This window comes from Amyelois transitella, chromosome 10, assembly GCF_032362555.1.
Source record: "Amyelois transitella isolate CPQ chromosome 10, ilAmyTran1.1, whole genome shotgun sequence".
NCBI classification, from domain to species: Eukaryota; Metazoa; Arthropoda; class Insecta; order Lepidoptera; family Pyralidae; genus Amyelois; species Amyelois transitella.
The window spans coordinates 11,291,792-11,580,149 of NC_083513.1; the positions used below are offsets into that span (position 1 = coordinate 11,291,792).

Consider the following 288,358-nt stretch of genomic DNA (forward strand, 5'->3'; position numbering starts at 1 on the left):
GAGGTTTAAGAATGAGAAAGGCGTTAGGATGTGTTGCGTCACCGTGGCTGTGAAGATGATCGGTGTGAAATTGAGTGACAGGATAAGGAACAGCGTCATGAGGGAATGTTGTGATGTGAAAGAAGATTTAGTTACAGGAATAGAAATATAGTCATGTAGGAGGATGAATGAAAGCAGGTTGACTAAGCAGATATACAAGGAGAGTGTGGAGGGAAAGGTGGGAGTGGGAAGGCCTAGACGAACGTATCTTGATCAAATTAAGGACGTCCTGGCAAAGGGTCAGGTTGAAAGTACCCACAATCGCCAAGCTTGCATGAAGAGTGTATGTGGATGAAGCGAAGGAAGTATGCAGAGATCGTGGCAAGTAGTAAGATGTAGTCTCTGCCTATCCCTCCGGAAAAGAGGCGTGATTTTATGTATGTGTGTATGTACTGATTAAGCTTTATAAAAATAAATGTATTTTATTGCAAACTATTGCAAAAGAGAGCCTGGTATCCCCTAGAATAACAACTCCGTCACACAAGTTACATCCCTGTCACAATGGTTGTCTCCTGTTAGGAAAATTGTTTTGGCCGTAAATATATTTAGTTATACCTAGTGCAACATTGGAGTTTTTTTATTTACAATGTTTTATGAAATTGCCATCTGTGCAAAACTTATTTATTTGTAAATCATACTAAATTTTAATTTACAGCAAAAATTAACTTTATATCAGCAGTAAATGTAACAGAGTGGTATTCGAACATCAATAAAATATATTTATAAATACAAATAAATAATATTAATATGTTTTTTTTAAACTTCATTTTGGTTAATTTATGTTTTACAAAAGTAAAAGTTATTTAACGAACAGCAGTTAATAGAATAAAATAAAAGGTTTCGTGACGGAAATGTAACATTTTGAGTCGATTCTCTCTAAAAAGTCATGAAAATCCTACAAAAATCTGTAAACTTCGCGGCCAATAACTTTTTCTGATAGAGTAGAAAGTCGTCTATTAGAATATATGTATATGGAGACGTACATACAATGTAAATATTTTTTCAAAACTGTGCAAATTTTTATTCAAAATGTAGGTTTAAAAGAAGAACGACCCAAATACAAATTGAATCTTATATAAATATTAATTAGTTACATAAACTACATTGATTCTTGGAACATATATTTATACAGTGACATTTTAACACCCCGCATGTCTCTATAAGAGTAAACACGCTTTATATCAAAATATCAAAGGTCGGCATTATGCGACATCTTACTATCAGATTTCGTTTTATCTAGAGAGTACAATAGATGTCTTGATGAGGGGTTATTCAATAAAATAGCTCTTTATTTTAGGAATTTTCGGAATAAGTACATGATGAGATGACTGCCAACATTAATAAATAATGGGCAATACCTTTTAACGTAAAAAAAATTATAGTACTTACTTCTTACATACATACCTACGTGCCGTGTGGTTCCCGGCACCAATACAAAAAAGAATACGACCACTCCATCACTTTCCCATGGATATCCTAAAAGGTGACTAAGGGATATGCTTATAACTTGCATCTTTATGAGCATGGACTTTCGAAAAAAAATCTCACAGATAGCAAGCCTGAGCGAAAGCTTGTATGAAAAACAAAGTTCATGGGTGACAGGGTAATAGTTATTTATATAAACTAATTGGCCTGAAAAGGTATCGTAGTATGAACTGAAGCGCGTGGTTGGACACGTGACAAGCTGTTAAGGCGATGTATAACTCGGAGTAATTTCATAATAACATTTAATAACGTCTATATCCCTTGTGGGGTAGACAGAGCCGACAGTCCTGAAAAGACTGAAACGTTCAGAGCTGTAAGTGGGAGTTATTAAATTTATCAAAATACAACGAATATATGAATGGGAATAATAATAAGGGAATGTTGTGATGCGAAAGAAGATGTAGTTACAGGAATAGAAAAGGGTATGTTAAGATGGTTCGGTCATGTGGAGAAGATGAGTGAAAGCAGGTTGACTAAGCCAGATATATTTACAAGGAGAGTGTGGAGGGAAAGGTCGGAGTGGAAAGACCTAGACGAACGTATCTTGATCAAATTAAGGACTTCCTGGTAAAGGGTCAATGAAGAGAGTTATGAATATGGATGAAGCGACGAAGTATGCAGAGATCGTGGCAAGTAGAAAGAGGTAGTCTCTGCCTACTCTTCCGAGAAAGAGGCGTGATTTTATGTATGTATGTATGTATGAATGGGAAGGTTGGAGTGGGGAGGTCTACTCCAACATGCTTTGATCAAATCTGTGTTCTGGCAAAAGTTAAAGTCAAGAGTATCTGAAACCGAAGAGTTAGTAAGTAAGTAAATGCTTTATTGTTAATTAATGGAGTACATTACAATAGAAACAGTACCAGTACAAAGGCGGGCTTATCCCTGAGTGGGATCTCTTCCATGATGAGCTTACATGAAGAAATTCATTAATACAATACAGTAACTACTTATTTCACCATAATAAATTACAACAAATTGATATGAAAAACATAGCAGCAAAAGGTGACATTATCACTAAAAACGATCTCTTGCAGGTAACCTATAAGTTGTTGTTATGAATGAAAACGCAAGAAGAATGTAGGGAATATGGCAAATAGTCTCTGCCTACTCCTCCCGGAAAGGGGCATGATTCTTATGTAAGTATTTAAATTCCTCAGGGTACTTTAAACACGCTTTTATGTAAATCACCTTAAATAGTGCCATATGAAAATGTTAGTAATGCAATAAATACATACAAATATATAATCAAGTCTATATTCCTTGCGGTGTAGACAGAGCCGACAGTCTTGAACATACAGAAAGGCCACGTTCAACTTTTTTGCTTGATGATAGAACTGAGATTCAAATATTGACAGGTTGCTAGCCAATCGCTTTAAAGAAGAATCCAAAGTTAATAAGCCTATTTCATAGTTGCCTTTTACGACATCCATGTCAAATTCAAATTCAAAATTTAAATTTAACACCGTACCTTAAGAGTTGAATTCTTATAAAAACATTTATTAATATTCTTTGTCGATAACACCCTTTATTAATTGGGCACGTGTCGAAAACACTAGTTGAAGGCGACTAAAGGAGTACGCAAAGTTTGCGGACGTCAAAAGACATTGCTTTGCGTTAAAACCTGTTTTACCCACTGACTTGGGGTCCTTCCTTCTTCCGTCTCTCCAGAGAGGTTAGAATCTACATACATACATATGGTCACGTCTATATCCCTTGAGGGGAAGACAGAGCCAACAGTCTTGAAAAGAAGAATGGCCACGTTCAGCTATTTGGCTTAATGATAGAATTGAGATTCAAATAGTGACAGGTTACTAGCCCATCGCTTAAAAAAGAATTCCAAGTTTGTAAGCCTATCCCTTAGTCGCCTTTAACGACATCCATTGGAAAGAGATGGAGTGGTGCTATTCTTTTTCTATTGCTCCCAGGAACCACACGGCAATAATACTCGTAATACCGGAATTATTTATAAATTAATAAATGCAATGTGAAATTTTAAAATCAATCAAAGTGGTACAACATACATTAATTACATTAAGTGCATATAAAACAAAGGATTCCCCATTAAATGCAAAACACTTGCAGTATTTTAACTGCCATTTTTACTGCATTGTAGTAAAGTAAGTGAGACGTCAAAGTGTTAGGGTTTATGGTGTCCGGTGCGGTTTTAGCATTGTTTGTACCACGGCCAATAGACTTGGAGTCGATGAACTTGTGCAATAGTCTTGTTTATGACTAGCTGCGCCCGCGACTTCTTTCGCGTGGAATAGTAATTTCGGGCATCATTGAAGCCCTCAAGGATGAATAATTTTCCACGTTTTTTTTCACTAGTGTGGTCCTATTCTTTTTTTTGTATTGGTGCCGCGGACCACACGGAAATTTCGAAAAATATCGGGTAAATGAAATTTTGCGTTTTCCAAGTCGACAGTTAAAGCTAAGTAATTAATATTCTACCATTGTTAAGTTTGACCAAATATCAGATATAGGTATAATTGTCGTAAAAGGCGACTAAGTGATAGGCTTTGACCTTGGGATTCTTGTTGTAGACGATGGCCTAGCAACCTGCATGTCAATTCTGCTATTTTATTTTAATCCGAAACGGATCTGAAACGCATTGATGACAACTTTTGGTATTCTACTAACAATTTGTCAAAACGAAGCCGTAACGCATTGGTTACGTAGCCGAAATGGTTCGGTTGTCGTATTCTGCTAAAGGACACGTAACCTTCCGTTTGCCGTTCGGCTATTATTTCGTATTCTGATAAGTTTTTGACAGTTGGTCCGGCCGAAACGCAACGGTTCTGCATTGGTTGAATTGTCCAAAGTTACGGTTTAGCATCGGCAGCTAATAACCAACCGGTTCCGTTTCATTTGCGTTTCAGCTATCAACGTAAGTTACTGGAATACCGTTTGACAATATAAACGCAACTGTAACCAAGCTGAAACGCATCCGAACTGTTTTGGTTAACAAATAGCAGAATTGGCCTGCTGTCCCTATTTGAATCCCAATTCCATCATGAAGCCATGCAGCCGATCGTGGCCTTTCAGTCTTTTCAAGACTGTTGGCTCTGTCTACCCTACAACGAATATAGACGTGACGTGATATGTGTATGTGTGTAAGTTTTATTAAAACTTATTAGGGTTGAATGACAAATTTGTAAATATCACATGGAGCGCTTAATCTTGCTACAAATCTATTCATAAACACGAACTATTTGGATAACCATTTATGAATTCAAATTAGATTTTGTATGCACACAGCTATTTGAAGTCTGTTTACTTCATACACGTACAGTCGGCTACAGTGAAATGTGACCCCTTGTTTAACGAAACCAAAACTTTATGATGAAGTTAATCTGCATGCGGCTGTAATAACGTTTGTAAAAGATATGATTTATGATTTTTATTGTAAGTAATTATTATTCTTTTCGCTTCAGAACTAAGATGAACGCGAGGAGAGAATATATTTTTATTTTATAAATGCATACATATGTATGTATGTTATTTGAAAACTTTGTGGATTATTCTGAAATTACTTTCTGGGTTAACTTAATATGTGCGATTTCGTTCTGTGTATAATTGACACGCCTCTCTCTCGGAGTAGTAAGCAGAGATTACATGTTACCACTTATAACGAAATCGTATAGTATATTTTTAGTCTTATCATCTAGATGCCGTGTGGTTCCCGGCACCAATACAAAAAAAAGAATAGGACCACTCTATCTCTTTCCCATGGATGTCGTTAAAGGCGAGTAAGGGAGAGGCTTACAAACTTGGGATTCTTTTTTAGGGGACGAGCTAGCAACCTGACACTATTTGAATCTCAATTCTATCGTTAAGCCAAATAGCTGAATTTGGCCATTCAGTCTTTACAAGACTGTTGGCTCTATCTACCCCGCAAGGGATATAGACGTGACCATATGTATGTATGTCATCTAGATAAGACTACAACTATACTACGTTTCAAAAATTTCTTAATTGTACACATGGAAGCGGCCATGTTCGTTCATCCACTCATAATATTAATTCTGGCTTTGGCGCTAATGGCCGTTCGTCAATGTAATTTCATTTCGTCCGGGATGCATGTCGGAAGAGGTAGTACGAGTAGTTAGTGAATTTTGCTGACTTCGCAAATGCAATCAAGAATGGGATATTACATACATACAAACATATAATAAAGGTAAAGGGTCAGGTCAAAAGTACCCAAAACCGCCAAGCCTGCATGAAGAGAGTTATGAATGTGGATGAAGCGAAGGAAATATGCAGAAATCGTGGCAAGTGGCAAGAGGTAGTCTCTGCCTACCCCTCCGGGAAAAAGGCGTGATTTTATGTATGTATGTACATACATATAATCACGCCTATATCCCTTGCGGGGTAGACAGTCAAGCCGACAGTCTTGAACAGACTGATAGGCCACGTTCAGCTGTTTGGCTTTATGATGGAATTGAGATTCAAATAGTGACAGGTTGCTAGCCCATTGCTTAAAAGAAGAATCCCAAGTTTATAAGCCTATCCCTTAGTCGCTTTTTACGACATCCATGGGAACGACATGGAGTGGTCCTATTCTTTTTTTTATTGGTGCCGGGAACCACACGGCACGGCAATGGGATATTCGCATCGCTTTTTAACTTGTTTAATTATAATGATTGATTATGGATAATGATAATCCATAATTATGGATGGATGGGTTTACTTACCTATGCGGAAAAAATAATATTGATGTGAAACGGTTTTTCGTGTGTTATATATTTATTGCACAGATATAAATACAAGTTACAAGGAATAGTTTATAGTTAGAAAAATGAATACAATTAGCTTTAGTCGCCTTTTAATGAATTTATTCTACTTTACCGGAAATATAAGGATAGGCTTATAAACTTGGGATTCTTCTTTTAGGCGATGGGCTAGCAACCTGTCACTATTTGAATCTTAATTCTATCATTAAGCCAAACAGCTGAACATTGCCTATCAGTCTTTTTAAGACTGTTGGCTCTGTCTACCCGGCTATGGATATAGATGTGATTTTATGTATGTACATATATTATTCTAACCAGGAAGTCATTTTATTATACCTTATAATCAGTGACAAAACGAAACCCCAACGTATAATAAGAAAAATAAGTCTATAAATACGAGGAATTCAAACCAAAGAAGAAAACATAAGTGGAATAAGCCATAGAAATCCAATTGAAAAGCTTTTAAAAGGGCTTCAGGAAAAAAAAGTACGGAAAAGGAAACGAATGCACGGAACTCGACCATTTAAAGCTGCCCGGATGCATTCTCAACGACCTTCCAATTTCCCTAAAACATTATACTCTACCGCTCAAACGAACAATTTTAAACCATACCTCTATAGGAATAAAGAAATACACAAGCGTAGAAAGGTATAAATGTAGTATACTTAGCAAATTGCACATGCGTTGAGCTCTTAAACTCGTAGCGCTCGTAGCGGTCGTAGAGCAGACGGCGCTGCTACGCCGACTACGCCGCGCGTACCCGCTACGACTCCGCGCGCCGACATTACGAAACTTTTAATACTTTTTCTAACAATTATTTTCAAAGTGCTGTGACTTGATTTGCTGACGTTTGGTGTTAAAATGTGCGTGTCTTAAAATAAAAATGGCCCCGTTAAGAATACCCTCGTCGGATCTCTTCACAGATGATTTGACTGATTTTTTCAATTATTCCACTCAAACTCCACATCATTACCACGAGACCCGGCATCATGGGAGACACAGGAATCATTCGCACAGAGAGAATCACGTGAAGAATCACAACGTGGCGGATTTATTATCGAATTCAATAATGGATGTGATAAATACGAGGTTTGTTGATAACAGCGTGCTGCCGGACTTGGAGCCGCTGTCGACGCATATAGAGTTGGATCGTTACCCGATGAAGATGAACATAACGATGAACCGTTCCGATTTGGGGGTGATGAGTGATGAGTTTATGTATAGACATAGTGGGGCGATGACTGCGGTGTACTGTGCGGCGTACTTGTTGGTGTTCGTGGTGGGTCTGATCGGGAACTGCTTCGTGATAGCGGTCGTGTACCGCTCGCCTCGAATGAGGACGGTGACGAACTTTTTCATAGTGAATCTGGCGGTGGCAGACATATTGGTCATCGTGTTCTGCCTGCCGGCTACGCTCATGTCTAATATCTTCGTTCGTGAGTATTTTTTTTAACATATTTCAGTAGTTATAAATAGTGAATTTTTAGTGCATAGGGAACCAACGAATAATGTAAAAAGGGATAATTTTACCGGCAATCTGATGAATAGAAGAAATGAATATATACATATAATCACGTCTAAATCCCTTGCGGGGTAGACAGAGGCCAACAGTCTTGAAAATACTGATAGGCCACGTTCAGCTGTTTGGCTTACTGATAGAATTGAGATTCATATAAAGTGACAGGTTGCTAGCACGTCGCCTAAAAGAAGAATCCCAAGTTAATAAGCCTATTCCTTAGTCGCCTAAATTAATAACACAGATTTTAATATAAAAGCTTTTATGATCCTCTCTTTGAATGTAATATTTTGTTAAACGGTTAAAATCATTAATTTCTGCTTGCTGACTACGTTAATGCTAAATATATTCGTTGGTGAGTACTCTTTATTGATAAAATCTAAGGTCAAAAATAAAAATCTAAAGGTCTAAAATCTAAGGAAAATAAATCTTTTTTTTCATTTCATTTTCAATGCATGAAATATAACAATGTAATGTATTATAAGGTTTACGTTAATTCGATAATGTCGTGAATTAATCAAATATAATTTTAAAAGCCGTTATAATTTTTTTTTTATGTATTGTGTAGTTGAATTCATTTCAGATGAAAACGTAATATCAAAGTCATAATATTACTAATTACAAGCGCCCCCGCCCTGGCTTCGCACGTGTAGCATTATATAGCTTGTAAAAATATGTAGATAAATACATACATACATACATAAAATCACGCCTCTTTCCCGGAGGGGTAGGCAGAGACTACCTCTTTCCACATGCCACGATCTCTGCATACTTCCTTCGCTTCATCTACATTCATAACTCTCTTATATAGATACATACAGAAATAAAATTCTATATTAAGCCGAAGAGTTGAATGTGGCCTTTCAGTCTTTTCAAAAGTGTTGGCTCTGTCTATCCTACAAAGGGTATAAGACGTGATTATAATTATGTGTGTTTGTATGTACAAAAATATACTAGAAAGAACACAAGTGGGACAACAGTCAAGGTTGTGAAATTTATAAGGATTCTAACATACATACATACATATAGTCACGTTTATAATAGGACCACTCTATGTCTTTCCCATTGATGCCGTAAAAGGCGACTAAGGGATAGGCTTATATATTGCTATTCTTTTTTAGGCGATGGGCTAGCAACCTGTAACTATTTGAATCTTAATTCTATTATTAATCCACACAGCTAAACGCGGCCTATAAGTCTTTTATAACACTGTTGGCACTGTCTACCCCGCAAAGGTTATAGACGTGACTATATGTGTGTATGTAATAAGAGTATATGTAAGATCTCCTGATCGTTTCTAGGTCAAATGTGCCCCTGTGGTTGACAGTTGAATTTTCTTATGACATTCAAGTTCTGTTGCAAACAATGAGTAATTTATCAGCCAACAATTAATTATAAGCCATATGTATTACCATGGAATAATAATGCTGCCTTATTATTTGGAATACCTAATATGAATAACAGATCTTTTGAAGATGCTTTCAGTGACACTGAAATGACTGTATTGTGTGTTTTTCTGTAATACATACATACATAAATAAAATCACCACTCTTTCTCGGAGGGGTAGGCAGAGACTACCTCTTTCCTCTTGCCACGATCTCTGCATACTTCCGTAATAAAGAGATTTTTATTTGTATATATGTAGTTGTATTTCAACTTGTAACATTTTTTTTCTTGAATATGCTGCGTTCAATTCAAATAAGTGCTTTCCTTTTAAATGAATGCGAAACTATTAAATAATTTTCTCTTGGCTTTTTTTTAAAGATACTCTATTTAAACGTAAAAGGCGACTAAGGGATAGGCTTATACACTTTGTCTTCTTTTTTAGGCGATAGGCTAGCAACTTGTCACTATTTGAATCTCAATTACATCACAAAAGCCATACAGCTGAATGTGGTCTTTTAGCCTTTTCAAGACTGTTGGCTCTGTCTACTCCGAAAAGGATAAAGACGTGACTATATATATGTATGAATGTACTTTATGTAAAGTCTATTTGTCAGTCTTCACGGTCAAAGTGATAAATTGATTTTGATGAAAGTTTAGTTACATAGTTATCTTTGCTTCTTTTTTTCTGGAAATACCCACGGGAGTGAAGACCCGGGCTAGTAGTAGCTAATACAGTTTTATTGAGTATGTAGGAAATAACACCAGCGTCAATCAGAATTACTTTTACATAAGTCATTAACTTACTTTGTCATTTGTCCCGTATATAATATAATATATATATAATATAATATAATATAAGTTTATTGCTCACCATAATCAATTACAGTTAAGTTAAATAGAACAATATAAAAAACTTAATTCTAAGACAATTGGTACATTAACAATTTTTATTCTTATTCTTATATCATTAACATGCCTCATTCCCGGAGGGGTGGGCAGAGACTACATCTTTCCACTTGCCACGATCCCTGTATACTCTTCTCGCTTCATCCTTATTCATAAATTGGTATAGAGCCGTGATTTATGTATGTATGTATGTATGTTTGTATTCACTTTAAAAATTCCAACAAAGATGTAGTGCTCTAATTCTTAAGTGCCAAAAACCAGGCGACACATTCATTTTATACGGACTCTTGCAGTTTTGCGTCATATCTCCCGAAGGGATAGACAGAGACTACATCTTTCCACTTGCCACGATCCCTGTATACTCTTATTGTTTCATCCTTATTCATAAATTGGTATAGAGCCGTGATTTATGTATCTATGTCTGTATGTTTGTATTCACTTTAAAAAATCCAACAAAGATGGAGTGCTCTAAGTGCCAAAAACCAGGCGACACAGTCATTTTATATGGACTCTTGCAGTTTTGCGTCATATCGGCATGCGTTTTACGGCTGGATATCTTTACAGCTCAGTTTAATGCCTAGTAAACCTAAATATAAACCTAAATAAGACCTATCGGAGAGTTGGGGGTGGGGTCACGATGGAGATTTTTATTTTATTGCCATTGGATTTCAGTATTTGCGTCCGTGTTAGTTCCAAATTTAAGAAAAAAAAAAACATAGAGTATGCTTCTCTTTCCGCGCAGATGATTGGAATCGATTAAGGGAAAAGTTCACAAGCTTGTAATTTGTATATTAATTTATGGGCAAGCCTGATACAAACTCTGAATCTGAGTAACATCTGAGCCTAAACGTTGCTTTTTCGCCTCTGTCTACCCTGTAAAGGATGAAGACGGGCAAAATTCCGGAAAATGTTTGGTCTCACATAGACATAGGTTAATACATATAATCACATCTATATCCCTTGCGGGGTAGACAGAGCCAACAGCCTTGAAAACACTGATATGCCACTTTCATCTGTTTGCTTTGTTCTCAGATAGACCTTTAATATTTTTGCAAAATTTATTTTACTTCATAATACAGTTTTTCATAAAACACTTCATAATACTTTCATAATACATAAACAGCTATGTATGCAATTGAGAACACAATGAGAGAATTTTAGAGACTTGACAAGTATCAATTATTTTCAGACATATTCTTCCCATTTTTATCTACTTCGGCGTTTTTATTTTATTTTTTTTTGCTTCCGAAACAGTATAGAAAATACTCAGAAAACAGAAAGAATAATACCGAAAGACATAATAGACCGGTTTCAGTCGTCGTACTGAGCAATATATATATTGGTAAAATAGAAAAAATATAAACGTGACACTTTGTACAAATTTCAAAGGTATTGTGTAAACAGACAAAGAAAAAAAATATATATGTAAGATATTCAATTTTATAAATTATATTGACTTAAAAAAGATTGAAAAAAAAAAATTGAGTTCTTTTTTTATACAATTAGGAAACTGCTTATAAAAACAAGATGTTTTCTAACAAGAAAGGCAAAAGAAATAAACTTTTCTCCAATTTCTCGACCTTTAGGAGCCTTACATTTAGAGTTGTGGACTCCTACCATACTAACAGATAAAACAATGTACATATGTAGTTTGTGTAAAAACCTGACTCACCCAATCCAGGATCCATGGTCAATGGCATACCCCGGGCTCCTCTCCAGAGAGGTGAGGATGCAACCGGGAGCTAAAGCCAGGAGGAAAAACAAAGTAAATTGTATCTTTGGAGAATCGGCAAATAAAAAAAAAAAAAATATTTTTACAAATTATATAAAAATTGTAGAATTGAGAGTTATTCTTCTGTATTTTTTGTATTGTATATTATATTGGGCTGTCTGCAAATGTTTGTCTTAGCATATATTTGTTCCGGCGAACGCTCAGTATAATAACAATATGTAACAGAGGATATGATAAATGTTGAGCAATCATTTGTGTCGGGCGTGGTACTTTAGTTCTTAGGTTTAAACCAGAGTTCCCCAAACTTTTTTAGACTTTTTTAGTAGACCCCTTGCGTGTTTTTCCGTGTTGGGTAGACCACCTACTTAGCTGATATTGATTTCCTGTATCCTACAACTTACACAATTTTATAAACATATTTAATATTTCTTTAACTTCATAGTTACTTTTTTAAATAATGTATAGTATATGCTTTGATATTATAAGACAGTATGATGTAAATAAATAGGTACTATCAGTGTATGTATTGAGATCCACTTTCATGGACCCTCATTTTCACTTCATGGACCTCCAAATTATTTTTGCGTTGACGTAGACCCCTTGCTGGTTGTCATAGAACCCTAGGGGGCGAAATAGACCACTTTGGGAATCACTGGTTTAAACGATCAAAGACGCTGAGTACATTCAAAGTGAAGCCTAGTATAATATGTTACAGGGTATTATAATATGAAGTCTACTCATGAGCTTGTGAATTGCAAAACAGATGAACAAATATATACATATGTGTTCTTATTTATTTATTAACATTATGTAGTGATAGTTACCTTAATAAAACTAAAATAAATCTAAATAAAACTAATTAAAGAAAAATAAATGACAAATCTGCAAATAAGCCTAAATATAAAACTTACACTTATTTACAAAAAAGGCAAGTCTCGGCAGATTGGAGTCTTGAGGTAAAGTGCCCTTGTGTTAAGTTAAATGGTTATTAACTAATCTATGTAAACAAAAAACATCGAGACTGATAATCACAAGAAAAAAAAATAACATAGATTTTGCTTATTTCAAAAGAAATCTCTTCCAGCAGACACGAGATATGAGACATGATGGAAAGGGTGACAGTACTCCACTCACACAACTAATTATACATACCTACATAAAATCACGCCTTTTTCCCGGCGGGGTAGGCAGCGACTACATTTTTCCACTTCTTGCATACTTCCTTCGCTTTATTCACATTCATTCATGCAAGCTCGGCGGTTTCGAGTACTCTTGACCTGACCCTTTGCCAGGACGTCCTAATTTGATCAAGATGAGTTGGATAAAAAGTATTTTTTTTTAACAGAAAGGTACGCAAATATTCTATCCATTTACTCTTCGTAATTTAAAGGTCAAAGTAACATTACGTATATTTAATAGACACATAATATCATGTTAATTAAGAACAGTGTGAAAATTGCTATAATTAGTTCAATTAACGTCAGAAAACCCAGTTTAATTTCAGGAATATTTGATAACTCCGTTTTGGATATTAAATTTTATTAGAATTAGTTATGTAGGAGTCGATAATATACATAACTACAACTTTAGGCTCCTAAAGGCCGAGTGGTGCCGTGTGGTTTAAGGCACTGTTGAATAGAACCACTCCATTGATGTTATAAAATGCTTTGTTCGCATAAAATATTTTGTCATAAAACATTGTGTTTGGCATAAAATATTTTTGCATAATGGGCCTTAGGCATAATATTTAATTTTGGCATACGGGTATTTTTAACCGTTTCAAAATTAATTATTTATGCTTACATTTGCAAACATAAATAATTAATTGTAAGGGGAATTTAGTTATGATTTACATATTTACGCTTGAAAATTATTATTATACCATAATATGCTACATTAGATTATGGCAAAAACGATTTATGCTACTCGAGAAAGACCACACCCCAAAATTCTTATCTATATAAAATCAGAACAATATTCTCCTATTATTCAGATTTATTTCGTATCAATATACCTGACCAACAATCTATAGCACTTGAAAAGTTGTGAGAACACACACAGAACAAGAGATCTAAGTTTTATAGCGGATTTCAGCCAATTAGCTGGCTAGATAGGATCTCAGCCAATTTAACAAGTTTTTGGATCGAAGATTCTTGGGTTAAGATAGCTAAATACCCTGTGATTCTTAGTCTTATGTCCTGACAAGATATGCCTTTGTTTATGTGAAGTTGAATTTGTCGAAGTTCAGTTCTGACAAAAGTTACAGATTATTAAATTATATTTTCGAGTAATGTATATAGAATGTATTTAGTTTAGTTCGTTAAAAACTATTGTGTTGTTTTTGGTAGAATATGAATGGAACGCTCCATCTCTACCAAATTTTATCATTTAAAGACTTGTGTAAAAATAGGATGGTATCAGGCGTACTGTACGGTTTGAATAAACGTTTGAAAAAAGAATAAGCAACCTCATTTGATTGTCAGAATTAATGGCTGGTAATAAGCAGTTTATGAAAAAAAAACAAGTGAAATGAGAATAGCGCGTAATTGATAACAGAGACTTGAGTTCATTTTTAATAGAGTACATACTAATATTAATAGTACAAATTACAGTAAAGTTATGAAGTGCATTGTGTAATTTGTTTTGTCACCTGCAATCTGAAACTTCAAGAAATCTCATATTTTCAGCAGATCTTTAAACGCATACTGACTACTAAAATCTTTGTTAATTCTGTTTTTTTTGCAAGCTTCGACTACATAGGCGGATTTACGAGTAACTTTAACATTTGAGAGTATAGTTAATTATAAAGGTGCTAATTTTCGAAAAGAAAACGAACCATTATAATATAACCATTTGAATCTGGTACTTCGTGGTACAAACCAACAAAGTAACGACTTTGCCATCGAACCGACATGTAAGTTATTGTTTTGTCTAGACAACAAAAAAAAAATCAAGGTACATACAACTTATCTTTTCAGGATAAATCAAGACTGAATACGAAATGCAAAAAGTTATATTTTTGTTTGTAATCTAACTTTTTCATATTTTCCGAGGTGAAATTCAGTCATTCAGCCATTCACCCTTCACATCGACGTATTGAAGTTACGCTGATAAAAATATGTTTGAATAATATCAGTGTTTGAAAATCATCGGTTGGAATAATCTACAGACTAAAAAATATACAAATATTGGTAATTTACTTTCATCCGTTTCCTAATATACGTTCATGCTATTTCCTATACTACCAGTCAACTTGAGGTCAAGCGCACTTTAAACTATTCTAAAAAAAAAACAAAAGTTGGTTGTTTGAAAACTGTGTAGAGTAAAAAAAAATCCCATTTTATTTGTTCTTTTTTTAAAATTAATTTTATTTACACACAATACTGATACTAAGTCTCCACCACTTAAGGGAAAGACTAAAGTCAATTATCAGACGACTGGAAGGCTACATTTGCATAGATGGCTATATGACAAGTTTATCAGCTAAGTTGGCTTGTACAATGACGGCCTCTGTGGCGCAGCGGAAGTGCGCTTGTCTGTGACCCCGGAGGTCCCGGGTTCGAATCCCGGCCAGGGCATGATGAGAAAAGAACTTTCTCTGATTGGCCTGGGTCTTGGATGTTTATCTATATAAGTATTTATTATAAAATATAGTATCGTTGAGTTAGTATCTCGTAACACAAGTCTCGTACTTCGAGGCTAACTCAATCTGTGTAGTCCTTATATGTATATTTATTTATTATTATTTAATGTATCTGGGTAAAACAAGCATCTGGCATACAAATTTTTTGATTATTAAGGTTCAAATAACACGAGAAGTAATGAGTAAAACACTGAAAATTTCTGAACAAACGTAAAAAGACTGCAATTATACCTGTTCCTTCTTTTAATTGGGGATCTCAAGAAATTAATAATGATTTGTCAAGACAATATTTAAGAGGAACAGGTAAGCTTTTCATTACCTTTGGCACAGGTCATCGACACGACCAACAGGGAACGTAAATTAAATCGGCCGTTAAATGTTAATCAAAACACCCTGGATATTCGTAATTTATGTTATTATAAGATGAATAGAAGTATAATTGATGAATGTGGATGAAGCGAAAGAAGTTTGCAGGGATCGTGACGTGTGGAAAGATGTCTTAGTTAGTCAATCAGTTTCTATATCTGTTATATCTGAATCTGTTATACATATATTCATTTGATACTAGCGACCCACCCCGGTTTCGGACATGTAGCATTTATTGATATAAACCTTTCCCAGAAAATCCTTTTTCCAACATATCAAAGAGGAACAAAATCCGTTTTCTAATTTCGAAATCAGCGCATTCTTATCACCTGTGAAAAGATATTTCAAACAATCGAAAGTCATTGACCAACCAATAATCTGTATTAGCTGAAAGAAACCTATTTATGAAAGTTTATTTCGAATTTAATACCGTTATTCATGTTACCATTTTAACGGAATTAAACTAGTATAATTAATTAATTCATATTTTTACAAATTATTTTAAAGTGTTTTTTTTGAAATGTATAATAATTACTTTAATGGGATTTCTGAAATTAAAGAGGTTTATATTTAAGCGATAGCTCTTGCTGTGATTTTTTTTAATTTAAATCCATTTAAAAATCATAAATCTTTGGTACCAAAACAGGAAAGTAGAATTCGTCAGCATTCCAAAATGTGCCTTACTTAAATTAAACGTACAAGCAAAATGAAAAAAAAAAATAACTAAAAATATGAAGCCTTTTTTGCAGGAGGGGTTAATCTATCTGATAATTCATTATTAACTTTACACTAAAAGGGAGTTGCGAAAAATTAAACAAAATTCATACATATGTGGGTTCAATGTTTACGGTCAACGTCTAGTTTTATTAACACCTTCTTTTCATTATATTATTTTTCGGCTATACTTACTTAAGAAACTTATACCTATTCAATTACAGACCCTATCTCTTTAAGATAAAGGCTAGTTAATCTACTTCTACCGCTATCACCTCGTAAAGAAGATATGTAATGTTTTCTCATTTTCTCCGATTCCCAATTTGTTCACAAAGATTTTCGAAGAATCAGAGGTCGGCGACATCTTTCTAGATTCAATATACATACGTTAGTCCATATCTGATGTATTCTAAGAATTTTGTCCGATAGTAATTGTAGATTTTTGTGATCAAGAAAAAGTAAATTCTATAGTTCAGTTTATTACCGCTTCTTCTGCACTGACGCTTCGGAAGCGGCAGTAAACTCAGTTTTAAGTTATTTATTTGACATCAACCAATGTTGTGAAACCAAAAGATATGCCATTTATTAAGTGATATGACGTGTTTGGACACGTCATATCACTCAATAAATGGCATTATAGGTAATAACGAATAAAAATTTAAAATATGAATTTGAACTCCCATACATTGGTGTCGTGACCAACACCTCTACACACCGCCAGGCTAGATTTTTTGGACAACCACTGCATTTGCATCACGATGTTTCCCCCATTTAATTACCTTTCTATATCACTATCACATATTTCCATCTGCTAGTAAAACATCATTCATTAAATCATATAATCACGTCTATATCCCTTGCGGGGTAGATAGAGCCAACAGTCTTGAAAAGACTGAATGGCCACGTTCAGCTGTTATAATGATAGAATTGAGATTCAAATAGTGACAGGTTGCTAGCCCATCGCCTAAGAGAAGTATCCCAAGTTAACCCTCCCCCTTAGTCGTCTTTTACGACATCCATTGGAAAAAGATGGAGTGGTCCTATTCCTTTTTTTATATTGGTGCCGGGAACCACACGGCACTAAATACTCGTACAATGATTTGAAAATACGATAACATTCAAAGATAACATACCTTAGAAAACGTGAAACAAGTAAAAGGGCACAATTAACGGCGTTCCCGACTAGATGGGCCATAAAATGGGCTGTAACAAAGATGTTCTTCTTTTACTGCACGCACTCGACCTAGAAGCGATAAAAATTAACAAGCTGAAGCGAATTTATTTCAAGTCGTTTTTTTAAACAAAGCCAATAGACGATAACGGCGAATTTCTATTTAGACAGCGCTTTAGAATAGGACCACTCAATACTGTGACTAAGGGAAGGTATACCAAATTTGGGATACATCTTTTAGCAAACAGTCACTATTTGAATCTCAATTCCATTATTTAGTCATACAGATAAAATCTTGAAAAGTAAGGCCAAGTCCAGATGGACTTGGCCTTACTTTTCAAGACTCTTTGCTCTGTCTACCCCGCATAGGATATAGACGTGATTGTATGTGTGTACGACATAAGTAAAAACTGCTTATATAACCATAAACATCAGTAATATGCTGGGCATCATAACGTTTCCAGCATTGAATTTCAGGCCTATTGTGACCCGGACACAACTAAATACTACATAAATACATAAAATCACACCTTTTCCTTACTTATACTTTAAGATTGATTTGTATTCGTACATACATACACGAAGTCACCCCTTGCCACGGCAGAGACTACCTACGTCTTTCCAATTGCCACAATCTCTGCATACTTCTTTCGCTTCATCCACATTCATGACCCTCTTCATGAAAGCTCGGTTTCGGGTACTCTTGACCTTTTGCCAGGACGTCCTCAATTTGACCAAGATACGTTCGTTTAGGCCTTCCCACTCCGACCTTTCCCTCCACAAAATTCTATGTATACTTGTTGTAAATAAACGAGATTTGAATAAATAACCATGAGTTTTATTGTAACAAAAATGACACCAGCAGATTTTTTAGGAAATGACAAGCTACATAGACATAAACATAGACACAAACAACAATTTCAAATTATAAATTCAACAATACTTATAAACTATTGATCAAGATACGTCCGTCTAGATATTTCCTTCCCACTAAATACTAATTACCAACAAACTCGGTGTTAATACAAAAACAAGTGTTTGTCAAAGTTTAACGAGTTCCCGAGGGAAGTTGCAACAGTTGACGAGATAACAAGCTGTTGGAAGTTCAACACTCGGTCACCCGGTTGCGCAGACGGTTTGACAAATACTGAAGACTTATTAGATAGCCTTGGTAGTTTCAGATGTCTTAATTATAATGTTAAATTTCTTATTACTATTGTAAGGCTCAGGGTGTAGAGTATATGAAAGGCAATTTCAAAGTGCAGAAAAAAGTTAGTGCATATAATCACGTCCATATCCCTTGCGGGGTAGACAGAGCCAACAGTCTTGAAACGACTGATAAGCCATGTTCAGCTGTTTGGCTTAATGATAGAATTGAGATACAAATAGTGACAGGTTGCTTGCCCATCGCCTAAAAGAAGAATCCCAAATTTATTATAGCCTATCCCTTAGTCGCCTTTTAAGACATCCATGGGAAAGAGATGGGGTGGTCCTATTCTTTTTTTTGTACTGGTGCCGGGAACCACACGGCACATGTAATGACTTGGAATTTAATTGCATTAAAAAGCCTTTATAAACAGAACAAAAAAAAGGAGGTTCTAAAAATTTAGATAGGTCCCCGTTTCGTAGTCTGAATTTTACAATAGTCGTAAAGTAACAGATTGCAAGGACTTTAAAGGCGGTTCGTTCACCCTCTTATCAACACATTGGGAAGGAAGTCACGTTATCGGCCGCAGTCTTAAGGGACATTTGCACTGTGAATGAGTATAAAAATAAAAACGAAATTTAAACTATTTATAGTAGTAGGTATTGATATTTTGCCGTTTTATTCGTGTTTAGTGTTATGAAGTTTTAAAAGAATGACCTAAGAGATAACAGTTAGAAGTTATACATACATATAATCACGTACGTATCCCTTGCGGGGTAGACATAGCTAACAGTCTTGAAAAGACTGATAAGCCACGTTCAGCTGTTAATTATAGAATTGATCTTTTAATTATAGAATAGATGTTAATTATAGAATTCGGCTTAATGATAGAATTGAGATTCAAATTTTAACTGTAACTTTTTTTAAGTTATTTGATTTTGGAGTATTACTTCACAAGTCTATTTTGTCTTTGAAAATTGTAAGACAATGTGTACGCGGCTTTATTTTAAATTCTTCGTTTTCTTAATTACCCGATAGGAAACTTTTCTTTCAGACCAGAGTAATAAGGATATTCGGTGAAAATTTAGTTACAGTTGAACAAAATCCAATTGCTTTACTTAATTCACTTAAGTATGTTCTTACATTTGTTTAAGAAATACTAATTTTCATTTCTGTTTTTCATTGTGTCTACATATTTTTTTTTTTTAATTTAAAGCATCCCTTTGTTTGATCTGCTCTGATTTAATTGAAGTTTTCCATTGTTTACAATACATTGCTCGTTATTCGAAATACAGTCAATTTACTCTCAAATTGTGCATATACCTACTTGATTTTCGTATGCCAGATTTGAACTTTTGATATATGTAATTTTAATATTGATATGCAAATAAGTAAACATTTATATTCAGTAGCTCGGTAATTACATACGTCTAAAATTAAAAAATGTATTTTTATTTTATTTCAAACTTTTTGAATCATGAATAGATTTATTCTGTATACAACGTCACATCACTTAAATCTAATTATATCTACTATCCCCTCCATAAGCATTTGTGTAGAAGAAGCGGCGGAACAAACTACACTGCAGCATTTCCACCGGACGTCAATTTACAAATATAGATATCTTAAATTTAAATCGTGGACGAATGCACATTGTCTACATTAAAAAAAATTATAAATATAAAACTTATGATGTCAATACGAATATTTCGACAAATACAATATAATACGGATCATTGTATCTTTTGACCATTGGCTCTGTCTACTCAAAGGGCAAAGACGTGACTTGGATTAATGATATAATTATACAAATTATATAACTTTACTGATAGCTGTTAAAATTGACAGAAATATAAGATTTTTGGCTCATATTTAAGCTGTGAAGGTCAGGTCAGATAACTTAGTCTAGTTAATTAGTTAGTAAGGTAGGTATAACCCGTGAAGATGTAACAAAGAACTAAGTAAAATAATAATGCAAAATATTGATTGAAATGACAAAAATGGATGATGCAAAATGAATAAAGAAGTAAAACACTAAACGATGATTTATTAGATTTTTATTTGAACAGCCTTACAGTCCATCTTAAGGTTATATGTATATCAAAAGTACTATTCAAACCACCTGCCTTCAAGGTGAAGTACATTCGGGTCGAAAAAGGGTAAAATAATATTTTCAAACGAGAATCAAGTGAAAAAGTGCTGAGTAGCACCTGCAACAAATCATGCTTGAAATTTCTTCAATATTAAAAATATCTTTTCCTACAACAAAGAGTTATATTGGATACAATTTTGTTTACGTTAAAAAGTAATTTCATTTTGAAAAAAAATACTCAAAGGTTTACATATTATGGCTTAACATTAGTTTCATAGTTGACTATGAAAATCTTTTGTCTTCTGTAAGTTTTATCATTGTCATTCTTTAATGGGTAGACAGAGTTTATAAATATACATAGATTTTTGTCGTCAATGTCGTCTTCAGAATTCGATATCGTCTTATGAGTGTGGATGAAGCGAAGGAAGTATGCAGAGATCGTGGCAAGTGGAAAGATGTAGTCTCTGCCTACCCCTCCGGGAAAGAGGCGTGATTTTATGTATGTACATATATTTATATTAAGTAAAAAATAAGTACAAAATAAACCCGTCCCATTCAGGATGTCATAGCAACCGAGTTCTCCTAACCTGACCTAACCCTTTTCGTGCGTACATCTGATATACGGGCGACAGTTTAGGAGATTTATTCCCGAACCCTGCCGTAAACAAACTCACAAATGGCTTCTCACGTTACGGACGTTAGATGTGTCATAAAAACTGGTAGATATCTGTCCCAAAGTTGTTTTTCAAACTTCACTTCATATTCAGAAAAACAAATTATTTCGTGTACCTACTCTTGACCTGACCCTTTACCAAGACGTCTTTAATTTGATCAATATATGTGTCGGGACAAATCTAAATAGTTTGAGATGGGCTTGAGATACATTTTGAGTCGTTACAGAATACATAAAGATTGCATCTAACTAAAGCTAGCTCCTACAAGAACGAAGCCACAAGGTCTGAGATACAAGGTCTCAGATTGGATTCCCGGTTAGTTCAATGTTGTTATGTACCAATCTACCTCTAAATTTTCTGAGTGACATGACAGACAGGTATATTCTTTGTAATCCAAGAACTATTGAGGTTCTTTGTCTTAACAAAAGAACTTATTACTTACCACTCACTAATTACAAAATAATTTATTTAATTTAGGGGATGCCTACCTGATAAAAAAATTGTATTTATGATAATTAACATAGTATTATAGCGTACCCGAAGCATTAAGGTCCTCCGCCATTACACTCTGGAAAAAGAGAGAGATAACCATACATTACGGTTTTTATCGTAATAAATAAATAGAAAACTTACAAAATAAAAATAATATTTAGTATAAGTAAATACTGCTAGTTTCATTCAAAAGAATAGCCTTATAAAAGTTTATTATCTTACTTTATCCTCAAAATAATGGAACAAAATGGTTAAGAGTATTTTTGACGACCGACTTAATCAAGATTAATTTGGTAAAATAAAAACCCTGGATCAAGATTCCATGAGCCGCGAGTTAATAACGCCATCTCATTAGCGCAACCCGAGGTTTTACCACATTTTTATACGGTGTCTTTAGTATTACATAGACTTCTAAACTTTAATAGAACCATATCTCTACCAACCTTTCAGTTATACGAGTTGCCACGTATCATGACTATTAAGATGTAAATTTTAGGAACGTCTTTGCACGTATATTAAAAAAAAAAAAGAGGTTCCTTTTCTTGCCACTAATGGCGCTATATGTACTCACCTATCAAAAATGTCTGATTAAGTTTTCTCAATAAAAGTGTATAGTAAAACAAAAGAATTCTTATTCAAATTACGTTATCCATACCTAAAAAAACAACAGGTTATGGTGCCCAGTTACGTTTTAGAACGAATTGAGTTTGAATAAAGAGCAGTACAAGCTAACTTGTGAGTTGTGAATTGCCGGCATCGTGTTTTTTTTTTCTAACCTATTAGCCTCGACATGGAAGTCACAAATTCAATGCGAGTGGAGAAGTTTAATGGCAAGGACTTCAGGCAATGGAAGTTCCAAATAAATTGTGCCTTAAAAGCGAAAGGTTTGAATATTCACGCAGCGAGACCCACGTCGGGTGATACGAACCAGTGGGAGAAAAACGATGGTATGGCTATGTTCATAATAACCTCATCTATGGAGCTAAATCAAATCTCGCTAATTGAAAACTGTGAAACGGCAAAAGAAGTGATGAATAAACTAGAATCTATTTATGAACAAAAGTCAGAACTTAACAAAATGATGGTGCATGAGAAATTTTATCAATATAAAATGTTACCTACCGACAATATCGCACAACATGTTTCCAAAGTAGAGAATTTGGCGAAACAATTAAAAGAAAGTGGAGAAAAGATAAGTGATACAGCCATCATGACTAAAATATTAAGCACATTACCATCAAAATATCGTTATTTACGTCAAGCATGGTTGTCATTAGATCCAGATTCACAAACAATTCAGAATTTAACTGCGAGATTGTTAGATGAAGAAGCTAGCTTAACAAATGAAGAAGAATCTGAGAATGCTTTAGTAGCTGTGAAACATATTAAAAAGCAAAAATTCCAAAATAAAAATATACAAAATAATTCAACGCCTGGCCAACATAATCAGCATAGATTTGTGTGTTACAATTGCAATAAGAGAGGGCATTTTGCAAGAGATTGTCGAGCCCCTAAGAAGTCTGAGAAGAAACCTCAAGAGCAAAAGATGTTAGCATTTAGTGCTGAACAATGTTTACAATCTGAAACCAATACAGATGTATGGATACTTGACAGTGGTGCATCAGCGCACATGTCATACAGGCAAGATTATTTTTGTGAATTACAAGAATACAACCAAAGTAATAATGATAAAACTGTGAGATTGGGAAATAAAAAATTACTCTCAGTGCAAGGTCATGGAAATATATTAATCAATAGATGTGTGAATGGAAAGTGGGAGCAGAGCATTATAGAAGATGTACTTTATGTACCAGAGTTACGCAGAAATTTATTTTCAGAAGGTATGGCGACAAGGAAAGGTTATGTTATTATAAAAAAATTAAATGATGCCATGATATTGAAAGATGATGTTGTTGTTATGACTGCCACACTAAAGGAAAATAACCTATATGAAGTAAATGTTAAAACTATAGTGCAAATAAATTGCAACTTAGTGCAATCAAATTTGAAAATTTGGCATGAACGCTTAGGTCATTTGAACTTGAAAGAAATACAAAATATGAGCAAAAATGGTGCAATTCCAGTAGGTTTGAGTGATGATAACAACTTTATTTGCGAAGCATGTCAATATGGCAAACAGAGCCGTCTGCCATTTCAAAAGTCTTGCAGAGGACAATGTCAAGCCGGTGAATTAACCTACAGTGATGTGTGTGGACCCATGGAACATTCTTCAATATCTGGCGCAAGATATTTCATTTTATTTAAAGATGGAGCCACTAGTTATAGACATGTATTTATAATTAAGCACAAAAGTGATGCTCTAGATTGCTTTAAAAGGTATAATGCCATAGTGAAAAATAAATTGGGTCATGGTGTTCGCATATTGCATACAGACAATGGTCGTGAGTATATAAATAATGAATTTAAAACTTATTTGGACAATGAAGGAATAGCTCACGAACGGACAGCACCATACACTCCTGAGCAAAATGGCCGAGCGGAAAGAGAGATGCGAACAATTATGGAGAGTGCAAGATCTATGTTATATTCTCGTGATATCTCATTGAATCTATGGGCTGAAGCAGTGAACTGTTCAGTTTATTTACTAAATAGAAGTTCTTCTACACAAACAAGAAATGTGTCTCCATATGAGCTGTGGAATGGAGTAAAACCTAACCTTGAACATATAAGAGTTTTTGGTTCAGAAGGATATGTCCATATACCTGATGAAAGAAGAAGAAAATTAGATAAAAAAAGTGTAAAACTAATATTAGTGGGATATGATAATGACAATTATAGAATGTTTGATATTGAAACTGGGAAGATAACAGTGAGTAGAAATGTACGCTTTAATGAGAACAATTTACCAACACAGAGAAGAAATATCACTCCGATTTGCATTACTAATGAGAAAGAACACTGTGAAGAAGTAGAGGATATTCCAGTTTCACCAGGAGAGCAGAATACTTCAGAACCTAGCTTTGAAAGTATAGAGTCAATAGAGGATCCCAATGATGTGACTTATGAGCCTTCACAAATAATTTTTGAATCTGATAGAAGAAATATGACATTAAGACCTAGGAGAAATAGAAATGAAGAAGCAAATTTTATAGAATATGATATACCTACTACATATGAAGAAGCTATTAATTCTAAAAATAGTAGTAAATGGAAGGAAGCTATCAGAGAAGAATTGCAGTCACTAGAAGAAAATGAAACATGGAAATTAATAGATTATAAAAATGAGAAGACGGTGACATCAAAATGGGTATTTTGTTTGAAGAGAAACTCAGATGGTAATATAGAAAGATACAAAGCTCGTCTCTGTGCACGTGGATTTACACAAATAAAGGATGTTGATTATAAGGAAACATTCTCACCGACAACTCGGTATGACTCCATAAGAATTGTACTATCTATTGCAGCTCGGGAAAATTATGAACTTCAACAATTTGATGTAAAGACAGCATTCTTAAATGGTGAGTTATTAGAAGATGTCTATATGGAGGTGCCTGAGGGAGTCCATGCTGAGCCAGGAAAAATCTGTAAGCTATTAAAATCATTATATGGTCTGAAGCAGTCATCACGCTGTTGGAATAGAAAATTTTCTTCTTTCTTAACTACATATGGTTTTAAGATATGTCCCTCAGACAATTGTATTTTTGTTGGTCATTTTAATGGGTACAAAGTTATTTTAATCTTGTACGTAGATGACGCCTTATTACTATCGAAAAGTAAAGATACTTTGTTGCACATTATTAATGATTTAAAAAGTAGTTTTAAGATAAAACTGTTGAATTCAAATATTTTTGTTGGCATTGAGATAACTAAAGTTAATGGTTCAATTATTTTAAGCCAGAAACAATATATAGAGCAAATAATAAATAGATTTAACATGTCAGAAGCTAACGCTTGTAATACCCCTGCTGATAATAATGTAATTTTAAAGAAAAATGTTGATGAGTTTAATATTGATTTTCCATACAGGGAAGCAGTGGGAGCCCTGATGTTTTTGTCAACAGTATCTAGGCCTGATATTTCTTACTCGTTGAATATAGTTAGTAGGTATTTAAATAATCCTAGTAAAGATCATGTGAATGCTGTTAAAAGAGTTATTCGGTATTTGTTGAATACAAAAGACCTTTGTATCACTTATAACTGTAATGGAGATTTAATAGGCTATTCTGATTCTGATTTTGCCTCAGATATTGATACTAGAAAATCTAATACTGGGTATATTTTTATGATGAACGGTGGGCCCGTCACTTGGGCTAGCAGAAAGCAAAATACTGTAGCACTATCAACTACAGAGTCTGAATATATGGCTGCAAGTGAAGCTGCCAAAGAAATTTTATGGATTAGACAGTTATTAATTGATATTGGTGAACCACAGTTAATGATAACTCTATGTGTCGATAATCAAAGTGCTATTAAACTCATTCGTAATCCTATTTACCATAGAAGGACAAAACATATAGATATAAGGTATAATTTCATAAGAGAAAATGTAGAACAGAATATTGTTAGCATAAAATATGTAGAAAGTTCAAATCAAATTGCAGACTTTTTAACAAAAGCTTTACCTTCTAGTAAATTTATTTATAATAGAGATCAAGTGTTAAATAGATATTAACTTTGGTCAAGTTAGTTAAAATAAATATGTTAAGATGAAGGATTCATGTTATGGTTAAGTTTTTTTTTTTTTGTTATAAAGTTACATTGAAATTTAGTATAAAATTTGAGTGGGAGTATTAAGATGTAAATTTTAGGAACGTCTTTGCACGTATATTAAAAAAAAAAAAGAGGTTCCTTTTCTTGCCACTAATGGCGCTATATGTACTCACCTATCAAAAATGTCTGATTAAGTTTTCTCAATAAAAGTGTATAGTAAAACAAAAGAATTCTTATTCAAATTACGTTATCCATACCTAAAAAAACAACAATGACACTATATATTGCTGTCCCGTTTCATGTCATAATAAAAAGCGAAACAGCGATAGTTTTTTCGCGCGCGTGCCATGCTGCCTATGAAAAGGTACGCTGCTCTAGCGTTTGCTTTCTCGTACAACTCATTATTTCTTGGTTCTAATCTAGGTCTCTTTGGCCTTGTTAAAAATAACTATTAAAATTATAATAGTTTTAATATTATTAAACACGAACTTAATTTCATAAACTAACCAAATGTTCATGCACAAGGTACCTACTTGAAAATTTAATTATTTTCAACATTTAATAACATATTTAATTTTACATACTTTACAACATGCATTCAAAAAGTATCTTTGGTAAAACCATTTTATTCACATTTCTAAATAAGACTGTCCAGTCTGTTCCCAAAGAAGTCTATGTGTAACATTTGAAACCAAATAGATTTTGCGGAGCTTAAATTTGCGGAAAAAATTGCCCCGAATAAAAATTGAGATGAGTTTGTGTTGTTAGGTGAGCAGTTTAATTTGTTTTTAAATTCTCTTTTAGTTTTTTTAATAAAAAAAAACAATCTTTACCACTATTTTTTTTTGCATGTTTCCTCTAGACGAAAGACTAGACTAGTAACTACTTTTGTAAAATTTTGTTGCTGTCTTAATTAAGAAAAAATTACTTCTTTTTCTACAGTAATTTATTCTTAAGTTTCATAGGAGGAACCGGCATTTTTAACATATGGATTAGCTTAATACATGGGCTAGTGTCACTATTTGAATCTCAATTCTATCATTAAGCCTAACAGCTGAACGTGGCCTTTCAATCTTTTCAAGACTGTTAACTCTATCTGTGATATATGAACAAGGAATATGTGATTATATTTATGTATGTGATTTCAGAGGACCTCAACCAAAGAATGTAATAATTCGCTGTGATGCGAGAGATTTTCTGTAAAACAAGTACCTATATACATACAGCGTCTCATAACAATTTCCGAAACAATGCACTCCGCAATTTTCTAATAGAGAGAGAAGTTGCAAGAAAATTGTCTACAAGAAAGGGGAACAGGAGTCAATAACTCGATAATGGACACTCGAAAAGCAAGTTGAAAGGCTCTCAGACCATTCTCGACTGAGCAAGACTGTTCAATTTAGTTATTAGAAGTCTTTATACGAAAAAAAAAACAATACGCTTGATCAACTTTTTTCTTAATTTGATCAGGGTTAATCGTTGACGAAGTTTGATTAAGTCAATTCTGATAAATGTTAATTTTAAATCATCATTGCGTGAAGATATTATGTATGCATTCGTCATGTCTTTTTACCTTACGGGGAAGACAGGATCGGACCACTCCATCTTAATTGCCTTTTACGACATCCAAGGAAAAGATCCGAGGATATAGTAAAAGGCGATTAAGAGCTCTTTTACGCGATGGGTTAGCAACCTGTCACTATTTGAATCTCAATTCTATCATTAAGTCAAACAGTTGAACGTGGCCTTTCAGTACTTTGATGAATGTTGGCTCTATCTACCCCGGAGAGGATAGAGATGATTATATGTTATGAATGTTAGGAAAATAAAAAAAATCGTTATGAAAAACTAATAAATAAAGCGACTCATTTCATTACATAGTTTTGTAAAGCATGAGAACATTAATTTATCAAAAGCTTCTAAAGGCTATATTATTTTTAGGTACTTATAGGTAGACTTACGTAATTACTTAATTAAAAAGTTAATTCGGAGTACTCAACTGTTATTTGTGAATTAAACAAACGAGTCAGAACTTAAAAATGTAATTTCATTTAATTAGTTTTCAAATATACATAATTGCTTAAGTACTACAATTTGCAATTGTCCAAATCAATTGTTCAATTTACTGTTACAAAAGATACATACATATAAACCCGTCTATATCCCTTCCAAGGTAGACAGAGCCAACAGTCTTAAAAAGACTGATAGGCTACGTTCAGCTGTTTGGCTAAATGATAGAATTGAGATTCAAATAGTGACAGGTTGCTAGCCTGTCGCCTAAAAGAAGAATCCCAAGTTTATAAGCCTATCCCTTAGTCGCCTTTAACGACATCCACGATAAAGATATGGAGTTGTTTTTATATTATTTAAATATAAATACTTTAAGACATATTTCCTAAAAATACAATAGAAAACCTTAACAAAATGATAAACAGATTAGAAAAATATCATCTTTTAATACATGAATATCAGATAGCGATACAAAAATGGTTTTTTTGTTTTTAACTATTTAACAAATTCGCAATGGTTGTGTATCTTTTTACATTACAATCGATCGTGAACTGACGACAGGTGGCCATTTATCAGGTCCCTCACCCTACAATCTAGGTTACTTGGCAGTTTTGGTGCCTGTAAAGACTGGGTAATGTTAGATAGTTACAGATTATAGTGGTGCTGTAATCTAGACATACATACATTCATAAAATCACGAGACAGACACTATATCTTTCCACTTGCCACGATCTTTAATCTACATATAAAAAAAAACATCGATTTACTTTGGGCTGAGTGGTTTGTAAGCACATTTGTAAGATAAATCTCCATACATACATATGGTTACGTCTATATCCCTTGCGGGGTAGAGAGAGCCAATTGTCTTGAAATACTGATAAGCCACGTTCAGCTGATAGGCTTAATGATAGAATTGAGATTCAAATAGTGACAGGCTGCTAGCCCATCGCTTACAAGAAGAATCCCAAGTTTATATGCCTTCCCTTAGTCGCCTTTTACAAAATGCATTGGGAAAGAGATGGAGTGGTCCTATTGCTTTTTTATAATGGTGCCTGGAACCACACGGAATCAGGATAGTAGCAATAGTTATACATGATAATAAATAATCTAAAATAATCCTGACTTCAAAATTATTAATACATTAAAAAACTAACACATTACATCAATAAAAAATGCCAACTTGCGATTCTTCTTTTAGGCGATGGGCTAGCAACCTATGTCACTATCTTCATCACAATACCAACATAAACCCACACAGTTAACCTCGGCCTTTGAGACTCTTCGAGACTGTTGGCTCTGTCTACCCCGTAAGGCTAATAATGAAGACAATATACTCAAAGGTGATTTTGGAATCTGTGACTTTTAACATTAAATTTTTTTAGAAGAACATTATGATTTAACGAATCAAATTGTTACGCTTATATTTTTTTGTGATTTGTAACACATTACGCTTAACCTACATAGCGGGGTGGACGACCCCAATGATGGAACCATCTGTTTCTGTCATAACGCTGGCCCAAAAAACCCTTGTTTATTGTTCGTGACCTAAAATGTGTTCAGGTGGAAATTATCTAGACTCAGGTCCCTTTATTTGGTAGCTGTAAAAAAGAGGTGCGGCGTTATGATTGATGTACACCTTTTTTTTATTTGCATTGAAATTGTGCCGTGTGGTTCCCGGCACGAATAGAAAAAAGAATAGGACCACTCCGTCTCTCTATCAAGGATGTCGTAAAAGGCGACTAAGAGGTGGGGTTATAAACTTGGAATTCTTCTTTTACGCGATGGTCTAGCAACCTGTCACTATTTTAATCTCAATTTTTTCTTAATGCCAAATAGCTTAACGAAGCCTATCAGTCTTTTCAAAACTGACTCTATCTACCCCACAAGGGATATAGATCTGATTATATGTATGTATGCGTTTAAATTGAAATTAATATTTTAAAGATTTCTTCTTATTTATTATCATGGACCTCAAAGACGTAGTCATAGCAAAACCATAAACAAACGTATAACTTGTTATGTATTATTTTGGACTCGGACATGTTTATTTATTAATTATTATTTATTATTCATGACTTACAAGCTAAAAAAATACAACTGTTACTAATATTAAGAAGAATGGGATTTGCGACAAACCTGTATTTTTTGGCGCTAACAAATTACCTAAATACGCGCGGGCGAAACTGCGTGTAAAAGTTATACCATAAATCCAATGACCAAAAGTAATAGTTAATTTATCCAAGATAAACAAAGAAATAAATTCCTGTCTCATCCATAACACTCGCATGCCCTTGAATTTGATATAGCATGTAATTAATTATGTCCTCTATGTTAGTATGTAATATCTGTTATGTTACCACTATTAAAGAATGGGATGCCATTTTCCTGTTGGCCTTCGAGATTTTTATTATATATATAGGGAACCATTGTTATTTTCATGAGTACATATAAAAATTTATCGCGACTTTGTGTCTCAAGGGGTGGACAGAGCCTACAATTATAAAAAGACTCGGAAGGCCACATTTAGAGACGACTTAAGTAGAATTTATATTTAAATCTAGTGACGGGTAATTCCATCGCTTTATAGAAAGCCATACATACATATCATCACGTCTATATCCCTTGCATGGTAGACAGAACCAAAAGTCTTGAAGAGACTGATAGGCCACGCTCAGCTTGGATTGGCGATAGAATTGAGATTCAAATAGTTACAGGTTGCTAGCCCATCGCCTAAAAGAAGAATCCCAAGTTTATAAGCCAATCCCTTAGTCGTCTTTTACGACATCCGTGGAAAATATATGGAGTGGTCCTATTATTTTTTCTATCAGTGCCTGAAACACCTCTTCCCCACCAGAGATATAGATGCGATGTATGTATGTATGTTTTTGTGAAAAAAAATACAATTTTCTATAACTAAGAAGTATATTGATAGATACGTATAACGATAGATAGATAGATAAAATCTTTATTCACTATCACAATACATTTGTTGGACAAATACACAATAAACAGTAATAAACAATGTGAATGTGCAATGTGCATGTATGTACCACGAACAATGATGGACAGTGAAAAGGTATTGGAATTCGTATTGAAATGTTTGGTGTTCATCTAACCGTAAGAATATTACCTTAAGGTTCAATGGTTTTCCAGATTCTAGACTGAATAACACAAAAACTGATACCAAAGTTTGTCGCTGTTTAAGAACTATTTTAAATTACTAAACTTTCATAGGGAAAATATTGAAAATTATTTTCGACGTGAAATAAATAATAATAATAAATATATACTACTGGACAAATTACACAGATTGAGTTAGCCTCGCAGTAAGTTCGAGACTTGTGTTACGAGATACTAATTCAACGATACTATATTTTGTAATAAATACTTATATAGATGAACATCCAAGACCCAGGCCAATCAGATTAAGTTATTTTCTCTTCACGCCCTGGCTGGGATTCGAACTCGGGACCTGCGTAATGCGCGGTAAGGACCCGGGTGACGAAAGGCTCTTCTTGAAATATCACGTTTATATAAAAAAAGAGTCTAGAGAAGGATATTGTTACTGCATTTAGGCCTTTAGTCATCTCTTACGTTAACAAATGTTAAAAGCACACCATTTGCCAACAGGAAGCTATTCATTGAAAATCGAAAGCCTGCACTCAATATAACGAAAAACCTAGATTAACTGAATACGTTTCTCACTTTGTCATTTAGCAAATGCTACCCCAAAATCTAGGTCACCTTTCCGAATTCAATATGGATAGTGATTCATGGTTTTTATTCAGAAAAAGGCCCTTTATGAGGGCTCCCGGTCACCTACTTGCGAAGTTTTCGATGAAAAATTATATTCGATTGAAAGTTGTAACCCAGTTTGGTTCACGTATTCGGGTATTCGCGACACGGCCTGCTGGGGATATATATATATTTTTTAATTTCCTTGTTGCTAGCGTTTGTTGATAAGTTGGCAGATCAAAGAAATAAAAAGTAAGAGACATTTATTCTATATTAATAAGTTTACGTCCTGGTAAAGAGTCAGGTCAAAAGTACCCGAAACCGCCGAGCTTGCATGAACAGAGCGATGATGAAGCGACGGAAGTATGCAGAGATCGTTGCAAGTGGAAAGAGGTAGTCTCAGCCTACCCCTCCGGGAAAGAGGCGTGATTTTATGTACGTAATAAGTTTATATCACTAGAAAGCGAAAAAATAGACGTGTTCAATGTTTTTTTTTTTAAATAACTTCAATTTTAGCCTGTGCCGTGTGGTTACCGGCACTAATTAATAGAAGAATAGGACCACTCCATCTCTTTACTATAGATATCATAAAAGGCGATTAAGAGATGGGCTTCCAAACTTGGGATTCTACTTTTAGCCGGTGGGCCAGTCACTAGCCAAACAGCTGAACATGCCCTATCAATTTACTATTTTCAAGACTGTTGGCTCTGTCTGCCCCGCATGATACATAGATGTATTATATGTATTTCGTATGTATAAGCCTGAGAGATTATTCTTTCTACTAAGTAATGTCAATATTTTGGGTATGAAATATTTATTTATATCAAAGGGATATCCATACAAATGTGTAAAGAACGGACGAAAAGATAAGCCTTAATGCAATGAATATTTAGATTGAAAAATAAAAATAACGTCAGATAGAAATGGAAAGTCCGACGCTCAAAACTGTTGGAACTGATTTCAACGGTATGAATCGTATCGCGAAAAAGAGTTTCTGAACAAGGAGTTTTAAAGTAATGGAGTTCACAGATTTTGCTTTAAAAAATCCTGCTTTATTGCAATTTAATCTATAAGGGAGTTTCGTTTTGTCGTTGTTTTATTTGATTTTTATTGAAAAAATATGTTGCCTCGTTTGTTGGGATGCCCAATAAGATCAGGTCAATTATTGAATTAATTGTCCCGATCTTTCTCCGAGTGAAAGTAATTGTGGCGAGACAAAGTACCTACACGTGAAACTTAAGGATTTATCAGAAATTCCACCTTCATGAATAATTCCTGAAACTGAACTTAACCAGACAACAGTTTCTTTAACTCTAAGTGTTCAGAAAAAAGTGTATTATAGAATTAACATTAAATTGTTTCAAACTAAATTTATTTCATTTTTTATTTTATTTCATTAAACAAATTAATGAATATGTTACAAATCTTTTTTTAAAAACCTACCAAAAAATTTTAAATACTAGTAAATATACAAAAATAAAAAAATTTCTTTGAATAACGAAACTAACCATCGATATTCCTCTATTTAGTTACTTATTCCTTGTAGCCTAGCAACGAACACTCCCTGTAGGTGCAAAGTGCATAGACTGCGGCGTGGTATCGAGCGGCGCGGGTCACCGACCCCAATTTGTAACATGTTGAAGAAAAGCGTTTTCCTTAAAACTTTAACAAAGTAGTCGTTTAAAAGTTAAGGTTAACTTAGGGTAAAATTACTTTGAATGGAGTTAATTTCTTCTTCGGTACAAGGAAAAGTTGTCATATACGAAATTGCGTGGGTAACTTTTTATTTTGGAATGAAAATTATTGCTATGTATTGATCATTTGATGATGTTATGCTATGTATTAAACGCTCGATGACCACGAATCATTGTAACATATAACAAATAAAATGTACATAGGTAAGTAATGTCCGCGTTTAATACCTGTATTATTTATAAATAGTTATAATTATAACTTGCTATGAAACCATAGGTATTTATTTTTCTTACATTGTTTATACTTATTTAATTCAATCGTATTAATTTTATGTTTTAAGAAATTTACTATATCACTGTAGAGAAAATGTTATATTTTACTAAATGAATAAGTTTGATTCGTACGAGAATCGATATTTTTTTATATTAGGAAAAGCCACACCAACAATGTACATACAATACATTAATATAAAAGATTAAATTTAAATAGCTTTCATATATATAGCTATTATTATATTAATAAAAATTTGTGATAGTGTATTTCCATTGGTGTAAGAAAAAGAATATACCATAAGGCAGTAAAACATACTGCACGAACTTTGAAAGTAAACATTGCAACTTCGCTCCCGCAAGATTTACATTAAAACTTTTCTCTCCGACAGTCCCGTCCATACTACTTGCTTCCGCCAAGTTAAGCTGTCGTTGTTAGCTTAATTGCAAAGCTTCACATGTGGCGATAACATGAGAAATATTGTTTATTTAGCCTCACGATAAATACTCGTAACTTGGCTTCTGAAATATTTATAGTATATTTCGAATTATCGTTTCTTTTTATTTATGTCTGTTGATTAAGAATATTAGTTATTAGTTTTGAACGGTAAGTGTGAATTAAGCCTTTGTCTTGGGTAAACGTCTGTAGCGGGAGAGATGGTTCAGCTCGACCGCCACCAAAGGGAAGATCTTCCGCCAGGCTAGGTGTGATGCCTGGGGAACCGCGCGACAGACGATGTTGTGTATATGCTGAAATCCGTGAAATCTTCGATAGAGCGATTTAGACTTTTCGCTGTTTTTGACTGATAGCGTCGCGTGATTTTGTGCTTGTGACTTGTGACGTAGAGATGTCGCCACACGTCTTTGACTAGGTAATGATAACGGTAACAATAGTATCAGAAATTATGTTGTTGCAACAGATTTGTGTCTAAACCGAATATTCGACAGCTTGCTAATATTAATATGGTGTAATGATATTCGTAATGATTACAATAGTTTTTTAACCTGATTTTCTTTCACTTTTTGCTATAATGCATTTTGGCAAAACGGTAGCTAAAATCAATATTTTTTTTGGGAAAGTTTGGTTTAGAAAATTGAAAGTAGAGATAAATTACGCAGAGCGTCTGAAACTACCAGATTAAAAATAAAATACTCTTAATAGAATTACAGCACAAAGGAGACTTCTTTTAAAATCAAAACGTGCTAAAAGTTTCTTCAGAGCAATCTGTATGTAGATTTCATTAAATTTCTTCCTAAGCTCGTGGCAAGCGGAAACATGTAGTCACAGCCTTACCCTCGGGAAAAGAGGAGTGATGTTTACGTAATTAAAACTTATTTCTTTTACCATTTACTTGAGTGCGCACTCCATGAGCCGATATTTACTCTAACACCTGAGAACTGAAAGTCCGATATATATGTTGGACAATGCCCCTTCGCGTAAAACTTTCTATGTTTACAGAATAAAGTTTCTGACACACGAACAATAAACTTCTAGTCGAATGGAACACTTTAGTACCTATTTCGTTTCTATTCCATATTCTTTTAGCGTTGATATGCTGGTAGGATTTTGTTACAGAATTTCCTTTCGAAAATATATCCTGTTTGTCTAATTTTATGGGCTTAGTGTTGACTGTTGATTTTATGGGAAAAAAATCAGAAAACATACATTATGTATATCACATATTTATCTCTTACGGGACAGACTGAGTAATTAAAAAAAAAACAATGACAATTGTTTTTTTTAGATTGCAAATAATATAAGTAATATAATAATAGTAAACAAATAATAATAGTAAATAAATAAAATGTTCATACACACTAATCAGCATTTTTTCTCGTGATATTAATCAAAATGAGCTTCAAATCAGTTCGACAATTATGTTACAGTCATCAATTTTAAATTTCACCTTTTCAAATTTAAAAGGTCCCTATGAAACGTGTGCCGTGTGGTTCCCAGCATTAATACAAAAAGAATAGGACCACTCCACCTCTTTCCCGTGGATGTCGTTAAGGCGACTAAGAGATAGGCTTTTAAACTTGGGACTCTTTTTTTAGGCGATGGGCTAGCAACCTGTCACTATTTGAATCTCAATTTATCATTAAGTCAAACAGATGAAGGTAGCATAACACTTTTCAAGACTGTTTGTTGGCTCTGTCTACCCCGCAAGGAATATAGACATGAGTATATCTATACTAATATTATAAAGCTGAAGAGTTTGATCGTTTGTTTGTTTGTTTGAACGCGCTAATCTCAGGAGCTACTGGTTCGAATTGAAAAATTATTTTTGTGTTGAATAGACCATTTATCGAGGAAGGCTTTAGCCTATATAACATCACGCTGCAACTATTAGGAGCGAAGAAATAATGGAAATGTGAAAAAAACGAGGAAAATTATTCATCCTTGAGGGCTTCGAGGCTTGAGTATCAATGATGCCCAAAATAACTATTCCACGCGGACGAAGTCGTGGGCACAGCTAGTCACTACATAGTATAAAACAAAGTCGCTATTTTAGTCTGTTTGTCGGTATGCTTAAATCTTTAAAATTACGCAACGGATTTTGATGCGGTTTTTTGTAACAGGTAGAGTGATTCAAGAGGAAGGCTTTTATGTATAATTTTTTCCGAATTTTGCACCCGTGCGAAGCCGGGCGGGTCGGGTATAAAACGTTGGTACTAAAGGAAGAGATTTGTTTTTTGTCCGTCTACGAGTGTCTGTGCGATGAACGCTTTGAAGTGCATTCGGTCGCAAGTAACGCAGTAATTGAATCTCCACCCGATCCGACGTCGTCAGACTGTTAACAATTATGAAGTATGAAAACAATAATATTTTTTCTTGAAACAGATTTCATGTAAGTATAATTATTGTTCCTTGTTCTGGAATGTGTCATAGAAAGTGTTTAATTAAGTCAAACTTCTTTACAGCTTACATAAATACAATCACGTCTATATAACTTGCGGGTTAGACAGAGCCGACAGTCTCGAAAGACCGAAAGGGTTCACAGTTTGCCAACGTAACGCCTACAAGAAGAATCCCAAGTTTATTAGCCTATCCCTTAGTCGCCTTATGCGTGGGATATAAATGGAGATTTGAATTAATCTTTACATTAATATAGCTAGCATATTATAAGATATAAACACAGTTACAGAATTACAGTTAAAGTATCTTGATCAAATTAAGGACGTCCTGGTAAAGGGTCAGGTCAAAAGTACCCGAAACCGCCGAGCTTGCATGAAGAGAGTTATGAATGTGGATGAAGCGAAGGAAGTATGCAGAGATCGTGGCAAGCGGAAAGAGGTAGTCTCTGCCTACCCCTCCGGGATAGAGGCGTGACTTTATGTATGTATGTTACAGAATAACCTATACATAAGCTATAATTCAAACGAAGCGCGAGGTATGCACTCGCGGACGCAAGTTATAAATTATATGGTTTTTCAAACAATATCCGAATATTAAATACTAGCTGTGCCCGCGACTTCGTCCGCATGGAATAGTTATTTTGTGCATCATTGAAGCCCTCAAGGATGAATAATTTTCCCCGTTTTTTTTTCACTAGTGTGGTCCTATTCTTTTTTTTTGTATTGGTGCCGCGAACCACACGGAAATTTCGAAAAATAGCGGGTAAATGAAATTTTGCGTTTTCCAAGTCGACAGTTAAAGCTAAATAATTAATATTCTACCATTGTTAAGTTTGATAAAAATATCAGATATAGGTATAATTGTCGTAAAAGGCGACTAAGTGATAGGATTTTTACATTTTCCATTATTTCTTATAGTTGCAGCGTGATGTTATATAGCCTAAAGCCTTCCTCCATAAATTGTCTATTCAACACAAAAATATTTTTTCAATTCGAACCAGTATGATTCACGCATTTAAAATAATAAAAAATACTTAAACTCTTCAGCTTTATAATATTAGTAGTATAGATGATAATTGCTTCACAAACAAAGGAAGTGTTGAATTCCAAGTTATGTCTCGTCATAAAGTTATAACTACAGCTACTCGTATAAATCTTTCAGACGAAGTTAGCGGGTTTCAATTTAGATATAGTTTGTTAATTAAAAGAAAAGAATCGAGTTTAAAATCAAAGTTTTTGTTATTCAGTAGTCTTCATAAAAGGTTATTGACATGCGCAATGGCTTAAATATTAATGAAATTAGTGAAATTATAAATAATATATTCGGGACAAATTACACAAATTAAGTTACCTTAGAAGTAAGTTCGAATCTTGTGTTACGAGATACTAACTCAACGATATTATAATTCGGGTCTCCACCGAAGACGATATTTAATTACAAGCAGCAGTACGCAAGATGATGCTGTCTCCGTCACATGTTTAGAGATTTATATGAAACTGAAAAATTAGGTATTCTCCCCTCTCCTTCCCACCCCACGCGGCTGGTCCGGTGCGGTCGCTTGTCATTACGTTTTTGTGTGCTGTCGATGTCACATCGTTATTAATATTTTTCACGTCACTAACTTAATAGTTTCGAACTTTGAGTTTTTTATACATTTTAAAAATGGGAAAATAAAAAAAGGCTTATGGATGAAGATTACAAAGATATCATGAAGAAAATGAAGAAACTCGAAAGGAAGTTAGAAAAACGTAAACGCGTTATCTCTTCTTCGGATGATGACAATTCATCGTGCAGCGAAAAAATATCAGGTAACTAAATGCATTTCATATAGTTTCAACAGTATTGAATCACACATATCTCTAACGGGAGATTTTATCATCTACCCTCAAAATACATATAAAATACAAACCATCAATCGATAATCAGAATTTAGTTTGCTTGATTGATAAATAATAATAATTTGATACATTCTATGATGAAATATAGTTGTTAGATATTATGTGTGATCGATCGTGTACAGATCGTACGGTCATGGTATGCTGGATTACTTTAAATGTTTTAACATTGTTATTCTCACTAATTATGCAGTCCCTAAGACTAAATAGTGTTTATTGAGACAACCTATATGGTTAGTTGGTTATTGTTACATACACTGGCGGCCTATATGGCTAGACCAAAGCATAAGGCAACCTATATGGTTAGTTTTACTGCTACATACTGGCGGCCTATATGGCTAGACCAAAGCAAAAGACAACCTAAATGGTTAGTCTTGCTACTATACTGGCGGCCTATATGGCTAGACCAAAGCAAAAGACAACCTAAATGGTTAGTCTTGCTACTATACTGGCGGCCTATATGGCTGGACCAAAGCAAAAGACAACCTAAATGGTTAGTCTTGCTACTATACTAGCGGCTTATATGGCTAGACCAAAGCATAAGATAGCTGATATATACTAATATATATTATATATGCTTACAATTACTTGTCTATTGCAGACATCGCTCCAACAGTAGAAGAAAATGACAATGGTAACCATGATGTTGATTCACCATCACTCCCCTGTACCGAAAACGATAATGATACTGCGGAGCCAGATACCACGCCAGATTTAGACCCAGATATACTGGAGATATTAGGCGATGACCCGTCAAAAGATAATTGTGTAGGCGAAAAACTACACAAAGATATAGCGCTCAGATGGACACATATTTTGAAAAATGGCATGAGTAAAGAAATTAAAACCGAATTGCAAAAACAATATTTAGTGCCTGAGAACTGCGACAGCATTAACCCACCAAAATTAAACCCGGAAGTTAAAGCTGCCATAGACGAACAAAACCTTAAAAAAGAAACATATAACGAGCATAAACAAAAACAACTATCTAACTGTCTAGCTGCAATCGGTAAAGCACTGAATATTGCTCTTAGCAATGAGGAAACGTCACAGGATCTTATAAAACCATTAAGTGACGCCGGTCGACTCCTGTGCGACCTCCACTACCGAGAATCACAATCTCGTCGTTACGCTATTATAAACTCACTTAATAAAGAAGCTAGAGATACCGTCAAAAATACCAAAATAGACGAATACTTGTTTGGTTCTGGCCTTGGGGAACATTTGAAATCATCAAAGGCCATTAAGAAATCGGGTACAGAAATGAAACCCAAACCGGGACGACCACAGTCTAAACCCTCAACGAGTCAACCTCAGCGCGGGGCTTTAAACGCAAGGGGGGGCTCGCGAGTGCCGGAATCGCGAACCAATCCCGGAGTCCGGAAATACACAACGGCACCAGCAGCGACAACCACGAGGGATCGTCGCAAGGAGGCGTCGTCGAGGAGATACAGCAGTCAACGGGGACACAGGCGTTAAATAATACTGAACAGGTACTTGTACCAAAAGTCGGTAGACTTAAATATTTTTATGACCAATGGTATCAATTAACAAAGGATACCAGGATTTTATCGTGGGTAAAAGGATATAGAATACCTCTTAAGGAAAAACCAACACAGTCATGTTTTCCAAATAATAAGCACTTTTCAAAAACAGAAATTATAGCTATGGACTCGTGTATTTCAGAAATGGTGAATAGCGGTGCTATTTCACATTGTTTACCTTGCAAGGATCAGTTTCTATCACCAATTTTTGTAGTTCCTAAATCTGACAGAAAATACCGCTTTATTTAAAAAAAAAAAAAAAAAAATTAAATAAATTCATTGAAGTAGATCATTTTAAAATGGAAGATCATCGTACCGCCCAAAAATTAATAAACAAAAATTATTTCATGTCAACACTTGATTTAAAGGACGCCTATTTTTTTTTATTTCTATCGATGAACGCGACAGAAAAATGTTGCACTTTCAAATGGGAAGATAAAATTTACCAATTTAACGATCTTCCCTTTGGACTGTGTACAGCTCCATATCTTTTCACCAAAATCTTGCAAGGTTAGATAGATATCTTGCTGAATTTATTGGCTTATTAACATCTGCTTGCCCAGCTGTCAAATACGGTTGGATGTATACCAAACTGCTTGAAAGAGAAAAATTCTTAGCTTTAAATTACTCAGAAAATTATAACAAAACAATGGCATTATCAGAAATTATACATGATGATTTAAAAGTTTGTGTTATGAATTGGATAATTCATAACACAAACTATATTTTAGAAATTTTTACCGATGCGTCCCTTACCGGCTGGGGTGCAACATGTAACGGAAAAAAGGCTAGTGATAATTGGAATTACGTTGACTCAACCAAACATATAAATGTGTTAGAGCTGAAGGCGGCATTTTATGGGTTAAAAATATTTGCATCTCACCTACGAGATTGTGATATTTTAATGAGAATAGACAATACCACTGCTATATATTACATAAATAAAACGGGAGGTATACAGTATACACACCTAAATGAAATAGCTCGTGATATATAGCAGTGGTGCGAAGGAAAAAATATATTTATTTTTGCATCATACATTAAATCAAATGAAAACACAATCGCAGATAAAGAATCTCGCAGATTAGATGTCGATACAGAGTGGCAACTCGCTGACTACGCATTTAATCAAATTGTTGACTCCTTCGGTAATCCAGAATTTGATCTTTTCGCTAGTGTCCAAAACACTAAGTGTGATAGATATGCATCATGGAAACTTGACCCATGCTCCGAAGTGGTTGACGCTTTTACTTTTGATTGGCAAAATATCTACTTTTACGCGTTTCCTCCATTTTGCCTAATCGCAAAGGTTCTAAAAAAAAAAAAAAAAACTTATATCTGATAAAGCAAAAGGTATCGTTGTCATACCTTGGTGGCCATCACAACCATGGTTCCCCATGTGGTCAAGACTAACTGTTTCAAGATTCATCTTTTTTGAACCGAGTAAACACTTGTTATGTTCTCCTTTCAGAGAGTACCACCCGCTCCACACAGACCTTACCCTGGTAGCAGCGATGTTATCAGGGAGGGATTAACAAGACAGGGCGTCCCTTCGACGTCCATGAGAATAGTTATGGCATCATTTGCTCAAAGCACACTAGCTCAATACAACTCTTCAATTAAAGCATGGTGGGATTTTTGCCAAGGTAAAAATTTAAACGTTTTCCAAACAACAGTTCCACATGTAATGTTGTTTCTGACACAAACATTTGAAAATGGCGGTTCATATAGTACTATCAATACACATAGGTCAGCATTGTCCATTATCTTAGGTAAACATGTAACTAATGATGACCGCATAAATCGCTTACTGAAAGGGGTCTATAAATTAAAACCCCCTGCTCCCAAATATAACTCTACTTGGGACACTAATAAAGTCTTGACGTTTTTATCGAATTATTACCCACATGAAAATTTATGTTTAAAAAAACTATCAATCAAAACAATTACTCTACTGGCTATTGCCTCAGCTCAGAGGATGCAGACTTTAAGCCTTATAAAATTACAAAATATTGTTAGTCAAGAAAATTCCATAATAATAAAAATCCCTGACATGATTAAAACATCGCGCCCTGGAGCATGCCAACCGCTCATCAGACTACCCTTTATACGAGAGACCCCTAATATTTGTCCAGCACTATCTCTTCAAACTTACATAAACAAAACAAAATCCTTGCGGATTCCAGAATCGGGTGATTTTTTATTCATAAGTTTAAGAAAACCCCACAAAAAAGTGGGTTCCCAAACGCTCGGTCATTGGGTTAAACAAGCGTTGGAGGATAGTGGGATAGATATTAGTTTGTATGGCGCGCATAGCGCCAGGCACGCCTCGACCTCTGCTGCTCACAAGGCAGGGGTAAGTCTGGAAGCGGTTCGCAAAGCTGCGGGGTGGAGCGATACATCTAATGTATTTCTGAAATATTATAAAAAAGATAATATTATTAATTCTAATAATGAGGAATTTGCATTATCTATTTTCAATATATGATCAAGTTATCTGTATAAGAGAAATGTGTTGTATTTATTTTTAGTTTACTCTTGTTTAACTATAAATTTGATTAGTCAGCGCAAAATCAGAACAATCAATTGCATCTATTGTATTAATGAGTGATGTCATTAAAAAAATATAAATGACATATTGATTGGTATGTACTTCATCGTATTTTTATTTGACCCATATGCCTTTCAAACTCTAAACATCTGCTTGTAATTAAATATCGTCTTCGGTGGAGACCCGAATTATAATTGGGAATTAAACGAACTTACCTGGTGAAGTTCGATTCCAATTATGAGAGGGTCCCACCGAAGACGATATGACTTCCCCCCCAACCCAGAAAATAAAAATACAAAATCAGGAAAACTTTGAAGATAATGACAAGCGACCGCACCGGACCAGCCGCGTGGGGTGGGAAGGAGAGGGGAGAATACCTAATTTTTCAGTTTCATATAAATCTCTAAACATGTGACGGAGACAGCATCATCTTGCGTACTGCTGCTTGTAATTAAATATCGTCTTCGGTGGGACCCTCTCATAATTGGAATCGAACTTCACCAGGTAAGTTCGTTTAATTCCCAATTATATTTTATAATAAATACTTATATAGATAATTTATGTTATCTAAGTAATACCTATACATATACATATGTTTCATCTGCCTGTCTGTTCTTTACGTAAACAACTCCTTAACCTATTTAGATATTAAAAAAATATATTATAATAATACTTAGTTTGGAATTAGTAATAAATTCTAACTTGCTATAAATTTTTAAACTTGTTTATGGCATATTTTATAGAACCACTCCATCTGTATCCCATGGATGTCGTAAAAGGCGTCTGAGGGAATAGATGCAAATGTATCTAGTGCAAACTCCCATGCTGGCCTTGTGACGAAGAAAAACATTTCAGGTCCAGTCCATCTCTTTCCCATGGATGTCGTAAAAGGCGACTAAGGGATAGGCTAACAAACTTGGGATTCTTTTTCAGGCGATGGTCTAGCAACCTGTCACTATTTGAATCTCAATTCTATCATTAAGCCAAATAGCTGAATGTGGCCATTCAGTCTTTTCAAGACTGATGGCTCTGTCTACCCCGCAAGGGATATAGACGTGACCATATGTATGTATGTATGATTGATTTTTTATAATTAATTGGAGTGCGTGTGACCTCGTTCTGCCTGGTGGTAAGCAAGATGAGTCCTTAAGTTGTACACGCAAGCTTAAGTAACTACGCCTATTCACTCTTGTCTATATAGTGTGTGTTATCTGCTTCTCTTCCCGCGAGTTTGTAAAAGCCAATCATGAAGAAAGGGCTACTTGGGACTTTTCTTTTTATTTTTTACTAGCTCATGCGCGGGGCTTCGCTTCCGTGGGAAGCCTATGTCACTCCCGAAGGTCTATTCTATATGCGTGCCTAAATTTCGTAAAAAAAGGTCCAGTAGTTTTTGAGTTAATCGTTACTAAATATAAAACTTTGCTCTTTATTAATAGTGTGAACGTGGATTTCTTTCATATAAGCTAAGGTACTATATTTATTGTTCCACGTGTCCGAGATTAACCATACACAGATTTATCTGGTCAAAATTGGAATAAACGATAAAATTAACCCGAATTTACATCCTATCCATCCTAGATTAACCCGTAATCAGGGAACCTGCCTAGGGATTATTTTGTGCGTTCAACTTGCCTCTAAATTAGTCCATTTTCCGACGAGGGTACCGGTCGGCCCTCTAAAAAAGAATCCTGAGTTTGTAAGCCTATCCCTTAGTCGCCTTTTACGATTATTATTTACCATACGAATTATCAATATCAAAGTCAGCTTAAGTTATCAAAATGAAAAAGGTTTACGGAGGTCAGACGGCAGTTTCTTAGCGTTGAATCGATATACGGACACTAGTCTCCTTTCCGTATACATACATACTTAAAATCACGTCTATATCGCTTGCAGGGTAGACAGAGCCAACAGTTTTGAAAGACTTATAGGCCACCGCATACGATTCAAAAAAAGTCAATGACTATTCAATAAAGAAGAAAAATTATACTAAATTTATTGAATTAATACAAAAATAGGATCTTCCGTTTGCGATCAAGAAAAGAGCAATTCGTAAATTGGAAAAAACGAATCGGCAGGAAATGTCCAAACCATTTCCCCAAATTAAGTTATAAAACTTAGTAACAGCCATTGGTTTGAATATCTCTCATCTCATTTATATTTCGCACAATATTTCTAGGGATTAGCACGAGAGATACATTTATTTTTACGCAACTGACTTTATAAATAAGTGTCATGTAACTTGTAGTTTAAATTCTTATGAGTATTATTCGACTTCAAGTATGATTAAAGCAGTAATGCTCCTAGCTTTCTAGGCAACCTGCTTCAGGAATAAATTACACACACACACGCACACACACACACATAATCACGTCTTTATCTCTCGCGGGGTAGACAGAGCCAACAGTTTTGTTAGGTATAAATTCATTGTAATTTTTGTGTTTAAGCCTTGTGACTCTGTCTACCTCGCAAAGACGTAATACATTGTAAGTAAAAGGACTCGTTACTGTATACTCGACTCGAATATATTTTCTAAATATATTTGTTCGAGTATAGTTACAGTCGTTTCGCATATTCTTTATGTTTCCAACGTCGGTATTCAAACCTATATTTCCTCAGGTTTATGTCTTCAGCCCTGAAAAAACTAGTCATCTCAGATTACGTTCCCACGTAAAGAAATCCTGATGGAAATGCCGCAATACCTCCTGTTTCTAATCCGGATAATCTTACGCCCACGCGACCTACAACAAATGACCAACTTCGCCCTAAAATAGATGAAAAACTAAAAAAAAGGTTCACTTATGTATTGTTTATACGTCACTTATAAATGGTTATTGACCGATAAACGCTATATTTTGTAAATATTGGTAGTAAAAATGAACATGGTGTGTTCTTTCATGTGAAGATTTTAAAATAATAAGTTAGGGGAAGGCATACATATAATCACGTCTTTATCCCTTACAGGGTTTATAGAGCACAGACTTGAAAAGCCTGAAAGGTTACATTCAGCTGGTGGAATAGAGATTGAAATATTAACAGGATGGAAGACCATCGCCTAAAAAAGAACCAGAACTTATATATTTTTTAAAAATAATTGCATGAAATCCTGGTCATACAGACATGCGACTAATGTCTAGTCTCTAAAAAGACATAGGTACATAATTAGTTTTCTGTGTCATGTAGGTATTATAAATTTTGTAATTTTTTTTTTCTGTTAATGGTTCTCGATATTTTCTCCAACAAGGTCGCCTGTATACACTTACTTGCGTAAAAAGTAATAAGCCATAAAACATAAACTCTTTTTTTGCACTTATGCTGGCAAATGAGGTCACGGCTGAATTAGATTTTGCTTGGGCCAATAATGAAGAGCTGAGATTATTTTATTTTAAAAATACATACATATAATCACGTCTTTATTTAAATTGTGATCAAGTTTCTGACCAAAATTTTTCGTGTTTACTTAAGTGAGCAACAAAAATTACTCTTAAACTAAGTAAGAGGTCCTCACAAGTCGAGGTAAAGAAAATATCTTCCTCTTCTTAAATTTAAGAGCTTACTCTTGTCGGTGGAGTTAAGTGGAGCTTCCTCCATTCATTTCTTTTCTCTGTTATTTTTTACTTTCTGGTAAGTTGTAACGTTTACTTTTTGCATTATTTGATCAAAATATAACAAAAGAAATGTTATTTAGAGTCAAAGAAAAAAGAACGATTAAAACAATAGAAAATAGGAGAGGGAATATGATAGGCAATTTATTCCGAGGAATTTTTAAAACTATAGTAGAAGGAAAAATTACATACATACATGTAATCACGTCTATATCCCTTGCGGGGTAGAAAGAGCCAACAGTCTTGCAAAGAATGATAGACCGCGTTCAGCTTTTTTGCTTTAAGATAAAATTGAGATCAAATAGTGACAGGTTGCTAGCCCATCGTTTAAAAAAAGGTTCTATTCTTTTTTGTATTGGTGCCGGGAACCACACGGCACTAGAAGGAAAAATTAATGGAAAGAGAGGAAGAGAGTGACCAAGAATAAAATATTTTTTAATCAAAGAAAATATCATCGTACTGAAAATAGTAGTTGAATAAGATCACTTGACACAAATTCGCCATATTTTTTCTGTAAGTGCGCACCGGGTTTTTTCACCCTACGACTCGGCAGTTGACTCGTCGAGTGTTTGACAACCCTTATTCGGTAAACATTAGAATTGCAATTCCCGAATTCGTACGAAAAGTGTTCGCATTCGTTTGTAGTAAGTCGAATACTAAATTTTAATGAGTGTGGTTAGTTTCGTATACGTCCTCTAAATTAAAAATTACCTACTTATCTAATACAAATACTTATGGATTGAATATTTAATACTTTATTCTTAATCTAATAATTTTAAGGGAAATTGTCAGTTATTATGGAACATACATAAATAAATGTCAGCTTTATGATATTTATATCCATTAATTAGTTTATCGAAATACATACATAATATCACGCTTGTTTTACATTGGGGTAGGCAGAGACTATGGATTTCCACTTGCTACGATGCTTACAGACCTCTCCCGCTTCCTCCACACTCATTACACTTTTCAAGCATATTCGACGACTAGCTGACCCGGCAAACGCTGTTTTGCCAATTATTTTTATATATTATTACGGAACACTATTTTTTTCCAAAATAAAATATAGTCTATGTTACTCGTGGATAATGTATGTAGCTTACGAATGGTGAAAGATTTTTTTAAATCGGTCCAGTAGTTTTTGAGCCTATTCATTACAACCAAACAAACAAAGTTTTCCTCTTTATAATATTAGTGTAGATTACGGGTACGGTACTATTAACATCTCGCTTTTTAAAATACATGAATGCATATCGATATCCCGCCTTTAAACAATTAATTATTATAAATATGTTCTTCTAACGACAAAAGTTCTTGCGCAACATGCTTCATTTCACTTTCATTTTCATTTCCAAAATCAAAATATTTTGGATAGTGAAAATAGTGATTCGCTTGCAGGAACTCGCATAGTTTTAGAATAATACCCCTTTTCTGGAGACCGGGAGGCAAGGTCACGTTTATTTGCCGGAAAACGTGGGAGGTACATTAGAAATAAGTTACGAAAGCAAATAAAATTATTTCCTGGCGAAGTGGGTGTGACTGTAATGTCAATTAAAATTTGCTTTTCTCACAATTTTATTGAGACTTGAAGGCTAAATATTTCAACGTTCTTTAACTGAAAAAAAAATGATCTGTTGAAATGTTACTTCAAGAATGTATGAACAAGGAAAAGGCGTAGGGATTGTAACATAAATTATAGTATCGTTGAGTTAGTATCCCATAATACGCAGTCATGACTCGAACTTACTCTGGGGTTCTAGGTGCCTGGTATAAATATACTTATTCCAGACAAATCCCGTGGTATCATTCTCTGAATGTCTCGAACTAACTCTGGAGTTCCTGGTGTAAGTATACTTAAACCAGACAAATCCCGTGGTATGATTTATATATATAATACTACCATTGTAACCGCGAATGTAAATTTATACAAGTGCGTTCGAAATCCCAAAGAAAATGTATGTTTAAAACATGAAACTTCTGATGTGTAATTTCAAAATAAACAGACAATCGTGTAAGTTCCATTTCAAAACTGCTCACAGAGCGCAAATGAGACTTGAATTCGTTGTAAGTAATGTCTATAAACCCGACAACGTACTTCGATAGTTCTCGCCAATAACTTTCAAATAAATTTCAGCGGAGACCTGACTTTACGAAATATAATTTCCAAAGTTCCTTAGGGCACTATTTGTTGCCACCATTTTCTGTCTGTGCAACCTAAGATTTTCATATTATACGAATAAATAGCGCGAGTGAATTGGCGAGTGTGTGATACCTATTACATACTCGTACACACGAGGTAAAGATAATAATAATATGACAAAAGATTGAGCAAGAAAAGTGAACTGTTGATTCAAATTTTTGACGGCCAAAACGAACCTGCATTCTCTCAATTAAATCATTTTTAACCACTATAGTGCATACATACATATGGTCACGTCTATATCCCTTGCGGGGTAGACAGAGCTATCAGTCCTGAAAAGACTGAATGGCCACGTTCAGCTATTTGGTTTAATGACAGAATTGAGATTCAAATAGTGACAGGTTGCTAACCCATCGCCTAAAAAAGAATCCCAAGTTTGTAAGCCTATCCCTTAGTCGCCTTTTTCGACATCCATGGGAAAGAGATGGAGTGGTCCTATTCTTTTTCGTATTGGTGCCGGGAATCACTATAGTGTTTTGATTTAAAAATAGTAATAGTCGGTTACTATTTTGCGTTTTGACACTGGTGAAGATCAATAGTGTACTTGACCAGTGTAACATATTCTGCGGGTGGAGAACATCACTGTATGCATTTAGAGAATTTATTTGAGAATAAAGCGTGCTTCATGATCTGTTAAATGTACTTGTATCATGAAATGCAGACAAACATAAGGTTTGTTTACCTTATTTCTTTTTCGAGAATTTTTGCATTTCATACAGAGAAAGCATAAAATATATGTTATCTGATCATAGCCTGTACTAGATGCATTTTTTAGTCCAAAGCAAACAAATGATGTGATTTTTTTTTACTTTAATTAATTTTTTATTAATAATAAATATAAAATTTAATTAAAATGAACTCAAATTGAAACTAAAGCTTACTTTACTACTTATAAAAAAGAAAGATAAAAAAGGTGATTACAAACTAATTTTTTTTATACAAAATAAACAGTCCTTGCATAGCATCAACTTGCCGGAGAATGCCCAGAAGGCTGGCAGCATTGAATTTTGTTTAATACGTTTTCTACATATCGCCACCAAAGAGAAGATCTTCCGCCAAGCTAGGTGTGATGTCTGGGGAACCGCGCGACAGACGATGTTGTGTCGGAGGTTGTATATATACTCCGATCCGTGAAATCTTTGCTTGCGCGATTCAGACTTTTCGCTGTTTTAGACTAACAGCGTCGCGTGATTGGTTGTTGTTGGCTCGTGGCGTAGAGATGTCGCCACATTCGTAATTTTTACTTTTTAATCGATTCGTAAGTTATTCAGTAAGAATTTATTTTTTGTGTTGCCGAAAACCAGAGAGTTACCATCTTAAAAGCAGGGCAGTTGATTTAATGTTGGGTCGTTAAAAGTATTTTTAATCCCTCGAAAACTGATAAAGAGCATACCAAACTGATAAACGAAGAAAGAAACTTTTAATCATTTCCGTAATTTTCTTTCTTCAGCCATCACATTTTACAATTCTTTATTTTATATGAGTATAACTTGACTGCAAAAGATACATACATATATCCTTCGCGGGGTAGACAAGGTCAACTGTTTTTAAACGACTGAAAGGCTAACTTGAAAATGTACCATTAGAATTAAGTAGGCTTGGTAGTTCTGTAGCGAGAGCGACGATTCGGGCTCGACCGTCACCTAAGGGAAGATCTCCCGCCAAGCTAGGTGTTATGCCTGGGGAACCGCGCGACAGACGTCGGAGGTTGTATACATGCTCAGATCCGTGAAATCTTTGCTTGCGCGATTTAGACTCTTCGTTGTTATTGGCTGATATCGTCGCGTGTCTTGTGGCGTAGAGATGACACCGCAGTCCATACTAGGTCAGGTCAAAGTTTCTCATTAAGAAAACTCATCCGATCTGAATGAGCTGGAAACGGTAAGGACTGTTGGTTCTGTTTACATAAGCATTTTAATTTGTAACCAGAGACTACGCCTGAGAGCTTGCATAACCCAGTCTTTGATATCGCAGAATCATGGAGAAGCTTGAATGAATAAAAAACATATACACACATTATGTATATATAAACCTTTATCTTTTATGGATTAGGGCGTAGGTGCCGTGTGGTTCCCGGCACTAATAAAAAAAGATAGGACCACTCCATCTCGGTTCCAAGACGTCAGTACAAAAAAAAAGCGGCAACAAACTGCTCTAAAGCATTTTCAACACTAAAAAAAAAAATTAAACACTAATCTAAGTATAAAAGTACATGAAATGGTGTTCCCCCTCAGCATAATGATTCATAATGTAGCAATACGCTACACATCCAGAGCTGATCTTCCGGTTATAGTAAGGTCATGTAACCACCGCCATAAATGCCAATTAAGCAAATACTGCAGTGTAGTTTGTACCGCCGCTTCTTCTACACATGCGCTTTGGAAGCGGTAGTAATTATAATTAGATTTAAGTGATGTGACGTCAAAAAGTGATGCCTTGTATCCAATTTTGAAAATAAGTCTATTATTTTCTATTCTATTCTAATAGCACGTCTATTTCACATCAAAGCTACAAACCTATTCAAAACTGATTGTCAGACATAAACCACAAGGTTCCTTGAGTTGCATGTTCGGCCAACGTTTGCAGCCAACATTTGACAGTAGTAAACCACATGATTCGTGCATGCCCGACCAACATTTGCAGCCAACATTTGATAGTAATAAACCGCTTGTTTCTTGCACGCTCGGCCAACATTTGCAGCCAACATTTGACAATCGTAAATCACAAGGTTCCGTGACTAGCACGTTGGGCCAACATTTGCACCGAATCGGCCTGCATCGCCGAGGTCGGTCGACGGCCCACTGCCCCACTTCTCGTATCGATTCTATGCACCAATCGATAACAATCGAGTTCTCAGAAACCGAGTTGCATTTTTGATGGTAAACGCCGCCGGTTGTAATTCTGAATAATCTGAAATCGTGAATTCGTAATGAGGTTTGATGTTTCTATGCCGTTGTTGTCGGCGATACAAATTGATTGTCATTTGAATGTTATATTTGAATCGGAGACTAATTTGGAATCGTTATGTTGTTATCTATATTCATCGTGTCATCGATATTGACCGTTCTCTTTATGACATTCATACATAAAGTCACGTCTATATCCCTTGCGGGGTAAACAGAGCCGACAGTCTCGAAAAGGCTAAAAGGCCACGTTCAGCTGTTTGGCTTAATGATAGAATTGAGATTCAAATAGTGATACGTTGCTAGTGCTTCGCCTAAAAGAAGAATCTCAAGTTTAGTCGCCTTTCACGACATCCATGGAAATAGATGGAGTAGTCCTATTCTTTTTTCTATTGGTGCCGGGAACCACACGGGAAGAATCACAAGAGGAATCTGAAGTTTAAAAACTTTTAATACATACATACATACATATGATTATGTCTATATCTCTAGCGGGGCAGACAGAGCCACCAGTCTTGAAAAGACTGATAGGCCACGCTCAGCTGTTTGGCTTAGTGATAGAATTGAGATTCAAATAGTGACAGGTTGCTAGCCCATCGCCTAAAAGAGGAATCCCAAGTTTATTAGCCTATCCCTTAGTCGCCTTTTACGACATCCGTGGGAAAGAGATGGGGCGGTCCTATTCTTTTTTGTAATGGTGCCGGGAACCACACGGCACTAAAAAACTTTTAATAATGTATATATTATAATAATTATTATTAATGCTATATAATCAGTCTGTCTGTTATGTTTTCAAGGCTTAACTGTCTTTATCTGAATCTCAATCTCCTAGTCGGACGTGGCCTTTCAGTATTTTCGGGACTGTTGGCTCTGTCTACTCCGTAAGGGGGAAAATGGTAGATATTTGTATTTATGTCCCACCTATGAGGTAGTCTCTGCCTACCCCTCCGGGAAAGAGGCGTGATTTTATGTATGTATGTATGTACCACCTCAATCTGCTAAATTCAGTGCTTATTAATTTTGACAAAGTGTGTGATGTTTGGAAATCTCTTTATATACGTATCTTGTTAAAAGTTTATCTTAAGTTAGTTTAGTTAAATGAAATACCTCGATAGCAACATTATTCCAAATCAGTTTTGTGTCAACAGAAGGTCTCAAATTCCTACACGTGTATTTAGGAAGCTAATACACGTGTATAACTAGTTGTCAATTTATCACACTATATTTATTTATATTACATACAGACATATGGTCACGTCTATATCCCTTGCGGGGTAGACAGAGCCAACAGTCTTGAAAAGACTGAATGGCCACGTTCAGCTATTTGGCTTAATGATAGAATTGAGATTCAATTAGTTTGTAAGCCTATCCCTTAGTCGCCTTTTACGACATCCATGGGAAAGAGATGGGGTGATCCTATTCTTTCTTGTATTGGTGCCGGGAACCACACGGCACTATAATATATAAGTAGATAATTTGTCCAAGTAGTTACTAAGATTTTCCCTCAGCTTCATCCGCGCGAATTTAGCGCCATCAAAAAAAGGCGACATATTCAAATTAATAATTTTTTATCATTATTGTAGTATTTTTCAATATCACTGATAATTGTCATATCTTTTGGTTGCACAACATCGGTTGACGTCATATAAATTACTTTGAACTAAGTTTACTGCCGCTTCCAAGGCGTCAGTGCAGAAGAAGCGGTAACAAACTGCACTACAGCATTTTCTTTAATAACGTCAACTTCACAATTATCCGTTCCGTCACAGTTTCCTCGCGATGTTTTTCTCACACACACACACATGGTCACGTCTATATCCCTTGCGGGGTAGACAGAGCCACCAGTCTCGAAAAGACTGAATGGCCACGTTCAGCTATTTGGCTTAATGATAGAATTGAGATTCAAATAGTGACAGGTTGCTAGCCCATCGCCTAAAAAAGAATCCCAAGTTTATAAGCCTATCCCTTAGTCGCCTTTTACGATATTTTTATGTTTTTCTCCTTAAACAAATGTTAAACTTTTTTTTATTAGGTACATACATACATAAAATCACGCCTCTTTCCCGGAGGGGTAGGCAGAGACTACCTCTTTCCACTTGCCACGATCTCTGCATACTTCTTTCGCTTCGTCCACATTCATAACTCTCTTCATACAAGCTCGGCGGTTTCGGGTACTTTTGACCTGACCCTTTACCAGGACGTCCTTAATTTGATCAAGATACGTTCGTCTAGGTCTTCCCACTCCGACCTTTCCCTCCACACTCTCCTTGTATATCTGCTTAGTCAACCTGCTTTCATTCATCCTCTCCACATGACCGAACCATCTTAACATACCCTTTTCTATTCCTGTAACTACATCTTCTTTCACATCACAACATTCCCTTATCACGCTGTTCCTTATCCTGTCACTCAATTTCACACCCATCATACTCCTTAACGCTCTCATTTCCACTGCATTTATTCTGCTTTCATGCTTCTTTTGCCATACCCAACTTTCACTCCCATACATTAATGTCGGGACCAACACGCCCCTGTGCACAGCCAGTCGAGCCTTTTTGGATAGTTTCTGACTGCTCATAAAGGCATGCAAAGCTCCATTCACCATGTTCCCCGCGTTCACTCTCCTTTCAATATCACTATCATACTTGCCATCTGATGTAAACTTTGATCCTAGATATACAAACTCTTTCACTTGCTCCACTTTTTCTCCTCCAATCAAAATATTACATGCTGTCATTTCTTTCTCCATTTCAAAAACCAGTGTTTTAGTTTTACTTACGTTCACTTTCATTCCTTTCTCTTTTAAAGCTTCGTGCATACAGTTTACCATCTCCTGTAACTCCTCCGCTGATGACGCCAGTATAACCTGATCGTCGGCATAGAGCAGACATTTGACGAGTAACTCATTCATCCTTAATCCACTTTTAGACTCTTTCAAATCTGTCAAACAGCTATCCATAAATAGGTTGAACAGCCACGGTGACGCAACACATCCTTGCCTAACGCCTTTCTCAATCTTAAACCACTCAGTGTGCGCTCCGTTTATCCTGACACAAGCACTCGAATCCTCATATAAGGATTTCAGTGCTCGTATTAAGAGACTGCTCACCCCATGCATAGAAAGTGCTGACCACAATTCATTCCTCTCAACTCTGTCATAGGCCTTTTCCAGATCTACGAATGTGCAATAGACTTTTTGACTCTTGGCCAAAAACTTTTCGGCTATGCACCGCAAGGAAAAGACCTGATCAGTACATCCCATTCCCTTTCGAAATCCCGCTTGAGCATCCCATATTTTGTCATCAGTTTCATTCCTGACTCTATTAATCAATACCTTAGCATACAATTTGCCGACGACGCTAAGCAGGCTTATACCACGATAATTTTTGCAGTCCAGCTGTGACCCTTTTCCTTTGTAAAGTGGCACGATAACAGCCTTACACCAATCTTTTGGTACTCGGCCGCTTCTCCAACACAAATTGAAAAGGCAGTACAACTGACTAGCTACTACGCCTTTTCCTGCTTTAACCATCTCGACCGACACTCTATCACACCCAGCAGCCTTTCCCGCTTTCATACTCTTAAGTGTTTCCACAATTTCGAACATTTCAATTTCGCCTTCCATCTCATTCTCTTTTTCTTCGCTATAGCAGAAATCTTTCTTATTTCCTTCCTTTTTTTCAAATAAACTTTCAAAATAGTCCTTCCATATCTTTAGTACACATTCTTCTCCTTTCACAACGCTACCATCCTGGCATCTGATCCTAGTCAGCTCTCTGGTTATAGTATTTCCTCGGGCTGACCTTACGGATTTCCAGAATACTTTCAGATTTGACTGAAAGTCTTCTGATAGCCTTTTATCAAAATCCTCTTTATACTCTTCTTTCTTTCTAATCACAGCTTTCTTAACCAAATCTTTCATTTTCTTATATTCCTTACGTGCTTCATTCACATCTTCATCTATAACCTCTTGCATTCTTAAGTTAGCTTTTGCTGCTAACAAATCCAGCCATGCTTTCTTCTTTAATCGCACAAGTTCTTGCACATCTTTACTCATCCACGCATTTTTGTGATTTTTTCCTTTCCTTCTTCTACTTACACCACACACTTCAACAGCTACTTTCACAATTCTTTCTTTAAGTTCCTTCCATCCATCTTCAATATCGCTCATTTCATCTAAATCTTCAAATTCATCCTTCAGTCTATTAATATACTTCTTACCTACATCCATATCTTGCAAATTTTCCACTTTTACTCTTTCCAAAGCGCTGGTTACCCTGTGCCGCCAGCGATTGAAGATACCCCTTATCCGGGATATCACCAGTAAATGGTCCGAGTCAATGCCAGCACCGCGATATGCACGGGTATCCAGCACTTTGTTCTTCAATCTTTCATCTACAATCACAAAGTCTATCATACTTTTTAAAATACCTTCCACTCTTGTGTAGGTGTGGATCTCTTTATGTTGAAACATTGAGTTCGACACAAAAAGATCCCACTCTAGACAAATTTCTAATACACTTCTTCCATTATCATTCACCTTTTCGTCACCAAACGCACCAAGCACCTTTTCATATCCATCACGCTTTACACCCACCCATCCATTAAAATCACTTAACATAATAATCTTCTCATTTTATTAGGTACATTTATTATTAGTATAGTTTACAAATTGTAATAATCACATTTTGTCTACGTAATATTATTAATTAACTAGCTGTGCCTGCGACTTCGTCCGCGTGGAATAATTATCATTGAAGCTCTCAAGGATGCTCCTTCCCCGATTTTTTTAACATTTTCCATTATTTCTTTGCTCCTAATAGTTGCAGCTAGACGTTATCCAAACATATAATAAAACTGTAACTGAACTTTGTCTGTACATTGAAGATATTTAAGAAAAAAAAATATAAGGGGTCTTTTTAGGGTCAATAGAAGCCAAAACAATTTTTTTTTAGAATTTTTGTCTGTCTGTCTGTCTGTCTGTATGTATGTTTGTACGCGCATCACGTAAAATCTAACGAACGGATCTGAACGAAATTCGGCACAGATATAGTTAGTAACCTGGATTAGAATATAGGCTACTTTTTATCCTGAAATTCTATCCCAAGGGGATGAAATAGGGGGTGCAAGTTTGTATGGAACTTCGTCATTTTTAAATCGTTATAAAAAGCTATTAAAAATTATAATACATAGACTGATAGACAAAACTGTAGTCAAAATCTATACTAATATTATAAAGCTGAAGAGTTTGTTTGTTTGAACGCGCTAATCTCAGGAAGTGCTGGTTCGAATTGAAATAATCTTTTTGTGTTGAATAGACCAATTATCGAGGAAGGCTTTAGGCTATATAACATCACGCTGCAACTGTAAGGAGCGAAGAAATAATGGAAAATGGGAAAAAAAAACGGCGAAAATTATTCACCCTTGAGTGCTGCCATGATGCCCAAAATAACTATTTCACGCGGACGGAGTCGCGGGCACAGCTAGTATAGCCTAAAGCCTTCCTCGATAAATGGTCTATTCAACACAAAAATAATCTTTCAAATCGAACCAGTAGTTCTTTAGATTAGCACATTCAAACAAACAAACAAACTCTTCAAACTCTGTTTTATAGTATTAGTATAAATCTAAGTGCCTATTTAAACTAAAAAAAATATTGTAATAGAATTATAACCAGAAATATGTACCTACAACTTACAAAAGAAAAAGAAATGAAAATAAAGTTGAAACGCCTGTGCAATACTATCTTGCCGTCGTCGGGTCTTCCCATACTCCCTTAGCCCAGTCGGGAGTAGATTGGTGAGGGCTTTTGGCCCTCTTCAATGGCATCATCGCTGCCTACGACTGTAGGCAGGTCGATGGGGCGGCCGTGACGGCCTGGGTCTTCACGACTTCATACACTGGGAGTTCCCATCGGCGGCGGCATTGTCACTGGTTGACGACGTCTGCCGCAAGGCAGCGAGGGGAGAGTTTCACCCGACGGCCCAGAGGACGGGCGTGGAGCGGCAAGATGCCGCGCAGGTGGCTGTGTGAGGACGCGTCCGCCCTCTCGAATATCTAGTTCTCCCACTTCAGGTCCCTGCGGATCGTCGAGTTCCTCACGTAGCGCGGGGCTCTGACGACTGCTCTGAGACTTCGGTTCTCTTAGGCTCTGAGTCTTCTCCTGTTGGTCTCAGAGCTGAATGCGTACCACGCTGGGGCCGCGTACGTGAGGCGGGATCTGACGTACGTTTGGTAGATCCCGAGCTTCGTCCTCAGGGGGAGGCTGGAGGAGAGAACTGCGTGAAGTCTCCCCCTGGCTGCCTTGGTCATGAAGCTTACGCTCGCCTCCCGCCCCTTTTCTACCCTGCCGCCGCTAGCCGCGTCGAGCGCGGTAACCGTTACGCAAAAATAATCCTTATAGCATGATTCAGTATTTACGCGCGATGGCTTGCTAGCGTATTTCATTTCATGTATAAGTTTGGTGTTTCTATACCGATTTCGATGATTCTTTTTTTATTTAATAAGTACTTATGTTAACTTTTAAGAATTATGAATGAGTGTGAGTGTTATTAGTATTATAAACATCAGAGTAAAGAAATATAATCAGAAATCTCCGAACTGCTAAGCTATTAGGAATTACACGTGTTATTGTGAGTCAACCATTAAAGATAGACTTATGCTGTCTTGGGATATTTTTTTAATAATTTTATGTAGAATATTTTCGTTATACATGGTTTCGCTGTATCTTTAACCATTAAGGCTGCACACGCGACGGAAGTTTAAAAAAACAAGTAACTTCTCCCGTTTTCCCAACATTTCCTTTCACTGCTCTGCTCCTAGTGATTGTAGCGTAATGAAAAGTATACTATAACCTGCTCAGGAGTATGAAGAATAACTGTACCAAGTTTCGTTAAAATCCGTCAAGTAGTTTTTGTTTCTATAAAGAACATACAGACAGACAGACAGACAGACAGACAGACAGACAGACAGACAGACAAAAATTTTACTGATTGCATTTTTGGCATCAGTATCGGTCACTAATCACCTCCTGATAGTTATTTTGAAAATATATTCCATGTACAGAATTGACCTCTCTACAGATTTATTATAAGTATAGATAGATAAACATTATTTATATGATTTTTATTATTAAACACTCACTTCAGCATTTTTAGTATTCCTTTTAACACATAAATAGATAATAATTCTGTAATTATGTTTTCAAATGTCCTTTTTTGCTGCAGGTTTTTGCAAATTTGATGTTACTCGTAATGATAATTAATTATGTTCAATATTTTACCATTCAAATTAGAAATATAAAGTAAAATTACAGTGATTTGAAATTTCCTTTTTTCAAATAAATGTTAGGTACGTTTAATTACAAAAAATCCGATGTTATTTCCTTATTTATACTGTGTCAATATTGTGTGGGTTTTGCTTTGGGGAATGTGAATGACTTTGCCGGTTCATTTTATGATTTAACGAAATATCTACGTAAATTTGAAATAAATTGTGTTGATTTCCAACTTTGATTTCAAATCACCGACTTCACGAATTTGGATTTAATTCTACTATAATTTATTACCAGTCTACCCCGCAAGGCTTAAAGAAGTGATACGTCTTGCCTTTATGCCTTTCGGGGTAGACAGAATCAATAGTTAAAACATCGAAGGCAATGTTTAGCTGACTATTATTCTACCAATCATTCTTTCTAAGTTGGCAAACATTAGATAATCATGTTGCTATGTCATATTTACTAATAATTAAGTCTTCTATAGTTTTATAAACCTTTTATTGCATATTAAGATCCCACAAACAAAAGATACCGTGTTAAATGTGAAAATTAATTAGCAACAATTTATTATTGAGCTACATAATGGATATAATTTTCAAGACGAAATGAAAAGTTCATTCGTAAAATTGGCCCTTGATATTTAAAAAATACTTTGATAATTTTATTCAATTAATATTCTCGCTTTCATAGTAGCAACTTTCCCTTTGTAAATTTCCTAAGAACTAATATATAATCTAAAACTAATCGGAGCGGTTTCTTGGAAGTGGCTAGCAACTGAGTAACCTAGTTGTTGTTTAGGGTGGAGTTCCATTGAATTCGTGCTATTATATAAAGCTATAATAGCTAGCTATTTAAATATGAAGTTGCAGCCAAACTAAGTGATACTTAAATTAAAAATATTCCTAGTAATTTCGCCCTCGAAAACTATCTTATTTTAACGATGTCACTATTAATATATTTTGTTTCTGAAGTGTTAAGTTAGACACCTTTTACCTCACCATACAGACAGACAGACACATAGTAGACTGATCTAACGGTCTTGAAAAGACTGATAGGTCACTTTCATTTGTTCAGGGGAACGAAAGGTAATTTTTATCGGGAATATATTCTTAAAAAATACGACACATGTTTACAAAAACTTAGCAAGCATTGGCTTGCTAAGATTTTTCTCACACCTTTTGGATGTTTTCGAAGAATTTTTGAAGTATCTTTTCATCTAGAGACCTTACGTTAACTACTAAATGAAACATATCAAGTCTTCATTCCTTGCAAAAGTGAGAAGTTAACGAATATTTACAGTTTTCATAACATGGCGTAGCATAAACGAACGTTATGCTAATTGATCGATGTTTTTGAAGAATTTATGAAGTATCTTTTTATCTAGAGACCTTACGTTAACTACCAAATGAAACGTATCAAGTCTTCATTCCTTAAAACTTAAAAGCTATCGAATATTTACAGTTTTCATAGCATGGCGTAGCATAAACGAACGTTACGCTATTTGATAGCTTCGCTCGCTTCAGTGGATGCCAGCATCACAGTGCAGTGGTCGGTCACCGTGTCAAGAGGCCGTCAATGAGTTTCGATCTTCGATACGTAGGGCACGCTGTTCACAAGCCCTTAGTTTTCATCCCTTTTTGTTCTCTGTTTTTGCATGTTCATACAGTTTTTAAGTTGCATTGAGAGCATCAATAGTTTGTACATAGTTGTTATTGTACGGAAAGGCGTACTGTAACGGGAAGTCATATGAAGCTAAAATATAAATGATATGTGCAGTGCCGTGTGGTTCTCGGCACCAATACAAAAAAAGAATAGGACCACTCCATCTCTTTCCCATGGATGTGGTAAAAGGTGACTAAGGTATGGGCTTACAAACTTGGGATTCTTCTTTTAGGCGATGGGACCATACATACATATAGTCACGTCTATATCCTTTGCGGGGTAGACAGAGCCAACAGTCTTGAAAAGACTGATAGGCCACGTTCCGCTGTTTGGCTTAATGATAGAATTGAGATTCAAATAGTGACGGGTTGCTAGCCCATCGCCTAAAAGGAGAATCCCAAGTTTATAAGCCTATCCCTTAGTCACCTTTTACGACTTCCATGGGAACGAGATGGAGTGGTCCTATTCTTTTTTTTAATTGGTGCCGGGAACCACACGGCACAAAATTATGAATGCGAATAATGTCATGGATATCTAGTCAAAATGTACGACTAGTTTCGACATTGATAGTTCTTTTAGGAACGTCGTAAAGTTGGTTAGTGTGTCATAGAATGCTCTATCTGGTTCATACGAAACTTTATTGGGGACGTACATCTTTCAATGAGGGTAGTTTGAAATTCATCCCCAAGGAATACTTCTGTCACTGACATAATACGAGTTAGACCCCGTAATTGTATTTGTGTGCCAAATTGCTGGCAAATGGTTGACAAATGACCCACTTTTCGTAGTTGTATTTCGCTTAGGTATGGCAAAATAAGGAATATATGAATCTTCTTAAGAAACAGCTGAACACACATACTAAACTAATGATCCCGTCTCTTTCCCAAAGTGCAACACAGAGACTATATCTTTCCACTTGCTAAAATACCGGCTTTATTAGATTTTTCCACTTTCATCACATTAATTATGGTCATATTAATCATCTGTTTAGATATTCTTGGTCTGACCTCATACCAAACCATCCCCAAGTTTAATCTATACTAATATTATAAAGCTGAAGAGTTTTTTTGTTTGTTTGAACGCGCTAATCTCAGGAACTACTGGTTCGAATCGAAAAATTGTTTTTGTGTTGAATAGACCATTTATCGATGTAGGCTTTAGGCTATATAACATCACGCTGCAACTATCAGGTGCGAAGAAGTAATGGAAAATGTGAAAAAAAAACGGGGAAAATTATTCATCGTTAAGGGTTACAATGATGCCCAAAATAACTATTCAACTATTCGCGGGCTATAACTAGTCGCGGGCACAGCTAGTTTTTTCATATAGATTTGGTGGTTCAGTGGTATCTAACTTCATCTATGTCTGTGGCTTCCGTGCTCAGTTCTCTTGAGAAGCTTGTATGTATGTCTGTTGATTTGGAACTCCCACGCGTGGACTGGATTGCTAGCATTGAAGCTAATGTACCGAGATGTTTAATGTCTGTTACAAGACTCGAGCCTGAATAACCCCTCATTTTGGATCGTGTTTCGTTTGGGAAATTAAATGTAATAGAAAATTATTCCGAGTACCTAAAATTGTTATAAATGTTATAATAAGCATTTAAATTTGATGTTTACCGCCAGGCAGATTGAGGTCAAACGCACCCAAATAATTATATAAAAACTAACTGTCTCGGCAAACGTTGTTTTGCCATATACATAAATATTTTTAAAGTAATTTCTATTTTAAAAAAATGTTAATGGTGAACAAACCTTATCACTAAGGGATATGAAAAATAGATGTTGGCCGATTCTCAGACCTACCCAATATGCTCACAAATTTCATGAGAATCGGTCAAGCCGTTTCGGAGGAGTACGGGAACGAACATTGTGACAAGTGAATTTATATATAAGATAAAATATGGCTTATTTCCTATAGATTTTCACTTGCTTCGATCCTTACAGATTCCTTTACACTTGTAACGCTTTTCATACATTCTCGTGAATGATTACGGGTATTTCCAATATCTATTTTCTCTCTGTAATTTGGGTCTATCTGCAATTTTGGCTGTAAAAATCCATACGGCCGACCCTGTTAAACTTTATCAGTTAACACATACTTCGTACTCAATAATCTTTATACAATTTCGATATATATATATATATAAAGTCAGGGTAGTTATTCACAAAAAAAACATATTTAATAAAAAAAGCGAAAAATTCGCAAAAAATACTGAACCAATAAAGATGACATTTGTCATAAAGGTGGACTATAAACAGAAGATGTTCGCTTAGAAAGGATTTTTACAAATTCCCGCATGACCTTCAGTTATTGATAAGATACACCAATTAGGATAAAATCAAGACATTGACGTTTAGTAAAATCGTTACTAGATGAACAACATCCTACAATTTAATATTTGAATTCCGCCTACAAATAAACCGACATCTTAAATTATCCCTTGAACGTTCATTAGATATTCCGTTGAGATGGCTTTTGACATTTATTCCACTTTAAGCTTACATTTTATTTATAAACTGTATTGAGCCTAAAAGTTACAATAGGTGAAGCTTATACTAACGTATTATCAAAAAAATGAAATTAAATGATGATTTTCATTACGGACATGCTTTATTTAACTCCGAACTTTAAATGAAATGGATTGCAATAAATTACACATGTATGTACATACATATAGTCACGTCTATATCCCTTGCGGGGTAGATAGAGCCAACAGTTTTGAAAAACTTAAATGCCTTCAGCTGTTTGGCTTAATGATAGAATTGAAATTCAAATAGTGACTGCTTGCTAGACCATCGCCTAAAATAAGAATCTCAAAGTTTATAAGCCTATTCCTGAGTTGCCTTTTACGACATCCATGGGAATGAGACGGAGTTGTCCTTTTCTTTTATTTAATTGGTGCCGGGGAACCACAGACACAATTTATTTTTATTTTTAAGCGTATTTGACAAGATAGACCAAACAAAAACAATCGCGTTGTCTGGGAAAAAGAGATATGGTCTACCTATTTTAAAGTTTCAGGCATAAGTTGAAAATAAATAAATAAACGTACGAAAAACCTCAAGTTTAGTAATACCTCATGCAAGATTAAAAGGATTTTACGTTCATAGTAAACGTGGTGGTAGTCGAAAACAATTCCAATTGCTAATCTCTTCTTCCACCTAGCTTTAGTCCTGGTTGCATTCTCACCACTCTGGAGAGGAGCCCGGGGTATGCCTTTGACCATGGATCCTGGATTGGGTGAATTAGGTTTTTACATAAAGCGACTCCTATTTGCCCTCAGCAACATTTGCAGGTAAACTTAAGTTGTATTGAATCGATCATGGTTACACATCCAGTTTCCTGAATGTGCAGGTTTTACTTACAATGTTTTCTCTCAAGGTGAGGGCATCGGTTAGTATTCGAAGTAACATAAGTTACGTTATATTATTAGTAAACTAGCGTTAGTATATATACATATATACATGGCTGAGGTGGGATTCGAATCTATGCCTTTTTGCGCAGCACGAATTTTAACCGGGCATCTTATCGACGCTCTCATTTTCCAATTACTAACATCAAAGCATGTAATTGATGCCACTTTTATCATGTTACTTTTCCTTTTATTTACTATCACGACAAATTATCTTATTCACAATCCATTGACTGTTGTATAAATGTTAGCGTATAAGAGACTGAAATAAAACCGCAATGGAAAGCGAAATAAGGCAGAGTCGGGATACACTAAACCCAAATACCTCATTTCAATAATACCCTCACAAATCAAATAGACCAAGTGTTGTGTGAAAATAGAATGTTGTTAACTTAATCTGACGGGTGTAACACATTTGAAAAGCAACTTTGCGTCACGAGCATAAGGCTGAAATTTGTATGTCTGGTAAATGAAAACATACGTTTGAATAATATTGTAAAACTGTTAAGCGTATTGTAGTAGTTGTAGTTTTAGAATGTAACTACAACATTATTCTTTTATCTTCTGCTTCATTATTTGATGTTTACTTTCACTAGCATAAGACTGTCTTTCTTATTAATCATACTTTTGCTAAGGCAGTCAGTCTATTATATTAGGATTTTTGCTTCATTCCCCAACTCCTCTCCATTCATAAGGCTCGTTTAAGTACTAATGGTGGAGAACGAGACCTGTCTGCCGAAGTACTGGTATACCACATAGATGGACGATATGGTCAAGATTGTTGAGATGGTATGGATGAGGGAAGCGTGCCGTTGTAACGGGTCTATTCATCGTTGGATGAAGCCCGAAGGCAGATCTGGATGAACACGCGACCAACCAACGTGTTCACCATAGACCTAATCTTTATTTTTTAACCCACTTCAAACAAGAAGGAAGTTCTCATCTCACTTCGACTGCAATTATTATATTTACATACTACATTGTAACTAGAAGTGATAGCATGGTAAATTCTGCAGCGGTTACGGGCAAAGTTTCTCCCTGTATGTTTTAATATAGTCGCGTCGCATCTGAGGCTACATTATCATATCCAACCAATCGCGGGATTAACGCCGATGGTACTATTAACTACGTAAAGTAGTGCGTATTTGTAAAACTACGTATGTTTGTATGGAGTAGGCGGGAAGCTTAGCGTAGGTCGTTCAACGGGTGGGTTATATATTATTTATTTATATAAAGTACATCAAGGAAAAAGTAAGACTTAAGCTAAAGAGAAATTCAGTACAACATATTTCTAGACAAATTTCTTCCAGTAGGCCCACGACAGGAAAATGTAAAGAAGGCATTGGCTTGTGTATATAATTAACAAGATATAAATTTACTGATATTAATAAACCTAAAACATATTATCTTATAATAACAAATATCAAATAAATAAACGCACATGTATGTATGTACTACAATATAAATAAATTATTATTTTAATAGGAATGAAGAAAGAAATATATGGATAGGGATGACTGGAAGGAGGGAAGGGCTTTTGCTTAGCACCCGTTGCGTAATCTATGTAAATGTCACCGGTAAATAATAAGAACCGCAACTTTATAAACTTCATAGGAAATTGAAAAACTTTTATAGAGTACTAAATGAGAGATAAATTATTATATGTCGCATAATCAATTTTCGACTTCTCGTGGTAAATTTATACACTAACGGATAAACATTTATAAGATATCATTTATATAAATGTATACGTGTTACATATATGAATAATCACACATCTTTTTGGAGAGGCAGGCAAATAACTAACTAACTATAAGCATGTCGGTCTATGATACGAGAGAACTTCTATATCAGGAAGTAAAATAAAAAAAATGTATTCAAATTACAAAATCTTTTGTGGAGTAAATTTGCTCAACTAATTGAATCTTTGAAAGTTGATGCCGTGCCGATTGTGCCGTGTGGTTCCCGGCACTATTACAAAAAAGAATAGGACCACTCCATCTCTTTCCCATGGATGTCGTAAAAGGCGACTAAGGGATAGGCTTATAAACTTAGGATTCCTCTTTTAGGCGATGGGCTAGCAACCTGTCACTATTTGAATCTCGGTTCTATCATTAAGCCAAATAGCTGAACGTGGCCATTCAGTCTTTTCAAGACTGTTGGCTCTGTCTACCCCGCAAGGGATATAGACGTGATCATATGTATGTATGTATGTATGAAAGTTGATAAGAAAGTATACAGGTTTTTAAAAGGCAGATCAAAGCACAAATTTGAGTTTGAAAGCTGTAAAGCTCGTTTTTATTGGCCAAGTTAAGAGTTCAGGAAGTTTTCGTGTAGGCGCTTCTAAATGCCGACGTAAAAATGGGAATGTTTTATCCATACTTGATTAAGACATTTATCTACACGAATCTACACTAATATTATAAAGAGGAAAACTTTGTTTGTTAGGTTGTAATGAATAGGCTCAAAAACTACTGGACCGATTTTAAAAGTTCTTTCACCATTCGAAAGCTACATTATCCACGAGTAACATAGACTATATTTTTTTTTTTGAAAAAAATAGGGTTCCGTAATATATTTGGATTTTTCGGAGACAAACTGAATAAAATCAACCAAAAAGTTACTTATTTTGCGTACGCTGCCTAAACTACAAAAGATAGAACCATAAAATGTTTTAATTAATTATAGATCTTATAAATATCTACAAAAAAGTCCGCGACGCACTATACCTATCTATGTCGAGTGAGGCACAACAATCATATTTTTATTTAAAAATCTTGAATTTTTTTGGTCTACATTTAAACGCGTTTTTTTTACTCATGCTATTAATCCTTATTAAAATAAATAAGTACAGTTTATGTAGATAATATTTGGTCTTTGAATGATTAAAATTGGACGTTTGGTTTTGAAGTTGTGGTGAAATTAAAATATTACGATTTCTGCTGCACGCCCGAGACTGCAGGCAGAAGTGTTGTTTGTTGTTTTTTTAAATTATCATTTAGAATAAAGGAGAATAAGTAAACAATATCTTTTGACTTATTTAGTACTGAGCTATACATATGTAACAATGCATAATGATGTAAATATTCATCACTGTTTTTTAATTCTTATTTATACTAGGATTTTTTAAAATATTTTTCCTTTAATCTAGAGCATTAATTACATCAACCTGATTTATTTTAAAAAAATAGGAAAAATCATGCAATGAAGGGTTATTAAACGCTTCAATACCGCTATAAATCATCACAAACATTTCTTATGTTAATATCACAGAATAACATTCAATTTCTCCAGTTAATATGTATGTATTTCAGGGTCGGGATATCGAATCAATTTTGCAAAAGTAGGCCATCCTATACTTCATAAACTGGTCTATTAGTTACATCACTGTGATTTATAAGATGGAGGTCTTCAAGGACTCTGTCAACTCACCCATTAGTTTGTCAGGTTTTGTAGGAAAAGTATATAAAATGCTAGCTGTGCCCGCGACTTCGTCCACGTGGAATTGTTATTATGGGCATCATTGAAGCCCTCAAGGATGAATAATTTTTCTCGTTTTTTTTCACATTTTCCATTATTTCTTTGCTCCTTATAGTTGCAGCGTGATGTTATATAGCCTAAAGCCTTCCTCGATAAATGGTCTATTCGACGCAATAATAATTTATCAATCGATCGTACGTTCTCCTATTTTAAAAATATTTTTTTTTGTGGCCAGTTAGCCTTACAAAACTACACAGTATTTTATGATTTTACAAACTCCATGATAGTATTGTCTGATCTTAAGATTGTTAAAAAAAAACAAAGAAAAAAGCAGCTTATTAAATAACGAATTTCTTTCGAAATTCTTTCTCTTTTTACCATTCAAAAATTTCTTTGTATCTCGCTCACTCCCAAACAGAATTCGAAAGTATTTCTTACAAACTCGAATTCCTGGGGCTCCATCCCTCGGGAACCCGACATAACTGAGCTCTTAATGTTTTAATTACATTTTATAACATCACATTTACACAATTACACTTTGAAACGGCCCCCTTGGTTCAACCGCCTAGGGTGTGCGGTTCGAAACTCAGGCGATAAACTGTGTAAAATTTTGAAAAACAGCTTGTGTTTTTCTTTTATCCTATCTCTTTCTGTTCGGAAGACACACTCATTACGCCTCTTTCCTGGATGGTATAGGCAAAGACTAAAGCTAATTATTGTCACTCCCCATGACTCCCTTCATGCAAGCTCGGAGTTTTTAGAACTTGTCAATTGGCTACTGGCCCCTCCCTGGTCACTCTCTTTACTAATCAGAATTGTCTAAGCCGCTTATAAACCTCTCGTACTAATAATTTGTGATGATCAAATTATCATTGTAATGAACTTTTTCAAAGCCAAGCAGGGTTTCTGAGAAACAGCCCTCGAGGGACACTTAGAAAGGAAATACGCACTAATTAAGCCCTTTTTCTGAAGCTACAGCAAAAATACGAACGCCTGAGGTCTTCGCGAGATTAATGTTTTTACTTTTATCTTTTAGAGGGCTTTGACCGATAATGTGTGTAACACGTAAATTAATATCTGCCAAATGTCGCCTGCCTTTCATATTTATCATACTCTAATACATATAATAGTAAGCTTTTATTATCTGCGGTAGAAAACATTGTTGGAAACTTTTAAAGGCAACATTGTCATGATATTTTTTTGGTTTACTGTATTGTACGAGTATATTACTGATTTTTAGTCCCTGACAATTGGGTATTGTAATTTTGCAAAAGGTATCATTTAATTCGTTTTGAAATATGTTACACTACATATCAATAACTAGTCTCTAAATAGAAATATGCCATTACAATATAAAGTCTACACGTCTTTTTTTACAGTATCACAGAAATTATTCATTTATTTACTACGATTTTACTACCGGCCGGAAAGTAGCAAAAAGCCGACATTATAGTATGTAAACCTTCACCCCATTACTTCGCAGACCTTATTTGGATCTAGCTGACATTGCCGCTTGATATGTGGGTGACCGAATGAGGAATGGTGATGGCGTAGAGTAAATAAAGCATGGAGACTAGGATTTCACAATTCAGGCGTGATTTTGTAATTTCTAATTTTACAAGCAGTATTTACTTCGTCAGGGATATGCGGGTTAAGCAATGATACAAATTATGAGTTAAAACAGCAATTATACAAATTATATAGGTATAATTTGCAATTCTTTAATAATTTATTTGAACTTTCTTTTACTATTTCAATAACAAACATTCAATCTCTATTGAAATTTTTGACAACAGTCTCCGGTAACGCTTTGAAAATGGCAGAATATATTGAATGAAAATTTTTATATCGTGCGAATGATATCGTCTAACCAAAAAAGAGAAGGTTCACAACTGCCAAGATGGTACGAGTAACATACTTAAAACAACCTCATTATATTCTCTTGACTCAAAAGTGCTTGGGCTCCGTGATATAACTCCTCTAGCGGTCTCAGCTATCTGGGACAAAGCCAATTCCAGAACTCTTCGGATGCTCATTTATTTTTATCTATTTTTAATGACTCTGAATACAGGCATTTGATTGAATTATTAATATTACTTTTATGATTGTTCAGAAATGAATGTCTGATTTCACTTTCACCCCCCCTAATTATCTTATCAATACGTAGTATGTAATAGTGGCCGTGTAGTATCCGAAATTTTAGGATAGGACCACTGCATTTCTGTCTCATGGTTATCGTAAAATAACAAGAGTACGTTTTAAACAGGGTCACAGAGGTCAGACGGGAGTTCGTTAGTACCTGGAGTACCTTTTAAAGAAAATTCTTCTCTTGGGCTATTTCCGTGCGCCATCTTGTCCCGAAATAGGTTCTGAACGGGAATGATGAAATGAGTACTACTACTTTTAAGTATTTCTATACAAGTAGAGTATACCCATTACTTTGAAACCTTTGAGTAGCATGATTATTTATGTATGCAAACGAGAATTAACGCGAACATACAGTTTTTCCTGATGCAGAAAGGCACAGGTTCAAATCCCACCACTGCCACGTACCAATGACTATTTTCAAAGTTATGTACATTAGTTTCTATACTAACCGATGCTCTTACGGTGAGGGAAGACATCGTGAGGAAACCTACCTCTAAGGCAATTGAATGTGTTACCATGGATCCAATACGGATTAGGTTTACCTGCAAAGGTTGCGGAGGTCAGACGGGAGTCGTGTCGCGTAAAAATCTGACTCACCCAATCCAGGATCCATGATCATACCCTGGGCTCCTCTCCAGAGTGGTGACGATGCAACCGGGCCTAAAGCCAGGAGGCAGAAGACCGTTTTGCCTGATCCCAGGATAGTTGGTGAACCCGTGTTATGGATTTGTGAGGGCGGTGGAATCTTCATCCATCATCGGCATCATTCTATATATATATAAGAGTAAACCTACTTCTCTCATTTGGTGGGGACGTCGATCACATATGGAAGGAATCTCTACCTACGCCGTGATACATACATAGGGTCACGCCTCTTTCCCGGGGGGGGGTAGGCAGAGACTATATCTTTCCACTTGCCACGATCTGTGCATACTTCCTTCGCTTCATCCACATTCATAGCTCTTTTCATCTAAGCTCGGCGGTTTCGGGTACTCTTGACCTGACCCTTTGCCAGGACGTCCTTAATGATGTTAGGGACCTAACTTAACCACTCCTGAAGCAACCTGAACCCCTTCTCAGGGAGAACGGAACTGGAACTGACGCTCAGAGAATAATAAAATGAAACTAAAATAGATAAAGGCCTCTTTGCGGGCTATCATAACAGTTTAGACCCATGAAGGTTTTAATATTTATGGGGTCGTTCGGGATCTGTAGGGATTTGCCCCGACTCTGTCCGGCTTACGAAGGACCAACACCAATTACCATTATCTATTTGCGGGTAGGCTTTCCCGATCGACTTTTAATATTTTTTCTTAGACACTCGGGAATCCGTTGCGGCATTTATTTTTAAACCTCTTTTGTGAAAATAGGAGGTTCTCAATGCGACTACATGTGGTTAAAATGAAATCAAGTGTGTTACAAAAAAGTAATCTTATTCATCCAAATTATATGAAATTAAAAAAATTAAATTAAAAATAAATTAAATTAAAACGGATTTAGCCGTAAATCTCGTAATCAACAGATAGACTGACACAAAGACGAACAGTCAGACTTTTGCATCAATAAATATAAGTATAGATCTGATATAGTTTAGAAAAAGCTTTTAGAAGAAATTTTGATGGAATTGTTCCATTATCGTTTTGTCACGTTGCTTTCATGTAAATTTGAGTTTCATAGAATGTAACAGTTACGTCAAGTCAGTCAAATGTCAGGTTATCCCCCAGGAGTCAGTTATCTAACTATCTAAATTTAACTTGGAAGGTTAAGATTTGGGTTATCCAGTTTTCAAGGTCTGCAATATCAAATATAATCCTACAATCCCACAAATAGACATATTTGGTTAATATTAATTTCTGAGTTCAAATTTAGGAAGTAGGTTAAGAGCAAGGGCTCGTTATAAATTTGAAAATTAGGCAACGTTTACATACTAACATTATATCGTACATACATACATAAATATGGTCACGTCTATATCCCTTGCGGGGTAGACAGAGCCTTGAAAAGACTGAATGGCCACGTTCAGCTATTTGGCTTAATGATAGAATTGAGATTCGAATAGTGACAGGTTGCTAGCACATCGCTTAAAAAGTTTGTAAGCCTATCCCTTAATCACTTTTTACGACATCCATGTTAACAAGATGGAGTGGTCCTATTCTTTTTTATATTGGCGCCGGGAACCACACGGCACTATTTTTTTACACAACATTATATCATCTTTATCCCTCAAACGTTGGACAATGATAATATTCGTAAGACCAGAGAGCCATTGATCTGAATTACTAAAGACAAAAGCACTTATAACTATATAGCTGTGCCCGCAACTTCGTCCGCGTGGAATAGTTATTTTGGGCATCATTGAAGCCCACAAGGATGAATATTTTTCTCCTATATTTATCCCTTACTTTTGTACTTCAAATCTCAGGATTCCCAAAATATATACATATATATAAGTTAGTAACCTGCAACTATTTGAATGTCAATAAGCATAAAGCTAAACGTGGCCTATCGGTCTTTTCGTGACTGATGGCTATGTCTACCCCGCAAGTGATATACACGTGACTGTTTGTATTTATGCAATTTTTCATAAAAAAGAACCTAAGACAATGACATTATTACTCGGGTTTTCATCCTATTAATATTATAAATGCGAAAGTTTGTGAGTATGTCAGTGTTGGATGTTTGTTACTCTTTCACGCAAAAACTACTGAACCGATGACGATCAAATTTGGTATGTAGTTTGGTAGGTAGCTGAAGACCCAGAATAACATATAGGTTACTTTTTATCTCGGAGTTCCCGCGGGATTGATAGGGTTTCCATGCGGCCGAAGTCTCTAGTAACAAAATATAGTAGCCTTTTTTGATGAAAAGCTTACTTGTAGTTGATAAGGGATCAAGGTCAACTTCTTGTCGTCAGATACACGTGCCAGCGTAAGTCCCTTAGAAATCTATTATCACATGATACAATGATAACACAGAGGCCTTTCACGAGTTTTTCAACAATGTGACCTAAGAAAATGTTGGCGAAACATTACCACATTCAACGTACATACACACACACACACACTCACACACACACACACACACACACACACACATATATAAATCCTCTTTTCCTCCTCCTCGATAAATGGTCTATGTAACACAAAAATATTATTTAATTGAAACCTGTAGTTATTGAGATTAGCGCGTTCAAACCAACAAACAAACTCTACAGCTTTATAATATTAGTATAGATCAATAGTATGTATATTGATCATGTTTTTTCGATCATTAAATACATCGTCTCTATCCTGGAAAGGTAGGCAGAGACTATATCTTTTACTTACCTTGTTCCCTGCATACTTTTTTATTATACACCTTACGAAGCTAGTAGATAGTATCAAGTTATGTTTACCTAGGTCTTGAAACATTGTCGATCATTGGCCTTAAATTAATCCACGTTTTCAATAAAACTATAGACTTTATGCATGTTTAAATGTAATCAGATTAGAGCACTCTCTATAGCATAGTAGCTTTTGTTAGCCGATTCGTTTTCAAAGCAAATTACCCTCATTGTTTGCATTGTCAGCTTGCCGGAAAGGTGAATACACTCCGTTGAGTGTATATTAAAAATAGCCGGGTTTTATGATTGATAGATTTTTATAATAACGTTGTTTTAAGACGCTAATGATAGAACCCTTTTAATAGGAAATTAGGGTGTAATGGATTTGTTTGGGGTTTATTTTGTTTTGAGATGCCGTGTGGTTCCCGGTAAAAATAGAAAAAAGGAAAGGACAACTCCATCTCATTCTTATGGATGCCATATGGACATATCCCTTAGTCACCTTTTACGCTAGCTATTCTATACTAGCCCATAGGCTAGCAACCTGTCACTGTTTGAATCTCAATTCATCATTAAGCCAAACAGCTGAACGTGGCCTATCAGTCTTTTCGGGACTGTTGGCTCTGTCTACCTCGCAAGGGATTTTTCTGTTCTGAAACTGTATCACAAAAAAAACATGTCTGTCTTTTTCTTTTTCAAGCATTTTCACAAAACAACTATATAAGAAAGATTATTACATATATAAATCTACTGGGCTCTAGTTGCTGGTAGATATTTAAGTATGTATTAAATACCAGGGGCCTAGTGGTTAAAGTACCCATCCCCAACAGCGTACCCGTTTCAAGTATACAGGTTTTAATCCTACCGCTGCCATGTACCTCTTTTCTGAGTACAACATTTTGTTTGATTGTCAAACGATGCTTCTTTACAATAAGTAAAAACCATCACAAATAAGCCTGCAATTTCAGGCATTCCTTTATTCTTATTTTTGGCGGCACAACGGCTTGTCTGAATGTCTGTGACATAGGGGGTCCCGGGATCGAATCCCGGCCAGGGCATGATGAGAAATTAGTTTTTCCAATAAGATAAATAGATAAAACTTTACACCAATTATTTTAATTAATTAGCCTGGGTCTTGGTTACTTATCTATATAGTAGTAGTTATAATTAGATTGAAGTGATGTGACGTCAATAAGTGATACCTTGTTTCCAATTTTGAAAATAAATCTTTTCTATTCTATATGTATTTATAGTACTGTTGAGTTAGTATCTCGTAACACAAGTTTCGAACTAAATTTGAGGTTAAATAAATCTATGTAATTTTACCCTAATTGTACGATGATGACATACGCCTGCCAAGGTGTTCAGAGACATTTTCGATAGCGAGTTACTCGTGCAAAAAGCGTTTTCATTAATCAAATTAGCTGCTTTGACTAAAAAAAAAAATTAATATGTCACGCACTAGCAAAATAAATAAGAACGATATAAGGGCTCAGCTACATTGGCATCGGCCCAACACCCGAAATTGTTTTCCCTAAGGGTTTATGACTGTCGCCAATAAAAAGATTTTTCTAAGCAGAAATATGAATGAAAGTCGTGAATGACGATGTAAGTGTTTACACACACAGCATTTCTATTGCTACTCTTATTTGTAAGCATTAATGCAATATTTTTATGAGCCACACGGTATTTTGTGTGTTTGAAAAAAGAAAGACATTAATTATAACCAACTGTTCAACACACACCTAATATATTTATTTATTTAAAATTTTATTGCCTTAATACTAAGACCTGCATTGTAACCACATTCAAGGAATAAATGATTATGTTTGCAAAAAAAAAAATTAACAAAGGGCGGACTTAAATCTAGAGGAAGACTAGCTGTTGCCCGCGACTTCGTTCGCGTAAATTTCGAATTTTTCCGTGTAAATTTATGCCTTGAGTTTTTTTTTTTAGTGAACCGATTTTGATGAAACAAACTTTAAATAATGCTCTGAGTTAAAAGAAAGCAATTGGTGAAAGTTTTATGTAAATTGGTTCAGTTCTTTCGGAGATAAGCGTGATCATACATACAGACAGACGAAAAATTAATAAAAAAAATTGCTTTCTTTTATTCATTCTAAATGTACCTCTAACCATTTCAGTTAAAAATACTAAAATTACAAGACAGACAAAGACAAAATATTTTTACTGTTTTATTATATGTATAGATTAATCTATTTTATTATTATTGACAGAGTAATCGGCAAACGAACGAAAAGAGATATGTAAAAGGTCCCAGGATCGATCCCCGGTCAGGTCATGACAGAATAACAACTTTTTCTGATTGACCTGAGTCTGAGGCCTGATTATAAAATATAGTACAGCTAAATCTATGTGATTTTTGTATCTCGTATAGGTAAGTATATTTATTTTTGATTGACACAATGCAATCCTACAATTTTTGATTTACACACATTTTTATTTCATAATCTATTATTATATTATACATTTCACACAACTATCTTAATTTACTCCAAATATAACTATTGAACCACAAAGCAATTAGCCCTTTCCTGTCTAGTCTATCCAAAGTCTGAAAGTTAGGAATAGTCTTCAAGTGGGCGTCTGGAAATGCCAAAAGTTTCCAAAGAATCAGGTCGTTCCAATGTTAGCGGTTATTTTAGTTTATTTTGTAAGCGTCTGAGAGAAGAAGTCCACTTTGTTTTAAGGGGATCCCAAAAGTTACTCATTTCAATGAGTCCCTGACTAGAGTCTAGGCTAGAGGACAAGTAAAGTGTCACTATTTGATTAAAATTCCATCATGAAGCCGTACAGATGAATGTGGCCTTTCAGTCTTTTCGAGACTGTTGGCTCTGTCTACTCCGCAAGGGATATAGACCACCGTTCGGTACCCTTCCTAAAAGAATAGGACCACTCCATCTCTTTCCCACGGATGTCGTAAAAGGCGACTAAGGGATAGGGCTTATAAACTTGAGATTCCTCTTTTAGGCGATGGGCTAGCAACCTGTCACTATTTGAATCTCAATTCTATCACTAAGCCAAACAGCTGAGCGTGGCCAATCAGTCTTTTTAAGACTGGTGGCTCTGTCTACCCCGCTAGGGATATAGACGTGATCATATGTATGTTACAAAAATAAACATCCAAATTCCAGACCGATCACAAAAAGACCATATATCATCTCGACGCCGAAAGTACGCGCGATCATTCCGCACCATCGCCTCACCTTCGACCCAGCTGTTATCAACAAAAGCCACTGGCCTTCAAAAAGACAGGAGACCGGCCAGTGGTCCAAGATAAATGGCAGGTCCTTGAGATGAAATATGTTCCACCAGCCTCTCAACCCTTCTTGGGAAAGTTGCATTAGTTTGAAGGTCGTGGTTCTGATTGATAGATAAGATCGTTGATTTTTTGCTAGCGTTTCGTCTCAGCTTTTAAAGGAACTTTGAAAAATGTTAGGATATCTGTTTAAATAAAAGAAATTGCTTTTATTTAGTAATATACGAAAACTATTAAAAAGATTTTGCTTATTCTTTAAGTGCATACATACATATAATAATCACGTCTATATCCATTGCGGGGTAGACAGACAGAGACAGAGTTGTATAGCTCCATAATGGAATTGATATTCAAATAGGGACACGTTGCTAGCCCATCGTCTACAAAAAGAATCCCAAGTTCAAAAATGCCGGAAACAATCATATACCTTTGTTATATGTATTAAGAAATTTTATTTTGTAAGACTGGATTGAGTGTCAATAAATAAATAAAAAATCACATAGATCCAATTAAAATCTAAGACAACATATTTATCGAAATCGATAAATTAAATGAGATACATCATTTAAGTTATCAACAATTTTTAGTATTCATTACTGAGAAACTTACAAATGACTCCGTAATTCAAAGTGCAATTGCTTAACGACTAACTAATCTTAAGGTAAGTTCGTTTTAAGTAATAACTTGAACTTAAAGGTTAATTTCAAGTTCAGAAGTGTCATCCTTTGATGTCGCACCGAACTAAATTGAAGTGCGCAATCTGAACACTCTGGTCAGCTGTGTCGGAGTTCTTTGAAAATTATCTGGTTTTATAAAACATTTATGAGATTAGTGTCTTTGTAAGTCGATTCGTTCACTTTTTTTGAGGCATTGAACTGAGTACGTTAAGTAAGAATTGTTATTGGATTTTTAAAATCAATTTACATGTTTTTCTTAAAAAAATTTTTTTTTATGTTATGTTTAGTATTCTTCCTCCAGGCTTTAGTCCCGGTTGCATCCTCACCACTCTTAAGAGGAGCCCGAGGTCTGAATTTGACCATGGATTCTGGATCAGGGAAGTCAGGTTTTACACGAAGCCACTTCCGTCTGACCTCCGCAACCTTTGTAGGTAAACCCAACCTGTGTTGGATCGATCGTAGTTACACATCCAGTTGCCTGAATGTGCAGGTTTCCTCACGATGTTTTTCCTGACCGTAAAAGCATCAATGAGTACTTAAACTAATGTAACTTTGAAAATAGTCATTGGTTCATGGGCGAGTTGGGATTCGAACCTGTGCCTTTCTGCGCATCACGCATCAACCGGGGCAACTTACCAATTTGAGCACCAACGCTCTTGATGTGATATTAAGGTAGTATGATAATGTATTTTTTTTAATTCTTGTGATAGAGAAATGATAACGAAGGAGATAATGTTACAAATGTGAAGGTTAGTCTGTCACGCTTTTACGGCAACACAGATTAACCGATTTTGATGCGGGATAAATTGCACTAACTTTTTTTTATAATAACCGGTACTTTTTTTCTTAAAGTTTATACATCATCAAAGCCACAGTCGTAAGCTAGTGTGTAGTCACCTTTTTACTTTGGTTAGTAGTGTAGAAAATAGTCATTTAAATCAAAACTAAATGAGGTATCCTGCCCACTGTCCCTTCGTTAGCCCAATAAAATGGCCAACAATGGCCCTAACCCTTTTCTAGGACAATAAAGATGTTAATTTGGTTTGAATAAGGGCTTTCAGCTTGAGTCTGGACTAAAACATGATTGAAACTTAATCAATAAATAAATATATACGGGACAAATTACACAGATTGAGTTAGCCTCGAAGTGAGTTCGACACTTGTGTTACGAGATACCAACTCAACGGTACTATATTTTTATCTTCTTCTTCTTCAGCCCATATTCATCCACTGCTTGATGTAGGCCTCTAGTAATGCACGACATATTTTTATAATAAATACTTATATAGATAAACATTCAAGACCCAGGCCAATCAGAAAAAGTTATTTTCTCATCATGCCCCGGCCGGGATTCGAACCCGGGACCTCCGGTGTCACAGACAAGCGAACTACCGCTGCGCCACAGAGGCCGTCTACAACAACAGAGAACAATCATACCTACCTAATTAACTGTCAAAACCAACAAAAGATTTTCATTGAAAACGATAAATTATTTTGGAACGTGGTGATTTCTAAACCGTCCCCTTGTTTAATTTGAAAACCATTAGTCATTAATGTTTTTTTCGTCAAATCACAACGGCTCACTAACTTTTAGGTTTGGTCGTAGTTCATACATACATACATAAAGTCACATCTATATCCATTTTTGTTGTTGATTAGACCATTTACCGAAGAAGGCTTTAGGCTTTATAACATCACGCTGCAACTATAAGGAGCGAAGAAATAACGGAAAATGTGAAAAAACGAGGGAAATTATGCACCCTCGAGGGCTTCAATGATGCCCAAAATAACTATTCCACACGGACGGAGTCGCGGGCACAGCTAGTCAGTAATAAGGGTTGTCCACCCTTAACTTTTTTTTAACTAAAAATTACTTGAAAATTATTTTGTTTAGGTATATAGCAAAACAACGTTTGCCGGGACAGCTAAGTAGTGTTCTATATATATGTATTTATTTATTTTGTTGATGGACCGCTAAGTCCCAATTTAATCTAATGTTTCAACAAAAGAACAAAGGGAGACAAAAGAGCAAGATTACATAAAGCTTAATCTTGACCTAACCTAAAAAGAATTGGAATCAAAAACGACAATAAGATGCTATAAATAAATAGCATCCATTGTCTGTAAAGAATCCCTAGGTTGGCCATTTTTTTTCAATAAGCTGATTGTATAATGTGAGCAAAGACATATGTAATAAATTTTATCCGAGAAGTAACCTACGATATCTTTTACTAACAAAATGAAAAAAAACGTCGTATGTATGTTGTTTTTATTATCTATACTAATATTATGAAGCTGAAGAGTTTTTTTGTTTGTTTGAACGCGCTAATCTCAGGAACTTCTGATTGAAAAGTTCTTTTTGAGTTGAGTAGACCATTTATCGACAAAGTATTTAGGCTATATAACATCACGCTGCAACTAAAAGGAGCAAATAAATAATGCAATATGTGAAAAAACGGGGAAAATTATTCATCCTTGAGGGCTTCAATGATGCCCAAAATATCTATTCCACGCGGACGAAGTCGCGGGCAGAGCTAGTAGACAATATATTTTATTCTAACCCTGATATATATCCGCCTACACGCATACTCTCACGAACTCGAGAGTTCCCTTTGCAATATTAGGCACTTTTTCGATAACTAAATCTTAATGGGAATTCTTCATCTATGTAAATGCAGACACCAAATCTCATTAAATTAATTGACATTGTGCCAACACATATAAATCTGAAAATTTTTCCCTTTTGAGAATTATTTAAATCCTAATTTGATCATTAAGCCATACAGCTAAACTTAGACTTTCGAACGTATAAAGTTGTGATTATTGTGTATGTGTATTGTATGAGTTGAGGTTGAAAAAATATTAAAAACTCATGAAACGATGAAAAGCGCAAGTGATACATACATACATACATAAAATCACGCCTTTTTCCCGGAGGCGTAGGCAGAGACTACCTATTTCCACTTGCCACGATCTCTGCATACTTCCTTCGCAAGTGATCATTTCAATAAAAATAAATCTGAGCTGAGAAATTAAAATGTGCGATAGTACATCAAATAATTAACAGGATAATCAACTTATTCATTACCGCTGAGGTATTATGTTCTGGTGAAACCCACAGATTTCTGCCGCGCGTGGGTTGAAAGATTAAAACAAATTACTTTGAGGTACGTACACATTATGTCAGCCCATGTCACTAGTAACACGAACCCACTTCATTGTGGTAACAAGTAGATTTTTTACCTTCTGTTTTGGAAAGATAGCCTAGCCATTTCACTATCTTATATAAAGTAAAGTATAAAGTTCTCGTGTCACAATGTTCGTTTCCGTACTCCTCCGAAACGGCTTGACTGATTACATACATAAATACAGTCACGTCTATATCCCTTGGGGGGTAGACAGAGCCAACAGTCTTGAAAAGACTGATAGGCCACTTTCAGCTACTCGTATTTGGTTTAAAGAGAGAATTGAGATTCAAATAGTGACAGGTTGCTAGCCCATCGTCTAAAAAGAAGAATCCCAAGTTAATAAGCCCATCCCTTTGTCGCCTTTTACGACATCCATGGGAAAGAGATGGAATAGTTCTATTCTTTTTTCTATTGGTGCCGGGCTACAACTGATAGGTTTACAAACTTGGGATTCTTTTTAAGGCGATGGGCTAGCAACCTGTCACTATCTGATCTCAATTCTATCATTAAGCCAAATAGCTGAACGTGGCCATTCAGTCTTTTCAAGACTGTTGGCTCTGTCCACCCCGCAAGGGATATAGACGTGTCCATATCGTCGGGGATAGTGCAAATCCGCGAATCTACCATACGTAAAAGGTGCGTATCTGCAATAGATCCAGTTTTACAGGGGAAGGTTAAAACTTAATAACTTTATTAATTCAATTAATTTAAAGCTCATTTTTACACAAAAAGTAATTAGTAATGTGTTCTATCTCTTGGTAGAAAATATATCAATTTAAGTAAATAATTAAGGCCCTACGACAATTACGCGGATTTGCTTTGACCATAAACTTATAACAATGGAACTGATGGGGAAAGTACGCGGTTTTGATATGAAACAAATATCATTATTTTAACAAAAAAATTAGTCAATGTAGAAAATAAAACTATACAAAATTATTGAAAAATCTTTGCCTCTTATAAAAGTTAGATAAAATGAATAAATGTTAGATAAATCACTACATAGTATAAAACAAAGTCGCTTTTTTAGTCTGCTTGTCTGTATGCTTAAATCTTTAAAATTACGCAACGGATTTTGATGCGGTTTTTTGTAATAGGTAGAGTGATTCAAGAGGAAGGGTTTTATGTATATTTTTTTCCGAATTTTGCACCCGTGCGAAGCCGGGGCGGGTCGCTAGTGTAACATAAATGTAACAAATGTAGGTAATAATTAAAATCAAATTATAAAAATCAACAAAGTAACTAAACAAAAAGTAATAATATGTTACCTAGAGCTATATATATATAGTAATAATTTCTAACAAAAAAAGACTAACCAAATTGTTCATTTATAAGGTGTAAACAGTTATAGATTACTATTAATTAATAAGAGGCAGGTTCGAATTAGGTATTTCAGCAGGTACTGCAGCATTTTCTTCAACTTCATAATATCAATTAAACTTAGAATAGAATGTGGACGAGAGAATACATTGTTCCGATTAATATATTTATTATATTTATATGAGATTTTATTATTATTAAAATATATATATATTTTATGGATTGCCAATTTTAAAAAGATTTATGTACAGAGTGTACTGAATTTTGATTTAAGTTCAAATCAAACTACAATGCATTACGAGGTTCCTGTGCCAAGCTCAAGCCAGATGTTTTTATCATTAAGGTAATCATCAGTCCTATAATAAGCCTTCTCACAGAGTACTTTCTTTACATACTCTTTGAATTTTCGGTTGGGCATATCAAGAACAGACTCAGGCATCCTATTATAAAATCGTATACAGTTCTCCATAAATGATTTACTGACTTTGCTAAGCCTATGATACGGCATGACTAATTTATGTTTATTACGTAAATTTCTATCAGATGTGGCACTAACTTTTTGAAAAAAGAGAGGTATTTTTCCTAACATACATTATAAGATCAAAAATGTACTGGGACGCTACTGTAGGTATGTTTATTTTCTTAAAGAGTTGTCTTAACGAGTCTCTTGGTCCTAAAATTTCGCGATATATTAATGCGGTGGGTAAATTGCGCGAACGGCCCTTTTCTGAATTATAAAAATAATAATAAAAGTTTGTATATCAGCCGCGCTACCCCATAAAAGTAAACCATAAGATAACAAACTATGAAAATAGCTGAAATAAACAAGCCTAGCTGTAGCTACATCTGTCAATTGTCGGATCCTCCTAACAGCATAAGCGGCAGAGCTAAGTCTGTTGGAAAGTTTAGAAATATGAGATTTAAAAGTTTAGAAATTGATAATTTAAAATATACGAAAAGAAACATTACATTTACACTTACCTGATGTTGGCAATGATAATTTTTAAGTAAAAAAAATTAAACATTTGTACCGTGTGGTTCCCGGCACCAATACAAAAAGAATAGGACCACTCCATCTCTTTCTCATGGATGTCGTAAAAGACGACTAAGGGATAGGCTTACAAACTTGGGATTCTTAGTTAGGCGATGGGCTAGCAACCTGTCACTATTTGAATCTCAATTCTATCATTAAGCCAAATAGCTGAACGTGGCCATCAAGCCTGTTGGCTACCCCGCAAGGGATATAGACGTGACCATATGTATGTATTAAACAACAAACTCGGTGCCGGTGTCACCAAATCACATACGCGGTGTCGACACTTGCTCGCGAAAGATACGCAGTGTTGTTATTTTTGGCGATTTCTGGCTTCCGATTGTTCGAAATGACCTCGTTTCAAGTCGGTGGCAGCCTATCAAGATTTTGCGTGAATTGCTCGCGAAAACTTAAAATGGCTACATTTGTCATATACGCGGAATTATCCAATGCTAGTTACGCGGATTTGAACTATCCCCGACGATATGTATGAATGTATACAAATGCTTTTAAATCCAATTACGGGCTAGGGTAATCTGCAAAGGTTGCGGAGGTCATACGGCAGTCGCTTCGTGTAAAAACGTGTTTTCAAAAAGGCGAACCCCGGGCTCCTTTCCAGGTGATGTCTTTGAGACCAACGCCAACAGATTAATATTTCATCCAATTTATTTTCTCATCGAAGTTCCGCACAGTGATTCCAATCTGGTGTAATTTATTGCGATTCTATCATTCACTGCTCCATCTATTATCCCGCCCGATCCCGTGACAGGAGTGACGTCATCAAATCTCGAACAATGCCTCTATCCCGGAGACCTTAACCTTGGCTCCGGTATCTGTCTCAATTAAAAGTTACGTGAATTTGGATAAGGGTTCGTACATACTGTGAAAGAATTAGCGATATAGCTTTATTCTGCAACCATACATACATATAATCAAGTGATATATCCCTTGCGGGGTAGACCGAAACAACAGTCTTGAAATGATTGGTGAGTCACGAAACAAGAATCCCAAGTTTATAAGCATATCTCTTAGTCGCCTTTTACGACATCCACGGGATAGTGATGCAGTGGTCCAATTCTCTTTTTTATTGATGCCGGGAACCACGGTAGCTTTATTTTTGTCCACACTTACATACATACATACATACATATAATCACGTCTATATCCCTTGCGGGGTAGACAGAGCCAACAGTCCTGAGCGGACTGATAGGCCACGTTCAGCTATTTGGCTTTAAGATAGAATTGAGATTCGAATAGTGACAAGTTGCTAACCTATCGCCTAAAAAAAGAATCTCAAGTTTGTAAACATATCCCTTAGTCGCCTTTTACGACATCCACGGGATAGTGATGCAGTGGTCCAATTCTCTTTTTTATTGATGCCGGGAACCACGGTAGCTTTATTTTTGTCCACACTTACATACATACATACATACATATAATCACGTCTATATCCCTTGCGGGGTAGACAGAGCCAACAGTCCTGAGCGGACTGATAGGCCACGTTCAGCTATTTGGCTTTAAGATAGAATTGAGATTCGAATAGTGACAAGTTGCTAACCTATCGCCTAAAAAAAGAATCTCAAGTTTGTAAACATATCCCTTAGTCGCCTTTTACGACATCCATGGGAAAGAGATGGATTGGTCCTATTCTTTTTTGTATTGGTGCCGGGAACCACACGGCACATACTGGATACCATGAAATTTATTTCTGTGTAAACAAGCCTTTACCAATTGGCTTACACGTTAATACCACATTACACGTAGATTACGGTACAGGCGATATATGCGGCAATCCGGCTAAGTCATTGGTTTAATGACTATATGTTTCGCCTGAACTGAATATAATTGGGGTTTCCTAAGCTTAAGGAGTTTGGATGACTCTTCAATTGGTACTAAGATGATGCTCTTAATCGACAGCGTTTAATGTATTTCATTTCTAGGGTAGGGTAATACGGGACTCTATTACTAAACATATGTTGTATGGCAATGATTAATCTTTGACCTAAGAAGTTTCCAGCCCTCTGATCACGGGACATCTCGTTCAATCTCTTAGAAGGAAAATTGACTGTTAGTAGGTATATGTATTTCAATATTGTCACCAAATGCGATGAATTTATTTAGAATTCAATATCATGTTGGGCCATATTTTTTTTAGCGAGTTCAATTTTCATTTCAAACAAAATATGATTCACAAAGGCTTCGGATAAGTTGTAGTCGTGTACATTACACTTTGAAGTTATTTCCAGAAAAGTTCAATTTTTCAATAAAAGAAATATTTGTTTTTGACTTGTGGACTCAATTCTGGAGATATGAATAGAATTTTTATTAAAAATAATCTTCAAAGAGTAGTCTTAAAGTAGATATATAAAGACCGGCCTGAACTAAAGCTTAGATGACCTCTATAAAATATTACAAGGCAGGATAATGTAAGTACTAAAGTAATATTGAAAGCGTGAAATAGTTACTTTGGCCATTATTGGGCACCAAGCTCTTATCTAAAAGAAAGAAGAAAATGCTGCAGTGCAGTTTGTTACCGCTGCGTCTGCACTGACGCCTTGGAAGCGGCAGTAAATTTAGTGTTAAGTTTCTTATTTGACGTCAACCGATGTTGTGAAACCAAAAGATATGACAATTATTAAGCGATATGAAGTATCCTATAATAATGATACGGCCTCTGTGGCGCAGCGGTAGTACGCTTGTCTGTGACATCGGAGGTCCCGGGTTTGAATCCCGGCCAGAGCATGATGAGAAAATAACTTTTTCTGATTGGCCTGGGTTTCGGATGTTTATATATATAAGTATTTAGTATAAAATATAGTATCGTTGAGTTAGTATCTCGTAACACAAGTCTCGAACTTGCTTCGGGGCTAGATCAATCTGTGAAATTTGTCCCGTAATACCTATATTAAAAAAATTACTTGAGTTTGAATTTGAATCTAGAGAGGTGAGGATTACTGCGATTAATGCCAGTAGGAAGAAAAAATGTGTGCGTGAATTATTTAAATTTAATTACTGCCAAAATGGCTGATAATTTCCCAACACGTATTCTTCATTCATCCTGACATGATAAATCGCAATAAACATGATACGAACATCCATCTTGATCTTACATGACTTCACCTTACGTTATTAGGCAATATTCACACAAACGTCGGCAGCTCATAATATTTGCATACGAATCTTCTTACTGGATAGTGAAGTGCTTTGATTGCAAAGATGAGATATAAGATTTTGTTAGAAACTAGTTTTTAATTTATTTGTTAAATATTTGTGATTATTGCATTTAAAATTACAAACGCAGGATTCCCCGGGGAACCTTAATACATTCTAATATCTAAATGAATACAGAAGAGAACATTAACTGACTGACTGACTTACCAATGGACAATTTAAAGCGATGGATTTATAATAAAAAAATTAGCACGCAGTTTCCATATGTAATCTGAGTAGTAATGCAGTAAGTGAGGATTTCCCGAAATTCCGCGTGGGAATAGAAATTATCGGAATTTTCCTATTTAGGTGTTATCGCCTAAATAGAAAAAAAAATCTGTTGTCTGTAAAGTCGGTTTACTGACGATAGTTTAACGTGACAACGTCTTAAGAAAATACTGATACACCACATTCACTTTTCACTGCACTTGATACTCGACCAAAACATGTGAATGTACTATAGTATAGCAGCTGTCTACGCAGACGCATCGCTCACTCAAGTAGGAGAGAGACGAATGTCGAACGCTGCCGAACGCAAAGGCCGATTGTGCATCTTTGTCGCTCGTTCCGCGCTCTCGCTTGCACTTCAACCCTCACATGGAACGCCTCAGAGCGAGGTAACGCCGCATGAGTCATGTTTTTTCGTGCGTGCAGCCGGCTCAATCGAATTATACCAAAGACGTTGTCACGTCAAAAGAAACATTCGTGATTTTGTGTGTTTGAATACTCGTATCATGTGGGCGTAATGTGGGCGTATTGTGTAATTACATAACATTCAAAATTTCAAACAAAATTATTAACATCTCACAAGTTTTCTAAGGAATCTTGTTGAACACGACACTTACCGTCGAAACCTGCAAAGTTGGACAACACAATAACTTCGAAATAGGTACTAAATGAGCATTCACGCAATTTCTACTTTTAGAATTAGATTATGCACGTACAGTCGTAAAAGATCACTAAGGGATTAAGTATTGCATGCTTCCATTTAGCGAAGAAAAAGAATGATTGATAAAGTTAATATAGGATAGTTGTAGTTTCTTTGATCTATGTCGTGTCTTCTACAAAAAAAATGGTATCACTTACAAAAAGAAACGGTCCAATGAGATTTGCGAAAGAGTCAAAGTCACGGGTAACATCGAGTCAACCAAAAACGCTTTCATCCCTTGCGGGGTAGACAGAGCCCACAGTCTTGAAAAGTTTGAAATGCCACGTTCAGCTGTGCGGCTTAGTAATGGAATCGAAATTCAAATATTAACAGCCCATCACTTTCAAGAAGAATCCCAAGTTTATTCGCCACTTCCTTAGTCGACTTTTACGTACATCCACGGGTAAGAGATGGAGTGGTCCTATTCTACGAGTATTTTAATAGAATAGCCGAGAATCACGCGGGTTAATAATAGAACAATGTTACAAATAGCTCTAATATAGGTCAAACAGTATGTATTTTATGCAGCCTTCAAGGATCAAGATTTGCTTGCGCAAGATTAATTCTCTGGCCTCGAATGGATCGGATATCCGATTGACAGGATCCGATCCGGGAATATTGCCGGCTCCAGAACCTTGGCATTCCTTTGTCGGATGGCAGTTAAATGAATGTTTTTATGTAACTTTTTGTAAGACCCCAACTCCAATGGCATAGATACATATAATCACGTCTATATCCCTTGCGGGGTAGACAGAGGCAACAGTCTTGAAAAGACTGAAAGGCCACGTTCAGCTGTATGGCTTTATAATGAAATTGAGATACAAATAGTGACAGGACGCGGAAAACGGGAAAAAGTAACTAAATTAAAAAATTACACGTCATCGTTTTTAACTTACATACATACATACATATGATCACGTCTTTATCCCTTACGGGGTAGACAGAGCCAACAGTATTGAAAAGACTGATTGGCCACGTTCAGCTGTTTGGCTTAATGATAGAATTGAAATTCAAACAGTGACGGGTTGCTAACCCATCGCCTAAAACAAGAGTCCCAATTTAATAAGCCTATCCCTTAGTCGCCTTTTACGACATCCATGGGAACGAGATGGAGTGGTCCTATTCTTTTTTTTATTGGTGCCGGGAACCACACGGCATTAATAAATTTCATAAATTAAAAGAGATGACTTTGAGGGCCTCTGTAGCGCAGCGGAAGTGCGCCTGTCTGTGACACCGGAGGTCCCGGATTCAAATCCCGGCCAGGGCATGATGAAGAACAAACTTTCTCTGACTGGTTTGGATCTTAGATGTTTATCTTTAAAAGTATATCTATCATACAATTTTAGTAGCGTTGCGTTAATATCTCGTCACACAAGTCTCGAACTTACTTAGAGGCTAACTCAATCTGTGTAATCTGTCCTGTACATAGTGTATATACTTATTCACACGTTAACGAAGTCACGAGACATTTAAACTAAAAATAATTGCTATTGAGAAAAAAAAACAAATAATTTCTCATACCCGAAATACAAATATTAGTTCGTCAGTAGATACATATCAAAAACTTTACAACATAAATATTAATTTAAATTCCTTCTCCACTCATTTTCAGATAACATTTAGGTTATAATAACAAGAACTTATTTGTTACGTCTTTGCAAAGGTTATTTGTAAAGGTAACATTTCGTTAGCTTAGAATTACGTTAGTACTATATACAATTATGTGTTTATATAACAGTTTTTCATGTATCTTGTAGGTGACACTTAATTAATTTGACATTGTTTATATGTAGGCATCAAAGATTAATAATAGTTGATAGATTTCATGGAATTAGGTTCGGCCGAGTTATTATATTGGAACACATATATTTGGCGTCGATGCGTTATATAAGTATAGCTAGTTAGGTATAGATATATACATACATACAATCCCGTCTATACCCCTTGCGGAGTAGACAGAGCTAATAGTCTTGAAAAGACTTTTAGGCCACTTGCGGCTGGACGGCTTTGTCATAGAATTGAGATTCCAATAGTGACAGGTTGCTAGACCATCGCCTTAAAGAAGAATCCCAGGTTTATAAGCCTATCCCTAAGTCGCCTTTTACAACATCCATGAGAAAAAGATAGAGTGGTCCTATTATTTTTACTATTTGTGCCGGGAACCACACGGTTCTTGTCTTCCTCAATAAATCAACAAAATACTAACAAAGGATGTAATAAAAAAATTAGGTCTTTAGCCTGAAATATAGCGGAGATTAGACTTAGGGCTTTTAGGTCGCTAACTCACCCCAATTTTCTAAATTGCATCTCTAAGACTTGAGTTTACACTGTGCGAGTTGCTTAGACACAAGTAATAGGATGAAGTGTCAAAAAAGCAGATAATTTCTAATCATACTGTCTAAATACCTGTGTCGTGGTTTAGGATCACGTCTCTCTATCTAGACCAAAAAAATAGACTTAAGATAAAATCAGACCAATTGAAGTCATTGAAAATTATCATCAGTCATTAATAACTAATACTAATTACGAGTATTATTGTCTTTTTACCATATAAAATCAGTTTTGATATACTTTTATAATATTGCTTTAAAACTTCTTTTGATAATTTGATAATATACATTTTTATTATTATTTTAATACTTTTCTGTTGTTATTTTATTTAATACCAATTAAATACATTCCTAGTGGTAACTAGTAGACTTGGCATGTAAGGGATATAGGATAATAAACTTGGAATTATTCTTAAAGGCGATGAGGTAGTAACCTCTCAGTATTTCCATTCATTATCAAGACTGTTGATTCTGTTTGTCCCGCAAGGGATATAGACGTGATTGAACGTATGTATGTAGAAGTTGATAACCAAATTAAAAACAGTTTTCTCTATTCGATAGTTTTACCTCGTCCGGCGAGTAAACTCGGCCAATGTGTATCTTAGAACTATGTACGTAGAAAGTGGGGCGCAATATTTCAGCCTCTTTTACCAGAAACCCGGACACATTGGACTCGCAGCTACAGTGAACCTCCAGCGGACATCATATAAATCATGTCGACCACGTGTCTTAATATTTTGTTGAGACCTGTTTCAATTTACTATATTGAAAGTACTGCTAATAATAATTCTTAAAAATTTGCACGGCCTATTACTGATAATATATTATCAGTAAAAATTTTCAAGAATTATTAGCAGTACTTAACTCCTTTTAAATAGTTATAATTAATACTTACATACGTCACGTCTATATCTCTTGCGGAGTAGACCAGATAAAACAAAATCTCGAAAAAACCAATTGGCCATGGCCACGTTCAGCTGTTTGACTTAATGATAGAATTGAGATTCAAATAATGACAGGTTGCCAGCCCATTGCCTAAAAATAGCATCCCAAGTTTATAAGCCAATCCCTTAGTCGCCTTTTACGACATCCATGGGAACGAGATGGAGTGGTCCTATTCTATTTTCAATTGGTGCCGGGAACAACATGGCACCAATAAAAAAATATATAATTGTACGGTCGCGTTCATAATTGCAGTCATAGTTCGCAAAACTTTATAGCTTGCAGTCACCGCTATCACTCACACATTCACACAAATAACACAATAAACAACAAGCGATGAGCGTTGGGTAACGCGCCATCAAGAAGAGGGTAGTGTAAAAAGTCGCCGCGCAGCGGCCGTCGTCCGCTAATCAACACAACAACACGCCACATAGCGGAGATCCATGGTGGAACAGTACGAAAGTAATGGCTTCATACCGACCTGAACATTTGCAGAACAGTTCGACACATCAGTGGTTACTGTTCGTCGAGTTTGCACCGTCAGGGACTACACCACAGACAGCCAGCAAGAAAGCCGTATTTATCCGAAATAAATAAGCAAAAACATTTAGAATTTGCTCGGCAGTATTTGGATTTTGACTGGAAAAAAGCGATATTTACGGACAAAAAATTCGTTTACGTCATCGCAACACGGTAGGCTTCATTTATGGCGAAGAAATGCAACTCGGTATGAAGAAAAAAATAATGTGCCAAATATGGAGTCTGGACGCATATCTGTAAATATGTGGGGCCGGATGAGTGCTGCTGGACCTGGGGAACAGGTGTGGATAGCAGGACGCGCTATAGCTCCTCATTATGTGCAAGTGCTGGAAGAAACCATGTTACAAATGTGCGGTGTATTTATCCGATTGATGATATACCAACAATATCATTTGTGCAAGACAACCGCCCTGTGCATCGAGTCCATATAGTGCGTGAAAGGTTCTGCCAGTTTATATTAAAACTACTAATTACTTAGATAGTGTTATAAGGACAGCTTCAATATCTTTTCTTTATGAAAACGAATAATTAAGCTGTAACCTTAATAACAGACGATTAGTAGATGATACAATTAGTGTAATATGCTGTATGTATAGCTTTATATAATCATCAATATGTAAACAAAACTATAGGTAAATTCTGTTTCAATAAAATTTACTAATTTTTATTATTGAATGTTTTATTTTGCTCCCTCTTGTTTAATATTTCTTGCTGATTTCCGTGTTAGAAGACACGGGTATTGTAATTCTTAGATATCAGTTAGTTAGTTAGTCAGTCAGTTACTTAGTTCAAATGGCACCTTGAAACATTAAAAATTGTCAGTAACACAATTTTTTTTTAAATACAAAAAAAAATCCTTGAATAACTTCGGAATCCAAGTAACGCTAGTAACTAGAACAAGCGAGTGTGAGCAAGCGAGATTATCTAATATATCTTAGATCTCACTTGCTCACACGAAGTAATAAAATTGCTACCCAATAACTTACAAAGGAACCACTACCTATGTTAGGGTCGTGTGCAGACAAACTTTCAACTTTATTGAAATGACATAAGTCTGGCAGTCGCAGGCTTCCCTCTATAGGCAAATCTTATGCAAATAATGAGAGACGACAATATCTCGATCGACAATTATCGGGCCCAGTTCGGCCATCGTTGATTATCGTCTCTTTCTATTTTGTTATGTTATATGTCATAGAATAATAAACTGTTTTACTTAGTAATCATTGGTATTAAAGACCATATTCATTTGATGGAATATTTATTCTTTTTAAATATGCATGTGTGTGTGTATCTAGTGGAACCACAGTGCACGCTATTTTAACCCGTAAGAATTTTAAAACTATGACTGCAGATATGAACGCGATCGTACCTATCAATTAAAATTTTATAAAGAACATTTTTAGTTCATAACGAGCAAAACTGCAATAAATAACTTAAAAATACAATCAAAAACAGGTATGTCATACAGACCTACATAATATACATATTATTATAAATGAAATCAGTCTTCAAGTAAGTAATAAGCAAGACTACATTTTTTCACGCAAATAAATGGATAAAAATGATTTCGCTGTCATATCTTCATGCGAGCTCGTCCGTTCAGTGTGATCTTGACCTAACCTCACTAAAGCGTCATCTTCAAGTCTATCTATAACTTTGAAATAAATAATGATGTGTCTCCCATTGTGATATTTATCGATAAATCTTTAATTGACGGCCTTTGTGGCGCAGCGGTAGTACGCTTGTCTGTGTCACCGGAGGTCCCGGGTTCGAATCCCGGCCAGGGCATGATGAGAAAAGAACTTTTCTGATTGGCCTGGATCTTGGATGTTTATCTATATAAGTATTTATTATAAAATGTAGTATTGTTGAGTTAGTATCTCGTAACACAAGTCTCGAACTTACTTCGAGGCTAACTCAATCAGTGTAATTTGTCCTGTATATATTTATTTATATATTTATAATTAACACGCACATACCTGACCATGTAGACTGAAGTGTGAACGTAAGAAGGCATCGTCTTACCCTTGGAAGGGTTACAAAACTGATGGATGGGACTAATATTGTCCCGCACGACTATATCAACACTTCAAGTGGATTGAAGTTAAACATAGCGGGATATATTTGACCACCTAGTTTTTTAACCTCTTCTCAAGTGTCCATCGTTAACCTACTTTTAAAGGCGGGATTTAATAACCATGCCGTGTGGTTCTTGGCACCAAAAAAAAGGGCCACTCCATTTCTTTTCTATGGCTTAAAGGTGACTAAGGGATTGGTTTATAAACTTGCAATTTTTTAGGCGATGTGCAAGCAAAATGTCTCTAGTTGAATCAGTTTAATGGTTCTTTACTAATCTTTGGATTATCATACAACAGTCACGTCTATGTCCCTTGCGGGGTACACAGAGCCAACAGTCTTGAAAAGACTGAATGTTCAGATATTTGGCTTCATTATAGAATTGAGATTCAAATAGTGACAGGTTGCTAGCCTATCGCCTAAAAAAGAATCCCAAGTTAATAAGCCTATCCCTTAATCGCCTTTTACGACATTCATGGGAAAGAGATTGAGTGGTCCTATTCTTTTTTTTTTATTGGTGCCGGGAACCACACGGCACATGTTTATGTTTTTATTGTGACAGAAAGGTTGTGTGTGTGTGTGTGTGCCGTGTGGTTCCAACCTGTCACTATTTGAATCTCAATTCTATCATTAAGCCAAATAGCTGAACGTGGCCTTTCAGTCTTTTCAAGACTGTTGGCTCTGTCTACCCCGTAAGGGATATAGACGTGATGATATGTATGTATGTATGTAACAAAAACAATCGTATCAATACATAGATCCCTTAGGAAAGGTGTCAGCTCCACCTGTTGAGCAACAAGGCCGGCTGGCCTACTTCCTCACGTGACCCAGTTCGAGCCAGGACCGGCCGGGTAGCCCTGGGCTAGGGTTGCCACCGTTTTTTTGAAGAAAAATATTACTCTTTTTAAATCAACAAAAAAATATATTGTAGTACTTTTGGGAAATACAGAAAAAAAAAAATAGTACCTACACATCTATTTTCAATCATAATTTATTTTCCATGAGTATTTATTATTAATTTTCGTTTTGGCCATCAAGGTTCTATGTATTATTTTTAAAATAATTATATAGGCATAATACATGAATGAGTTATGTTCAAAAATTTCCTATACAGTGGGTGCGTTCCATTCACAGTTAATTCAAAAAAAGCGCGACAATTGAATTAGAAATAAAAATATAGTATTTTTCGTCCTATATTGTTTTTCTATAATATACTAGAGGCCGCCCGCGACTTCGTCCGCATGGAAACCCTATCAATCCCGCGGGAACTCTGGGATAAAAAGTAGCCTATGTGTTATTCTGGGTCTTCAGCTACCTACATACCAAATTTCATGGTAATCGGTTCAGTAGTTTTTGCGTGAAAGAGTAACAAACATCCATACAAACTTTCGCCTTTATAATAGTAGTAGGATAGTACAATTGACTTAAATATAGTTAGATACTATATGATATAGTACGGGTGGCAACCCTACCCTGTGCAGCCCCCGGCGCAAGTCGCCGACAGTTCCCGTGCATTTTATTTAAACAAATATTTGATTTCCCTCTTTGTACCGTTAATAATTTAACGGATTTTAAGGCTTTGTAATTCACATAGGTATAATATACTCTGTGTAAATGTCTCAAATATTATAAATTAAAACAAAATATGGTATATAAATTTGGTATATATATTGGTGGAATATGGTAAATTAATTTGGTATAGCTTAATGATAGAATTGAGATCCAAATACTGACAGGTAGCCCATCATACATACATATGATCACGTCTATATCCCTCCCTTACTATATTTTATAATAAATACTTATATAGATAAACATCCAAAACCCAAGGCAATCAGAAAAAGTTATTTTCTAAACATGCCCAGGCCGGGATTCGAACCCGGGACCTCCGGTGTCACAGACAAGCGTATAACCGCTGCGCCACAGAGGCCGTCTGTAATACTCGTAATAAACTTTGAAGAAAAATAAATAATGTGCTTAAAATCAAAACAATGAAATAAAAACAAAATTGAATATTATCTGAACTATTCAAGGTTACTCAGATCACATTGCCAGTTAGACTAACCGCTTTGCATTATGTATCAGTTACAGCCTGTCAAGTTACTACGGTTAGCGCTAGATAGTAGCGATAGTTAGAGCTATTGTTAACCCGAATTGAATTAAACACTAATTTACTGAATCGCCAATGTTTGTTGTTTGTGTTAACTTGTAATTAAAATTAGAACCGATTTACATGAATATGTTAGTAGCTGTGCCAGCGACTTCGTCCGCGTGGAATAGTTATTTTGGGTATTATTGAAGCCCTCAAGGATGAGTGATTTTCCTCGTTTTTTTCACATTTTCCATTATTTCTTCGGTCCTAATAGTTGGAGCGTGGTTTCCATGCGGATGAAGTCGCGGGTGGCCTCCAGTATGTTACTCGTATAATGACGCCTCCATCTCGGATGGATAGGCAGAGACTGTCTCTTTCAACTTACCAAGACATCATCAATTTACTTATTTTGTTTAATAACGGGGTAATTGAAGTTATCAATCACTACATAGTATAAAATAAAGTCGCTGTTTTAGTCTGTTTGTCTGTATGCTTAAATCTTTAAAATTACGCAACGGATTTTGATGCGGTTTTTTGTAACAGGTAAAGTGATTCACGAGGAAGGTTTTTATGTTTAATTTTTTCCGAATTTTGCACCTGTGCGAAGCCGGGGCGGGTCGCTAGTTAGTAATAATATGAGGTTTAGAACTTGATAAGTACTATGAATAAAGTATTTTTATTTAATCGCGCGTTTAATCCATTGTTTACTAACGTCTATATCCCTTGCGGGGTAGACAGATCCAACAGTCTTGGAAAGACGATAGACAAGAGATAGAATTGAGATTAAAATAGTGACAGGTTGCAAGCCCGTTGCCTAAAAGAAGAATCCCAAGTTTATAACCCTATTACTTAGTCGCTTTTTACGACATCCATGGAAAAGAGATGGAGCGGTCCTTTTTTTTTTTATTGGTGCCGGGAACCACACGGTATTATCAGTAACACCTGTATTATCAATTAATGATATAATTCAACGCGAAAGTTTTAAATTAATTGAGGTTTAAATGTAGAAATGATAGCTTCGTTTTATTTTATTTGGATTAAATTTTAATAGCAACATTGTCAGATAAAAGGTCACAGAGCTTACCGCAAGTTTCTGCTAAACCACGACCTTTCGTACATACAGACAAACAGTTGCTCAACCTCGCGATCACGACGCTCGATAAAGTACATTCAATGACAGCATTAAGATATAATCTACAAGTAACAAGTATTAATCATTAATTTATGTCCAACCAATATTATTAATACAAAAGCGAGTCTGTGAATTTGTTTGTTACCTCATTATGTTTAATCCACTTTTATGAATGAATACATATACATATCTACTACAAAACATACATACATATGTTCACGTCTATATCCCTTGCGGGGTAGACAGAGCCAACAGTCTTAAAAGGACTGAATGGCCACGTTCAGCTATTTGGCTTAATGATAGGATTGAGATTCAAATAGTGACTGGTTGCTAGCCCATCGCCTAAAAAAGAATCCCAAGTTTGTAAGCCTATCCCTTAGTCGCCTTTTACGACATCCATGGGAAAGAGATGGAGTGGTCCTATTCTTTTTTGTATTGGTGCCGGGAACCACACGACTACTACAAAACAATATACAAACAATAATAACGTGATGTAAATCAACGCAGACGGGTCAAGGAACTAACATGTAGGTTAAGACTAAAATCTAAACTGTCATTAAAACCAAATCACTTATTCATTACACCGATCTAATCCGAATCGATACAGCCAAATCTGAATGCAACTCTTCCTGTCCACACTTTAAAGGAAAATCAACTTAATAACGAACGTAATACGGTACAATTTTAAATAAGAAAGCCCTGTCATTTTCGACTTTTGTATTGTAATGCGTTCGTCGGGGCAAGGCCACGTTGGAAGAGCGCGATATATTGGAATAGGGGTTTCGGTGAGTGGGAGGGAGATGGGTATAGGAATGCAAGCATTCAGGGTCACAGGTAGTACACTGACCTGACCTACTTTGGTGGCAGTGGGTAAATATTGATTTAGTGACCTGGCCCACTTGTTGCCGGGGTATGGCTCGAAGATGGTCCTGTGATGTATGGCTTGGATATTTTATGGTGTCTGAGGAATTCCCCTTTTTTTTTTGAGTAGGTAAAAAGAAATAAATGTGATTCGCGACGGCTGTTTCTCATTTTGGAAACATTCGCGTATTTCACAAGTTGAAGTAAGAGTTGTGTTAAATTGTGCTGTGCTTATAGCAATTATTCATATACATGCTTCATATTACATACATATAATCACGTCCATATCCCTTGCGGGATAGTCAGAGCCAACAGTCTTGAAATGACTGATATGCCACCTTCAGCTGTTGGGTTTAGTGATAGAATTCAGATTCAAACAGGTTGCTAGCGCATCGCCTAAAAGAATCTCAAGTTTATAAGCCTATCTCTTTTGTATGAGTCTATCACTCTTCTCTTAACTTTTGGCTCTGTCTACCCCGTGAGATAATCGTACTGTCACGTTAAAATAAACTTAATTAACATCCATATCCATCTTTACATGTATAAAATATAATTGTAACTGACCATTTTGTAATTTTTACGATCTATATAAGACCAACAGCAGAAGTCTAAAATTTGATTTTTAGAATATAATGTCTGTTCGTAAACGAATCACGCGAAAACAATTTGTCTGATATGAATGCATTTTTCACATACATATTTACATAAACCTCTGAAGATTTTTAAAACCCCTTCTTTTTGTTACAGCTTGGGTGCTGGGCTGGTTGATGTGCAAGACAGTGCCCTACGTCCAGGGCCTCTCCGTGGCTGCATCAGTCTACAGCCTGGTGGCTGTCTCTTTGGACAGGTATGTCGTCAATCAATCTATACTATTATAATAAAGCTGAAGAGTTTGTTTACTATTATTATAAAGCTAAATAAATAAATATATACGGGACAAATTACACAGATTGAGTTAGCCTCGAAGTAAGTTCGAGTCTTGTGTTACGAGATACTAACTCAACGATACTATATTTTATAATTAAAACTTAAATAGATAAACATCCAAGACCCAGGCCAATCAGAAAAAAGTTCTTTTCTCACCATGCCCTGACCAGGATTCGAACCCGGGACCACCGGTGTCACAGACAAGCGTACTACCGCTGCGCCACAGAGGCCGTCAAAAAAAGCTGAAGAGTTTGTTTGAACGCGCTTATCCCAGGAACTACTGGTTCGAATTGAAAAAATATTTTTGTGTTGAATAGACCATTTATCGAGGAAGGCTTTAGGCTGTATAACATCACGCTGCAACTATAAGGAGCGAAGAAATAATGGGAAATGTGAAAAAAATCTATACTATTATTATAAAGCTAAAGAGTTTGTTTGTTTGAATGCGCTTATCTCAAGAACTACTGGTTCGAATTGAATTTTATTTTTGTGTTGAATTAACCATTTATCGAGGAAGGCTTTAGGCTGTATAACATCACGCTGCAACTATAAGGAGCGAAAAAAAAAATAATGGAAAATGTGAAAAAAATCTATACTATTATTATAAAGCTGAAGAGTTTGTTTGTTTGTTTGTTTGAACGCGCTTATCTCAGGAACTACTGGTCCGAATTGAATTTTATTTTTGTGTTGAATTAACCATTTATCGAGGAAGGCTTTAGGCTGTATAACATCACGCTGCAACTATAAGGAGCGAAGAAATAATGGGAAATGTGAAAAAAATCTATACTATTATTATAAAGCTAAAGAGTTTGTTTGTTTGAACGCGCTTATCTCAAGAACTACTGGTTCGAATTGAAAAAATATTTTTGTGTTGACTATACCATTTATCGAGGAAGGCTATAGGCTGTATAACATCACGCTGCAACTATAAGGAGCGAAGAAATAATGAAAATGTGAAAAAAAACGGGGAAAATTATTCATCCTTGAGGGCTTCAATGATGCCCAAAATAACTATTCTATAAATATATAATAGAAAAATTACATAGATCGAGTTAGCCTCCAAGTAAGTTCGAAATTCGTGTTACGAGATACTAACTGAACGATTATTTATTTTTTAATAAATACTTTAGATCAATCTTTATTAGCATGAAAACAAAGTTAAAAAGTACTGTACACACATATAATCACGTCTACATCCTTTACGAAGTAGACAGAGCCAATGTTCTCGAAAATAATGATACGAGTAGGTACATTCATTTTTCTTAGTGATAGAATTGACATTGAAATAGTGTAATGGTGTTGACATAATTTGTACAGTGTGTATATATTTTATTTTATTTTTATTTAATTGACGTCCGATGAAAATGCTGCAGTGTAGATTGTTCCGCCGCTTCTTCTACACATGCGCTTTAGAAGCGGTAGTAAATCGATTCTATTCTATTCTAGTATCGTTAGCCCATTGCGTAAAAAATGAATCCCAACTTTATTAGCCTGCTCTATAATTGACTTTTGAAATCAGCATGGTAAAAGAGGCAGCTATGTTTTTTCTTCTCTATCACACCTGCATTGAAAAGTTTTTACGTCTCTGGCACATAATTATACTAAATATAGTTTTGAGAACCTATAGAAGGCATTTTTAATGGGACACAAAAAACAGCCTAAATCAACTTGACTTTTTGACTAAGGAATCCCCAAAGTTATTTTAATAATATTTTATAGTGCCGTGTGATTCCCGCCACTTTAATAGAATACCACTCCATGACTCCAACTCCATCTCTTACACATGGGTGTCGTAAGAGACGGCTAAGGAATAGGCCTATATATGTACTTGTGATTTCTTTTGTAGGCGATGGGCTAGCAACCTGTCACTATCTGAATCTCATTTTTATCATAGAGCCAGACAGCTGAACGTGGCTTTTAAGTATTTTCAAGACTGTCGGCTCTGTCTACCCCAGAAGGGATATAAACGTGACTAATTGTGTGTATGTATGTAATAATATTTACAGCAAAACCTACTACTATACATACTTAATTTACAAAGTTTTTCTAAGAACATTTTATTGATAAAAAGATTCCATATTTATCCATATTTTATTACTGGAAATAACACGGAAATATACTCATTAGAATAAAAAAAAGCTGGAAACAGATAAAATATCGCATCAAAGCTCTTTGAAAAACATAAAAATTTCCCCGAATCAATATACTCCATTACGCAATAAATATTTGTATCAATATTTCATTAAATATGTCTCGCCTTGTTTATTTTATGTCCTTATTACCTATATTAAACCAGTGATCGCAAATGTAGTGTCACCTACATATACATACATACATATGGTCACGTCTATATCCCTTGCGGGGTAGACAGAGCCAATAGTCTTGAAAAGACTGAATGGCTACATGCAACTATTTGGCTTAATGATAGGATTTAGATTCAAATATTGTCAGGTTGCTAGCCGATCGCCTAAAAAATAATACCAAGTTTGTAAGCCTATCCCTTAGTCGCCTTTTACGACATCCATGGGAAAGAGATGGAGTGGTCCTATTCTTTTTTTGTATTGGTGCCGGGAACCACACGGCACCTTAATAAACAACAACAAGAAACTGTAACCTTGAAACTATTGAAATAAACGAACTACATCGGGTGTCCCACGTCAACCCTGCGAATACAATAGTCGTTGCGTTCCCGCGGAATGCGCTCAAACGGGCCTCGAAGGCCATTTGAAAAAATTCGCCCCAAAAATACCTGGGCCCAAAACCTTGACCCGGCAGTGATGGGACTTATAATAACTGCCCTATAATGCGATCGGGCTACGGTCACCGCGTGCCAAAAATTTGTGACGCGGTTAAAAATGGTTGGATCATTTTCGTTTGACGGATTTGGTGGCTCTTTTTTTGGGGGTGTTTTGGAAAAGAATGCACTGTCCATTTTGGTTGATTTTTCTTCGGAAATTGTGAAGGTATTGTGTCTTCGAGCACTTTAAGTAACTTTAAGTTCCAAGCTACGCTTTGACTAATTTTGATTATTGCCCGCTCTGTACGAGAATTGCTACTGATGTCTATTTAAAAAAAAATATAATTGTTATATACTCAATGTATTTTGATTGAAATGAATAGTTAAATTTCACACATATTTGATTATTTTTTAACTATTTTCTAAAGGTCAAAGACCTGCAAATACTATTAGCATTAAACTCACTTATAATTACTTTAAAACTCATTAAAGATTTGAGTAAATCAAATAACGACAAGCATTGTCGCTTGGTACAATATGACAGCTGCTTACAATTACAATAACCCACATTCACACCTACAATTTTCCTAACTTTCTAAACTTGTACATACAAAAGTTCACCTTTACATAGAATTGTATAAAGCCTTTGACTGTTTGTCTAAAATCCTGAACGCTTTGATGTAGCCAAACAAACGGTTTGGTTAAACTCCCGCGGCGCCTTTGTGAATTAAACGTATGATTAGGCGGCGTTCGGTGCATGCCATGAGCGGTGAGCGTTACTTTTGTGTTACAAGACTTATGAAGGGTTGACACATATTAAAACTCATTAAAGTTCATTTAAATATAAGGATTTCATGAATGCGCTAAGTTTCAATACATTTTGTCAAATTTTATAGATATCTTATTACTTTTGTACATGTGTCGTTGTGTGTGTGAATCATCAACGCCCAGATCAAACCATAGAAGCTACGAACTTGAAATTTGGACATCAGCTTTATGTCGCCACGTAGTAATGAGAACAGAAAGAATTTTGTAAAAAAAAAGTTAACTGATCGACTTAAAATTTATTGATACTTTAAATTTGCTCATGAATGCTCTTTCGTAAAAATAAAAAAATACATAAATGCAGTGTTCCATTTATCTTTTCACTTGTACCAGCGTCCAAATTAGAGTATTTTGGTAGGTACGTGCTTCGAATTGGTTCTCAAATATGCGACCACCGCCGAGGTTGCGTTAACAGAGCCGTGATTAATTTTAACACACGCTGAAGGTCATACGTTAAACCGTATGTTACCGTTATTGAATAGGACATACATACATATAGTCACGTCTATATCCCTTGCGGGTTGGACAGAGAGAACAGTTTTGAAAATAGTGATATGCTAGCCCATCGCTTAAAAAAAGAATCCCAAGTTTATAAGCCTATCCCTTAGCCACCTTTTACGACATCCAAGAGATGGAGTGGCACTATTCTTATTTGTGTTGGTGCCGGGAACCACACGGGTCTTGAACTTGAATTGAATTGGACCATTCTGTTTATTTCCTTTGTATGATAATAAATGATTATGACTGTTGGCCCTGCCTATCCCGCAAGGGTATTTACCCGCGTAGACGTGACTATATGTTCATATGTTATATAAAATTTCTTAGATAATGGATAAATTATTACAGTTAAACAATTGGATTTTTTTAAAAGGTTCTTCTTTGAAAAGTGTAATAGAAAAGAAGATACATAGTTTGTCACGAAGTTTTATGTTTTACGTGAGCGAAGCTGCTGACTAGAACTATTTCTTTAAAATAATAATGAACATTTGATTTTGAAGCCCCGAAATACCTAAGAATTGCACCCTCGTCAAACCGCTCATCTTTATTCCAATATCGTAAACCTTTTCAAGTCGAGACACGTAACAAAATCATACAATAATTACCTTTTAAGATGACTTCGCCCTTAGCCATAATCCTGACGCATCTATTCACTATAATATTGTGATATTGATGATAATGTACGTGACGTCTGCTAATTTTAAAAATAATATTGACTATACATACATATAATCACGTCTATATCCCTTGCGGGGAAGACAGAGCCAACAGCATTGAAAAGACTGACACGTCACGCTCAGCCGTTTGGCTTAATTATAGAATTGAGATTCAAATAGTGACAGGCTGCCAGCCCATCGCCCTTAGTCGCCATAAACGACATCCCTGGGAATGAGACGGAGTGATTCTCTGTTTTTATTGATGAAAACTTTATGAAACCTTATTGAAATAAAGATACTCGCATGTTACAAAGAAGACAAGAAATCAAAAAACATAACATATGTACATACAGTCATACATATAGTCACGTCTATGACCCTTGCGGGGAAGACAGGGCCAACAGTCTCGAAAATACCAAATGGCCACGTTCAGCTGTATGGCTTTATAATGGAATTTAGATTAAAATAGTGACAGGTTGCTGTACACCATCACCTAAAAGAGGAATCCCAAGTTGTAAGCCTATGCCTTCATCATTAGCATACAATCTAGTTATTACAAAAACGCAACCTCATTCTGTGAAGTCGGTTAATATTCACCGTAATACGGCCGCGGTCAAGAATACGGACTCATACATCTTCATATAATTTTTTGCTATGTTTAATGCGCAGTTTAAAAAAAAATACATTGTCGTACAAAACAATAGTGACCTTCATTGGGATCACCCTCATGAAAGGACGCGACAAATTCCCAGCCTTCCGGAGACTTAGCGGAAACAATTGCCGGCGAGGTCAGGGCATCCACATATATCTTCCCAAAGATGTTAGACCTTGGATTTTCGGATACGCATCAAAAGGGATTATCCTTTTGGAAAAATTGGCTTTTGTGTAATGATACATGCAAATTGTATCAATTTTTACTATAACTCTTAAAATTATGAATGTGTAATAATGGTTCGGAATGAATTCTAATGCAATGCCAGTAAATAAAGCTTTGGCTTCCTTTAATTTTATGTACGAGTAACGTAACTAATGCATGTAGACACGCTTGTTTCCCAGAGGGATGGGCAGAAATTAAGTTTCTTCACTTGAATACGCCTGAATACTTCTTTTGCTCTACGCAAGTAGATACATACCTATATTTTTTCATATTGTAAGGGAATAAGTTTAAATTTTAAGTGTATGTATTTTAAGAAATTTATAATAATGTATCTGTTAACTTTATATCCGCCGTGCGGTTTACATATTATTAATAACAGACACTGAAATTTTTAATTTAAATTTTTTTGTGCCGTGTGGTTCCCGGCACCAATTAAACTAGATAGGCTTATAAACTTGGGATTCTTCTTTTAGGCGATGGGCTAGCAACCTGTCATTATCCTATCATTTGAATCTCAATTCCATCATAAAGCCAAACAGCTGAACGTGGCCTATCAGTCTTTTCAAGACTGTTGGCTCTGTCTTCCCCGCAAGGGATATAGACGTGTTTATATGTTTGTATGTCAAAATTTTATGAAAATGTACGTACTTCTTACATAGACTGTATCTAAACATTTCTTCGAGCGTCATTTTCTAAATGTAGCTTCCTTTCCCTCGCACCATTTAATTCAAGGATGTCATCTGCATAACATGCACGTACAAAATTTCTGCCCCTGATATATGAAGATCATCTGGCCTTGCCGGCAATTGTTTCTGCAATGTCCCGGGCCGCGAATAGCCGAGCAGGGATCGCTTCCGTAGAAGGACGCTTTTGTTTTGGTATATTTTTAGACTGTCGCGTTTATATTGCTTCAGATTTATATTAAGACGTTGTGATGTTGAGAGGCATCTTTGTTTCAATGACGTTTTACAATTGGGCATCTTTATTAATAGCTTTAACTTGTCGTAGCGCTTTCTCCGTTTCATTTTTATCGTCTTGTAAATTGTCATATAAATACATACATACATAAAATCACGCCTCTTTCCCGGAGGGGTAGGCAGGTAAATTGTCATATTACTGATATAAAGTTTATTTTCCTTCATTTATCTTGTCACTGCATTGACCGAGTGTATGATATATATATTATACTAGCTGTTGCCCGCGACTTCGTCCGCGTAACCCACACTAAAAATGACGAAGTTTCATACAAACTTGCAACCCCTATTTCACACCCTTAGGAATAGAATTTCCAAAAATCCTTTCTTAGTGGATCCCTCCTAATTAAAATCTACCTTCCTGCCAAATTTCATCTTTATTGGCTCAGTAGATTTCGAGATTTCGTGATTCCTAAGTGAGTGTTTTTCGCTTTTATATATATAGATGATACTAGCTCGACGATACCATTTATGCTAATATTATAAAGCTGAAGAGTTTGTTTGTTTGAACGCCCTAATCTCAGGAACTTCTGGTTCGAATTGAAAAATTCTTTTCGCGTTGAATAGACCATTTATCAAGGATGGCTTTAGGCTATTTAACATCACGCTGCAACTATAAGGAGCAAAGAAATAAAATTAAAGAAAGAAAATTATTCGTCTTTGAAGGCTTCAATGATGCCCAAAATAACTATTCCACAGCTAGTATTTTACACTCCCAAGTTTATACACTACCCCTTAGTCGCCTTTCACGACATCCATGGGAGGGAGATGGAGTGGTCCTATTCTTTTTCCCGGCACCAGGAACCACACGGCTTAACTAAAATATACATAACTGTAGCCTTGGCCAGGCTTCGAAGAAGGTATACCCTTAATCGCGTAGCATCCCATCTCAAAACGAAGGACGAAGAGGCCCATAAAAGATTAACGCGGCGATAGGCCGGGCGTTCCTTAAAAAAGGGTTAACGTAGCGGGTTACAGTCCATTTATGGTGCTGTGTTATGGTGATATGAATTTGATAAGTGGTCCACTTGGCAACGAGTTGCTGTAGGTTTTGATAGAAAATTTGTCAGTGTTTTTTTTTTATAACTTTTATAACGAAACTTAATCTTTCAAATTTCTGTTTATTGAGCAATTTGAAATTTATATTATACATACATATACATATTATCACGTCTATATCCCTTGCGGAGTAGACAGAGCCAACAGTCTCGAAAAGGCCAATAGGCCACGTTCAGCTGTCGGGTTATAAAACCCGAATTGGATTGAATTGAGATTCAAATAGTGACAGGTTGCTCGCCCATGCCTAAAAAATCCCAAGTTTATAAGCCTATCCCTTAGATGCCTTTTACGCCATCCATGGGAGAGAGATGGAGTGATAGTATCCTTTTTACTATTGTTGCCGGGAACCACACGGCACAAGAACCGGGAAGAAAAGCAAATTAATATAGGTAATCCTAGTAGGTACTATTTGCAATTACTAGTTGAATATTAGTTTAATATTTATTTCGGGCAATTGTATCGGTTGCATTTTCGTATAAATTTAATAATTTTAAAACTATAGAATCGGAAATATACCTACTTAAAACTACCATAAAATGCTAATATGTATTTTACTCAGTGCCTTTAACCTTACGAGGTATCAATTTAATGTCATTCCCGCGTGTGAAAACGTCGTAAATAATTTAAATAATTATCTGAAGTATTCGTATTGAGGAATAAGTGTATTTTTTTTTCAGGAATAAGATCATTGTTACCGAAATAAAATGTTTATCACGCAAACAGACTAATTCATTAACTTTTTGCCCTTAAATGGTGCCGTGTGGTTCCCGGCAATAATACAAAAAAGAATAGAACCTCTCCATCTCTTTCCCATGGATGTCGTAAAGGGCGACTATGGGATATGCTTACAAACTTGGGATTCTTTTTTAGGCGATGGGCTAGCAACCTGTCACTATTTGAATCTCAATTCTATCATTAAGCCAAATAGCTGAACGTGGCCATTCAGTCTTTTCAATACTGTTGGCTCTGTCTACTCCGTAAGGGATATAGACGTGACCATATGTATGTATGTTCGCCCTTAAATAAATCCTTGAGGTTTCAACCGCGGCCATAAACCACGATCCCGATCCTGATCATTAACAGAGACCCTGTGAGGTCTATTAACCCATCGCGTTATCCTTGAGCCCATTGCAAAAAAGGCTCTTGAGAAGCAATGCATCCCGTGAAGGTCTTGGGAGATTAAGTGGCCTATAAACATTTGAAGGTTAAGATGAACATTTATTGGAATTGTTTGATGATTTGTTGGTAAACTGGAATGTTTTATGTGATAACATACATACATATAATCACGTCTATATCCCTTGCGGGGTAGACAGAGCCAACAGTCTTGTAAAGACTAATAGGCCACGTTCAGCTGTTTGGCTTTAAGATGGAATTGAGATTCAAATAGTGACAGGTTGCTAGCCCATCGCCTAAAAGAAGAATCCCAAGTTTATAAGCCTACCCCTTAGTCGCCTTTTACGACATCCATGGGAAAGAGATGGAGTGGTCCTATTCTTTTTCTATTCGTGCCGGGAACCACACGGCAAATTTATGTGATAAATCTGCCTTATTTATTATACTGTGCATTTGATATTAAAAGATTTAAAATAATCTAGTCACCGCTTGTCTCCGTAATACATACATACATACATAAAATCACGCCTCTTTCCCGGAGGGGTAGGCAGAGACTACATCTTTCCACTTGCCACGATCTCTGCATACGTCTCAAGTATTTTCTACTTATGTCTCTGTAATGTCAGCGTATTTCCTAGATTGTAAAATATTTTTAAGATTTGGCAAAGGTATAAGGCCTTATCTTGGCGATTTTGGATGTAATTTTTATTTATTACTTCGTCATTAAGACCTTCCATGATTTCCAGATACATCTCGCAAAAGCCAATATTTTTTAGAACTATTCCTTTATCGTGCCGTGTAGTTCCCGGCACCAATACAAAAAAGAATAGGACAACTCCATCTCTTTCCCATGGATGTCGTAAAAGGCGACTAAGGGATAGGCTTACAAACTTGGGATTCTTTTTAGGCGATGGGTTAGCAACCTGTCACTATTTGAATCTCATTTCTATCATTAAGCCAAATAGCTGAAAGTGGCCACCCAGTCTATTCAAGACTGTTGGCTCTGTCTACCCCGCAAGGGATATAGACGTGGCCATACATACGTATGTATGTATTCCTTTATAATTTTTTCAAAGCACATGTGTAAAGGAATAGCCTTTAAACAGTACTGAAACGCTCTCTAAACGTGTAACTACAATGAGGGCACCCCTTTCGGAATTGAAGCCGGCGAAAAGCGGAGACTATGCAGATTATTTCCAACGACCGTCCGTTATGTGAGATTTATGGACGTTCCCGGCTGGAGTCGTGTTTTTGTGGCCCACACTGGGGAAATGTCATTGACTTGAGCTATTTTTGGGAGTTCATATACTGGGAGTACCTAACATTGTTATAGATATGAGATTTTTTAACTAGTTTCGCCTAAGGCTGGCATCAAGATGGAATGAATTTTTGTTATTCTTTTCAACCATGTCAAAAATATTTTGTTCGAAATGAACGTACTTACATACATACATATGGTCACGTCTATATCCCTTACCGGGTAGACATAGCCAACAGTCCTGAAAAGACTGAATGGCAACGTTCAGCTATTTAGCTTAATGATATAATTGAGATTCAAATAGTGACAGGTTGCTAGCCCATCGCTTAAAAAAGAATCCCAAGTATGTAAGCTTATCCCTTAGTCGCCATTACGACATCCATGGGAAAGAGATGGAGTGGTCCTATTCTTTTTTCATTGGTGCCGGGAACCACATGGCACTATTATTAATACTTATATTTTTAACAAGTTTCGCCTAAGGCTGGCATCAAAAAGGAATAACTTTTTGTTATTTTTTTCAATCATGTCAGAAACATTTTGTTCGAAATGAACGTACATTCGTATAGTATTCGGTTTGATATTAGACTTTTTTATATATCTGCCTAACTAGAACACTCCATCCACAAAAAAAATATCCTGTTGATTTCCAATTTCGGCTGTAGGTTGACTTGTCAGTCAGTGAATCAATCATTTTCCTCTTTTTAATAAATAAGTGCTTCTTGGTGCTTTGGAAGATGTCTTCGATTAATTGAACCTTTGATTGGGTGCTTGAAGTGGATACCTAATACTCACCATTGGGTCCCTATGATGGGTCACTTTCTTGTTCTACATACACATATAATTACGTCTATGTCCCTTGCGGGGTAGACAGAGCCAACAGTCTGATAGGCTACGTTCAGTTGTTTGGCTTACTGATAGAATTGAAATTCATATTAAGTGACAGGTTGCTAGCCTATCGCTTGAAAGAAGAATCCCAAGTTTATAATCATATCCCTTAGTCGCCTTTTACGACATCCAGTGGAAGTAAATGGATTTTATATTGATGCCGGGAACCACACGGCACAAATTTCATCTTCTATCTATTAATAAGGCTAGTGCCCCAACAATGGAGGCATTAAATAGCTGTTCACTACACACATTCAAACAAAATTGATTAAAATTAAGTTAAGTGATAATTTCTATAAGTATTGACCCCGCCAGGGATAAAGATGTGATTATATATTATATACTAGCTTTTGCCCGCGACTTCGTCCGCGTAAATTTCGAATTTTTCCACGTAAAATTATTGCAGGCAAACTCATGCCTTGAATTTATTCAAATGACAATAACTTTTTTTTAGTGAACCGATTTTGATGAAACAAACTTTAAATATTTTCAGAGTTAAAACAAAGCAATTGGTGAAATTTTAAATAAATCGGTTCAGTTCTTTCGGAGATGAGCGTGATCATACATACAGACAGACAAAAAATTCAAAAAAAAAAAATTTACTTTCTATTATTCATTCTAAGTGTCCCTCTATCCATTTCATTTAAAAATGCTTAATTACAGACAAAATATTTTTGCTGTTTTATTATATGTATAGATGAATGTAAGCCTTAGATAATGTAAGCGTATGAAAATTCATACTTCCGCTCTCGAGTGCAGCAAAGACTATCGATGTTCCATTAAATCTGATACGAGTACTATAAAGAATTTAAGAGGTGCTATCAGCATTCCTTGGATACAATGCGCTTTGATGCACGCTCGAAGAATGCCCATTATGAATCATCATTTTTATAAGAGATTTCTATAGAACATAATGCTCTTAAAAGTTTAAGAAAAAAATTAAAACCGACTTCAAAATATATAAGAAGCTAAAAATTATTGATAATTATACTTATTAACAATACGTCGTGTGGTTCCCGGCACCAGTACAAAAAAGAATAGGACCACTCCATCTCTTTCCCACGGATGTCGTAAAAGGCGACTAAGGGATAGGCTTACAAACTTGGGATTATTTTTTTAGGCGATGGGCTAGCAACCTGTCTCTATTTGAATTACTATTCTATGATTAAGCCAAACAGCTGAACGTGGCCATTCAGTCTTTTCAACACTGTTGGCTCTGTCTACCCCGCAAGGGATATAGACGTGACCATATGTATGTATGTATGTATACGTCGTGTTTAGACGATTAGTGGGTACCTAACCTACCTACATAAATTTATGAATAAGGTGTTTGCTAAAATACAGTTTTCTTAAGACAGTATAAAAGTGAAGCTGTGGTTTAAGCCACCTGTCTCTTTCCGTGGTGTTTGTAACAGTCGATTAAGGGAAACTTTAAGATAATTGACTCGCAATTCGCTATCATTTCTACAAAGCTTCACAAAATGTAATATTTTTATTCATATTTCTACAAATAAAAACCAAGAAAATACACTGCGTCTATTTCATATGCAATGTTATAAAAATATTTTGCGATGTAATCAGGAGTGTTTATGTCTACGTAAATGTATGAAACTGTATGTTTTTTTATTTCTCACACTAAATATTCTCACACTAAATATTGATTAGTTATTTTATTTAAGTTAGTGTCGTGTGGTTCTCGTTACAAATAGAAAAATGAATAGGACCACTCCATCTCTTTTCCATGGATGTCGTAAAAGGTTACTAAGTGATAGGCTTATAAACTTGGGATTTTTTTAGGCGATGGGCTAGCAACCTGTCACTATTTGAATCTTAATTAGCCAAACATATGAACGTGGCCTATCAGTCTCAGACTGTTGGCTCTGTCTACCCTACAAGGAATACAGACTGGATTATACATATATATATATATATATATGTGTGTATGTATGTATTTAATTTTCATAGAAATGTGTTTTAATTTCTAAGAAACTGTTGTGTGCACCTTTAATTTGATTTCATGTGATACTAAGTACCTTCTTCTTCTTCGTCGTTACGTTTTCCCACTTTCTACGCGGGGTCGGCACAGTATGTTAGTTTTTTTTCAATTACTTCTTTCAATTGCCATCTCACTGGTCACTCCCTTTCTCCTCATACCATCCCTCACGCCATCCATCCATCTCTTTTTCAGTCTTCCCCTATTTCTTAAACCTTTCACTTCCATATTTAAGGCTCTTTTAGTAAGTTTCTATTAAATGTGTATTTGTAATGTAATGTATACACGTAATCTATTGGTGTTCCTCTGATAATAAAAAAAAGAACTCCTTTTTTGAATAATTGCTCGATTTACATCGATTTTATGACGATTTTAGTTTACTAAAAGCATCACCTCTTCATCCTTCATGGAATAGGCAGAACTTTTGTACAAGGCCGTTATAATAGTCTGATGGGTTAAATAAAACATACATAATAATTTTTTTAATTTTATTTTCTATGTTTCTAGAAATAAAACACATTTTCACAAACTTTAAGACAAGATAGCTTTCACGACATGCGAAATAACAAACAAAAAATAACACAACATAATAGTCCAATTGACAGTTATGAATAGCAAAAACCCAAAATATTTTATAAGAGACATGTTAATATTATAACATGGACATTTTTACTTCTTTTTGCATGAATAAGTTCTTAATTGAGTTAAGGAAATTGAGGAAATGTCAACATTTTTATCATAATCACTTCAAAAGAATATTCACACCACAGACATAGGTAGAGTTAGACACCGCCAGTTCATCCCAACTTAATTTAAATATAACGTGGCAAGATTTTACCGCTTAGAATCGGAAGAGTAAATTAATCGAAAAATGTCTTATCGACCTTTTTCATAGATTTTATTGGTACATACATACATAAAATCACGCCTTTTTCCCGAAGGGGTAGACAGAGACTACATCTTTCCACTTGCCACGATCTCTGCATACTTTCTTCGCTTCATCCACATTCATTACACGCTTCATGTAAGCTCGGCGGTTATGGGTACTATTGACCTTTGCCAAATTTATTGATAGCAGATTTTTGCTTTTGATTTTACTGACACCGCATAAAAATAATTTTTCGATTCACGATTCAATAAAACAGCCTCAAAAAAAGATCCATTTTGCTATTTGGGAATTACACTCGCGCGGTCTAACTACAACTAAGTCCGTGTTTCACTCTAAATCTTCACACCTAATGATGGACCGCGATGATTGGGGCATGACGGACTACGGGCACGATCGGGGCCGCATGTACTACTGGGGCATGTACCAGCGGGGCGGCATGTACTATCGGGGCCGGATGGACCACACCGTGGGACACTACGGAGTGGGTCACAACTGGGGCCACTACGCGGTGGGCGACGGGCACTGGGACAACTGGGGCAATCACCCCAGCGTGGGCCAAAGCCAGTAGAGCTACGAAGATTGTCTGCAATCAAAAGGGACAGATTAATGATCTATTTCATTCTAATCTGTATTCAAAGTATACCTATTAATAATGAGATTTATCTAAAGCTCATTGTATTTAATGCTGTGTGGTTCCGGGCACCAATAAAAAAATGAATGGGACTACTCCATCTCGTTCCTATGGATGTCGTAAAAGGCGACTATGGGAATAGTTAATAAACTTGGGATTCTTCTTATAGGCGACGGGTTAGCAACCTGTCACTATTTGTATCTCAATTCCATCGTTTAGCCATACAGCTGAACGTGAACTTTCAACCTTTTCAAGACTTTTGGCTCTGCTTACCTCGCAAGGGATATAGACGTGATTATATGTACGTAGCTCCCTCAACAAAATGGAATATAGAACAAAATAAAAATATTTCTGATCCCCGTAATAAGTTAGTGAACAAACAGACAGACTTATTCATAAATTTTTATGAATGGAAAATGGATAACATTATCTATATTAATAATATAAAGCTGAAGAGTTTGTTTGTTTGAACGCGCTTATCTCAGGAACTACTTGTTCAGGTACTACTTGAATTGAAAAAATATTTTTGTGTTGAATAGACCATTTATCGAGGAAGGCTTTAGGCTATATAACATCACGCTGCAACTATAAGGAGCGAAGAAATAATGGAAAATGTGAAAAAAACAGGGAAAATTATTCACCCTTGAGGGCTTCAATGATGCCCAAATAACTATTCCTGTAGTATATAGGTATATATTATGTATAGGTTTTTAGTATATATCATATAGTAGGTAAGTATGTTTATTGTACATTATTATTATCACCCACACAAAGGTTCTCCGCTTAACCCAATGGTAGACTGTTAGATAATGCTATTAGCATTAAGTCCGCCTATTGTACTTTACAAATTGTAATTGTTACAATAAAGAATAAATAAATATTCCACGCGGACGGAGTCGCGGGCACAGCTAGTTAGAAATAAAATTTATCGTTGACTTGCGTATTAATTTGGCTTATAACATTTATTGCATTTGCATTAAAGCCGCCTCTAGGCGATAAATATGTTTGCTTTGGATAAATTAACTCTAACTATATGCAAGCCGATGTATATTTAGGCGAAAACACAGGCATTCTAGGCAATATTGAGCTAGACAAACAATTGGAGATCTGCGCCGAAAATAAATTAATTCTTTTCATTATATCTATCGAATGATTCCAATAATTTGAAGAAAAAAAAATTGCAAAGTTGCAAAATCTCAGACACTGCTCAAACAATAAATAATTATTAAAACAATAAATATTCTCTTTTTATTTATTTTGTATGGGGCATTTATTTCAATGACATAATTACTTACACATTAATTACAATGAAATATAATTAATTACCTATAAGAAATCGCAAGCAATAGCTAGTTTATAAGATAAATTTATACATATAATCACGTTTTTATCACTTACGGGCAAGACAGAGCCAACAGTTTTGACAAGACTGTAAAGCCACGTTTAGCTGTACGGCGTCATGATAGAACTGACTTAATATTAAATTAATCAAATTACAAAAATATTTTCCGATGATTTAACAAAATTTCACATTTCTATAATAATAATTTTAAATTAATATTTAAAATAAACCATACCAGTTTGAACATTATGCCGCTTTGCCCTTTGTGAATCCGACGATACTTGTCGACTGTCCTAGGCTGCTTAGATCAGCCCTTATATAGTGCTTACAATACGACCTAGGACCTGGGCACATAGCATTGTGAATAATGTAAACCTGTAGAAGTGGCACGACTTCTTTAGAGACGAAAATGGCTAATTATATAACTAAATGACTGTTACTGTAAAAGATAGCTGTCGCAATCTAACTATACATATATAACGACTTTATCCTTTACGAGGTAGACAAAACCTAGTCTAGAAAAAAAAATAATGGCTACAATTGTCTAGATGGCTGAGATTAAGAACGTGGGCGGCCCATCGTCTAAAGAAGAATATCAAGTTTAAAAACATTTAGCCATACCCTTAATAAAATCCTCTTGTGAGCAAAAATTCTGGAAATTCAGGACAAAACAAGAGGTGGGATACCGCCGAAGAATACTGGTTAATCTCATGTTGCAAATTATGGTTGTGACACTATAAAGTTTTCATATTGCATCTCAATTCTTAGATTTATTTGATACCTCTTCACAACTGCTAAAAAAGTATCATGCTAGATAACACGACGACAAGAATTTCAAATACAATATGGCATTTCTGCTATCTAATATTATTCCGATGTCTATGCTTAGGCACCATCTAGTCACTTGTAATAAATCTGGCCCGTTTGGCAATATGCAATCTGAGATCGCAGAGTGTTGATTGTTTATATTTAAATGATTAATTCTGAATTAATATTCTATAATTTATTGGTAGTGTATGCTAATTACTCTGATTACTTAATTTTTTATCATAAATGTTATGATATTAGGGAGTATTTATTATTTCATTGAAGTCAAACAAAAAGTGTTCAGATAATTAAATTAATAATACATTTTTGAAATTGTAACGGATGTAAGTACTAAGTAAGTTTGCAGAAAAAAATTGAAAGGATCATGAAATCTTTATCAAGTCTTGATAGACTTCGAAACTAATGAAAAAGTGACTGAATCAGTATCGGACTTAAACCGTTAAAAACCTATATGCATAGAGTTAATTCCATATCATTAACTTCAGGTACATAAATAAATACATATAGTCACGTCTATATCCCCTGCGTGGGAGAGAGAGAGAAAGAGATATAGTAGTCCTATTCTTTTTTCTATTGGTGCCGGGAATAACACGGCCTAAGGTACGTGAGACGAAATAGTAAACAGCTAGGTACTTCTGTTATAAACGAATATAAACGAAATGATTAAGAGCTTACTGTCAGGCAAAATTGATAATTTTTTGGCCGAATTCAATCAGTTTTGGAAAGAAATTGAATTATTTTTCATCAGTCTCCTTAGAAATAAGAGAGGCGTGCCAGATGCCGTCCCGTAAGGTAAATTACCTTAATTATTGTTCGGTTCAGACATTCATCAAGTTATGATTAATTATGATTAAATATTGTTAATTATTAGTGTTGAATGTTGTGCCGTGCGGTTCCCGGCACTATAGAACAGGACCACTCCATATCTTTCTCATGGATATCGAAAAAGGCGACTAAGGGATAGGCTTACAAACTTGGGATTCGTTTTTAGGCGATGGACTAGCAACCTGTCACTATTTGAATCTCAATTCTATCAAGCCAAACAGCTGAGCGTGGCCTATCAGTTTTTTCAAGACTGGTGGCTCTGTATACCCCGCTAGGGATATAGACGTGACCATAAATACATATATATGTATGTATGTTTTACATGTATACCTAAGTACTTACTTATCCTTTTAAATCTATCAATCATTACAGTAAACATACAATTGTTATATTCTCACGAAAACCGGTATAGTCGCCACTACGACCTTTATTAAGTGAAGGTTTGAATGAACTAGCTTACGAGTGACTCGTGCGCAGATCTAGTTACTGTTACCATTCACTGATATGGCGTTATTCAACTGTTTTTGTTTTACCGTTTTACCTACTGTCAGACAAAAACTTCTTCTTATTTAATATTTGCCGTGCCGTGTGGTTCCCGGCACCAAAAGAAAAACGAATAGGACCACTCCATCTCTTTCACGTGGATGTCGTAAAAGGCGACTAAGGGATGGGCTTATAAACTTGGGGTTCTGCATTTAGACGTCGGGCTTGCAATCTGTCACTTTATACGAATCTCAGCTCTATCAGTTCAGCCAAACAGCTGAACGTGACCTATCAGTATTTTCAAGACTGTTGGCTCTGTCTACCCCTACTGCAATAAAACCTATATAGTTATTATGCAAAAACAATTGCAGATTTGAAAGTAAAAAAAAACAGCCACCTGTCAATTCGTGTCGTTATATTTAGCTGTATTTTAATTAGACAGTTAATTGAGTAATATAAAACTTGTATCAATACTTGGTCAATCATAATTAAGATGTCCTACCGTAAAAGGTAACATGCAGACAGCAACTTTCTCATATAACTAGAATTAAAAAAAGGTATCTATACATACATACATACATAAAATCACGCCTCTTTCTCGAAGGGGTAGGCAGAGACTACGTCTTTCCACTTGCCACGATCTCTGCCTCTTCCTTCGCTTCATCCATATTCATAACTCTCTTCATGCAAGCTCGGCGGTTTCGGGTACTTTTGACCCTTTACCAGGACATCCTTAATTATTAAAAAGGTATCTATATAGGTATATATACTCATGTTACTAAAAAGATGATAATTGCATTTCGGTTTTTATGTTCATAACGAATAAATTAAAAAAATCTGCCAACACATTGTTATCCTACTAATATTATAAATGCAAAAGTTTGTGAGTATGTCAGTATGGATTTGTGTTACTCTTTCACGTAAAAACTACTGAACCGATTACAATGAAATTTGGTATGTAGGTAGCTGAATACTCAGAATATCATATAGTTAAACACCCAGTCTAACATACACTTTTTATGCCGCAGTTCCCGCGGGATTGATAGGGTTTCCATGCGGACGAAGTCGCGGGCGGCCTCTAGTTAATTACAGTTACGAAAATTTGTCATTCACACGGCCGAGGTGGGATTTGAACCTTTGCTTCATGCATTTCAACCGGGCATCTTACTGACTCGACCATCGACACTCAAAATATGTGATATTGTACCTCTATACATACGGTTACGTCTATAGGTATCCCTTGCGGGGTAGACAGAGCCAACAGTCTTGAAAAGACTGAATGTCCGCGTTCAGCTATTTGGCTTAACGATAGAATTGAAATTCAACTAGTGACAGGTTGCTGGCCCATCGCCTAAAAAAGAATCCCAAGTTTGTAAGCCTATCCCTTAGTCGCCTTTTACGACATCCATGGGAAAGAGATGGAGTGGTCCTATTCTTTTTTGTATCGGTGCCGGGAACCACACGGCACTCTGTACCTCTATAATATATTATAATGTTCAGCTCACGAAGAGGTATTTTTTCCAGCGCGAGATGATTACTTTTTTACATCATTCGCTTTTCAGTAGATATTCAGTTCTTTATAAATTCAACAGACATATCCTTTAAGGTGAAATGTGGTATGAAAAAATTGACAAACCGAGTGCATTGTCCCTGGGGACCTACGAGTTTATTATAGAGAAGTTTCTCGTAAAATAGTCATTGATGATATACAAGCTTTTAGCTATACATTCAGTCAGAAAAGTATCGGGAATGGATTATTTATGTATGGTTCCAAATTCAAATTTTTGGTTTTTTTTGTTGTTGTTAGATTGGCACACCTGTTTTCCATTTTGGCGCGGAGTTTGAGTTGCATCTGTTGTTTACATTAAATACAGTGCTATTTTTAGTTATATCATATCTAGTGTGTATTGCTAATTTCATAATGGATAAAAACATCGAACAAAGAGTTTGTCTTAAATTTTGCATTGCCAATGGAATATCGTGTTCGGAGTCACTGAAAATGTTACAGAAGGCTTACGGTGAATCGACTTTATCAAAAACTCGTGCTTATGAGTGGTACAAAGCGTTCAAAAGCGGTCGAGATGTGATGGAAGATTTGCCTCGCTCTGGTAGGCCATCAACGTCTGCAACTGAAGTTAACATCGCAAAAGTGAAGGAAATAGTGACTGAAAATCCTCATTCAACTTTGAGAGAGATAGCCACCGAACTTTCTGTATCTCACGAGTCGATCCGTACCATTTTAACTAATAATTTGGGTATGAAACATGTTGCCGCTCGGCTAGTCCCAAAAGACCTGAATTTTTTTCAAAAACTCAATCGCATGAGAGTCGCTGAGGACATGCTAGAACGAGTCAATTCCGACCCAACATTCATGAAACGCATTGTTACTGGTGACGAGACGTGGGTTTACGAGTTTGACATGCAAACTAGTCAACAAGCTTCGGAGTGGCGCCTTCCAACTGAACCGAAACCGAAAAAACCACGCCAAAGTCGTTCAAAAGTCAAAGTCATGTTGACTGTTTTCTTTGACTATCGCGGTGTTGTGCACTCGGAATTCTTGCCGGAAGGTCAAACGGTAAATAAGGAATATTATTTGAGTGTTATGCAGCGTTTAAGAGAGCAAATCCGACGAAAAAGGCCAGATTTGTGGAAAGAAAATTCTTGGATTTTGCACCATCATTGTGAACGAATTTTTAACCAAACACTCAACAAATACCATCGAGCAACCACCATATTCACCAGATATGGCTCCAGCCGACTTTTTTCTTTTTCCTAAACTCAAATTACCACTTCGTGGCACCCGTTTTCAATCGGTAGAAGACATAAAAGAGAATTCGCGGCGAGAACTGACCTCAATTCCGGAAACAGCGTTTAAAAAATGTTTTGATGATTGGATTATTCGTAGGCGTAAGTGTATCGTTTCTAAAGGAGCATATTTTGAAGGTGATAAAATAAATTTGGATGAATAACAAACAGTTTGTGTATTATTGATCTTTTCCTGCTACTTTCTTGACAGAGTAGTATACATATATTACTAGCTGACCCGGCAACGTTGTTTTGCCATATATATAATTTTTAAGTAAAAAAAAAAAATTTAAGGGTGGACTACCCTTATCACTAAGGGGTATGAAAAATAGATGTTGGCCGATTCTCAGACCTACTCAATATGCTCACAAAATTTCATGAGAATCGGTCAAGCCGTTTCGGAGGTGTACGGAAACGAACATTGTGACACGAGAATTTTATATATAAGATTATATGCCATTTGAATCTCAATTCTATGTTTAATCCAGCCAAACAGTTGAACGTGGCCTATCAGTATTTTCAAGACTGTTGGCCCTGTCTGTCTACCCCGCAAGGAATAAAGACGTGATTATATCTATGTATGCAACATTTACATTTAGAGCACTTGAACTTTGTAACTTCTCATATAACCCTTTCAGAATGTAACCCTATTGAAAGTCAGTTAAAAACATCATCATCAGTACATTCACCTCGACAATTAGCTGAGAACTACTTCACAGATTCTACTATAATGTCCTTAACACTTAATTTAATTACTCCCGTGTAAGTGACAGCTCTTAAGATAAAATATCAGATTAGTTTGTAAACTGGATGGAGTTTGAATGCTATTTTGGGAGTTACGTGATATATGACGTTTGGATTGATGTAAGGGCGATGAGATTTATTATATCTATTTATAAATATCTATATATGATTATCTATGTTACAAACATACAATCACGTCTTTATCTCTTATTGGGTAGACAGAGCCAACAGTCTCGAAATTATCGACATTTTTGATCAGTCTTTTTGCTTTCAATTCAAATCAAAATTTTTATTAATTTTATAGGATACTTCATATCGCTTAATAATAATTATTATAATATCTTTCGGTTTCACAACATTGATTGACCTCAAATAAATTACTTTAAACTAACTTAAATGCCGCTTCCAAAGCGTCAGTGCAGAGGTAGCGGTTTTCTTTGGCGCTAGTCCTGGTGATATAAACTTTTCTCATAAAACCTTGTTAAGTACTACATTTAAAACGAAAACAAAATCGGTGCATTAATTTCCAAGATAAGCGTATACATACAGAAAGTGTGGGAACTTTATAATATGTACTCACAGTCCTGCATAGCTTCAAGAAATATCTCTTTTTTATTTTGGAGAAAAATTTAGAATGCAAAAGCAGAAACGCATATAACAGCGGACGAAAGGGGTCAATAATTGAAAATTTTGGCGGAAGATAAAGTAAAGTAAGCTCCTGCAAGCTTCAGAAAGCACGTTCTGGTCAAAGTCTGTTGACAAGATTAAACCAAGTTAGATGCCTTCTCTTGGATAGCAAATTGAATAACCAAATCCGTGCGGTCAACTAAACGGCCTTTTTCTAAACTATATTATAAGTAAATGATATTTTCTATTGTTACTAGTGCCGTGTGGTATCGGGCACTATATATAGGACCACTCCATCTCTTACCCAAGGATGTCGTAAAAGGCGACTAAGTGGGTCTTTTTAAGACTGATGGCTCTGTCTACCCCGCAAGGGTTATATACGTGATTATATGTATGTTACTATTAAACTCAAAACGACTGATTAATTTGACAATCGATGAAATTTGATTCTGGTGTACATACTTATACGCCATTTTTTTCTTAAAAAGTTCTTAAAATATTATTTTGTAAAAGCCGTATACTGAGGTGCGCTATAGGTATACCGTGCGGTACCCGTCACTTTAGAATAGGACCACGCTATATCTTTCCTATGTCGTAAAAGGCGACTAGGGGAAAAGCTAACAAACTTGGCATTCTTCTTGTAGGCGATGAGCTAGCAACCTGCCGCTATTAGCCTTCTTCGACGTCTTCTGCTGGAATTGGAACCCAAACTCTGATTTACTTGAAAACATATTATACTTATTTCAATTCCTTTAGTTATAAAGTCAACAATATATTGATTTAATATATAGTTAGTCAGTTTTAAATATAAGAAAAGAGACATAATCTTAATGTTGGTATGTACGTATGTATGTATGTAAGGTGACTGACTCCATTTCAACGAACAGCCGGCACCGCTAAATGAATTTCGACGAAATTATGAATACATATTAGTTATAATGTGATATGCATCCGTTTTGGAATAATTTCCAACTCAAGGCTTCTGAAAAATAACATTTTCATATCTGGACCGGTATTGATGAATTTTAGCAAAATTATTTCTCTCTTTCACATATTTTGTTTTATGAAGTTAAATTGAGAATTGGAGTCGTAGGAAATTGAGTTTATATACGCTGGAAAATCTGCAGAAATATGTATATACATATAACTATACTGATATAATGTATAAGTGCGCACGATTGTATGTTTTTGGCGTTTTGGGAATAATAATATTAGAAGCATAAATATATTACATACATATAAACACGTCTATATCCCTTGCAGGGTAGACAGAGCCACCAGTCTTAAAAATACTGATATTCAGCTGTTTGGCTTAACGATAGAATTGAGATTCAAATAGTGACAGGTTGCTAGCACATCGCCTAAATGAAGAATCCCAAGATTATAAGCCTATCTTTTAGTCGCCTTATACGACATCCATGGGAACGAGATGGTGTGGTCTTATTCTTTTTTTTTAATATTAGAATAGTACCTACAATATACATACATGTTACTAATAATTTAAAGAGAAATGATTCGAATTCTCATATTTTTGTTCGTGAAAAATAAACTCAAAAATTTAGCACAAGAGGTATTAGACATTCAGGAGTATCAAGGCCTTTTTTTCTGGAAATTCCCACGAAAACGAAAAAAGGGAAAACGAAAAAACAGAAATTGAAGTTTAACGAGAGTGGATCTGCGGATAACAGCTAGTCGTGTAATAAATTAATCAGAATCTGATTGTCCAAAGATTGCAGTAACTTTTTGTTTAATGGACAATTATTTTTATCTCCAATGGATTCTTTATCCTAATGGTTTCTCGACTCATTAAATGTAATTAATATTGATGACCCGGTTAAATGAGTCAAAACACATTTACTTCTACTATCTGGGAAAATGCTGATTGACTGACTATCAGCTTTCAGCAGCCACTAGGAAGCTACTATCTATATCTTTATATATAAAATTATAGAGATCGTGGCAAGTGGAAAGAGGTAGTCTCTGCCTACCCCTCCGGGAAAGAGGCGTGATTTTATGTATGTATGTATAAAATTCTCATGTCACAATGTTCGTTCCCGTACTCCTCCGAAACGGCTTTTCCGAACGATTCTCATGAAATTTTTTGAGCATATTGAGTAGGTCTGAGAATCGGCCAAAATTTCATACCCCTTAGTGATAAGGGTTGTCCACTCTTAACATTTTTTTTAACTAGAAATTTCTCAAAAATTATTTATATGGCAAAACAACATTTGCCGGGACAGCTAGTATATTTATATTTCATCTTAAGCTAAGCAGCTGAACGTGGCCTTTTAGTCTTAAGTACAAATAATGACAGCCTATCGCCTACAAGAAGAATCCCAACTTTATTAGAAAACACATCGAGTAGTTCTATTTTGAAGTGCCGGGAACCACATGGCACCATACAATATATATTTTTTTTATCAACATAACTCTTTATTTTCTAGAATTATTCCCGGTTGCGTCCTCGCCTCCCTAAAGGTTTATATAACTCTTATCAAAGTAAAACCCGAATGTTTTTACCTTTTTTGTGGGTTATCAATGTTGTTGTAACCTCAGCATTGAAATACGCTCTGTAAATAATTCATTCACTGTAAGATAGTCCAATAAAAGGTCCTGTTTGTGTCCAAGTTTTTATTCACAGTGCTCTTAATATTTCTTTCATACATAGTATATACCTACATACATTTATATAAACATTCATGTAATTACGTCTATATCCCTTGCGGGGTAGACAGAGCCAATAGTCTAGAAAAGACTAATTGGCCGCGTTCAGCTGTTTGGCTTATTGAGAGACAGGTTGCCAGCACTTCAACTAAAAGAACAAACCCAAGTAATTTATGAGGCTACATTTTAGTCGCCTTTTACGACATCCATGGGAAAGACATTGGGTGGTTCTATTCTTTTTTTTGGTGCCGGGAACCACGCGGTAAAAATGTGGGCAAGAAGGAGCAAAATATTTCGGTTTATTTATTTTCGTCTTACAAAATTGGAGGACATTGTTTGACCGCTACTTTGAACATTTTGCTTGTTTACGTTCAATGACTTCAATGGTTTAGTAAACCAGTAGTTCTCAAACTGTACACCGCACATTAATTTAATATTTAAAACAAATCTGTAGGTATGTTGATATTAAAACAAGTTAATACTTTATTTGTGTGAATAACATCATCAATACTTCTTTCTCCTTGTTTTTGTTGCATCCTTACCACTTTAGAGACGAACTCGGGGTATACGTTTGACCATGGACTCTGAATTCTGGAATCGGTAAGGTGCCCGCTTAAATGCGTGATGCGCAGAAAGATACACGTTCGAATCCCACCACGGCCACCAATCGTTATTTCGAAAGTTATGTACATGAGTTTGAATACTAACCGATGTTCTTACGGTGACGGAAAACATCGTGAGGAAACCTGTACATTCAAGAAACTGGATGTGTAACCATGATCAATCCAATATGGGTTAGGTTTACCTGCGAAGATTGCGGAGGTTAGATGGGAGTCGCTTCGTCTAAAAACCTGACTCACCCAATCCAGGATCCATGGTCAAAAGCATACCCCAGGCTCCTCTCCAAAGAGGTGAGGATGGGACCAGGACTAAAAGCCAGGAGGAAGAAGAATTGCTGATATGATGCACCATCGATCAATAAGTACGGTATCAATACGACGACCATAAATAAAAACTCATTCAAATCTTGAGTATGTTTAATACACATATTCAATTCTAGGTTCCCTGTTAATGATAACTCTAAAGTCTAGACCAACTTCATTTGGCAATACTGTCTATCTCAATTACAGATAATACCTGCCACATAAGTTGAACTAAAATGGCGACAGATGAATATTCCAGTACTCTCTTACATTCTGTTGGTATATTTGTATTTGCGGTACTGAGTGAGAATTGTATTCGTTAATTTGTTTACATCGATACGAAACACGATGTAACTTATGTATTAATAAAGGTGAAGTAATTTCTCTGTTTGTAATTCTAATTTCATTCTATATAATATAGATTCACTTCGACACAAAAAATATAATCAAAATCTTCTCTTCGGCCTGTTGTAGCGATTTTGAAGTAAATCTAAATAGGAACATTATTTAATTATATTTTGGTTGACTGTAAAAAATCCCGATTGGGTAAATCCGCCATTGTACATATTCTTCTAAATCTAATCTAATGACTGTTCTACTTTTGTTAAATTTCTTTTTATGTGCAATAAAGAGTTTACAAACAAACAAGAACAAAAACAGTAATATAGGCTTCTTTGATTCGTGAAAATATTCACGTGTCCATTTTATTCAAATTCAAAACTCAATTTTTTTTTCAAAATTCTAATTATAAATTTTTACTCATTATTATAGGCTACTTCATATCGCTTAATAATTGTCAAAACGTATGGTTTAACAACATTGGTTGACGTCAAATATTACAAAGTATATTATCATTTTCCATGATCACCGAAATATTCGAATTATACTATATTTAATATAAATATATTTTTTCTTCTATTCTAATATATTCTGTGTTTTTATTCATAATAACAACTCGAACATAACTAAATAATTGTCATATAACGTAACGGATTAGGATTACAAAAGTTTGGGAGCCTCTGTGTAAGATTATTTTGATTGTCGAGAAGGTTTGTCTCACTTTGTGTCGGTACAGCATCAATAAGATCAAATGTCGTCTAGGTAACCAAACTGAGAGATGAGATAAATAGCCGTGTTGATGACTCTTTGTAGCTGACTTCAAAAATAATAAAGCTTTAGGCATCTTTATCTTATTCACACAAAAAGGAAAAATTTAAACGTTACCCATTACAACAGACAACTATTTGGTCAAATAGAAATAAAAAATAATTTTCCTCGTTTTCTTCACATTTTCCATTATTTCTTCGCTCCTAAAAGTTGCAGCGTGATGTAATATAGCCTAAAGCCTTCCTCGATAAATGGTCTTTACAAACAAACTTTCAGCCTTTTTTAAGGCTGTTAGCTCTGTCTACCCCACAAGGGATATAGACGTGACCATATGTATGTATGTACAAAATTTGCGTTCAAGAAAATTTCTTTTTCTACCTTGCCGGCTTTGTGAGCCTCAGTTTAAATTATATCCAACGACGATATACCTACGTAATATTATTAAAATACGATAAAGAATATACATAGATATTGTATCAAAAGCATATTCTTTATTAAACGGCTCTCAGTGACAGAAAATACCATCAAAGTGGAAAAATATTATATTGGACATTTTTCACAATATAATAAAACTCGTCAATCATTTAAAAGCTGACTGTACCCAAACTGTCGCCGAGTGAGGGTTAACCCAACCAGTTATCTAAAAAATACATACTACATATAATCACGTCTTTATCCCTTGTGGGGTAGACAGAGCCAACAGTCTTGAAAAGACTGATAGGCCACGTTCAGCTGTTTGGCTTTATGATGGAATTGAGATTCAAATAGTGACAGTTTGATAGCCCATCGCCAAAAAATACATGAACTATAAAAATAATGTTGGTTTTCTGAAATGGAAATGCCTGGAAGCAAAAAAATCAATTCACTTTGTTTTATTTTAAGAAATTTGATACAGTACTTGAGTTTGCTAAAAACACCAGACAGTTAATGTGCAGTTAGATTTTGTCATTGACTATGATTTAGGTGAGTGCTTTTGCCCTTTAGCCACGTCTATATCCCTTGCGGGGTAGACAGAACCGATAGTCTTGAAGAGACTGACAGGCCACGTTCAACTGTTTGACTTGAAGATAGAATTGAGATTCAAATAGTTATATGGTTACTAGCCCATCGCCTAAATGAATGATCCCAAGTTGATAAACATATCACTTTATCGTCTTTTACGAAATCCATGGGAAAGACGGAGTGGTCCTATTCTTTTTATATTTGTGCCGGGAACCACACGGCACATTTATGTATTGTTATTTTTTAGAATTTCTTCCCAAAAACACAGAGGCCGCTAACGGTTGACCCGGTGTGAAATCCGATACAATGTATTATTTTCGTCCATTGTACGCTGACATTTGAAAAAGAGCACAGTTTACCTTTTGAAATGTTATCTTTTATCATACAATATATGGATTTGCACAAAATAACGCAAGAAAAATATGAAAAATTCCGAGAAAGCCTCTTCAAAGGACTGCGTGACTATTTTGAGCATATTTTTTTTGAATGAATCGATAAGCATCTTATAACTTTGCACGATTATTATAGTTTCCAAAAATCTTTTTATGCCGAGCAGGGTAAGCACTTGATTTTAGACTTTAAGCTTAACTAGATTTTATATTTAGATGAGCGAAAAGATGAATAAATATGCTTACAATTAAATTAATTTCTTAATTTGAACTTTTACTATTTCATACTGAAAATCTACGCTTTAAGGAGAAAGTATAAAGAAAAGTATATAATAATATAAAATACATAAAAAATAATGAAATAAATAAATACAACAGTTATTATTTTTGCGTTAACTTTAATTTTTGCGAGGAACTAAAACATTACCCATAATGAGTTTTGCCGAAAACATAATTATTCTTTATCGAGGTCAATAGCCATTATTTTATGGAAAAAAAAATACCTGAATATTATTACATCAATATCGTGAGATACTTAATTCATGATATTAACACAGTTCAGCAGACTTGCCTCCAGAGGAGAAGATGTTAAAATCACGATATTGACATGTAGTGACGATACTTAAAGGTCAAATTACCGCAGTAGACCCATCAAAGTAGGTAATCTATACTTTCCATAAAACAATTAAGCATTACACCGTTATTTTAAAACAAGAACGGACTTGGCAGCAGTGGACTTCTGTACAAAGTGCTGACTGGAGATGCCACCAAAGGTGCTGGGTGTACAAGGGGGGAATGCACAATGGGGGCGTGGTGGACCAGCGGGGCTGGGTGGAGAAGTGGCGAGTGGTAAACGGGGGGGTATACCACCACCGGCTTCGGGGCTGGTGCTGGCGCGGCGAGGGCCGTGGCGAGGAAGCAGAGGATTACCTGAAATGTTGGGTATTAGTATTAGTACATAAGTGGAAGAATAGAATAGGACCTTTGCTCTGTCTACCCCGCAAGGGATATAGACGTGATTATATACATACATACATAAAATCACGCCTCTTTCCCGGAGGGGTTGACAGAGACTAACTCTTTCCACTTGCCACGATCTCTGCATACTTCGCTTCATCCACATCTCTCTTCATGCAAGCTCGGCGGTTTCGGGTACATTTGACCTGACCCTTTACCAGGACGTCCTTAATTTGATCAAGATACGTTCGTCTAGGTCTTCCCACTCCGACCTTTCCCTCCACACTCTCCTTGTATATCTGCTTAGTCAACCTGTTTTCATTCATCCTCTCCACATGACCGAACCATCTTAACATACCCTTTTCTATTCCTGTAATTACATCTTCTTTCACATCACAACATTCCCTTATCACGCTGTTCCTTATCCGGTTTTGTCATAATTTTGTCATATTAAGCAAAAATAAATAAATTTGAATTTGAATGCACTGATGAGAGTTAGAGAGAGAGAAAATATTCTCTTAGCGCCTGGTAAAGGGTCAGGTCAAAAGTACCAAAAACCGCCGAGCTTGCATGAAGAGAGTTATGAATGTGGATGAAGCGAAGAAGTATGCAGAGATCGTGGCAAGTGGAAATAGGTAGTCTCTTCCTACCCCTCCGGGAAAGAGGCGTGATTTTATGTATGTATGTATGACAAAATTAAAAAGTTTTCAATGGACCCCTGTGGTGTTGATATTTGTGGTAGTTATGCTTTTCTTCACGAACCAAGACAACCTCCATAGCTTTGCGGTCACCTACTAAATGAGGAAACCTCTTATTTATTTTAAAGCCAATTTTTCAACTCTATTAACAGTGATGTGCCGTGTGTTTCTCGGCACCAATAGAAAAAAGAATAGGACCACTCCATCTCTCTCCCATGGATGTCGGAAAAGGCGACTAAGGGGTAGGCTTATAAACTTGGGATTCTTTTTTAGGCGATGGGCTATAAACCTGTCACTATTTGAATCTCAATTCTATCTTAAAGCCAAATAGCTGAACGTGGCCTATCAGTATATAGACGTGATTATATGTATGTATGTATTAACAGTGATATCTTTAGATTCTGATATCTGACTGACTGATTGACTATCATATCAATGCACAGATTTAACCGCTGGATCTAGTGATAAAATATGGTACGTAGATTCCTTAAACATTATAAATGTGTGCACTAAGGGTAGATTTTTTCCAATTTTTTTATTAATAAGTGTAATTTCTAGTTTCACACAGGCGTAGCCGCGGGCACATACTAAGTAGATAATTAGTAAAATAATAATAAAAAAAAAACAACTTACAAATCGCTGCATTTTTTCCGTTATTTTCAAAACGGCCACTTGAATTAAAGTTGCAGTTCCGACTGACTTCTAAACCACGGGTCTTCATATATAGCTGCAGTATTTACTTTTACCATACACGAACATGTCCATGTATAGAAAGGAATCTGTCTAAATACTCGAGTTTCGTTGAATCGCTGCGGTATGTCAAATATGAACAGAGCAATTATATTGTTACGACAGCGGTGCTACGCTGTATTGTAATTATCTGTGTATATTTATAAGGAAATTGTATCAGTTTTTTCGTTTGATAATTTTGAAAGAAACGATACATACATACAGACATACATATGGTCACGTCTATATCCCTTGTGGGTTATACAGCGCCAACAGTCTTGAAAGGGCTGATAGGCCACGTTCCGCTTTTTGGCTTAATGATAGAATAGAGATCTATATAGTGACAGGTTGCTAGCCCATCGCTTAAAAAAAGAAACGTTAATTGTATGTTAATGTTAAAAAATTAGCCACCAATGCGATCTTAATTGGTTAATTTTAAGAACAGATTTCATTTCATTAATAATGTTTTAAATAAATATGAGTTTAGACTTTGACAATAATACTTGAAAACATTAGATATTTTTCCTACAAAACAGTCGCCTGCGCAACATCTTAATTTTTTTTTAAATAATTGCCATGTTTAGAATTGAGACCCATCTTTAAGAAATTAAAAAAAAAAAAACAGCGGAAACTTCAAACGCCCGTAAGTCAAAAGTGACTTGTTGTGGGTTGTGTCCTTTCTGCTTAACTACGGCCAATTTCATTCATTCATTCATTCTTATAATAATTTCAATATCTTTTGCGGGGTTGACACAGCCAATGGCCCGTGGCCTGTATGTCTTGAAAGTTAAGCTTAATTATAGCATTGGGATTTTAATAGTGACAGGTTGCTAGCCCATCGCCTATATGAAGAATCTCAAGTTTATAAACACACCCCTTAGTCGCCTTTTACGACATGCATGGGATACAGATGGAATGGTCGTATTCTTAATTAGATTGGTGCCGGGAACCACACGGCACGTACATCTAATTTAACTGCACTTATATGACGCTAAAAATGTGTTAAGTAGCAACTCTAAGTTTGCTTTATTGAGATCTACAACAGTGGAATCATGAACACAATTAATATAATCACTACATGGTATACAACAAAGTCGCTACTTTAGTCTCTTTGCCTGTATGCTTAAATCTTTAAAATTACGCAACGGATTTTGATGCGGTTTTTTGTAACAGGTAGAGTGATTCAATAGAAAGGTTTTTATGTATAATAACATTTATAATTTTGCACCCGTGCGAAGCCGGGGCGGGTCGCTAGTAAATAATAATTGTATCCGGTAATCGATTTTTGTAGCAACAATTTAAAGCGTTTTAATTCTTTGGAAAAAAATTAAAATTAAACTTTTGCCTGCAGTTTTTAACTTTTTTAACAATTTATAAATTAATAAACAATTATTTTCGTTACGAACCAAGTAATTGAGATAGCACTTTTCCATTTTAATTTGTAAGATCTCCCATTATAAATTCAGTTTAAATTTGCTTAATGGCAAAAACATAAAATTGTCCCATAATCTTATTAAAGGGTCAGGTCAAAAGTACCCGAAACCACCGAGCTTGCATGAAGAGAGTTAAGAATGTGGATGAAGCGAAGGAAGTACGCAGAGATCGTGGCAAGTGGAAAGGTGTAGTCTCTGCCTACCCCTCCGGGAAAATGGCGTGATTTTATGTTTGTATGTATGTAATCTTTTTTACAGTAGGTAAAAACTGCGTCTGCCTGGCATTGATCATGGTAGATTGACCATTAAGTAAATGTCATTAAGACCGAAGACAGATGTGTCTGACCATGTAAGGCAGGCACACATCGCATAACCAGGTAAATGCATTGCGCTGACGCAATCTTTGAAGTTGACGATTTATGGCACAGTATCTGCATTTTGTACCAGTTTTAGATTCGTATCGGCTCTTTTGATATAAGTATAAATGTAGGTGTTCTGTTTAAATTGGAAATCGATTTATTAACAGTCTGAACATCTCATAGTTATTTTTTTCAATATAGTTTTAATAATTTGATATTTATCATTAGGTAAGCCAAATAGCTGATCGTGGCCATTCAGTCTTTTCAAGACTGGTGGCTCTGTCTACCCCGCAAGGGATATAGACGTGACCATATGTATGTATGTATGTAACTTGATATTTGATCGCGTCACATTTGGCGGCAAAATAATGCAGTAATCGAAAAGATTGTGATTTATTTTTATTTCAAAACCTTTTTGAATACTTTTTTGTATCGAGAAATTATTAAAGTATGCAGTTATTGACCTATTCTGCTACTGCTTATATTTCGTACAAGTTGAAAAAAAAAATGCAATAAAACCATTAAATTGTGTCGTACAAGTTGGTTAAAGCAATAAAAAAAATTGATAAAAAAATGGGTTGACGAATGTTTTCTATAATTTAAGATTAAAGTATGCCTCTAAATACCGCTCGGACTCGGATAGCTAGAGTAATTACGAACAATTAACAAGTTGAGTTTACCGGTATAAATGTAATACATTGCAAAAATATCTCTTGTTTTTTAAGAATGTGTATGTCATTTGCGTCAATGCTCAAGAACTTTGAAAATCCGTATTCTGATTTTTCACGAAGCGACTGCAACCTATAATTACATCTAATTAATAATAACATAACATATAATTACATTTATATCTCTTGCGGGGTAGACAGACCCAACACGAAATAAGTCAGCTGTCAGTCTTTATGATGGAATTTTAATCAAATAGTGGCAGGTTGCAAGCCCATCACCTAAATGGAGATTCGCGAGTTTATGAGTCCCTTAATCGCCTTTTACGACATCCATGGGGAAGACAGGGAGTGATTCTATCCTAAAATTCCGGGAATCGCAGAATCTTTACAGATTGTTTACAGAATTAAACCTTGGGTTATGTTCGCTTATCGATATTGGATCATATGAATATGCAGGTTTCAACGACATACTCGTACATAAGAGTACTTATTTGGTTAGAAATCAAACTAATGTACGTAACTCAGGAAGGAGTCATAAGCACAATAGGATTTGTGAAAAGCCCTAACTAAAAGTAACCATACATACATAAAATCACGCTTCTTTCCCGGAGAGGAAGGCAGAGACTACCTCTTTTCACTTGCCACGATCTCTGCATACCTCTTTCGCTTCATCCACATTCATAACTCTCTTCATGCAAGCTCGGCGATTTCGGGTACAAAAGAAAAAGTAACCATGACTACATCAAATCATTAATCAAACTAGTCAAACGAAATCAACATTAAATACATACAATCGGAAGAGGAAAAACGTATTTGTTAATGTAATTCAAAGGGAATTTCACTGAATGGATTTCGCTGAAATAATCACTTTCAAGTTACGTAACAAAGAATTGATACTAGGAAAATTTGCAAGTGTCAAAATTGGTTTTGTCGTCTGAGTCCTAAATAAACATTGGAATCTCATTCCGGGACCGCAGATAGTATTAATTAATTTTCATTATAATGAATGAACGAATGAATGAATAATGTAACAACCTATTTTGGGAACTGTTACTAGGTAGTGTTGTAATTTTGCTTCGAACACAAAGTTCTCTTTAAAAATTAAAATATATTTGTTAAATGAACTAGATTTTTTAACGCAGCCGAAAATGACTGCTCCAATCTAAATGTCTTGAAACTAGTATATTTTTTTATTAAGAATCTAAGAGTAATTAATAAGACTATGGGTCAGACCATCTGCGCTTCAATATATATGTATAATGCTAAAAACAATTTTTTATTTAATATTCATTCATTCATAGAGTCACGTCTATATCCCTTGCGGAGTAGATAGAGCCAACAGCCTTGAAAAGAATGATAGGCCACGTTCAGCTGTTTGGCTCAATGATAGAATTGAGATTCAAATAGTGACAGATTGCTAGCCCATCGCCTAAATGAAGAATCGCAAGTTTATAAGCCTATCCCTTAGTCGCCTTTTACGACACCCATGGGAAAGAGATGGGAGTGATCCTATTCTTTTTGTATATGTGCCGGGAACCACATGGAACTATATAATAATGAGTAAGATTTTCGTGGTACTCGAAAGTAGCGTAAAATAAAATACATAAATATGGAGGAGGCATTAATTTAATTGACTATAAAGTTTTCAATGATGTACTGCGATGACTGGCAGAGTCTTCACGACTGGGGTATGATGTACCACTGAGCTGCTGTGAGCTACCGCTACTGGGGCTGTCTTGAGCACAACTGGGGCTGCGTGGACTGCATGTACCACTGGAGCTGCGTGAACTGTGTGAACTACAGGTGCTGCGTGAATGGCATGTACTGGGGTACCATGGTTGACGACTTGGCTACTCTTGGTAATGGTGGTCTTCGAAGCTAAGACTGGCACGGAGTGGACAACTGGGGCGGCGTGGACGGTAGCCACTACTGGAGTCTCGTGGGCTACTAGCAGCCCGGGAGCGGCGGCGGCGAAAGCCAGGAGGGCGGTGAATGCAACCTGTAAAAAAAATTGGTTAATAAATATAATTTAAGTACCCGAAACCGCCGAGCTTGCATGAAGAGAGTTATGAATGTGGATGAAGCGATGGAAGTGTGCAGAGATCGTGGCAAGTGGAAAGATGTAGTTTCTGCCTACCCCTCCGGGAAAGAGGCGTGATTTTATGTATGTATGCATGTATATAATTTAAGAAATGTTTGTACAGTCGCCTACAATATAACACGACCCAGTTTTGATAGAATCATTGTAAGTCAAGTTTCTGTTAAGGAGATTTTATATAATAAACTAGTTTAAATGTCAATAAATGATATTTAGAAAATAACAGACTTAATATAGATGGGAACAGAAAAAGACCAGGTCAAATGTTCATACCATGATGTAGGTATAATTATAACAAGGAGCTGAGAAGAAAATAATATATGACATTCCTAATAGTAGCAAATTATTTAAAAATTATAATGACCTACGTTCAAAATTGTATCTCTCTAAAATCTTTTTTTAGACAAACTAATTTTTGTTTGATCCGAAAACCATAGGTGACATTATGAAGTTTTTTAATATTTATAAAATCCTTTTTTTGAAACGTTTGGAAATAAAAAAAAAATAATATCATAAAATTGATAATTACTTAAAAAAGTAACCCCAGAGTAGTTTTGGTAATACCTATATTTATTTAGCTAATTAGACTATAAAAATAATGATCGTGCATAAGTATTAAAAAAAAAAAGTAATTTTTAATTTTCGCAGATTCATATTTTGAATTAATATTCAAAACATATTTCATAAATATATTTTTCCCCCCTTCAAAACAGTTCTTAATTACACACACCACTTTCACTAACACACTGAATAATTTAATTATATTAAATATTCACCCAAAAACCATAACTTACAATGGTCTTCATGTTTATTCGATGCAAGTACTGACGAATCTAACTACCGATGCTCTCGGCCCGGTATATATACCGACTGGTACCAAAATTCGACAATGAGAACGCAACGTGTACTTGAGATATCAATTTTTGATGTGCGAACGTTGAGCTTAAGTAGATGAGGTAGTTTTGGAGGGCGCGACTGGACTGTTGAAAAAAGGTGTTTTTATATGATTTTGCAATAGATTATTTGATATACATTTCAAAGACAATTATTACGCCTTCCTAAAAGATAGTTACTATTCATGTAAACGTTTCAATTTCTATGCAAACATATAGCAAACAAATAAACAAACAATTAGTTAAAAATAGTCCGTGTTATTATTTTAATTATTAAAAAATACCTTAAATCCATAATAAAAATGGAAAAAGATTCTCTTACATCTCAATGTTAATGTTGTTTTTAAATCAACTCAAATACCGCATCCAACAAAGCTTTGATAATATCGCTCCGTGTCGCTTGTTAAGATAAATGAATAAATAAAATATGATAATCGCAAGCGCATTTATCAAGTAGGCTGGTGTCAAGTTCATTGGTTACTTAATTGTTATTGTAGTATTGTATGTTAAAATTATGGGGTTTTGATTGTATGGTGTTCGAGTGCACTATGGTTTGCGAAATAGATGGTAGGTTGATAATAAAAATTTGAAACTATAGGAATTATATGTCTTGTATCGCACGTATATAATAACATTAAGTCCGCCAATTGTGCTATACATTTGTATTTTCTGCAATGAAGTTTAAACATACATACATACATATAGTCACGTCTATATCTCTTACGGGGTAGACATTGCCAATAGTCCCGAAAAGACTGAATGGTTCAGTTGCTCAGCTCAATGATAGAATTGAGATTCATATAGTGACAGATTGCTAGCCCATCGCCTAAATAAGAATCCCAAGTTTGTAAGCCTATCCCTAAGCCGCCTTTTACGACATCCATGGCAATGAGATGGAGTAGTACTATTCTTTTTTGTATTGCTGCCGGGAACCACACGGCACAAATTCTTTTCGAGCGTAAACGCTTTCATTTTTGTTTACGTTTTATCACGTGATTATCCTCAAGTTGTCAAACTAACCTTACTTGTCGTATATCAGATTTGTATAATGACATTGGCAAGACCATGAGCCATGCATATGATTACATTGCAACAATCACTGCATGAAGTAATTTATAAGTTTACTAGCTTTTGCAAACTTTGTCGTGTGCCCTATGAGAAAATATTTTCATTTATTCTGAAAGAGAGTCGGTTAAAAAGAGCTCCGTCAAAATGTTGTGAATCCTAATCCTAATCCTACTTCCTACTACTATTATAAAGGCTAAAGTTTGTATGGATGTTTGTTACTCTTTCACGCAAAAACTACTGAACCGATTACCATGAAATTTGGTATGTAGGTAGCTGAAGACCCAGAATAACACATAGGCTACTTTTTATCCCAGAGTTCCCGCGGGATTGATGGGGTTTCCATGCGGACGAAGTCGCGGGCGGCCTCTAGTAATATTATAAATGCGAAAGTTTGTGAGTATGTCAGGATGTTTGTTACTCTTTCACGCAAAAACCACTGAACTGATTACGATGAAATTTGGTATGTTTTTAGCTGAAGACCCAGAATAACATATAGGCTACTTTTAATCCCGGAGTCCCCGCGGGAATGATTCTACGCGGACGAAGTCGCGGGTGGCCTCTAGTAGGTAATAAAACATATAAAAAAATAAAACGAATAGGTAGTGGCATTTTAGAAATAATAAAGAAATATGTAGGTAGTTGGAAAGTTTGCAATTTGGTTCAAATACAAAATTTATTATTTCACAATAAACATTTCACTAGCAATTGCCCTCTATTTTGCTTGCATTAGAAATAAAACCAAGATTACTAGATAATTTCATAAACCCACCTTTGTACAAAGTTCATAAAAAATCAATTTTTAAATTTCATTGTTAGAACAAGTTTCTAATTTTTTTAAATGTGTATGGTTATTTTTTAGACACATTATATAAAAAAAATATTTTTATAATACTTTTACTGTGAAGCCAACGAAGAAAAAATATTTAAAAGCCAACACTTGACTTGAATATAAATCCGAAATTTTATTCAATTTTACATTTTATCACAATGTAGAGCATTATAAAATTTCTTAAACCTAATTTACTCTAAATTTTTTGCGGCCTCAAAAATTCAGGTTTTGCATTTCAATAGATCGAACTAGAAGTCTAGGAGCCGACTACAAATATAGTGTCTCATTGTAAGAGTACAGTCAACCTCATAATAAGTAAGTCTGTATGGGACTCTATTAAGCGGTAATAGAGGGGAATTTGCAGTGAACTGGGTAGCTTGATGTGCGTTGACTGTACTACTGTGATTTTAATCAAGCGGTCAAAAAAAGCAGCAATAAAATTATTCCTTGCATGATCTGAAAATACTTTGAATAGTTTTCCTCTTCTGATTTTATCATCGTCAAGCTAAATGGCTATTTGTTTTGTAAAAAATCTTATTTGAAAAAAGAAAAGGACCACTCTATCTCTTTCCCATTTATATCGTAAAAGGCGGCTATGGGAAAGGCTTATAAACTTGGGTTTCTTCTTTTAGGCGATGGGCTAGCAACCTGTCACTATTTGAATCTCAATTCTATCATTTAGCCTAACAGCTGAACGTGGCCTGGCAGTCTACCCCGCAAGGGAAAAAGGCGTGATTATATGAATGAATGAACCGCTACTGAAGCAATATAAAATCTGCTAAATACCATTAATTACAGTATTTTGTGTTCACAAGTCGTTAGCTCGCCCGCGTTAAAACTATTGTAAACAATGTTGCGTTTAATACCGCAACTCGGGGTCTGAGTTAACCAAATAATTGCCGACATATTTTTTTAACGTAGATAAACGTACCTTTATCAAATTAAGAACGTCGTCGTCTTGGCAAAAGGTTAGGTCAAGAGGAGTATCCTAAACCGCCGACCTTGCATCAAGAGAGCTATGAATGTGGATGAAGCGAAAGAAGTGGCAAAGCGGAAAGCTGTAGAAAAAACTTCTAAACCGTCATGTTTAAGGCTCTGGAATTTTCTGTAAAATAATTTAATCACCAAAATATCACATATTTAGGCTTAAAAAAATCGTATTCACACTGAAAGCTACTGCATTTATTTTAACCTACTCGTACCATCAAAAAAACTGACGCCCTAACGAAGAGAGGCAATGATTTACCAGACACAGGCCTCTGTTGTAATTATAAAGGCTATTAATAGAGCATTAATCTACAAACCGTTTTGCAATGCCTAGGGGTATAAATCCGTCTATGTATTTTAATTTGTACTGTCATTTGCAAAGTTCATTTAGGTACTTGATAGGTGTTTTTAAGAGAAAAAAAGAGAAAAAAAAAAATTAAAAATTAAAAATTAATTGTTTTGGACAGATTTGTTTAGATTTTTTTTGGTAAATTCTTTTCTTGCGTAAAAGATTAAAAATTTTCTATTTATTAAGTAGGTATATGGATGTCATAAAGAGGTTTATTCTTTGAAATTTTGGCATTATTTTTAAGTAGGAAAATGCAACGAGATAGTTTGAAATCAGTTAATTTCGATATTGTATTGGACAGACTTCTTTAGAAATTTCTAGTCATTATTTCTGAAAAAATATAACTTAGTAAGTACTGCTAGTAAAGAACTGACTTATTTCTTTATTATTTAAAATTGTAGGTTTTGTTTTTGCCATAAGTTCTACTGAGACGGAAATCACATGGCCTTATAATGAAGTATAATTATTTTAAAGAAATAATTACGTAGGAATTATAAAGAAGCAACAATTGATTCATCCAAATATGGGAACCAGTCAGAGGTCACGAGGAAATAATAAAACGGAAATAAAATTAATACGTAGGTAATTATAAAAATACATGAATGAATACTTCCTACTAATATTATAAATGCGAAAGTTTGTGAGTATGTCAGGATGGATGTTTGTTACCCTTTCACGTAATAACTACTGAACCGATTACGATGAAATTTGGTATGTGTAGCTGAAGACCCAGAATAACATATAGGCTAGAGTCCCCGCGGGAATGATTGCACGCGGACGAAGTCGCGGGCGGCCTCTAGTATATCACAAAATAAAGTGCCGTGTAGTTCCCGGCACCAATAAAAAAATAATAGGACCACTCACTCTCATTCCCATGGATGCCGTAGAAGGCGACTAAGGGATAGGCTTATAAACTTGAGATTCTTCTTTTAGGCGATGGGCTAGCAACCTGTCACCATTTGAATCTCAATTCTACCATTAAGCCAAACAGCTGAACGTGGCCAATCAGTTAATAATTGTCGGCTCTGTCAACCCCGCATGGGATATAGACGTGAATAAATGTATGTATGTATGTAATCTTAAAATTGGTAAAGCTGAATGTGCGCACTAATGCCCGCGGCCTCATCCGCGTGTAATATAAATCTTAATTTCTGTTCCCGTGCGAATTTCCGTTTTGTTGAGAAGCAAGAACGATGACAGATAGTACTGTACTTATTAGGTACCAACACCCGTCTTTCATTTCAAGAGTCAAAGAGTTTAATCAAATTTAAACCTTATCTACGTGTCATAAGGTTGAACATCTTTTTAATTGTGATTATTTTTTTTTACATACATACATATAATCACGTCTATATCCCTGGTGTGGTAGACAGAGCCAACAGTCTTGAAAAGACTGTTAGGCCACGTTCAGCTGTTTGGCTTAATTATTTTTTATTATAAATAGAAAACTTAATAAAAAAGAACTCAAAATAATAACTACTACCTCATTGGTCATCGAGTTTGTCAACTTAACATGTAAGGTGCTAACCTAATTAGTTTTAACTAAGACAAATTGTTTGTCAACAAAAATGTCTAACGTATTTTTGAATGAACACCAAACAAATTCCTAATTATTTTTGGTATAACAAATGGTTCTCATGAGAAATTCCTACGTTCTTTTGGAGTGAAATATCTTTCATAATTTGTTAGGTTAGGTATATTTTAGGACCCTGTAGCCTCTATTACTATATTATTAGATATTTTTATGCTTTCCTTAAATATATGCCTTCTCGCGCATATCGTAAAAGTCAGTCAAGGGAAAAGCTTCTTAACTTGGTTTTCTTTCAGGTTAGCAACTTTTTATTATCCAGATGTCAGTTTCTTAATATCTTTGTACATCAAGGAAAAAGTAAGAAGAGAACCTAAAGAGAAATTAAATACAAGGGCACTACTTATTTCTAGAGTAATTTCTTCTAGTAATCCTACGACAAGAAAACGTAAAGAAATGTAATGAGTTGAAAGAAATCGCGAGAAAATGCTAGTTAGTTTAAAAGGCTCCATTTTGGAAATTGCTTTATAAATGAAATGCGTGCATTAAGATTATAAGTTCTCTACGTGATAATGTATATTGGATTACTTGCTCGAGTCATTCAACCCTTTAGCAAAATTAGTGTAGTTTATTTACTAGCTTTCGCCCGTGACTTCTCCCGCGTGAAAAGTACCATATTTCCTTCTCCGTAGTCCATACAACATGTATGCAAAAATTCATGGAGATCGTAATGGTTTTGAGATGAAAGACGGACAAACAATATCACTTTTATAATATTAGTATGGATACGTTCATAATGAATAAGTCATGCTTCGACTTCATTCAAATGCCGTAAACTTTTTTTAATAAACCGACAATGATGAATCGAATTATAAATGTTTCGCTGAGTTATAACAAAACGACTGGTAAACATTTTATGTAAATCTGTCCATTACTTTCGGAGATAACTGTGATTATACTAACATACAATATATTTCAATCAATAATACTAAATGTACAGACAAAATATATTTACAGTTATTATACATAATATAATACATAATCAATGTCGTCTTTAAATGCGTTAATCAAGATTCTTTGAGATTTCGAGCGTTTAAAGATTCAGTCTATACAATTATTTGTGATTAGTACTCATTATATATTTTCTAATTTTGGATTAACAGATTACATTTTAATGACTTATCCAAAATCTTTAGTGAACTTAAAGAGATAATTGAAAAACGCATTCTCATTTATTGATCAATATCTGTGATAGAAAATTACGTCTTTTGCGAGAAGGGGTATGCAGAGACTACATCTTCATAACTTTTTTCATACCAATTCCTAAGTTAAGAGTTTCTACCTGACTTTTTACCAGGCAGAAAACTTTTTGTTTAATGTATTTTTTCACATTCTAGATTTTACAATTCACGATGAAATAACTTATTTTTATTTGCCAATATCAGCTTCTTCAAAAACAGCTGTACCTATGACAGAACAATTTCTACTATTATGGAATATTCTCGAATGTGAACTTGAACTAGAAGCGTCACGTGTTACAGGGACTTGCGTAATGCTGTCACATGCAGAAATTGTGAAATAAACGGTCCGCATAATAATATAAGTAATAGTTTTATCTATGTCCTAGCTTAGAATTTAGCTCCAACTTTATGCGCAAATTGAGAAGATTTCTAAGCGCCATTTTCCGTGTGGTTCCCGGCACCAATAGAAAAAAGAATAGGACCACTCCGTCTCTTTCACATGGATGTTGTAAAAGGCGACTAAGGGATAGGCTTTTACACTTGGGATTCCTCTTTTAGGCGATGAGCTAGCAACCTGTGACTATTTGAATCTCATTTCTATTATTTAGCCAAGCGGCTGAACATGGCTTTTCAGTCTTTTGAAGACTGTTGGCTCTGTCTACACTCTTTCAGGGTAGACAGATATAACTGCATAGACGTGATTAAATGTTAGGTATATAAGTATGTTCTAACCTACACTACTTGTATATAACTAAATATGTACTCTTAGACCTTAACTCGCGAATTTAGAGCCCCCTATAAAAGTCTAGGTTTCTCGCAAATCCTACGGGAACATTAGATTTTATCGGAATTAACAGTTCCCTATGTTCTACTCCAGACTGTTTATTGCAAGTACGCAAAATTCCAAGAAGATTGAATAAAGAAAAAAGTTCACAGTCCACAGAATAAAACGAACTAAAAAAAATTATATCGTCTATGACTCATAAAGTAGCATTCATACTGAAACCCTTACATATAAAAAAGAAATAAACCTCTCTATGGTTCTAGTGTAGATTTTATTTGAAGTAGTTCTACAATTTATATTATTAATCCTCGAATAAAGATCTTGGTTTACAGCCAATAAATACCGATCGTAAATCTCATAGTCTTTGATGAGCGTACTTGGACACTCTTTTTATTCTGTCTGTACTTTTGTAACGCGAAGGAAACAAGAAAATGTAAAAGGTTGAAAATGCTTTTTATATCAGTTATTTTTTTCCATCTATACTAATATTACTCGTATAAAGCTGAAGAGTTTGTTTGTTTGTTTGTTCTAACGCTCTAATCTCAGGAACTACTGGTTCGAATTGAAAAATTATTTTTGTGTTGAATAGACCACTTATCGAGGAAGGCTTTAGGCTATATAACAGCACGCTGCAACTATAAGGAGCGAAGAAATAATGGAAAATGTGAAAAAAAACGGGGGGAATTATTCATCCTTGAGGGCTTCAATGATGCCCAAAATAACTATACCACTAATTATAGCTAGAATTATAGAAGTTAGCCATTTGGGAAATGTATCTAGGTAGGTGCATATCGTATAAATTTGACATTGAAGTGATATAATAGCAGAAAGAAAGTAGAAATTTATAGTATGGTATATTACTACTTTCTTTCTGCTTTTAGCTTAATACTCGTAGCTTTCACTGCAGCTTCGCTTGCGCAAATTTAGCGCCATCTACAAAAAGAGGCGAATACAAAGAAACAAGTTTAACGCAAATTCCATGGAAATTATAGTTTTTATCAATATAAAGTCAGGTAAAGGGTCAGGTCAAAAGTACCCGAAACCGCCGAGCTTGCATGAAGAGAGTTATGAATGTGGATGAAGCAAAGGAAATATGCAGAGATCGTGGCAAATGGAAAGAGGTAGTCTCTGCCTACCCCTCCGGGAAAGAGGCGTGAGTTTATGTATGTATGAATGTAAAAAGTACCCTATGTCCTTCTCCAGATTCTTGATTTTAAATACGCAAATTTTTAAAAGATTGATTTATTTAATAACGCGTGAAAACAACTTACTTGCAAATTTATAATATTAGTATAAAAGGTATAATTGTTATTCAATACATATTAAATTACTTATTTAGTCATTTGTTTATAACGATAATAAAAAGTTATACAATCTTAATTTAAGTTAGAGAGATATTAACCTTTTCTCGAAAAGTGATAATAAACAACAGTTACATAAAGGTTTAAAAGTTAAAAATCTTAAACTTAATCTGAAATTTAATGCGAATCATTAATCTGATAAGAATTAATTTAAGCTATCAATTTCTCACACGCCTGTCAATTTAATTAAACGATTATACACTGTTAAGAATTTACGATACCGCGTTGTTCATTTAGCATTGTATCCATTCCAAATTATTTTCAACCTTATTTAAATCTCAATTAAGTACAATTTAGTATGTACCAATTGCTGTACTGAAACCGTACAGTTTAGGATACAGGGAGCCTGATTCAGTCTAGACTTGGAATATATTTCAAGTCCCTTTCAGTACAGATAATACTCTTAAGTTATATCTTTAATGAAAGCATGAAAGCAGAATAAATGCAGTGGAAATGAGAGCGTTAAGGAGTATGATGGGTGTGAAATTGAGTGACAGGATAAGGAACAGCGTGATAAGGGAATGTTGTGATGTGAAAGAAGATGTAGTTACAGGAATAGAAAAGGGTATGTTAAGATGGTTCGGTCATGTGGAGAGGATGAATGAAAGCAGGTTGACTAAGCAGATATACAAGGAGAGTGTGGAGGGAAAGTTCGGAGTGGGAAGACCTAGACGAACGTATCTTGATCAAATTAAGGACGTCCTGGTAAAGGGTCAGGTCAAAAGTACCCGAAACCGCCGAGCTTGTATGAAGAGAGTTATGAATGTGGACGAAGCGAAAGAAGTATGCAGAGATCGTGGCAAGTGGAAAGAGGTAGTCTCTGCCTACCCCTCCGGGAAAGAGGCGTGATTTTATGTATGTATGTATGTATATCTTTAATATATATTCGGGAAAGTAGCGAATTACAATGAATGCCTTAAAAAATATTTACATATTTTTATCACGATGTTATGAACTCATGAAATGCAATAAATGATTGAATATTTGTCCTGTGGAATTTAGATTTCTCTTTTTTTTATTATGTTTTGATTTTGTTCGTGGAAGAATATTATCAACGAAAATTACAAATAATGTCTCAAACATTGTTATCTCATTGAAAAGATGACACGATAGCTGTAATTTTCTGTGATAATCCTGGATTGGGTGAGGCAGAAAGCTACTCTCCTCTGACCTCCGCCATCTTTGCAGAGGACCTAACCCATATTTGGCTGTATCTGTTGTGTAGGCTTCCTACCGATATTTTTTTCTTCATCGGTAAAATGTCAATCAGTTGCTCGTATCAAAATACTTGATGTTTTTAAAAAACTCAGAAAAGAGTCATTAGCATAATGCTTACCAATTTGGGATTAGTTTTTTAGGCGATGGGCTAGCAACCTGTCACTGTCTGAATCTCAATTTTATATTTATATAAAAATAAATTAAGTCAAATAGCTGAACGGGGAACTATCAGTCTTTTCAAGAATGTTGGCTCTGTATATTCCACAAGGGATATAGACGTGACCATATGTATGTGTGTATGTACAAACAACAGGACGTTTGGGTCCCGCCAAAAAGTCCCTTTGGCACCTCAACCGTTAGCCAAAAGTGAAGTAAAATCTTTTACAATGAAAAAATGACAGTGACATTTAATTTTTAATATTTTGGCAAAGGCAATGCATTTTTGTCTTTGGGCATCATTGGGCCTAAACAACATGTAGGTATTCATCTCACATCAAAGTATATTAGCCTCCTCACCTCTTGTCCGGTAAATACAGCAAGTAATTCATCAAACATAAATTAACTCATTTGTTTAAACATGTCAAGTAAATATAAATACACTACCTTTTTAGGGTCCAGACCAATTAGCGACACGACATAACCATTCACAAGAATCGACGTAGGTATGTGACTTCATTTCTCTTAAATCAACTTGGTCAATCTATACTAATATTATAAAGCTGAAGAGTTTGTTTGTTTGTTTGTTTGAACGCGCTAATCTCAGGAACTACTGCATTTATTATTTTTACTACATTTATCGCGGAAGGCTATACAACATCACGCTGCAACTATAAGGAGCAAAGAAATAATGGAAAATGTGAAAAAAAAACGGGGAAATTGATTCATCTTTGAGGGTTTTAATAATAGGTACCCAAAATAACTATTCCACGCGGACGAAGTCGCGGGCACAGCTAGTAAAAGTATATTCTTAAGGTTCCACAGTGGCCAAGTGGCTTATCAAAGTCTATATCAATTATGTAATTATGTCATTTTAAATTTATGTCAATGACGTTATTTGGTAAGTGGCGCCGTGCAAAATGAACGTATGTACATACATATGTAGGTATGTGTAACAGAGTGGAGTTCGCAAACACTTCATATACTTGTGACCCGCGCTCTGTGGTAAAAGTTATCGTTGATTGAGTCATCTTATACTTGGAATTAATTAATCCCGTTTACATGACCGTCTGTCTATTGTATTATTTATATATATATATGTATAAATATTTTTTTTGTAATGTTTATCATTGCGTAAATTCTTTCCCTACTATTTATAATTATATATATTTACTTATGCTATTCTTATAAATGTTAGCTTAATCTTTGTTACTATTTCCTATGTAGGTAGATATATATTAACTTATGTAGACGTTGTGTTTAGTTTATACTTACGACATCTATGCAAACAGTTTTTTTTTTTCATAAAAAATCACGATTAACCGAATTTTGTATAAAAAAACTATATAATATCTATTAATAAATAATGTTTTAAGCAGTACAATGGCACATGAATTTTCTTACCGATTTTTCCTATTAATTTATTGTGGAAAGCTTTTGTATTAAAATTTATCGACGTTGGAACGAAAGACCAATTAATTAAGATGAAAAGCTCTTTATCGTAAGCTTTCTCAGAGTGTTTCATTATTTTCAACTGCAAATTTTCTAAATTATTACTTCGTGAACAACTATTAATAAAAGTTATTTAATAAATTGTGTAATCAATCCATATTGAATTGATTTAGCTATCTTTAATTGCTTTGTTAGAAATATTGGAATGTTAGATATAAACTGTTAATTTATTTTATATATTTAATATACATTTTGCTCTAATTTCGTTTTATTTATTGAACTTTTAATCCCTTTTTTTAGTCCCATTGAATCTCATGGCAAAATAGGAGTATTCCAATAAGACAGGTACAGATTCTGTTTCTTTTTTATGAATCTTAACCTTCTATTACCTTCATAACAGCGACCAACAGACATAAAATTACGTCTAAATCCCTTGCGGGGTAGATAGAGTCTTGGAAAGACTGAAAGGCCGCGATAACCAATATTACTTGTAAATTAAAATTTGGTAACTTAAATCACTTAAGAAGTATCAATGCAACAAATTAACAGCTCTGAATCTTTATAATTTGTATTGACATTATAAAGTTTGTAACTTTGATTGTATGTTTGTAAGAATTAATCTTCGAAAATACTGAATTGATTGTGAAAATTATTTCACTGTAAAAAGGATTATCCATAATAATTATTATGTCCATACCAGACTGCATCATAACAGAATTGTATGCAACCAACAATAATGAGATAAAATGCATAATTCTAGTTAATCTCGTGTCAAATATTCAATGTATATCTCTTCAACCTTGACTTCACTGGGTAGGTACTTTACTTATATCTTCCGAAAAAGGTACTTATGCAAGTTACACTGACCTTTAAAAAATATGCATATTTGGCACTGATGACCTCAAAACGACGGCCATCTTGGACAAAAGCCTTTTAATCAATCACTTTATTCGGAGTGCCTTTTGTGCCTTATGTTTCCTTCGTTCACCACCTGTGTTGTAATTTTTCGCGGAAGAATAATGGTAGTAATTTTTAAATTTAATTAAGTTTAAGAGCCGCTGTCGGCATTAATGAGATAACAGATTTTTTTTTTTAATTTATTTTAACATCATTGCGCATAATACTTACAAATGTATTTGCACAATTGGCGGACTTTATGCTAAAAGCATTATCTACCAGTCAACCATTGGATCTGACAGAGAACTTTATAATAGTTTCTTAAATTTCCAATTATAAAAATTGCTAGTACCTACATTGCTTAAAAGTATGATTCCAAGTTCACATATATGTATATACAAAAAATAAATCAACGTTCAATTGGAAGACTTAATGATATACTTTTTTAACCAAATTTGATAAAATAACAAAAAAAAAATGCATTGAATAATCATAAAATTAATCATCAACTCATAATTAGTAAATTAAAAGTAACTAATACTCGTTCCAAGTTATCTCGACCCCATAAGATTCGAACTCGCGACCTTTACGATTAAACACTAATCTATTCACTGGATCATGGAGATATCTAACATAACAACAAATTCAACCTTGAATTGTATAATCCATGAACTTATTTATAATGCAAGTAAATGTTATGGAGTAAATATATTGACAATTGAAGGCTGAGTGGTCACGAGTTTCTTGTTGTTTTACTAGCTTCCGCCCACGGCTTTGGCTGTGTACTAGAAGTTCTCATACATACAGATAATCACGTGCCTTGCTGGGTAGACAGAGCCAACAGCCTTTTGAAATACTGATGGCTACGTTCAGCTGTTTGGCTTAATAATATAACTGAGATTCATATAGTGACAGGTTGCTAGTCCGTCGCCTTAAAGAAGAAGAAGAATCCCAAGTTTGTAAACTTATCCCTTAGTCGCCTTTTACGACATCCATGGGTAAGAGATAGAGCGGTCCTATTCTTTTCTTTTCTATCGCCGGGAACCACAAGTTCTCATAAGTTGAATAAAATAAACTAGATTTATACCATCATAGATAATTTAAACTTAGGTTGTAAAAAAGGATAATGCGTAAGGCAAGTCTGACCTCGGTCGTATGGAGACTAACCAATGCTCTTACGGTGAGGGACAATATTGTAAGCAAACATGCACATTCAGGCGATCAAATGAGGTGTATGTATCCATATCCAATAAGTAGGTAACGTTCTACATAGGATGTGGAGGTCAGACGGGAGTTACTTCTTGTAAAAACCTGACTTACTCGATAAACAGGGCTATACGTTCGTGAATAGAATAGAATAGAATAGATTTATTTTCAAAATTGGATACAAGGTATCACTTATTGATGTCACTAGACGAACGCCGAAAGGGTGATGATTCTCACGGAAGAGGCTGAACTTAAATTCTAAAATTGCACCCAATCTTTTAACCTTAAAACCTAAAATTATCTGAAAGGACCACTCCATCTCGTTCCCATGGATGTCGTAAAAGGAGACTAAGGGATAGACTTATAAACTTGGGATTCTTCTTTTAGGCGATGGGCTAGCAACCCGTCACTATTTGAATCTCAATTCTATCATTAAGCCAAACAGCTGAACGTGGCCTATCCGTCTTTTCAAGACTGTTGACTCTCTACCCCGTAAGGGATAAAGACGTGATCATATGTATGTATGTATGTATTATCTGAAATCGGTCAAAAAGTTTTGTATTACACACGAGTTCATAAAGTCGTCGACCCGTCAAAATATTACGACGCAGAAAACTTTGTCCATTCCGGAGTCCATAAAAATAACTTGGCAAATCAATGAGGATGTCACGGTCCCTTTGTTTTAGTATTCTTTACTTTGGTAAGGCAGGATAATGAATGAAAATAATGGAGCAACAATGAAGCAACTGGTTCAAACTACTAAGTTTATGAATATTTATTTCTGGTAATGGAATGTCATTATTGATGTTAATTCTTGATTGGCGGTTAGTTTAGTAGGACGGGACCTAAATTAAAGTTTTATGCCGGATCAGGACATGTCAGACAAAATCTCTAAGTCTTTAATGGGGAAGAGAAACAGGAAATTCTAATATGGTGACCTATATTGTCAATTTTTTCATTTGATGATAACGCTGCTTAGGCAAGTATATGTGTATTACAAAGAAAAGGATAATTGTAAACCAATCAAAAGTCTGGTCTGATCCTTAAACCTCTCACTTCAAAGTTTTAGAAAATTAAAAACTTAACTAACTTGGCAATTTTATTTAAAATGGGTTCGCCCGTTTTTAAAACACTCTAAATACCAAGTAAAAAAATATTATATTAGAAAAATTACTCGATTGTAGCTTTCCTGTCTAGCTGTAACACACTATATTTCATTTGTATATTATGTATTAGGGCCAGCAAACGTTGAAACAAAGACAGTTAATTTATCTATATTACGACTGCCTTTACATCGTTTAAGAAAATCCTGAAAATAAGACTTGAACTGTAAATACTGTTCCTATTATCTACGGTTCTTCCGATGTTTTCAGCTTCCAGCCCAATTAAGGCAGCAGACTGGAAGATCCCCGCTTCACTAATAATAACAATTTTGTGGATAATACTTTTCTGTACTTCATAATTACCAGCTCCGAGATTGTTAAACAGTCTACGTTTTATAAATTTAATAGTTTACGTCAAGCATCAAGTATTATTTACAAATTTACATTTTGCTGTAGTTTTTAACATGATTTTATGTCCTGAGAAACTCAATAAGTAAAATAATTACTTAGTATTTATATAACATAAATTTTTAATGGATTGATTTTCATTGTTACAGATTCCTCGCAATCTGGTGGCCGCTCAAATGCCAGATCACCAAGCGGCGCGCCCGGATGATGATCGTCTTCATATGGATATTTGCGATCGTCGTCACAACGCCATGGGTCTTTTTCTTCGACCTGGTCGTGGTTTTCGAAGACAACCCAAGTGTGCGACTGTGCCTCGACGTCTGGCCAAATCCCCTCAGCGAGATTTTATACTTCGTCATTGGAAATCTCATTTTCTGCTACATTTTACCCATGGTCCTCATAACAATGTGCTATATCCTCATCTGGATCAAAGTTTGGCGACGTTCCATCCCTACCGACACTCAGGACGCTCAAATGGAGAGGATGCAACAAAAATCCAAAGTCAAAGTCGTGAAAATGCTTGTGGCTGTTGTAATTCTCTTTGTTTTATCGTGGTTCCCGCTCTATCTCATATTTGCAAGAATAAAACTTGGAGGTCCAGTGCAAAAATGGGAAGAAGACATGTTCCCAGTTGTGACGCCACTAGCTCAGTGGTTAGGAGCATCCAACTCCTGCATCAATCCAATTTTGTACGCGTTCTTCAATAAAAAGTATAGAAAGGGATTCGTTGCTATCATCAAGAGCAGAAAATGCTGCGGGAGGCTGCGTTACTACGAAACTATTGCTTTGCAATCATCGAGTACGTCGACAAGAAAGTCTTGGCATTACAATAATAATAACCATGCCTCAATAACTCGTCGCTCGCCACCAATGGATAAGAACGCGGTGTCCTTTATTTTTAACCACACCGGCGTGTAGAAGCCCAGGGCGGGTACGTCACACTGGTTCTCTCTCGAGCCCTGGGCTTGCCTCATCGGCGCAGTCGCAGTCCTTATGCGCCAAACAGCATATCGTGTTTGCGTTGAATTGACACACATTTGTATGCTTGTAAGGTACATTTTAATTTGACAGTTTGATGTTGTATAGTGCAAAGACTTTGACTATCCAATAAATTATTGTAAACATAATCAGTGTATGTGTTAATATATTGTAACTTTTATACGTAAGTGTGTTAAATGTTAAGAAGATTTTATTTTTACACTGATTATAATTCGTACTTTACTATTATAGAAGCTGGCAGTATAACGCACATCAAGCACAAATATTTTGTAGGAATCATTATTTGTTTTTAATTTGTACAAATTTGTGTTATATTTTTAATACAAATTCATACATTTATACAGCTTATAGTAAAATTGGTTTAAAATTATGGTAACTAAAAATAAAATGGTGATATAATAGTGTCTCATTATCTGGCACACAGATACATATAAAGTGAATAATTACAGTACAAAGAATGTTTTGTAGAAAATAAGCTTTTTAAAATGTAATTACAAATAAATTTTAAATAAATAATATATTTAATTACCTACACATATATTTGATAACTGAGATAAGCACTACCAATTCGTACTCATAACAAGTTAAAAATGTTAAATTTCGTGTACTTAAATGTCTATAAAAAAACTTAAAGGCGTCGATATATTATACTATACATTTCTGTTGAATGAATTGTTTTCATGCTATTTTTTATTGTCACCAATCATAACAATTACCAGACTTCAATGTTCTGAATTCCAAAATATTTGGCAAACTAATAACTAAGAAATATCTATCTTATATTATATATACCCATATTTTATTACCTATTAGATGGGTAAAATGTCTAATATCTTAAAGGAATGAAATTTAAATTATTTTTATAATAAAAATAAAACAAATTTCTGCAATAACATTATGGGATACAAATAAATTTTTGTAAATCTTAATTAAAATTTCTATGCAAATAAAAGATATTCTTACAAAAGAAAAAAGTCCACTGTTTTCAAATATAGGTTAATTAGTATAAATAGGCGAGAATATTATGGGAGCTGAATTTAAATTGGGAATTCATTCATTTATTTCACTAATGCAATATAATTAAAGTAGGTGATATAATTAAATACAATAAAGATGAAATAATTACATTTAATTGTTTCAATAAAGCTTTCATGCACAAATTGTTAAATTACTTACAGCTACGCAATGAAATTATAGTTTAGAAAAATAAATATAAATCATAAAATTTGCTCCGCTAGTTTTTAAGTTTAAATCTTAAATAACAAAATCATAACTAACAAACTAATAAACAAAATAAAAATAATATAAATAAAAGGAGAAATATAAATAAAAAATATTAAGACTTCAAAAATGCTTTTGAACTTTAAACCATTGAAATGAAGAATCCCAATTTAAGTTCATTAAAAAATATACATTTATATATGTATACCTAAATATATTAAATACGTCAAGGGCCGCTTAGAGTGCACAAATTATAAGAAATGTAGATAGCATTATAATATTTAAATCTAAGATTAACTCTTTCAAAATAAGGATACTCAAATACTAACGGATATTATTCCGTATTTCATGCTTTCATATGTAATAAAAAGTCACTCACTATTTATTATCATACATTTACTTAGCTTATTAGTTTTTTGTTTAATAAATTTTTTATATTTTCACTCGTTTGAACAAAATTTAAACAAATCATCGGGAAGGTTTCTTAAAGGTTCTACAATCATTTACTAAGTTTAAAGTGCACATGATCTGATTTATTCCTCTTATTTTATTTACGATCGCTATTAATAGTCAAATCTCATACTACTTAGTATTTTTCACCACAATTTAAGCTGATACACACGAGTTTGATTTCAGTAAAAAATAAACAAAATAAAATTGTTGCGTTTTCTTTTTATTAAAATAAAATAATATTTTTGGAATTGGATTTAGGATTATTCACTTAGAAAAATATTTCGCGATGATTGATATGAGGAAAGATTTGATAGCAGAGTTTGATTATATTTATTAAATTATTTGAATTAAGTCATTTAAGTTTAATTTCATCCTTAAGGCAATTATTATATAGCGAAATGTGACCTTTTAGTTCAACATATTGCCTGCATATATTATGATTTTCTAGATTTTCAAAAGGCAACATTTTTTAGTCGACGTACATAATTTTGATTTAATTTTAATCTTATATTAAATTTACTATCACAAAAAAATATGTTTTTCAAAACAAAGTGTAAATAATTATGAATATCTCATTACCCTGTTATCAATATATATTAAATATATTTATTCCAATGTTAATATTATCACTTCTTATTTCTGTATGTGTACAGTTGATTCAAATAAAGTTTTTATCTATCTATCTATAATCTGTGAAATTTTGGTTAATTTCTAATTAATATCATGTATGCAATACACCGTTCAAGCTACGGACAAATACAAAAATGTTACCAAATGTAATGTAGCATCGAAATAATATAAGAAACACTATATGTATATATTTGTATACATACATATATATAAAAAACAATATTATAATAAATATTGGTATGTTTTCTCTTACAATGTTTGTAAATAAAATATATTGTAGTTTTTGTAAGTCTTGGTATATTTGTTTTGATAGACGCATTTGTGTAAGATAATGCTGAGTTTAGTTGCTGTGTTTGATGTTAGGAATTAAGGTGTGTGTATTTTTAGACGTCCCCAGGACGCAGCGCACGCGACGCAGATTGTCGTGCTTTTAGTTACATGCAATAAATAATGTTTTTTTTAAATTAAATAATAACATAATTAACAAATGTTTTATCGTCATATGTTCATCAGTTCCTTAAAAACACCGCTAATAGAAAATACGCCTGTATATTAAAAGTTGAAATTAAAATCAAACATGAAGAAAAAATTATTAGTTATCATTTATTGAGCATTTGATTTTATGTTTTCAATTGATAATCATTTAATTTAATTTTTATATAAATTTATAGTACGTTTAAGATTACGAACATATTTTTTTTAAATTGATTTTTAGACATTTTTAATAAATATTTTTTTAAGATTGAAATATTTTTATCAAGTGCTTATTATTTTACTGATAACGAGAGTATTGTGTAAAAATTATGTATGATATAGAAATATTTATGTATAAAGTAGTAGGTCGATGTTTTAGGTAGTTTTAGAAATTTTTAGGCATACAAAATAGTGCTTTATATTAGAATGACTGATTCGTGTATGGGTGATTTAATTAACTTAAGGCTAGTGTACACGCGTTAATTTAGAAAAAAAGATATATAGCAAAGTAATTAGATTTCTATCTCATAAACGAGTCAGTCCGTATATATTTATATGACAGTGCAATAACTAAATAAAGCAATTTTGACATATGAACTTTTCTACCAAAGATGCCGTACAATTTCGACATATCAATGTCCGTTACCTCTATTTTCGAACGCAATTGTAATGTTCTTGAAAATTCTCATTTTATTTGATAATATAATATTTGTATAAGTCCTAATAAAACTAAATTCTTGTTTAAAAGACGAAGGTTTATCTCCCTATATTTAACTTTTTTTAAATTTGTAGATGCCTTTCATATTTGTGGTCTACTAAATGAATGAACAGAAAGATGATTATTTATTATAGGCAAATTTTATGTTGTTGTATTTTTGACGACACCTATTATTGTAGTAGATAATTTAATTATGATTTTGAAATTATACATATAACAATATCCAATCCATTTAATCAATGTTGACTTTAAATAAATTCTGCATTGGTTGGCACTCCTACGATTTAACCCATTTGCGCCCAAACCTAAACTTACTGAAAAAATATAAAATAAAAAGCAATTCTATGTAGAAAAAGCCCTCTTTAATGAAATGTAATAGAAAAAAAATCTAATTTGTTTTATTTTATATAAAAAAAAATGCCGTGCTTAAATGGGGACACTGGGCTCATTCAGTATGAAAAGTTTCAAAACAAAGTTTTTCGATACATAACGTTTTGATACATTTCTTACACTGCCAACGAGCTTTATTGTGACATACGGTGCATCGCAGTTGTTTATTCAACTTCTGTGGAAAGTGGCCAATCCCATCGAACTGTAGACTAGGAACTATGGAAGCCGTTGGACGTGAACGGCGATCTGTTTCTTGTCGCAAGTAGTGGCGAGCAATGCTTCGTCTAAACTGCAGCTGATCCATCTTTACATCATTACAAAGTGTGTGCAAACGCCAGCAATTGCTAACTGTCAAATCAAGCATGTAGGTAAACAGTACCCACCACCACTTTTTGCCTCGAATAGAAGTACGATATAAAGATATTGATTGATCGGCTTGGTCAACACCACCCATACCTTTATTATAGCTGACGAATACTTGGGGAATGTCTACATCGATCTTTTTCTTCTCAGCTGAACTCCAACGTTTCACTTTGCCTAACGGTAGCACACTATCATAATTAGTTCCCATTGTGCAGACGCTATTGTCCAGCCAACGAACAAACAATATTTTATTCGTCGTGTCAAATCGGTAGTCATATTCAGCGCGGTTTTTTTTCTTCATTTCCTTGATAGGTATTAGAGGACATTTTCCAGTTCGTCCTTCTCGGACAGTCCCAGTTGCACGATAACCCGTTTCACGTAATTCGCGTAGCAATCCAAAACTTGTAAAAAAGTTATCAAAAAATACAATATGATCTTTAGGATCTGCACCCAGTTTGTTTAGCAAAGTTTTTACAACCCTGGATCCTAATGGTTCATTGTTGACAATATTAGTAGAGGGTGATTTGCCGCAATAAATATCAAAAGCATAACAGTATCCATCCGCGCTAGAAACCATCCAATTTTTATATCCGAAACGTACGGGCTTTCCGCGAATGAACTGTTTTGAAGGATGATGACCGAAGTATTTGATCATTGATTCGTCGATGGACAAGTTTGTGTGAAAGATTCCCCATTGCATATATTTTTTCATGAGTATATCACCAAGAGGTCGTATTTTGAACATTTTATCCGATGTCTCAGCAGCGACTTCAGTGTCACAAAAGTGAAGGTGTTTTTATCTCTAAGAAACGGTTTCTAGTCATTGCTTTAGATACAATGGGTACGTTACAATCCTCATCCAAAGACCAGTAAAGACGCTCCCTAGGTAAAGTGTGATAACCGGTTAGAAGAAGGATGCCTAAAAATGTTTTCAATTGTTCTTCTGTAATATCAAAATCATGCTTATTTTTTTGTGCGGAATACAATTTAGAATTTTGAATGATCATGGAAATTATCTCGTTATCAAACATTTTTTCAAAAATTGCAACAGGATTTAGGTCTTTTAGATCGCTAACCATCTTTTCGCGTCTTTCTTGGACATTATTTTCATCAAATATTATGGAATCATAGGTAGGGTGGCATTTACGCCAACGAGGACCTGGAAGGTTATCGGTTCGTCTTTTCTTTGCTGCAGTCGTCGCTAAAGGTTCTTCATCACTACTATCCCATTCATCATCATTCCTGTTGATAAAAACTTCAACATTTCCCGGTATGTCCTTAGGAAAATCATTGGTCATGATTTTGTCATCGTCGCCTTCCTCTTCATCAGTGAGAACACTAGGTTCCGAAGGCAGAGCAACTAAATCTACCTCTACATCTGAACCATCTTCTCTCATAATAGCCTCGATAGCTTCTTGAAGCCCCTGATAGTTATCGCTCGATGAAAACTTTCCTTTAGACATGTTTGTTCAAAGTCGACTTCTGCAAAAAATAAAAGATTGTCTGATTCGTCTAGTGCCCGTCGTCCTCAATTGAGGACGCCTAAGTGTCAATCCACTTTATTCTCAATACAGCCTTATAGTTCACCAAATGTTGTCTTTATTACTTAGTTACAAATATTTTCAACAAATGGATGTGAAAAAATTACTACTGTCGAATGAATAGACCAAAATAATAGTACTTACAGTTATCGCGTAGTGAAGTTCAACAATTTTGTTTATTTGAGACACTATATTATCAAATTTAATCTAGTTTATGTCAAACAACTATTAATAATCCGTGTGCTCATCAATAACGTTTCAATTACTAAAATAAATGTCACATTCGTATAAATACAAAAAAAGTTGAGGGTAGATTTGTAAGCGTTCCCAATTGGGTACGGTGAGCGCATATGAGTTAATTTTAAGAAATCAAAGATAAATTAAAAAAAAAGAAAAAATAATAAAAAGAAATAAAGACAAAGATAATTCTTCTGTTTAATTTAAAACTCCGTAATGGTATTGGAATATGAGTTCTAAATTTGAATGATCTATATCTTATCGAAACTGAAGTTTTGTTCTAAAACAGTTTGACGTTTGTTAAAAATAACGTTTATTACTTATAAATTTTATAACAAATAAAATAAAAATGAATTTCTAATTACTTTGTCAATTTTTGCACATATTTTATCATACATAAAAACTGTGTTTTAAAAAATACGTTGTAATTATATTATTACTTGTTTCTGTATTCAATTAAATTGATAAAAGTATGTCAAATTTTTTGTGAGGAAAAATACCACAGAAAAAATTACATAATACGAAATATAATTTTACATTAACACATTAATTATATACTTTAAATTTTAGTTAATATCTGTGTATTAAACATGTTACGTACAAAACAAAAAAAAACTTTACTAATAAAAAATCTAAGTTATTTATTAAATCATGTATTCAAAGGGCAAGCTGCCACTGTTTTACTTAATATTGTGAATTTATTGGTATAAGTTTTATTTTTTAAGTTTAATTAATACAAACATTATTCTTTTTATTACTCTTCAATTGTATTCCTACAATACTTTAGAAATATTTTTTTGTTCATATTCACTATTCCAAGTTATACCTACCTGTATTTAGTATAAAATTAAATAATAAATAAAAGTTTTATGCACATGTTGTTTATTTGCCTAAAGTAACTACCACTAACGTAAAAGTCGACACCATTAAGAGGGTGAATTTGTGTCTAGTCTTTATGGATTAAAATTTTTGACAAAAATAACGATAATACTATTAAAAAAATTATCAAACATCTCCAAGTTTTGATTATTTGAGCAACGATGGAATTGAGATTCAAATAGTGACAGGTTACTTGCCCGACTCCTACAAGAAATATCCCAAAAAATAAGCCTTTCCCTTGGTCGCCTTTATATGGAGTGATCCCATTCTAAACTGCCTGGAGCCTCAAGGAAAGGGTTTTTTTTTGCTGTCAACTCATTTAAAAGTAAACCTATTAGAATAACCTCTTTAACTTCCGCGTGAGTGTTATTTTCGCGCTCAATTTCTCTGACTCAAAGCCGGTAGAGAGATACCTTTTTTATTTCTAGAGACCACCAAGTTTCTGCTCATCCAGTGGAAATAAATTTACGATACATACGAACGAATTTTTATTCTGGAATATCAGAAACCGCTATTCTCTAAAATATTTGGGTTATATGAAAATAGAAAAAATAATTTCTTTTTTTTTAATATTTTAATTTAGCGTGCCGCCGTCTGCGTGATAAGTTTACATCGTTCTTTCCACTAAATGTAAGTAAAATTGCGTGGAGATCGGTTTAGTGGTTTTGTCATTTAAAACATACATACATACATATGGTCACGTCTATATCCCGTGTGAGGTAGATAGAGCCAACAGTCTTACAAAGACTGATCGGCCACGTTAAGCTATTTGGCTTGATGATAGAATTGAGATTCGTCGTTTTCGATTCGGTTTGTTGGGTAGCTATGTAAAAAAATTTGGTGAAAGGTTGCATGAAAAGACTTATAAATGTAAATGAAACGTAAGTTGTAGGAATGCAGGTATCTTGAAAAATGAAAAGACGCAGACTCTGCCTACCTCTGCGGGGAAGAGGCGTGATTTTATGTACGTAACCCTGTATGAGACAGAGACGGGATATTATGTACCTTTACTAAGACGAATTTCCGAAAAACAACTTATAAATATGTGGCGACATCACTAATGTCACACGCTAACTGTCAATCATCGCGTCGAAATTGACGCGCTCAGCCAATAGCAGCGAAGAATCTAAATCGCGCAAATAAAGATTTCTCGGATCGGAGCATGAATACAACCTCCGACACAACAACGTCTGTCGCGCGGTTCCCCAGGCATCACACCTAGCCTGGCGGAAGATCTTCCCTTGGGTAGGTCAAACTGTAATAATCGTTCCCGTTAAAAATCTATACTAATATTATAAAGCTGAAGAGTTTGTTTGTTTTTTTTGAACGCGCTAATCTCAGGAACTACTGGTTCGAATTGAAAAATTCTTTTTGCATTAAATAGACCATTTATCGAGGAAGGCTTTAGGCTATATAACATCACGCTGCAACTATAAGGAGCGAAGTAATAATGGACAATGTGAAAAAAAAACCGGGGACAATTATTCACCATTGAGGGCTTCAATGATGCCCAAAATAACTATTCCACGCGGACGAAGTCGCGGGCAACAGCTAGTGAAATAAAGCTTCGGGAATAAAGTAGTTCATTCATTCCCCTCACCACGCAATTTGTCAGCATTGATTGCGATTGGTTTTTGACAAGCAGTCGCCTCCGTCAGAACTCCAATTTCCAATACGTTAACTACAGATTGAGATCCCATTTATGATAGTAGATATACATTTGTTTTTATTTGTGATATAAAAAGAACTTCGACATTATAATTTGTGATGTCATATACCGAGCATATACATATGGTTGGTAACTGTGTTTTCTTACATACATACGTCACGTCTATATCCCTTGCGGGGTAGACAGAGACAAGAGTATTCTAAAGACTGATAAGCCACGTTCAGCTGTTTGGCTTAGTGATAGAACTGAGATTGCTAGCCCATCGCCTAAAAGAAGAATCCAAATTTTGTAAATCTTTCCCTTAGTCGCCTTTTACGACATCCATGGGAAAGAGATGGAGTGGTCCTATTCTTTTTTGTACTGGTGTCTATATCCTATCCCTTAGTCGCCTTTAACGACATCGAACGTAGTGATACTACAATCAACTACCGGAACAACCCACCTCAACCCAACACATTCGCACTTCAAACCCTGTAAATAGGACTCAAAGGTCACGTACATCCATCTCAGAGAACGGCAGAACTGGCAGAATAATAAAAATAAATAAATAAATGTATACGGGACAAATTACACTGATTGAGTTAGCCTCGAAGTAAGTTCTTTGAGACTTGTGTTACGAGATACTATATTTTATAATAAATCCATACATATAATAAAACTGTAACTCAACTTTGTCTGTACATTGAAGATATTTAAGAAAAAAAATTATCAGGGGTTTTTTTAGGGTCAATAGAAGCCAAAACAATTTTTTTTTAGAATTTTTGTCTGTCTGTCTGTCCGTCTGTCTGTCTGTATGTTTGTACGCGCATCACGCAAAATCTACCGAACGGATCTGAACGAAATTCGGCACAGATATAGTTAGTAACCTGGATTAGAATATAGGCTACTTTTTATCCTGAAATTCTATCCCAAGGGGATGAAATAGGGGGTGCAAGTTTGTATGGAACTTCGTCATTTTTGATTTGAATCGATATAAAAAGCTATAAATAATTATACATACATACATACATATGGTCACGTCTATATCCCTTGCGGGGTAGACAGAGCCAACAGTCTTAGAAAAGGCTGAATGGCCACGTTCAGCTATTTGGCTTAATGATAGAATTGAGATTCAAATAGTGACAGGTTGCTAACCCAACGCCTAAAAAAGAATCCCAAGTTTGTAAGCCTATCCCTTAGTCGCCTTTTACGACATCCATGGAAAAGAGCTGGAGTGGTCCTATTCTTTTTTGTGTTGGAGCCGGGAACCACACGGCACTATAAATAATTAATTCTTATATTTATTATAATGATTAAAAAAATAGCATTTTATTGATTTCATTTATTATGCTTTGTTTATTGATTTAGTTCCCGTGGTTTAGGTATTTATTTTTTGACCACCCGATACGAGATGGCGCCTCATGAGAATTTAAGAAATAACACGATTGTAGCCGCCGGCAAAATTTTTAATTAATTAAGTTTTAATTAAGTAATTTTAGTTTCGCCAGTACTTACTGTTTCACCACATCTTTAAGAAGATTTTTTTTTTATGTATGAGAAGATTTTTTATGTAGGTAGTTTGACGCACCCCGCATCGGCGACGGTTGCCATGTTCCTCAAAATTAGCAGGAATAACACACATATAGCAACGTCAGTACTTACCGTTTCACCATTGATTTAGTTCCCGTGGTTTAGATATTTATTTTTTGACCACCCGATACGAGATGGCGCCACATGAGAATTTAAGTAATAACGCGATTGTAGCCGCTGGCAAATTTTTTAATTAATTAAAAATTCGTTTTTCATTGATTTAGTTTCCATGGTTAAGACATTTACTTATTTGGAGAAAATAACAGGGAATCGCATTATGGGTGGTACCACTGTATTATTTTGTGGTGATTTCCGCCAGACTCTACCCGTAATAAGCCGAGGTACTAGAGCTGATGAAGTAAGCGCATGTCTCAAACGATCCATACTCTGGCCTCAGGTTAGGAAATTAAGTCTAACACGTAATACGTTAGGTGGTAACCCTCGAGCGCAAGAATTCTCAAATGTGTTATTTAAAATCGGTAATGGTACGTTGCCTGAATCGAACGGGTTGGTGACTTTGCCAGATAACTTCTGTCAAGTAGTCACTTCGGTGGAGGAACTTATCCATTTCGTTTATGGGGACCTAAGTATCTCAAATAATTCATCACGAGGATTCTTGGATATGCGAGCGAGCAATCCTAACACCCAAAAATGAGCAACCAGCTGCTAATAATTTAAGGATTTTGGAAAAAAAAATTATATACCAATCCATAAATACAGTTTTAGATAGTACCGATGCTACAACTTATCCGGTAGAGTTCCTTAATTCACTTTCGGCATCTGGACTGCCCGCGCATACAATTGCACTAAAAGTAGGCATTCCAATTATGTTGCTACGCAACTTAACGCCGCCGAAACGTTGTAATGGGACTCGCCTTAAAGTGGTGTCGCTTCATAACAATATTATAGAAGCTAAAATTCTTACTGGTTGTGCAGCTGGTGACATTGTTTTTATACCGCGCATTCCCCTCATTCCCAACAACTTTCCATTTCAATTTAAGCGTGTACAGTTTCCAGTGGCTATATGTTTCGCGATGACAATTAACAAATCGCAAAGTCTTGGAGCAGCCGGAGTCGACCTCAGGACGAATTGCTTCTCACACGGACAGCTCTACGTCGCTTGCTCGCGGGTCACCAGCTGTGACAGTTTATTTGTGATGTCTCCAATGGGCAAGACAGCAAATGTTGTATACAAAGAGATACTTTAACTTTCCATTATTATACTTACCTTTTTTTGTCTTTACAATTTATTCGTTTTTTAACAGCTGCGCCCCCGGGACTGCTTTTGTAGGAAAAATAAATTATGTTCTATTCTAGGCATTATTCTTCCCGTGTACGTAAGTTTCATCAAAATCTATCCAGTTGAATTTGCATGATTGAATAGCATCCTCAAACACGCACTCACGTAGGCACATCTATTTTTTTGCATAATATTAGTTTATGTCAATGCAAGGCTCTTAATCTAAGCAATCTTTTTATGGAAGCGAAATTAACGCAGGCGAAGCCGCGGGCAAAAGCTAGTACTTAATATACATAAACATCCAAGACCTAGGCCAATCAGAAAAAGTTCTTTTCTCATCATGCCCTGGCCGGGATTCGAACCCGGGACCTCCGATGACACAGACAAGCGTATTACCGCTGCGCTATAGAGGCCGTCGAGAACAAATGTCTAAGAAGCCGGCGGCCTTTGGACCTTAATAAAAAGAACTTGAATGCGTCTGACAAATGACCACAATCAACATTAGCCGATGTAACAAGACGACAGAGGAGTTTTTTATACATACATACATACATATAATCACGTCTTTATCCCTTGCGGGGTAGACAGAGCCAACAGTCTTGTAAAGACTGATAGGCCACGTTCAGCTATTTGGCTTTAAGGTAGAATTGATGTAATTCAAATAGTGACAGGTTGCTAGCCCATCGCCTAAGAGAAGAATCCCAGGTTTATAAGCCTGCCCCTTAGTCGCTTTTTACGACATCCATGGGAGAGAGATGGAATGGTCTTATTCTTTTTTCTATTGGTGCCGGGAACCACACGGCACTTTTTATTATGAAATGTATGTAAGATAGATAAGAATTATGGCAGCCGAATGTAGCCTTTCAGTTTTTTCAAGACTCATGGCCCTGTCTACCCCGCAAGGGATATAAACGTATGATGTAAAGACGATGTATATCACTAGTTAAACATATAGGACTCAACATAATTATTTAGAAAATAATATCTTTATCTATAGTACCCGAAACCGCCGAGCTTGCATGAAGAGAGTTATGAATGTGGATGAAGCGAAGGAAGTGTGCAGAGAACGTGGCAAGTGGAAAGAGGTAGTCTCTGCCTACCCCTCCGGGAAAGAGGCATGATTCTATGTATGTATCTTTGTTTATACATTCATATAGGCACATATGTGCCCCTTGCGGGGTAGACAGAGCCAACAATCTTAAAAATACTGAAAGGTCAGTTGATTGAATTGAGATTCAAATAGCGACAGATTAGGTTATGTTGCTAGCCCATCGCCTACAGGAAGAATCTCAAGTTTATAAGTCTATCCCTTAGTCGCCTCTTACGACATCTATGGCAAAGATATGGAATGGTTTATTCTTATGTGACGGAAACAACACGGCGCCATTGTAATCTTACTAAGCTGAAGAGTTTGTTTTAACGCGCTAATCTCGGGAACTACTGGTTCGAATTGAAAAATTATTTTTGCGTTGAATAGCCCATTTACCAAGGAAGGCTTGGCTATATAACATCACGCTGCAACTATAAGGAGCAAAGAAATAATGGAATATGTGAAAAAAACGGGGACAATTATTCATCCTTGAGGGCTTCAGTGATGCACAAAATAACTATTCCACGCGGACGAAGTCGCGGGCACAGCTAGTGGAAATATATAGCAGTCTTAATTATGTTTAATGTTTAACATTAGCTAAACGTGGTCCATTGGTCTCTTCAAGATTGTTGGCTCTGTCTACCCCGCAACGTATATAGACAAGCTTATATGTATGTACGCTTAATACTTACAAAATACAGAGAACTAGTATAAAGTAACATAACATTAATTTCGAAAATTAATAGGCTGGTGTCATATGCTGTTGTGTTGGAATCTCGCCAATAATACGGTGAATATTGGATATGAGATTCAAAATGTTTTGTTCAATACTTTAAACAGTTTCTGAATGAAAACCGTCTGTCAATTCTTAGAATGTGTGGCCCGAGCTTTATATAATGGCCTCTTAAATGCTTTTGCATTTTTGACATGGTGTTGACATTATTTTGTACATATTGTGTGTGTGTGTGTACATATTTTATTTTATCTTTATTTATTAGACGAAATGTTCGTATTGATATAATTAGGTCTACATTCATTCATGTTTTTTAATGTAGATAATGTGCATTCGTCCACGATGTAGTTTTATGAGATCTATATTTGTAACGTTTTAAGAGATCTATATTTGTAAATTGACGTCCGAAAGACAGATAAACAAACATACGATCACATTAACTATATTAGTATGGATAGAATGGATTATTATAAATTATTCGCACTTTTATTTCTGAGATGCTTAATTCCAGGCTGTTTAAAAACTATGAATATAATTTATCATTTTAAGTGTAAACATTAACCTACTAATAATTACATACATACACATGGTCACGTCTATATGCCTTGCGGGGTAGATAGAGGCAAGAGTATTCAAAAGACTGATAGGCCACGTTCAGCTGCTTGGCTAAGTGATAGAACTGAGATACAAATATTAACAGTTTGCCAGCCCATCGGCTAAAAGAAGAATCCAAATTTTGTAAGCCTATCCCTTAATCGACTTTAACGAATAAAGAATAAGAATAGGACCCCTCCATCTCTATCCCATGGATGTTCATGGGATAGAGATGGAGTGGTCCTATTCTTTTTTGTATTGGCGCCGGGAAACGCACGGTAATTTATTTTTTATTTATATATGTATTTAAGAATAATTACCCATCCATAATATGATTTATATCATATCCAAAGTAATAAGTTTATATTATTATCAAGTATTCACCCAATCCAGGGTCCATGGTCAAAGGCATACCCCGGGCTCCTTTCCAGAGTGGTGAGGATGCAACCGGGACTAAACCCATGAGGAAGAACATTAACCTAGTTATATTTCCAAAGAAATTACCGAACAAATTGGAAAAAATCTTATAGCGAACTATATTACATGCCTGTCCATTATGCGGCCGTGGGCAGAAAGTCTCGTGATTGATATGCATTTTATGAAATAGGGTAATGATTTTAAAATCCCCATCCTTGGCGTTGTTCATGAACCCGCTTTTTGGGTCAGCGGTGCAAGGCTGTGTATAGACCAACTATGTTAATAGATAACACATGCTTACAATATTAACCTTCGTATTTGCCAGTATAGATTAGAACAATCCCAAATGTATCCTTCAATAAGTAATAATGAGTCCAATATTGAATGCTAAATGAACAAACAATACAATTATTAAGCTATCCTAAACTCGGTTTTGCAAATACCGAGATCACAAAATGTTCCTTGTTTTTTTTTTTCATTATTATGTATAGTTGTGTACTTTAGTTTTCTTTTTTTATGAAGTTTTTTACCGTTGTACCTAGCTGTAGCTTCTATCCATAATGTTTTCTTTTATTTGTTTCTTAGAAGTAAATAAATATAAATCTATACGGGAAAAATTACACAGATTAAGTTAGCCTCGAAGTAAGTTCGAGACTTGTGTTACGAGATACTAACTCAACGATACTATGTTTTATAATAAATACATATATAGATAAACATCCAAGACCCAGGCCAATCAGAGAAAGTTCGTTTCGAATTCGAACCCGTTTAGTATCGAACTCGGGACCTCCGGTGTCGCAGACAAGCGTACTACCACTGCGCCACAGAGGCCGTATCCGTTACCAAATTATGATTCCTTCAGATACCTGAAACCTGGTTGACTGACTGAAATCTACTTCTTTAAATTTGATTTGGATTTTACCTTTCACTACCCAAAGGTTATACATATAATCACGTCTACATCCCTTGCGGGGTAGACAGAGCCAACAGTCTTGTAAAGACTGATAGGCCACGTTCAGCTATTTGGCTTTAAGATAGAATTAAATATTTAGACATTATTTAGACAACTCCATTTGTCGTCTATTTCCTAGTTTGTCTGTATATGCACTAGTTTTATTCGGCCGTTTCAGGGGCACTGTGGCAGGTAATAAAATAGATTCCGTTTCCTAGAACAACCTGGCTTCATTGTCCACAGTCTGAGGATTTCATTTGTCTATTAGCTTTATTAATTGGTTCTCCTGTTTGAAAACTCGATGTAAGAAATACGTATTGTGTTGGAATTCATCAATTTATTTTTATAATTAATCACATACATACATACAATTTTCAATTCTATCATTAAGCCAAACAGCTGAACGTGGCCTATCAGTCTTTACAAGACTGTTGGCTCTGTCTACCCCGTAAGGGATAAAAACGTGATCATATGTGTGTAATGTATGTACATATATAAAATCTCGTCTTTATCCCTTACGGGGTAGACAGTGTGAACAGTCTCGAGAAGATTAGAAGGCCACTTTAAACATTCAAATAGTGAAAGGTTACCAGCCCATCGCCTATAAGAAGGATATCACGTTAATAAGCCTTTCCCTTTATCAACTTTTACACTCTGCATGGGAAGAGAAACAACTGGCACACAATTTGTTTTATTTTTGCTACCAGACTAGCAATGAAGACAGAACTGTTAGTGTATTTCTATAATTACGTCCTCAATAATCTTCTTTCCCCCCTAAACAGGCTCACGGGATGTTCCATACGGACACATACATACATACATATAGTCACGTCTATATCTCTTGTAAGGTAGACAGAGCAAACAGTATTAACAAGACTGATTGGCCGCGTTCAGCTGTTTAGCTTAATAATAGTGTTGAGATTCAAATAGTGACAGGTTGCTAGCCCATCGCCTAAAAACCCATGTTTACAAGCCTATCCAAGGGAAAAGATGGAGTGGTCCTATTCCAAAGTGGCTGGAACCACACGGCCTGTTAACTTTTCCCTCTATCCATGGCAGTACATCAGGAATCCGGGATGTAGGCTGTATGTCGACCATGACCTCGCGCTGACCCGGCCCGGTTCAATGCCAACACAATCGATACATTCCCGACTGCACTCAACGGGAAGTGAACCAGATATTGCTGTCTATGTGCTCTTGAATTCCCTGACTAGCTGTGTCCGCGACTTCGTCCGCGTGGAATAGTTTTTTTGGGCATCATTGAAGCAAGCAAGCATGCAAGCAATATGAATAATTTTGCCCGCTTTTTTCACATTTTCCATTAGTTTTCGCTCTTTATAGTTGTAGCGTGATGTTATACAGCCTTAAGCCTTCCTCAATAAATGGTTTATTCAACACAAAAAGAATTTTTCAATTCGAACCAGTAGTTCCTGAGATTAGCGCGTTCAAACAAACAAACTCTTCAGTTTTATAATATTTACGTATAGATTTATAACAACTTTATGCACGTAAAATGTACAACAGGTGGACTTAATGCCACAAGGCATTCTCAGCTAATCGAACCTAACCTTACAGATAAACAAGAAATATAAGAGGTATCCTCCTCAGGCTCATCAGAAAAAGTTCGTATTCCGTCGTGCTCTGGCTTTGATTCGAACCCGGGACCTACTGTGTTAAATCTAATATAATTTCGAGCAAGTCCAAAGATCAAAGCTAGTAATGTTTGAAGATATTCCAGCAATTTCATGAGCAAACTATGCGACCCGCCGCTGCAGCCCACTGCATGCGCCGGGAATTTATCGGAACGCTGGAACTCACTCGTTATGGATAACGATGCTCAATATAGCCCATATTTCCATATGATATATAATACATATGTATGTATGATGTATGTACATAAATACATATGTATGTATGATGTATGTACATACATACATATGGTCACGTCTATGTCCCTTACGGGGTACACAGAGCCAATAGTCCCGAAAAGACTGAATGGCCACGTTCAGCTATTTGGCTATATGATAGAATTGAATAGAATTGCTAGCCCATCGCCTTAGAAAAAAGATCGCAATTTTATAAGCGTATCCGTTAGTCGCCTTTTACGACATACATGGGAAAGAGTGGTCCTATTCTTTTTTGCATCGGTGCCAGGAACCACACGGCACCAATTTTTGTGTATGCATGTATGTTTAATTAATATTATGACCTTTGATATTAGCTGGATACTAATTAAATACAAGTAACTCAAAACTATTGCTTTTAAACGGAAACCAGTTTGACAAATAGCCGTTATTTTATTGACTTTGACCCATTTCCCTATTTCTAAAGCCGCCCAAGGATCTAGTTTAGGAAAGCCTGCAACGTACTAACTCGACTAGTTAATAACGTTAAAGTTAGTTGACTTTCCCGCCTCGTTATAAGTTGCATTTTCAGCTTTTGTGTTCATAATATTGTTTCACTGAAGAAATATTTGATAAATAATAATATTTATTTGAAAAACAAAAACAAAATTTATAACAAATGCCCATTATATTAGTTTTTATTAGTGTCAAAACCACACAATTTTATATGTCACATTTTAATATCATTTCAACAATATTTTTGTAGGGTAACCAAGTACTAGGTCAACATAAAAATTATAACTTTCCATACGATCCTATGGCGAAAAAAAACTTACGTTAATAACTCTATCTTCATTTTGCGTGACCACCAATTTAATTATTAGATAGTCTATTTGATTCAGAGTTTAAGAGTTATGAATTATAGTAAACATAGTTAAAGATACATTTTTTAAGAGATAGGCTTACAAACTTGGGATTTTTTTAGGCGATGGGCTAGCAACCTGTCGCTATTTGATTCTCAATTCTATCATTAAGCCAAATAGTTGAACGTGGCCATTCAGTCTTTTCAAGACTGTTGGCTCTATCTACCCCGCAAAGGATATAGACGTGACCATATGTATGTATGTACATAATGTATCTTTTATCGTATCGAAAACCGTGTCAAAATTCAAACTGCAAGTAAATATTGTTTACAGCCAGCATTATGCATATCCTTTCGGGAGCACCATACTACATGTATATTACACACATATTTTTGTTTCCTTTTTTGTATTTTTGTTATGGTGTTCTTTGAATAAATTCTTTTTTTTTAATTTACTTTTAAAATACACCAATGGAACATTTCACCGATGACCTTTAGGTTTCCAGCCGCAAAACAGTTCATATCCAGGTATTTAATCAGGATTCCCGGAGTCCATCGATTGCTATGTCAACACTGAGGGCCTTGAACTGGCGCGGTCGACTCGAATCTGGGTTAAACCGTGTTCGTATGCGCAGCTGTGCAGTTGTGACATTGTAGGTTTTTGTCAATGATACGTGCCGTGTGGCTCCCGGCACCAATACAAAAAAGAATAGGACCACTCCTCATCTCTTTCCCATGGATGTCGTAAAAGGCGACTAAGGGATAGGATTACAAACTTAGAGTTCTTTTTTAGGCGATGGGCTAGCAATCTGTCACTAGCTGTTGAATCTCAATTCTATCGTTAAGCCAAACAGCTGAACGTGGCCATTCAGTCTTTTCAACACTGTTGGCTCTGTCTACCCCGCAAGGGATATAGACGTGAACATATGTATGTATGTATACAAGGAGAAATAATGTAACGCAAGATACCTACTAGTTCAGATTTCTTATTCTTGACTAGTATTACTACGCCCGCGACTCCACCCGCGTAGTATTAAAAATTACGCACGTTTATCGTTAACTCGTCTTGTTATTATGTTAAATCCTTACTTTGATAACCTGATAAATGATATGTATAGGCGTACCAAATTTCATTTGCATCGCTCCAGCGGTTTAGCTGTAAAAGTGGAACAAAAAGTCAGACTTTTTCATTTAAAATATTAGTTAGGGAAGTTCCTAAGGGATTTCCTTATCGTCAAAGTCTTCAACATCTCTATAAAGATGGACCCAGCCTCCCCACAGCTATAGTTAGGTCGCGGCTGGCTGTGACCTGATTACCTAGATCACAGGCCTTGCAAGTCCTGTTTGTTTACCTGGTAATATTTCTCACTTTTCAGGCACTAGCCTGTAAATTACTTTTAACAGTTAATCTAAATAATAAGGTGTGCCGTGTGGTTCCCGGCACCGATACAAAAAAGAATAGGACCATTCCATCACTTTCCCATGGATGTCGTAAAAGGCGACTAAGGATTGGCTTACAAACTTGGAATTCTTTTTTTGGCGATGCACTAGCAATCTGTCACTTTTTGAATCTCAATTCTATCATTAAGCCAAATAACTGAACGTGGCCATTCAGTCTTTCCAAGACTGCTGGCTCTGTCTACCCCGCAAGGGATATAGACATTACCATATGTAATACTTTACTAAAAGTTCTTATCCTATCCATAACCTATACATATATCTTATCCATAACGGGGAAGACATTTTTTTAATGAGAATTGAAATGAAGGAGCTTTTGAGTAAAAAAAATTAAAGCTATAATACCGAAAAAATAATACGATAAGAATTCCAACTCGAAAAAATTTTGTTCTTTTGTTCGCTTTTTTTTTTCATTTATTTCCATTACTCAAATTTAAATTATCTTAATGAAATATCAAAATAGAATAATACCAAGTTTTAACAATAATACCGTCTTAAAACTTAATTTCAACGGTGGCACATTGGAATTTCATGGCCTCAATGATTAGTTATACAAAGTTTCTCATAGTGGAAATTGCTGTGGAGGCAATGAGAGGAAATTGAGTGATGATATCGACTGCGAGTGTTGCCAGCGCCGGAACAACTCGGTCTTGGCAGATGGTCAATATTAAGTGCCAATTCAATTGGTACCAAACATTGAAATTCTGATTTATGTGTTATGACGTCAGTTTAAAGGCAGTCAGAGTTATTTCACTGATGTTAAGTTTATTCTTCTTTCTCAAAAATCATAGGTACATTATACACCTTAATTGGTTTATTTTTTGAACAAACAGTAAAAAGGTAAGATATCAAACAAACTAAATGAAATAGTTACATTTATAACGAGGTTGTTATGTACGTACACTTAATATTTAATTTTACAATATTTCCTTTGATATGATTAAAGTTTTTTTTTAAACTGTATAAATCAAACATGTCTTGTCTAAACATAAACCACCTTCTAATATGTACAATAATAAATTAATAGAAAACCGTATGATATTGGTTTATTTTCATTAAATAAAAAATAAATAAAAAAGTATATTTATTCTTTAATTTGAAGTATTATTATTTTTAAACGTGACCAATTCTTTCGTCTCAACAGTCAACAATTTCTTGAAGAGTCTTATTTTTTGTTTCAGGCATGAAAAAGTATAACAAAATCAAAATTATCAATGATCCAATTGCGTAAAATAAAAAAGTGCCGTGCATTCCACAGTTCTCAAATATATATGGTGCCAGTTTTACCAAAGTACTAACTGTTAGTTTAGAACCTAAAGCGTTCAAACACAAAGATGTATTTCTAGCTTTCAATGGTAACAGTTCGGCAGATATAGAAGTAGACATTATTATTGGCCCACAACATACTGCTAATGAATATGCTGAAAGTAATGCCAATGAAATATAACTATTCTCAATAAGTATATCTAATTTTACCAAATACAAATATAACGCAATGACACACATAAATAAAATAGCACAAGAAGTTGATAAGAATAGTAATATTCTGCGTTTAAAAATTCTAGTTAAAACACATCCAACGTACATACTGAAAACTGTCACGCCATCTAAAATTAGCATTCCTCTATAAGCTGCGTCTACACCAGATATTTGTTTGAAAACATCAATAGCAAAAACACTACAGATAAACTTTCCACATATGTAATACAATTCCATTACTAGTAACCCTATCAATAGTGGTTTGTATATTTGTTTAGCAAATAAAGATTTTTGAATTGATAATACGTATTTCTTAACTTGATTTTCGTTATTTTTTGGTCTGCGCAAGCGTTCCTTTTGCGCTTTTATCAAATTTTTGAGCTCATCTTGAGATTGATGATCGGCTCCTTTTAACCAATATAATATTTGAGCACATTCGTCAAAACGACCTTGTTTAACTAACCAATATGGCGACTCACACCAAAAGCATATTGTTATCAAATTATATGCCATGCAGAGTAGACCTACAACCCCTACATTTTTCCAATGCAAAAAGGTACCAATGGCATTCGCCACCCAAATCCCCCAGAAGAATGTTGCTGATTTGATGGTCAAAAATAGTCCTCTATATTTCGGTGACGTATATTCTGTAAGGACTAAAAATGATAATGTAACATTTGACGCGATAAGAGGTCCGAGTAATATTTCACTTATTAAAACTTGGATTATACTTTGACTTGTAATAAAGACGATTAGGCTTGTCGTTGCGGTCAATATGACAAATACGAAAGGTTTTTTACAGCCGTAGAAGTGAATAGTTATTGGTAAAATAATCACCCATGGAGTAGCAGAGTAGCCAAAAGCAGCAGCTAAAAAGAACAAAAAATATAATGTTGAGTACTACTAATAACGACAAAATTGGAAACCCAAAAATTTTTACTTTAAAACATACGATTTGTGACACTCCAGATGAGAAAATGGGAACATTTAATGGACTAAATTGTGCCCTAATGCTGGTCAAAGGCCTCTCCTTCCCTCTTTACGAATTTTATTTAGCACCACAGACTAGCAACCTGTCACTATTTGAATCCCAATTCTATCATTAAGCCAAACAGCTGAACGTGGCCTATCAGTCTTTTCAAGACTGTTGGCTCTGTCTACCCCGCTAGGGATATAGACGTGACCATATGTATGTATGTATGTATACTTAAATAACCAAGATGCCATTTCTTTGCTGATTGCATCTGTAGAATTAGCTTCTTGTCTAACGTAAGGTACAAGGACTGTTGGAGTTCCCACAAACAAACCGTATGTGAAGTAACATGTCCATATTCCGGTCGTAATGAGAAGCTGAAATATATTTAGCTAAACAATAACAGATTTTCTATTTGTTTATATTTTTGTATGAAATGTCTCACTGAAACTTCCATTTTACAATTTTTCCAAAATAATCTTGCCCATTTTTCGTCTATTTTGAGGTAAATTCTGAGGGCACAGCTCTTGGTCTATCTTCAAAAAAAGCATTTCTTTTTCAATGCTTCTGTTGATATAAAAATCTTTAATTTACTCTACAATGATGTTTAAAACAACAAAAAGTAGCATACGCACTTGACGAATAAAAGGTTTCCAACCTGTTTCAACACCTCGGCCAACATCGCACGGCATTTGTTCGTAATTATTAATTTTGTTTTGTTCATTTACATCCTCCATGATACAAACAAACATTATAACTACTTAACATTTTATTTATTTTTTTACCAAGCACGAGCAACTCGTGACATAATAAAAAAAGTGAAAATAAAAACCGGTTAAGCACAATTCGCTCGCACGCGTAGAACTCCGTACAATCTGTAACAAAATATACATACATACATATAATCACGTCTATATCCCTTGCGGGGTAGACAGAACCAACAGTCTTGTAAAGACTGATAGGCCGCGTTCAGCTGTTTGGCTTTAAGATAGAATCGAGATTAAAATAGTGACAGGTTGCTAGCCCATCGCCTAAAAAAGAATACCAAGTTTGTAAGCCTATCCCTTATCCCTTAGTCGCCTTTTACGACATCCATGGGAAAGAGATGGAGTGGTCCTATTCTTATTAACAAAATATGGACGCAAAAATACCGTTTGTTATTTCAAGTCAGTTTCAGAGCCTCCCTGAATTAATTATGTTTTATTTTTAGGTAACTGATATCATAACAGCAAAAGATACATACGTATGGTCACGCCTATATCCCTTGCGGGGTAGACAGAGCCAACAGTCTTGAATAGAAAACGGCAAAAGATTATCTTCTTTTTATGGTCTATCCATCACGGTTCATAAGTTACAGCCGTATAACAGACAGACAGGTATACATATATACAACGAGAGTCACTGGAGAGCGTCGGTGTGTCTATTCTATTCTAAGTTTAATTAATATTGTGAAGTTGACGTTGTTGAAGAAAATGCTGCAGTGCAGTTTGTTACCGCTTCTTCTGCACTGACGCCTTGGAAGCGGCAGTAAACTGAGTTTTTAAGTAATTTATTTGACGTCAACCAATGTTGTTAAATCATACGTTTTGACAATTATTAAGCGACAAAAGTACCCGAAACCGCCGAGCTTGCATGAAGAGAGTTATGAATGTGGATGAAGCAAAGGAAGTATGCAGGGATCGTGGCAAGTGGAAAGAGGTATCTAGTCTCTGCCTACCCCTCCGGGAAAGAGGCATGATTTTATATATGTATGTATTAAGCGATATATAGTATCCTATAGTAATGAATAAAAATTTTGAATTTTGAATTTTTTTTGGTGGTTGAATCGGTTAGATGTCCGCTTAGAATGCATGATGCGCAGAAAGACACAGGTTCGAATCCCACAACGGCCATGTGCCAATGACTATTTTCGAATCTTATGTACATTAGTTTCGATACTAACCTATGCTTTTACGGTGAGGAGAAACATCGCGAGGAAACCTGCACTGCACATTCAGGCATCTGGATATGAAATCATGATCGATCGGGATTCGCTTCGTGTAAAAATCCGACTCACCCAATCCAGGATCCATGGTCAAAGGCATACCCCGGGCTCCTCTCCAGAGTGGTGAGGATGAAACTGGGACTAAATCCAGGAGGAAGAAGAAGACAAACCGACAATGAAGTTGAAGGGTCCGGTGTAACCTTTGAGCATGGAACCCTAAGAACTGTTACGTAGTAAAACTACGTTATTTACGTCAAAGAAACTGTTTAAAGATATTATGGGCAACTTTGAAATTGTAGAATAAGATTTCTGCTTACTTTTCGAAGGTTCTGTATGTTGATGTAAAATTTATAATGTTTTAGTTCATTATTAAGACCGCACCATGGAAGGTACCAGTTACCATACATAAACAGGTGCCGTGTGGTTCCCGGCACCATTAGAAAAGATAGAATAGGACCGCTCCATCTCGTTCCTATGGATGTCGTAAAAGGCGACTAAGGGACATATCCCTTAGTCACCTTTTACGCTAGCTATTCTATGCTAGCCCATAGGCTAGCAACCTGTCACTATTTGAATCTCAATTCTATCATCAAGGAAAAAAGCTGAACGGGGCCTATCAGTCTTTTCAAGACTGTTGGCTCTGTCTACCCCGTAAGGCATATATATACGTGACTATATGTATGTATATACCATAAATAATGTCTGGACCTTTCACAAAATATCAGTGATAAGATCGATCTTTAGAATAGAATAGAATAGATTTATTTTCAAAATTGGATACAAGGTATCACTTATTGACGTCACATAACTTAAATCTAATTATAACTACTACCGCTTCCAAAGCGCATGTGTAGAAGAAGCGGCGGAACAAACTACACTGCAGCATTTTCATATTTCTTTATTATGAGAACCCAAAAAAGTAAGGTTTCACGTGATAGTAACAATGTTAACAGTTTACTATTAGAAACGAAAGTAAATTTAAATATATTGTTTGTTGTCGTACGTTTGTCCAAATTGCGAGGTTTTTTATCAACAAAATCATGATTATAATTAGCTGTGTTTTTTCCTGTACATATTTAAGGAAATTGTGGAATTTTACTACACCAGAAAGTTATTTAAAACATTATTTTTTCATTAATAAATAAACACCTCAATTTTAACTTCCTTCGCCTAGTAGTTTAGCTACATCATATCTTTTTTATTTATACCTTCTCATTAATATTTATTAACATTCAATGAATAATATTAAAAAAGGATATAAAAAAATAAATTAAAACCAGAGAGATGAATAATACGAGTAGCAGAGTAACGTGCAATGTGAAATTTATTTTTTGAAATTTTTATTTCTAAGATATTTCTTATTTATATATTTTTAAGAAATAAATGGCGTTATTCACATATAGACAGAGTTATATATTAACATTTTAAGTTTTGAGTTTTTTATATGACTTTATTATTGTGTCACGATTACAGTCATATATAAAACTCTTTTTTTCACCTTGACAGCATTTTATCAATGGATAATTTTGTTACTTAATACATTAAGAGTGGTACAAAATGATGATCCCGTTCATGATCGTGCCAAAAGTCCTTATCAACAAGTGCTGGGACTTTTCTTGTTGCAAAATATCAAGTTACAAGGTAACTATATCTTACATACATACATACATAAAATCACGCCTCTTTCCCGGAGGGGTAGGCAGAGACTACCTCTTTCCACTTGCCACGATCCCTGCATACTTCCTTTGCTTCATCCACATTCATAACTCTCTTCATGCAAGCTTAACTATATCTTTAGTATACAAAATTAGAAAATAATTTATTTATTCATTCGTTCATATATTCATGTAAAAATCCATTACGAGGTAGACAGAGCCGGCAATCTAGAAAGATTTATATGCCAACTGCTAGGTCTAATGACAGAGTTATATGAATTAATTTATTTATTTATGTGTTCTTTTTCTACGCTGTCAATGTTCTTTAGTTCTTTGGTTTCTCTATTTCTTGCAACAGCATCACCAATAACTACATCCATGATTTGTTGTAAAGTCCTATCTTTAGTTTCAGGTAAATATAAATATAAAATATACAAACATACAGATGATGCTATACCGTAAAATAAAAAAGTGCCATGCATTCCCCAACAGTCAAATATATAAGGAGCTAACTTGACCATCAGAGTCATCAATGATTTAGCACCTATCGCAGACAAACATACAGATGTACTTCTTGCTTTTAGTGGTATCAATTCAGCAGAGATACTTGTTGATAAAATCAATGGGCCACAACATATTGAGAGTGAAAACGCACTTAATAATGCCAATGATACATAACTATTTTCGATTAAAACATCTAGCTTAATTAAGAACATATACAATGATATAATAAATAAAAATAAAATACCAATTGAAGTTGCTACGAAGAGTAAAGTTCTTCTTCTTACTACTTTTGATAATGCACTGCCCATATATGTACATAGCAAAAACAGTGATACCATCTAAAATCAGCATGCCTTTATACGCAAACTTTTCTCCGGATATTTTTTTAAAAATATCTATAGAATAAAGACTACACACAAATTTTCCTGACACATAATATAGAGCCAAAACTGTAAAATTTATAAATAATGGCTTATATATCTCCTTTAAAAATATAGTCTTGAAAACAACATTCACATTTCTGAACGAAAATTCTTCGTTAAGATTATGTTTTTTTAATCGGGCTTTCTGTTCTGTAATCATATTTCTCAGTTCTTGTCTTGATTCTTTGTTGTTTCCTTTAAGCCAATAAATAATGTGCAGATTCACATTCTTCAAATTTTCCTCTTCTTGCCAACCATACTGGAGATTCACACCAAAAACATACCGTTATGATATTGTACAACATCAACACAAGAGATACAATCCCAATATTTTTCCAGTGAAAAAAAGGTGCCAATTGCATTTGCCACCCAAATCCCCCAAAAGAATGACGCTGATTTGAAAGTTAAAAATAATCCTCTATATTTTGGTGATGTATATTCAGTTATAACTAACAAACCGACTGTTAGATTTGATGCCACTATAGGTCCTTGTAATATTTCACTTATTAGAACTTGCTTCACAGTTTTACTAGATAGAAATACGATGACACCAATAATAGTATTTAGAGATATAAATATGTAAGGCCTTTTTCTACCGTAAATTTTAACGATGATTGGAAGTGCGACTGTCCAAGGTATTGATGAACATCCAAAGGTAGCAGCTGAAATAACAAAACGATAAATTTAGGCTGTTTACAAAAGTGGCCACAAGGTCACATAGTTCTGGTATAGTTGAACTTAGGTTGATACTCTTTAGTGAAATATTTTTATATGGCCTAAAGACATAATTCGTGTAAACAAAATATGAATTTATAGTTTCGGATCATTCAAATCAATCCACACATAAAGAGAAAAGATTTGCATTTTTGTATGTTTGTAACGAATAAACTCAAAAACTACTGAACTGATTTTCACGAATTATACATATCAATAATGTATATTTTTTGCTCCAGAATCTTGGACATATGTAGATGGTAGCAAGCAACGATGAACTATAATGGCTAATATGTATTTCTTGAATAAAGAAGGATTATAAATATGAATTGTCTCCAACGTGTTACAAGCTAGCAGAAGAATTTGAATGTCCTTACATAACCAAGATGCCATATTTTTACTGACTGCTTCAGTTGAATTGGCCTCCCTACGTACATATGGTACTAGAACTGTAGGAGTTCCCAAGAACATCCCATATGTAAAGTAACATGTCCACATTCCGCTACTGACAAGCATCTAAAATTAAAAGAAAAATAAAGATATTCCAACGTCTGATAAACACAACATAATCAAAAATGATATTCCAGATTTTTTTAAATTTATTATTAAGCACAGCAAATTATTGATAAAAATAAAAATAAAAAATGTGTGCACAAATAGAAATGATCCAGTTTATAATTCTAAAACAGGCGTGCCTAAGTGCAAGAATATTTACAAAACTATAAATACATTAAATTCACTCTCTAAAGAATTGTTTGGTATAGTCTCTTACCGTCAATATGTATTCACTTGGTTTTTTTTAATTTATTTGTTTTTGACATTTAATTATAATCAAAGTATAACTAAGGTAGGTATGGGTTCAAATTTTTTTTTTCAAAATTCCTACCTTGCTTCTTTTGGTAAATGTAGTAAAGTATCTAATGAAACTAATTTAATGAGCTGAGTAAGTGAAAAAAAAACTCAATAATTTATTTAGTGAAAATGATTCCTAAGGTAATAAGGGATAGGGATAGGTTACTTAGTCGACTTTTACGACATCGGTGGGTAAGATATGGAGTGGCCCTATTCTTAATTACCGAAAACAACACGGCATCTGTGTCTCAATTCCATCATCAGTCTATTGAAGACTGTTGGCTCTGTCTACTCAGCAGGGGATATAGTCGAGACTATATATATGTATATGTGAAAAAGATTTACCTGTCTTAAAAAGGGCTTCCAATCCCGTCCTGGCTTATCACTATCATCATCACCATCACAACTGACGGCCTCATAGCTACGAGCAAGTGTTTCCATAATGAGATGTATGTAGCAAATAAATTAATTTACAAAATCAAACTGCGCATTGACACAGTCAGTAATTTTATGGTAGGTATAGTCAAACTTGTGTTTAGCTCATCTGGTATGTGACGTTAGTTGCCAGTTTTCGGCCTTCATTTGTTAATTTGAAGGAAATTGTTTTAATTGGAACACACGATAAGAATTTGATATTTGTATTGCGTGCGTATTTTATCCTAAGTAACTTTATTTTCAATAAACTAACTACCTAATTGTGTAGCGGTTCTAAATTAACCGCTTTGGTTGCTTTTATTTTCAATTCATTTCTATATATAACTAGCTGACCCGAAAAACTTTGTTTTACCATATAAATAATATTAAATGACGATTGATCAGTTATCGACCGGCGATGAAAAATGATTAAATTACTAAAATGGCTATTGAAAAATAGAGGTTGGTGATAAAAGGGTGCAAATTCAGGGTTTTTTGTATTTTTAAAACGACATAATATCTAAAAAAAAGAAATTGAAAAAATGTCTAAAATTTAAAAAAAAATAATGTGGACAACCCTTCTCACTAAGGGGTATGAAAAATAGATGTTGGCCGATTCTCAGACCTACTCAATGTGCTCACAAAATTTCATGAGAATCGGTCAAGCCGTTTCGGAAGAGCACGGGAACGAACATCGTGACACGAGAATTTTATTTATAAGATTTATTATAATGTGTGTGTTTGTGCTTTTATTTGTAGCTAAAATTAAACGACCTCCATACGTAACCTCAAATCAAGCGTACTCACCTCACACATGTATATTCTATGATTCCAGGAATCGTGTGGGCATACACGTTTCCTGAAATCAAGCGTCCCACTATAAGTTTACCGACATACCTGTTCCAATCATCAGACTAAGAAGGTGTCCGATCCGTTTCCGATCCAGTTCCGATGTCGGAGACGGCAATCCATCACGGCTTTTTGGGACGAAGCGCGAATTAAAAGGGAGGTCGACGTCCTGCGTTCGGGAGACGCGCAATGTAAGAGTGAATCACGGTCGGATATTGTGCTCTAACTGATAGTGTTTTGGGTAATGTCAGTGGATGATATATTAAATCTTAGGTACTCTGTTCTAGCTTGTAAATTTTTATGTTCTTTATTATAATTTTTTGAAGTTACATGAGTAAGCTAGCGTGAATTGAAAAATGCCTTTAAAGTCTGTTTCTGTCTGATTTTATTTCTTAAAGCACCACCATCTCATACGAGTACGAAATACACACATAAAATTACGCCTTTTTCCCGAAGGGGTAGGCAGAGACTACATCTTTCCACTTGCCACGATCCCTGCATGTTTCTTTCGCTTCTTCCACATTCATAACTCTCTTCATGCAAGCTCGGTGGTTTCGGGTACTCCAGGTTCGAAATTTGAAATTTCCAGACCTATCAATTTAGGTTGTATCTTTTATAAAATTTAAACAAGAGTCTGTGCCATTCTCACACAGTCCCATGTCACAGTCTCTACCATTCTATAAAAAATACGGTCAAAATGAGAACCTACTTTTTTTGAAGTCGGCTTAAAATGTACCAAATAAAGTCCCGTATGTATCCAACGGTGATTGTGACAATATTTTGCAAGTTGCTGGCCCTTTCAAAATACCCTTTCGTATCTCACTTGTTTGTTCTCATTGTGAAGAAAACTTTTAGAATCTGAAAGATTCCAATAACTTTGAAGGATTAAGGATGGCTTCTTTGTTTCTTAATATTTTTACAAAAATGATACAAATTCTTTAACTTTTCCGCTTTAAGGGCGTAATTGTAATTTTAATCTTAATTGTTTTGGATTGAAGTAACGTCATTAAATGTGCCGTGTGATTCCCGGCACCAAAAGAAAGAAGAATAGGACCATTCCATCTCTTTCCAATGGATGTCGTAAAAGATGACTAATAGATAGGATTTTATACTTGGGATTCCTGGAACCACATCTATACCCCCTGCGGGGTAGACAGAGCCAACAGTCATCAAAAGAGTGAAAAGCCACGCTCAACCGCTTGGCTAAGTGATAGGATTGAGATACAATTAGTGACAGGTTGCTAGCCCATAGCCTAAGAGAAGAATGTCAAGTTTATTTAAGCCTAAGTCGCCTTTTACGATATCTATAGAAAAAGAGAGAGTCCTATTCTAAAGTGCTGGGAACCACACGGAGGATGGAGTTGCAAGATTGAAACGATACGTACATATAGTGAGGGCACTAACCCAAGGAATCCAAAAAAGTATATAAAACAGAAAAACGGCGGTCAGTTAACTAATCCTACAGAGATTGCGTTGGTAAAAACAGCTTTCTTAGTGGATTTGTCATAAGCCTGTTCTTCAAAGCAATCGGAACTATGATTGGACCGAACGGACCTTTTTCTACCTGTTCTTATAAAAAATGATAAAGGGTTCAACGAACTCGTATCTTTTGATAATGTTAGGGAAGGTATTGTTAGAATTTGAATAGATTTGCTATTTATTATCTTTGCGTTAGGCGCATCGTTTTGGAATTTGAACTCGGTGATAAGTAAATTGTCGTCAAAGTTTTTGCTATCAGATAATGTCCAATTCAATAGCCGTGTGCCGTGTGGTTCCCGGTACCAATACAAAAAAGAATAGGACCACTCCATCTCTTTCCCGTGGATGTCGTAAGAGGCGACTAAGAGATTAACTTGGGATTCTTTTTAAGGCGATGGGCTAGCAACCTGTCCCTATTTGAATCTCAATTCTATCATTAAGCCAAATAGCTGAACGTGTCCATTCAAGTTTTTTCAAGACTGTTGGCTCTGTCTACCCCGCAAGGGATATAGACGTGACCATATGTATGTATGTATGCAATAGTAATTTGTTCTTGTGAGGGACATAGCAGGCCAAAATATATATATGTCCTACGAGTAAGTAAATAAATTCAAATGGTGCTATAATATTTAGTTTCAATAATTTTTAACTCGTGGACAACTCTTATCACTAAGGGGTGTGAAAAATAGTGTTGGCCGATTCTCAGACCTACTCAATATGGTCACAAAATTTCATGAGAATCGGTCAAGCCGCTTCGGTGGAGTTTGTGAAAGAGTTTTTGTATTTATTTAGAAGGTGTGTGTATGTAGGCTATTAAAATTAACCTCTTACATATTTTCCAGTTCTGATGGCATTTCCTTTTCTTTTCCTTTATTTCTAAGATATCCTTATATCATCAGATATTATAAAGGCCCTCTGTTTTCTTTGTCTGTATGTACGCGCAAATCTAAGAAAGTCGTGGACGATTTTTTTTCTTATTTGTAAGAGGTTTTTCTGAGAAAGCAACCAGTGCGAAGCAAGGTCGCTAGTAGATTAAATTTTGTAAATTTACCAACTGGCTTATCTTATAAAAGCTACATGTAATGTATCACTCTGAATGTGATAAATAAATAACAAAAAAGAAATATTATCTATAATTATGCATAGCTGTGAAAACCAATGTATTTTTTATCATTTCACGAGTAAGCATTTTGATTTTCTAATTAATTATAAAGGTACATTTCCTACCTCTTAGAATTTTTATTTTATTTATAAACACTTCAAACTACTAAAAATAGAAATTATAAAAATTATTTAAAAATAAAAACTAGAAATTAAAATTAAAATTCATAGCTAAATTATGAAATTGAATTTCATCTTGCAATCTTGTGAAAACAAAACAAACATCAACAGTATTTATAGTTAGTTCTACCAGACAACACGATAACAAATGACGACTCATATTTTCATTGAAAGCCTTCCTCTCCTATGTAATCATCACGTTCGCATTTATCCAATTTGGAGATTTCCGGAATCGTAACAAAACAACTTCATTCAATAAAGGCAGAGTTTTCTTGAGAAAGCTCTATACAAATGTTGGTAATGTCTATTTTTATATACATACCTACTATAATAACTTTTATCCCTAACGGGGAAGACAGAGAAAACTGTCTCGCAAAGATCAAAAGCCACGTTCAGTTATTGATGGAATTGAGATTCAAATAGAGACAGGTTGCAAGTCCATAGTCTTACAGATTATCAATGCAGGATCTTACCCTAGTTTCAGATATTGTAGTGAAACTAAACTATCATAGCGTGATTTTTTTAAACATGGGTTTTGAAAACCCGGGGTAAAGATCATTGAAGCCACAGTGTTTAGTCAACAATGTTTTCTATGTGATAAACTACTCCAGTTAACTATTGCATTGAACTAAATCGATTAATTAAGAAAAATATTTTTGGCACAAAAGGTGAAATTATATTACTCCCAATAATAAAAATTACACGATGCTACCAAAAGGATTTCCACTCAGAATATGCATGTGTATAATGGGGTTAGGTCAAAAGTACCCGAAACCGCCGAGCTTGCATGAAGAGAGTTATAAATGTGGATGAAGCGAAGGAAGTATGCAGAGATCGTGGCAAATGGAAAGAGGTAGTCTCTGCCTACCCCTCCGGGAAAGAGGCGTGATTTTATGTATGTATGTATGATGATATATATGATTTTCAGGCAACCTAATATGGAGGAGGCTTTGCCATTCAATATATAGGATACATTTAAAATCAATACAAATTAAGTGTGATTACATGATTTCCTGTGATTGGAAAAGAATTTGGGAAATATACCAGTCTGTCGGAGAATTCATCTAGAAGTTCCATTCCGAGATGTCTTATTTGAACAGGACTCTTCAGATAAATATTTTCGAATACCGCCTGACTGAACATTGTCTAAAACTGTGTTTCTCAAAGTTTGCGTTGTTGTTCGCGAGTTGTCAAACAGTACGTGGTTCGCATAAACAAAGTTTTAAATAGGAGTTTTAGTACTCAGCCGCATGGCCTTTTGATGAAATTGAAATACAGACAAGTCATCTATAGTCAGGCTTCTTGGCTTATAGAATTCCAAGTTGAAAAGCCTGTCTTAATTGAACTTTACAATGAGCGTTGGAACAGAAACAGCTAGCATGCATACATATGTCTCCCATTGGTGTTGGAAGATACTATGGATTTCCACTTGCTACGATCCTTACAGACCTCTCCCGCTTCCTCCACGCTCACTACTTCTTTCATACATATTCAACGATAACGGGTACTTCTAATATCATCCTTTTTTAAGGCATTCGAAATTTGGTCCTTAAAAGTGCGAAGCTTGAAGCTGCCTTATAAATTTCTTTTGTTAATTTGTCCTCATCAATTCTCTGGACAAGTCCAAACCATCTCGACATACCCTTTACAATTTTGGTCACCACATCCTCTTTCACTTCACACATTTCTTTTTTTATTCGATATTTCTAATTTCTTCAATCTTTTAAACTACTTAAATTTTACTTTAAAATTACTACGTAAATTGACGTCCAATGAAAATGCTGCTTTGTTCCGCCGCTTCTTCTACACATGCGCTTTGGAAGCGGTAGTAGTTATAATTAGATTTAAGTGATGTGACGTCAATAAGTGATACATTGTATCCAATTTTGAAAATAAATTTATTCTATTCTATTCTTAAGCAATAAAGCTCTCTTATTTCAACTACGTTCATTTTACTTACATTTTGTTTCTGACATTTCAAGAACCTTTAATTAACAATTATCGTAACTATATCAATCTGCTAATTATTATTATTTGGAAAATTTGTCTCATTAATTTAAGCCCAAAGTTTATAACAGATCACGGGTGCTCCCAAACTTTGAGAGGCGCTGTTGTAGAAATAATTACTTCTGAATGGTGAGAAGTGTTTGTGATCTAAACGTGACTGGAGACGAGACGGGATGTCCCGAAAATTGTACATTTTACATTAAAAATTGTTATTGTTCTTGCATGATGACGAGGGTCGTCGATCGGGTTAATTGGAAAATAGCATTCGTGGAAACCCTATGTGTTTTGAGATACAGATTCCGGTAGAGAAAATATTTCGCGAATGTCGCTTCGATGTCAGTGACTTGGTCGATACCTCACGCGTGACATGTTTTTAAGAAAATAATCTATCTCGTTTGATAGGTGTCGGTCGGCGTTTGTTTAGTCAAAAATTTCATTAAGATTTTGCGTCAAAAATATTTTCTTTTTTTTTTTTTTCTTTTTTTTTTTTTTTTTTCTTTTTTTTTTTTTTTCTTCAAACTTAAATCAGCACGGAATCCTCCATGCTGATCTAAGAGTGAAGATTAGACTACTAAATTTATTTGACTTCCTTGTACCGTTTACTTATACTAGCTTCCAAATGCGAAGTTGAAAAAGATGAATATTTAGACTATTACATTTCATACAAATCGGTGCCTGTGTTATATATACAATATACATTATACACTGTGTAGAATAAATCAAGGAACAATAATCAAACAATGTTTTACATATTTTCATAGACTATGTAATCTTAGTATAGTACTACACATCCAAGTTTGGGTTATGAGAATGAAGCTTTTTTTGTAATTTTATTTAATGCCTTAAATAATACTTGCAATATTTGCAATAGGTAGTGTTTATATGTCCTTTTTTCAAACAAGATTATTTAATGCATGTTTGTATATTTAATAAATAATTATTACATAATATGAACGAGAATATTTGTGTATTATTAAATGAAATAAAATATTGTATTATGTGAATTACAAAGTAATTTGACTCATAAAAAAGATCTTTGTGTAATCAGAATTAGTGTGCATTAGTGGTATAAGCAAGTGATTACGCAGTAGAGCTTTTACGATACATCGATATATGTATTGTGCTTGCCCAATGCGTTTAGGTAGGTACATCTTCATTGTGCCTGCACTGTTTTTAAGGAATTAACTGCGATAACATTACTGTAATGTTTTAAAAATGATATTTCTTCAATAAATTTCATTTACGTTTTTAATTGTCTCGGCAATTTGGCCATGTATTTGTATTTTTTTTAATAGTGACCGACGTCATAGCCAAATTGTTAAGACGTACAGTCAACAACGCAATTAAAAATGCAATTTATTTATTCACCCGAGTTAAAATCTGGGGCGGCCAAACATAAGTATAATACCCTGATACATACGAGCTAAGGACTAGAGCTTGTTCTTCAGCACCAAGATTTAAAGATATACCTATGTCTCGCTGTATTCTTATTACAGACTTACGAGGTTACAACACAATAAAGCTACCCAATGTGTGTACAATACCTACTTCCAAGTCGTTGCCTGCCAAGGTGTATACTGTAAACGTTTTTAAGCAATAGTGGGGTAGCTAAACAAACAAACTAAAGGATTTTCAGTCTTTGATTACATTATAATACTTTGCCGTGCCGTGTGGTTCCCGGCAGTGCCGTGTGGTTCCCGGCACCATTACAAAAGAATAGGACCACTCCATCTCTTTCCCACGGATGTCGTAAGAGCCGACTAAGGGATAGACTTGGGATTCCTCTTTAATGTAAATCCCTGCCAATCTAAGGTCTGCCGCGCCGATGGATGCATGGCTAGGGGCGAGCCTAGTCTCGAGCGTGCCACTTCCGCCATGGGGTTGGGCGACCCCCAGGTAATGGCTAGCCTTACCCTGGCATGCGGGGCTCTGCTGGGGCGGACAAAATTTTTCCCTAGCGTCTCGTGGGAATCGCATTATGAACCTTAAAAAGCATATAAATGGCGGCGATGGTGTCCGCACCCCATCACGTCTCGTTCCCGGCGGGAGCGGTATGCGGTCTGCTGAAAGCCGCTTTGCGACGATGAATGTAAGAGGAGGAATGAAGGATAAGATTGAGGAAGTATGCCAGATGATGGATGAAAGACGTTTGGATGTGTTGTGCGTGAATGAAACGAAGCGGAAAGGATGCGACGCGACGCAGCACGGCCCTTACACGGCGTATTGGTCTGGAATTTCCAGTACCAGCCGAGGCTGTCAAGGGGTCGGTCTAATTCTTTCTGCACGAATGGCTGAGTGCGTGAATGAGTATGAGTGTGTCAGCCCTCGTCTTCTATGGATTAGGCTGAAAGTTGGAATCACTCGGATCTTCGTTCTAGGTGTTTATGCACCTTGGGATGTGGGTTCGAGGGGTACAACATCAGCAAAAAGCGAAAACGAGGAGTTCTGGAATAGTGTAAGAGAAGTGTTGAAAGTTACCAAGCCAAATGAGAAGATTATTTTGTTAGGTGATTTTAATGGATGGGTGGGTGTAAAGCGTGATGGATATGAAAAGGTGCTTGGTGCGTTTGGTGACGAAAAGGTGAATGATAATGGAAGAAGTGTATTAGAAATTTGTCTAGAGTGGGATCTTTTTGTGTCGAACTCAATGTTTCAACATAAAGAGATCCACACCTACACAAGAGTGGAAGGTATTTTAAAAAGTATGATAGACTTTGTGATTGTAGATGAAAGATTGAAGAACAAAGTGCTGGATACCCGTGCATATCGCGGTGCTGGCATTGACTCGGACCATTTACTGGTGATATCCCGGATAAGGGGTATCTTCAATCGCTGGCGGCACAGGGTAAGGGAGCAAACCAGCGCTTTGGAAAGAGTAAAAGTAGAAAATTTGCAAGATATGGATGTAGGTAAGAAGTATATTAATAGACTGAAGGATGAATTTGAAGATTTAGATGAAATGAGCGATATTGAAGATGGATGGAAGGAATTTAAAGAAAGAATTGTGAAAGTAGCTGTTGAAGTGTGTGGTGTAAGTAGAAGAAGGAAAGGAAAAAATCACAAAAATGCGTGGATGAGTAAAGATGTGCAAGAACTTGTGCGATTAAAGAAGAAAGCATGGCTGGATTTGTTAGCAGCAAAAGCTAACTTAAGAATGCAAGAGGTTATAGATGAAGATGTGAATGAAGCACGTAAGGAATATAAGAAAATGAAAGATTTGGTTAAGAAAGCTGTGATTAGAAAGAAAGAAGAGTATAAAGAGGATTTTGATAAAAGGCTATCAGAAGACTTTCAGTCAAATCTGAAAGTATTCTGGAAATCCGTAAGGTCAGCCCGAGGAAATACTATAACCAGAGAGCTGACTAGGATCAGATGCCAGGATGGTAGCGTTGTGAAAGGAGAAGAATGTGTACTAAAGATATGGAAGGACTATTTTGAAAGTTTATTTGAAAAAAAGGAAGGAAATAAGAAAGATTTCTGCTATAGCGAAGAAAAAGAGAATGAGATGGAAGGCGAAATTGAAATGTTCGAAATTGTGGAAGCACTTAAGAGTATGAAAGCGGGAAAGGCTGCTGGGTGTGATAGAGTGTCGGTCGAGATGCTTAAAGCAGGAAAAGGCGTAGTAGCTAGTCAGTTGTACTGCCTTTTCAATTTGTGTTGGAGAAGCGGCCGAGTACCAAAAGATTGGTGTAAGGCTGTTATCGTGCCACTTTACAAAGGAAAAGGGTCACAGCTGGACTGCAAAAATTATCGTGGTATAAGCCTGCTTAGCGTCGTCGGCAAATTGTATGCTAAGGTATTGATTAATAGAGTCAGGAATGAAACTGATGACAAAATATGGGATGCTCAAGCGGGATTTCGAAAGGGAATGGAATGTACTGATCAGGTCTTTTCCTTGCGGTGCATAGCCGAAAAGTTTTTGGCCAAGAGTCAAAAAGTCTATTGCACATTCGTAGATCTGGAAAAGGCCTATGACAGAGTTGAGAGGAATGAATTGTGGTCAGCACTTTCTATGCATGGGGTGAGCAGTCTCTTAATACGAGCACTGAAATCCTTATATGAGGATTCGAGTGCTTGTGTCAGGATAAACGGAGCGCACACTGAGTGGTTTAAGATTGAGAAAGGCGTTAGGCAAGGATGTGTTGCGTCACCGTGGCTGTTCAACCTATTTATGGATAGCTGTTTGACAGATTTGAAAGAGTCTAAAAGTGGATTAAGGATGAATGAGTTACTCGTCAAATGTCTGCTCTATGCCGACGATCAGGTTATACTGGCGTCATCAGCGGAGGAGTTACAGGAGATGGTAAACTGTATGCATGAAGCTTTAAAAGAGAAAGGAATGAAAGTGAACGTAAGTAAAACTAAAACACTGGTTTTTGAAATGGAGAAAGAAATGACAGCATGTAATATTTTGATTGGAGGAGAAAAAGTGGAGCAAGTGAAAGAGTTTGTATATCTAGGATCAAAGTTTACATCAGATGGCAAGTATGATAGTGATATTGAAAGGAGAGTGAACGCGGGGAACATGGTGAATGGAGCTTTGCATGCCTTTATGAGCAGTCAGAAACTATCCAAAAAGGCTCGACTGGCTGTGCACAGGGGCGTGTTGGTCCCGACATTAATGTATGGGAGTGAAAGTTGGGTATGGCAAAAGAAGCATGAAAGCAGAATAAATGCAGTGGAAATGAGAGCGTTAAGGAGTATGATGGGTGTGAAATTGAGTGACAGGATAAGGAACAGCGTGATAAGGGAATGTTGTGATGTGAAAGAAGATGTAGTTACAGGAATAGAAAAGGGTATGTTAAGATGGTTCGGTCATGTGGAGAGGATGAATGAAAGCAGGTTGACTAAGCAGATATACAAGGAGAGTGTGGAGGGAAAGGTCGGAGTGGGAAGACCTAGACGAACGTATCTTGATCAAATTAAGGACGTCCTGGTAAAGGGTCAGGTCAAAAGTACCCGAAACCGCCGAGCTTGTATGAAGAGAGTTATGAATGTGGACGAAGCGAAAGAAGTATGCAGAGATCGTGGCAAGTGGAAAGAGGTAGTCTCTGCCTACCCCTCCGGGAAAGAGGCGTGATTTTATGTATGTATGTATGTATGTATATTTTCTTTTATGTAGTGTAAGGCTTAATAAACTTGAGATGTATAAAAACTTGCAATTATAATTCTTTTGACTACCAGAAGAAGTTAATAGTAATTACCCTAATATACTGACACTGTACGTGCCGTGTGGTTCCCGGCACCGATAGAAAAAAGAATACGACCACTCCCATCTCTTTCCTATGGATGTCGTAAAAGGCGACTACGGGATAGGCTTATTAACTTGGGATTCTTCTTTCAGGCGCTGGGCTATCATTAGGCCAAACAGCTGAACGTGGCCAGTCAGTATTTTGAAGACCGTTGGCTCTGTCTACCCCGCAAGAGACATATATGTATGTATGTACTAACACTTTTTGAAATAATACTCCCAGAAAACTGTATATTATTTTAAAATCATCAATGTAACAAAAAAAACATCAATGTAACAAAAAAATCCTTTTATTATTACTTAAAATATGGACGACACTGAATTTCCCATTGTGTATAATAACAGGAATTCTTTCACACAGATGTTCACTTTATGGGTTTAGACGTAAAAATAGGCTTTGATTCGCTAACTGTTCAACGTCACAACAACAGCGCACAGTGTAAAAAATAATCTACGAAAAATATTTCCGTATTTCTCGTACATCTCAAATGTCTTCATAAGTTTTTCTGCTCTGTGGCTTCGTTTGCGCATTCTTTTATTTATTGTTATGACTCGGTAGATTTTCCCGGTAGTAAAATCTGGGCGTTGAATGTTCTTTATTGCAGTAATGGACATTTCTAGAGGCTATTGAACTTCCAGATTTTTCTGCTGTGACTTTTTTCGATTAAATATCGTTTTTGTGTTAATATAAGACACTATCTGTGCCCGCGACTTCGTCCGCGTGGAATGATTATTTTGAGCATCGTTGAAGCTCTCAAGGATGAATAATTTTCCCCGATTTTTTCATATTCTCCATTATTTCTTCGCTCCTAAAAGTTGCAGCGTGATGTAATAGAACCTAAAACCTTCCTCGATAAATGGTTTATTCAATACAAAAATAAATTTTCAAATCGTACCAGTAATTCCTGAGTTTAGCGCGTTCAAACAAACAAACTCTTCAGCTTTATAATAGGTATGAACGTATAGAATTGACAAACTTCATGCGATCAAGCCTTTCCAAGGCATTTATGTTATTTAAATCATGTCGTATATTTTCCTGTTATCCTCCTGATAGGAATAACTCCTGTTTGAGTCTTCACCGAACCTGGGATTTTCTTATGACTACAAACTCAGATAAGTTCTCTTAAGTATAGTGACAGGTTGTTAGCCCATCGTCAAAAACAATAATCCCGAGTTTCGTAGCCTATACCTTAGTCGCCTCTTATGACACCCTTACGTTGTTGAAGAAAATGCTGCAGTGCAGTTTGTTACCGCTTCTTCTGCACTGACGCCTTGGAAGCGGCAGTAAACTTAATTTTTAAGTAATTTATTTGACGTCAACCAAGTTGTTAAACCATACGACAATTATTAAGCGATATAATAATGTCCTATAATAATGAATAAAAATTTTGAATTTTTGAATTTTTTGAATTTCATGGGAAAGACATGGAATGGTCCTATTCTAAAGTGCCGGAAACCACACGGCACTGTATTAGTTTTAGTTTTAACTCCAAAAGCCTATTACTACAAAAACAAAAGGCGCGTTAAACTATTTATCGTTTCATACCTACGTGACTTTTTTGTTTATACTGCGCAGTCCTCGTAAGAACGCTTCGTGACGTCAAGAGGCCATTGACCCCTGACGACGTCACGTGACGTCACTTCCACGTGTCTGATTAATGTCGGTCACCTGCTGGCAATCATGGTAATTACTCTTAACGAGGATTTATATCTTCTGGCTTGGGGGAAAATATTGAAATGAAGGAATATTATTTTTTTGTTGATGAAAATTAATTCACTACAAAATATCAATACACACTAAAAAAAATTATTTTACTAGCTGTGCCCGCGACTTCGTCCGCGTGGAATAGTTATTGTGGGCATCATTCACTACACAATATCAATACACACTAAAAAAATTTATTTGACTACTGTGCCCGCGACTTCGTCCGCTTGGAATAGTTATTTTGGGCATCATTGGAGCTCTCATGGATGAATAATTTTCCCCGTTTGTTTTTTTTCACATTTTCCATTATTTCTTCGCTCCTTAAAGTTGCAGCGTGATGTTATATAGCCTAAAGCTTTCCACAATAAATGGACTATTCAACACAAAACAATATTTCAATTCGAACCAATAGTTCCTGAGATAAGCGCGTTCAAACAATCAAACAAACTCTTCAGCTTTATAATATTAGTATAGATAACTATCAAATTTATAATCTGACCTGACCTGACTCCTCATAGCAATGAAACTAAAAACGCACTGAATAACAAAAAATAAGTACTGCTGTCCTTTCAAATTCCCACGGGCGCACTGCCCTGTCAAAAAGTTAATCTAATAATATAAACAACATACATGTGTATGTTAATCTATTTTCGTTAGATATTTTTTTGTGAATTCATGAATAATCAAATTCTAAGACGTCTATCGTTATATAGGTTGGGGCGCGGAATATTATAAAACATTGTTTGTTGATTTGAGTGCCGTGTGGTTCCCGGCACCAATAGAAAAAAGAATAGGACCACGCCATCTCTTTCCCATGGATGTAGTAAAAGGCGACTAAGGGATAGGCTTACAAATTTGGGATTCTTTTTTAGGCGATGGGCTAGCAACCTGTCACTATTTGAATCTCAATTCTATCTTAAAGCCAAATAGCTGAACGTGGCCTATCAGAGTCTTTAAAACTGTTGGCTCTGTCTACCCCGCAAGGGATATAATAATAATAAATATAATAAATATCTTTATTACACTCTTTTTTACAATAGCTCATATATGATTGGGTCCTCCATTTAAGTATAAAATACTTGTGTTTGGAGAGCCCGCTCTTCCAAAGAAGTTGTTTACACTATATATACGTGATTATATGTATGTATGTTGTTTGTTGATAGGATGTGAGAGCCTGGATGACTGAATTTGTCGATAAATTCAAGGATTCGGCTCGACCGTCACCAAAGGGAAGATCTTCCGCCAGGCTAGGTGTTATGCCTGAGTACCGCGCCTCCAACGATATTAAGTCAGAGGTTGTATTTATGCTCCAATCCGTGAAATCTTTGTTTGCGCGATTTAGATTCTTCGTTGCTATTGGCTGGGTCCGCAATTTCTTCGCTATGATTCCGCTTCACTTTCTATGTAATAAGCCTTTAACCTATCGCTTTAAAATTATAGCCTCTGTCTACGCCGTTAGGGATAACATGTAAGTGACGTGAGTATGTACATGAGAAACTGAAACATCGTCTGCTTGCACCAATGTTTAAATCTTTAAACCCAAGTTAGTAGCACAACGACATCGTAAAAACGTCGTATAAATATATCTCGGCGGGATGTCTTATGGAATGGCTACTATAAGGAAGCGTTTACAATCGATAGTGGTACTGGGGTTAGGGTTGCCACTTGTATATATTATAGAAAAACAATATATAGGCCATTTTCAGCTTTTTGGCTTGATGATAGAATTGAGATTAAAAAAGTGACAGGTTGCTTGCCCATCGCCTAAAAGAAGACTCCCAAGTTTGTAAGCCTACCCCTTAATCGCCCTTTACGACATCCATGGGAAAGAGGTGGAGTGGTCCTATTCGTTTTTTATTGGTGCCGGGAACTACACGGCACGTACATTAAGTATGATGTTAATAAAACAAAAACATACATCATTCGTTCAGATAATAGAAAAAACGATTTAGTATTTAGGCTTAGTTAATGTAAAGACAAAAGTTCAAATGTTAATACACTTTATTTCTCATCCTACATATGGGAAGATATAGCAAGAAAAATGTATGAGTAAATAATCTTTGAGTAATAACATTAACCTTTAGGAACAGTTTAAAAAAGCCCGTGGCTATCAAATAAGGATAAGATTTACAAAATATTTTCAAAAACACGTCTTAATGCTTTGTTTCTTTAATTAAGAAAGCATTAATTCCTTTTTTTCCGATGCAGTCGCTATAAGTCACGCCTCTATATGTTTGTATAGGGAGAGACTTAGACTACATTTTTTACTTACCGCAATCCAGATGAACTTAAATCGTTTCATATAAGTAAAAAAAAGTTATTTATAAATATAGATAAACATAAAACTAGTTAACTAAAGGTGATATCTCTGAATAAATTCCATTAAATTTCAATATCTAGTTTTCATACACACACGGTATCACAAAAAACAATATTTGTTTTGTTCTAACGTTGAGAAACTCCAATAATATGTTCAAAAGTTGATAACTGAAAAAGGAATCTTCCTACATGGAAGGAAATGCAAAGAATTGACGTCCTAACTATGCAAGTAAATGTGTGTTTTGTTCTGATAATAATATTTTTGTGAATGTATCAGCATACTGTAGCCACAAACAGATTATTTTGATAAATTACTCCTTTGTGAGGACATAATATTGGTAAAAAATAATAATGCTCTTTAAAATGAATATAGTTAGAATAATGATAAAGGGAACTTGTGATTGACGAATATTTCTTCGATTGTTGGAAGATTTCTCTCTCATCATGGCGTGTCCTCAGTTGCACTCTGCCATTAAACTTCGGAGCCTACGGTCCGCTGGTTGAAAAGAATTGTACTGATAAAAACGAACACAAGAATTTCTTTTTATCATTTTTATGTCAAATCACGGATTTTACAAAATTTGTGGAAAACGTATTATGCCAGCTAATTAATTACATACATACATACATACATGTAATACGTCTATATCCCTTGCGGGGTAGACAGAGCCCACAGTTTTGAAAAGACTGATAGGCCACATTGAGCTATTTGGCTTAATGATAGAATTGAGTTCAAATAGTGTAAGGTTGCTATTCCGTCGCCTAAAAGAAGAATCCCACGTTAATAAACACAAAACCCTTAGTCGTCTTTTACAACATCTATGGGAACGAGATGGAGTGGTCCTATTCTTTTTTTTATTGGCGCCGGGAACCACAGGGCACTGCCGGTTATTAATAGGTTTACTATAATTTAGTTTTACTATAAAGTGTACACGCAATTTTTTTAAACTAAAATTATTTGCATTCACGACGTCATCTCTATTCATATAGTCTCTATTCGCCACGCAGTTTTCAATCAAACTTTAACTATAGAGTTCAATGAACTCGCGGGTGTCAGGGAAATTATTGAAAAACATGGCGGGAGGCAAGTGGGAACTTGTTAGATTAGACGGGGAAGTTTCGTATCGCACGCAAATTTGTCACCGAGTGTGTGGTTCCCGGAACTTTGAATAAGACTCCATCGTTTTCCCGTATCTTTCCCGGACGGGTAGTAACGTGATTTGATTGTTTATATTTGTTTTCTTGTAAGTAAATGCTTTTAGGGAAAACGCAAGCGGTTAAGATGTTCGATTACAATGCGTGATGCGCATTGAGGTTTATATTTGTAACGGGAGCGATGTTTTGGCTCGACCCCTACCAAAGTTAGATTGCCAGACTAGGTATTATGCCTGGGGAACCGCGTGACAGACGATATTGTGTCGGAGGTTGTATATATGCTCGAACCCATGAACATTTTGCTTGCGCGATTTAGACTCTTCGCTGTTATTGGCTGATTGTGTTTTGTGGCGTAGAGATGTCGCCACATATTCAAATTCTTCTTCGGCCAATGACTCTTTTCTCTAGCAGTATGTTTACTAACCGATACTCTTACGGTGACGAAAACATTCTGAGCTAACCCACACATTCAGTCAACTGGATATACAACCATGTTCCATTATGGGTTAGGGTCCCTTGCAAATATACCTTAAGTCAGACTAGTCATTTCATGTAACTGACTCACCCAATCTTGGGTCATGGCGGTATTACATATAACAGGGTTTTTTTAAAGCGCTGTTTTACTTTACTGACTTCCACAGTCCGCTCAATAGAAAACGGGTGAGATTATAAACGATCCTATTACTAGGCCCATCACACGCTTTTTATTCACGAAAATTTCCATAATTTCCAGACGCATCAATGAGTTCTAATTTCCATTCCTAACGCACTCTGAGCTTATCTAATTGAAAGGATGTAGATATGAACAGTGTTGCCTTCTGAGCGCTCTCTGCGCTGAATCTGACGCTTTTTTTGGCCACTCTTAAATTTAATAGCAAATCTTGTTGATGGAGTTAAGTGGAGCTTCATCTATTCATCTCTTTCCATTAATTTTTTTGTCCAAAAATTTTAATGGCGGATTAATTTTTCTATCATTCCCCCTCTTCTATTTACTATCGGTTTTGAAATGGTTTTTTCTTCTCTTACTCCGAATAACACTTCATGGTTGGCGAATTTATCTATCCAAAAATGCCTCGTATCCAAAATTCTAACCTTAGCCTATTTCAGCAATCTGGCACGTTTTGAAAACTTATTGATTCAAAGATTTCGAAGCATTTTCTAGGCAGAACACCGAATATACTAGCAAATACAGGCAGTTACAGAAGATGATTTTACTTAAGTTAGGTTTTGTACAAAATACCCATGTGTATTTTGTACAAAACCTAACGATTTTTTTTTCTTCAGCTTGTTTTAAAGAATTTGGCGCTTTTTTGGGACCGTTAGACTTTTACTACCTATTTTTATTCTCTCACTAGCTTCGTAAGTCAATATTGTTACTAAAATAATAGACATTGTTCAATAAATAAAATATTTGAATTCGAAAAATTTGCGCTATATCGTTAGTGGCAGTTGGCAACTGTGGATATGAATCTCGGACCATACCCACTAATTAATCAATGTCCATGGATAAATCCTGACATTAACATCAAGTGCTCCCATTTGTGGGACCCGTACGGTCACCCCAGTGGGTCAGTGACCTCGGCTAATAATAGACATTTTTGCGCTATGACCTTTTTTTGGTCTGTATTGTGTCATTCGTATAATTAGGTACTTTGACGATTGAATTGTAGTGAAGAGAATTTTACTAGATCATTTTCACAAAAAAAATTTCTATTTACTACACATACATAAGATATATATAACATACATAACAATATTAAACGGCCTCTGTGGCGCAGCGGTAGAACGCTTATCTGTGGCACCGGTGGTCTCGGGTTCGAATCCCGGCCAGGACATGATGAGAAAAGAACTTTTTTTGATTGGCCTGGGTCTTGGATGTTTATCTATATAAGTATTTATTATAAAATATAGTATCGTTGAGTTGGTAACTCGTAACACGTTTCGTACTTACTTCGAGGCTAACTCAATCAGTGTAATTTGTCCCGTATATATTTATATTGTATATTATATGTACCTACATCATATATAAAATCCCGCCCCCTTCCCGGAGGGGTAGGCAGAGACCACATCTTTCCACTTGCCACGAAGAAAGATTAAGACCATAGGGTAAAAATAACCATATTCCAGAAATCTCAATTTTTTTTTTATTAAAACTTGAAAGATTTTGCGAGGTTTAAGTTCGCGACGAACAACTAGCGACAGGTTTATTATATTTAAGAATGAAGTTGCTGGCGGAATCTCAGTGAGAATTTTACGATCGAAAAGGGTGTCAAAAGGCAATAAAATTTGCCTGGAGTCCCGAGCTAGCTTATAATGCAATCTTAAGAAAATGCAACTGCGCAGAATTATAGGTAAGGGGTAACTCGACTGATAAATTGAAAAACGGAAAATGTGTGTAAGAGGTGAATTTATATAGAAAACTAAATTAAATACAAAAACTCTTACACAAAGGCGGTTCTTATAACCTACATCTTATATATAAAATTCTCGTGTCACAATGTTCATTCCCGTACTCCTCCGAAACGGCTTGACCGATTATCATACCCCTTATAGTTATCCACCATTAACATTTTTGAGCTAGAAATTACTTAAAAATTATTTATATGGCAAAACAACTTTTGCCGGGACAGCTACTTACCGTTACGCCTGTTTCCCATTGGGGTAGGCAGAGACTATAGATTCCCACTTGTTAAGTCGTGAAAGCTTAACAGACGCACAGACTTCTGCCAGATTTAAAGATTAATAAATTAAATTCATCCTAGAATATGCGATTAAATTCATGGGAGCACTGACTCTTACAGGAAAAAAAGAAGCGATCCTTCAAATTAATACAATATCTTTTCATTTTCTAAAGTCGATAGCCAACTTACGTCTGAATAAATCCTTGAAATGAGTACAATCGAGATAGTAAGTCGTTCAAGTGTTGAGATTCAACAGCGATACTTGAAATTTATTGACTGATCTGATTCAATAAGGACATTTCTATATTATTTTATTATTATTCTCGGAATGAATCTACAGTAATAATTAAAATATCATCTGTCTCATGGCGACAGCAATACCTAGTTTGTTTGTCTCTTTATTGCACATTAAACGAAATGTAACAAAACTAGAACAGTCATTGGATTTAGAAGAATATGTACAATCCCAATCGGGATTTCTTTCAGTCAACCAAAATATAAAAGAAAATCCATAATCAAAGAGGCAGCGCTCATTAAAAGCATTGCGGATGCGATCCAATAAATCAATTAATTACAAACTAGTAAATGATAAACATACATAAATAAAATATATATAAATTTACATAAATATAAGAACACTTAAATGTTAGATGCATCAGAACAAAGTCTTTTGATTAGTGTTTTAAAAGAACTAAGGTTTGAAAAATTGCTAACCGATGCTCTAACGGTGAGGTAACATCGTGTGAGAACCTACTTATTTGGTACAACTAAATCGGTATATTTGTTTAATTATTCATTTATATGATCACGTCTGTATACCTTGCGGGGTAGACAGAGCCAGCAGCCTTGAAAGACTGACAGGCCACGTTCAGCTGATAAGCTTAACGATAGAATTGAGATTCAAATAGTGACATGTTGCTAGCCCATCGCCTCAAATAAGAATCCAAAGTTTATAAGCCTATCCCTTAGTCGTCTCTTACGGCATCCATGGGAAAGAGACGGAGTGGTCCTATTCTTCTTTATTTTGGAAGCCGAGAAACACACGGCACTATTAAGAATAAAATATCGACAGGTCATAGCTAATAGTTTAAAAATCTCTTCCTTGGTTGACTTTTACATCTACACGGGAAGAGAACCAGCAATGCTTCTCCATCAGATCAAGTGGAAGTTTTCGCTAGATGGAAATGCTTGTTTCCTTACCGCTCTTGCATAGTTTACTCATTTTTAGGAAAATATATCTTCGCTTCGTTAAACTATCCAAACAATTTCACCCAAAGCTGTTATTCCGATTATATACATGCTCCAAGACAAAGAATAAAAAACATTAACCTATATTGTAAATCGTTTTTCCTATCATCTGAACGAATGATGTAGGTATGTCTATGTTTTTGTTTTATTAACAGCCGTGTGGTTCCCGGCACCAATAGAAAAAAAGAATAGGACTACTCAATCTCTTTCCCATGGATGTCGTAAAAGGCGACTAAGGGCTAGGCTATAAACTTGGGATTCTTTTTTTAGGCGATGGGCTTGTGAGCCCATCGCCTGACCTGTCCCTATTTAAATCTCAATTCTAACATTAAGCCAAACCGCTGAACGTAGCCTATCAGTCTTTTCAAGACTGTTGGCCCTGTCTACTCCGTAAGGGTGAAAAGGAAGTGATTATATATATATATATGTATATGTATGTATGTATTTTATTTTTGAAGTGGTACCTCCTTTGCCTAAATTTCATCCAATCCTAATGTTTTATTTGCAAATGAAAACGAAAATAGGTAAGGTAAAAGTCTTCAATTAATACTGTATTTCGTATACAAAGAACAAAAATTTCCAATACACGGTCAGTTCAATTACCGTTAATAAAAATAAGGGTAACTATTGATAACTGCCCGATAAAAGTTTCAGCACCAGCAGTATAGGCAATTTTCTTAAATTTGTATAAAACTTAGGGCGTTTACAGACGAACAATTTGTAAATGTAAGCCAAAAATGTCATAGATATTAATTGGCTGTTATGGAAGTCTTTTTTTTTTATTTAATTCAACTATATTATCTTAAACTACATTAAAGTGAAGTTTTTATTTTACCGGTTCGCTTAAGAGCCTAGAATACCACGAAAAAAGTAAAAAAAAAATAAAAAGACTTTATTCATTACAGCCAGCATTATGCTGAGGGGGTATCCTTTTGGGAGCACCATACTACATGTCTATTTTTGTACATATTCTTGTTTGTTTTTTTGTGTATTTATAAATAAATTCTTTTTAATTTTTTTTAAGAAAATAAATAATGAAAAATAATACAGCTCAAGATAAAACAAATAAGAAATAATATCTCGTCTACTGAAGCCCATTAGAAAGCTAGAATGTACGAGCAAGTTTATAACCACAAAAAGATTCTGTCGCGCGTGATCGAAATATCAACTAAGTACGTGTTCCTTTGTCTGACAGAAAAAATTCCATCTTTAGGCGTTCTAAATATAATTATACTTTTTCGTGACTTCGTGGTAACTGATTGAAAACAAGATGAGCAACTGAAAATTGCATTCTATATCAACTTTGCAAACATTTGAGGTTTTCTTGTATATAGGTAGTTTATTTAACGTGGTTATATTATTTGTCTGTAAGGCTGAGCATACTTTTATGTACCTATTTAATATATTATAATATTATCGAATGGATTGATCGATTTCTGGTTAAACATAGGCTAGCTTCTAAATTAATTATTTATAAGTTTTTATTGTATATTGATAAAAATGTTTTTCTACTCTCCTACCATGACAGTTATACGAATACCTTTGTTACTTTTTGAATTTTTTTAATTATATTGAGTCGCACCAATAGTATAATATCCATTATAATCATAACTTTATTACATCAGTAGAAAATAAAACAAATTAATATTCATCAATCTCAATTTATTTCGTAGAGCTAAAGCTTATTTACAAAAATACAAAAGTTAACACATAAATACGCAGTATAAAGGTGGTTACGTAAATTAAGTCTTCCGCCGAAGACGTCTCCGAAATGGCACTCTTACTGGACCTTACTTCTTTGGGTATCAGAACCAAGTTAAAGCATGTTGCAGTAGGCAAGAAATCCGTAGCTTATCCTAATATCTACAACCTTATTTACATATTTATAAGAGTATAAATACAATTGCACAAAATAGAACAGTCCGTTTACGTATCACATTGAAATCACAAGTGCTATAATGGTCTTGCGAACATTAGTCTCTCACTTCCCTGCCTCCTCATTATCTCCGCCGCCGCCGGAGTGGCCACGAAGACGGCAGCTTGACCACCCAACTCCATGAACTTCCTTTTATTATTCTTCCCACTAGGCCTTCTATCAATTCTGGTATCAAACACATCTTCCCCTTCGCTATGATCGTAATCAATCATAGGTTCATTCACAACTTCTTTTCTTCTCAAATTTTGTTTACTACTCATGAAATATGTCTGCCCCAAATTGGACACATTGGGAGTAGACATTTGTTTGGTCAATCTTATTTCTGATCCTACTCTTTCGAAGGACGGGAAGTGCTTTTGCATGTTTTCGGAGAAGGATTGTCTTCTGTAGTGCAGTGGTCTGGAGTCGACTGGGTGGTGGGCGAAGGAAGCACGCCGCGGGAATCTGTGTTCAGCTTCAGATCTGTGGTAAGATTTGCGAGACTCTTGATTGTGGTTGGATTTGAGTGAATCTTCATAGCTGCATCTGTAAATATGAAAGAAGGTTTTGTATTTTTTCTTTACATGGGTACTTTTATCTTATTTACGTGCCTATTTGTTCGATGTTTTAGATAATGGTTGAAATAGTTTTCAATTATTTCAACCATTATTGATGATTTTTTTACTACATACAGAATAATCTTTTGTTTAAATACAAGAATCATAAATTAGGACAGTATATTTATAAGCTAAGAAATACACATAGTTTTTGCTATCAAAATATGATTCAAGGTATCCCCTGTTGGCGGCAATTACATTAAGGTGTAGCATATTATTTAATCCAATCGAAATTGGACATTATAACACAGTTAAACATATTATATACTTTGAATTAAACCAGGTAACACAACAGGTATGTGGTTCCTTAGGAAATAATGTACAAAGATTCTCGTAAAATCATAAAATGAAGTAAAACCTACCCGCTGCTTTCCTCCGAAGTGTGGAGACTGGACTGGCCACACGGACAGCGCACGGCCTCAGCAATCCCGGAGTCTTGTCCACTGGAATTCACTGACGTTATCGAAGTGTCTTGCCCCTTCCTAGGTCGTGTGTTAGCTCATGTTAAAATTGGTAATGCTCATGTTAGATTCACCAGTGACGATGAACCAGTGGCATGAAATCGTATACTTGTAATCAGTCGATGTTTATTTCAGTAACCATAACTAACTTTTTGGAAACACGTTTGATAGTGATATCTTTAGTAATGTAGATGAAATAAGACAAATACATGACATCTACAATCTACTACTTAAATTAAACATGGAATTTTGAAATGGATAATTTGAAAATGGGTGTTGTGCGGTTAGTGTCTGACCTGACTGAATGGTAGCTGATAATGAGAAAGCGTAGAGTTGGAAGAGCAGCAGCCATATCTGTTAATGATATACAAGATATTGCACTGTGAACCATAGCTAATCAATGATGAAATTTTGAAAGGACGTTAAAGAAAAAGAATGATGTAACAAATACACGATGAACTTAGATATCATTAAATTAAATATTTCATGAAATGAATCAAGATGAGTTACTAAAAGACATTGACAGTACTAACAGGACAAAGCTGTATAGTTAAAAAATTAATTGAGACAATTATCTCACCTTTTCTGCAAGGGTCGTTGGTTAAATTTGATGCACATCCTTTCATGTTTCTGATTGAATTCTGAATTGACGCATTTCTGATGAGCTTTGCCAAAATCTTCCACAGTATTTCCGTGAGGGCATATCTTTTTCGTCACATTGTGATTTATAACATCCATATACGAATCTGCTTCGCTATAAGACTGGTTCAATTCTTGGCATTGGTTTGCCCCAGATGGGAACAGACCTCCATATTTTGTTAGGTGTTCAGTGGAGAAAGCGTTAAGATGTTGCTGGGAATATGGTTTGTGACGTTGTCTGTTAGGGCAAAAGATAGAAAAGTCAGTCAGTCAAAAGATAAGATTGCCATTTGAGGTCCTGGAAAATTCAAGAATGAAACTGTGCAGAAATTCTACTAGGTGTAAAGATATAGACACAATTAACCAAAAACCTATATTTATTTTGAACAGCAGAAATCTAATACTAAAAGGACAACAAATAGGACATTTATCACAAGATATTGCATGCATCTGTAGAGTCTTCTACATGTAATAATGCGTCACATGCTTTCTTTTGTGGTGACGGTGATGTCTGAAAGGCAACAGCAATAAGAAATGGTTGCTTACCTGTAAATGCTAAAACAAAATAAGGATTACGATGACTATTCACTAAAACTAGAACTTAAGGACATCCCTTATCTTTTTTAGTGAAACGCTCAAGTTTATTAAACATCTCCAAACGCAGTCCGATATATTTAGGAACTTTTTAGAATTCATGAATCAAATCTGTTGATTCACTCAACCAAAACAGGCAATGACTTTAGGTATCGAAATTCCCATTTGTTCCTTCTTTGCTCATCACTCTATAAGTGCAGTGGACCACATAGAAAAGTATACCAACTACCACCACGTATGGAAGTAGGTAGGTAGTAAGGTGGTATACTTTTGTACAAATAAATGTCTTATAATAAGAAAGTTAGCTTAGCATATATGCCGTGTGGTTCCCGGCACCAATAAGAATGGGAATAAAGAATAGGACCACTCCATCTTTTACCCATGGATGTCGTAAAAAGCGACAATGGGAAAGGCTTATATACTTGGGATTCCTGTTTTAGGCGATGGGCTAGCAACCTATTTGAATCTCAATTCTATCATTGAGCCAGCAACGTGGCCTTTCACGCCTTTCATGATTGTTGCCTCCGTCAGCTCCGCAAGGGATATAAACGTGACTATATATGTTACGTATGTTATTTAAACATGTTAGCTGAGCATACACACCTTCTGCTTCTTCTAACGCATAATATACAAATTGCAGTAGTGCAAGCACCAACAAACACTATGCAAGCTAGTGCCACCACGCTGATCTCCATGGTGCTCAACAACTTGCCGCTCCTGGCTTGCACCATGGACGTACCACCCACTTCTAAAAGTTTCAAGCCACCCAGTTCGTGGCGTAAATCCACTTCGCGTTTTAGCAGCGATCTGGAACATTAAGGTAATTCAAATTCATGCTCATACTATTTCTTTTTAAATTAGAATCAAGATTTTTTTGAGAATTTGTGAGAGAAAAAAGGTGTGTGATAAACACATAAGTACAGACGTTAATGAAAAAAAAAACTTTCATGATACTGTACGTCAATGAAAAAACAAATCCGTCCATTAAACTGTAATCACGCGCTTGACTGTTCTTTCTTTTTTTAATTCGATTTTTCCTAACTTCGGAGTCTCAACATAACCTTTAATTATTGAGAAAACATATCCACTTTTGGACCTAAGTAGTAAAATGATAAATGAGCTGTGAATAGCATAACCATCCCCAACAACAGCTTAAAATATAAATATATTTATTCGTTCTAGAAATTTAATTCAGGGCAGAATGACTGGACTATAAACTATAGTAATCAAAACAACAAAAGATAAACTGCGACAGAATTAACGTTCTTACTCTATAGAACCTTAGCAATTCCTACAATGACTGAGCCGTACCCGAGGGCTAGAATTAATACTGTACTAAGGTCTAAGCTGAATACAAATGTATATGTACCAATGACCCCTCCAAATAGTTTATTTGGTTAGTGACAGATGGTTCTTTGGACGTTCTAGTGTTGTAAAGTAATTCGAGATGAAATGAGACGAAGATGGATGATATAAATGAGATTGTGGGCTTACTTTTGTAGAACTTCCATGTCTATTATGGCGTTAGACATGGGATCCACCGCGTATATGTACATGTCCGTCCTGGGGAATAAAAAACATATATATTTTTGGTAAGGTTTTACTTAATAAGGTTACTTAATTTACATATATATGTAAACTACTGTTCTCGTAAACAATTTGTATGGGAGATCGTGAGTTGATTTATTATTTCGATTAAAAAAAACTACCAATTTATATTAGTGATTTATATCAATATTGGATCTTGACAATGTTTATAAAAAACTACTCGTTCTAAGTATCTGTAAATATGTATACGTAAAATATACAATGTACCTGGATATTTAAAGTTAGTTACTAACGAGTCATTAATAGAAATATATTTATTTTCGAAATATTTACGTCGACATTACTAACAGCTCATATAGCTTTTGATAATGGTTAAACAACGTAATCTTAATAATAAAGTTACTATGTATCTTGTATCCAATAATGAAAATAAATCTAATGTTCTATTCTATCTTTTTATCTGATGCTTCATTTGAAAGTTCTTCCTAAGTTATTGTAACAATCTTTATGCCATATTTCACGTAAATTCGATTATCAGTTTAAAAAATATTTTTTTAAAAAGTTTTTAAGCTGAAATTCAATAGATGACATCAGTTATTTGATAGACTATACCATTTCCACTTAAAGCTTTGATGATTTCAATACTCACGCTGCACCATCCATGCCTGTCTTGGAGCTGGCTTCAAGCCTTCTCACTCTGATGTCGTACCCGGTCAGGTCAGTTAGTGTACGCGTGATGTTCCCAACTTCTTTCTCGACTTCCATGGGTCTAGCGCCCATCACCAGCACCAGCTGTTTGTTCTCATCGAGCACGTAGACCTAAAACGTAGATCTTTTTATAAACATGTGTGTGTGTAGCCGTGTAGTTCCCGGCACTAATACAAAAAAGAATTGGATCACTCCATCTCTTTCCCATGGATGTTGTAAAAGGCGACTAATGGATAAGCTTACAAACTTGGGATTCTTTTTTAGGCGGTGGGCTGGCAACCTGTCACTATTTGAATGTAAATTCTATCATTAAGCCAAATAACGTGGCCATTCAGTCTTTTCAAGAGTCTTGGCTCTGTCTACCCCACAAGGGATATAGACGTGACCATATGTATGTATGTAATGTTTTGTAAAAAAACATTCAAATCACTTACAAAAACATTAGCAATGGCAGATTTTCCATCATCAGCTCCCTTCTTATCAGTCGCTTTGACGTCGAACCCAAACACCTTGCCAGCGTCTCTGATCAAAGATGCCACTACACGTACGGACCCGGTCACAGAGTCTATGGCGAAGCGAGGGGCCTGCTCGCTGATGATTTGGTAGCGGATGTCTGCATTTATACCGGAGTCAGCATCAGTGGCCTAACGGAAGTTGTTAAAAATATAACTCAATTTTAAATGGGTTGTCAACAAAGAAACTAATATGGTATTGATTTACTTAATCAGCTAATTATTAAAATATTTGTTAAATTATGGAAACAAAAAACTAAATTAGTTTTGTATATTGTAGGTATGTTAAAATTGGAAATGATATTATCATCTACTTCATTTGTAAAGAAAAAGAGTTTAATATTTTTGTTTGTAATATACTTACTAGAAGTTGGACTACTTGGTAACCAAATGCAGCAGTTGTAGGTATTGCTGTTACTAATGGTCTTCCACCATTTACAAACCTCGGAGCATTGTCATTTACATCCTTAATACGAACAATTACTTTAACGTCATACTTGCTCATCCCTTCAAGCATATCATCTGATACCGGATAGATCATATGAGGCATATCTCTACTTATTTTTTGCCTTTCCGCCCTAACAATAACTTCATAAACCTCCTTTTGCTCTCTATCAGGACTCCTAACTAAATATAATGTCCCATTTCTAGGGTCAATTATAAATGTTTTCTTAATGTCAGCATCATCTTCATTCAAAATAAAATACTTCATCTTAAAATTTTCATAATATTCAGTCAAATTAAGCGTGACTAGTTCTACGGGTGTAACAACATTCTCTTCTATTTCCAATTCATAATATCTAGAAATGAATACTGGCTTGTCTGACATCTCTATTTCATCAGGTAAATCTGTTACCGTGAGCATTAAAATAGCTGTAGAACTAAGACTAGGAGAGCCTAAATCTGAAGCTACTATGGTTACGTTATGAAGAGATTGAGTTTCATAATCTAATCTTCCAGTGGTTGTTATTACTCCGTCTTTGGAATCAATGGTAAAAAGATTTAACTGATTTTTTCGCTGTGGTAAACTAAACAAAATTAATCCATTTCCATTGCCAATAAAATCTGAGTCATTAGCAAACACTTTAGCAACTGAAGTTCCGATAGGCGCGTTTTCTGGTATAGTAGCTTTGTACACTGGTAACATCATTACTGATTCGAAATTATGGTTCGATATTTCATCTGCTTCCGGATGTTTCCATTCCAATAAATCATCATAATTGTAAAATCTAGGAGCGTTATCGTTTACATCTAAAACTTGGACTTCGACACTAACTGAAGAAGATAATTTATTGTCTGGGCCGTTATCTCTAGCTACTACAGTTAAAAGATATTTGTCTTCTTTCTCTCTGTCAAGTTCACCGTTTACACTGAAAACCCCCGTTAATGGCGATATTTCAAATGGTATTTCTTTGCCTGATGGATGAATGAAGTAAGTCAAGTTTGCATTTTGCCCATAATCACTATCAGTAGCGTCAACCTTACCTAAAACCTTCCTTGTATATTGTGCTTCTTCCACATTGAAAGTATACCAGGATTTTTTGAACATTGGGTAATGATCATTTACATCTTTAATATAAAATCTGATTGAGATATGATCACTTAATTCACCGCCATCTATGGCCGAAATATTTAATCTGAATTCCGACTCAGGTGGCAATGTTCTCGCAACAATTATTTGACCATGTCGTTCATTTATAACAAAATATCTTTTAATATGTAAACTACTGGAAGGTATTTCTTGTGGTGGTATAAAAACTTCTGATATAAATTCATATCTCACTTGGCCATTTGTTCCACTATCTAAATCAATTGCATCTAATTTAAGTATTGTTGATCCAATTGCAATATTTTCCGGAACTAAAAATAATGGTCCTAGCTCATCAACTCTCGATGCATATTTATTTTTGGGGTTAGCAATAGAGTTTGAGATAACACCGGTCACCATATTCTTTTTTTCTTGATATATTTTCACTGGAGCATCTTCATCAGCCTCTAATAATTCAATATTCTCACCGGAAGGTATAATAAGTTGTCTGTATTTTGGCCCATTATCATTTTCATCTAAAATATTGATGATTAGTTTTGCTTCTGAACTCAAACTTCCCTTATCTCTAGCAACAATTTTTAGTAAGTAAGAACTCTTATCTTCTCTATCAATTTTATTTCCAACAAACGTCACGGCACCAGTGTCTTTATCGACTTCAAACATTTCATGTCCTGCTCCAAAAAGTGTATACATAAATAAAGCATTTGGACCCACATCAGCATCTTTGGCCTTGATTTTGTTTGTCATTTTGACTTCAGTTCCACTTTTTGAATTTTCAGGGATAAATCCTTCATAAGATGGCATTTCAAATACTGGAGGGTTATCGTTTTCATCATCTACGTTTATTGTTACTTGATAAATACCAGCGCCAGAAATCATTCCTTTCTTGAATTCAGCTATTACTGTTAAGCTGTAAGTATCTCTTTTTTCTCTATCCAAAGGTCTTTGAGCAAAAATTGTTCCATCTTGACCTAAAATCATATTTATTATTAAAAATAAACATATTATCTAGATCCATAAAAAAATTTATTGAATTGACTTAAAGAAATTAATTTATTGATACCTATAGCTATATCATCTGATACATCTTGCTGATTTGCGATGATAAATCTTATATTTCCAGTAGCGTTAACAGGTAAAGCACTGATGTTGACTGGGAAAATTTGACCAATATTAGCACCTGCTACATTTTCTTTGACATGAAAAACGAGCGGTTTTCTTGCTCCTCTGTAAGAAAATGCAATTATCACACTTTTAATAAATATTTTAACGATAACTCGTAAAATCAAAATTAAATGAAAAACTGAAATAAAATTCATAATGCGAATACTGATTCCGAATTTCAAAATTAAATATAATAATAAATAATGAGCTCCATGTTTCTTTACAAAGTAACAACTTAATCTTATTTCCTAAGCACACAAGCTTATTAAAATGAAACATAAACTTTTACTTTAATAAGACACCTCTCTCGTCGTTCACATCTACCACGTGTATTGTCGTGTTTGTGGATATAGTAATGTTGGAATTTTCTTGCATAGCTACGGCTTCAAAGTCATAAATAGGACGATTGAATTTGGATAGCTCTTCAATCACTGTTATGACACCAGATTTCTCTTCCACTGCAAATGGCACTGGAAAAGGTATAATATAATAATGAATAAAGCTACCCAAAACATCTCTTTGAACAAGGAGATGTTAAAACAGGGCAAAATGAAAGAGGTGAATTTTAAGATCCATTAAAGATGATAGATTATCAGTAAGTAATTTAGGATACCCACCTCCGTCTTCGTAACTATGTAATAAGTCGTACGATGCTTCACTTTTATCCATAGCATCATTGATACGTATCTGTCCCACGCTTGTTCCAATACCAACATTGGATCCAACCCAAAATTCGTATGGTGCTCCGATAAATCCAGGTTTATCAGATTTTGAACCTTAAAATTTAGTTAAATAACTTCAGCATCTTTAAAAATTAAAATGTATTGACATGGGCAGCAAAATGATTGTTTTTTTTCTTATAAAAGTGTATATGTTAGTTTTACCTTTATTTCCTCTAAGAACATCAATAGTTACTACAGCTAAAGAATATCTTCTTTCACTAGGATTAGCAGGTTGATCCGAAGCTTCAATAAACAAAGCATGTCTTCCTTCAATGATCGGGGTTTCAGCTACAGTGACAGCTCCAGTTTTGGCATCTACTAAAAACGGCGATGTAATGGTCAAATTACTTGTTCTTTGCAAATCGTAGAAAACCATTCCATTTCTACCCAAATCTGGATCAACAGCTTTCACTTTGCCAATGAATGCACCGATTTTCGCATTAGATTTAATACTAAATTCGTATAGATTACTTGGAACAAACACTGGGTTATTATCATTGGCATCTAGCAATGTAACTTCAACAGTTACAAAAGACATTATTTGTCTTGCATCTTCGAAATATTCGACATTTTCCGTTTTGCTTCCTATTTTGTCAGGGAATATGTATGTAGTTCTGTCTTTGTATGAAGGTCTGGGGGTAATAGGCGTTCGGCGCCATTTTGATTGCCTCTGTTTATCGTAGAGTGCCCCAACTACGCTAGGATTTTTTTCTTTGGCATATACTTTCATTCGTAGATATGAATGCGCTTCTCTATCAAGAACCGTCTGAAAAAAACCACGAGTAAAATATTAAGAAAATTAAAATTGCGATGTGAGTCACAAAAATTTCAATCTTTTATTTTTACGTGCCAACTAGCTGAAGGCTCTAAAATAATTGAACTTAATCAATGATGTCAACGTAGATTTAAAATAATTCACACAAAGAATTTCTATCAGTTATGATAAAAAAAGGAATTAATTGAAAGATACCTGGTTCTTAACAGTGAGCCAACCGGACCTCTGGTCAATAGAAAAGGCCCCTTTAGGGTCATTTAACTGGTAAGTGAATTCCCCATTATCGCCCTGGTCTTTGTCTGCGGCCATAACTTGCAGGACACTGAAACCTGAAACAGAAAATAAAATAAAACAAAATCAGCATCTTTTTTTTTTTTATTTATTATCATCCATACTTCTATACCAACCCCTACTTTCATATCCATAATCCCACATTTACATTGTGGCGTCATCACTAATGTCACACACTAACCGCAAGGGGTACGTGTACATACATAATGTATTGATCCTTTTTGTTTCATTTCATTTCAATACTCTAATAGATTAAAATAAGTTACTTCTCGGTACAGAATTCGAAATATTATTAATTCGATTTTTTTGAAAGTAAATATCTATTTTGACCTCGTTAATATTAGAAACTCACGTAAGAAACTTAGAAAGTAAGTTATTATAAGGAACTTTTAATTAATTAATTAATCTCTCACGCGTTCCTTTAATCAGGCTATAACAGAGCCTACATGAATCAAAAGAAGTCTTAACAAAGTTTTTTTTTAATTAATACTTAAGTATCTTCTTACATACAAACGTATATACAATACAGTCTTGAAAAGACTGAACTGCCACGTTCACGTTTGCGTAAGCTGATGTTTTTTTTTAATTTTTAGTACTGACTAGAGGCCACCCGCGACTTCGTCCGTGTGGAAACTCAATCAATCCCGCTGGAACTCCGGGATGGAAAGTAGCCTACATGTTATTCTGTGTCACCCGCAAGGTTTAAAAAAGTGATTTGTATATGTGCGTTTAATACCGTAGTAGATACCTTAATTCTGATTACTATTTGTTTGTAAAATTTCAGAGTAATTCGTTTAGTGGTTCAGACAGTACATTTTAGGCAATGGCGGCCAACTTTTCCAATAATGTTCAGATTAACAATCGTATTTGTAATATCAATAAGCATTAGTAACTTAATTTATTTTTTGTAGATATAGTCCATGCATTCCTCAATTTTAGATAAATTTTCTTTTTTTCATTCATAATTATTTTATTTACTAATTTATGTACACAGAAAACATCGAGACTGATAAACACAAGAAACAAAATTACAGAGGTTCTGCTTATTTCAAAAGAAATCTCTTCCAGCAGACCCGAGATTTTATTTTATTGGAATCAAATGTTGACAAATGATAAGTTACTACTTACAGTTTAATTGACATAATAATATCATCATTTAATTAAGAGTTAATTAATTTGTCTTAAGTGACTTATGTGTAATTTTATAAAAAATAATAATTTGCATGCTATAATTAATGGCTGATCAGGAGGAAATTATATTTTATACTACACCGTAATCATAAGCAAATAAATATTCTATTCTATTCTAGACTCTATATCTAATCAGTTCTCATTTCAACTAAAAAAAATAATAACTTTTGTTAAAATATCCTAATTTTTTGAAGTCGGTTAAATTTCTGAAACCTTCTTCTAAGTTTAACAAACACTTTCCTGAAAACTGCATCAAAATCGTTCGGAGAAACGAGAGATAATAGCGGAAAAACATACATCTTACATACATATATTATTTGCTAAACTTAGAACCACCTTTTTAAAAACCTCCAATCATTAGAGTGTACCATTTTCATAAATATCAGATTTACATACATAGGTACACACATATGGTCACGTCTATATCCCTTGCGGGGTAGACAGAGCCAACAGTCTTGCGAAGACTTACGCTGACTTACTTATATCAGATTTACGCTTTGAAAATTACCTTTTACACTTCCTCCTATCTTATCTTTAACGATCCTCAGCTTAGGAGCCCGGGATTCTTTTTATGGTTTCCAATTAATTATACATACATACATATGATCACGTCTATATCCCTTGCGGCGTAGACAGAGCCAACATTCTTGAAAAGACTGAATGGCCACATTCAGCTATTTGGCTTAATGATAGAATTGAGATTCAAATAGTGACAGGTTGCTAACCCATCGCCTAAAGAAGAATCCCAAGTTTGTAAGCCTATCCCTTAGTCGCCTTTTACGACATCCATGGGAAAGAGATGGAGTGGTCCTATTCTTTTTTGTATTGGTGCCGGGAACCACACGGCACAATTAATTATACACATTATTATTATCCTAACTTTATAGCCGATGCAAAGTCTAGGTAGTCTGAATAACTTAACTCTTAAAATATTCAACCCAAAGATGACGGAAATGATAAGTGGACGCCTTATTAAAAGTCAGCAAGAGTGACAATAAACTTCCAACACGAGTTTGCACTTATAAACTTTATGAAGCAATTCACTCGACTTTTCGAGAGGTTGACTTGAAAATTACTAACTCAAGGGGTTTGATTCGTAAAGTCGTATCATCGTCATCCTTCTGAGACGATAATCCGATGATGTCGTAAAAAATCAGTTAACATTATCATAAAAATGCATCATTCTTTAATAATTACTATTTTACCAAAATTACAATTTCAATTTCCGTGTGGTTCCCGGCACCAATACAAAAAAGAATAGGACCACTCCATCTCTTTCCCATGGATGTCGTAAAGGCAACTAAGGGATAGATTTACAAACTTGGATTATTTTTAGGCGATGCGCTAGCAACCTGTCACTATTTGAATCTCAATTCTATTATTAAGCCAAACAGCTGAACGTGGCCATTCAGTCTTTACAAGACTGTTGGCTCTGTCTACCCCGCAAGGCAATAAACATGCATAATCCTAAATAACAATTATTTATTGCTTTATTGTCTTACCGTTGGGCAGATTCTCCACAATGCTGATGTTATAGAAATCCACCTCAAACTCCGGCAGGTTATCATTTAGATCCAAAATTTCTATCTCGACCCGCGCCTGCGCAGTCTTCAGCGGGTTGTCTATTTGCGACGCCTGAATTTGCAGGATGAAAGTGTTTCCTGCAATATAAGATGGTAAAAATTAGTGAAATCTGTTCTCATTACCGATAAAGGATACCTCCATAACAATGTTATTGTACTTATTCTGGATCATGATAGCATTCATAACTTATTCTACCTTCCAATCCTGTCGATTATTGTAAACTCAGATACCTTCCATAATAGCGGAACTATTAGGCCAATTTTTCACTGTTGGCAAATTCCTAAGACTTGTGTTTTAAACCACGAGGCGAGATTTAAAGAGGTCTTATGTTTTATCCTTAAATTATCTGCTACGATGAAAAAGATGAAGTAAGATAATGACATCATCTCTTTCCCATGAATGTCGTCAAATGCTACTAAGGAATAGGGTTATATACTCAGGATTCTTCTTTCAGGCGACGGGCTAGCAACCTGTCACTATATTAATCCCAATTCTCTTAGTCTTTTCAAGACTGTTGGCTCGGTCTTCACCGCAAAGGATATAGACGTGATTATATCTATGTATGTAAAACGAAGACATCATTATATCCATACCTGGTAATCCAATTTCCGCGTCCAAATCAATTTCTTTATCCAAGTAGATGGTCCCATTCGACGGTTCCAAAGAGAAGAGTTTGCGTTCATTCCCTGACACTAGTTCGAATCTGAGAGGTACATTCAATCCTTCGTCCTGATCGAAGGCTCTGATTGGTTCCTCGAAGGTAAGTGGTAAATGGATGCGTTTACCCTGTGCAAATGAAGTAATGTTAATGTCAGTGAGCTATTCTTGCCGTGTGGTTCCCTGCAGTGCCGTATGGTTCCTGGCAACAATGGATAAAAAGAATAGGACCACTCCATCTCTTTCCCATGGATGCCGTAAGAGGCGACTAAGGGATAGGTTTATAAACTTGGGATTCTTCTTTTAGGCGATGGGCTAGCAACCTGTCACTATTTGAATCTCAATTCTATCATTAAGGCAAACAGCTGAACATGGCCTATCTATCTATAAAGACGTGATTATATGTATGTACGAATTGTAGTTATTCAAAGTGGATCAATTAAGATTATAATTAATAGCTAACCAAAATCGGATAAAATTCTGGCATTTGAGTCCTGTAGACATCCCGCGTGAACTTCGGAGGCAGGTCGTCACTGTCCTGGACTCTGACCAAAACACTTGTATTGGAACTCTTTTGTGGTGTTCCTCTGTCCTGGAATATAATAGGAAAAAAATTAAAAAATCCGAAGAAATTAATGGTAAATTACAATTAAATGTTAACGATGATACAATTAAACGATATGAAACATTCGTTGTTGAAAATGATTCATCAAAAAATTTATCATCACAGCACATTACTGATCCAATTTGAGATAAAACTCAGCTGAAAGAAGACTTTCAAGAAAAACGAAGGCTCGATGATGTGGTACTCCTCTGTAGTTCTTGCTCTATGTAGTTGTAAATTAACAAAAATAAAACAGATAAATAAATCTCTACAAGACAAAAACATTCTTATTATATCAAATTCTTGACAATATGCGCAATTCCAGAATATTCCAGAAATAACAACTCACAGTGGCAGTAATGATCAAATTGAACTCCCTATCACCCGCGTCGTAGTCCAATGGTTTCTTCAAAATGAGAGCGGGTTTGTGCGAGCTCTCCAAAGCGAAGTGGCCATCAGCGTCTCCCGCGCTGATGCTGTACTGAATGTCAGAGTTGGGCGTGTTCGGCTTGTCCCGGTCGAAGGCCCGGATGCCTTTGAAGATGGTGAGGCCTGGAATAAATTTACAAACATAGATACATATAATCACGTTTAAATCCTTTGCGTGGAAGACAAAGGCAACAGTCTCGAAGAGAACAATGGGCCTCGTCCAACTGTTTGGCTTTATGATAAAATTGATAAAATACTTAAAAATTATGATAATACTTGGCCAAAGCAAGCAAGCAAGGCTTGGTTAAAGGCATACCCCAGGCTCGTCTCCAGAGGAGTGAGGATGCAACCGAGACTAAAACAAAGAGGAAGAAGAACGTTTAATACTTGGTATAAATTTACCTGTAGGAGTTAATTCGTCCACAACGACGTGGTATGGAGCATCTATGAACTTGGGAGCATTATCGTTGACATCCTCGATGTACACCGTTACTGATAAATACGCTGATATCTGAAACAAATCATCAAAATTAATAATCAATACAAATAATGAAGCAGTTGAAGTTGCCGTGTAGTTCCCGGCACCAATACAAAAAAGAATAGGACCACTCCATCTCTTTCCCATGGATGTCGTAAAAGGCGACTAAGGAATATACTTACAAACTTGGGATTCCTTTTTAGGCGATGGGCTAGCAACCTGTTACTATTTGAATCTCAATTCTATCATTAAGCCAAATAGATGAACGTGGCCATTCAGTCTTTTCAAGACTGTTGGTTCTGTCTACTCCGCAAGGGATATAGACGTGACCATATGTATGTAAGCAGTTGATACCGACGCTAAGCTAGCGTCGCGTCGGTAGTCGAAAAAGGCGACTAAGGTAAAGGCTTATAAACTAGAGATTGTTACTTTTCCTCAGAGCAACCTCTCACTATTTCAATTTGAATTGTATCATTGAGCCATACAGCTGAACGTGGTCTTTCAGTCTTTGCGAGTCTATTGACTTTGTGTACCCCGTAAGGGATAAAGACGTGATTGTATGTATATTGAAAGTATTTGACGAATAATTGTGAAGTTTTGTTTAATTTTTTACGAAGAACATTTGATAATAGTACTTTGATGAAACTCTTCTTAATATACTCGTACTTAATCATACAATTTAAAGTCTTCTGTCGTGTCAGTCAGTTTATATTTTTTTGGCGTAACTTCAAGAAACATCAGACGAATGTTCAAGCCATTTTTATCATGATTTATGAGAAAGATTATTACTTTTTCTTGTGCAGTCAAGAATTTATTAAATACATTATTCAAACCAAGTTGTATTCGTTAAACTCAAAGGGTCATTAAGTTTGATATTTGTCTTTAAAATATACAATACAGTGAAAATCTATTTATTCAATTTATCGAATTAAACCCACGTAGTGACATACCTTATTTACAAAAATAACGGTACATTAAAAGTTATTAATGAACAATTAGTGTTGAGAATTAATCGTACAATTTTTGGACAAAGTTTTCGTCTCAAACAAATGATTTCCCATGTCAGCCACTCCAAATTGAAAACTTTAAGAAATTTAAAGCAGATAAAGATCAACATAGATACATTATAGTCACGTCTATATCCCTTGCGTAGACAGAGCCAACAGTCTTGAAAAGGCTGAATGGCCACATTCCGCTATGTGGCTTAATAATAGAATTGATATTCAAATAGTGACAGGTTACTAGCCCATCGCCTAATAAAGAATCCCAAGTTTGTAAGCCTATCCCTTAGTCGCCTTTTACGACATCCATGGGAAAGCGATTGAGTGGTCCTATTCTTTTTGTATTGGTGCCGGCACGAAATCCAAATCGAAAACTTTAAGAAATTAAAAGCAGAAAAAGATCAACAACAAACCATTATATCATTCCATAAACCAAATTGGAGTAAGGGTCCCGCGGGCAAACAGCCATTGAAAAAGTATGGAAATTATCTGCAGGGAAATGGGTTAAGGCCGGGTGACCGCGGCGGCCATGGAAGTTAGTTCGTTTGCAAATTCTTACGGCTTTATGTTTAAATCTTTTTTTGAGAGGCCATTTTTTTAATGCAGCGAATTGTTTTCCTTGAGTCTTCCTTATATTCGTGTTGTTATCTCGTTGAGTGTATATTTTTATTTTATTTTAATTTCAATTTATTTCTATTTTTATAGCGCCGTGTGGTTCCCGGCACCAATACAAAAAAGAATGGTACCACTCCATCTTTTTCCCATGGATGTCGTAAAAGGCGACTAAGGGATAGGCTTACAAACTTAGAATTCTTCTAAGGTGATGGGCTAGCAACCTGTCGCTATTTGAATCTCAATTCTATCATTAAGCCAAATAGTGGCCGTTCAGTATTTTCAAGACTGCTGGCTCTGTCTACTCCGCAAGGGATATAGACGTGACCATATATATATTTCTATTTTTTGGACTAGCCAGTCAGCGGATCGGACATTTTTCATAGGAATCAACATTCATTTCATAGGAATAGTTATCGCTTCTTTTTAATAATTCCAATCTTCTGCATAATATCTTAAAGTCTTCGTAAGTATTTGAAATTGAATAAGTTCTTGTAAATAATTTTTTAACTTAAATATAAATATTTCATAGTTATTCTTACACTGGTCAGAGCGACAACATTAAAATGAAAAGGAAATAAGGTTTCAGTTTACGGTCATCGTAAAAACTGAACATATATACGAGTAGGAGGCAGTCAATGAACTTCAGACATAAACACTGTAAGAGGTACATTTTAATCCTGGAAGCTGGAACTGGAGCCTTTATCATTATACGGTAGAGCATTGATGATTAAATAAATATATACGGGACAAATTACACAGATCGAGTTAGCCTCGAAGTTAGTTCAAGATTTGCGTTATAAGATACTAACTCAACGATACTATATTTATAATAAATACTTATACAGATAAACATCCAAGCCCATCCCAAGATTAAGTGATGAAATTAACTAGTAAATATATAAGTACTAATATTAGAAAGCTGAAGAGTGTGTTTGTTTAAACGCGCTAATCTCAGGAACTACTGGATCGAATTGAAAAAATATTTTTGTGTTTAATAAACCATTTATCGAGGAAGGCGATATAACATCATGCTGCAACTATTAGAAGCGAAGAAATAATGGAAAATGTGAAAAAAAAACGGGGAAAATTATCAATCCTGGAGGGCTTCAATGATGCCCAAAATAACTATTCCACGCGGACGACGTCGCGGGCACATCTAGAGTACTATATTTTTGCACTCTTTGAAACAATTGGTCCATGGGGGGCAGAAGCGACCGGGATTTCAGCGCGTCTGCGTGAGGTGACGGGTAATCCAAGGGCTGGTTGTCCGTTGCTGTTTCGTCCAAAAAATCTCTATTGTAGTACAGAAAGGCAATGCTGCCAGCTTACTGGGCAGCCTACTTCGCGGCAATGCGTTGGAATTCATGATAATTATTTTACTCTTGATGGTCGGCCTAATGTGACGTTCTTACATACAAACATACATACATATATACATACATAGTATATACATACATAATATACATACATACATTATATACATGTGGTCACGTCTAGGTATATCCCTTGCGGGGTAGACAGAGCCATCAGTCTTGAAAAGACTGAATGGACACGTGGCTATTTGGCTTAATGATAGAATTGAGATTCAAATAGTGATAGGTTGCCTTTTGCGACATCTATGGGGAAGAGATGGAGCGGTCCTATTTTTTTTGTATTGGCGCCTTGGCCGAAAATAATAATCCCAAATTAATAAGCCTTTCCCTTTATCGACTTTGACAATGTTATTTTTGTCCTGCATTCTACATCATTTCTTGCGTTTGTTTGTGTTTGTATATTAACTACATCTGCATAATTATTCCGAGACATCATCGTGACGTGTCTCACCCCGGACATTACCCCCTGGGCCTTGTGTAAATATTTTTGTCATTTAAACGAGCAATTCTTGTATATATCTATATATAATCAGGATCTCGGAAACGGCTCCAACGATTTTCATGAAAGTTTACAGATTAGGGGCTTTTCGGCTCAAGGAATCGATTTATCAAGGTCCTAGGTTCGAGAAAAGCTCGGTTCCCAAGTCAGGTTTCGCAAACACGTTCTATCAAAAACAAAAAACCGAGCAATGCTCGGTGAACCAGGTACTATTTTTGTCAATTGCGCAGTAAATCGCATTAAAAATTACCTATGTTGTATAGGTTCGTATGTTTGTTAGTAAATACTTTATTGTACATGACACATTTTTAGTAGTACATAAAAAGAAAATAACAATGCACAATGGCGGACTTATCCCTATGAGAGATTTCTTCCAGACAACTAAGTAACTCAAAGAAAATATATAATTAGTTCTACATGTTTTTTAATTTAGACAATGTGCATTCGTCCACGATTCAGATTTAAGAGATCTATATTTGTATATTGACGTCCGATGAAAATGCTGCAGTGTAGTTTGTTCCGAAGCTTCTTCTACACATGCGCTTTGGAAGCGGTAGTAGTTATAATTAGATTTAGGTGATGTGACGTCAATAAGTGATACCTTGTATCCAATTTTGAAAATAAATCTATTCTACGAGTATTCTATTCTATTCTAAACATAGTCAGTCCAAAAGAGAAGTCGCCTTTGCAATGATCCAATACTTGGCAAATTGTATGATTCAAGTTCAGTTCAAAAGATAATTTGAATGAATCTATATTCCGTCATCCAGCCATCAGCAAGAATGAATGAAATTGAGACTTTACAGGCTTTTCGATATTTTTGGCTTTGTTTGTCCTATAAGGAATAGAGACGTGATTTTATGTGTACATATGTTTCATGATATATATATGTATATACCAGATGTTGGCCGATTCTTAGACCTACTCAATATGCTCACAAAATTTCACGAGAATTGGTCAAGCCATTTCGGAGGAGTAGGGGAACGAACATTGTGACACGAGATTTTTATATTAAAGATAATCGCGAACAAACATACATACATACAGGTCAAACTGACAACCACCTTTTTTTGAAGTCGGTTAAAAATCATTCAAGATTCCGTTTAACGTTTCTTCTGAGAAATAAATGTTTTGGAGAAGTATGTACATACGCCTACAGAGAAAAAAGTTTCCATGTTTCTCAAGAAACATTATCAAAATGTTATCATATTTACATAATTTGTACAAGTTACGGTGTAGGCTTGAATTACGTCAAATTGTAAGACTTAAAATAATAATAGGTCGTCTATAATTACGTAGTATGGAGTAACCGACACCGACAATATTGCATGAAGTGAGCTATGAATGTACATATAAATACATACATGAAATCACGCCTCTTTCCCGGAGGGGTAGGCAGAGACTACCTCATTCCTCTTGCCACGATCTCTGCATATTTCCTTCGCTTCATCCACATTCATAACTCTCTTCATGCAAGCGGTTTCGGGTACTTTTGACCTGACCCTTTACCAGGACGTCCTTAATTTGATCAAGATACGTTAGCTATGAATGTAGATGAAGCGAAAGAAGTATGCAGGGATCGTGGTAAGTGAAAAGATATAGTATCTCTTCATCTACATGAAATCGTAATATTCATTGTAATTTTGTGAAGAAATTGATAAATATAATACATACATATAGATAATGATGTCTTTATCTCTTGCGGGGTAGACAGAGCCAACAGTCTTGAAAAGACTGATAGGCCACGATCAGCTATAAATCGTGCCTCTTTCCCGGAGGGGTAGGTAGAGGTCTTGATTATTATGATGTGATGAAAGATTATTATTTATTTATAATTTTATTTATTTATCCGTCGTGTGGTTCCCGGCACCAATACAAAAAATAATAGGACGACTCCATCTCTTTCCCATGAATGTCGTAAATCGCGACTAAGGGATAGGATTACAAATTTGGGATGTTTTTTAAGCGATGGGTTAGCAACATGTCACTATTTGAATCTCAATTCTATCATTTAGCCAAATAGCCGAACGTGGCCATTCAGTCTTTTCAAGACTGTTAACTCTGTCTACCCCGCAAGGGATATAGACGTGACCATATGTATATTAATATGATACTTACGAGATCATCCCCAGTGTCGAAGTCGCAGCCCAGCCTGAACTTGACCACGTTCTGGGGGGCATCGCTATCTACCAGCCCGTCCACACTCTGCGCCAGGATCACGGAGACATGAGTTCGGTTCACGTCTCGGTACGTGAAGAGTTGGGCGTCTTCTTCTTTGTCAACTGGCTGTAGGCTCAGGTTCTTTCTGTGGAAGAAGATTTGAGTATTAGTAACGCTTTGTAATCCAAATGTATTGGTTCAAAATTCAAATCAATGTTAAATATAAATATGTAAGGGACAAATTACACAGATTGAGTTAGCCTCGAAGTAAGTTCGAGACTTGTGTTACGAGATACTAACACAACGATGCTATATTTTATAATAAATACTTATATAGATAAACATCCAAGACCCAGGCCAATCAGAGAAAGTTCTTTTCTCATCATGCCCTGGCCGGTATTCGAACCCGGGACCTCCGGTGACACAGACAAGCGCACTACCGCTGAGCCACGGAGGCCGTCAATTGTTGTTGCTTTAATTTTTTTTAAATGTAATTATTTTACTTTGTTTGATACCCCAATGGACCTGATAGTAATCAAGATGAGGCCTAAGATGCTGTAAAATTACTTGGTTTCAAGCAATTTTTGAGTGTTAGCTGTTATTTTATGCCATATAAATAAAATGCTCCATATACTGACTCCTGAATATTGTGAGAGTCAGTTGAGACCTGCGGTAGGTACTAGACGCTAGATTATACGCGAACGAAGTCACGCTTATATAATAAAAAGTTATAAGAAGTGATCCATAATATTCATCATCCTTCTAAGTCATTTCGTCATTTCATCCCGTCCCCTTCTGGGAAGAAGTAAGGTAAGGAGCTAATGTATGCTCTTAGTCGCCTTTTACGAAAGCTATAAAAAAACCATACAAAGTTATGCTGCTGATCATAAAACGATGGAGTTTGGTTTGCACCTAATAGACTTTTCAGGAAAGCGACATCTAGCGAAAATAAATTGAACTAAAACGAGAAGTATCCACAACGATAATGGTTCTTTTACCAAAATTCATTAGGCAAGAAATTTTTGTGCTTTACAATTTTACCAACAAATATTAAGTTACATCAAGTTATGTCTAGATGGCGTTGTACTCGTAGTAATGCTTTCTTGGGTTTTACTCTCTATTCCCTACGAAATTATACGTCGTGAAAACTTGTGAAACTTGATGACGCTTAAATTTAAAAAATAATATTGTCAGATTCTTTACTGGGTAGACAGAGCCCCCAGTCACAAGACTCGACAGTTGGCTGATTAGATGAAGAGATAATGGCAGGCTGCTAGCTGACCATCCAAACATAAAAAATATATGGAAGAACAGTAAATTAAAAGTCATGTCAATACAAAAAACTAATAAAAAAAAAATCACATCTTATATTAAGTTAATACATACATACATATAGTCACATCTATATCCCTTGCGGGGTAGTCAGAGCCAACAGTCTTGAAAAAACTGATAGGCTACGCTCAGCTTTTTGGCTTGGTGATAGAATTGAGATTTAAATAGTGGCAGGTTGCTAGCCCATCGCCTAAAAGCAGAATCCCAAGTTTATAAGCCCATCACTTAGTCGCCTTTTACGACATCCATGGGAACGAGAGGGAGTGGTCCTATTCTTTGTTAATTAAAAACTTTGTAAAATTCGCCATGTTGAAAGATTTTTTTTAAGGTAGGTACAAATTATTAAATTATCTACTATTTTTATCATCAAAATGTAATCAAATTCACTGATTCCAAATTGAAGTGCGAATCCAGAATTGGCAGCGAATTACCCAACACGTCAAAGTGTATGTTTGTTTGACAATCACAATCGCATTAGTATACACAAAGCAGATGATGTTTATTATGAAATTCTCAGTGAATGTGCGTCCTTGCGACAGGATTGCATTTTTATATTTATTAGACAACATTTTTATCAATATTAATCAAAAAATAGTTAATTAGGAGATCTTAAATGTCAAGATGACATGCATTTTGAGGTTTTGTAATAGTCCTTTATTAAAGACTAGTTGTGCCCGCGACTTCGTCCGCGTGGAATAGTTATTTGGGGGTATCATGGTAGCCCTCAAGGATGAATATCAATTTTTCCCGTTTTTTTTTCATATTTTCCATTATTTCTTCGCTCCTTATAGTTGCAGCTTGATGTTATATAGGCTAAAGCCTTCCTCGATAAATGGTCTATTCAAGGCAGAAAGAATTTTCGAGTTCGAACAAGTACTTCCTTAGATTAGCGCGTTCAAACAAACAAACTCTTCAACTTTATAACATTAGTATAGATACTAGTTAAATATCTTATACCAAAGCAATGCAGTTCCTATCCAATTATAAACACAACTGTGAAATTTCATTATTTAAGTTTATAATTGTTTTATGAAGAAGGGTTCTTTTGTCTGCCGTAAGACTAACAATGTCTTTAAGACACACACACTCATAAATAATCAAACCTACTAACCTACAGAATTAGACGTAATAGTAGATAGTTAATAATTACGTAAGCGTTGAGCAAGGCAACCCGGGTGGCTTCCCAAGCGAGCGGAACTGTCCGCAATCTATTGTATGTCAGTCTAATCTTGGTATCTAGGTTTTGTTTTGATGTAACACGTGTTTATGAATTTTATGGTTGTCTGTCTGCATGTTTCGCTGGTTCTCATAAAATATTTTTATAGAAAAACCACAATGTCTTACAAAATAATAGAAGTTGCACTTTTTATTTTTTTTATAAAAATCAATCTAAAAGGTTTTGAGTTAATTCGTTTCAAACAAATTTCAATTTCTTTTATGCGTGCCGTGTGGTTCCCGGCACTTATATAAACAGAATAGGACCACTCCATCTCTTTCTCATGGATGTCGTTAAAGGCGACTAAGGGATAGGCTTGAAAACTAGGGATTCTTCTTTTAGGCGACGGGCTAACAACCTGTCACTTTATAAATCTCAATTCTATCATTAGGCCAAACAGCTGAACGTGGCCAATCAGTATGTTCAAGACCATTGGCTCTGTCTACCCAACAAGGGATATAAACGTGATTAAATGTATGTAGGTAGGTATATATATAGAAAAATCGGGCTCGAGATTTGAACCTCCCTTTTACTCCTGGAGGTCAATACACCTTAAAAAAACAATAGCCTCAATAGTTGATCCCTTTGTCGCCTTTTATGGCATCCATGGGAAAGAGATAGAGGGGGGATCCTATTTTTTTTATTTGTGCCAGGAACCACACGGCACCAATACTAGGCGTAGTAGAAATACATTTTTCCACTGCTCCATAGGTCTTGAAAAAAAATGTACAACAAGCAAGTACGCCAACGCCCAACAACGTAGAGATTATGTCTAATTCACAAACCCATATCATCTCTATGTCAGAACATACATTTTATTGCGTGCGTTCCGATTCGTTTAACTTCGACGTATTTGCATAAAGCGATCTACATTTAATTACACTTATGAATAACTGTAACTTCGTTATGCAATTGTTGTTAACGAGTAATAAGTTTTCATAGTTGAAATTCTATATTATTACGAGTATTTACAATGAGGAAAAAAATCATGAAATCCTATGCTTTCTGGAAACTATATATTTTTTGTTGATAGGTGTAGGTATTTGACTAATCATAGATATAGTGTCGTGTGGTTCTCGGTACCAATAAAAAAAAGAATAGGACCATCGTTCCCATGGATGTCATAAAAGGCAACTAACTTCTTCTAGACGATGGGTTAACAACCTGTCACTTTATACGAATTTCATTTCTATCATTTAGCCAAACAGCTGAACGTGGCCTATCAGTTTTTTTAAGACTGTTGGCTCTGCCTACCCCGCAAGGGATATAGACGTAATTATATGTATGTATGTAGATATAGTTTTAACAGTTCCTGTAGTTATATTTATTCTACGACACTAGCTATCACGTAGAATAAGCTTAATACTAATAAATGTGGTTAGCGTCCATTTGATATCACCAGGAAATATTGATACAATCACGTTTCACTTTCTATTACATACATAAAGTGATATGTACAATAATAATATATGAATAGTAAATACTAGTAACAACTTTTATTGAAGAGAAAGTGTGTTTTATTTTAAAAGATATTGATACAGTCTTCAAATTATACCTTTACAGACAAAATTATGCAGTGGCGTGCAGTGTCTTCAAACATACTTATATAATCACGCCTATATCCACTGCGGGGTAGACAAAGCCAAAACTCCATCTTTTTCCTATGGATGTCTTAAAGGCGACTAAGGGATAGGCTTACAAACTTGTGACTCTTTTTAAGGCGAGGGGTTAGCAACCTTTCACTATTTCAATCACAATTCTATCATTAAGCCAAACAGCTGAACGTGGCCATTAAGTCTTTTCAAGACTGTTGGCTCCGTCTACCCCGCAAGGGATATAGACGTGATTATATGATTGTATGAATACGAATTAATTACACAGATTTTTAAGCCTCAAAGAAAGTTCGAAACTTGTGTTTCGTGATACTAACTCAACGATACTATATTTTACAGTAAAAACTTACATAGATAAACTTCCAAGACCCAGGCCAATTAGAAAAAGTTCGTTTCTCATCATGCTCTAGCCGGGATTCCAACACGGAACCTCCGGTGTCACAGACAAACGCACTACCGCTAGGCAACAGAGATTTACAATTATATCCATTATGTCTTAAAATGAATTCATAGATTGAGATTTTAACTAATAGATAATTGATACCTTCTTGTGGGACATTTCGAACATCAGTTAATAATTGTCCAACATTTCACAACATTACTTTAAGTTAATTTAATTCCGCTTTAAAAGCGCCCGAGAAAAAAAGCGGTAACAATCTGCACCGCAGCATTTTCTTCAACAACGGTAACTTCACAAACTTAGAACCAAAAATGTGTATACGCCTTAGTAATGAGATAGACAGCGTAATGTATTTAGAAACGTTTATTTTGTAAAAGATACCAAATATATCATTAAGAATCTTTATTAAATTATATTTTCACCGAATATTTTGTCTCGTAATATATTTTACATATTACAACATCAATATAACTATGAATTATGGATATTTGGCATAACTTTCTTTTTGTATAAATATCGCATAATTTGCTAAAGTAATCATTATCTACTTAATATAGTCACGTCTATATCCCTTATGTCTATATCCCTGGTGCCGTGTGGTTCCCGGCACTATTACAAAAAAGAATAGGACCACTCCATCTCTTTCCCATGGATGTCGTAAAAGGCGACTAAGGGATAGGCTTATAAACTTAGGATTCCTCTTTTAGGCGATGGGCTAGCAACCTGTCACTATTTGAATCTCGGTTCTATCATTAAGCCAAATAGCTGAACGTGGCCATTCAGTCTTTTCAAGACTGTTGGCTCTGTCTACCCCGCAAGGGATATAGACGTGATCATATGTATGTATGTATGTATGCTATATCCCTTATCGGGTAGACAGAGACAACATTCTTGAAAATACTGAGAGGCCATGTTCAGCTGTTTGGCGCGTTCGATTGTTTAAAAAACCTATGTATATGGTATTTCAATAATTTTAAGTCAATTCCAATGTAAAAAATATAAATAGAAATTTGTACCAAAATTAAACCTATTATAATAAATCTTTTAGTACACGAGTATATTTTGAAATATAGTTCTATTGTGAGATATTTGTATTCTTTTTTGAGAATAAATTCTTTAAATCTTAACTTTTTAACGGCCTCTGAGGCGCAGCGGTAGTACGCTTGTCTGTGACATCGGAGGTCCCGAGTTCGGGGTTCGAATCCCGGTCAGGGCATGATGAGAAACGAACTTTCTCTGATTGGTCTGGGTCTTGGATATTTATCTAAGTATTTATTTTAAAATATAGTAGTAGTTGAGTTAGTATCTCGTAACACAAGTTTCAAACTTACATCGAGACTAACTCAATCTGTGTAATTAGTCCCGTATATATTTATTTACTTTCAAACATACCTTGGATGCACTTCCACTTGCAGAACTTCTTCTCCCACCTCCAAGTTCTCTGGTATCCTCACAAACTTGAGGTATTCCCCGACCGGGTAGAAATTGCAACCTGTAATGAGAGATTTCGTGTAAATTATATGAGTTATAGTTTTTATATTCCATGACTAGATTTTTCTAATTTCTTCTTTAGGTGTTATTTTCATATATTCATTCAAGTTTTTTAATGAAGACAATGTGCATTTGTCCATGATTTAGATTTAAGAGATCTATATTTGTATATACATCGGATGACGTCCGATGAAAATGCTGCAGTGCAGTTTGTTCCGCCACTTCTTCTACACATGCGCTTTGGAAGCGGTTGTAGTTATTTATAGATTTAATTGATGTGACGTCAATAAGTGATACTTTGTATCCAATTTTGAAAATAACTCTATTCTATTCATAATGATCATATTTAAATGGCCGCTCTGAACATGAATGTTGAGCTGGTTTATATTGGTTTGCATATTTTGTGAGCATAGTCAACATTTTGAGTAACTTTTGTGACGTCATGCCACGGCCCGAAAGCTCTATATACCCCGTACGGCCCTCGTCTTTGGACTACTACAGCTCACCAAGTTATGTAGCTTGCTATCTTCTGAAGGTCATTTGCTGGATCTCGTGTCTAATACTTTAGTATTTAATAAGTTTAGTATAGTATTTAATAATACTTTTTGGGTTTACCCAAGCCCTCTTAAATATTGTTCAACATACATACACACATATGTTCACGTCTATATCCCTTGCGGGATAGACAGAGCCAACAGTCTTGAAAGGACTTATTGGCCACGTTCAGCTATTTGGCTTAATGATAGAATTGAGATTCAAATAGTGACAGGTTGCTAGCCCATCGCCTAAAAAAGAATCTCAAGTTTGTAAGCCTATCCCTTAGTCGCCTTTTACGACATCCATGGGAGAGAGATGGAGTGGTCCTATTATTTTTTGTATTGGTGCCGGGAACCACACGGCACTGTTATATTGTTCAACTAGTCCGCTAATTGTAGGTTGTAGTTATTCTATGCATCTTTAAATTTCTCTCATCTATTTTACCTGCGTTATTAAATTCAAACGTAACACTTTTTAGTCTTTTTAAGGCACCATTTATTTTCTTAGAATCTTTCTAAATTTCCTACCTTTAATACTGCCTTAGATTGACTTGGGATAAATCATAGGATTGATGTGCATTCAAGGATCACACTCCGTGCACAAATAAGTGCCGTGTGGTTTCTGGCACTAACAGCTAAAAGAAAAGGATCACTCCATCTGTTTCCCATGTCAAAAAAGGCGACTAAGGGATAGGCTTATAAACATGGGATTCTTCTTTTGGTCGATGGGCTAGCAACCTGTCATTATTTGAATATCATCATATCTTTCTTTTGTCATTGCAATACTGTTGTCCCCGCCCGGGATATAGACGTGATTATATAATATACGTACATACATATGGTCACATCTATATCCCTTGTGGGTTAGACAGAGCCAACAGTCCAACGTGACCATATGTATGTATGTATTATATAATATAGTATTTATGATGTTTTCATTATAAAAATCTGTCTATAAGAATATTTCCCGTGGGATTCGAATCCACGGCCTCTAGTACATAAGGTGACCTAAATCAACCAACGTGTGAGTGGCGCGCGTGAATGATGAGTACGAAAACCATAAAATACCGTAAGTAGAGGTCAACTTAACGGCTCCATAGAGTTATTACCATAGGGCACAGTGAGGGCCTTCAAAGTGACGATTAAAGATCATTGCTTTCGTAGCAGGGAACGCCCGACGCTGTTTTTATCGTTAGAAATACTATTGATGGATTGATGTGCCGTGTGGTTCCCGGCACTAATGAAAATAGGACCACTCCATCTCTTTCTCATGAATGTCGTAAAAGGCAACTAAGGGATAGGCTTATAAACTTGGGATTCTTCTTTTAGGCGATGGAATAGCAACCTATCACTATTTGAGTCTCAATTCTATCTTAAAGCCAAATAGCTGAACGTGGCCTATCAGTCTTTTCAAGACTGTTGGCTCTGTCTACCCCGCAAGGGATATGATTATATGTAAATATGTATGTAATACTAATGATATATAAGGAGAGTGTGGAGGGAAAGGTCGGAGTGGGAAGGCCTAGACGAACGTATCTTGATCAAATTAAGGACGTCCTGGCAAAGGGTTAGGTCAAGAGTACCCGAAACCGCCGAGCTTGCATGAAGAGAGTTATGAATGTGGATGAAGGAAGTATGCAGAGGTCGTGGCAAGTGGTAAGACGTAGTCTCTGCCTACCCCTACAAGAAAGAGGCGTGATTTTATGTATGTATGTAATTAATAGTATTTACATACATTCCGCAAACATTCCGCCCCATACCAAAGAATGGATATTTTTCACAAATACCACGGGATCTATAGTTTTACCGGGATTGAAAGTAGTCCTTATGTCCTCCTCCAGACTCTTAATAGTGTAAACACAAAATTTCAAGAAGATCGGTTTAGTAGATAACGCTGAAAGTAAACAAACAAACTTACTTGCGCATTTATAATATAATATCAGATGGAATGTTTTTAATGCAAGTGAAAAATAAGCAACCCTTTATCGAGTGATTACAAAAAAAGTAATTTAGTCCGCCATTACATCACTTCATCTTTCGCATCGAGGGTTCACAGCATGTCGTAACAAATCCAAACATGGTCTTCTGTCATCAAACGATTGCAGCTATGGCAAATTTTCCCATCAATTGGCGATTTGCCAACGTCCGCTACGCTTTGCTTAGCCCTGGGTTTGACCGTGAAATTCTTAATCGAGATGAAATTGACTGAGTCAGAGTTTTTGTGGCCGAAGAGAAAAAGTTATTGAAAAATCAATGGAGGGTAGGAAATGGTAGAGTAATGAGTGCTAGAGTAATCCAACTACGTAGCAAGTGAAAATCTATAATCTTTGCATCTACCCCCGTGGAAAACGTTTGGTAAATGGAATAAGTTACTTTTTTGTTTCGAAATTTGCACGTACTAATAAAAAGAGTAAGGAAGCGAAATCCTATTTTTGTTATTACAAAAATAGGTCACAGCGTGGTTGTGTTATCATTGTAATTGCAATAAATAGTATATGTTAAGGTCGTCCTGGCAAAAGTTCAGGTCAAGAGTACCTACCCGTAAGCCGTAACCGCCGAGCTTGTATGAAGAGAGTTATGAATGTGGATGAAGCGAAAGTAGTAAGTATGCAGAGATCGTGGCAAGTGGAAAGATGTAGTCTCTGCCTACCCCTCAGGGAAAAAGGCGCTATTTATGTATGTATGGATAGTATATGTCATCCCTCTACCCATATGGTAAGACCATGCACAGAATATCACCCAGTATATGAAACTAATAAATATAAGTTACTCAGTAAAAATACGGAATTGAGAACCTCTAGCTTTTTGAAGTCGGTTTAAAAGTGACCTTCAAACATATCCGTAGTCTGATCCCAATTTAGTATCACTCGTTTACAAATCGAATACCATTATCACTACACCTTCAACGATCCTAAAATGCATTAAAAACTGTAGCGGGAGCGATGATTCGGCTCGACCGCCACAAAGGGAAGATCTTCCGCCAGGCTAGGTGTTATGCCTGGGGAACCGCGCGACAGACGATGTTGTGTCGGAGGTTGTATATATAGCTCCAATCCGTGAAATCTTTGCTTGCGCGATTTAGGTTTTTCGCTGTTTTTGATTGATAGCGTCGCGTAATTTTATTTTTTATTCTTGTGACTTGTGGCGTATAAATTTCGCCACAATACTAACTAGTTCCCACATATCAAGAACCCACCAATATTTTCCTTCCATCTTGACAACAGAATAGCGAACGTACAGAAATACGAACACTTGCTCAGTGTCGCAACTTGAACGATTCGGCCTATTATTAGCCTGAGATTTTCAGATCATTGTTTGGTTAAAACGTTTCTTATTCTTACCATAATGGACATATTGTTGAGATCTGATGCATTGATAGTAATGTAGATAGACAATGAATGATTGAAAGTATTTGAATGCCTATTTATGCATTCTTTTATAATTACACCACTTATTTATAAGTTACATACATACATACATGTGGTCACGTCTATATCCCTTGTGGGCTAGACAGAGTCAACCGTCTTGAAAAGACTGATAGGCCACGTTTAGCTATTTGGCTGTATGATAGAATTGAGATTCAAATATTGACAGGTTACTAACCATCGCCTAAAAAAAAGAATCCCAATTTTGTAAGCCTATACCTTTTACGAAATCCATGGGAAACAGATGGAGTGATCCAATTCTTTTTTGTACTGGTGCCGGGAACCACACGGCACCCTTATCAGAGTTATAGGTAAGTTAGTTTAATGAAACACGTTGTTCGTCTGTTATCATGCCCTGGCCGGGATTCGGACCCGGGACCAGCTGTGACACAGAGAAGCGCATAACCGCTGCGCCACATAGGTCTACTACACAAAAACACAAAGTTCTTACCAGGATTAAAAGTTTATATACCCTATGTCTGTCCAGACTCTTTGTATAAACGAAATTTTTTTAGAAAATCGGTTCAGTAGATAAAGCGTGAATGGAAAACAAACAAACAAATAACTTTCGCACTTAACTACTACAATACAAAATAAGAAGGAACTACATCACTCATTATAATCATTTATAACTTCTTGAATTCTTCGCGGCCTTTTCTATAAGAACTATTAGGTAATAATATTGAGGGCTGATGGTTTTTTAATGCATAACTCATTACATTAATCACAATTGATGCCTCATACATACGCAGTGCCGTGTGGTTCCCGGCACCATTACAAAAAAGAATAGGACCACTCCATCTCTTTCCCACGGATGTCGTAAAAGGCGACTAAGGGATAGGTTTATAAACTTGGGATTCCTCTTTGGCGATGGGCTAGCAACTTTATATTTCTATCTTAAAGCCAAATAGCTGAACGTGGCCTATCAGTCTTTACAAGGCTTTGTTTGGCTCTGTATACCCCGCAATGGATATAGACGTGATTATATGTATGTATGATGCCTCATACACACTTGTGAACGTGTGAAAAGTAAGTACAGTAGTAATGTTGGGAGTGCAAGTACCAGGTTGAAATCCCACTGAGTACCGATGCCTCATTCCCTAGTTCCACCAACCAGTGTTCTAATGGTGAGGTTATAGAACACATATATACATACATATCATCACGTCTATACCCCTTACGGGGTAGACAGAGCCAACAGGCTTGAAAAGTCTTAAAGGCCACGTTCAGCCATTTGGCTTTTTGATAGAATTGAGATTCAAATAGTGACAGGTTGCTAGCCCATGACCTAAAAAAGAATCCCAAGTTAGTAAGCCTATCCCTTAGTCGCCTTTTACGACATCCATGGGAAAGAGATGGAGTGGTGCTAATTATTAGTTACTATAGTAAAATTTTGATTACGAAATGTCAGTCACCTTTTACTTGGTAGCGTAAGCAGATAAGTATACCTTGATATCTATAACAGGTGTTAATTCCCTGGTAGAAACCCTACTGTCATCCTCCTATACAATTATCATGCCCTGGTATAAAATATCTATATCATTAAACCAGTGTGGTTATGTTGTGGCGCAGGTACACGAAGTGGTGCTTTATCATGAGCCTTTTAATTGAGGAAGTTGTACGACATGGCTATGCCTCGTTGGTTTCCTTATATTTATTGAGAAAAATATGAAAGCGATGGTCTAGTCTAGAGCTGTGAGTAACAGGTTTTTGGTCATAAAAGTAAGAAAATACATTTTTGTTCAATAATGAGAGCTTCAAAAGATATACTACGGAGCAATACAGAACAAAAGGGGGCTTATCCCTTAGTGGGATCTCTTGCTAACCTGAAATTTTTAAAATGAAATGCAAAATAAAGTAAGGGTAAATATGTAATGTTTGTTGTAATAGACGAAAGATTCAACGTTTTATTTATTTATTTAAACTTTATGCACGAAAATGTACAACAGGTGGACTTAATGCATTCTCTGCCAGTCGAACCTTTGGACCAAACTGAGATGGATGTACGGGTGGTACAATGACTGTAAAAAAAAAAATAATATTCCTCATTCTCATCACAAATAATGTGCTGCACATGTTTAAAATTTAAGGATTTAGCTGTTACACGGGATTGAAGTGATAACTTCAAACTGTCAAAGGATTTATTTCATAGTTTTAAGATATCACTTTTAGGATTAAATTAATTAGACCACGGGATCAGTAAAGCAGAAAAAGTATAATAATCCAAAAAGGTGATTGAGTGATTGTTCTGCAGCTGAATCTTTAAAAAACACTTTACAAAAACAATATTAGTTGTGAGTTTAAGACTCAAAGTTTTCAATAAGTAATGCAGAAAAATGATTGACGCTTAGTAGGTATAATGATGATTAAAATGCAAATTAACGAACCAAGAAGTGCAGATATAAGTAAAAAAGAGAAAGTATATCTATTTGTAGATGTTAAAATCACTGCACTTCAAAGGCTAAGTCATCGAGAAAATTCACAATAGCCTAGGTCACAGACTTATTTCATAACGTTATCGTAAGTTCATATCTCCGTAAGATTGTTTTTGCGAAAGCTTTATTCGCATTTAATAGAAAAGTTTGTGAATTTCTGCTTTTTCTCATGATTTGAATGAATTTTTTTGCGAAGCCAGATTTAAATCAGATAATGTCACTTTAAGACATCTTAATAGATGAAAAATACAAACCGTACATTTATCTATATCATCAAGGTAAAAATAACTTTTAACTTCGAAACGTAAATAATAACGCTAAAGCAACTACATAATATAAGGTAACAGTGGTTTAAGACTATTTTGTACAATAAGAAATGATAAACACGCTGAATGTAAATTGTATTAGTTAACGTCATTGTCAGTTAACGTAATATTTCAGGATAGCAGTTAAAATTCAAAATTTAAATGAACTCGAGATTTGCCATTTGTTGCTGTCCCGCAAGGGATATAGACGTGACTGTATGTATGTATGTAAACATGTAAGTGTATGTTAGTTTCCACCAACAAATGGATACAAAGTGGCTCGCAGTTTAATAGATTTCCTCAATAAAACAATAACAGTCCCATGCTTCTCTTCCATTGTAAGTAGATGACTTGATAGCACTCGCTTAATGTTGATAACATCGGAAAATTGCTAAGAACACACGTGGCTCTGTGGAGAAGGCGTTTGTTAAATTGTTTCAATTATAAAACTAACAACACCATTCGTTGGATGCTTTTAATTCCTAAAGAGTGTTGTCATTATATAACTTGATAAAAATAATTACCTTCATCATAAACAGTCAGAAAAAGAAGGCAGAGATGAAAATTGGGCACCTTTTGGTGAAAGGTCAGGTTGGGAGTACCCCAAACTAACGAGTCTGTTGGAAAAGATGGAAAGAGCAGAATAAGTATCAAGGATTGTGGCAAGAGAAGATGTAATCCCTGCTTACTCCTCAAGTAAAGAAGTGTAATGTATGTGAAATTAACGTTGAAAAAAGTTTAAGAAACCAACTAAAAGAGTAAGATAATCAGAGTATATGATACCTTTTACGTAACAATTCGCTCTGAAATCAAACAAAAAAACTTCTTATTTCAGACAATAAATGGGTATCTTTGAACGAAGAGGATCAAAATACATTTGATTCTTGAACCTCATCTGATCATACACATCAACTTGATCAATTTAACCTCTAAAACCCAACCTTCACATCCGATAGACATTACCACGATTTATCTTTTCTATGTCGATAGTATCCGCTACTCGAACAATGGGGTAGGAAGCGCTGTAGATCATAACATAGATGCGCAAATTCTGCTCGATACCATCTCCTTTGTTCTCGGTTACCGTAACCTTTCAATTTTGTACTTCATTGAGGGTCTGAGCTATGTTTTCTTTGGAAGGTGCAAGATTAATGATGATGATAGTTTTCTCGCGAATTATAGCTTGTTGTCGGGTAAACTCGATTCTGAGTAATGTTTCTTTGTGATATGTTGTATCTCTCGTTATATCGATCGCATGAGCTGTTCTGTTGCTATTGATAACAGTTTTTTGTTATCAACAGAGTCTGTTACACAGCTTTTTAGACATTAGATGTTGTGAGTGCTTTAGTTGCCCTTTGTAAGATCTATAGAGAAGAGGTGGTTCAAATCTAGGTTCAAATCAGTTATAAAACACGCAACTAATCTTCATTATTTTGGAATACATACATACATAAAATCACGCCTCTTAACTTCCTTTTTATTTTGGAATGTTATAAGAATTTAAAATTATTATGCCAATAGATTTGACAAGTAAATTATAGTAATTATTTCCTGAGTATGTTTAATATTGTTGTTGTAGTAGAGGATGTTATTAAAGTTATGTGTAAATTCGTGTGGAATTTTAAGTTACAAACTAATGACAGTACAATAAAATACTAATATTGGCTGCGTCAAAAAATTCCGGCAGCTGATGCTATGCAGGGACAACAATTTGTAAATTTAATTTTAGTTTGTAATAACTTAAGCATTTAGATTAATAAAAAATAAAGAATTTTAGTTGATAAACTTACACGAATACAATGGAAAATCAAATCCTTATCTATTTTATCAGAGAAAGCCTATAGAAAGCAGATCTATTGAGGCATCCGTTAGTCTGACCTAAATCTAGGTAACAGCTAATGCCTAGACTGTGGCCTGTAATTTGTCTAACCCTAGCTTTGAGGCGGGTAGATCAATGTTCGATGATTTGTCTTACTTGAGCGGTACTTCAGGTAAATCCTGAAGTACCGCTCAAGTACATACATGCATATAAAATAATATGCGACTAAGGGATAGGCTTATAAACTTGGGTTTCTTCTTTTAGGCAATGGGCTAGCAACCTGTCACTATTTGAATCTCAATTCTTTCTGAAAGCCAAATAGTTGAACGTGGCATTTCAATATTTTAAAGACTGTTAGCTCTGTCTGCCCCGCAAGGGACATAGACGTGATTATATGAATGTGTGTATGCATGCATATTCTCATCTTACGATCATGCCTCTCCTCCGGAGTGATAGGCAGAGACTAAATCTTTCCATTGCTCACGATCCTTGAATACTTCTTTTACACGGACCACATTTATAAATTTTTCGCCGATTCAGGGTGTCTAAATTGAATTAAGGTTTGGGTCATTGCATATTGTGTGTTTAAGTACAAAATAAATTTAATATAGTTTTTTTACCTAATACAACTTGTCATTTAAATTAATCTTTATATACCTAAATGCCTTAATTAGATACTATTTTAACATTAGATATATATAACTACTTACTACTTGATATATAATTTAAATGGTAAACGCCTAGATTATTGATCATGAATTTAATATTTTTTTGATTGATTTTAATTATGTAGTTGTTATCGTAAAATTGAGCATGTAAAAATATATTAACTTAGTCGTAAGCATTAAGATTACATGGAATAGTAAATACAAGTTTCGAGTGAAATGTTAAGGTTTAAGGTTTAACATTGAATAATCCATTAATCGATACTAACATACAGGTTGGCTGACAGAGATCCCACTTAGGGATAAGCCCGTCTTTATACTGTACTACAGTTTTATATTTGTAATGTACTCCATTAGTGAACAATAAAGCATTTACTTACTTACTTATCATCCATACTTGAATTAGTAATGCGAAAGTTAGTTAATCTGTTAGCTCTTCAAAGTTATACCACTGAAACGATAGACATAAATTTTTTGCACATTTATAAGGACGGAAGGTGCATTCAACGAGGGCGGAGCCGTAGGCGAAAGTAAGTTAAAGTATAAAAATGTTATGAATCTAAAATTGTACGAAAAACAAAACAAATCGATTACCAACTGTTATAAGATTGAAGAAATTGATCTAGATGAGCATCGATGAGCGAAACATTCCGAGAATCTAAAGAGAGGAAGGTTCGTGACTTCCTGTGAAAATAACACAAATATATTATTCGATACCAGTTCAGTCGAATATTATTTTACTTTGAAATATAATTTAAAAAATGTTGTAACTTATTTTATTTTCAACAAGTTTTAAAAATTCTAATAACAATCATTTATTCGTTCAATATAGTTATAATAGGTCTTTATAAAAATATCCCATCATACATAAATATAATCACGTCTATCGTCGTCTATATCCCATGCGGGGTAGACAGAGCCAACAGTCTTGAAAATACTGATAGTTCTCGATCAGCTGTTAGGCTTAATGATAGAATATCCTATCATGTCCTAGGAAATAAATTTATTGACTACTAAGCATAGGTACCTCAAAATAAAGACCGACTTCATCAGAAATAATTTTAAATCAAATTAAAAAAAACCTGTTCATACTGCCTTTTAAAGTGTATTTATGTAGACTTATGTCACTTTTCCCTTTCATATATACAGAAAACGAATAAAAAATCAATTTTAATTAAAAAGAGATTGAATTAAAATCCATATTAATTAGTTTTCACGGAACCGTGTTTGTTACGTGAACGAACTTGAACTTTCAACTTCGTTTCGCCGAACACTTTCGTCCACGCTTTCGTCCAATCAGATGTCTGGATTTTCTAGATGAAATAATTACAATTGTCGAGATTTTTTTTCTTCATTTATTATTGCAAGGTCATTGGCCGAGGATGACATAGGGTATAGGCAAAGGGAGTCTTTTCTTGTAACAACTTATATGATCTCAATTTTTCTCTATATAAATCTCAATTCCACCATTAAGCCAAACAGCTGAACGTGGCATTTTAGTTTTTCAAGTCTGTTAGCTCTGCTTACCCCGCAAGGGATATAGACGTGACTGATGTAAGTGAATGTGTGTACCTCCGAAGTGATAGGCAGAGACTAAATCTTTCCATTTATCACGATCCCTGAATACTTCTTTTACACGGACCACATTTATAAATTTTTCGCCGATTCAGGGTGTCTCTCTGCTTACCCCGCAAGGGATATAGACGTGACTATATGTATGTTTATGTATGAACCTACAAACAAATAAACACACAAACTCAATGTTGATCCTATAACAACTAAAACCTAACTTACCTAAGGTTACGTTACAGAGTCCACTTGTAAACTAACTTTTTACAACATATACCGTTATCAAGTCCCCGTCTTATGTCCAAAACCGGTTCCTCAAGCTGAGTTGTACCACTGCTAGTAAACACTACAAGTGCGACGGGTTTGAATGAGTTAGAAATCGAAAACAAGTCAGAGGTCGTTTGACCAACGACCCATGGCGCCTACTGCTGTGTCATCATCATCATCTTTTTGTTCTAGAAATTAATTGATTAAATGTAATAGAGTTAATCGAATTGGTTTTCATTTGTCAGTATTGAAAGAATACATACATACATATGGTCACGTCTATATCCCTTCCGGGGTAGACAGAGCCAAGAGTCTTGAAAAGACTGAATGACCACGTTCAGCTATTTGGCTTAACGATAGAATTGAGATTCAACTACCTGACAGGTTGCTAGCCCATCGCCTAAAAAAGAATCCCAAGTTTGTAAGCCTATCCCTTAGTCGCCTTTTACGACATGCATGGGAAAGAGATGGAGTGGTCCTATTCTTTTTTGTATTGGTGCCGGGAACCACACGGCATTGAAAGAATGTTAAAAACATTATTTTCTTTCTAATAAAATGATGATGGATTTTGGGAAAAAGACGTAAAATGAATAAATGTGTGGAATCCGGGAATTCCTGTATTACAACAGAAACTGATGTGTATACCACCAACCAGACTCAGCAGTTAGGGCTATGCTATGCTATGTATTAAAAAAATCATATAAAATCCACTAAAAAAATCTTATATAGGCTTATAAACTTGGGATTCTTCATTTAGGCGATGGGCTAGCAACCTGTCACTATTTGAATCTCAATTATATCATAAAGTCAAATAGTTGAACGTGGCTTTCATGTGTCTGATGACTCTCTTATACACTGTCAAGATGCACGGACATGACTTATATTACCGTTAGTACCAGAATCAATTAATATATATATCTATATATTTATAATCATTACTTAAAATTTACGTTTTAAGTTGATACATATTTATTTTTCTAATGATATAATTAAAAAAATCAAAATAAATTTCCTGATGATGTAATAAAACAGCAGCATTTTAATTAAGTTCACAATACGAGATGAATTTTTATCGATAATTATGGTCAAGACCGAGAAAAAGAAATGAAAGTGGTCGAACAGGTTCCATCAAACGAATCGCTTATTGGAAACGATGAGAAACCTACACTTATGTAAAATCATGACTTAACCCTACAGCGCATACAGTTCCACATCTGGTACAGATAAAATAAATAAGTCTACTGTTCGTTTAAAGATACGTAGCAACATTTATCGACCGACGGAATAATCTTTAAACACTTAGCAACGATTTAGTAATTGCAAATGTCACTAGATGGCGTTAGCTATCGAATAATGTTGTGATTCTTACAGAGTTTGAATGATCGATGCGAGTTCGTGTTTTACGTAAATTGAAAAATCTAAATAAAATAGTTTTTGTAAGATTTTGAAGCGGATAAAAATATATTTACATTAGAAACAGTGTATAATAAACGAAGGTAAGTAATATTTTTTTTAAATATTACTATTTTATGTAAAAATACCAACTTATTTAAATGTTCCAGATATGGTACACCATGCATTAATTCACTTCTAATATGTTGTTTCGGTTTGATTTCATTACAGATTATGGCGAAGAAGGTATTATCTGACGAGTATATTGAGCAGTATTTAAATATACCCTCAGGGAGTGAAGACGGTCTAGACTTTTCAAGTGCGGAAAGTGATGATGACATGGCGAGAATCAGGGAAAACTTGAACCAAATGAGTGCAGATAGTGACTCTGAAAATGATATTGAGCCTACCAGGTATGCACCATCATCTTCTACTAACTGTAGTACTACCCTCGCCGAAAACAACTCCTCCGCCGAAATAAATCCTCGACCCAACATTTCAGAGCCAAGTACGTCATCACGCCAAAGTAGAAGTTCTATCACTATGCCAGTTACCAGAAATCGGATTTCGGAAAGAAAGAAAAGAAATTTAATATGGAAAAAGAAATCTTTACAGGCTGAACATAGCTGGCTTCTAAACAAGAGGGTTAGAACAGAAGAATGAGCCAAGTGCGATTAAATTAAAAGATTTCAAACTGGAAATCGCTAAAAGTCTTTGTATGTGTGGACCATCATTACAAAAAAAAGAGGAAGACCGTCTTCTGCCACTGACGACGCGTTGGAGAAGAAGAAAAAAAGAAATGCAGCAATCCTTCCCCCTCGAGATGTCAGACTGGATAAATTTGATCATCTGCCTATATGGAACCAGAAAAGACAACGCTGTAAATATCCACAATGTAAAGGGAAAACTTATATATTTTGCGAAAAGTGTCGTGTTGAGTTGTGTTTGAACAAAGACAACAATTGTTTTTATAAATTTCATCAATAAGTAGAGTAACTGTAACTATAAAACTAAATATATGATTATGTTCATTGTTCCTGATTATGAGCCAAATATTAGTGTTAATGCATACTGTACCACATATGGAACAGATTTAAAAAAATAAATATCTTCTTAAATAATATTTTTTTATTATTATTATTATCATTTATTATGTCTAGACGCTATATAGAACCACATATATTTTAATGACAACATTTAAAAAAATCATGCATTGTAGGGTTAATAATAGTTATTACAGATTAATATATTCAGAAATTTGGAAATTTATAATTATAAAATCTCTATCTACACGATGTAGTTTCTAACGAAAATCCAAACTGCTAGTTGTAGAAAGATTCAGTCTAATATACAGTAAAGAGTTTTACAAATACAAAGGAAAAATTATAAATTTGAACAATAACAATAAAAATATGTAAGAAATACAAAGAAAAAATCATAAAATTCATCGTAACATGGTGCCATATTTAAACAAATAAGCTTTCGTTCCAAAATCTATAAGAATTCAGTTTGGAAAGCTCTGGAACAACGTTAGTCAACATTAATATATACCCTAAAAAAAAATTATGAATGAATAAATTCAAATTCTTCAAAGCGGTGATTGATAAGTCGTCTACCAAAACCTCATTAACAGTAGCTAATGTTTTAACAGTTAGAAACGATATGTCTAAAATATTATGACATAATGATTAATTTGAGCGACAACTAATTGACTGATGATGATAACTTAGTACCAACTAACGACGATGAAAATTACATAAAATATCTTGACTGAACGATTTTTGTCTGTCATGTTATGTTATGTATATATATGTTATGATTTGGGGAAGATGTTATGGTGGGTACCCCACCATAAAATCTTCCCCAAATCTATTCACAACATTAAAACATAATCACTAACTCTCTTCTCCTTTAAAGTCTTCAATCAAACAATTCGAACAGTCCTGAACGCACTCAGAAATGTCGGAAGTTTGAATTAGCTAGACAAACCGCGAGACTACAATTATCATTTTTTTTGAAACAGTCAAGAAGATCATAGAACAGATACAAACAATGCGAAGTAGAACACGAAATGTAATCAATTAGCTGTCTCCAACAGCAGACAATCAGCAAGAAGGCAGCAAACAAAAAGCACTGCCTATCGAGAAATGCGGAAAGATCATCGCGTCTCTGAAGAATGTTAATTCTTCCATCTTGTTCCCACATGGCAGGGCTTTCAAAAAGTCATGGTTAAAGTTATTACACAAAATCCATCCCAAAAAAATAACAAGTCTCGTATAAACCGTGAGACTAATGAATCACTGTACTCGTGAATTTTCTAACAATACGTGTAAGGATTTAAGGCTATCAAAATTTAAAAACAATAACTACGTACTAAAATTTGAGTCACGTATATTTGAATAGACATACATACATACATATGGTCACGTCTATATCCCTTGCGGGGTAGACAGAGCCAACAGTCTTGAAAAGACTGAATGGCCACGTTCAGCTATTTGGCTTAATAATAGAACCGAGATTCAAATAGTGACAGGTTGCTAGCCCATCGCCTAAAAGAGGAATCCTAAGTTTATAAGCCTATCCCTTAGTCGCCTTTTACGACATCCATGGGAAAGAGATGGAGTGGTCCTATTCTTTTTGTAATAGTGCCGGGAACCACACGGCATATTTGAATAGACAATATTATTATATGTAGTATGTTTGAAAAATACAATATATTTTATTTTCTGAAAACAGAGCTGAAAAGATTATGCATCAAAACGATAAAATTTATATTTCAAGCAAATTTAAATAAAAAAAGTGTAATGACAGAACATAACATAGTTATAATAATTTTTAATAATGTAGTCAATCAGACTACATTATTAAAAATTATTATAAATAATATTCCAAAGGCAAAAATTTCCAATATAAATAATCATCATCCTGCTGTAACTATATTCTGTGAACTGACTTATAGCTCACTTAATCCAAAGGTAAATAAAAATAACAACTCCCACACTTCTGATAAAACTCCCGTTTTCGCTAATGATCTTACATTCAACACAATAAACATTTTCTTTACCAGAGGCAGCCCTGCCAAAAGCGCTTATCGTCATTTCTTCGCTTGCAACTGCACTTCAGTTTTTGCCAGTGCCAATGACCTTACAACATAGCACTGAGGAAACAACTTGACCAAAGAAATTTTACAGTGAAAGTAAGTTCCTTGGGCAGGTGGATATTTATGTAATTTAGATAAAGAAACAAGTTTAGACGCCGTCGCTCATTATGGTGTTATGTTGAACTGTGCCATTATTTATATCATTAACATCTAATGCATGAACGGAAACGGTGACTGATTTATCAATTAAAGCATAATTGATATTACTAATTTGATTGTATTTAAATTTGGCATATGATAGTTACAATAACGATATTTTTTTATTGGTGCCGTGTGGTCCCCGGCGGTTAAAATAAAGAAATAGGACCAGACCGTCTCATTCTCATGGATGTCGTAAAAGGCGACTAAGGCATAGGCTTATAAACTTGAGATTCTTCTATTAGGCGATGGGCTAGCAACCTGTCATTATTTGAATCTCAATTGTATCAATAAGCCAAACAGCTGAACGTGGCCTCTCAGCCTCTACAAGACTTGAATCTGTCTACCCCGCAATAGTGTGACGTGATTATATGTATGAATGTACTTATCTAATAACGTGAAAATGCAGAACAATTCAAAAAATTGGAAAATTTCTACGGTAATTTAGATCTGGATAACGTTCACAACAGTCTCGCCTTATTTTCTGGCAAGCGCATCACCTTCATCTTGCCACGCTTCCTGCATACTTCTTTTGTTTCATTGATATTCATAAATATTCGGTTTAGGTTTCTCTTCTGGACAGACACTAAGGTCTTGCACCTATAACCTTAACTTCTACTACTGAATACTAGCTTAACTTGATAAAAGAACATTGAATTGTTATTTATACGAATGATCTCCTGATTTTCCTTTAAATATTTAAAAAGAGATCCTTACCGTGAATTTCGTTATAACCAACATAGTGGGCTTATATCAATTTTGTTTATTTTAAGAACTACTAAACTTTCCTTATCCTTAATTATAATTTCAACCGACAAATACAGACTAGTTCGATTAGTATCGTTACAAAACTGGTGCGTTTGCAAATTTCCGCCTTTTAAATTACAATTTTAATAGCAGCATGTACTATACCGGAAAGTCTATTTACTTGATCTGTCCACTTATTCAGATCGCTTATTATAATTTCTTGGTTATCACTGAGAAATTGTTTAATATTTTCTCTTGACTAGTAATTTTATTTCAAAAATATTCTGTTTGTTTTATTTATATTTGTTTTAACTAGGACTATGAGACTTTAGGATGAAAAGAATCCTTTCTATAAATAATGTTAAATAGATTTTTTCATTGTAAAATTTCAATAATAATGCTTGTAGGTACCGCTATTTTTTCTTAAGTCATTCATAGTTTTTTCTCAAACGTTTCATTAATTTAAACTGAATGAAGAAACATTGAATTTGCATAACTCTATGGTAAATTTTCAATTAAAGGCAGAACTGATTTCGTCAATAAGGTTGTTGCAAAATTAAGTCATAGTACATCATTAAATAACATCGTATCAGTTTTGTTAAGTATTGTATGTACTTAAACTTTTTGTGTGGGTTTTCCTATTAAGCTTAAAATAATTATAATCACGTATATGTATATACACAGAGCCTACAGCCATCAAAAGACTGAAAGGCCACGTTCAGCTGTTTGGTTTTATGATGGAATTGAAATTCAAATAGTGACAGGTAGCCCATCGCCTAAAAGAAGAATCCCAAGTTTATAAGCCTATCCCTTAGTCCCCTTTTATAACATCCATGGAAACGAGAAAAAGTGGTCCTATTCTTTTTTTTATTGGTACCGGGAACCACACGGCAAATAAAACTCTAAATAAAACTAATTAAAGAATACTTAACTCAAAATAGTTTCTTTGTTATGCGGTTGCATTAGGATTTGAACTTTTTGACCACCGAAACTTTCAATTTTAAGTATCTATCATGTTTATTTATAAACTTATTTTACGGTTTACGAAAAATTGTTTCGGATCCCATAGATTTCTCTGAGCCGAGCAAATTAATTAGCAAAAGAGAGAAAAAATGGCGTGTCATCGTTGTCATTACGGCATAAACCAAGCAAAAGTGGGGTACAATTTGACAACCTTACAAATTCTGATGACAGTAATGAATTGGGACTTAATGCCCTTGTAATAGGGTTTTTATGAACAGCTTTATGAGTGGCTGATGTTTGTGAAGCTAACTCGGTCGTGGGATGACTTACTTATCGCCTGAACAATACAGAAATGCTTCATATGTTTGTATTACGATTTCCTCTTTGAACGCATGAGAGTTAATTCCTAGTGTAATAGGAGAATATTGCCGAATTTTATTTCTTCCAGTTTCAGGTATGTTGAAAAATTACCACAATTCCGTTCCGTTCCCGCGGGAATTTCGGGAAATCCACTCTTAGTACACCCCTAGATCACATAAAGCACCTACTCGCCAAATTTCATTTCTTAGTTCTCAATGCCGTGCCGTGTGGTTCCCGGCACTAATACAAAAAAGAATAGGACCACTTCATCTCTCACTATGGATGTTGTAAAAAGCGACTAAGGGATATCCTTAAAAACTTGGGCTTCTTTTTTTAGGCGATGTGCTAGCAACCTGTCACTGTTTGAATCTCAATTCTATCATTAATCCAAATAGCTGAACGTGGCCTATCAGTATTTTCAAGACTGTTGGCTCTGTCTACACCGCAAGGGATACGGACGTGATTATGTGTATGTATGTATTTTACAGTTACGAAATCAAAATTACAATACAAAGAAACAAAATATAAAAGGATTAGGATTCTTATTGAAGGCGATGGGCTAGCAACATGTCAATATTTAAATCTCAATTCTTTCATTAAGACAAACAGTTATACGTGACCTATCAGTCTTTTGAGGATTATTGGTTCTACTAGGGAGAAAAGCATTTTCCTATTATGTATGAAATTCATTATATTTTATAAACCTTATAAAATTCTGATAACGACAGTAATGAGGTGGCTCTGAGAGATGAATCTGATAACAATTTTTCTCAAGTCAATGAACAAAAAGACAAGCAAAATATTTACCAAAACAAAACTCCTTGCGCATGCGCAGTCATAAGTAAAAGGACTAAAAATAAAGCCGAGAATGTGAGTTTAAAGCGAAGAAAGTTTGTTCTCCGTGGTTAACTGCGATGTGATCATGGTGCCGCTCTGAATGCGCGTGCGCAAATTGTGTCGTCCGATAACCAAGCTGTTACATTAATATACATACATTACTTAGTACGGGAGCTGACTGCAAAATGGCCAAAATTTATTGTCTAATTATGATAAATTTGTACAATTTTATAATTGTCATTTGAAAAAAAAAATCATGTTTATTTACCTTGCGGTTTCTGGCACTTAAGAATAGAACCACCATACTACCATTAGTTCTAACCTAAGAATATTTTGTACGCCACCAGCTTCTTTATCCGTGCAGATTGTAAATGTCTGTGAAGAAAAATATTTATAAGGGATTCTTTCCTCAGTCCATGAGCTAGCAACTTGTCTTTATCTTAATCTCAACTACTGGACATAGCCTTAGAATATTTTTTTGACACTCTTGTCGTGGTGCCGTGTGGTTCCCGGCACCAATACAAAAAAGAATAGGACCACTCCATCTCTTTCCCATGGATGTCGTAAAAGGCGACTAAAGGATAGGCTTACAAACTTGGGATTCTTTTTTAGGCGATGGGCTAGCAACCTGTCACTATTTGAATCTCAATTATATCATTAAGCCAAATGTGGCCATTCAGTCTTTTCAAGACTGTTGGCTCTGTCTGCCCCGCAAGGGATATAGACGTGACCATATGTATGTATGTTGTTGTTATTGTACTGTCTTCGCCATAATGGATGATAATTTATGGGTGGATGATTGAAGCTAAAATTAATTTATTATGAGATTTCAAATACCTATAGGGCTTGAGCTTTTTATTAAGACCACCAGGTTCATGACGAGTAGCATTATGGAGTCTTGAAAGAAAGTTTATTAAGGTTAATTTTCTCTTCAGGAATAGAGCCGGACAAAATCTTTTTTAGTATCTAATTAAGCAGCTTTCCTCATTTATAATTAACATTAAATCAAGTGTCCTTCCTGGAGAGTTAATCAGAGACGCATCATCTACATTCATAACTCTCTTTGCAAGCTCGGCGGTTTCGGGTACTCTTGACCTGACCCTTTGCCAAGACGTCCTTAATTGGATCAAGAAAGCATAACTACTTAGATACGTTTAGAACGTATCTAAAAAGTTATGCTTTCTTTAATCCTTAGTTGTTTTTACAGTTAACTGAATGTTGCGGTCGAGATTAAATAAACAACAATCTCTTTCAGTAACCATAATTTCACGGTCCATTGAAACAGTATCCATCAATAAAATCAGTATTGATTTCAAAATATGTGAGTTGAGATGGTTTCAGAATAGGACCACTCCATGTCAATTAGGAGTCTCTAGATTGGATTTAGATGGCTCGGTCGTCCTCGTAAAGAATAAAGACTCGATTTATGTCTATGTGAGTTCGTAACGCAAGCGGAGAATTCACATAGCCCATGATAATTAGGGATTGTATAAAAATTAACGCATCTTTCTTGCTTGTATTAGAAAGACTTTTTCAATTGAATTCTAGGTTAGTCGTTATCAAGGAAATTTAATTCAAATAAGGCATTAAATAAGTTCAAAAGTAATTTGGTCGTTATAAGCTCTTAGACTACAGTTGCTAACATATGTCTCAGGTAATTTATAATAGTTGCAAATCTACTTGTCTAACGGAATACAATCACAGCATGCTGAATAACGCCTTACATTAGATGTAAGTATTTGTTCTAGGTCTTGCTTCTAGGAGCTTCTTTCATATAAACATAAATACATATTTTTATTAACAAATATAAATAACACAGATTGAAAAGAAATTATCAATTGTCTCTTCTTGAAATCCTTTCAAGTTTGAAATGCTGGCATTATAGCTATCTTTTTCAATCGACATAAAAAAGAGAAGGTTCCCAATTCAAACAGTTTATTTAAATAACTGAGTCTTTAAATTGTATACTTACATTTAATTTATGTATGTATAATAAACATTACATAAAGCTCAGGTTGTTATTAAGTAGCGTTGGCGTAATACTGTTATGACCTGCCTATTTATGTTTATGACTAATTAAAATCATGTTAGGTGCATTTTGCTACATTTTCTTGGTACTGCCACTTAGTATAATAGAACCTTCTAAAACCAATAATAACTCAGAAACATACATATATACAATCATGTATACAGTCTTGAAGAGACTGAAAGGCCACGTTCAGCTGTAATGCAGTAAAAAGCTTTAAAATTATTTCTGAATCAAAAATTTACAACAAACTGTGGCGACATCTCTACGCCACTCGTCACAACATCCAATCACACAACAACTGTCAATCATCTCGAAGAAATCGACGCGCTCAGCCAATAGCAGCGAAGAACCTAAATCGCGATTTCAGAGATTTCACGGATTGGAGCTATATATACAACCTCCGACACAACATCGTCTGTCGCGCGGTTCCCCAGGCATAACACCTAGCCTGGCGGAAGATCTTCCCTTTGGTGGCGGTCGAGCCGAATCATCGCTCCCGCCACATTGGTGTTACAATTATTTTATTACATAATTTTGAAAAGTGAATTATGTAAATATATATTATTTATACAAAATTTAAACACGCTTATTCTGATCACTTGTTTATGCACAAGATTAGTTCTTAATTTATCCAAAGGCCGCTGACCGGAGAAAGCATTTAAAATGATTATTATAATGAGAAGCAAAACAAATCGGAAATCGAATAATCTTTCCAAATGTCTGGTTTAGAATTTGTACAATATTTGTGCAGAATTATGTAATTATTAATTTTTAATTTCATACATGTCATGTCTCTTAATAAGTTAGATACTTAATTTTACATTTACGTAACATAAAAATTTTACGAATTAAATAAAAGGAATCATGAAAAATTACGAGTAAAGCCATGAAATGGGATCAAGTAATTTAATAGCGATAATTATCCAATAGATACGCATTTTAATTCAAGATATTATATAGAAAAAAACATAATATGTGTGTCGTGTTAACTGCTCTGTTCCCGTGCAAATTGTAAAAGTCGATCATGAAAAAAGCTAGCAAACTTCTTTTAGGCGATATGATAACAACCTGTCATGATTTTAATCTTATTTCCATTAGTGAGCCATTCCTGGTGCCGGTTCTTAGCACTAATAGAAAAAAAAATAGAATCACTCAATCTTTTTCCCATGGATGTCGTAAAAAGCGACTAAGATATAGGCTTATAAACTTGAGATTCTTCTTTTAGGCGATGGGCTAGCAACCTGTCACTATTTGAATCTCAATTTTCTTTTAAATTTTTTCAAGACTGTTGGCCCTGTCTACCCTGCAAGGGATACAGACGTTATTACACGTATGTATGTATGTAAGAGCCATTCAACTAAACGTGGTTTTTGAGTGTAATGACTTTTATCTCTGTTTAAGCTATAAGGATTTAATATCTGTCATATTTGAGTGTACACACGACGAAACAAAAGTAAGACAATATTACGAGTAACTTCAAGCTGAATCATACCGCCGCCACTTTGACATAGTGAAAGCTAAGAAAGCGGTCGATCCCATGACTTTTGACCATAATTAGTTGGAAAAATTGACCATTTAGCTGGGCTACGAGACGGTTACGAGGTACGCGTAACTGTGAAGGATATTACCCAAATATTGTACGTGACTTGTTAGTGGAGAAATGAAAATATTTTAATAGCTTTTGTGCGGGTTACAAAAATAATATTTGTTACCATGATAGTTTAGATTCTCAGCTCATACTGTGCGACTGTGGAATTCTTTACCGCATGATATTCCCGATTCTCAAACCCTATCCTCATTCAAACGACGAGTTAAAGACTATTATTTCTCGGCTCAAGACTCATATATTATTATATAAGTATATAAATAAAAAAATATATACGGGACAAATTAAAAATATTGAGTTAGCCTCGTAGTGTAACGTTAGACTTACTTACGTAAGATACTTATTCAACGATACTATATTTTATAATAAATACTTATAAAGATAAACATCCAAGACCCAGGCCAATCAGAGAAAGTTCGTTTCTCATCATGCCCTGGCCGGGATTCGAACCCGGGACCTCCGGTGTAACAGACAAGCGCACTAGCGCTGCACCACAGATGCCGTCATATCTATGAAGTTTATTAATGTCATTTATTTTATTGCTCAATGTTTAATTATATATTAGCATGTATGTTTAGGTAAATATATTAAACGATATTTATGCACACGCCATACTGGAAGAGATTTATTTTGAAATAAGTATCACCTTTGTACTAGAATTACTGTTTTGAATGCTCCTGTATGTAATTTTGTGTAAATAAATAGTGTAAGAGCGTTCGAGGATAATGTAAGTACTAATTGCACCCTAGCCTTGTTTGTAATTTACCTTAAATTAAACGTTAACCGTAACAATTTTAAAACAAGTGCCGTGCGGTTCCCGGCACCAGTACAAAAAAGAATAGGACCACTCCATCTCTTTCCTATGGATGTCGTAAAAGGCGACTAAGGGATAGGCTTACAAATTTGGGATTCTTTTTTTAGGCGATGGGTTAGCAACCTGTCACTATTTGAATCTCAATTCTATCACCAAGCCAAAAAGCTGAGTGTGGCCTATCAGTCTTTTCAAGACTGTTGGCTACGTCTACCCCACAAGGGATATAGACGTGGCCATATGTATGTATGTAACAATTTTATGGTTACCATATATTCGGTTTGGTTTGTCGTTAAAGTTATATGGTGGAACACACAGTCACACAACATGAAAAGATAAGACATGAAGTTGTCATATTCTACTATCTCATCAGAAAATATAATAATAACTTTCTATGTTGGAACTCAAAATGCGTATAGTTATGTCGAAAGATTGAAACTTTTAAGGAAATGAAGCAATTTCCTTAGATATATTCCGCAATACGTGCTTTACCAGAGAACAAAATAAAGATTTTAATGCTGCGATAAAAATACCAGAAGATTTAGAAATTGGGCTAAGCGTATGCGCGGCCGTGGATAACGAAAGTAAGATTAAAACTATTCTACTTTTAAAAAAACAATAGAGTTCGTCAAATACTTTCATAGTTGTGGAGATTTGGATGTAAATTTTTGTGACAATGCATGAGAGTTACCATTAAGTTGATAAATATAAGTGTGAATCATATTCCCATAAAATACGAAGCATATAGACCGTGAAATGGAGGTTAAACTTTATGTTTCATGTGTTTTTTACACGCAAACGTTAGAAGGAAAGATTGGATTATATTTAAAGGTGTGCCTGCAACTAAATAACTATATTTTAGTTTGTATTTAACATGAAATCTAGGACTTAACAATCGTGTTTTACTAAATAAGCGAAATTGAAACAAAATCTTGCCTATATTAAATTTATTTTTACCGGAACTTCGTATTAATGGAAATTTCTTAGAGAAAGGCTCTACTGAATGTTCAGAAATATCATATTGCGTCTACATTTGTCTTCTTATAAATAGGAAGGTAGATTGTTAGTTAATAATTATGAAAATGATAGTAAACTTTGGATTATCATCAATTAGTTATAACCAATACTTTCGATTTAGCTGAAGCAAAATCACACGATTTGACATTTCCCGTAGAATTAATGGTATATCTATAATGTGCATGGAAATTGAAGACTTTTCGTCTAAGTGTTTGTTAAGTATACACTTTTGATCGGATTGGCCAATTTAGTTTTTTTTTATATACATATATCAACATGATTATATCCTTTATTTCACCTTAGGTAGTTAGCTGACTACCAGAAATTCCGCTCGATCAAATCCCCTAGCAAGAGCTAGTATCAAATAATTAGTACTTACAAATCGCGTCTCTCGTGAAGACCGCCACGAGTAGAACCAGCGTGACCCTCAAGATCATCATGATGGCAGTCCACTCAGCTCACTGTGAAGAAGTCACGGACATTTTGTCACTTGGCCACTGAGTTCACTACACTCGATCGGGGTTCTCTCATGATCTCGAGTTTTGGATCTGAAAAGAAAGATAGATAAAATAAAGTAAAGAAAAGAAAGATAGATAAAATAAAGATAAACTTTGTTAAAGCCTGTAGTTAATAACAGTTTAGAATAGGCCCATGTCTTCATGTTGGATGTCGTTAAAGACGATTAAGGGATTCTTCATTGAAGCATTTACCATATGATAAGGTTTCCCAGCAAAGGTTGTCAATATCGGAGTTGTTTCGTGCAAAAACCTGACTCGCCGATGCCAGGATTACAGGAGAGATAAGAATATATGCCTTTTCACTCATTTCGGTAATCACTGTACCTATTTATATATATGTATATTGTTTATTTATTGTAGTTTATAAGGTTATTATTTTATTTTGTTCTTTGTGTATGTATAAACATATTTATTTAGTGTGACCCCTTTGACATAAAGTTCTGTCAGACCCAATGGTTGACTGCATTAAGTCCGCCAATTGTGCAACACATTTGTATTTTGTACAATAAAGTTGAAATAAATAATTATCTATATATATAAAACTCTTCCGTTACTGAGTGACTGACTGACAGACAACGCACAGTCGAAACTACTGGTCGTAGACAGCTAAAATTTGGAATGTAGGTTCCTTGGGATATGTAGGGGAGCACTAAGAAAGGATTTTTGGAAATTCAACCCCCAAGGGGGGGAAAAGGAGTAAAAACGTTTCTATGAAAAATCTTATTCCTTGGGTTTATAAACTTGAAACTTGGCATGAACACGTACATAGGCAAGTAAATATGTTTGACATTATAAGTTTTTTCAAACTACCCTCCAATCGTGATTTAGGGGGTGCGATTGGGTGACTGATTTATTAACGCACAGCCGAAACCGCTCGGTATAGGAGTCTGAGATTTTGAACAGAGGTTCCTTTAGTAACATAAGTGAGCACTAAGAAGGGATTTTTGAAATGTCAACCCCCAAGGGGGGGAAACGGGATAAACTGAGCCGGGGCTGCGGGAAAGTTCTAACGAGACACCGTGGCCCCGGAACGCAAAGGGCAACTGAAGGAACGAGGTGGGTTTTAGTCATACAAAGTCTTTTTTTTTAAGGATGGGAAATCATCAAATGACCTCTCCCGCTCTGGGTGGAACGGAAGGGAGAGTAAATAATAAAAAAACTAAAAATATTGTTTACAAGGAAATCCTGTAAGGCCTCTTCGTCCTATAAATCCTGTTTTTTTTTTCTTTTGAGACGATGATTTTGTCTCGCTTTACTTTTTCTATATAGATTTGTATGTATACTAATATTATAAAGAGGAACAATCAATTTTTTTATATGTTTGTTTGTTTACACATGTAATCGATAAACTCCGAAACTACTGAATCGATTTCAAACATTCACCATTAGAAAGATACATCATCCCTGAGTAACACAGGCTTTATTTAATTCCAGTAGTAACAAGATTTCAGCCTGTGGAAGAAAAAGCCCTGTCGAGATCATTAAAAAACGCTATATATAACCGAATTACACGTGGGCGAAGCCGCGGGCGGAAAGCTAGTAATAAATAAAACCTTTGAACCCAATACTATTCAGAACGTTAGTTTATAAATATAGATAAATTTTTTGATCAAATTAAAATCTACGAAACTCCTTCGCACATTTCCATGCTTGATATCAATAAATACAAACAATAAATATATACGGCACAAATTACACAGATTGAGTTAGCATCGAAGTAAGTTCGAGACTTGTGTTGCGAGATACTAACTCGACGATACTATATTTTATAATAAATACTTACATAGATAAACATCCAAGACCCAAGCCAATCAGAAAAAAAAAATCTCATAGTGCCCTGGCCGGGATTCGAACCCGGGACCTCCGGTGTCACAGACAAGCGTACTGCCACTGCGCCACAGAGGCCGTCAAATCAATAATAACACCATAACCATTCAACCTCTCAATATTCACACAGCACAATTAATTCCCAATGAACCGCATCGGATACCGTGTAACGGAACGCAGACTCCGTTACGGGGAACGGAACGGCGCTGTAATGGCTGGAACCCTCGGGGTATTGTTCAAATAATTTTACAGTGTGAAGGAGAGATTCTTGTTGTAAATATTGTAATAGTTGTTTTGTACCTGCCAATAATATTGGAATTATGAGACATACTTTGTGCGTTTTACAGGTTCAAGAACTCGTTTAGGAAAGGATGTTTTAGTTAAAATGTGCAATTGAAAAAACATTAACTTGAAGTAAAAATTACCAAAAGAGTAAAGGTTTGACCAAAATTATACTTTTGTACCGCAAAATTGTTTACAAGAAATACCCAAAACCGAAACCGCTGAGCTTGCATGAAGAGAGTTATGAATGTGGATGAAGCGAAGGAAATATGCAGAGATCGTGGCAAGTGGAAAGAGGTAGTCTCTGCCTACCCCTCCGGGAAACAGGCGTGATTATGTATGTATGTAAATTGTTTACAATTTATAGAAATGATTATCCCTAATAGTTAAAATAGGTACTTTATAATAATCATATAAAATCAAAAGTTGTTACGTTCATTTTGAAATATATTTTTCTATAACATAACGACATTCAAAAATAAGTGACTAAATTGGACCAAAATTAAAAAGTTATCACCACCCGAACATCAATCTCAGTTTGGTCCAAAGGTCTGAATGGCACAGAATACCTTGGAGCATTAAGTCCACCTGTTGTACATTTTACGTGCATAAAATTTAAAAAATTCATACATACATATGGTAACGTCTATATCCCTTGCGGAGTAGACAGAGCTAACAGTCTTAAAAAGACTGAACGGCCACGTTCAGCCATTTGGCTTAATGATAGAATTGAGATTCAAATAGTGACAGGTTGCTATCCCATCGCCTAAAAAAGAATCCCAAGTTCGTAAGCCTATCCTTTAGTCGCCTTTAAGACATCCATGGGAAAGAGATGGAGTGGTCCTATTCTTTTTTGTATTGGTGCCGGGAACCACACGGCACTTACATTTAAAAAATAAATAGATATAATTAAGTTATGAGGTATCTACCTATCCTTCAGGAATGAGGTGTGGTGTATACATGTATATGTTCTGAAGTAGCAAAAAGCGCAATCACTGAACACGAATAATTTTTTCTTTGACTTTACATCGCAATTCGCAAAAAGGCATACACCACAAAAAAAACACACCCGCATTAGTTATTACACGTTTCAGATTGTGAATTCATTGTTATGCAAGACTATGAATAATTCAATCAAGAAGAATGATTATAACTGTGTTATAATTATCATCTCTTACTGTACTTTGGTCATGAATAACTTTGTTCTATGTACAATTTGGTTGTGGTCATGCAAGAGTTGTGTCATTATGGATAAGTGGACGGTGTTATGCATAAAAGCATGTCATTTGGTATGATTAAGTATTATGGAATCTTCATTTGCATTGTTATTTTTAGCGTATGTTACCGGATTTATTTTTACACTATTGCTTGTGGTACAAGTTACATTTACTTTGTACAGTTGAATGTAGATAAACTTGAAACCACTGGTTTTGGTTTGAATGGGCAGACTGTCACATTTTTCTGTAGTTGACTGTATTTTGGTTTTAATATTAAAGATCCATTTGACGATGTTACTTCATAGGGTATCTGCGTCATCAAAAATATCTTACATTACAGACAGAATCGATAATAGTAGTAATTACAAGATTTGAAAGTTACGTTTAGCTGGGTGGCATAAAAATGGAATTAAGATTCAGATTTAGTAACAAAATTAGTTTTACTAGCCCATTGTCTAAGAAATCCAAGAATATGAGCGTTTCTCTTGATTGACTTAATCTACAAGAGGTGCTAATGAGATGGCCTACGCTATATATTTCTCTTCGCTTAAAGACCATAATTTTTTCTTCAGTGCTGTGTCAGCTTAGTGAGTGAATGAAACTGACAACAAAGGTAACGGATACATTCAAAGGAATCCTTAGATTTCGGAGGAAGACGTGAATTTCTTGATTACACTATAGTACTATAATCGTCTTCTTCGTGACATGAAAAGAATTTAAAAAAATATAAATTTGTATTTCAATTTCATCATTAAACCATACAGCTGATTGTGATATTTCCGTCTTTGCGAGACTGTAGGCTCTGTCTACCGTTCTGGTACATCGTTCAGTTCTATTAGTAGAACTAAACGAAGAAAAATAATATTTATTATACTGTTGGATTACTATTTTCATTGCTTTAGCTTTCCATAATGCAGAATTAACTTTCGCTAAGATAGGGATATCTTAGTCGGATGAATACATTATATTTGTAGATAGCTAACCGAAGATATAACGAATGACAACTATGCCAATAACTGTAACTGTTGCATCCTCACCACTCTGGAGAGGAGCCCGGGGTATTTGACCATGGATCCTGGATTAGGTGAGTAAGGTTTTTACACGAAACGATTCCTGTCTGACCTCCGCAACCTTTTCAGGTAAATCTAACCCGTATTGGATCATATGGTTACACATCTAGTTTCCTGAATGTGCAAGTTTCCTCACGATGATTTCCTTCACCGCAAGAGCATCGGTTAGTTATCAAACTAACGTACATTACTTCGAAAATAGTCATTGGTACACGGCCGAGGTGGGATTCGAACCTGTCCCTTTTTGTGTCACACGCATTTCAACCTTACCGATTCGATCACCTGCACTTCACTATTGCTGTTACTAATAAAATGAAATCTTTCTTAATTTCGATCAATTCAACTTAATTATGAATAGTTCATCATTATACCAATCCAACCACTAACTTTTAAAAAGAGAGCTCTACTAGTAATTCACTTAGGTATAGATAAAACCACGAGCTAAAGCTGATGAATGACAAAATTGTCCCAACTCGCAATTTTATCAACCGAGAAAGTTAAAAAGTCACAAACTGTACGCCATAAAAATTTCACTTGAATGTACAGTTAGTTATGTTACACATCTGCAAAGATTTCGTCAGGATAATACTTGATTTTACAAGTGAAGAAATTAGTTGCAATTATATTGTTTCGCTTTACATACATTCATGTGATCATGTCTTTATTTATTTTAACTTTATTGTACAAATTACAAATGTATAGCACAATTGGCGGACTTATTGCTAGAAGCATTATCTACTAGTCAAACATTGGGTCTGCAAGAGAATTTATCCCGTACGAGGTAGACAGTGCCAACAATCTCGAAAAGACTGGAAGGCAACGGTGAATTAATTTTGTTCAAAAATGAAAAAAAAACTAAAACTTCGAAATAGGTAAGAAGAAATCTTAGTATGTAGTAGCAGTGTCTATTCCTTACCAGATTGTATAAGTCAATCAAGAGAAACTTGGGATTCTTATATAAGGGCTTTTTAATTATGGTAATAAAGATGGTGGAATGGTTATAAACAATAACTTAGACAAACGAAACCAGGAGAATTAGGTAATTCTTAAAATGAATCATCATCTAAAAGTTATTTAAAAATAGTTTTTTTTTTATTAAGCTGCAAATAATATATCTCCATTGTTTTTTTGATTAATATAAATGTATTTCAATTGGTTTGAACTCATGTGCTCGATATAACTTATAATTTATTTTTTATACTTTTATAACTTTTTTTTAAAATAATATTGTCCCGTTAAATATATTGTCCCGTTTAGTTCGCTTTAAACTTCATCGTTATTATTTGCCTACATCACTATATCGAATAAATAAAAATAAATATAAATATGTGCTTCACGACTGTCTATTTCTGAGATTTCTTCTTTTAAACCATGCAGTTTTGATGTTTACCAATCAACTCTTCGTGGGGCATCAAAATCGGTTAAGTGGTTTTTGAGATATTTACAATTGTTTTAATTTTAATTCCCCGCTATGTCTGATGTCGCGGCAAATAACTTGTATTTAGACAATATATTCCCGAAGGTCTAGTTTTACAAATTATTAATAGGACACCTTGCAAAGCGATTATAAGTAAGAAATAAAAATAACGGTTTTTGTTTTTGAAATATGACGCGAATTCATTTTTATGTTTTTTGTCCAAACGTCATTAAAATAAATATTTACAATGCGGTAGTATTTAAATGTCTATTTTTTTTATTTTAAATCTTACCATAAAAATAAAGCACATCCAACAACACAAAAAAAAAATCACGCACACTAATTTGACATAGAATTTCCTGTCAGAAATCGTCAAATGTCACTCGCGAATTTCAAAATGGCCGCCTCGAATGCCCGTCAAGCTGCGCCGGCCGTTGGTAAGGAACTGATGCGCGTGCGCACCCGACGCATCAGTGCGATACTTTCTACCGCATATCGTACATTTATCATTGATTACAGGTGGGCTTTTGATACGATTTGTTATGACAGGTCTAAATAAACTTTATTGTTCAGAAAACAATTAATTAACAACAGTAAAACAATGTAAAGATAAACAAATAGTTGGTCAAATGAATGTTTATTGTTCTTAGATTTGAAAGGCAAGTATTTACACTGCAGATTTACAACATTCAGCCAAGATGAGCTTACGGCTTGCTACTGTAAAATACATAAATCACAACTGGTTTTGTTCAGATTGTAATCTTAAATGCTATTGACTATTCATAGACGACCTAACCTAATCCTAGACTCTTATTTGAGAGATTTTTTCAAAGTTATATTTTTTATCTTCAAATCATGTTTGGGAACTTCATAATGTTACAGTATTGATTCAGTTATTTCGAAAAGTACATACATACATACATACATATGGTCACGTCTATATCCCTTGCAGGGTAGACAGAGCCAACAGTCTTGAAAAGACTGAATGGCCACGTTCAGCTATTTGGCTTAATGATAGAATTGAGATTCAACTAGTGACAGGTTGCTAGCCCATCGCCTAAAAAAGAATCCCAACTTTGTCAGCCTATCCCTTAGTCGCCTTTTACGACATCCATGGGAAATAGATGGAGTGATCCTATTCTTTTTTGTATTGGTGCCGGGAACCACACGGCATTCGAAAAGTACTCGTATCATAATTGCTAATAGTAAGGGTATATAAATCAATGGGCGTTACGTTACTTTCTAAAGTTATAAAGAAAGTAACACCAACATGAATTGATTCCTCATCATCGTGATGTGGAGTCACGATGGTATTGTGTGGTAATGAATCTTGCAGGATTATAGATGGAACAACTTCAATGTTTGCTTTTGTTTGACACTTTTGAAAGTTTTACCTATGCCCTGGTGCGTTCTAGTTCTTCTAGTAGTTCTTACATACATACAGTCACGTCTATATCCCTAGCGGGTATAACAGGTGATGTGGCCTACATTCAGCTGTTTGGCATAATGATAGAAGAACAAAATAGTGACAGGTTGCTAGCACATCGCCTAAGTGTAAATCGCAAGTTTATAAGCCCATCCGACCCATTTACGACATCAATGGGAAAGAGATGGAGTGGTCCTAATCTTTTTTTTATTACAATTCTTTCACACGCATAACATATTTTTATTATTCCTGAGATCAAAGTAATCTTGCATAACTAGAAATGGTGCAATCAATCAGAGATGACGTTTCCTATTCTTGATGTGGACAGTTGTAATGACTTCTGCTTGTTCCTGATTTACTGTTCTTTCTGTTTTTAGGTCTTTCCAAGGTGGAGAACTTACAATAATGAATAGATATCTTCTTTTAAATCTCAATTCTATCATTAAGCCAGCCGAACGTGGCCTAAACGTCTAACCCGTAAGGGATATAGACGTGACTGTATGTATGTATTATAGTTTGTAAGATGTGAGTAAGTAAAGAAGTTGTTCTGGATACCACGTTTTTTACTTTTGCTCGTTTCCTTATGACAGGTTACGTAATAAACAGTTTTATGACTTTTTTATCACAGAAACATAACCTATGACACTCTCGTCATTAAAATTTCTAGTTCCTGTAAGCATATACGAATGGTGAACAGCTTTTACTTTCTTCGTTATTTGTATTAGATCACCGATTATGATGATGCTTTTTAAAATGGACATTTTAAATTCTTAATTATGTAAAAATATATTTAAATCAATTTCTTTATGTTAGCTATGATTTCTCTTAGGTTAACTATAAGTGGTATGAAAGAGTTAAATGGATACACTATTTATCCACTTGGATTATTTAAGTATACACTGTCACGTCTTTACGCCTGGAGGGGTAGACAGATCCTCAGTTTATTTAATCATAAAAGAAAGAAATGTAGCTAATAGTGGTTTTAGTTATACCTTGCAATGGACATTAGACCACGGCTCAAATATTTTTATAAGGCTTAAGGCCCATATTTTAAACGTAACATTAATTTTAAGAATTAGAAAAGTGTGGCTGTATTAGTTTGCGGAACGCTTTGTAAATGTTTCTTTGTTACACGATTTTTGTTCCTATTAATGTAAATTGTTGTTTTAATTTATTCTATGCATGAAAAAAATTATACTTGTTGAATAAAAATACACATAGACCCCGTTAACCTACAGAGATGGCATGTATTGCATAAGAGAAATTGAGACTAGTACCAACCTTTACAGCTCAATCTGACATTAACCCCAATCAGTCTTCATATTTATAGGAGCAAAAAGATGAATAGAAAAGAATAGATTTATTTTCAAAATTGGATACAAGGTATCACTTATTGACGTCACATAACATAAATCTAATTTAATCTAAATCTAATCTAAGATGGTCTGGAGAATCCAAATTTTCCATTCCAGGTGCATTTCTAATTAGGACCCTAAAAACCCCAAAATGGTGATGACCTAGTTTAGTCCCAAACGATCATAAATGGTACGAAAACTCTTTAGAGAATCTTTTTGAAACAAGATATGATTTGAAAAAAGAAGACTCCAGATAAGTGTACAACTGTAAAACCAGTTGAGATAAGTTTAATGGCCACCACAAGCTGCAGAGAGTTTAACCGCAGAGGCGCGTGCGCATGGCAGTAGTTCGTTTTGAGAATTACACTCAAATAAAAGGATATTCTTTTTTGGAAACAGTAATTGGCATACTACTCTCTCATTCTATCATGATTTAATAAATCCTTTTTTGGTTTTTGGGCACTAGTTACTTATAGTAATAAAATTTTGTAATGAGCAAACGACAAAAGAGTTTGTATTAAATTGATTGAAATGATTGATTGAAATTATATAATTTGCAAATACCTTCCTTACAAACATACTAATACTCACGTCTAGATCCCTTGCGGGGTAATTCCAGCAGTCTTGAAAAGACTGATAAGCCACGTTCAGCTTTTTGGCTTGTTGATAGAATTAAGATACAAATAGAGATAGGTTGCTACCACATCGCCTAAAAGAAGAATCCCAAGATTATAAGCTTATCCCCTAGTCGCCTTTTACGACGTCCATGGGAAAGAGAATTAGCGGTCCTAATTTTATTGATTTGGTGTTGGGATCTATAAATACCTTCCTTAAAAAAAATTTATTATATAACACCTATAGTTGACATCATGCTTGTTTAAAGTAATGTTTGCACATATAATCATGTAGAATTTTATTCTGCAGCCCATCCTTTTTATATCTACAAAATAAAAGGTACACTATTTTATTTATTTCGCCGGACCCTAAACACCTACAGAAACTATATTATTGCAGTCTAAAAGATGGTCTCAAGGATTTTCTACTTAAATAAAGTTGTGGGCGCATTTTAATGAAGAAAATTGTTAACAACAAAAGCCCTTGTATTTTACCCACGCTTCAAAATATATGTGTTGTAACTGAAAACGCGTGTAGTGCGATATAAATTGTTTACACCTGTGTAATGCACGCAAGTGACGATTTTAGAGAGGATGTGTTAAGTTCTAACTTTGGTACGCCCACCTAATGTTAGTTATGGTAACTGACCATAGATAAGTTTAGCGAAAACCCTGTTAAGGTGTCAAGGTGTCTATGTAGATGTATTTAGAAAGACAACTGGCTCTGTTATTTACCTATATTATAGGGATATATTATATATTTATATTATTTACAGACGCGGGAAGCGACTTTGATTAATACTATGTAGTGATGAGTCTACATACATATAATTACATCCCTTGCGGGGTAGACAGAGCCAACAATCTTGAAAAGACTGATAGGCCGTGTTCAGCTGTTTGGCTTAATGATAGAATGGAGATAGTTTTTTAGCCCATCACCGAAAAGAAAAATCAAAAAGTTATAAACCTACCCCTTAGTCGTCTTTTACGTTATCCATGGGAACGTGATGGCGTGGTCCTTTCCCTTTTTTTATTAGTGCCGGAAACCACACGGTGATGAGCCTATACGGGTGAAATTTTGATGCGAACCCTAGACACATTTGATACAAATATCATTCACATTTATGAACAGACCTTAATTAAATTTCTATGGAACGAATCGAACACTTCTCTTTTAAATACAAAAAGGATTTTTCAAATCGGAGGAGAATCAAATTATAAATACCGTAGATATGCGGTAACATACATAAAAAACTCCTCCTTATTCTGCTCATACATACATACATACATATGGTCACGTCTATATCCCTTGCGGGGTAGACAGAGCCAAAAGTCTTGAAAAGACTGAATGGCCACGTTCAGCTATTTGGCTTAACGATAGAATTGAGATTCAACTAGTGACAGGTTGCTAGCCCATCGCCTAAAAAAGGATCCCAAGTTTGTAAGCCTATCACTTAGTCGCCTTTTACGACATCCATGGGAAAGAGATGGAGTGGTCCTATTCTTTTTTGTATTGGTGCCGGGAACCACACGGCATTCTGCTCATCTATAAGATTAAATCTGTGACCCTAAAGCAAATTCATTTACAGCATAACCACGAGTTATATTTTTTCTGCGTCTACTGAAAAGTGTGAATAGTATGATCATATCGTCACGGTACCTGTCGCCTGTAAGGTACCGGGCATGCTTTGGAGTGATTGTCCTTCATCCAGGAAGACTCAATCGGAGCAATTTCATGGCCTGCTGACATCACAGTAATGTTTACTTGCAACATATGGCTAATGCTCTCACATCTGTGGAAGTTACAGAGTGGAGTTTGGTGTGACAAGACTGAATTTTAGTGTGATTGGCAGGATTGTTTTTTTTTTTATATGTATAGTTTATTTGGTCAACTTCATAAACATAATGAATCGTATATGCAATATTTGTCTAAATACCGTAAAAGAATTCCGCCTTCAGAGAAATATGATCGGTTCATGTCAACAAAAATCGTTTTTAAAATTCTCTTCAGACAATTGTACAACACTTTACACTCAGGTCTTATATACGCAAACAAATATAATAATCAAACCGCAATACTAAACCACCTTCTCTTATGATTTTTATATAATTTACATAAACTTTTCATGAAATTTAGGAAAACATTGCTTTTACGAATAGATTTAGATAGACGTAGAGTGTTACTTTAATAAAAGTCAATACTTCTTAAAGATATGCTATTGGCAAATACATTAATTTCGAGGTTAGATTATGATCTCGAAAGTGATGACTTGAAAAAAAATTCTAGACTGAAAAAATTTACATACGTACATACGTATAATGACGTCATATAATCCTTGCAGGGTAGACAGAGGCAACAGATTTGAAAAGACTGATGGGCCACGTTCAGCTTTTTGGCTTAATGATAGAATTGAGATTCAAATAGGGACAGGTTGCTAGCCCATCGTCTTAAAGTAGAATCCCAAGTTTATATGCCTTAATCGCCTTTTACGACATCCATGGGAACGAGATGGAGTGGTCCTATTCTTTTTTTTAATGGTTACGGGAACAACAGGGCATTTCATTTTCAAAGAAATTTTTTTTCCGTCTTGTTAAAATTTTAGTCGCCAGCGGCTTTCGTAAAAAACTTTAAACATAAAACAACAGCTCTATACATTCCACTTGCGTCAAATACGTGCAACTTACCTGCGCAGAGTGCAGTGCACTGGGCGTAACTTGCGCTCGCGACACGACGCGGGTAATATCTGAATTACGAGTATTACGATGTTGCATACGGATTGCATACAGATGCATATTGCGATCGATTGGCGTCTTCCTGTGTTGGTAAGGTCTAGTTTTATTTGAGTAGAAAAACGTCTCTCATCTATCTCTTTCCCATGGATGTCGAAAAGGGATAGGCTTATAAACTTGAGATTCTTCTTATAGGCGATGGGTTGCTAGCCCATCGCCTATAAGAAGAATCTCATAGTGAAATATTGCTTGCTCATCGCCTGAAAAAAAAAACAAGTTTATTAGCCCTACTCTTGGTTTGACAAAAGTATACGATGACATTATGTTATATGTATTATTATGTTGTAATTAAATGGATTACATTACATTGTACCCAAGCCAATGCCTTTCTTTACATTTTATTGTCGTGGGCCTACTGCAGGAAATTTCTTTAGTAAAAAGTAGTGCCCTTTTACTGAATTACTCATTAGTTTAAGTTCTTTTTCCTTGATGTACATAAATATGTAAATACAAAACTAAGATTTTCTGCGATAAAAAGTGAAAATTTAAAATATAATGGTGATAAGAGATCGTGGCAAGTGGAAAGAGGTAGTCTCTGCCTACCCCTCCGGGAAAGAGGCGTGATTTTATGTATGTAAAAATGTAAAAAGTGAAAATCCGATTGGTTTGTTATGTTACTCGAAGTGCTTAGTAAGTCATACATTTCTTATATGTAGTTGAAACACTCTTTCTGATCGCTCATGCGTCGGCTACACTTTCGATGCTCTAGATGTCTGTCCTCAAAATTATAACATTTCTCAATTGTGTGCACAAAAGTAAGTCTTGCACAAGTATTCACTTTTATTTTTCATTGAACAATAACTCTTCAGATTGTACTTCTAATGTATTGTATTTAAAAATTCAATCACAAAGTTAAACAGCTGAGCGTGGCCTATCAGTCTCTGTCTACCCCGCTAGGGATATAGACGTGATCATATGTATGTATTTAAAAACTTTACTTAGCCTTATTTAACTTTATTTTTTGTTTAAAAAATAGAAAAGATTTGTTTTTTTTTCATGACAATGTATTCTCTCGTCCACATTCTATTCAAGTTTGGATATTTGTGAAGTTGACGCTGTTGAAGAAAATGCTGCAGTGCAGTTTGTTACCGCTTCTTCAGCACTGACGCCTTTCAAAAGGAATCGAAGCCTCGCGTAAAAGCTAGTTAATAATAAATATATAACGTTAGTACTACCGACCTGTATCAAATCAACTTTGACGCTATAACTTTTTTGCGACTGGTTTGAACCGCGGCAATAATTATCGATCTTAAACGAGATTTTGATGTTTTATATCTTCTAAATTTAATATGTAACAGAATATTAATAAACTTGCTATGATGCAACGAACTATGCTAAATTGGTCTTGATTTTAACATTTAGAAATCTAGATCTCAAGATTATTTGATTCCACAAGGCTATTTCAAATGGCTAATCTGTTAGGGTATTATTTTTATGCGTCCTTACAAATAATCATCTATTTACTAAACTAAGTAAGTTCATTGGTCTAAACATTAGGAATACATACATACAATCACGTCTATATCCCTTGTAGGGTAGACAGAGCCAACAGTCTTGATAGGCCGCGTTCAGCTGTCTGGTTTTAAGATAAAATTGAGATTCAAATAGTGACAGGTTGCCAGCCCATCGCCTAAAAGGAGAATCCCAAGTTTATAAGCCCATACCTTAGTCGCCTTTTACGACATCCATGGGAGAGTGATGGAGTGGTCCTGTTCTTTTTTCTCTTGGTGCCGGGAACCACACGGCACTAATGTTCTACAATATGAAATACTGTTCTAAATTTACGTAATATAAAAAAAAAAGTTTATGATCAACACAATCTGATTCGTCAATTCAAAGTGTCACATCAGTCAAGCTTTCTCTTATCGCACCCACAGCCCCGGTCGGGTAAATTTTGCAGAACTAATGATAATAAGGTAACGAGACGAAGCTGATATCGTTAGGAACCTTTTACACTTGATGGATTTAAAAGGCAGATTTTTGTATAACAAAATATTGAAAAATTTGACGGCCTCTGTGGCGCAGCGGTAGTACGCTTGTCTGGTCTGTGTCACCGGAGGTCCCGGGTTCGAATCCCGGTCAGGGCATGATGAGAAAAGAACTTTCTCTGATTGGCCTGGGTCTTGGATGTTTATCTATATAAGTATTTATTATAAAATAAAGTATCGTTGAGTTAGTATCTCGTAACACAAGTCTCGAACTTACTTCGAGGCTAACTCAATATGTGTAATTTGTCCTGTAAAAAAAAAAAAAAAGGGACAGTTACCACTACTACCGCTACCCCAAAGGGAGACAGGCGTTAAGGTTGGTATGTATGTTTATATGTATGTTAAAAATAGAAAAGGAGATCCTGGACCTCTTTACTAGTAAAGATTTTTATTTGACAATCAATCAATATATTTTTATCTGATAAAACAGGTTATAATGGTGTTACAATATTGTCGTTTTAACGAAAGTAAGTTTTTTTTCGTTTTTTTTTATAATAAAATTACCTACACCTTAATATTAACGTTACGCCGTTTTTATTTTAAAATTATTTTTAGCTATATAATTAATTTTATTCTGATGTATGGTATGACATAATAAGTATTTAATGTTGTATTGCCATCTCAATATCTCATTTCACGGATATAATGTTTACAACAATTAACTTTCCAATAGTACAATAATCCGAAGGGTTTTACGTAAAATTACATCATTCGGCAAAAAGCAATAATTATTAAATTCAATAGATTTCCGATTGTAAAGATAACTTAATTGATCTATAGATTAGTTCTGTGTTTTATTTGAGTGAAGGGAAATTTTATAAAGCCTTTGAAATGAAGACGTTACATTACAATTAATTAGTTGCATAATGTTATATCAATTTATTACGAAATCACTGTTAGTAATAATACAGGAAGCTTCAATACAATTACAGTAATCTCGAGTTTAATTACATACATACATACGGTCACGTCTATATCTCTTGTGGGGTAGACAGAGCCAACAGTCTTGAAAAGACTGAATGGCCACGTTCAGCTAAGTATTTGGCTTAATGATAGAATAGAATTGAGAGATTCAAATAGTGACAGGTAACTAGCCCATCGCCTAAAAAATAATCCCAAGTTTGTAAGCCTATCCCTTAGTCGCCTTGTACGACATCCATGGGAAAGAGATGGAGTGGTCCTATTCTTTTTTGTATAGGTGCCGGGAACCACACGGCACTGAATGACTGACTGAATACTAATCATATCAGAATCTTACGCACGCAATAAAATGTTAATCCAATTTCCGCGGGAAATCGTTTTATATTACCAGTTTGTTAATGTTAAATGTTCACCTTCACTGATGAGAATTTAATTTGCAATTTAAATGTATAGATATATTGCACAGGTATTTGATGTGAATGTCAAATTTATTGAAGAAAAAATAACGCAATAGTACATAACATTGAATTGAAAGGGTTTTCCTATCTTCACAACTAATTTTCTTTTCTTTTTTATTCGAAAATCACATATTTTTAATCTCAATTCTATCATTAAGCCAAACAGCTGAACGTGGCCTATCAGTGTTTTTAAGACTGTCTACCCCGCAAGAGATTTATATTGTACAGTAAAAAAAAATTACTTTGTACAATAAAAAAAAAATCATATAACTTATTTTGGCTTTTATATTGTTGTTTCTCTTTCCAGTAGGCCATTATGCTTAGCAAGAAAACGAATTTTATAGAAGCGTGCCTTCTCTGAGTAGCCTTTTACGTTATCCAAGAAAAAAATATGAAATTATCGATTGGTATCTATTGTTTCAACAGCGGTATTTAAGTTAAAAATAAAGTTAACAATTCATCTGCCTATACACGGTGGCAAATAAATAAGTATAAGTTGCGCAAGAGTCACAAACCAATGGATTCGGTTATAATTACATTATTTACTTTTGCTCTGAAGTAAGATCAGCAATTAGTTACGGAATTACACGGAAATTACAGCATGAAATGTTTATTATTCTCATACCTGTTTGGAAAAGAAGAAAAAACAAAGATGGCCGGGATTCGAGCTCGGGACCTCCGGTGTCGCAGACAAGCGTACTACTAGAGGCCGTCAGTTTATTTGTCTGTTGTCTCTTAACGCGTTATCTAATGAACCAATCATCTTGAAATTTTGAGTATACAAATTAAGATTCTGAAAAAGATATAATAATATGGTTCTCTTCATACTGGTAAAAACTATTAGTTCCCGTGGGATTTGCGAAAAACCTGTATTGTTTTGTTAGTGGCGCTTAGCTGAAGCTGCAGATAAAACTTATGCTATTAATTATGCTTAAAACTTTCAAGTATAAAGCTTTATTGTATTTTACTTAAATGTACGTAGGTAGTTAGCCATAGGTAGGTACGTACCGCCGCACCGTGGTCTTGCAGTCTTGAAAGGGCTGTTGGCTATGTCTACACCGTTAGGAATAGAGACGTGATGATGTATTTGTATGTATCAAGTATTAGCTTCAATGCTGGTCTCGTAGGTAACGAAGGAAGAAATAGCTCTTTTAACATTGAAATATCTAGAATGTTAATAACGCCATCTGTGAATGATAATTAGCAACAAAGATAGTAAACAGAGCTAAGAGACAAGAATAAAAATTTACGCTTTGATGCTTGATAAACATGACAAGTAGTGTCCTAATAACTCGCTAGATGGCGTTAAAAAAATAAGTTTTGAGGAAAGTTGGGGGCGCAACAAGAATTATTTTATACAGATATACGAAGGAGAAGGAGTGAACATCAAAATATATATACTGTAGTGATATAACTGATATTGATATTAAAGTCTATAATTTCCTATCTTCCATATTGATGAAAAGTGTGGATGAACGAACCGCTAGTTTATTTGATACTGAAAACTTGATTCAATATATTAGTTCTAGCTAATGTTGGTAGATGTCGCCGTCCCTTATTATAACGCGCTATCATTATTTCATGATGGATGCTTATATTTTGAGAAATGAAATATCAATATAAAATAAAATCATTCAATTATTTCAACTAATTAAAACTTTATTATATTTTCTTGTAGTTTGTTTGATAGTTTTGGTAATTGGTACTGATAATGTATAGAAAAGGTCGTCCAGATTTGACAGATTTCAGTAAATTAATTGATGAAAGTAATAGGAGGCAAGTATTTAAAACACTATGGAAAATAAGTCATCCGTACATTAAAAACATTAAGCAATCTTGGCGCACCATCAAATAAAAAATAATTATAAACAACATAATTCTGAAAACTTACATGTCTACATGCATTTTTCATATCAGTTCTTTTTTTCAGAACATTGACAAATGAACTGCAATCCCAAAATGCAGCCAAAAATTCAAACAATGCTCAAATACCTGTTGATAATAATAAGCTGGGGAAACTACATTTTGAAAACAAAGATCTACCAATTACGAGTTACGATAGTAAAAAGCTTCGCTTCAAAACTTTGGTATTGATGAAGAAGAAGCAGGAAACTGTAGATTTGTGTTCTGATGATGAATAAAAATTTATTAAAAAATCAGTTTGTTGTCAATGCTAGCAGCTTAGCCCGTGATAGAGCTACTTTTTAATAGTGAAAGAATTTTCATTATCAGAAGATCAGTTATTCTGAAGATTATCCGAAACAAACAAGCAATTAAATTTACAAATTTTACCGCTAAAAATACCTACTATAAACTACATTCTTACTTTCAGAGTCAATCTATGTACATACATAAGTACGTATACAAAAAATATGTCTTCTCCTTCAAATCATATATATAATCACGTCCTTTGCATATCTCTTGGGTAGACAGAGCCAACAGTCTTGAAAAGACTAATAGGTCACGTTCAGCTGTTTGGTTTAATCATAGAATTGAGAATCAAATTAGTGACAGGTTGTTAGCCCATCGCCTAAAAGAAGAATCCCAAGTTTATAAGCCCGTCCCTTAATCGCCTTTTACGACATTTATTTCCTTTAAATCTTTTCAAATTCTTCAAGCATCGTGAACATCTAAATAATTCCTTTTTTTTAAAGTGTTCATCAATCAAAAATCAGCACATAAATTCAATAGCAAAATGACATGATAACCAATAAATCAGATTTCATGACACGAAATATTATATATTATGTCGTGTTGATCTTATGTTATCAATGCAAGAATAGTTAGTTGCGCAGACTCTGCTTGAGTGGTAGTGGTGGATATATACGTGATTATATGTATGTAAAGATGTGCCCGCGACTTCGTCCGCGTGGAATAGTTATTTTGGGCAACATTGAAGCCCTCAAGGATGAATAATTTTCCCCGTTTTTTTTTCACATATTTCATTACTTGTTCGCTCCTTATAGTTGCAGCGTGATGTTATATAGCCTAAAGCCTTCCTCGATAAATGGTCTATTCAACGCAAAGAGAATTTTTCAATTCGAATCAGTAGTTCCTGAGATAAGCGTGTTCAAACAAACAAACAAACTTTTCAGCTTTATTATATTAGTATAGATGTACGTACTCGTATTGTATTAAATCTTTACTTAAACTTCACGTTCTTATGGCTATCGGCTCTATTCGTCCTGTTTGAGACTAAGCCTGATATCTGGCACACATAATCATGCTTTCAGTATCTTTTAAAGATGTATATGTAAAAATGTTGAGAAAAATCTGGTACTTACTTTAAGTCCAGCTCAATCTGTATGACTTGCCCCGTACATATAATTTAAGAGCTACCCCAATCTTAGTCCCCAAGTTCATTAATTGTCTTTCGTCATGTTCAAGACAATAATTTGCCATTCAAATCGAGGGATTGCATTGTAGATGGCTTAATTGGAGGCGAGGCGTGGTAATTAGGTAAATCGGGGGAGAGCACGTCCCGCCGGGCGGGGCGGGGCGGACTATTTGCATGTTAGTCACTTTTTAAGTCCCTTCATTTCGATTTTTAAGTATCTCATACTTGTCGTTTACTAAGAATTTAATGAGAACAATATGCATACATATAATCACGTCTATATCCCTTGCGGGGTAGACAGAGCTAAGAGATTTTATAAAACTGGAAGGCCATGTTCAACTGTATGGCTAGATGATGGAGTGGTACTATTTAGTGTCAAGAACCACACGGCACTCTCTTATTTCACCCCCCGTTGGAAAAATACGGACAATCTATACTATACAGGCCTGAGGTCCTATTTGTTAGTACTTTCGTTGCCATTATTGCAGCAAAACGTTATTGTTTATATTGTATGCTTCGAGAACCATATAATTTAATTTGAAAACTAAATCTATTTAAAGATATACATACCTACTCAAGAGAAAGTAAATAAATGTAAAATACAGACAATATACGTAAATTCTCTTCTTAAACCTCTAAGGTAAACTTTAATGTTAAGTGCACACTCGTGTCTCAGAAACATGACGAGACAAAGTCTTTGGGAAGTGAAGGTTTTGTTGAAAACCTGGTCTACACTCAAAACTAATGAGGGAACAAAATTATTTTACCATTCACACTTTTCTATTTGAATTATTATTTCCCGGTTCCTGGCACCAAAAAAATAAATAAAAATGAATAGGACCACTCCATCTCGTTCCAATGGATGTCGTAAATAGCGACTAAGGGATAGACTTACAAACTTGGGATTCTTCTTTTAGGCGACGGGTTAGCAACCTGTCACTATTTGAATCTCAATTCTATCATTAAGCCAAACAGCTGAACGTGGCCTATCAGTCTTTTCAAGACTGTTGACTCTGTCTACCCCGCAAAGGATATAGACGTGACTATATGTATGTATGTAAAAGATAAGCGATGTATTCTAGCCTTACACTTCACTTAAAGTTTATTCCACTTGCTTAGTGCCCCGTGTCATGTCCACTCGCGTACCACCGTTCCGTTTCTCTGGTCAGTCAGTCAGTTTATTGGTAGCAGTCACATAGTGAAAATGTTGAGGGTTACAGTGAAACTTTTTGTCTTATACTCGTATGTAAGTTTGAAATTGTCATTGGTGAATTATATTAATCTTGAGAGTCCAATAATTAATTAATACTTGATTGAATTGATTCATATTGAATAACAAAAGAAAATTTTGCTGATATAATATAAATGTGTAGTCGTTCGTTGACACTAAAACCAGGATACAATACCAAGATGACACTATTGATAATAATTTTTATCACTTCGGGTACTACCTACCTACAAATTCCATAACTAATTTATAAGATGTCAAAAGTTTATTAGGAACTGAGTGGATTTGGTTAATAATTAAAATGCCATAACAAAAACATGGTTATCATCAGATTTATTTGATCACTATATAAATTAATTTCAGACTGTGTTCGCTATGCCATCGCAATACGACTCAAATTTGCAAAATAAGGGATGGATTCCTTTATCTGCCGAAGATGTTATGAAGAGAATTGGAAACGCAGGATACTTGTTCGATTACAACACACCCGATTCGTTCCAAGACATGAAGTATTTGAGGGACAATGCTATTAAAGTGGTCACTCCAAGTTATCATGAATTCCTTCAAGAAACCAGGTTGAAGGACTCTTCCAGGAAGATAAATAAATGCAACTCAGGTATGTAATCTATAGATTTATACTAATATTATAAAGCTGAAGAGTTTGTTTGTTTGTTTGTTTGTTTGAACGCTCTAATCTCAGGAACTTCTGGTTCGAATTGAAAAATTATTTGCGTTGAATAGACCGGGCACAGCTAGTTAAAAATATATTTACTCATACAAAGATATTTTTAAGAAGACTGCCATAGTTATTTTCATTCAGGGCAAGATGTTTTTTAATAATTGTATATGTCCTTAACTTTTCTACTCATTAAATAAGGTTCTCTGCTTAACCCAAGGGAAGACTGTTAGATAATGCTATTAAGTTCGCTTATGTACTTTACAAATTGTAATTGTTACAATAAAGTATCACTATCACTACATAGTATAAAACAAAGTCGCTATTTTAGTCTGTTTGTCTGTATGCTTAAATCTTTAAAATTACGCAACGGATTTTGATGCGGTTTTTTGTAACAGGTAGAGTGATTCAAGAGGAAAGTTTTTATGTATAATAACATTTATAATTTTGCACCCGTGCGAAGCCGGGGCGGGTCGCTAGTATATAAATAAATAAGATATTTTCAGAACGAAACATTCGAACTTAAAAATGAAAGTAAAAGGAGTAATATAGAAATTCACCAAAGATTTGCAATAGAGTGTATTGCAAATCTTTTATCTCTCAAACTTATTATATGTTCTTCGTTATATGTGAAAACTTTTCTACATGAAAATTGTTTGAATTAATATTTATTTTATTTCAGGTGCTTGTATCCCACAATCGGTGGAAATTATGGAAAATGAATCAGATATTGACAAATTCTCAAAAAAAATTTCTGATCAAAATACCATTCGTAAACCCAAAGCAATTAAATCTGATACAATAATAGCTAAAAGTGTAATCCATTCACAAGACAGAAATCTGGAAAGTGAACTTAATGGTTATCTTAAAAAAGACATTAAGGATTTAGTGGACAAGCAAGAAACCAAAAATACATACGAAGTCATTGAAGATATTGATCAATTTAACACAAATATAGAAAAAAGTAACGATAAAACGAAAGAGACCAATCGATATGAAAATTTTGATACAGACAAAAATAATCCTCAAAAGAATTTCACAAGCTCTTTCCTTGATATTCTTAATAGAAACAATATTAAGCCCGTAGATCAATCCACAAATTATATTGAATCTCGCTATAACAGATTAATAATTCCGAAACAGAATTATATGTTTCTACAAATCCCATTGACAGTACCTCAGAGATATAACAGTCCTAATCACTTACCTATTGATCCTTTGGTCGCCGTTTTCTTATCCAATTACGGATATTACCTGCCGAATTATTACGGACAAAGAAACAATTATAGAAATCTGTACGGCTATTTGGCGTCTAATAATAATCACAACAATTTACCTTTCGGAATGTACAAGATATTTTCCGATACGGATTCTTCTTATTAAAAGTTGTTTTCAAAAAAAAATTGTTTTATTTTATCATTACAAACCTTTGTTTGAAGATGAAAACAAGGCAATTATATACTCGTACATGTTTCTTCCGTAGAAATATCAGCAATCTGCAGTGTTTTAAGACGTAAGTTACTTATTGACTTACAACTGATAAGGTGCCGTGTGGTTCCCGGGACTTTAGTATAGGACCACTCCATCTTGCCAGTGCATATCGTAAAGGCGACTAACGGATATACTTTTAATTCTTAGATGTAAAATTTATGTGTCAATGAAAACTTATCAGATTTTAAGTTCGGGTGAGACGTTATTATAATTTATTTTGATTTTATTTAATAAAAATAACTTAATTGTAAAGCTTTTTCTGTTCTTATATATTCATATATCTTCCATATTTATGACCAGACCTTTTTTTACCAAATTTCTATGTGGCCAATCAGACAATTAACTCTTTTGAAAAAAACTTTTCAAATCAGATTATAAATGCCGTAACATACAGAGAAAAAACGGTCGAATTGAGAACCTCCTCTATTTTTGAAGTCGGTTATAAAGAAGTATAATATCACAATGTAATGTTTTGTGAGTTTTGTCTATAGCTTATGTGTCAAATCACATAAGGTCAACTCATTCACAAAGCTCACTTTAATATGATAGTCAACCATAACGGTCGGACCGGAAACTTTTAGTTTTCGCGCGTAGGAAACGTGTTTCATTTCCGGTCGGAAACGCGTGAGCTCTCCGCGACAGTTTGAATATTATGACCCGTCCGTACGGAGGAATGAACATGGATTTTATATTCTATTTTTAAAACTTTGTTACCAAGTCTCGTTGCAAATAAGAACTGAATAAAGCTAGATTTTATAAAATTTTACGAAGAATATGCATATTATATATATTACGTCTTTATCCCTTACGGAGTAGAGAGCCAATAGCCTCACAATGACTGAAAGGAAACAGAATTGAGATTAAAATAAACAGCCCATCACCTTAAAGAAGACTCTTTAACGACTTCTATGGAAAAGAGATGAAGTGGTCCTATTATAATATGCCAGGAACCACGCGGCACAAATCATACTGCAAAATAGTAAAATATTGTACAGCGAGATCAGGAGTCTACATTGCGTCTTTGGCTCATTAAAGTGGGTGGGCTGTGCTGAATAAAAGAAGAAGACTGAAGTTTTCACATCGGAAGGCAATAACTTGGAAGATGCGGCGTAAGTTACAAGCGGAAGGAATATTAAAATTTGTACTATTAAAACTCGAATCATTTTTTGGACTTAGGCGATTTTTAGAACACGTGCATACATACATACATATGACCACGTCTATATCCCTAGCGGGGTAGACAGAGCCACCAGTCTTGAACTGATAGGCCACCCTCAGCTGTTTGGCTAAGTGATAGAATTGAGATTCAAATAGTGACAGGTTGCTATCCCATCGCCTAAAAGAAGAATCCTAAGTTCATAAGCCTATCCCTTGAACGAAATGGAGTGGTCCTATTGATGCCGAGATGGATTAGTGCCGGGTACCACACGGCACAAGGTTATATTAAGATTTGTTATATGTAGGTACCTATAGATAAGATGTAGTTTCTGTCTTCCCCTCCGGGAAAAGGCGTGATTTTATGTATGTAGGTATTTATAGTTATGTTTTTTAAGTTTCTCCGCTGGTAGCTTATAGCTTCTGTAGTTCGGCACAGTGTGAATGTTGCCTTTATCAGCGTTTTATTGAGCGTGTTGCGATGTATCGCCGCAATCCTAATGAATAAACCACGGGTCACACTGCCGCTGCGGTGCCGGAGAGGAGTTTTATTTGCTTACTAGCTGTGCCCGCGACTTCGTCTGCGTGGTATAGTTATTTTGGGCATCATTGAAGCCCTCAAGGATGAATAATTTCCCCGTTTTTTTTTCATATGTTCGATTATTTTTCTGCTCCTTATAGTTGCAGCGTGATGTTATATAGCCTGAAGCCTTCCTTGATAAATGGTGTATTCAACGCAAAAAGATTTTTTAATTCGAACCAGTAGTTATTGAGATTAGCGCGTTCAAACAAACTCTTCAGCTTTATAATATAAGTAGCTTGCTAGCCCATCGCCCAAAAATCCTATTAACTCTTCAACTTTGCGCGTTAAATTGCTATTGGTCGAAATCCATTCCACACGCATCCCCTAATTTTTATTGGCTCCCGGTGACAAAAGGCAGCAATTTAAACTAGGAACCGACATTTAACCGTCAGATATTCCGGATGGCCTCTCGCCGGGACGCGCTGGAAAAGAGAAAAAGTACTAACTGCATTTTACGGCTGGCGGCGCGCAAGGTTGAGTTTTGAAATAGATCCAACTTACATTTAATGTGTCTATCTCAATGTTTTTTTTTTGTGACTGAAGTAATAAAGGGTTAGTTTCAAGAGTCATGTATGGATAGGTACTGTAGATTACAAAATCATTATAGACCTAGTCGGGAAGTAACAAGTATTATTTAGATTTAAGAGATCTATATTTGTAAATTGACGTCCGATGAAAATGCTGCAGTGTAGTTTGTTCCGCCGCTTCTTCTACACATGCGCTTTGGAAGCGGTAGTAGTTATAATTAGATTTAAGTTATGTGACGTCAATAAGTGATAACTTGTATCCAATTTTGAAAATAATCTATTCTATTCTATTCTAACGCCTTTTATGCGACGAGCTAGGATTAGCTAGGAAACTAGATACATACGTTTAATACACATTCCTTGCGGGGTAGACAGGCCACGTTCAGCTGTACGGGTAATTGATAAAATTGAGATTTGAATACCTGTTACTATTGAAATCTCAATTCCATCAATAAGCCTTTCTTATCCATCGCCTTAAAGATAAATACCAAGTTTATTAGGCCTCCTTTGGACATCTTTAACGACATCCACGGGGAAGAAATGGACAGTGGTCCTATTTCAAAGTGCCGGGAACCACACAGCACCAAACTTGGTATTAAACTCCTTTAGTCAACTCTCTTAATGGCAAAGAATCTTCGTTTTGTATCATTAGACATTACATTATTTATAAATAAGACAGAAATCTCAGAATTTAGCGCTAATGCCCCTCTTTCCGGAGCTTCTTACCGTCCCATACATAATTTACGAGGAGTAATCAGTAAATAATTTACATTTCCTGCCCCAAAAAGAGGAAATCTTTTCAAAGAAAATGGAAACAAGACCGCTTTTTACAAAGAAATGATGAGATTTGAATAAATTATAGACAATGTCTTGTAAGCCTTGTTAGATAGATAGATTATATAGATACAAGCTGTTAAAACTATACAGTATAGTGAACATGCGCTTATCTAATTATTTATTATAAATATAGTATCGTTGAGTTAGTATCTGGTAACACAAGTATCGAACTTACTTCGAGGCTAACTCAATCTGTGTAATTTGTCCCGTATATATTTATATTTATTTATTTAAACTTCATTGCACAAAATACAAATGTATAGCACAATTGGCGGATTTAATGCTAGAAGCATTATCTACCAGTCTACCATTGGGTCTGACAGAGAACTTTATGTGGGGTCACACTAAATAAATATAATTTATACCTACACGAAATATAAAATAAAATAATAATAATATACATACAAAAAAACTACAATAAATAAACAATATACATACATAAATAAGTGCAGCGATTACCGAAATAAGTGAAAAGGCTTATAGGTTATTATTTTATGAGAAAGAAATTTCTAAATTATTTTCATACTAGCTTTCAGCCGCGGCTCTGCCCGCGTGATAAGTACCTACCTACTTTACTGCACATTAAAAGAATACAAAAATTTCATGCAAATGGGTTCAGTGGTAAACGTAACAGACAAACTCACTTTCGCATATAATATTAGTATGAAATATATATTTATGTTACTATTAAGGTACTGCCGTGTGGAGTACCCGGCACCAATACAAAAAAGAATAGGACCACTTCATCTCTTTCCCATGGATGTCGTAAAAGGCAACTTAGGGATAGGCTTCCAAACTTGGGATTCTTTTTTAGGCGTTGTGTTAGCAACCTGTCACTATTTGAATCTCAATTATATGATTAAGCCAAATAGTTGAACGTGGCCGATCAGTCTTTTCAAGACTGTTGGCTCTGTCTACCCCGCAAGGGTATATACAATAGACGTGACCATATGTATGTATTAAGCTACTCAGAAACTGCAAAACCATATTCGCTTACACAATTTCTTGCTAAAATCCGTTTAACAATATGCCTTCAGCGATATCTTATTAAAGCCACTTTGACACCATTAGCCGTCTTACTGAGGAACGTCGGGTGCTCAAATACGTTAAGATAATGTCATAGTCGATAATTGAAGCTAATTGGATGGAAATTAGGCGTGAGAGTGCTGGATCAAAATTATGTGTAGAACAAGATTATTCTCACGGTTTTCTCGCAATTTACGACATTCCTTTTATCGTCACACTAGCTGTGCCTGCGACTTCGTCCGCGTGGAATAGTTATTTTGGGCACCATTGAAGCCTAGGGCTTTTTACATTTTCCATTATTTCTTCGCAGTGGGAAGTGGTTAGGAATTGTGCTATTAACAATCGATAAACCTAAACCAATATGAAAGGTTAAAAGAAAATTCAAGAGTGAATTATGCAGATGTGATCTAGAAGCTTCCCCAATGACTTCTCGCTCATTGGACTTGCTAAAGTTTTTATTGGGACGGTAAGTTTGTATTACTAAAAGGAATTGTTCATTTGCATGTTGGTGTACTTTTAACTTAACATTAGAAAAATACTTCCATTAAAAAAGCAATGATTTTATGTTCCCGGTTTTAAAATAGGACCACTCCGTATCTTTACCATGGATGTCGTAAAAGACATGAGTAAGGCTTATCAATTTGGGATAATATTTTTTGGGCAATGGACTAGCAACCTGTCACTATTTGAATCTCGATTCAATCATTGAGTCATAAATCTGAACGCAGCCATTCAGTCTCTTCAAGAGTTGACATTGTCTATCTCACAAGGGAAATAGACGTGATGATATGTATGCATGTAAAAAAGCAGAAGTTTAGCTAGCAGCGTGTCACTATTTAAATTATGAATTGAGCTGAACGTGGCCTTCCAGTATTTTCGACTGTGAACCCTTTATTGGATGAAGCGATTTCAATTTAGTTTTTTTTTTATTAAAGGTGTTTTACGTGCGAGTGTTCTTAGACATGTTTGATCAAAATCGGTTGAGCCGTTATAAAGTTGTGGGAGTTGAAAGTTGATAGAGAATAATAGTGATTTAATCGCATATACATACATATAATCACATCTATATCCCTTGCGGAGTAGACAGTGCCAACAGTCTTGAAAAAACTGATAGGGCACGTTCAACTATTTGGCTTAAAGAAAGAATTGAGATTCAAGTAGTGATAGGTTGCTAGCCCATCGCCTAAAAGAAGAATCTCAAGTTTATAAGCCTATCCCTTAGTCGCCTTTTACAACATCCATGGGAACGAGATGGAGTGGTCCTATACAGTATTTCTATTGGTTCTTATTTATTTACCAAACACAATATTCGTATGAACATACATACATACATACATATCGTCACGTCTATATCCCATGCGGGGTAGACAGAGCCAACAGTCTTGAAGACTAAATGGCCACGTTCAGCTATTTGGCTTAATGATAGAATTGAGATTCAAATAGTGACAGGTTGCTAGCCCATCGCCTAAAAGAAGAATCCCAAGTTTATAAGCCTATTCCTTAGTCGCCTTTTACGACATCCATGGGAAAGAGATGGAGTGGTCCTATTCTTTTTTGTATTGGTGCCGGGAACCACACGGCACATATTCGTATGAAACATAATTTTATTCCGCAAAACTGTTTTTTTGACTTTTTTTGACCGAACGAGCGAAGCGAGTAGGTTCTATCAATCAAATTGAAAGCGAAAAAACATTGATCCTTTACGGGGTAGACAGATCCGACAGTCTCGCGAACATTGAAAGACCACGTTAAACCACACATACAAAAATAAGTCACACACATACATACAAACTTACACAAAACAATGCGGCAGTCTGAGCACTTAGTATGCAACTCCATCAATAAATCAATTACGGCGCAGGTTTTAATTCAGATTTACTGCACTAATGGAGGAAATAATAGACCGGCGAGCTAGTGTGAGTTATGGCAGTGGTCTGCTGAATGGTCATGGGATGAACTATCGTATGTTGTCGTTATATTGTTCTTTATCCTGTGATAATTTTGTGCCGTGTGGTTTCCGGCACCAACATTTCCCATGGATGTCGCAGTCTTGAAAAAACTGATAGGGTGATACATTCAGCTATTTGGCTTAAAGAAAGAATTGAGATTAAAATAGTGGCAGATTGCTTCTAGAAGTGAAGTGAAGTGAAGTGAAATGAAAAATATTATAAATAATTTAAAAAACAGACACAGTTCTGGATTTGATAATATACCAATACACCTGATAAAAAAATCATTTTATTATATTTGCGACCCTTTAATTTACTTACTAAACTTAATGCTCGAAACCGGAACATTTCCGGAAGACTTGAAATTATCTAAAATAAAACCTATTCACAAAAAAGGTAGTAAAACCGATGTTAGTAATTATAGACCAATTGCATTATTGCCATGTTTTTCAAAAATATTCGAGAAAATTATACAAAATAGATTACTAAGCTTTTTTGAAAGTAACAATATCCTTAATCAGAACCAGTTTGGTTTCCAAAAAAACAAAAGTACAAATTCAGCCATATTTCAAATTTTAAAAGACATTTGGAATACATTAAACAAAAAATCAATGTGTATAGGTCTGTTTTTAGATATGTCCCATGCATTTGATTGTGTAAAACATGATATTCTACTAAACCAGTTAGAAAATTTAGGTATACGAGGTTTACCATTAAATCTCATTCAGTCATATTTAAAAAATCGACAACAAATTGTAGTTATAAACAAATTTAATCCTTCCAATAAAACAATAGAAGAAATCCAATCTGTACAGGCTAGTATTATTTTAGGTGTGCCACAAGGAAGCATTCTTGGGCCACTTCTTTTCCTTGTATACGTAAATGAACTTCCATTATTATTAAAACACCGGTGTGTCATGTTTGCAGATGATGTAACATTTTTCATATCAGATGACACTAGAAATAAAAATAGATTTGAAAATGAGATTAACAAAACTTTAAAAGAAACAGTAGAATGGCTGAAATCAATAAATCTTACAGTAAATCCAACAAAGACCAAGATAATACAGTTTCGAAATTACAACAAAGAATCATACAACCTAAACATACAAGAAAAAAATGCCAAAATAGAGACAGTTCATGAACACAATTTTTTAGGGGTCACAATTGATTGTCACCTGAATTGGAAAGCACATTTATTAAAAATTAACAAAAAAATTTCTAGTTATAGTTATGCGCTCTCAATATTGTCAGAAAACTCTTCAATTGATGTTGCCCGAGCGGCTTACTTTGGAAATATATATCCTTATCTCACTTATGAAATTATATTTTGGGGTAATTCTGTTAATATTCAGTCTACTTTTGTACTTCAAAAAAAATGTTTACGTATAATCTATAAAATGTATTCAGACGAAACACTAAGAAATGTATTCAAGAAAGAAGGATACCTAACGCTTACTAATATATACATTCTCGAATTATGTGTTTTCGTAAGAAAAAACATGATACACTTTAAGAAAAAAATTGATCTCAGAAGTAACCAAAGAGAACTATATAAGGATGACCTGTTCATACCAAATGTAAATAGTGAAATTTTCAACAAAAGTGCTTTTATTAACGGCATTAAAATATTTAACCATTTACCTACAGAAATTAAAAGTATATATAATACTCTTTTATTCAAGAATAAATTAAAAGCTTGGTTATTAAATAATGTTTTTTATAACTTGGTTGAATATTTTGACCATTGCACAAATTAAACATAAAAATTTAGATGTATAAACAATGTTCTATGTAATTGGTTTTTTTAGAAAAAGTTTTATGTCTGTATTATTTAATACATTATACATGTTAGTATTTTCAATACTAAAAAATATTGCATGCCTGAAGGGGCAAACTGTTGATACTGTTAATGTAATGCCATCTAATATGTCTACACAGTTATGCAATAAATATTTTGAGTTTGAGTTTGAGTTTGAGTTTAGCCCATCGCCTAAAAAAGAATCCCAAGTTTGTAAGCCTATCCCTTAGTCGCCTTTTACGACATCCATGAGAAAGATATGGAGTGGTCCTATTCTTTTTTATATTGGTGCCGGGAACCACATGGCACTAGACGAACGTACCCTGTTAAATCGGAGACGCGTAGAAAATTAACAAAAATAAAAGTTATTATAGAGAAAATTGGCAGAATTTTAAATGTTATTTTCACAACTAATACAATTAATTGATATACTTCTCAATTATAATTTTAATATCAATGAAGGTATGTCTTTAAAAACTGTTTAGCAGCTACCTACATATTTAATGTTAGAGAATGGAGCAAAAGCGACGCGATCACAAATTCAATTAGGACGGACGAAGTCACGGGCGGCAATAAATCGAGGAGGACGGTGTGCGGTATTTGCGAAAATCGGCCATGATAAGACGGCTTGAAAGGACTGAGTTCCGTATTGTAAACAGTCTACATTCTATTCTAAGTTTGGATAATTGTGAAGTTGACGTTGTTGAAGAAAATGCTGCAGTGCAGTTTGTTACCGCTTCTTCAGCACTGACGCCTTGGAAGCGGCAGTAAACTTAGTTTTAAGTAATTTATTTGACGTCGACCAATGTTGTTAAACCATACGTTTTGACAATTATTAAGCGATATGAGGTGTCCTATATTAATGAATAAAAATTTTGAATTTGAATTTGAAACGTCATAGAAATTATACCGTGTGGTTCCCGGCACATATAAAAAAAAAGTCCATGGGCTAGCAACCTGTCACTATTTGAATCTCAATTCTATCATTTAGCCAAATAGCTGAACGTAGCCGACCAGTCTTAGAGCTTATTACAGCACGGTGGATTGTATAAATGATAAACATGTGTGGCCCGAGCTTGACATAATGGCCTCTTAAATTCTAGTGCATTTTCGACATGATGTTGACATAATTTGTACAGTGTGTACATATTTTATTTTATCTTTATTTATTTGACGAAATATTCGTATTAATATAATTAGTTCTACATTTATTCATGTTTTTTAATGTAGACAATGTGCATTCGTCCACGATTTAGATTAAAGAGATATATCTATATTTGTAAATGGACGCCCGATGAAAATGCTGCAGTGTAGTTTGTTCCGCCGCTTCTTCTACACATGCGCTTTGGAAGCGGTTGTAGTTATAATATAATATATTTAAACGAGCAATTCTTGTATATATATAATCAAGATCTCGGAAACGGCTCCAACGATTTTCATGAAAGTTACAGATTACTTTTCGGCTCAAGGAATCGATTTATCAAGGTTCTAGGTTCGAAAAAAGCTCGGTTCCCAAGATGTATAAACATTTTAAAAAACCGCGTTTTAAGAAACTATATTAGTGCCATCTATAACGCCATGACCGATGAGGGCCATTATTATGTCGGAAAGATCGAAGAACATTATTCATATGTTATCAGTATGCAATTCACACTAAATATAATTTTCAAAAAACACGTTCTACCGAAAACAAAAAACCGAGCAAAGCTCGGTCAACCAGGTACTTAGATTTAAGTGATGTGACATCAATAAGTGATACCTTGTTATCCAATTTTGAAAATAAATCTGTTCTATTCTATTCTGAGAACCCTAGTCAAAATACCAAAGGACCCCTAACTGAGGACTGGCTTAATCTGCATTATCCGGTCTGGTGGCTGCGCCGGCGCGTCTGGTTATCCGCATGCTAGACACACCGGCTCATCCGGATCTTTTTGTCAGGGAGTCAGGAGTTGGAAATTATTACCCTCATTATTGTCAGTACGGGAGGCGAGTGAAACAATTGACTGTTGGTATCACACTGATTTATTTCTTAAAGCAACATGGCGCACATCTCATTGTGGTACAAATTGTCTTGAAATTGCCGTGTGGTTCCCGGCACAATTACAAAAAAGAATAGGACCACTCCATCTCTTTCCCATGGATGTCGTAAAAGGCGATTAAGGGATAGGCTTATAAAATTGCGATCTTTTTTTAGGCGATGGGCTTGCAACCTGTCACTATTTGGATCTCAATACCATCATCAAGCCGAGCAGCAGAACGTGGCCATTCAGTCTTTTCGGGACTATTGTCTCTGTCTACCCCGTAAGGGATATAGACGTGACTATATGTATGTGTGTATGTTCGCTTTTAATTTATGTTATGAAAATTCTTTCAAAAAAACGGATAAACGTGGCTTTATTCGGCATGTGGGCAAACCAGGTGTAATAAAGCTTACTATCTATTAAATAGTCGGTTCAGAAAAGCAAACATCAAATCCTTGGTATCTGTTACCCCCGTGTCTCCACTCGCTCACAAACTCTAATTGAATTTGCGTTCGCTGAATTTTGATTGGATCCTCTTTAACCCGCGGGACCCTTTTGCATCGTTTTTTATTACTAAATACTTGTTTTCCTAATTAAAAAACGTAATCCCCCCAGAGTTGATTGGATTAGGCTTGATTTTCTTTAAATTTGGCCTTTTCTGTATGTTAACGAGGTGCGTCATTAGGGGATCATATATTTTAACATTGTTTATACAAGAGTCCAGATAAATACTTATATATTTTTACTCTCTCTTATAAAACTTCCTAGTATATGCCAAGGTGTCTCTTATGTGAAAATTTCCGAAAGAAAATCTTATTTTTGACCTCGAATAATCAACTACATACAAATTTTTATCATTTTTTTATGTAGGGTAGCATAACAGGCAAACAAACAAACTCAAATTCGCATTTTACGGATGAATCTAGATTTAAACGAGTCTATTTTTATTTAATTATGTTGAAGCAGCCCTGATCAGTTCAAGTAATAGTCAGTCATAAAAAGTGTAGAAAAGGTACGTATAAATTACTTAGAATTTATTTTAACCCTAAATTTTGAACTCAAAAAAGCATAATTCTTCATTGTTGACAAAGGCCGCGTTTACATTTCGTATGAAAGCCTTAACCCTCTACAGCCAAAACAAACATTTAGCTCAGGTGTCTAATTAACTACATCCTTAATTACAACAATAAACCTACGCCGTGTTTCTGAAAATTAAACAAGTGTGTAACAAAATCTTTGTCCCAAAGGTAGCCCATAAATTGCTTATACGCCTCCTACTGCCATCGCTTAAAACTATCTGAAACTACACAATCGTTATGTTTCTCAACTATCGCTGCTTTTCCATTGACTATAACAAAACAGATTGAGTAAAAACAGCAATGTATTAAACTTAAGTTGAGTTGTAAAAAGCTTGTTTCAATGTTGATACAGAAGACGGGTGACCCTTCGCATAAAGTGGGGGAAAGGAATTTTAATTTACCCTCGTTAGAAGTGTAGGCGACAGTGTCAGTCTAATAGCCGACAAACGTACATAAGAATTTTCTGGAATTCGTTTCGGTGTGGAATTCCCGGGATTCAGGTACATTTGCAGATGGATATTTTTGTTTAAATGTAAAACCGGAAGGCTAATAACAGTCATGGTTTACTTATATTGTTTTTTTTTTGTTAAATGCCCTCGAGTCTTATTAAGTGGTTGAATTTTAGATAAACTTTAAAACCGTACTTTTATTCAGATAGAAAATGCTAGGCTTTCATTATTTGAATCTCCATTCCATAGCAAAAAGCCATACAGCTGAGCGTGCCCTTTCAGTCATTTCAAGACTGTTTCCTCTGTCTACCCCGCGAGGAATATAGTCGTGACTATGTGCATTCGTTCACAAACAAGGAAGACTTTAATAATGGACAAATACGTCTTAATATAACAACCTCTCTTATTTCCTGGGAGTAAAGATTTATTGGCTGAAACTTCGATTAAAGTAATTACTAACTTTATACGTAATATAATATCTAAATAACTTTATGTATGTACTAAACCCGAATAATCAGGTTTCTGCGATTATGACAAAATTCACAGTTTTAATATTTTAATGAATTTAAAAAAAAAACATTGAAATGCTTCTAAACTTGTAAACTTGGGATTCCTATATGCGAAAAACCTGTCGCTATTAGGTATTGAATCTCAATTATCAGGTCAAATCTTAACGTTATCTCTCGCTAGATAATGCGTCTTCCTAATGAAATTATTTGATGTTTTTCTCTGCAAAGTTCTCATCAGTGACGGACAAATCCCAAGGATCCGACTAGGATTTATACATCTGGGGACGAGATGAAGAATTCTTTGTGAGCGCAACACGCCTCAACTTGTTCATTTACATTTAGGGATCCGCACTGCATTCAAAAATTCTGGTAGAAATAATAAATATTGAACTATAAATATACTAATAAATAAATATATACGGGGCAAATTACACGGATTGAGTTAGCCTCGAAGTAAGTTCGAAACTTGTGTTACGAGATAGATACTTTCTCAACGATACTATATTTTAGAATATATATGTACTTATATAGATAAACATTCAAGGCCCATGCCAATAAGAGAAAGTTCGTTTCTCATCATGCCCTGGCCGGGATTTGGACCCGGGACCTCCGGTGACACAGACAAGTACCGCTGCGCCAGAGAGACCATCATGATTCACGTTACATAATTAACAAATTAAATCAGAATTTGAAAAAACTGATTAAAATTCTAAGGGAAGCGCCAATAAATGGAAATCTAGACTTTCCTCTCCGCGTCTCTTCCCTCAATGTCCATAACTTTCTAGACAAGAGTGATTATTTAAGCTTTCATGTACCACCTTAGATCACATCTTGTCTACCATCATGCAGATTGACATCAAACACATTTAAATATTCATATTTATTTTTATTCAATATATTTTATTTATTTATTTTACAAATTTGGGATTCTTTTTTTTGGCGATGGGCTAGCAACCTGTCACTATTTAAATCTTAATTCTGTCACTAAGCCAAATAGCTGAACGCGGTCTATCAGTCTTTTCAAGACTGTTGGCTCTGTCTACCCCACAAGGGATATAGACGTAACCATATGTATGTATGTATATTCTTTACTTTGACCTGCTTCTAGACAAAAGGCTGCTGCATCGATATAATCAGAGGGATCGGGTGAAATACCTCTTTATTCTTTACTTATTTCTCTTTAACTATAAAAACAACAAATTTTATATCACCCAAATTAATAACAGTATACGGAGCCCAGCCTTAACGTGTAATTCCCCCCTGACTCTTCCCGCCCGCCCCATGGCATCGGTCTTGATAGAACAAGAAACGCCCTTAATTGCAACGATCCTCACAATTTATATGCAATAAGTATGCAAATGGCTGGCACGGTGCATTGTCATGCTGATGAAACAGTAAAGATTGCTTTTTGATGCACAGTTCAGCTAATTTGATTCCGGAGGCAATGGTGTGTCTTTGTTTATTAGAAAGTTTGTTGCGCTGTTTCTAGTAAAGGAAAAATTCAAATTCAAAATTATTATTCATTATTAAAGGATACGTCGTATCTATAGTACTAATATTATAAAGCTGAAGAGTTTGTTTGAATGCGCTAATCTCAGGAACTACTGGTTCGCATTGAAAAAATCTTTTTGCGTTGAATAGACCATTTATCGAGGAAGGCTTTAGCCTTTAATAAATAATGAAAAATGTGAAAAAAAAACGGGGAAAATAATTAATCCTTGAGGGCTTCAATGATGTCTATAATAACTATTTCACGAGAACGCTTAATAATTGTCAAATTTTTTGGTTTCACAACATTGGTTGAAGTCAGATAAATTACTTAAAACTAAGTTTACTGCTGCTTCCAAGGCGTCAGCGCAGAAAAAGGAGACGTTGGAGAAGGAATTTGGAAACGTTGTCATTGTTTTATTAATTTAAATTTTACTGTACAAAGTATAGGGCAATATTAGTTAGAAGCATTAATCATTTGTTTTCTTAGACGCGATGGTTTAAGCAACTGTTTAAATAAATAGCTAGTTCACCCGAAGAGTTTCATTCAAAATGTATTTATGTAAGAAGTTCTTACTGTCATTCATAAATATAAACAAGAATATCTGTGCCAATACCTGCCAGCCTAAATCCCTAACGACGTAGAAATATATAATTATCCTAAAATGATTTCAGTACCGTGTATTTTATTAAACAGAAATCTTTTACTCGTATTGTTTGCAACTTTATGTCAACTTTAAAAAATAATTGGTTCTCATAATATATTTAAAAAGTTGACAATATATAATCTTTTGAACATAACAACATAACCTATTGAAATTTCAACGCGCAACAGCATACAAATCGCAATCAACTGTTTGCACTTGTATTACTTTGTCATATTCTGTGGTGTATATGAGTACGTTGGACAATTGGTCGAACATGGCGCCCGACCCACGCTTGCTACGTGACCATAATGCTTACGCGATGGTTCGCCGGTTTTTGTCTTTGGTTTGTTTGGATAATTGTGAAGTTAATGCCGTGTGGTTCCCGGCACCAATACCAAAAAGAATAGGACCACTCCATTTCTTTCCCATGGATGTCGTAAAAGGCGACTAAGGGATAGGCTTACATACTTGTGTTTTTTTTTTAGGCGATGGGCTAGCAACCTGTCACTATTTGGATCTCAATTCCATCACTAAGCCGAGCAGCTGAATGCGGCCATTCAATCTTTTCGGGACTATTGGCTCTGTCTACCCCGTAAGGGATATAGACGTGACTATATGTATGTATGTGAAGTTTACGTTATTGAAGTAAATTCTGTTGTTTGTTAGTAACTCAGTTTTACTTAATTTATTTGACATTAACCAATGTTGTGTAATCGAAAGTTTGAAATTCTAATTTGAATTAGTTTGATTTTTCGCTAACAAAAACATAATTATAATTCATCGTTTGGTTTTTTTTTTAAAGCTGTAACGGATAATCGTTATAAATTAACTTTTAAACTATTAAATATAACTGTAAGCTGTTGTTTTTTGATGGCCGATATTTCCATTGCTAATTTATAATCAAAATATGCTTGAACAAGAAGTAATCACTTATTTTTGCGTAGGTAGGTTCATAAAACGATGAAAAATATCGTTTAAAAACTTGTAAATTCAGACAACCTTGATTCAAACTAGGTTTGAATTTTGAGTAGCTCAATATGACCACTTGTCTTATCTTTCCCAGGATCATGGTAATAAAGGAACCCTGACCTCTTCTTTGTTTGGGAGAACACAACTGAAACTGAAAAACCAGTAAGACGTTGATTCTGACTCAGGATAATTAAGGTAAAATCAATAATATTCTATTGATATTTGTTATTTGTTTTTTTTTACGCAGGGAAATTTAACAATAATACGCAGGCAAAGGTTAATTTTAAACAAATTGTTTCGTGAACAACTTGCTCTGAAGCGTGGGCGATAACAACAGCTTCTTAATAGATTTATTGTTTTGTATGGACAACACGTTTTATTTGCGTGAATATCAAATAAATGTATTAACTATCTTGATGGTAATAAAATATAATGATCTGGTATTACTCTTGTCACATTTCTCTTGTCAAACTTATTACCTACATATGCCATACCGCAGAATGTAGCATCTGTTGACTCTGTCTATCAATTTGGCATGCGTGGATTTTATAACAAACATACATATATACATATACTCATGTCCATATCCATTGCGGGATAGACAGATCCAACAGTCTTGAAAATACTGATAGGCCACGTTCAACTTTTGGCTTGATGATAGATTTCAAAAGTGTTTATATCTAAATGTCATCCAAGTATGCCTCTGCAGCATTTTTCAATCACCGCTTTAAAAAGATGACATGTATAAA

The 288,358-nt window shown here is 35.1% G+C and overlaps 8 protein-coding genes across 8 annotated transcripts; 3 read left to right on the forward strand and 5 right to left on the reverse strand.

Annotated features, from left to right (window-relative positions):
• Nucleotides 1-7,140: 7,140 nt before the first annotated feature.
• Nucleotides 7,141-149,348, forward strand: LOC106135405 (neuropeptide SIFamide receptor-like). Its single transcript, XM_060946333.1, has 3 exons — nt 7,141-7,693; nt 97,692-97,791; nt 148,580-149,348. The coding sequence occupies exons 1-3, from the start codon at nt 7,141-7,143 to the stop codon at nt 149,346-149,348; spliced, it is 1,422 nt and encodes a 473-aa protein (XP_060802316.1).
• On the forward strand, nt 39,030-43,025 carry LOC132902150 (uncharacterized). The gene is made up of 3 exons (XM_060946176.1): nt 39,030-39,142; nt 39,831-40,722; nt 42,245-43,025. Exons 1-2 carry the CDS (start codon nt 39,043-39,045, stop codon nt 40,706-40,708), a joined length of 978 nt encoding a protein of 325 aa, XP_060802159.1. The 5' UTR covers nt 39,030-39,042; the 3' UTR covers nt 40,709-40,722; nt 42,245-43,025.
• On the reverse strand, nt 126,406-133,769 carry LOC132902158 (calphotin-like). Its single transcript, XM_060946209.1, has 4 exons — nt 133,745-133,769; nt 132,510-132,851; nt 128,297-128,362; nt 126,406-126,938 (listed from the first exon to the last, which is right to left on the reverse strand). Exons 1-4 carry the CDS (start codon nt 133,754-133,756, stop codon nt 126,714-126,716), a joined length of 645 nt encoding a protein of 214 aa, XP_060802192.1. The 5' UTR covers nt 133,757-133,769; the 3' UTR covers nt 126,406-126,713.
• A 4,022-nt stretch (nt 149,349-153,370) lies between the features above and the next one.
• Nucleotides 153,371-154,423, reverse strand: LOC132902185 (piggyBac transposable element-derived protein 3-like). Its single transcript, XM_060946283.1, has one exon. The coding sequence runs from the start codon at nt 154,421-154,423 to the stop codon at nt 153,371-153,373; it is 1,053 nt and encodes a 350-aa protein (XP_060802266.1).
• Nucleotides 154,424-154,454: 31 nt separating this feature from the next.
• LOC132902186 (piggyBac transposable element-derived protein 2-like) lies at nt 154,455-155,141 on the reverse strand. Its single transcript, XM_060946284.1, has one exon. The coding sequence runs from the start codon at nt 155,139-155,141 to the stop codon at nt 154,455-154,457; it is 687 nt and encodes a 228-aa protein (XP_060802267.1).
• Nucleotides 155,142-170,172: 15,031 nt separating this feature from the next.
• LOC132902187 (facilitated trehalose transporter Tret1-like) lies at nt 170,173-177,787 on the reverse strand. Its single transcript, XM_060946285.1, has 5 exons — nt 177,692-177,787; nt 176,877-177,010; nt 176,065-176,309; nt 170,549-170,898; nt 170,173-170,184 (listed from the first exon to the last, which is right to left on the reverse strand). Exons 1-5 carry the CDS (start codon nt 177,785-177,787, stop codon nt 170,173-170,175), a joined length of 837 nt encoding a protein of 278 aa, XP_060802268.1.
• A 21,901-nt stretch (nt 177,788-199,688) lies between these two features.
• On the reverse strand, nt 199,689-228,157 carry LOC106135406 (cadherin-89D). Its single transcript, XM_060946286.1, has 21 exons — nt 228,145-228,157; nt 225,775-225,874; nt 219,780-219,966; nt 214,098-214,206; nt 213,616-213,818; nt 213,126-213,254; nt 212,599-212,791; nt 211,924-212,082; nt 209,135-209,268; nt 208,327-208,930; nt 208,060-208,218; nt 207,732-207,912; nt 207,342-207,505; nt 205,094-207,249; nt 204,652-204,861; nt 204,159-204,328; nt 203,456-203,524; nt 202,565-202,768; nt 201,309-201,605; nt 200,630-200,749; nt 199,689-200,196 (listed from the first exon to the last, which is right to left on the reverse strand). The coding sequence occupies exons 1-21, from the start codon at nt 228,155-228,157 to the stop codon at nt 199,689-199,691; spliced, it is 6,069 nt and encodes a 2,022-aa protein (XP_060802269.1).
• Nucleotides 228,158-270,771: 42,614 nt separating this feature from the next.
• LOC106135407 (uncharacterized) lies at nt 270,772-272,488 on the forward strand. The gene is made up of 2 exons (XM_013335697.2): nt 270,772-271,018; nt 271,761-272,488. The coding sequence occupies exons 1-2, from the start codon at nt 270,778-270,780 to the stop codon at nt 272,459-272,461; spliced, it is 942 nt and encodes a 313-aa protein (XP_013191151.1). The 5' UTR covers nt 270,772-270,777; the 3' UTR covers nt 272,462-272,488.
• The last annotated feature ends 15,870 nt before the right edge of the window (nt 272,489-288,358 follow it).

Bases quoted from the DNA above. Each gene is read 5' to 3' on its own strand.
- LOC106135406 (XM_060946286.1), bottom strand. The intron at 207,250-207,341 runs GTATCAATAAAT...ATATGATTTTAG, and splicing joins ATCAGATGATATAGCTATAG to GTCAAGATGGAACAATTTTT. The intron at 204,862-205,093 runs GTAAGTATATTA...AACTTCCGTTAG, and splicing joins ACCAAGTAGTCCAACTTCTA to GCCACTGATGCTGACTCCGG.
- LOC132902150 (XM_060946176.1), top strand. From the start codon at position 39,043: ATGAAGAAAATGAAGAAACTCGAAAGGAAGTTAGAAAAACGTAAACGC. The intron at 39,143-39,830 runs GTAACTAAATGC...TGTCTATTGCAG, and splicing joins GTGCAGCGAAAAAATATCAG to ACATCGCTCCAACAGTAGAA.
- LOC132902186 (XM_060946284.1), bottom strand. From the start codon at position 155,141: ATGTCTAAAGGAAAGTTTTCATCGAGCGATAACTATCAGGGGCTTCAA.
- LOC106135405 (XM_060946333.1), top strand. From the start codon at position 7,141: ATGGCCCCGTTAAGAATACCCTCGTCGGATCTCTTCACAGATGATTTG. The intron at 7,694-97,691 runs GTGAGTATTTTT...TTTTTGTTACAG, and splicing joins CATGTCTAATATCTTCGTTC to CTTGGGTGCTGGGCTGGTTG. The intron at 97,792-148,579 runs GTATGTCGTCAA...TCATTGTTACAG, and splicing joins GTGGCTGTCTCTTTGGACAG to ATTCCTCGCAATCTGGTGGC.
- LOC132902158 (XM_060946209.1), bottom strand. The intron at 128,363-132,509 runs GTACATCATTGA...GTGGTTTAGAAG, and splicing joins AGACTCTGCCAGTCATCGCA to TCAGTCGGAACTGCAACTTT. The intron at 126,939-128,296 runs GTAAGTTGTTTT...CCAACATTTCAG, and splicing joins CGGAAAAAATGCAGCGATTT to GTAATCCTCTGCTTCCTCGC.
- LOC106135407 (XM_013335697.2), top strand. From the start codon at position 270,778: ATGCCATCGCAATACGACTCAAATTTGCAAAATAAGGGATGGATTCCT. The intron at 271,019-271,760 runs GTATGTAATCTA...ATTTTATTTCAG, and splicing joins GATAAATAAATGCAACTCAG to GTGCTTGTATCCCACAATCG.
- LOC132902185 (XM_060946283.1), bottom strand. From the start codon at position 154,423: ATGTTCAAAATACGACCTCTTGGTGATATACTCATGAAAAAATATATG.
- LOC132902187 (XM_060946285.1), bottom strand. From the start codon at position 177,787: ATGGAAACACTTGCTCGTAGCTATGAGGCCGTCAGTTGTGATGGTGAT. The intron at 177,011-177,691 runs GTAAATCTTTTT...TTTTAATTTTAG, and splicing joins GGAAGCCCTTTTTAAGACAG to ATGCTTGTCAGTAGCGGAAT. The intron at 170,899-176,064 runs GTATGTTTTTGG...TATCATTTTTAG, and splicing joins TGTTGTACAATATCATAACG to TCCTTACAGAATATACGTCA.